We start from the raw sequence: 288,358 nt of genomic DNA on the forward strand, positions 1-288,358 counted from the left end.
TGGTATGGGTGCAATCGATGTTGGTATAGCATTCTATACACTGACATTTCTGAGATTCCCGATTCTCGCGCAATTTGTCTGCTACTGATGTGCGGATTAGCCACGACAGCAGCTAAAACACCTACTTGTTGCAGGTCGTGGTTGAAGTTTCACACGTGGCTGAATACTTCCCTTTTCCTTAAATAACATAACTATCCGGCGAACGGTCTGGACACTTGGAGATGATGTCATCCAGGATACCGAGCAGCACACATAGCACATCCAGGGGTTGGGAATTTTGACTACAATAGCCATACATCAACACGATATCGACCTTTCCGCAATTGGTAAACGGTCCATTTTAACACGGGTAATGTATCACAAAACAAATACTGTCCGCACTGGTGGAATGATGCGCGATACAACGTACTTACATCTTTGCGACTATTACAGCGCCACCTATCACAAAACGAAAAAAGTGGTCCAACTAAAACATTCATATTTATTTACGTACTACATGAATATGTATTAAAAAATACGGGTTCCTATTTTAAAAAACGCATTTGATATCCGTCTGACCTATGGCAACGCTATGTAGTGGGCCAGCCATAGCGCCATCTGGTTTCCCCTTTCAAGCTAGACAAGTTTCATTCTTTGTAGTTTTTTCGTTTGATGCTTATTTCATGAGATATTTGGTCAGGTCACTATCAATAGACCACCCTGTAGATGTGTGTAAGATTTAATGAATACTTTTTATTAATTTGGAGAACTCCATACTGGCTAATTGATGCCATCTGTTTAGCTAATTTGGCAAGAATGGAATTATACTTTTTAAATCATGTTTTATAATTTGGCTTTGCCTGTATATATTATAAGGACCATCAGTCTTTTTATAAATATAAAGACAAAAAAAATTATAAAATATAAAAATCTGAAAGCAAAGTCCCCAACAATACCACTACCTTTTGTCTAAGTACATTTTTGTAAATTTTTTAAATTTAGCAGTTACTCAACACACAGATTTCTCATATGTTTCAGTAGTGGCACAGAACCTTTTCTCGTAAGTTTGGAGCTATGTGGTGAGTGTACCATTAAAAATATTTTTTAACCTTTTAATTTATTATCTTTTGCTCTCATGTTGTAAAACATATACGTCTTCTTGTGTGCTCTTTTTATCTTAACTGCAGATATCAGACGTTCGCAGCAGCCAAAACATTGTACTAAGTATAGAAATTTTAACAGGCAATCTACACAGTGTTTTCACGAAAGTATTCACGATTGCAGTCTTGTGCAGGAAACGTATTTCGTTTATTAATAAAACTAAACAATCGATTATTGAGAACAAATTATAATGGAAGAACACAGCAATCACCACAGTCTGCTGTTTGACAACAGCGACCATCCCACCCTCCATCTACAAATAGCTGCTGTCACCAGCCAACACCCTAGGCCAGTTTCACTGGGACCTAAACAACTCCATCCACAGCACTACGCACAGACCTCCACCATATGTGCAGCCTTGCCTGGTGCTGCTTACAGATCCTGGCACTGGTCCCCAGCTGATGCTACTTCTTTCACTCAATCTCAATTCACTCCTCGCTGTGAATACAGCCATATCTAGCCTCAGTGTGACGATGTGTTCAGAGAACTAGTAGATATGTGGTATCTGCCATGGCCAGAAAGCATGACCTGTGATGGTGCCAACTGCCAGTCAAGGCAGGAATTGAACTGTGCCGCGAATTGCTAATTCATAGCATACCTTAATGCTTCTTCGAAGTACAGATTGAACAGCACTTATGAAAGAATAAATCCTTGTGTTATATCCTTTATAATCCGAGCATTTCATTCTGGATTTTCCATTCTTGTTTTCCCTCTTGGTGCTTGTATATATTGTATATTACATGTCTGGTACCGCGCGCTGCAGAATTTGAATCCACGCCAGACGTCTTGGATGTTGAACACCCCTAGAGATCTCTGCACCATTGCGCCGTAAGCTGTGGCAGTGCGCCTTCTGCCCCACTTTTAGTGTGAGGGCGCCACAGTGGAACACGTGGTTCCAAATGCCAATAGCGGCGTCCCCGATCGAGTACTTAAGTGCCTGCCTGTAGCTCAAGCAGCCAGTCAAACATTGTGTACGTCTGTGGACACATCGCCTCACGTTAGACAGCTTAGTTACTTTCTTGTTCTGCGAATGAGTGGGCATGTTTGTTAGGTTTCCTTGGGACTTCATTGTTCGATCCTGTTGTTGTTCATTCTCTCCTTCATTAGTTGTGTCCAGTCCATTGTCTCCCATTATGTTGTTGTTCATGGACCTCTCCGCAGGTCCTGTTGCACTTTCCCTATTTCAACCCCGCAACTGTCCTGGTTGCAGTTACATTCTTTAAAAAAAAGAATGCGCTGTTTAGGCGCGCTGGATGTCCTTGGGCATGATGGTGCCACGCATGGCGCGGATTGTGCACAGATGGGTGTCTTCGAAGAGGCCAATGACGTAGTCCTTGCTGGCCTCCTGCAGGGCCATGATGGCAGAGCTCTTGAAGCGCAGGTCGGTCTTGAAGTCCTGGGCGATGTCGTGCACTGGGCGCTGGAAGGGCAGCTTGCAGATGAGCAGCTCTGTGGTCTTCTGGTGGCGCCTGATTTCTCTCAGAGCAACGGTGCCCGGCCTGTAGTGGTGGGGCTCCTTGATGCCGTCGGTGGCGGGCGCACTTTTCCTCGCCGCTTTGGTGGCGAGTTGTTTGCACATCACCAGGCAACCCCCCTCAGTCGTTGGCACCCTGGCCTGTGCCTCGCCAGCAATGGGATCGCATCCATATCGATTTTGCGAGTCCGTTTTAGGGGGCCATGTGGTTACTCATCGTTGATGCCTACTCCAAATACCCATATATTGTCCGCATGGCATCCACCACCATGGAGGCTACACTCATGGCCCTGGCCAAAGTTCTCGCCATTGAGGGACTGCGACACACATAGGTCTCCAATAATGGTCCCCAATTCACGGCACCCTCCTCCCACGACTTCTGTCAGGCCAACGGTATCATATCTGTAGCCCCCCTTTCCACCCTTCGTCCAATGATGTGGTGGAGAGGCTTGTCTGCACTTTTAAACACTAGATGACTAAGGCGATAGACACATTTCCAACCACGTCAGCCCTCACCCTGTTTCTGAGTACCTATTGCACTACGCCAATTGACGGGTGCAGTCCGTCAGAGCTCCTTCATGGGCGATAGCTGCACACCCTGCTCCTTTTGCTGATGCCTTCTCCTCCCTCCCCTCGCAGCATTATTCCCCCGGCAGGGCTGTGTGGGCCCACAAGTACAGGCACAAGGCGTGTTGGACACCCGCCATGGTCATTGCGGCTCATGGGCGGCATGTGACGTCAGTGCAGACGTTGAAAGGGTTGGAGCACCGCCATCAGAATCAGCTCTGCCCTCGTGCTGCCACGGGATTTGCACTGCCGCCTCTTTCCCTACCTACTTCAGGTACAGACATTGTCCTGGTTGTTGCTGTCGTCCTGCAGGCCTGTTGCCGGCCATCTCCGCCTCCGGGTAGATTGGTGGCTCCCTCCCCCGCCCTGGACTCTGGATCAGCTGTCATGGATACTCGCGTGTCTCTTCCTCCCCGCCACATGTGATTGATGCACCCAGTTCCTCTTCCCACTGCTGCCCACCTTGGCACCGTCTGGGGCATTTCTGCCCCTATGCGCAAGTTTCAGGGGGGAGGGATCTGGTACCGCGTGCTGCGGAATTTGAATCTGCGCCAGATGTCATGGACAACGAAGACCCCTAGAGGTCTCTGCAAAATTGCGCTGTACGCTGTGGCGGCGTGCGCCTCCGGCCCGCTTTTAGTGCGAGGGCGCCACAGTGGAACACGTGGTTCCAGCGGCCAATAGCAGCGCCCACGATAGAGTACTTAGACGCCTGCCTCTTGCTCAACCAGCCAGTCTAATCTCGCGTACGTCAGTGGACACATCGCCTCACGTAAGACATGTTGTGGTTGGCAGGAGAGCCAACCGTGTTCCTAAAGGAGGCCGAAATGCACGCGTCTCAGCTCACGCAGGCTGGCGTGAGGTCTGGAACATGACAAGGAAATTAGAATTGATAAAAACGGACGTAGCTAGTAGAATACTTAACTTTAATCTATTAATGACAAACGTCGCTCTTTATGGTACATGATTCACAATATCAATAGTACAGATACTGGCGCCTTGCTAGGTCGTAGCAAATAACGTAGCTGAAGGCTATGCTAACTATAGTCTCGGCAAATGAGAGCGTAGAAGTCAGTGAACGATCGCTAGCAAAGTCGGCTGTACAACCGGGGCGAGTGCTAGAAAGTCTCTCTAGACCTGCCGTGTGGCGGCGCTCTGTCTGCAATCACTAATAGTGGCGACACGCGGGTCCGAGGTATACTACCGAACCGCGGCCGATTTAAAGGCTACCACCTAGCAAGTATGGTGTCTGGCAGTGACACCACAAGACAGCTTACTTACTTTCTTGTTCTGTGTACGAGTGGACATGTTTGTTAGGTTTCCTTGTGACTCAGTTGTTCGATCTTGTTGTTGCTGTTGGTTTTTCTATCCTTTGTTGGTCATGCCCGTCCTCTCCCATTGTATTGTTGTCCACGGGTCCCGTCGCGCTTTCCGTCATTTCAACCTCGCGATCGTGCCGGTCACAGTTACAACAACCTGTCTTCTATAGCTTAGATATATTTTCCAGAAAATTTTGAATATCTTGCATTACTTTACACTGTTGAACATTTTTCTAGGTTGACGAATCCTAAGCATATATCATGATTTTTCTTAAATCTTGCTCCATCATCAAGGACAATGTCAGAAATCCCTCTCTAGAGCCCTTACCTGTCCTAAAGCCAAAAGAATCATCATCCAAGAGTTCCAGAGACTTTTTTTCATTCTTCTGTACATTATTTTTGTTGGCAACTTAGATGTGTGAGTGGTCAAGCACATTATGGGATAGTTCTCGCACTTATCTGCTCTTGCTATCTTCTGGTCTGTGTGGATGGTACTATTTCCCAGTCATAGATTCTACAAACCAACTTGAATATTTGTTTGCTTACCACTGCCATCACTGATTTTTGAAATTGTAATGTTATCTGTGCCTTCTGCTTTATTTGATAACCAGTCTTTCAAAGCTGTTAGACTCTGACTATAATACTTCATCCCGTTTGTGTTTACATATTGACCCCCAATTACTCTTATGCTATGTCATCAAACAGTTCCTTCCCTTTGCAGAGGCCTTCAATGTACTCTTCCCACCTATCCACTCTCTTCTTTGCTTTCAACAGTGCAATTCCTCTTGCACTCTCAATCTTGACCCCTCTCCTTTTAACTTGACCGACAGCTATTTTGATTTTTCTATACACTGAATCCATCTTTCAAAAGACTATCCAACAATGGAAAATCCAGGATGGAATGTAACAATATTAGAGAAGGAAAGTTGCTACTCACCATATAGCGGAGATGCTGAGTCACAATAGGCACAACAAAAATATTCACACAATTAGTGCTTTCGGCCATTAAGGCCTTTGTCAGCAATAGACACACATTCACACATGCACAAACACACAACCTCCCGCAAATGCAACTTGCACACAAGTATGCAGTCTCAGACAACTAAGACTGCAGACGTGTGCGCAAGTTACTTTTGCGTGAGAGAGAGGAGACATATATAGTATCAATTTTCCTTCTCTAATATTGTTACATCTTTAAAAGACTATTTCTGTTTCAATTTCTACACATTGTTTCTGCAGGCATTTCACTTTGGTTTCTGCAGGCATTTCACTTTGGCTTCTGCAGGCATTTCACTTTGGCTTCCTTGCATTTCCTATTTATTCCATTCCAATGCAACTTACATTGTTGTATTCCTTTCTTTTCCTGACATTTTTGTCTATCAACTGAAGCATTCCTTCTGTGCTCCAAGCTTTATTCAGTTTCCTTTCTTGTACCTGTATTGGCCCATACATCTTTCGTCATTGCTCTTTTTAGAAATGCCCCTTCCTTTTCAACTAAACTGCTTTTGTAGTATTTATTATTGCAGAGTCTACAGCCTTAGAGAACGTCAAATGTGACTCATTATTCCTCAATAGATCAGTATCCCATTTCTTTGCACATTGATTCTCCCAGATGATTTTCTTAAACCTCAGGCTACTCTTTCACACTACTAAATTGTGGTTCAAGTCTATATCTGCTCCTGCATACACCCTATAAGCCAACGTCTGATTTTGGAATCCTTATCTGCCTATTATGTAATCCAGCAGCAGTCTTCCCATGTCCTTGGGCCTTTTTCGAGTATACCTCTTTCTCTTGTGAGTTTTGCACCCTTGTGCATCCATATCCGTACACTGTAAACCACAGTGATGTGCATAGCTCAAGGTCCTTCCCAGTGCACCCATTGTTAGAGCTGCTTCCTATTCCATCCAGGTGCATGAATGTGTTTGCTGTGACTAGCTGAAATTTATGGCACCAGTAAATCAGTCTTGTACTCTCTCATTCCTACCTCCAAACCCAGTTCTCCTGTAACTCTGTCTTCTATTACTTCCCCTAGGATGGCATTCAAGTCACCCACGAATATTAAACTTCCATTTCCTTTTACATAATGAATTACTGGTTCAGTATCTTCATACACAGTGACACACTGAAGTCTCGCAGGTGGCTATGCATCAGCACCCCTTTGCAGCAGCAAACACCGATCTGCGCTCATTCCACATGTTGGTAAATGCTCCAGACGACAACACGAACCTGTCAATCTGTTGTCCACAGAATCCCCTGCCAGCAGCCACGAGGCATGCCAAATCCACTGTCAGCAGAGCGTGCTTCCAAGACCACACTGTGCTGTGACTGCAGACACTATTTTTCTGCAACACAACACATGGCCACTAGCAGCTTGCTCCATACGTGTGTGTCGCAAGAGGCCGGCATTCAACCACAGATCAGCCGTTAAGTCTCAGCTGTCGAACAACTTATTCCTTGGAGTTCTCTGGGGGATGCGTTGGCTAAATCTGCAGCCCACGAGTCGCAGCTCTCACAAGGAAGCATCACCTGGCAGTTGCCGTGCAATGTTTTTTCTTTTAATCCCTATTGAGCTTAGGGCAGTGACTTTTCTCTCCTGACATTGGTCTTACACCAACTACGTGCATATAGCCTCCCTTTGCTGAGACTATGACTGATTGTGTCATTAACTTCTGAACATCCCAAGTGATCTGGAATTGAACCTTTTTGTTACTCTTTTTAGTCTTCAGCCACTTAATCATTATTTGTCTTTCTTGTTAGGGATTCCAAGTGCCAAACAAACTTTCCTTTGTATACAATTTAACACTCCACAAAGGAGACTTACACTCTTTACTATTAAAATAAAACTTTTCTATACTGTGCACCTGGGCAGTGTTCTTATAGCATCTCCACTGACAATATGTATCAATAACTAAACTTCAACAATTGGTGTTTATTTGTTATCAATTCTGATGCGAATAATACTATCACTGAAATGTTCGCAGCAACCCATTCCACCATTTTCTGCTACTACTGAAATTGTCTATACTGACTTTACAACTTATCTTAGAAGAGAGATTAAGGAAAGGCAAACCTACATTTCTAGCATTTGTAGACTTAGAGAAAGCTTTTGACAACGTTGACTGAAATACTCTCTTTCAAATTCTAAAGGTGGCAGGGGTAAAATACAGGGAGCGTAAGGCTATTTACAATTTGTACAGAAACCAGATGGCAGTTATTAGAGTCGAGGAACATGAAAGGGAAGCAGTGGTTGGGAAAGGAGTGAGACAGGGTTGTAGCCTCTCCCCGATGTTACTCAATCTGTATATTGAGCAAGCAGTAAAGGAAACAAAAGAAAAGTTCGGAGTAGGAATTAAAATCCATGGAGAAGAAATAAAAATTTTGAGGTTCGCCGATGAATTTGTAATTCTGTCAGAGACAGCAAAGGACTTGGAAGAGCAGTTGAACGGAATGGACAGTCTTGAAAGGAGGATATAAGATGAACATCAACAAAAGCAAGACGAGGATAGTGGAATGTAGTTGAATTAAGTCGGGTGATGCTTAGGGAATTAGATTAGGAAATGAGACACTTAAAGTAGTAAAGGAGTTTTGCTATCTGGGGAGCAAAATAACTGATGATGGTCGAAGTAGAGAGGATATAAAATGTAGACTGGTAATGGCAAGGAAAGTGTTTCTGAAGAAGAGAAATTTGTTAACATCGAGTATAGATTCAAATGTCAGGAAGTCGTTTCTGAAAGTATTTGTATGGAGTATAGCCATGTACGGAAGTGAAACATGGACGATAACTAGTTTGGACAAGAAGAGAATAGAAGCTTTCGAAATGTGGTGCTACAGAAGAATGCTGAAGATTAGATGGGTAAATCACATAACTAATGAGGAGGCATTGAATAGGATTGGGGAGAAGAGAAGTTTGTGGCACAACTTGACAAAAAGAAGGGACCGGTTGGTAGGACATGTTTTGAGGCATCAAGGGATCTCCAATTTAGTATTGGAGCGCAGTGTGGAGGGTAAAAATCGTAGAGGGAGACCAAGAGATGAACACTCTAAGCAGATTCAGAGGGATGTAGGTTGCAGTAGGTACTGGGAGATGAAGAAGCTCGCACAGGATAGAGTAGCATGGAGAGCTGCATCAAACCAGCCTCAGGACTGAAGACCACAACAACAACAACAACTAAACTTGAACGATTATCATTGGTGTTTATTTGTTATCAATTTTGATGCGAATAATACTATCACTGAAATGTTCGCAGCAACCCATTCCACCATTTTCTGCTACTACTGAAATTGTCTAATCCTGGACGCAAGACACAGGATTGAGATCAACATTGGACTGGGCAACAGAGTGGACTTGAAATCACTTCAAGTGCATGAAGACCTCTTAGGTTGTTTTCAACGGTGTTATACGAACATCTTCCCTAATAGGCTTCACAACCTGTACCCATTCAGCCAGCATGCTGCCTTGGAAATTCTGCTGCCACGGCCACCATACTGCAGAGCAAGTACAGTACAAGAACCACTCCAGCTCTGATGCGGCCCTTTATGTGACTAGAAGCAGTGTCTTTTCATAATAAAACTGCACTGAGTTCATATAATTGGCTTCAAATGTGGCCTATGGTGAGAGTTGCTCCACTCTGCACCCCAATTGTCAACCTGAAGTGAGCTGTCTACTCCCTTCTACAGCTGCTGCTAATTGTCAGCCTCTGGGGTGCCCATAGATTTTTTTTTTTTTTTTTTTTTTTTTTGGTGCATTCACTCTGACAATTTTGGTGAGTGTCGAGCACATTACAGAGAGAAATATGATACATCTACAGCTGTTTGTGCAGAGGGATAACTGGAGCATTGTCCAACTTTTGGGAATTTGTCTTCCTCAGTAGGCATTCTCCAAATAAGTATGCATTCTCCTTTTGTATTACTTTTCCTGCAAAATTTTGTCATTTCCATTGTAACACCATAATCTACTGGCCCATCTTTCACATATCAAATATGTTTACAACATTCATCCGATATTTCTTTTGGAATTTTGAAGCTTTCATTAACGACGTGTACAATAAGAATATCTCCCAGAAGCTTCTTCAAGATGCTAGGTATTTTTACACTGACATGCTAATACACAAGCTCACCAAGCAAAACATTAGCCACCCCTTAAAACAGCATATTTGTCACTTTGGAGCACTTTATGTAATGCAGAACCCATAATGGGCCATCACGTGATCCCGCCCTCCGTACCACTGGTAGGCGTAAGTGTGTATGCCAGTCAGTGGTACAGAATCTGTGCAGTAAGATAGGTTGACTTGACAAAATACTTGAAAGGAGGTATCGTGTTTGGATTTACTTGTGACCACACTGTGAAAGAAGCTGCTCGATTTGTTAATGTATGAGCACAGACTATCCAATGTGTCTACAAGGAACAGTGTACCACCTACAGCTTAAGATCCTAACTGACATGGACTAGAGACGAGTGGCATGCCTTCTCAAGGACAACCAGTTCAACGCCGTCAGTGAACACTGGTCTATTTCAACCAGCTTACTTGGAACACTGTGAAGGGAACTGCATGCAGTTGGCATCTGGAGTCTGGTACACAGCAAAAGGCCATTGCTCAGACACATACCACTGCACATCTTCTATGGGCCCAACAAGACAGAAAGTGAACAATAGCTGACTTGACATATATACTCTTCGCTGACGAGTTATGACTTTGCATCTTTTGGAATGATGCAGGGCAACGAGTGCCCTGATATCCCAGTGAGGTGTCTTACTACAGTGTATGGGTGCTGTAGTTCAGCCTGTAGGTGGTTTTGGGACTTTTAGAGGTGTTTTTTGTACCATGACTTGGGCCAACTCATTCAGGGTACTGTGAACCTCAACTCTGATGTTTATTTCCACATTCTCAATGACCAAATGTTGCCCTTTCATCTACATCTTCATGGTGGATGTACTGTGGATACTCTCTACTTTAGAAAAGACAACAGACATGTACACAGGGCTGCAAATGTATCTTAATGGTTTTCCGCACACTCTGGTGCCCTATAGCATCTCGGCTGCCATGCAAAATCACCTTTTTTTTATCCCACAGAAAATGTCTGGGGCTTCTTGGAGCAGTGTGTAAAACACACATCCCCACTGTTTGGTAGTTCTATAGGATGAGATGAATCCATTATCATAGCTCGAATGGCATTATACGCTATAAGTGTGATGTCTCCTAGTAGGGAGGGGGGGGGGGGGTGACTAATCTTTTTGACAGTGGGTTTACACTGAAGTGACAAAAGTTCAAAAATGGTTCAAATGGCTCTGAGCACTATGGGACTTAACATCTGTGGTCATCAGTCCCCTAGAACTAAGAACTACTGAAGCCTAACTAACCTAAGGACATCCACACATATCCATGCCCGAGGCAGGATTCGAAGCTGCGACCGCAGCGGTCGCGCGACTGCGGACTGAGCGCCTAGAACCGCGAGACCACCACGGCCGGCTGACAAAAGTTATGGGATACTTCCTAATATTATGTCGGACCTTCTTTTGCCTGGTATAATGCAGGAACTCAATGTGGTATGAACTCAACAAGTTGTTGGAAGTCCCCAGCGGAAATACTGAGCCATGCTGCCTCTATAGCTTCCATAATTGTGAAAGTGTTGTTGGTGCAGGATTTTGTGCGCAAACTGACCTCTCGATTATGCCCTGTAAATGTTTGATGGGACTCATGTCGGGCAATCTGGGTGATGCTAGAATTGTCCAGAATATTCTTAAAACCAATCACGAACAATTGTGATATGATGAAGTGGTATACTGTCATCCACACATGAATGGCTGCAAATGATCTGCAAGTAGCCGAACATAACCATTTCCAGTCAATGATCAGTTCAGCTGAAGCACAGGACCCAGCCAATTCCACATAAACACAGCTAACACCATTAAGGAGCCACCACGAGCTTGCAAAGTGCCTTGTTGACAACTTGGGCCCATGGATTCAAGGGATCTGCATCACACTCAAAATCTACCACCAGCTCTTACCAAGTGAAATTGGGACTCATTTGACCAGACCAGGTTCCTGTCACGTAGGGTCCAACTGATATGGTCACAAGCCGAGGAGAGACACTACAAGTGGCACTCGCACCAATTGTCTGCTACCATAGTTCATTAACACCAATTTCACCACACTGTCCTACCAAATACATTTGTCGTACATCTGAAATTGATTTCTGCAGTTATTCCATGCAGTGTTGCTTGCCTGTCAGCACTGACAACTCTACGCAAGAACGACTGCTCTCCGTTGTTAAGTGAAGGCCACTGGGCACTGTGTTGTCCATGGTGGGATGTAATACCTGGAATTTGATATCTCAGCACACTCTGAACCCTGTGGATTTCAGAATATTGACTTCCCTACCAATGTCTCCTACTACCACCTACTCCAGTTCTGTCACAGGCACCTCCTACCAATTCAAAGGCAGGAAACCTATGAAAGCAGCCACATGGTCTACCAACTTACCTGCAGCCACTGTGCAGCATTCCAAATAGGCATGACCACTAACAAGCTGCCTGTCCTCTTTAACAGTTGCTAAGCTGTAGCTGAGAGACTGCCAGGCACCCAACTGCAAATGCTGTGCTAGACTTCAACAACTGCTTCACAGCCTGTGCCTTCCAGATTCTTACCACCAAAAACAGTTTTTCTGAACTGTGCAGGTGGGAACTCTTCTTGCAACACATCCTTTGTCCACTGGTGTCAGCTTTCGCCAGACCTTATCTCCACCTGCCTGTGTCCCCTTCCTTGATCCAACTCCAGCCTTACAGTTGCCTGTTGTCTCCCCCCCCCCCCCCCCCCCACCACACACACACACACACACACACACACACACACACACACACACAATTCAGCTGCCCAATGCCACACCTAGCAGCCCACCATCCTCTCCTGTCACAACCTTACCGACAGCAATTACACCATTTTTCCCCATTCCTATCCTGCTACCCATCTCCTCCCTGCCTCACTCCTCTCCTGTAACATGTAACAACTCTCTTCCCCCCCACCCCCCCCGGCCTTACACCTGACCACCTCAGATGGCTGCTCAACAGTGTCAGGTCTCGTAACCTGGAGACTGAAATTTCTGTTACAAAAGGGACAATTTAAATTAATGTATTTGGTTATAATAAAATTCATTTTAGTGCTGTAATGTTACAAACTTCCATACCTTTATTAAACTGCAATAAAATGAAATTTATATCTTCCATATCCCAGAGACTCCTAGGATCCCTAGAATATAATTCATGTAATGTATGTATAAAAATGTATGTATGTAATGTATGTATAAAAATGTATGTATGTAATGTATGTATAAAAATGTATGTATGTAATGTATGATTAAATGATGATGTCGTCCTCTTGGGTAAAATATTCCGGAGGTAAAATAGTCCCCCATTCGTATCTCCGGGCGGGGACTACTCAAGAGGACGTCGTTATCAGGAGAAAGAAAACTGGCGTTCTACGGATTGGAGCATGGAATGTCAGATCCCTTAATCGGGCAGGTAGGTTAGAAAATTTAAAAAGGGAAATGGATAGGTTAAAGTTAGATATAGTGGGAATTAGTGAAGTTCGGTGACAGGAGGAACAAGACTTTTGGTCAGGTGAATACAGGGTTATAAATACAAAATCAGATAGGGGTTATGCAGGAGTAGGTTTAATAATGAATAAAAAAAAATAGGAGTGCAGGTAAGCTACTACAAACAGCATAGTGAACACATTATTGTGGCCAAGATAGACACAAAGCCCACGCCTACTACAGTAGTACAAGTTTATATGCCAACTAGCTCTGCAGATGATTAAGAAATTGAGGAAATGTATGATGAGATAAAAGAAATTATTCAGGTAGTGAAGGGAGACGAAAATTTAATAGTAATGGGTGACTGGAATTCGAGTGTAGGAAAAGGGAGAGAAGGAAACATAGTAGGTGAATATGGATTGGGGCTAAGAAATGAAAGAGGAAGCCGCCTAGCAGAATTTTGCACAGAGCACAACTTAATCATAGCTAACACTTGGTTTAAGAATCATGAAAGAAGGTTGTATACGTGGAAGAACCCTGGAGATACTAAAAGGTATCAGATAGATTATATAATGGTAAGACAGAGATTTAGGAACCAGGTTTTAAGTTGTAAGACATTTCCAGGGGCAGATGTGGACTCTGACCACAATCTATTGGTTATGACCTGTACATTAAAACTGAAGAAACTGCAAAAATGTGGGAAATTAAGGAGATGGGACCTGGATAAACTGAAAGAACCAGAGGTTGTACAGAGTTTCAGGGAGAGCATAAGGGAACAATTGACAGGAATAGGGGAAAAAGTACAGTAGAAGAAGAATGGGTAGCTCTGAGGGATGTAGTAGTGAAGGCAGCAGAGGATAAAGTAGGTACAAAGACGAGGGCTGCTAGAAATCCTTGGGTAACAGAAGAAATATTGAATTTAATTGATGAAAGGAGAAAATATAAAAATGCAGTAAATGAAGCAGGCAAAAAGGAATACAAACGTCTCAAAAATGAGATCGACAGGAAGTGCAAAATGGCTAAACAGGGATGGCTAGAGGACAAATGTAAGGATGTAGAAGCTTATCTCACTAGGGGTAAGATAGATACTGCCTACAGGAAAATTAAAGAGACCTTTGGAGAGAAGAGAACCACGTGTATGAATATCAATAGCTCAGATGGCAACCCAGTTATAAGCAAAGAAGGGAAGGCAGAAAAGTGGAAGGAGTATATATAAGGTTTATACAAGGGCGACGTACTTGAGAACAATATTATGGAAATGGAAGAGGATGTAGATGAAGGCGAAATGAGAGATAAGATACTGCCTGAAGAGTTTGACAGAGCACTGAAAGACCTGAGTCGAAACAAGGCCCCCGGAGTAGACAACATTCCATTAGAACTACTGACGGCCTTCGGACAACCAGTCCTGACAAAACTCTACCAGCTGGTGAGCAAGATGTATGAGACAGGCGAAATACCCTCAGACTTCAAGAAGAATATAATAATTCCAATCCCAAAGAAAGCAGGTGCTGACAGATGTGAAAATTACCGAACTATCAGTTTAATAAGCCACGGCTGCAAAATACAAACGCGAATTCTTTACAGACGAATGGAAAAACTGGTAGATGCAGACCTCGGGGAGGATCAGTTTGGATTCCGTTGAAATGTTGGAACACGTGAGGCAATACTAACCTTACGACTTATCTTAGAAGAAAGATTAAGAAAAGGCAAACCTACGTTTGCAGCATTTGTAGACTTAGAGAAAGCTTTTGACAATGTTGACTGGAATACTCTCTTTCAAATTCTAAAGGTGGCAGGGGTAAAATACAGGGAGTGTAAGGCTATTTACAATTTGTACAGAAACCAGATGGCAGTCATAAGAGTCGAGGGGCATGAAAGGGAAGCAGTGGTTTGGAAGGGAGTGAGACAGGGTTGTAGCCTCTCCCCGATGTTATTCAATCTGTATATTGAGCAAGCAGTAAAGGAAACAAAAGAAAAATTTGGAGGATGTATTAAAATTCATGGAGAAGAAATAAAAACTTTGAAGTTCGCCGATGACTTTGTAATTCTGTCAGAGACAGCAAAGGACTTGGAAGAGCAGTTGAACGGAATGGACAGTGTCTTGAAAGGAGGATATAAGATGAACATCAACAAAAGCAAAACGAGGATAATGGAATGTAGTTGAATTAAGTCGAGTGATGCTGAGGGAATTAGATTAGGAAATGAGACACTTAAAGTAGTAAAGGAGTTTTGCTATTTAGGGAGTAAAATAACTGATGATGGTCGAAGTAGAGAGGATATAAAATGTAGACTGGCAATGGCAAGGAAAGCGTTTCTGAAGAAGAGAAATTTGTTAACATCGAGTATAGATTTAAATGTCAGGAATTCGTTTCTGAAAGTATTTGTATGGAGTGTAGCCATGTATTGAAGTGAAACATGGACGATAACTAGTTTGGACAAGAAGAGAATAGAAGCTTTCGAAATGTGGTGCTACAGAAGAATGCTGAAGATTAGATGGGTAGATCACATAACTAATGAGGAGGCATTGAATACAATTGGATAGAAGAGGAGTTTGTGGCACAACTTGACAAAAAGAAGGGACCGGTTGGTAGGACATGTTTTGAGGCATCAAGGGATCACAAATTTAGCATTGGAGGGCAGAGTGGATGGTAAAAATTGTATAGGGAGACCAAGAGATGAATACACTAAGCAGATTCAGAAGGATGTAGGTTGCAGTAAGTACTGGGAGATGAAGAAGCTTGCACAGGATAGAGTAGCATGGAGAGCTGCATCAAACCAGTCTCAGGACTGAAGACCACAACAACAACAACAACATGTATAAAAATAAAAAAATCTTTACGTATAACATATTTACAAGACATACTTTCATCTGACTCAACATTATGTTTCTAGACTGATTTCACATAAGAAATCTTTTATTTACATACAATCTAATCAAGATTACATGAAATTACAGACACAATTACTTGCCAGTACATACTTTCATGAAGCTAAATATTTAGTTTCACTGATACATATAAAAGAAAATGTACACGGCATTATATACACTTTCACAGAAATTAGTTCCTTTATCGGGTAGGAGAAAAAAATAGATTGTGGAAGGTAGAAAGGAATGGCAGGTTAGGCAGACAATAAGACAAGAGTGAGCCATCAGCCAGTATGAGGTTACAAATTTGTGCATGTAAGTTACATTGCAATGCCACCCAGCATTGTACATTCAGCCAGCACAGTTTAGTGGGAATTGTAGGGGTAGGGGTAGGTGTAGGTGTAGATTGTGTGTGTGTGTGTGTGTGTGTGTGTGTGTGTGTGTGTGTGTGTGTGTGTGTGTATGTGTTTGTCCCCACTCTATCTTGTTAAATAATTTGTCCAAAAGCTAACAACAAAGTTTTCATTCTTTTTTGTGTTACTATTAACGACTTCAACTATTTGGCGAACTTTACTCCTATGTTAGTCATGTTCTGCCACAACATTCCTTGGCATATTTAGTCAAAGAGAGGCTTGGTTAAACATTATCTCAAACACTGAAAATCCATTCACGATGAGCTGGCCGTTCTCTCTCATCATGGTGTCTGAGTGACCTGTCCTCCCTTATTAACCTTTTGCCACACACCTTTTCTCTAATTCTCAAGTAAGGAACTGATCGTTCCTAAAGCCAGGACAGTGTTGGGTCCTTTAGCTTTTGTGTGTGTATCAGTGTACTGAAGCTAATTACGGCTCAGCAATCTGTCTCATAATTTAACAGTTACCTTGATTAAATTTTTCTTTTGGTACAGTCAACATTACATTAACTGTTATCAGGATACAGTTCCCTGATTATGTTCTTGCATTAACCATTCACTCAAAAAAACTTTACACTGAATATGCTTTTTCTGTAACAATCTTGAAGCAGAAACTATGACATTCACAAAGTGTGCAACATTTCTCAGCAACTGCTTCAATTGCTATACAGTCACATATATTCAAAGTGGGCAAAACCATTCTCACTTTTACAATTCTGCTGTTTTTTGGTTTATGAATCCAGCAGCTGGAATTTTGCCCACTTTATACATTTCAGTGAATGTTTGGAGGGCTTCTATTAGGTCCCAGCCCACAGCATCCAGGCACCTGAAAAGAAAATGAGTGTTATTTATTGCGTAAGGGAACGCAATCCTCCAAAATCCAAAATATTAATGACAAATGTCTTTCCCTGACAGCCTTTATACAAGCCTGTACATATAAGCAAGTATCTAAACATGTACAAAAGAGAATTTCAGTAAGCATTCATGTATGGAATAGACACACCTTTTTCCTCCCTCCAAAAATAAATTATTTTTCTATGTCCACATGATTATTCTGCAATTCATACTTAAGTGTTTATCAGAGAGTGCATAGAATCACTTTTAGACTCTGCACCAACATTCCACACACCAATAGATTGTCGGAAAAATGAAGACCTAAATCTTTCTATGTGAGCGCTGATGACAGACTTGCACTTGGCCTCAACTTTTGTCTGCTGAAGCCTACACTTGATTTTGACACTAAAATATAGCCAACAATTAATTAACATAAAATTTCAGTCACATAAAATTTAAACTCAGTTCTTTCTGCATCTAAGGGTGGCACAAAATATTTTTGTTCATTCTTTACGTTTATGGCCTTTTACTGAGAAAAAAAAAAAAAAAAAAATTGACCCTTGGAAAATAGCCATGAGTTTGGTTATCATGGGATCCTTGACTGATATGCACATTAGGTTAGGTTAGGTTAGGTTAGTGTTGTTTAACGTCCCGTCGACAACGAGGTCATTAGAGATGGAGCGCAAGCTCGGGTTAGGGAAGGATGGGGAAGGAAATCGGCCGTGCCCTTTCAAAGGAACCATCCTGGCATTTGCCTGAAACGATTTAGGGAAATCACGGAAAACCTAAATCAGGATGGCTGGGGATGGGATTGAACCGTCGTCCTCCCGAATGCGAGTCCAGTGTGCTAACCACTGCGCCACCTCGCTGGGGACAGAATAATGATTCCATGCAAATCACACCCAAGTGACTTTATACTGAGCCTGTACAAGGCGTATAACACAATCTTATAATGATCTTAATTTAAATCTTGTATGGGGTGGATAGCCTCTCATATAATTTATTTATTAAATTAACTGATCGCAGTTCCCCTCCAAAAATGATGATAACAGAGAATTCAGTGAGTGTGACTGTTTACCAGATAAATGTCAACCTCAAAAATTACAATTACATTTATTATATTTAACTGAAACACAAGATTGAGCATGGATTTGTACAAGGAAGAATCATGTATATTAACATAAACCAAACATGTAAATGGTCCTCATCCAACAGAGGTGTTGGCAAGAACTTATTACAAATGACTCTGGCTGGAATCTAAAAGGGGAGTGAAGAGAACAGGTTAAATGTATAATGCCGACAAACAAGTGGGTAATCTGATGCAATACCACAATATCATGTAAGGAGGCAAAGCAGTTCTATAGATGCCACCAATAAGAAACCTCAATTTGAAGTTTGGGCAGCTGAATAATCAACTGAAACCCTACAAGCCTGAGATGAGCATATTACCAACAATGCGGTACAAGGCAGTGTACTGATAACAGATGCTGTTGGTGATAAGTTCTGCTGCATGGAGATCGGTTCTGCCTTGGATGCTGATTGAAGCACAAATTCAAAAAGGTCTTAGTGTTTGTCAGGTTGGCTGGACAAGTGAAACTGCAAATGAAATTACAGTGCACCAAGGACAGCAAAGATGAGGCAGACTCCTGCAGCAGCAAGCAACCAGTCCCTCAAAATTCTCTTCTGTCCTTCGGCTAGAGCGCGACTGTTCCCCCGTGACAGAACTCGGCCACTCACCATCGATAAACAAAGCTTTTGCTAATTATGGTCTTACAAAAAATTTGTCTAGACTCCCACTACTGTATTCCGTCAACCTAGGCACCAATAAAATTCCTTCTTGCCAATTCTCAATGGCACTGATACTGATGTAACAGTCAAGCAGCCTACCACAGCCTCTGCCAGGACTTTGAGCAGGAAGCTTTCTGATGAAGAGCACCTACAGAATATGATAATTGGGGCGCTAGTGTGGTGCCATCCCATTGGCTGTCTCACGGAGCTCGGCGACCATTTCTCTGAAACATCCCGCACAGCAGCACAGCCGTGGCGCCAAGCTGGTACGTTCCTATCCAAAACATAAGGCTTTCATGAGAAAACTGCCTCAGCTATTGTAAAAATGTAGAGCTTCCATTACGCTGGCCCCTGAGACTCTAACATCAAAAGAGAAAGCCAACAAAAACGAATGGCCTCAGGACTCAGTCCGCAATTTCCAATTATAGGATGTTCCCCAGACCATTCGTTGCTACTGTGAGTGGTTGGCCTTCTCATAGCCCAAAAGTTCCCCCTGTTCTCCAACGTGAAATGAACAGAATTATGAAATGCATGCATTGTATTACCAATCATGTACATTCTGGTATGCAGCATCCAATTACCTACTTTGCATGACAGTGTAATACAGTAGCAAAATGACATTAATTTGCATGTATGCAAATTCAGATTTTAGAAATGCAAGATGGCCTGGTTTGGTGTCCCTTACTACTGGTATGAAGGAGCCAGAGAGCCTACCATTTTGCACTCTTTTGTTTAATATTGTGACAGAATGTCCTTGCAATTTGCATTTCACAGAATTTCTCTTAGTTTAGTTTGATGATTATTTCTCACAGTGTACATGGTAATCAAAAAACCATTACAGCATCTGCAGGAGAAAGTTGGCAATTGAAATTTCATAAAAAGATTTCAATTGCAACTAAATATGCTTTTGTTTTAATGACTGCTGCCCCAACTTGATTATTTTATCCATAGCTTTCTCTCTCTTATTTCACAGTAATGGAAAATGATTTACTCTTCTTGGAACTTTTTCAATTTTCTCAATCAGTCCTTTCTGGTAAGCATCCCACAGTGCCTAGCAATACTCTATAAGAGAAGAAATATGAGTAATGCACATAGTGTCTTCAGCAGATTTGCTGTAACTTACGAGTGTTCTGCAAATATATTGCACCGAGTTGACAACCTTTAAATTTGTTTGATGTACCATTGGTGCATGTAAGTGGAATTCAATGGAATTTTTTTTCAGTACATGTTTTATGGTTCAGGGTCAACTGCTCCTTGTCAGATTATGCATGTAACTTTTCTAAATCATTTTGTAATTTGTTTTGATCTTATCACTTTTCTGGACAGCAAATGACAGCATCGCCTGCTGACAGTCTAAGAGGGCTTCTCAGATTGTCTCCTAAATCTATACTAGTATATACGCGGGAACATTTTTAAAACTCTCAAAACGTTCTTCACCAGTTTGTTTCAAATTATTACATGATACCCTAATAAACATTTGGGCAGACATAGGTTATACAGTTTGTTAAACAACAATGAACATGTTTTCTCTTAAAACTGACTGCAAGACAGCAAATGTTATGCTGTACAGTGCTTTCCTGTAAAAATGTGCAGTTTTATTTTCTTTCTCACAATCCGTTTTAACTACGGTAGCTGAACTGAATGGATAAATTGGTTGGGATCACGGGTATATGAGGTATGAGAGAGACCACTCTAGTTGCTGGCTCTGTGAGAACAATAGCTTCAATGACATTATTTCACATAGTTTCAACCTGCAAATGAGTAGCATAATACAGTACTGATTGGGTTGTACAGTAATATTCTAATCATAATGAATAAGCCATAAATACAGCCCACCTAAAAAAATAGTTTACAGACAAAAATGACAGTAAGGAAGAAAACAAAACAGCACACTGTTGTGTATATATATTTGTTTAACATTATCTATATGAAGTAACAATTTGTCTCTCATGATTTACAGCCCTGCTGTCAGAGTTAAAATACTATGAGTGAAAGAAAGAAAATGAAACTGCACATTTTCATAGCCTAGCATTTTCTTTCTGGCAATTGGTTTTAATACAAAACCCATAGATTGTTGTTTAAAAAAATACAGTTTATGCCCTTCTGAATGTTTATTAGAGTGTCATGAAAAATTTGAAGTAAATCACTCAAGAACCTTTCAAGACATTTTTGATTCACATTCTACAAGATCTACTACAATTTCTGGTTTCATACATCCAAACTCAGCAAAGTTTGCAACGAGGAGGTTTGAATTTACATCCTGACACAAATTCCAGGTATACCCAAGATTAAGATGTAATCCAGTTCCCACACATATTTAGAAATTGCAAAAAAATTGTAGATTTGCTAGTCATTTATACACATTGAGAACAGCAGAGGGCCTGTAACACTTCGTTGAGAAATCTCAGACATCACTTCAGTTTCATAAGATGACTTCTTATCAGTTATTAAGAATTGTGAACCTTAAACTGACTATCAAGAATCCAGTCACATAGCTGAGATGATACTCCAAAAGCACACAATGTGGATACAAGCAGCTTGTGAGGAACAGTGGCTAAAGCCTTCTGGAAATCTATAAATCTGTAATCAATCTGATATTCACTGCAAATACCACTCACTAATTCGAGTGAATAAAGTGCCAGTCCTGTTTCCCAAGAATGATGTTACCTGGTTCCATTCTTCTTGTGTGTCACACAGACCATTTTCTTCAAGGTACTTCATAACATTACAGCACAATTTATGTGCACTGGTGTACAAAAATGTGGAAACACCACAAATGCAACACAATGCCATGCATAATACAGTTTAATACAGTGGTGCATTCAAAACAGTTTTCAGTCACTTTAGAACAGATAAACGTAAGTCCTGCTTTGTTTTCCATGGAGTATTGTACCAATCTTCCTCAAAAATAGTGGAAAGTTCAAGAAAAGATAATGGCAGTGGATAGCAATCACGCACCCTTCTCCCCAAAGTAGGATACCAAGAATCAATAGTATTGAGATCTGATGACTGTGATTGCCAGGGGAGATGTGACAAATCATCCTGACAATTCATCCAGAGAACTGAGCAGCTCAATAGAGGAAAGCTCATTACCCACTAACAAAAACTATCTGAATATGGTCAATGTTGTATCCGTAATTGGAGAAACAACAAATAATGACTGGTGTGAGTTCCAACTTCTGTTTATTGCCAACAGTTCCACAATAACAAAACAACTTGGTGCTTGATCAAGAGCAGAGACTGGGCTGCAGAGACCAAGTGCGGTATGGTAAACAGTCGTAGTGTAGCGTCGTTCCGGGGCGCGACGTCGACGTAGCACGGAGGTAGCCCAACATGAGACTGCCAGGCGTGGCGGCGTATGCGGCTATATAGGGCGAGTGGCAGAGGAATATCTCTCGGGAGGACGCCGGCTGAGGTTGCCCTGACAGCGCGGAGGCACTCAGTTTGTGAGGCCCACACCTGCGCTGTACAGCTGTGCAGACCTGCGCATAAGCAGGGGGTGCCGGCTGTTGGCTGTATGATGTAAAGACCGCGGCCATACAGCTGCAGGCGCCACGGTGTGGGCATTGACTATACCACAGTCAATATTAACCACGCTTTCACATTTTATTATACAGATAAATTACTCAAAAATACCAGGCTTCTAATCACAATCTTCACTGACACAACTGTCAACTTCACTACCTGTAATTTTTATCATGATTGTCAATATATTTGCCACCCTCCCCAGAAAATACTTTGTCCTTGCTACCAACCAGAACATTGAACACACAGTATTTCTTGCAACGAACTTTTTGAAAGCTTCTCTATTAGGCATACTCTTTGCATTACAAATAACTACGAGTTTGACATTTGCCTCATAATTGTACCTAAATTTGAAATCTGTCGATTTTCTTTCTTCATTAAATTTTACTCTTTACTTAGAGAACAACTGTACCACTTGTGTCATGTAAAATAGCAGAGCATTGAAATGTTAACAATCAAAGACAGCTACATGCTACCTCATAAACAACAATTCCTCTGCAAACAACAGTGATATTGTTGCTCTGTTTCAAACTAAGGAAGAAGTACTACAGGAAAAGTTTTTATGATGTGAAAATATACCAGTACTTGTAGAGCCACAAGTATAAACAGCAAATTCACTTTTTGCAATCACATTTTAGTGAAACACTGTGACTTGTATTCAAGCAAATATAGTAATTTGTTTGCTTTGGCTTACAAAAAAATATGTTGTCACAAAAACTAATATATCAATGAAAATAATCAAATTTTTGAAAATATAATACAATTGGATAGGTAAAGAACCTACCAACCAAGCAGCAGCAGGAAAATGTAGAAGCTTTTGGAGCAAGTGGCTCCTTCTTCTGGCAGAAGGGTTGAAGGGGGAGGCAGAGGAATCAAGAAAAAGGACTGGCAAGGTTTCTCATCCTGTCCAGAAAGCCTCCTCAACATCTCGGCAACTTTTCCGATTTGTCCCCATTTCCTAAAACTCGCCAGTCATTTTCCTTCATCCCTCTTCCTTACCCTTCAATCTGTCTGCCAGAAGAAGGAACCAAAGGCTCCAAAAGCTTGCACATTTCCATTGTGTAGTGAAAAGATATTTTATCCATCAACATAGATTAATTTAAAAAAAAAAAGTGTTGTGATCTCTCAATTTTTTCTGATGTGATTAATTAATGGTGTGCTTCAGGATATTCATCCACAGTTCTTGTTTTGATTTTATGCACAATATTTTGATGGTCCACTCAGCTGTCGTCCTCAAGTGCTGTGTTTTGGTATTATGTTACTTGCTGCTACGAGTCCAGTATGACTAGGAGCTATTGTTGGTCTTGCGTTGCTGATGCCCACTAAGCCCACTGATATGCTTTTGCTTTTCAGAGTCCATAAATATATTCCATAAAATGTACGTTCACTCAATGATTCCCTGTAACACACCAGACTAAAACAACTGGGCAAATCACTTGTTGCTGAGCACTGCCTCAAATATAATCTTGAAATTAAATAAGATGAGACCAGTATCATCAAGCAAACGCTGAGTTTGTGGGACAGTGTAATTAAGGTGTGTATAGAAATCAACTGAGCAAGATGGCGCAGTGGTTAGCACATTGGACTCGCATTTGGGAGGACAACAGTTTAAACCCTCGTCCCGCCGTCATTCTTTAGATTTCCGTGATTTCCCTAAATCGCTTCAGGCAAAAAACAGGATGATTTCTTTGAAAGGACAAAGCTGACTTACTTCCCCATCCTTCCCTAATCCGATGGGACCGGTGACCTCGCTGTTTGTCCCCTCTTTTTTCAAATCAACTGACCAATTATTGTATTCAAATCAAAATGTTGGAAAATCAAATAATCATGGCAGTGGTCTAATTATAAACAAGGCTTCAGGTCCAGCACACAATCTATTAAGATCTCACCAGCCATCACTTCCACAAGAATTGGAAAATACTGTGAGCCTGTACATTTTACGGAATATTGGTGTGAGCTCTGGAAAATAAAAGTAACCCCAACAGGTGTAGTAGACATCTGTAAATTGTGACATGAGACCAACAATAGTTCACAGACTGGCTGAAATTTAGACAGCAAGTACACACAACAACAAAACACACAGCACCTAAAGATGATGATTGGCTGGACTTTGAAACATTGTGCACAAGATGGAAATAACAGCTAAATTGAACTCCTGTAAGTACACCATGAAAAAACATATGTTATTACTGGTTGTGTAGTCACTCATTTTTCTGTAACTGGTGACTTCAGGTTTCACCTTTGCTATAGTATAGTATTGGCCAAGCAATATGATCAAATTACTGCAAACACCTCAGTTATGGTGCTTATTTTCTAACGTATCTGCAGCACACAAGCATAATATATTGTTACCCATTCGCATCACATCATAGTGAAGAAGTGTTCTGAACAATCCGCACATCTCCAATAATCACAGGGCTGTGTCAATCTGCTCGCAAACGGAGTGAACACAAAGGAGAGGCCTCAGTTGTCGAAGGGAAACACAACCTGGAGTACTGATCAATGGAAGCACGCAATGTGGCCCACATGTTTTTGCAGTGACATACATGACAAAATCACTAGTGCAAGTATGAAAGGCCTCCAACTACGAGGCACGATGGAGATTCTCATACTCAGGTGATAGTTTACAGTAGGCCCAGTGGCCACAGTGAAAGGAAATATAGCTGCCGGTGTAGCCAACGGCCTGGCTTCATCAAATATGGTGGGTCTCAGATCACCGAAGTTGAGCAATGTTAGGCATGGTCCATACTTGGTTAGGTAACTACATGAGTACATAATGTAGTGTTGGCTGCTTTTATTGAGGGGTGGTGGTGTAGAGTCACTGATCGCCAGTCTTTGCCCCAATGTCCAGGAGATTAAAGCCAAATCTCTCTTCTGTGTCTCACGAAGTGACCGCATGTAGCATGGTTGATGGTGATTGCTTGGTGCTAGTCCAGAGGAGGACACTGTGCTGGCACTGGGCTTCATAATCTACTTTCCATCATCATCATCATCATCATCATCATCATCATCATAATCGTCATCCTCCACACACCCATTACAGATGCCTACAATTATCAGGTACATATAAACATACAACACTCACACTTCGTGAAGAAAAGGTGCCATTGTGCGTGCAGGACAGAAAAACCTCTCCAGTTGGGTGCCAGAACCTACACTTCAGGGCCCCTAGCCAACATTGTCACATGACTTTTCTTTACTGCTAACGTGTTTGAAACCGCTTTGGTTGAACACATTAATTCAATGGTATTCTCAAGTTTATTTAACTGCTGTACCAGAGTTTGCAACTATACCGCATCAATCAGGATGCCAAGTTCTTCAGTGAGACAAAAATCAGCTGGGTGCTATCATTCAACAACGCAGGTTTGTCTAGCTGAGCACGTGTGTGTTTTCAGGTAGACAGTATGAGTCAAGAGAGTTGAGTTTGGAAGTGTGGCATGATGGTAGGTGCAGGGAATCTTAAGTGGTAGGAGTTATAATGAATGTTGTGACTGGTCGTCGTGAGATAAATGCTGTTGGAAGGTAAGTAGTGGAAGTAAGATAAAACGGAACTTATTAGTTAAACAATTCACAAGGAATTGATGTAATGAAGAGTTACAAACAAAACATGTCACTAGTTTGCTGATTCAAGATTTAAGATTCATGATCAAATGTGCACCGTGAGAAGTGGTACTTCTTCAAAACAAGAAGTGATTTTAAATTCACTAAATTTCATGGGAAATATTCCAGAGTGAGTGAACGTACGATAAAACTAATGTTGTTAACAGAATGCTGAGTGTGAGGGCAAGCCGGAATACTGTTAGGCTGAAGTTGTTATTTAATTAACAGTAACTTTAATTGCAAGCACTTCTTATTGACTGACCGATTAGCCATCAACTGGCTATTAATAATAGACAAATGCTTTTAGCTGAATAGTGATTGTGTGGTTGAAAAAACAGATTTTTAATTTCACTCAGTCTCTGTTGTGCAAGCAACTGAAATGGTTGGTGTTCCTGTGTCTCTTGCCAGTTGTGAAGTATGTTCTGCCATTCTCATCCAGTAAGCACGAGGAGTCAGTTCCACAGAGTTTCACTGTCAAATGTTGTGTGTATGGGGATGAAGTTATGAGTGACAGTGGTGCGAGGGTATGGTGCAGAGAATCGAGGTTGGTCACACAGTGGTGCACGATGGATGTTGTAGAGTAAGACGTTCATATGCAACAGACAAGCTGACGAAGCTGTGCATGTGAGATATCGGTCTGCAACTTCCAACCTTCCTGAAGGTATGTCTCAGCCTTCAAGGATCTTTAATATTGTCATGAAGAGATTAAGTTAGCCTAAGCTTTGTGAACGGTGTGTATGAAAATGTCCAAATGGTATTCACAGAACTGAAAGCAAAGGTTCAACCTTGACCTTCCTCCAGCACTACCACAAAGAAGAGGAAGCAATTTCTGAACAGAATAATGACCGAGGACATGGGTGCAGTATTTGGGCCTTGAAACTAAGAATCAATCCAAACAGTGGGTGTACACTCATTCTCTCAATAAGTTCAAAAATTCAGGCAGGCAATGTCAAACTCCAAAATAATGGTTACAACTTTTTTTGGATGCATAAAGTAATTTTGATAAAAGATTCATTGAGAGTAATGAATGGTAATACAAGGTTACTGTGAGTCTAAGAATCTCTGAAGGTCAGTCTAAAACAAATGGCATGGGATGATTACTGGTGAATCATTGTTCTTCATGACAATGCACAACCACAAACTTCAAATGGAACAAAGAAGAAGAAAAAAAAAAAAAAATCAGAGAGATTTTTTGACATCCTCCATATAGTCCAGACATGGCACCAAATCAGATGAACACCTCGCTGGACACTCGGCACTTCATGACTGATCATGAGCTCGAGGATGCTGTCAACAACTGGTTGAAGCAGGATATGGCACCATTCTTTCATGAAGTGATAAATAAGCTTGTCTCATGGTATGGAAAGTCTGAAAGTCTGAATTAGGGTGGTAATTATGTGGAGAAGTAATGTCAACATGAACAGACTGTGTTTAAAAAGTTTGCTATTTTTTCCTTTCTTAATATAAATTTGATGTTAATTCATGAATAGCTGTCATATTAATATGCCTAAGAACATTATACTAACTATTAATTTTCAACATAAAACTGTTGCCAATTATATGAAAAGACTGGAACTACGACATGGGATTGGTAATGCACACATGGTCACAGCTCTCAACCTCCTCTTGCTCAACCTTGTTCACCTGTATGCATACAAGAACCTCAGTTTCTGCACTAGGTGAGACCTGATGTAATCAGTATTTCCAAAAATGTGGATAATCTGTAAATAATCAACTAAATGCAAAAATCTCTAGCACATACTACAATGTACAAACCTTTTATTTTGGCACTAGCAAAAAACACTTTTTTGGCACTTAAACTCTATATTTACTGTAGTCTACTCAGATTTATTTACTGAAATAGTGTGTAATTACCCCCCTCCCCCCCCCCCCCCCTGGCATTTGAGAGCAGGACGAATGCACATATGTATCACTAACATTAGTTTGGCTGGAGTAGTTTCTGGTTTACCGAGAGTTTTTACAGCTGTGGTGTTGCCTCTGCATGAAGTGTTATTTTTTCCATAGACAGCAATATAACTTTCGTCATCGGTTATCATTCCGTACTCAGTATGACTGTCATTCTGTAACAATATCATGCTAGCACAGCTTCTTAGCTCTGTGAGGAACAGATCCACACTGACCATAATAATAGTAGCTGGAAGTGTGGGACCGGTGATCTCCCTGTCATCTGTGGTGACAATATAACAACTGCACATGTATCGCACCATAGCAATTGTTTACCACACATTTTAACAAAAAAGGAAGAAGAATCTGAGTAAACCAGAAATCTGGATTAAGGAGGGGTAACTGCTTTGCCCCAACTAAATCATTTCCTATAGTCATGCTTCAAAATTTGTGACTGCTATATGAATGTTTTAAATATAGCAAGAGAAAGAACAGAGTTACAAACTTCAGTATTTGAATAAACACTAATAAGCATATTCTGTGTGATAGACAACTAGAAGACAGATGCTACACCACTGAATGGTACGATGGGATGACAGGAAGTGTTCCATCTAAGGGGGCTAATAGAGGTGACATTAACAACAGCCATAAATAAAATCAGAATCTATATGAGTGAAATACTTCTAAAACTTACACATCAAAGTATCAGAATGTAGCAAGCCATTCAAAACTAATGAAAATGGAAAGCAGAGAGAGAAGGAAAGCTGGAACTGGGGAAGGATTTTAGTCAGAAGCTTAGCAATTTTCCAACTTCATTGTGTGTCTGCCAACTATTGAGAGCCTCATCTACATGGTGAAAATTGATTCAGGTAACATGTCTGTTATGACTGCAAACCCATTCACAGGAAGACAATCAATTTGCTTCCAACTGCAACTGATTGTGTAATAAATGCTCATATTTATAGATTAACCTGCAGGTGGGTGTCAAATGAATGTTATGTTGGTTTTTGCTGCTGCTGCTATTCTTGTTGGTGTTCATAATGATGACGACGATGATGATGTTGCATTGAAATCTACTGATGAAATGTAAAGCTGTGCTTTTAGAGAAATATCAGGATGCTTGCACTTTACAGTAAATCTACATCATTTGTTCTCTCACATAAGTTGAAAGCTTCCTTCCTGGAAAGCTTTTTCTGCAGAAATACCATAAGTCAACATTTTTGCATTGAGAATGTCACTCATTAAAATCAGCTACACTGTCCATGTACAAATATTTTGCATCAAATGTAGCTCTTCAAAAAGTATCAAAAAATATGAAAGTTTGTTCAGGATATTTACCTAACCCACATCTGCGGTGTCTGGTTTCCCCAAGTAATTCCAGGCAAATGATATGAAACTTTCTACTGTAGACCATAATCGAAATCCTACTGTTCTGTTATATTTGGTTACATTTGTGAAATGACAGAATTTTTCTTGTGTACTATATTTATTGGCATCGTCATGATTGTATTATCATTACTGTTACTCTGAAATTACACAGTTCAAATACTACTATTTACTTCTATCCCAGTTACTTCTTCTTACCGTTAAGAAGTTCTGGATATGTTGCCACAAGTTTCATTATCTTGACATTTTAACTGAGTTCTAACTGTATAAAAATAAAATAGAAGAAAGTGATATGCTCTACTTTCTCTGTAGGGACCCAGTACAAAAATAAGTATACATACTTGCGTGACCACTCGGATCTCATGTCAGTAAGCGTCATATATATTTTCGTCATAGTATTTTTTTCACTCTCCGTCACATGCCTCTGTGGCCTAATTATCTTTGGGTTTGTATATGGCTTCGTGTACTTAAATGCCAACTGCAAGGAAAGGCAGACAAAAAAAGGTCACATTATTATACTGTACATACACTTAGTTTTGTTTCACTAGCCTAAAAGGTTAATGAAGAAACATAACAAACACAGTTGTACAATTTATTTGCAGCATCCACCAGAAAAGAATAAAGTCCCTGTGGCACAGAACTAACTGTTGTACAAATGAGCAACTGAAAGTATCAGACTAGTACAACAAAATTATCAAGGAAAAACAAACACGGGTATACACTTCTACTGTGAGTGGATTCCACCATATGTTATCCACCTTTAGTAAGCATAAGCCTTAAGCAGGAATCATATGCAACAGTTTTGTTAATCAATTAGAAAGGACTTCTTTCAAAGATGATTTGGATGGTGTTACTAATGTCACTTATTATAAAAAAAGCAGAGCGATAGTTAAATTATTCTTTACAAAACGGAAAAAAGTGCAAATACGGAATGTATAAGAGAAAGTCCCCACGAGTGAGATCGACTTTCTGAAACCAGTTCAGTAGGACCCCAGGTACACAGTCTACAGCCATTCATTTATCAGGAGAGAAAAAAAATCTCGTGATCCACTGCAGCCTCAAAAATAACATCAGTTTCTGACATGGCACCATAGCCTAGCAGTTAAGTTATGTAGCTGCTGCTCAAAAAGTTGTTGAGTACCCTATTTTTTTAAAAAATCTTTATGCTAATGATTGAGATCACTATTTTTATTCAACTAACTTGTTTAACTATAAATACTTTATTTCTAATCCTTTGTCATGTCATTTTAATCATCATCATAGTAATTTTTTATTTGTTCTCACTCTTTTTTGATTCTTTTCATTTTATTTTCAATTGGAATATTTTTATCTATCTATCGTGATATTTAATAATGGAAACTCCACATAGGAATATCAACAATGTAGGAAAATACAGATTGCTACTTAACGTAAATAAGACACTACTATTCCTGCCCCTTCCCGATTGCTGCTGCTATCCCTTGTGATAGTTGAATTCTGGCCTGAGCTGCAGGAGTTGGTGGGCATGTGTATGTGCGCTTGCCTGTGTGTATGTCTCTCTGTTTGTCTTTTCCTGATGAAGGCTGTGGACAAAATATTTGTGTATACTTGTCTTAACTGTGCCTGTCTGCAGCTTAGCGTGTCTTCTTTATGGTAAGTAGCAATCTATCTTTTCCTACATTGTTGTTGTCATTATATTTATACATTTAAAAACCTGAACTAGAAATTAAAAAACAAAAGATGAAATATTCTATTTATATTGCCTGTGCAATACTGTCAAAATTTTATTTTTCATTACAAGATGTATACGTTTTGGACGGTAATCCTCCATACAAACATTCAAAACACAGATTCTCCTCACACCATGGAGAAAGTAATGCAGACAAAGATTTAAACAAAATGATGTTTTATTTATAAAACAACATTCAAGCTGAGTAATAGAAGTAACGACTGGAAAAACAGGTCAAAAATATAAAAGGATAAAAAGAAATGAGTACATAAAAAGGAATAAGTACATAAAAAGAATTACAATCACATGAAAAAGATTTCAAATGAGAAAAAAATCAGAGAGCAAATAAAAAAGTTAATACAGAGATTAAAATGAGATGGCCGAAAAGAAATAAATTTTACTTATACCAATTTACTGAATAAAAATGACAATCAGGCATTTCAACAAAGATGTAAACACGAATAGAGCACCCTGATGAGACTAACACACAACCTTCAGTGTCTGCCATTTCAACAAACAGTTTTAGTACTGTAATCGGACATTATCACACTTGCAACCAGGATATGTACCCTAAAAGGATGTAAAAAACATAACAAAATTCTGATAAACAAACACAAACAATCTGCATACTGACTATGACTGATGGTGACCCCAACACTTAGAGGTCATTTGTGTTTATTTATCATAGTTTTATTGTGTATTTAAATCTTTGGTCAGTGCCTATCTTGGCAACAAGTTTTTTATGTTTCATGTACTAGTTTCTAGATGGTCATCTAGACTGAAACTTATTATAAAATAAAAGATAAAATTTTGTGATCAAAGACTTTTATTTTCTAAAAAAGATAGATTTAGCATTTCACTAAAGTTATTCATCACAAAAAATCATTGTTTAGAAATGCAAGAATCAACATTACAAGGTGGTAAGGTGTTTAGAATGCACAAATGCATCAGAACCACAAATGTTAAGATCAATAAAGGAAAATAAAAAACAATAAAAAGGAAAGAAAAATTGCGAGGAAGATGTTAGGAAATAGAACAGTGGCAGAAACATTTAAATTGAGAAGTGATACTGAAATACACTTTGTCACTAAAAAAGGAAAGAACCCATAAGATGCCGAAAAATGAAACAACAATACCGTCACATGAGAGGTAAGACACGGGAATGCAGGATGTCTGCGCCATCAGATTCCCCTCGACCACTATCGGCAGTGGCCGGAAGTCGTACCTGATGGCTCCGCACACCATGACGGCTGGAGTAACACTGCTGTGCCTCTCCAAAACATTGGAAGAGTGGGACTTCTCGCCAGGTCGCAACCAAACTTGCCAAAAGTGGACGTATGGAACAGTGCAGAATAACAATTCATTGTAGGTCACAGTGCGATGGCAGTTATCAGCAGTCTACACTTCCTAGTCACAGCACCACTCCAAACAAAGTTGGGCTACAGATTTATTGGAATGTAGTCCAATTAAGTCGAGTGATGCTGAGGGAATTAGATTAGGAAATGAGACACTTAGAGTAGTAAAGGAGTTTTGCTATTTGGGGAGCAAAATAACTGATGATGGTCGAAGTAGAGAGGATATAAAATGTAGACTGGCAATGGCAAGGAAAGTGTTTCTGAAGAAGAGAAATTTGTTAACATCGAGTATAGATTTAAGTGTCAGGAAGTCGTTTCTGAAAGTATTTGTATGGAGTGTAGCCATGTATAGAAGTGAAACATGGACGATAAATAGTTTGGACAAGAAGAGAATAGAAGCTTTCGAAATGTGGTGTTACAGAAGAATGCTGAAGATTAGATGGGTAGATCACATAACTAATGAGGACGTATTGAATAGGATTGGGGAGGAGAGAAGTTTGTGGCACAACTTGACAAAAAGAAGGGACCGGTTGGTAGGACATGTTTTGAGGCGTCAAGGGATCACCAATTTAGTATTGGAGGGCAGCGGGGAGGGTAAAAATCGTAGAGGGAGACCAAGAGATGAATACACTAAGCAGATTCAGAAGGATGTAGGTTGCAGTAGGTACTGGGAGATGAAGAAGCTTGCACAGGATAGAGTAGCATGGAGAGCTGCATCAAACCAGTCTCAGGACTGAAGACCACAACAACAACAACAACAACATGTAGAACAGTAATTCCTTGCGCAGCTGCTGTCAGTCTCTGCCCAAAGGTGTGGGATGGCACAAAATGTTGCAGAGAGTTCATTATTTGTCTTCTGACAGTAGATGCAAATCTGAAGGTGTTAGTATTGCATGGTATACAAAATGGCGATTCTCCTCTGTGGCGTCACATGTAGTCGACCGGAACTTTGACAGTGAGTACACCCGATCTCACGTACCCGAGCAGCCGACAAGAGCCACTGTCACATCTGAAAGCTCCACAAATCTGGTTACTGCACAGTTCTAACAGCCGACAAAATTGGGGCCCACAAACACTGTCAGTTGGTGATAACATCGTCTCACATGAGTACATGGCATCTCAGTTTTGTTCATGGTGTTTTTGCTCAACATCTGATGCTCATATCCATTATAATATATCGTACCAGTCCTAGTATCTATACTAAACACAAACAACATTAATGTACTCTGGTGGCTGTTCTAGCTGTTGTTAAGAATTGCAACTCTAACTCTAATGATTTACATCCCTGCCAATGGTGTGTTACACTGACATCTGACCATGTCTTCTGTGTGCTTCACCTTTTTGTCAGGCACTGTATAATACAGGTCAAATTACGAAAAGATGACTTAAGTGCTACGGGCACATCAGGAGAACGGGTCCAAACACACACCAAAAATATTGTGCAGCATTCTGAAAAATTAAAATGCAAAGATAATTTGCTTATAGAAGTGTATGAACACCTAGGACAAATTGGCATAAATAAGCAAGAAGGGGAGACAAAACAAAACTAAGATGTGGAAAGGTTTCCAAGACAAAACAGCTCCAAGATAACACAGAACAAAGTGGACAGAAAAAGGTGGGAAAAAAGTTAAGAGATGGAGTACTGGGGGAAAGCGTGAAGCTAGCCCCAGCTCACCTTTAGCAAAAAATTTAGTAGTAGTAGTAGTAGTAGTAGTAGTAGTAGTAGTAGTAGTTGAAGAATGCAAGCTCTGCTGATAAATATTAATATATACATATAAGCCAAATGCTATTAACATCTACTCTATATCCTTAAGTTCCTAATCTACCTCAGCAAGCCTTGCACATCACCTCCGCGGAATTAAAATTTCTACATGTCTTTAAATCATTTAATACACCTCTTTAACCCATCTGATGAGTTCTGGCAGTAGGCTAGCTCTTGGCCTGAATTATTTCCAGCTGCTAAGCTTATGGTCCTCTGCTGGGAACTGGAATGCCAGTCAAAACAAATTTAAATTAATATCTGTCTCTCAGTTGCACACAAACAAAATTATAGTTTATTTGCGTTCGAGACACTTTGACATGGGAAAATCCTGGGCTCATTTTGCATTATCAGCAAACATATCTTGTAGCTTACATTCCACATAACAATAATATAGAAGACAGTCATGGTCAAATTTCAACGCAACATGAATGCTTACTCATAACGATGCTTTTTTTGTGATCATGTAAAACCGTCACAAGTTACCTATGTAAGATATCTGAATCTTTTAACTACAAACCTCCACAAAGAAGCTGTATTGTACTTTCTTTTACCAGCAATATTCTTCTTCCGCGTTTGTTCATGGCATGCTCCACTAGTGATGCCTATCCGATCTACGACTTGTCAGTTTATTTATTTATTTTTATTTATATATACACAGGGTGATCATTATTAAAGTTTAAATGATGCTTCTTTTAATATTTTCTGGGTATGCATCCGGATCCCGTCGACATTCTGGCACGATATTTCGGCCCAGAGACGTCCGGTCATCATCAGGTCAGTACACAACTACTGAAGAAGAAATATGCTGGGAAAATTTCAAAAGTCACATCAATAATGATGCTGAGGTAAGTAACTCAGCATAAGGTACAAGGGGTCACAAATAATGGGAAATACCCCAAAAAGGGAAGACAAATGTTGAACATGTGATGCCACCAGATGATACACCTTGCTACATGTGCAGCAGTTGAGCCTACTGATCTGTTGCTGCTACCATCTCAACCCAAGTAAAGTGTTCAAGCTCTAGGCCCACAGGTGCAACTTAAGAGTATGGGGCTCAGAGTTCGTGTCTTGTACCTGGCAGGCAGTATTTTTTCATTACAATGGACAAATAAGTGTTTACAATGAGGTAAGATTTATTATTTTATATACTGGTCTTGTGGTCTCCTCTGGTTTATTGCAAAGCATAGTACTGTACAACATAAATCTACCTTACTGAATCACAAGTAATTGAGATTAAGATTTTGAATTGCTCATATCAGTAAATGATCTAAATTTTCTTTGCAAATATTGTCTGCAAAAACAAAAACAAGGGACAAAAGAAAAGAACCACAAAAGAGCAGCAGCTTTACTTCGTTACAGCGAGGACATGTCTCAGCATCACCTACCTAGCTTTGGGGTTTTTTAAAGATTAATAACAATCACACTGTACATATTTCAGCACGTTTATGCCTTTCTTATCACCCAGACTGTCAATTACTCAGAGAGAGAGAGGAAAATTGTGACCACAATCAAACTGTGTGTCAATATCAGAATTTTTCTGCTGGGCACATTTGTATTTAACCAGTTTGTGTGCTATATTCTGTGGCAGAAATGAAGAGCCAGTGCAGAAAGGTATGGAAAACTGCTGCAATCAGACTGAGACGTGTAGCAGAACAATGGCCATTCATGTGACGAAACAGATTTAAAAAGTGGATAGAAGAATAAAAAGTAAACGATGTAGTAACAGGGTACAGAAATAAGTAGTGGTAAATATTAAGAAATATCTAATCTGTCTTAAAGTTTTTTGTACCCACGTCATCAATAAATGAGCAAGTTGTTGTTAAGGCAATTGTACGGTCCAATTTAATAATAACTGAAAGGAATCTAAATGTGCAAGTACACCGAGAAGTTCTGTTTCTTATATGTGAATTTTTTTTAATATTATTACACTGGTTTTATGTTTTAATATTTTGTTTGAAGTATCCCTCGAGTTAAGTGTGGCATATAGACTTAGCTAGCAGAAGGTGCAGTACAGAGTGCTGCGAGGGACGTCACATTACTCCAATCCAATGTACTTCTACAGATCTCTTAAGACAACAGTTTCATATATTCTGGGTATAGAAACTGAAAGCTGTTATAAGAGTTGGTACAAGTCTAGACTGTGTTCATCAGAGAACAGCACAATGTAAACCGTTACCTGTTTGTTTGATAAACTGAGAAATTAATTATTTGGTTAAAACTAAACAAATGAAAAAATTATTTAATTAATCAGGAATGAGCATGAATAAAGCAGAAGTGCTGTTATTGGAAATTAAAGCTGAAGCAGTTTGCTTCTTATCATACACACACAGTTTGCTGTTTTCTGACTCCAAAGGAAGAATCACTGTACAGTCATTCTGTGTCTCATCATTTGCATTATGTACCTCACACACAATGACACCTTCAGTAGTAAAGCACACTTAATATCTAAATTCAATCTAGGATATAAACACATTACAGAACATAACTCAACTTACCTCTGCTTCTGCCGTTGTTGCATTTGTAACGTACATGATGTCGTTAACTATCTGGTATTCATCATTTGCTCGTCTGATGAGAACAAAGGTACGCATAAAATGTCTAAGCGATATGTTCTTTTTCATAGATTGCTCTTTGAACACACCCGTAACAGTCAGTATAGTACTTACATCCTGTAAAAATAAAATAATTCATTTAGAAGAAAACGTTCATTGCAAGAACATATTGCAATCAAAAGATGCATTCTAATATTTAGTTTGGGCTTGAAAACTTTTTTTTAAGGGAGATCTGGATAGACTGGTATGCGTTAAAGCAAGAGTAGATATACAGACAGTCTATGCCTGAAACTGTGTTACTAATGTATAGCTACTGAAGATCAGAAATGAGTTCTGTATACTCATCAGTGGGTCCTATGACATCACCTCCAAACTTGCTGTCTCATCCAATTATTTGAAAACCAGCCACATGAGTCTGTTGCTGGGTACAAGTGGACTATACCAGAATAGAAAAGACCGCAAGTACACCAGTCATACGCGACTATTGGGCACTGTGTGTGTGTGTGTGTGTGTGTGTGTGTGTGTGTTATGCGGAACGTTTTGAAAGACTACTGTAAGTTTATTTTAACATCTAATATTACACAAGACAGTATCCAAAATAGCACTTCAAATATTGTATTAGAAGACTCATTTGATGGAAAATTTAGATCAAAACATCAGATTACCAGTACAAATCAAATGACATTTGATGGAAAATTTAGATCAAACTATCAGATCACCACTACAAATGAAATATGGGAAAATTTCATGTGTGTGTGTGTGTGTTTTTTTTTAAATACCCCAGAGAAAAATACAGTACCATCTGGATTGACAGTGTAGCCAATTTAGAAAGACACACCAAACTTAAGAAAGCGTACAGAGTAACATGGAATCACTATAATAATTGAGTGATATGATTTACATTCTGTAAAGCAAAACTTCGGCATTACAAGAAAACTGTTTTGCCTGAAGCATTATGTGCATCAGAACCTACATCTCTAAGAGGTCACTCAAAAATAGATGATATTCGAAAGGAAAACTGAAAAATTCTCAGGTTAACTTATGGTCCCATTAATATAAATAGCACATGGATTAAAAGAGAAACTATACACCTACATGTGACAATAGCCAAGTGCACTGAAGCAAAAGGCACTTTAACTTCTATGGTCACATCTGCTGAATGAACAACACTAGTTTAACCCTTTGTGCGTCACATTTAGAAAAAAAAAATGGGGAAAATTTTTTGTATGATGAATATTTACTGTATATGTTGCACATACGCCATATCCATTGCAGAAGTTCTTTTGAAGCTATTGGTTAATAAATAAAATAATGATTCCAAATGGCATCATTAGAAAGTACATAATAATTACTCAAAAAAATGCATACATAACTGTATTGTAAACTTACCATATTTTTTTCCCTTGCCCTTGAGGAACTACGTAAAGTTGGTTCCATAACCAAGAATTTCAGCACACACAGAACACAACAGTTACTGTTCACTCACAAATGCAGTAGCACAAGTCAAGACACTTCTCTGTTCTGCAGTGAGTCATGAAAGCAAACGCCACTGTGATCTGTTGGCCAAACTTTGAACTACATGAAGCGATGGCAAACGGTATCATTGAAGCATTGGGAAGCTCAAAAAAGCCAGGAATAATTAATGATGACATTTGGAACCGCATTAACCACAGTAAAAATTGCCTGGTTAGAAGCTAAGTAAGTCTTCTGAGAAATGAACCCCACAGAAAAATCATCAGAGAATGCAAAGCCTTTGGAATCTTAGTTGCAAATCACACATTTGCAGAGGATGCTAATAAAAGAAGACTGGGAAGCAGTGAGGGACACAAGAAACAACACAGTATATTCATGAAGTTTCAGGAAGAAAGGGAAAGGAAGCTCTCAGACCAAGCTAACAAGTTTGAACACTCTCTTTAGCTTGGCATAAAGAAAGAAGAAGAAAAAACTCTATTCAGCAAATGTCAAACAATTACGTTAACATACACACTCTTTTGACACATTACTGAGCTCTGTGACAATAGTACAGGAAAACAGGATTCAAGGTTAATTACTGAAATAAACTTAGTCTTCAAAAAGTTACAAAAATTAATGACAAGTCACAGAGATACCTATAGCCCATAAACACAAGTTGACATGAACAAAAGAATATACAAACAGCACATTTTTGGATGGTAGGGACATAAAAGTGATGTTGCTCTATACTCTGTTCCTGCACGACAGATAATATACAGGGGTTGGACAAAACATATGGAAACACCAAAAACACAACATATTACCATGCCTATTACAGTGTAGAAAACCCACTGGCATTCAAAACAGCTTACAGTCATCTCAGAATGGATAAATACAACTGTATGGTTTTCAAGGGAATGTTATACTGTGCTTCCCACAAAACAATGGCAAGCTCAGGTAATAATGATGGAGGTGGATAGCAATCACACAAAGGCTGAACAGGACTGAGATCTGGTGACCGTGGCGGCCAGGAGAAATTTGACGATTCCTGCTCGTACTTACAAAACCAATCGTGAACAATGTCAGTAGTGTGAACAGGGGCCCTGTAGTCTTGGAACACAGTATCACATTTGAGGAACAAACATCACAACATTCAATGGCCTAGTCAGCTAAAATGGTCACATAATCCTAAGCAGCAATGCTACCTTGCAACATAACCATGGTGCTCATGGAATACCACAATATGGTTGCCCAAATCACTAAAGAGCCACCACAGTTCACTCTTAAATATTAGAAACGTAAACTCGGCCAGAACTTGGATACAGTATGAAACAAGACTAACTCGATCAAGTATCATTCTTCCTTTGCTACACAGTCCAGATTTTATGTCTTCAGAACCACATTTTTCCCCATAGAACTCCCACTTGCCCTACAATTTCCTGCTTCTGGAGCTTCCTCGAGTTGTTTTAGTGCAGACACAATTTGCAACTGCAACATTCAGTTCTGCGGTGACTTTTGCAGCTGTCTTCCTCTTATTTTTTGTCACAATCCTATTCAGTGTTGTCTGCCACGATCGATCGACAAACACTTTTGTCCGCGTTATGACTTAGTGGATGATGTTTTTCACTTTCCCTGTATGAGGTATAAATCTCCAATACGGTGCCTCTCGAAAGAACCGACACTTCATCCACCTCAGTTACAGAAGCCCCCACCACAAGAGTGCCAACAACTCACCCATGTTCAAATTACTTATCTCTGACATAATGCACCCACAACTATACGGAACACTGTTTTGACCACAACTGACACTTGCAATGTATTGAGGACATAGTAGAGTTACTTTACACAGTCAAATACAGCAGCGCCACGTGCAGGCAATCTTCATTTTTGCTCAAGCGTGTATCTGTTGCAGTGTTTCCATACTTTTGTCCATCCCTTGCATGTTGTCTCATGGTGGAAGCAGAATAAACAGAATATAACCATTTTGTTTGAATTGGCCAAACTTTGTACGTTTTCATCAGAAGTGCTGCCTATAGCAACGAACTTTTCCCAGACATGACTCTTCCTCTAATGAAGTACTTTACAACTGTATACACTGCATCTTTCACTTTTTATCTTACATCCTCCACAGTCTCACAAAGCACAGCTTCTCTGGGGCAATTTGATCCTGACTAAGTCACGACTACATTTACACACATACTTCGCAAGCCACTGTACGGTGTGTGGTGGAGGATACCCTATTCTAATACTAGAAATTTTTTTCCTTGTTCCACTCGCAAACAGACCGAGGGACAAATGACTATCTATATACCTACGTTTGAGTCCCAATTCTCATATCTTATCTTCGTGTTCCTTATACGAAATGTACTTTGGCAGCAGGAGTATCATTCTGCAGTCAGCTTCAAATGCCAGTTCTCTAAATTTTCTCAATAGTGTTCCTGGAAAATAACTTTGTCTTGCATCTAGGGCTCTCTCTTGAGTTCCCAAAGAATCTCCATAACACTCCTGCACGCTTCAGTAAGTGAGAACAAGTCGACAAATAGGACGCGACTGCAGTGCCACTGTTTCAGACTCGTCATACTCACAGAACTACATTGGCAAGGGAGGAACGAAATCGTTATACCAGTGACGTAATAGTGGTTCTCTGATTTCAAATGTATGCAACCCTCAACATTGGACTATTTCTAATCTCTAATAGCTACATAATCTCTCTGTAATGCATGTTCTTGGCCCAGAAAATGCAAGGCAAAGTAAAATAACCATATCATGTGTAAAATGAATCCCTGATTGCAGTGGAACATATATGGGATCAGGAGTCATATGACTGAACTGTTGCTCTCACCACAGACAAAGCCACTGCATCTGTGTTACCAAGAGGAGGCTATAGTACCCACATAAAGTATAACATCAGTGGAGAGAAGGCCAAAGATGGTGCGATGATATTTCTCCAAGTAGAATACCCTTTCTCAGTTCTCCTCTACACATCAGTTGCAATCAGTTCTGCAACAGTGCACATGACTTGAGGCCACCAGGTAAAAAAATTGTCATCCCAACAAGACATCACATAATATCATATTACGTAGCCTATAGTCTTGGTAATGGCTTCCATTTGGCAAGAAAGAATGTCTCCAGGCCTCTTCAGGCACACCATATAAGCTGAAGCCATTTGCTGATGACTATATCCCGTGGACCTGCTGAATTGCAGACATGTTGATTCTAACATATCACCTGCATTTCCAAACTGGCACAGATATTTCCTACAGGATTAAGATCACATGATTCAGAGAGCCAGTCAAGGTGTCTTGGAAGACACGAGTGACCACAGCTTACTCACTATAAAGGTGTAGAAGAAAGGACTGCAATCACAGACAGTTTTGAAATAAACAGCCCGGTTCATGTCTCTTGTAACCTGCAGGAGTGGATCCACATACTGGTACAAAAAACACCCCCAAAACATCACAAACCACTGCCAGCCTGGACTACAACCTCACACTGAGGGTTAAATGCTTCATCGCGCCATCAGTGCACTTGATGCCTCACATCGTTTCAGAAGAGTCAAAATCGTTACTCGGAAGACGACACTATGTGCCCCCTGTCAGCTCATCTACTGTTTCTGTGTTATCGAAGACAGGCAGCTTCAGGTACCACTGTGAGCAACGGCCTTTTGCAAAGCACAATATTCCCAACATCCATTGAACCCAGTTCCCTTCATAACGTTTACTCAGAAACTAGTTAACATTCAACTGCTGACAGCAGAAATTCCTCTCTGGTCTGAAACTGAATTTCATTGTCAAAGTGTGACCCCTCTTTCTGGCCCTGTCAGTTAAGATCTTTCTATGACCACATTTCTTATTTCATTTCACGTGGCTGCGAGTGGTACATCAGTCCTTGTAGACACGACAAAAAAATCGGACATCATCATTCACAATGTGGTCTCGTGCACATCCAAACAAGGTAATGCCTGTTCTTTCACACAGCTACATAAAAACACTTTACTTTGCTGTTTCCATTCAACTGACTGGTGCATACATATCAGTCCTCTGCCGGGACTTACATCAGCATGAGAACAAAACGAATGCCTGGCACCAGTTTTCGCCATTTACAGCAATTCCGAAGTGACCGAGTTACTTTTTTAAGGGAGTGACTAATATTGTGCACAGTGCCCTTACATTTGTCGTAGTCTTCAGTCTGAGGACCAGCCTGATACAGCTTTCCTCATTAGTGTATCATGTGCAGGTGTTAACATCTATTGCAACCTACATTAATTTGAGCCAGTTGTTTTGTATTCAAGTGTTGGTCTCCTTATATATCCCCACCCCACCTCCACAACACCTTCATGCTTACACATTCTCCTCTATTCCAAATTAATTATCTTTGAGAGTGCAATAAGTGTCCTATCAACATATTTCTTTAACCATATTGCACCATAAAGCTACCGTTCTCTCTCTCTCTCTCTCTCTCTCTCTCTCTCTCTCTCTCTCTCTCCTACTCCAATGTCCTTTCATTAGTTCTCTAATCCACCCATCTAAACTTCAGCACTCTTCTGTGAAAGCAGATTTCTAAACCTTCTATTTCAATTATTGTCTACCTTTTGCTTCCACATAAAGCTACACTCCATACAAATACTTCCACATGAGGCTTTCTAATACTGAAATTTGAACTGACGTCACCACATTTCTATTTATCAGAAAGGTCTCTCTAGCTATTTCCAGTCTATACATGGAGTGAGTATATTCAGCCCGTATCTGCAGCTTAACTTAGCTCTTAAAAATTTCAACACATAGCTCCCCCAAATATTTCTTCTTTGTGTATTTTAATGGACACATCTCTCTGGATCTGCCATCACATACTCATAGGGTAGACACACACAGAATCTCACAAAGGGACAATAATTCTGTCTTTTGAATACGGGGCAGATCACTGCACAGCAGCACCACTACAGGGCTATTTTCAAGCACTGGTGAGTTGGAGCAAAATTAATTATAAGAAATATCTGTAGGCAGTTTCACAGCCAACAAAGTGCAAAAGAAGAAAGGAAAAAAGGAAAAAAACAAGTTGAAGAACTGAAACGGTTTTTCCAGAAGCTTAAAAAAATTCATAATAGTTCACTGTATCTGTTCAAATATTGTCACCGAGTTCATTTTTAACAGCTTTATTTCCATATGTATGAAGTTATTGTTCTTTATATAGTATCATCTTATGCCTTTTGCTTAATGCAGACAGTATCTTACGACTGCTGTGAGCACTGTCCTATTTGACAACCAAGAGATTGTTGACAAAGACGTAGAACACAGTTTCAGTTATTATCTAGTTCTTAATCAGAGGCCTTACAATGCAATCTATTAATGACAAAAGTAAAACAGATCACACTTAAGTTATCTGCCCTTGAGTCAGCCAAAGGAGGAGGAGGAGGAAAAAAGAATAGAATGTATCTCTTTCACCATTAAGCAATAATGGTTTTCTCTACACTATTTGCATCAGCCCTCAAAATTACAATGACTAAGTAGAAAAGATACTCACAAATGATGAAATGGTGAAGAAGGGATAATACAGCAGTGGTAAAGGTTTTCTACTCACGGAATGTTGTAGTAGATCCACAGTGAAGGAATACACATCGTGTCGAGTCTGTGGCAGCTTCTGAAGTTTTGCGAGGACCTTCTCATCACCGTGGCACAATGCAGCCTTTGACTTCAGCCTGTCAGACGAGTATAAGAGGTTACTGTGCCCTGCTATGTAGGAGCTCAACCTAGAAAATAATTAGAAAATGAGTGACAGTTATAACAAAGGTAAAACATGCCATATTATCCTGCCACCATTTTGCAGAATCTCTGAGACGGTGATGTGCTCCAGAACAGTATGCTACTTGAGTAATAATAATATCATTGTAAACCACAGTTTGGATTTAAGGACTGTTGCTCAACTGTGAATGCCATTTACATGTTCACTCACCAGGTTTTACAAATTTAAATAACACTGTTTGGTATTTTCTGTGGCCTACCTAAAGCATTTCACTATGTGATCACAGTGCCCTTCAATATAAACTGGTTTTATAGTACTGACCGTACAGCAAAGAAATGGACAATTTCATATTAAATAAAATTAATGTGCACAGTTGCACTTAATAATTCAACCAACAAAACAAGGGGAGACCCAGATTCTTCTGATGGGGAGAGACATAGCGAGTTGGGTTCCACAAGGTTCAATCTTAGGTCCACTATTGTTTCTCATATATGTTAACAATATTCCTGCTAACATACGCCAAGCAGAATTAGTTCTCTTTGCAGATGACACTTTATCTACATCTACATACATACTCCACAAGCCACTGTACGGTGGATGGTACCAGATACAACTACTAGTCATTTTGTTTCCCGTTCCACCCGTAAATAGCGCGAAGAAGAAATGACTGTCACAAGTCCCCTTGTGAGCCCTAATATCTCTCCTGTTATCTTCATGATCCTTACGTAAAATGTACAGTGATGGCAGCAGAATCATCTTGCAGTCGGCCTCAGACGTCTGTTCTCTAAATTTCTTCAACAGAGCCTAACACGAAGAATTATGTCTTCCCTACAGGGACTCCCAATCGAGTTCACAGTGCATCTCCTTAATATTTTTGTCTGATCAAATCTACTGGTAACAAATCTAACAGCATTCCTCTGAACTGCAGCAATGTCCTCCTTTAACCCAACCTGGTGAGGATCCTAAACATTCGAGCAGCTACGCTTACCTAACATTCTTACAAAACAATGAAGTTGACCATTTGCCTTACCTAATGTGTTCATACATTTTTACATCACTTTGCAACATTACGCTTAGATATTTAATCGATGTGACTGTGTGAAGCTGTAGCCTAGTAATGCTGTCTTCCTACTCATCTGCATTACCTTACATTTTTCTACATTTAGAGCAAGCTGCCATTCTTTACACCAACTAGAAAGTCTGTCCTAGTCACTGAATGATGAGACCTTCTTGCACACCACAGTGTCAGCAAACAGTCTTAAATTGCTGCTCTTCCTGTCTGTCAGATTATTTATGCATATAGAGAATAAGGGTAGTCATATCACATTTACCTGTATCACTCCCGACGATACCCTTGCCTCTGTCGAACACCTGCCTTCGAGGATAATTTACTGGGTTATATTATTTAAGAAATCTTCGAGCCACTTACATTACATTAGTAATGTAATCAATTCAAACATTTATAGAACAACAGAAACAATCAATTTTTTACAAAATAAATTAAGTGGATAGATAAAAATATACTTACTAATCGGGGGCAGATCACACATGTAAAATAAGGTTATAATTGTGGACGCTTTCGGAGCCAGAGGCTCCTTCTTCAGGCAAAAGAGTTGAAAGGAAAGAAGAGGGGTAAAGGAAATGGACTGGAGGGGTTTAGGAAAATAGGAAGGTTTCGGGAAAGTCAACCAGAACCGTGGGAGAGGGGAGACTTACTGGATGGGATGAGAAGGAAAGAGCAACAGAAGAAATGGTAAATAATGTTCTTAAAGAATTATGGAATGTTTTTCTGCAACTGATCTTGTTCTCAATGTCAAAATTACACAACATTTTTAGTTCTTCATATCTGGAGGTACTACACCAAGTATAACATGCAGTGAGGAAATAATAACTAAGCAAGACCTTCAAAAGTTATATTTTTAGATAGTTGTGAAGATTTAAATTTGAAAATACCCATTTTTGAGTCATATAACAATTTCGTTCAGCCACATTTGAACTTCAAATCTTTGCATTTTTGAGGAGAGATAAATCAGTAAATTGCCATATTTTGCAAAATTTTAATTCAATAATGTCATATGAAATAATTTTCTGGGTAACACATGTTTAAAAAAGGTTTTATCTGCCCATAAATGCACAGTAAAACTTGTATGTGATGCTCATCCACGATCATTTGTGGGCATCTATTCCAGAAGTTAGACATTTTGACTGTTACTTCACGGTATATTTATTCCCACATGAACTTTATTGTAAATACACCATTAAATTTCAATAGGAACATTTATGTACAATTAGAATACCAGAAGGTAAAAATAACATTCATTATTCCGCATTCTGGATGTATTTACAACAAAAAGGGGTGCACAATGCAGCCCCCAAAGCTTTTGATCATTTACCCAATGAAATAGAATGCCTGACAGACAGAAAACTTAAATTTAAAAAGAAACGGAACAAGTTTCTCCTTGACAATCCTTTCTATTCCTCCATGGAATTTCTGTTTATGTAATATGTAAAAGGAGGTAGAGAGGAATTGATAACTCACAGGTGTATTAATAAAAACAAAAGTCGTAAACGTCAGAACATCAGCCTGTATACGATTGTGTGATTGAATGTAAAATTATTTGTTTCAAATCATCATGCTTAAGTCTACAAATGGCCCATGGAACATAAAACTACGTACCAATAATTAACTAGCTATCTGGGAGAGTATTAAATGAAAAGGGGGGGGGGGGGGGGGGCATGATCCAAAGGAACTATTATGAACTATTCACATTACACAAACGATCAATTGGATTGCAATGTTTCATTTTCCTTTGTATGTTCTCTCTGTGTTTTATTTGTATGCAAGACAGTCCTGTATTATCATCATTCAACAGTGTTCCACCAATTTTTCATCCCACTGCAGAATTCATAGCTTTTTATACTGTACTGATCTTGCTGTATTCTTGTGGTAAAACCTTAATTGAGCCTGGTATTATCACCTTAGTCATAATGGGAAAAATAGCTGTTCATATGACAAGGGAGAGTTTTCACTTTGACACATTAGATGGCTGTCTAGATCTTAGTAAGTTTATTGTCAAAGTCTAAGTCCTGCCTAAGCTGAAACCTACAACCATATTTATCAGGTTTTCTTACAGTATTATTCTGACCTCTTCTCTCTCTGTAAGTGCCACACCCACCACACCCAATCTCTCACAAAATGGTGATCACTATGCAATGCACACATCAACCTTATGCCTACACATTGTTCACTTTACTTTCAAAACAAAATTTAGAGATTTGTATTTTTCGTTATGCACTACATGTGCCAGGTACACAGTCTCCCTGTGAATCGTGACACTTGGCACCCCTGTCTGGCAGTTTGACTACAACATTACTTTTTCACAGCCAGTGTGTTCTACCCATGAGACCTTACGACATTCTCTTATGAAGTCACAGTTCCTCATTTTCCCATCATTTTTCCGTGGCCCATTTAATGTCCAACTTTTTGCTCCATACAGCAGAGCATTTCACCACACAGTGACAAAATTTTAAATTTAGGACTTCATCATGCAGTAACAGTCTTAAATTACCTGATAGCTGAACAGTGTCTACAGGGTCAAGACTTGAACGCAGACCTCCCCTTACCCAGACACGACTCATGAGCCATCTTCTCCATTCCAGTTTTGGCATATCTACTCTTCTATCACTCAGACGACTTTGTGTGGCAAGGTATGCAGGACAGAAAATACCACTTCTTTGTCCTCATTTCCTGTGACTATCACTACTTTAATTGTAAAATGAAGACAACAGACACAAAAAATGATACAAATTTAACTTTTGTAACAGGCAGTTCCAATTTGTATCACACACCAAAGGTTGTCTGCCTTCTAACTTACTGGAAAACTGTAAAATGTTGATTGTAACAGCAATGCATGTGTTAACTGTGACTTTACACTCATGCAAAATGTGAAAATACATATTTTAGTGGGGAAGTGTGCAAATAAACTACACTGTGTGAAAAATTTATTTTGTCAGATTTCCCACATGTTTTGGAAGCTTTAAATGACTCATGAAAACAAAGTATTTCCATAAAGTTACAAGAGATGAAACAGCAAAAGATTGTACCTCAAAGAGATTGTGGTGTCACCAAACTCCAAGGAGTCCAAAGCTGCCGTTAAAGAAGAGGTGGATTTGAGTGACCAACAATTGTTGCCATTAGTTATGAGTAACTTCTAGCAAAGATCTGACAGAATTGCTGAGACAATGCTGCTACCACGAATAAAGGTGTTTTTATTAAAAGTCAATATACTAGCATTCATTTGAAAATTATTAATTTCCAATAGGTCACCTGCACTTGCACTTAAAATATATGCTCGAGAAGCACGTAATATATAATGAGAGAATATTGGTGAAAGTGCACACACCTCGCATGTAATGATGTGCTCTGTCCAGGAAGGTACATGCTAGACAGGGAAAAGTAGGCATCTTTGTGGTACAGGCCACGAAGACACGCCCGATCCTCACTGTCATACAGCGTGAAAAAGTGCTCGACGAACTGGTCAGCGAGCTCACCTGAGTCGCCGTGACTGCTACAGAAAATGTAATTAGGCCGCCACTGTGGCAAGCCCGGTATGCAATGCAGGTAAGTCCCATCCTAGAGTGAGGATCAAACAGATACATCAAATAGTATGAAAAAAATAAATAAATAAAAATAAAAAAGGTCAATGTAAATATTTTTTCTGCATTACAGCTTAGTCAATGTAGCAGACAAGCTATATTTACAGATAGATAATTTTTATTTGCTCCCAAATGTGGCTGTTGCCAACACTAACATTTTTAAACGATATAATTATTTTATATCCTTAGTATTATTATAGAATGATGATGTGATTGTATGGCATTACTGGCCAGGAGACCCAGTCTGCGGTTGTTCAGCAGCCTGGTGCAAGTCTTTCTATTTGACATCACTTCAGCAACTTTCAAGTCAATGAAGGCGAAATAAAGTGATTAGGACATTACAAATACCCATTCCCGCATGCGCACACGCGCACCACCCACACCCACATGCACACCCACACCCACACCCACACACAAAAACGCAACTTGCACACACGTCTGCAGTCTCAGAGAGCTGAGACCACACTGCGAACAGCAGCACCAGTGCATGATGGGAGTGGCGACTGGGTGGGGGTAAGGAGGAGGCTGAGGAGGGGAGGGGGAAGGATAGTATGGTGGGAGTGGCGGACAGTCGAGTGTTGCAGTTTATTTCTCTTCTTTCCGCTACTTACCCCCCCACCCTCCGCACCTTCTCTCCTGCCTGCACTGGTGCTGCTGTTCGCAGTGTGGTCTCAGCTCTCTGAGACTGCAGACATGTGTGCAAGTTGTGTGTGTGTGTGTGTGTGTGTGTGTGTGTGTGTGTGTGTGTGTGTGTGTGTGTGTGTGTGTGTGCGCGCGCGCACTAGTCTACTGCTGACAAACGCCTTAATGGCCAAAAGCTTCAACTGTGTGAATCTTTTTATTGTACCTATCGCAACTCAGCATCATCTCCGCTATATGGTGAGTAACAATATAGTTATCTTTGATGCAGAATATAATGGTTCAAAGTTGGTGTCATAAATCAATAACCTGACATATTTATTTTGATAACATCTTTTTCATTTCTTCCAGGTGCAAAACACTGTTGTAACACCGTTGGCTTCTTACACTCATATACCAACTTGCTTGCACAACAATCAGTGCTACCATCTACACAATGCAGCTCTCATTCAATCAAATACTGTTCTCAAAAGCTAACCAATTGAAAAATATGTGTCGAACACAGTTTTCAAATACCGACTAACCAAACATTGCTTCGCTGTTACAAGGGCAGGCTGAAAACTAATACTTCTGAATTTTTTATGTGAATACCCTTAAAGCCTTTCAAATGAAAGAAACTTTATTAACTTTCCACATCTTCAGTTTTCATATCTAAATATGTATTTCTCAACATAGTTACCCAGGCTACAAACACATTTCTCCCAATGAGAGACCACTTTATTGATACCATCACTACAGAATGTTTTACTTTGCTGACAGAGCCACAACCCTACCTCTGCTTGTTCTGCTTCATCACTATCAAACTGAAGTCCTCGAACGTGTTCTTTAAATTTTAGAAGCAGATGAAAATCAGAGGGGCCAATGGAGAATGACTGATGACAGTGAACCCGAGGTGTCTAATTCCTGCAGGTGTCACAGTGTTTGTGTATGGTCTGACACTGTCCTGCTGAAGGAGAGGGTGCTCCATGTGTGGATGATGTTTTCTGCAGTTAGAAACTCAATTACAGCAAGCTGTTTCTCACACACTAACTTAGTTACGTTACGTACCACCATGTCACATGCTACAATTAGTAGCAGAGGGCTGCAACTTGTGTCAAAGAAGCGCCTGAGTTATGTGCTTCACGTGTAATACCTTAAGTGATATTGAGAACAGAATAAAAAAAACTTGGAAGCATTACTTTTCAACATGCCCTCAATTTATAAACTGGTAACAAGCTTAACTGCAATAGAAGTTATTGAGTCATCAACTTCCCACGGCATTTGTGTGTGTTTAAATCTCAGCTGTTTGTCAATTTTGAAGTACATAATAGTCAGTTAATTGCAGCATTGTATTTTAAATTGGTAACACACTCATTCCAAAATAAGTATAAATATTTTCAGAAGCATTTTATGCCATTCTTTACACTTTTGTATAAGCAAATCTTCGAATAAAATTTTCACTATTCCAGAAAGTTAAGTTGAAAGCTACTGAAACAACAAGAAAAGATTACAAAAGTTTGTGGCACATTCTATATAAACTATTACAACTCAGACTAAAATGCACAGAAAAATCAATTTTTAGAAATAAATTAAGAGGTTATCTATCTCTTCATCTCTGTATAGCCAAAAAGAATACATATTAAACAGGAAAGAGGATATCCTTTAATCAAGAAATTCTTACAACAACTATGTATCCAAACACCACAAAGTACAAATATAAATGTAAGTACTTCCTGATTATGAGTCTGATGCTACTAAGTTTTTTTGTTTGTTCCAGTTGCCTTGGACAGACATGAGGCTCCAAGATGAGGCTGCCAGAGTGTAAGGCACTGAAGATTAATGAGTACATCCTGTACAATGCAAAGAAAAAATGGTGCTAATGTATAACTGTGAAAATGCAAATGGGCAGCCCATGTCAAGTGGCGTAGTTTCGGAAAAAGTTCCCACATGACCGTCACGTATTTTAATGAAATTCTGTGTGAAGATCCGCACATGTTCCCAATGGACACTGGTAAATTTTCACAAAAACCAATTCAACATTTGTTGTTGTGGTCTTCAGTCCTGAGACTGGTTTGATGCAGCTCTCCGTGCTACTCTATCCTGTGCAAGCTTCTTCATCTCCCAGTACCTACTGCAGCCTACATCCTTCTGAATCTGCTTAGTGTATTCATCTCTTGGTCTCCTCCTACGATTTTTACCCTCCATGCTGCCCTCCAATAGTGAATTGGTGATCCCTCGATGTCTCAGAACATGTCCTACCAACCGATCCCTCCTTCTAGTCAAGTTGTGCCACAAGCTCCTCTTCTCCACAATTCTCTTAAACACCTCCTCATTGGTTATGTGATCTACCCATCTAATCTTCAGCATTCTTCTGTAGCACCACATTTCGAAAGCTTCTATTCTCTTCTTCTCCAAACTATTTATCGTCCACTTTTCACTTCCATACATGGCTACACTCCATACAAATACTTTCAGAAACGACTTCCTTACACTTAAATCTACACTCAATGTTAACAAATTTTTCTTCTTCAGAAACGCTTTCCTTGCCATTGCCAGTCTACATTTTATATCCTCCCTACTTCGACCATCATCAGTTATTTTGCTCCCCAAATAGCAAAACTCCTTTACTACTTTAAGTGTCTCATTTCCTAATCTAATTCCCTCAGCATCACCCGACATAATTAGACTACATTCCACTATCCTCATTTTGCTTTTGTTGATGTTCATCTTATACCCTCCCTTCAAGACACTGTCCATTCCGTTCAACTGCTCTTCCAAGTCCTTTGCTGTCTCTGACAGAATTACAATGTCATTGGCGAACTTCAAAGTTTTTATTTCTTCTCCATGCATTTTAATTCCTACTCCAAACTTTTCTTTTGTTTCCTGTACTGCTTGCTCAATATACAGATTGAATAACATCGGGGAGAGGCTACAACCCTGTCTCACTCCCTTCCCAACTACTGCTTCCCTTTCATAACCCTCGACTCTTATAACTGCCACCTGCTTTCTGTACAAAGCCTTTCGCTCCCTATTTTAGCCATGCCACCTTCAGAATTTGAAAGAGAGTATTCCAATCAACATTTATGGAGGTATATTGATTTGTTTGACTCCATAGCCATCTTACAACAGTACATCCGAGTCCTTAGAAACTTTGAGACATAATATCTCCAGTAATATTTTCTTGAAAGAAACAAAACAAGGGCATTTTGTACAACGTTTTGCATCCTCTTATGAAAAATAATAAAAAAAATCTCTTGAACAATTTTCATGTGGATAATTGGAGGGCAGGGGGGGGGGGGGAGGGGAAGCATCAAAAAAATTTTAAGTTTAGCTTTTTATATTGTGCGATAAACCTAACCTGGAGTTAGGAAATAGTAAAACAGTACCAAAAGTTTGACTGAGGCCATATGGATGTGGGTGACACTGACCACAAGCATTAGTGGCAATTTGTGCTGTGCAACACTAACATCACTGTGCACTGCCCTCAAGAACAAGTTGGATGGAAAATTAAACAGAGGCATTGTCCACTTGTGTGAACTTTTACACCACACGGCATGCACAACACAAGTTGTGTTTTCAATGGAAGTTTCAGAAGTACCCACCTTACAATCCAGACCTTGTTCTGTGCCATTTCCATCTTTTTGGTAAGTTGAGATAATACTTGCAGGGAAAGAGGTTTTGTTATAATGAGAATGTTCACCCAGGGATTACTGAATGGCTCCATTGCTGAGCTGCGGATTTCTATCATCGAGAAATTGAATGATTGGTAGAAAGTTGAGACCGTTGTTTACAGAGATTTGTGGACTATGTTGAAAATAGCGCCATGTATCTACAGCACTTTGAAGTGTAGTGCAGGATTTGATAAAAGTTACTTGGCCTGCCATAACAATGTGTAACTTAATTTTTTGAAGGCCCTTTGTACATTAATATGGTAAAAAAAAAAACATTATTTTACCTGGCTGAGCTACGGTTAAATGATTTCAGAATTATTTATATTTATTTTGTGCTAATATCAGTTCTTATAACATTTTATGTTTTGTTGAAATCTGCTCAGAGATAGAAGGGTACTCATTTATTTACAAATAATAGAGCACAGCAATCAGTTGCAATTTTTTTTTTTTTGAGGTTCTATGTGGCAAATTTAGATTTCGGCTAGTGCCTAGCCATTATTAATGCATTATTTCATAGTATCAAGGTATGTCAGTTCCCTGTTTTTCGGGCGCCTATCGCAGTTCTTTCAAGGCTCAATAATTAGTCATTAATTCATCTGTAGACAATTTCCATTGTATAGATATACTCAGGACATATATAAATCCAATTATATTTGTGCATTTAGCTTATTGCAGATGCACCTCAATTCAGTCAAAGGTTAAATTAATCACCCTGAAATGAATACCCAACACCAGGTTAAGATTTCCTTAACACAAGCTGAATAAGATAAAAACATGAATAATTACACTTTGATGAGCACAGGAATTCACACAGTTATATTCAGGACAAGTAGTCAAGAGCTCCCCACATCCCCCATGAACCATCATGAATTTTGATAAAATTTTGTGTGAACATTCACAGGTTTTCCAGTAAACACATGTAAACTCTATGAATTATCAATTCAATACTTGTGGCTGTGTAGTCATTTATTTGATCCCATAGTGCAGCTTTCAGCAGTGAAGCCCTGAGTTTTCAGCAACTTTGAGACATAACATCTTCAGGGATATTTGCTTGAAAGAAACAAAATGAGGTCATCTTGCACAATGTTTTGCCCTCTCTTAAGTGAAATAATACAAAAACAAATTTGGTAGTACTACATAATGAAGCCAGTGATAAGATCCTAAATCTGTTAAAACAGCTAGAGATATACATCCATAAAACCAAATATCAGAATTTATGTTAAACGAACAAACAGATTTTGCATGCCATTGTTATTTCAGTAATTTTAAAGACCTATTCTAAAGTTATTGCCAGCATATGTCAATTTTAATAATTGGATCTCAGACACTAAGAATAAATTCATCTTTGATACCTGTATAAAAATATCTGTGAAGTGTTTACAAACATATGTACACAAATGTGCCTCTTGATTGAAGTGATATGTATGAACAGATTGGAGAAAAGTTAAAAATGCTTTTCTTGGATTGGGTGGCAAGTTTACACTGTTCATTTTTGCCACTATTTCGTACATATTTTCTGCGTCTGACTTCATAACCTAACATCAGACCTTTTTGTGACATTAATATGCATCTTTTAATTCGTACTTCCAGTGGAGTGAACACAGTCACGGTTGAACCTGCAAATACATATATACACGAACAATTCTGATAAGGATAATTTGACAAAAGGTCAGCAAAAAAAGCCAGATGCTTCAAAAAAGTTTTATATCTCTGGAAGAAAGTGTGAGATAAATGAGAAACTTTGCATATAATAACTTCCCAGTACAAGTTTTTAGGAAAAAAAAATTCATACTGCTACACTGACAACAAGGTGGAAGTGCATTGAAAACAATCCATTATTCCGCTGGTACTAAGATTAAACCTGACATATTTTATTACATTCCACAATTGTCTAGTACTCACTGGGAAACGTAATATCAAAAGTCCTGATGACTAGGGTGTGAGACTGATTTGGAGTAACTTGAGAAACATAAAAAAAAGTGGTGTCTGTTGTAACAACATATTGATGAATATTTTTCTGCTATAATAACTACAGGGTCAAACTGGTTATAAACTACAAAATTTCACTGTGCACCACTGAGACACTGGACATATGGCAGTAAAATTTTCCTACACTGGTTTCAACAAATATGGTATAAAGTGCCATCAAGTCTTACACGATTGTCTTGTGATGTAAATTTTGGTGAAATTTGCCTGACTTTTTTGAATGGACTTACTTTATAGAGAATTTTGAGTATGTCTTTTTGTTGTACAATGCCATTGATGTGATAGTTTTATTTTGGTTTAAAGTGTAGCATATTTTGTGTTTGGTTAGTTTGTAGATTATGTGGAATGTTAGTGTACTAATGAAAGTGTGCACAGATACAATTCACAGGCCTACTTATAGAGGCTTCCTCAGTTGGCCCACTGGTGCACTCTGGTGGGCCACCAAAGAATTGTTCTATAAAGTACTATACTCCATAAATTGTGTTTGTTCTTTCTATAACAAACTTGACAACAAGTGAGGGTTACGTTCCTTCACGTGTTAGTGTCAGTGCTATTAGCAAATGTCTTGATGGAAGAAATACTCCAATGAAATACTTCAAAGTCTCATTGCCCAGCAACAAGTTTTCACAGAACAATAGGAGCCCCCGCCACCACCCTCAATCAAGTGCTGTCTGCGTGTTTGCGCAGTTTACTCTCCTGTCATTGCGATTGTTGCTCTTTCTGGCATAAGATGAATCATCTGAAGATTGGGACTCTTGTGAGACATGGCTATGCCAACATTTCCAAGTTTTTCGCATGGGCGATGAAAAACTGAGTAGCATTTTCTTTCATTCTTTCCTGTCTTTCAACATGCAAATATCAGTTGTTGTACCAACTTGCGCCTTTGCAAGAACCGGCAGCTTATCATTAGATGAAACGTACAAGCTTCTCCCTAACTACTACTGTGACAGAACCCACCTCATTGTGATGTGTGTATATCAGAAATACCCAAACCAATCTTACAAAGCCAGGGCTAGAGAATTACATGGGTTGAGCTGTCTTTGCAAATTTGTCACTAGAATCCATCATGAATCCTATGTTGAACACATGGTGCATAATGTTGTTATCCTTCTGGCCCCAAATAGGGAAGTCCATGAGAAGGTGTTGGAACACGAGAATACGATGCTTAAGAATGTGTTCACTATAGTACAGTCCTTTCAAGTGTCAAAGTGCCATGGGCTGCAAATGATTAGATAGTTGTGTATCGGAAGTTGCTCAGTCAGCCCCTGTTAGGCACATTGGAAGTGTTCAGGATGATGGGGAAGCCATTGCAGCAATACAGCCTTCAACTCAGCAGCACATGGAGCAGCATTCGTTATGGCCAAAGCAACGACAGGCCACGTTGCAGCAGCAGCAGCAGCGCGAGGTTGTAATATTCAATCAATGGGGACAAGAGCTCGGTGGAGGTGCTACATGGATGCCAACCACAGACCCTCTTCCACCTGCTGTATCTGACGCTGCGTCCGCCAGCTCCACTACGGTGGGGGACGGGTGGGTCTGTTTGTGCTCGTGACTTCGGCCCCTGATTCAACTGGGCTCCTGTTGTCATCAAGGGTCGTCAGGGCCAGCGCCTGTGTGTCGTCCGCACTCCTGACTGACAGACATGCACGTCCAGCTGCAGAAGTACTCAGCAGGGCCTTTTCCAGAGGGCCCACCGCCTCCCCCACCCTTGTCGATGCCTGTTTCTGTGTTCCAAATGGTCCAGTTCACACCACAGAGAGGTTTGCTGCGTGGCAGATCACTGGCTGGGGTCTCTGCCTCTGAACCCACTTCTCGACTGCTGCCCCTAGTGCAGCCCCCATTGTACCTGACACCACCACCACCACCACCACCGTTGCTCGGTCTTGTGTGGCCGTCGTCTCCAGTGTACTGGCTGATGCCTCTGACACCAACTGCTGACTTCAACAAGGACTTTGCTACGGAGATGCGGTCCCCGGTCCCGCCCTACGATCTCCCACGGGAGGGCAGACAGCATGCCAGTCCGTCGCCTATCACTTCCGCCCTTACTCGCCAGTGTCTGCCCGATAATGCTGCTGTAGCCACTGTTGCCGTGCAATGAAATGGACTTCAGCACCATCCTTGGTGTTTTCCATAACTTTTAACCTCAGTGCCTTGTGGATCAGTTTTTTTTTTTTTTTTTTTTTTTGCTGACGATGCCAGTGCTTTTTCGGCAAGAGTTTTTTTTTTCTGTACCGTGCATTTTTCTGTGCCTAGTATTTTTTATGTATTTACGTATGTATGTATAAATATGGTTTTCTACCCCCTAGAAGAGAGGAGTGATTTATCTTCCCTCGCCATGTGCACAATTTCAGAGTGCGTGCTTCTATACAGTCCACAGGCCCGCTTGTAGAAGTCACCTGGGTTGGCCCTCTGTCACGCTCCATTGAATTGCCAAAGAAACAGCATTATTTAAGTAATCACAACTGAGTGCTCGGTTTAGTCTTCACGCTATATTACTGTTTTCTAGTCAATGTGTTCAGCCCTAAGCACAAGCTGTATCTTAGGTATTGTTCTATAAAGTATTTTGTTCCATAAATCGAGTGTGTTATTGATATAACACACTGCTGGTTTGTTTTAAAGTGAGAAAACTAGGATCCCCATCACCACAGGGGCCATCGTGCGATTATGTCACCATGCACCATAGCAGCACATTTCAACAATTTTTCATCAGTGCATTAATGTTCTGCAGAAGCTGCAAATTATACAAACACAAAATATGTCTTACTTTAAACTGTAATAAAACTGCTACATCAATAGTATTGCACAATAAAATTACATACTCCAAGTTCTCTATAACCTGAGTCCTTTACAAAAAAATTCCAGGCAGATTGCTATGACTTCCACCAAAATGTACATCATGTGACAGTGGTGGAAAACTTGGAGGCAGTTTATACGATATGTTTACAGCTGATGTGCAACAATTTTTTTGGCATGTGTCTAGTGTCTTGGTACTGCAAAGTGAAATTGAAGTTTGATTTTGTAATTATTATAGCAAAGCAAAAAGGCTGCAATATGTCCTGTTTCGTGACAAAAGACAGAATATGCAGAACACAGGCTCACTGTAACACTCCAATACCTTGCTACATAAGAGTGTTGGGTTAGGTTAGGTTAGGTTAGGTCTCCAATCTTCTTAATCTATTTTTGTATTCAGGGTGCCTCACATTGTAAAGCGCCTCCTCAGTTTCATACATCTCTATTAATTTTTTAGTTGTCAGTACACACCAATTGTATTTACCGGCAATGTTTATTTGACAAAAGATAATGGGCAAAGAAATTAGATAGTGTAATACCAGTCTAACAACAGATGGAACACCACTGATTTAAGGTATCTTACTGGTCATTTTCGTTAAATCACATTTTTGCAATGGCCAATTATTCCTATATTTTCTCATATCATTATCAATTCACTTGTGAAAATATTGTTATTGGCTCTTGTCTAATCAGTCCACTTTCCATCATCATGATGACACTAGTAAACCAAGTTTGTGACCATGTACACAGGTATCAGATAGGGTACAATAATTCATCAACAGCCTTTTAACAAGTTCATTGCTAGCATTTTGCTTCACCATACTTCCCCACAACACAGACCAATTGTCCAACTGATTACACATGTAAAATATGTATATATATAGTATTTACTTCTATTTGTTATTAGCTAGTTTCTAGTTATGTGGTCTTTTCACAAAAAAGACAAAATACAGGGAATGTTGTTACACACAGATGCCTGAATGTTAGATATTAATCCTGACCTGCCAAGATGCATGAAACTGTAATATTGCTTGAGAAAGAATTCTATCCACGGGCTCGGACATTGTGGTGTTAATCAGTTAGTGTGGATTCCTCACAAATAGAATTTAACATCACGGTTTGCAATTGGTGACTTTTTACATATAAGAGCAGGCGCTGACACACAGATGTTAACTGACTGAATTCTAACCACGACTGAAGATTCACCGTCTGGAGGGGGTATAAATATTCAGTGAAATTGGTCATTAGTATTGATGTCAGATGAGCTATTTGATTGTCTCAGTGTATACAATTTCTAAATTAGTGGCTTACTTGGATAACCAAAGGAACTATCCATTTCAGAAAAATTAGGGCAAAACAAAAGTATAATGACAAATCTGGGAAATAAGCAAGCTTAAAGATTCAAACAGCAAAAAGTATTTTTGACAATATGATGTAATTATATAGATAAAAGATGTACTCACCAAGTGGTGGCAGAACAACCACATAAAAGAAGGTTACACTTATGCAATCTTTCAGAAGAAGAGTTGAAGAGGAAGGAAGAGGAAGAGGAGTCGAGGAAAAGGACTGGACAGGTTTACAAAAGTGGTAGGTATTGGAAAAGTCACCCAGAAGTGCAGGTCAGGGGAGACTTATTTTTTGAACAAAGAGTCATTAGCTCATACCTGGGAACAATTTCAATTATCACTTTATCTTAAAAGAAAATGTTTTATGAAAAATTAACTATCCCAATTGAAGCAGCAGACTGTATATTAAAATGTGGATAACAAGAAAATATAATGCATGAATAACAATTTGGCAAATCTGTGTACACATGGAATGTGAATTGTGGATATAATTGAAATCAGTTGAAAGACAAGAAAAAAAAAATTGTTATATGAAGGAGTAGCACGATAGAACTGGAGTAATTCCACTGTACTACATTTCACTGTGGCTCCAGCAAACCCTGAACATGTACCCACTAGTTGTGCAAGGGTCTAAGTGTGACATGATGTGCGCAGTTTACCTTTGGAACTTTCTACATAAGTAGAAAAAATGCACACAGTAGCAAGTTGTTTACTAACTAGGAAACATGATCTCCAATATTATCAAAGATTGACACTTGCACTACAATCTTCACCCACATATATGCTTGGTAAACTCTTTCCAAGTATAGCTCCTAGCCTTTTTTTGCAAGGATCTCCCACTTCAGTTTTCTAACAATTTCTGTAACACTCCTTGTTGTTCTTTAGTCTCTCACTATACACCAGGCTGCTCTCTGCCGCAGACATAACTGCTTTGACAGGTATGTTTCTCTTTGCTGGGGATTCTATTTCCCTGCTGTGTACCCCGACTGGTGTCTTATAAGAGATGTCAACTTTCTCTTTTATACTCTCACCCACACTGCCCAAAGACTTGTACGCTGGTCTACTGCCTCCCCTACACGTAGGCACCAGTGTAGTCCCCCAGTACTCGGCGTCACACCCAGGTATCGGCACTGATGTCCTGCCGCAGTGTTGTCAGTCCCAGCTTTTAGTCATATCTTATAGCACTCCTGCTGTTTGAGAAATTTATCAGTTGACTCTTCTCTATATTTGACAACATCCCATTTCTCTGGATCTTAACCTGCCTCCAGTGCAAGATAAACCGATAACTGAGCACAGCAAAAAGTTCAGCCATCTACTAACCCTTTAATTCTCTGAGTAAAGTAAAAATATAAAATAATATTGTAAATGGGCAATTTTCTGCACTCTGACACTTTCAAAGCGGCTCAACCTTTCAGTAAAGGATGCATTGTCAGTGAGGTGGCAAGTTCTTAAAGTATTCTAGGACCTTATGCATTAATAACAAACTAATTCAAGAAATAACATGCAAGCTGAGGTTATAAAGATTATGCACACTTCTTAACTTACCAATTTAGTGAGACATGGAAAGTCCCTCATGATGACTCTGGAATGAAAAGCAAAACTTTTATTGTCATTTGTCAGCTCTTTTATTTATGTAAAACATTAGTTATGACTGGGCTCTTAAAGTAATTGCACATTAGAATTAAATTTAGTGGCTCTGGGCTGTGAGTTTGGAGTTAGGCTTTCAATTTTAAAACTCCTGGTGCCAATATGAAATCTACTTTCACTAGATCAGAACAATGGCTATAGCCATAACATTAAACACTTCTTAATTTAAGATGGGAGGGAAGAAAGAAGGGAGGGAGGGAGGGAATGTGGTTGGCCAGGGCACTCTGGAGGTGTAGAGTTGGAGCATGTAAAGTGCCAGTCGACTGGTGGTCTGGCTATAGGAAGGAAGAAATAGTGTGCATCACAAATCTTTAAAATACCATGTTATTATTGTACTCAGAAAGAGTTTTCAGTCAGATCACTGGGATGCCAACTCTGTATCACTCAAAAGTGACAGATATTTTTTCCTAAAAACATATAAGTGACACATGAACTGTTTCTGACTGATTTTTAATAAGTTTCTGCACTTACATTTCACTGGAGGACTTGCAGCAATTTCACACATTTGTGGAGCTAACAAGAATTACAAGACTGCATGAGTACGACTTGCAGAAAAAAAGACAGCAAATGTCAAATGAGAATTGAAACGAGAACTAAATAAGTTGAGTATCCGACTTGCAATACTTCTTTGTGTCACTTACACAGAAATAACAATGAAATAACTTATATATATAAGTAGTGTGTGTTCCCAGTGGGGTCACAACATGTGCACTAAATGCATTGCATCTGCTGAGCAGGCATTTATTTGCATTGGGATTGAACTTATGATGAACAAAGCAAAGGGATATGCTGCCCCGCACCAACATATTACATTTACATGGTGATTCAGCTAAGATATTCATTCACCTTAAATATTTATGAAATTGCATAAGATGATTCTGTTTTTAGGCAAATGATTTGTGAGAATGTCCTGAACAAACGATGTACAGTCACTTTTTATAGCTGTTTTAATTATAGAGGGATCAACATCAATTCTAGAATGAGATTTTCACTCTGCAGCGGAGTGTGCGCAGATACGAAACTTCCTGGCAGATTAAAACTGTGTGCCCGACCGAGACTCGAACTCGGGACCTTTGCCTTTCGCGGGCAAGTGCTCTACCAACTGAGCTACCGAAGCACGACTCACGCCCGGTACTCACAGCTTTACTTCTGCCAGTATCCGTCTCCTACCTTCCAAACTTTACAGAAGCTCTTCTGCGAAACATGCAGAACTAGCACTCCTGAAAGAAAGGATACTGTGGAGACATGGCTTAGCCACAGCCTGGGGGATGTTTCCAGAATGAGGTTTTCACTCTGCAGCGGAGTGTGCGCTGATATGAAACTTCCTGGCAGATTAAAACTGTGTGCCCGACCGAGACTCGAACTCGGGACCTTTGCCTTTCGCGGGCAAGTGCTCTACCAACTGAGCTACCGAAGCACGACTCACGCCCGGTACTCACAGCTTTACTTCTGCCAGTATCCGTCTCCTACCTTCCAAACTTTACAGAAGCTCTTCTGCGAAACATGCAGAACTAGCACTCCTGAAAGAAAGGATACTGTGGAGACATGGCTTAGCCACAGCCTGGGGGATGTTTCCAGAATGAGATTTTCACTCTGCAGCGGAGTGTGCGCTGATATGAAACTTCCTGGCAGATTAAAACTGTGTGCCTGACCGAGACTCGAACTCGGGACCTTTGCCTTTCGCGGGCAAGTGCTCTACCAACTGAGCTACCGAAGCACGACTCACGCCCGGTACTCACAGCTTTACTTCTGCCAGTATCCGTCTCCTACCTTCCAAACTTTACAGAAGCTCTTCTGCGAAACATGCAGAACTAGCACTCCTGAGAGAAAGGATACTGTGGAGACATGGCTTAGCCACAGCCTGGGGGATGTTTCCAGAATGAGATTTTCACTCTGCAGCGGAGTGTGCGCTGATATGAAACTTCCTGGCAGATTAAAACTGTGTGCCCGACCGAGACTCGAACTCGGGACCTTTGCCTTTCGCGGGCAAGTGCTCTACCAACTGAGCTACCGAAGCACGACTCACGCCCGGTACTCACAGCTTTACTTCTGCCAGTATCCGTCTCCTACCTTCCAAACTTTACAGAAGCTCTTCTGCGAAACATGCAGAACTAGCACTCCTGAAAGAAAGGATACTGTGGAGACATGGCTTAGCCACAGCCTGGGGGATGTTTCCAGAATGAGATTTTCACTCTGCAGCGGAGTGTGCGCTGATATGAAACTTCCTGGCAGATTAAAACTGTGTGCCCGACCGAGACTCGAACTCGGGACCTTTGCCTTTCGCGGGCAAGTGCTCTACCAACTGAGCTACCGAAGCACGACTCACGCCCGGTACTCACAGCTCAGTGCTAGTTCTGCATGTTTCGCAGAAGAGCTTCTGTAAAGTTTGGAAGGTTAGAGACGGATACTGGCAGAAGTAAAGCTGTGAGTACCGGGCGTGAGTCGTGCTTCGGTAGCTCAGTTGGTAGAGCACTTGCCCGCGAAAGGCAAAGGTCCCTAGTTCGAGTCTCGGTCGGGCACACAGTTTTAATCTGCCAGGAAGTTTAACATCAATTCTGTTTTTTCAACTACAATTATAGCAGTTTCAGCTGCTAATTTTACTTCTAAGAGAGGCTGTTCATTCTTCAAAATCTGATTATTAGTTTTTTAATAACTGCAATATTTAGAACTTAGGATTCCTCTGTTTTGAACATAACATATTGCTGTCATATGTGAAAATTTGTGATTTCATACTCAAATCAGGAAATACAGGCAGGGGCAAATAATTGTGTCTCGAGCGAGTGATACCATTTGTGGCAGCATTAATGGAGGAGGAAAATATCGTCCAAAAGGGTGGAGCAACTGTCCATACAGCTGGCCAAACCTCTGAGCACATTTACACAATCTTCATGCCTGACAGCCTTATTAGCGGAGGTCTGTCGGGTTGCGGTCCTAGCTGGCCACCCATGTCACCTGATCTGTCAGTGAGCAACTACTTTGTGTGGAGAGCTGTCAAGATTAAGGTGTACCGCAAAAACCCTCACAGTCTTCAAAGATCATAGCAGAACATTTCGGATGAAATTGCAGCAATTCAAGGTCTCCAGCTTTGATCCACCATATAGTGTAAACTGTGCATTGCACCACCACAGTACTTGTATAAAATGGACACAGAAGAGAAGTAGCTTTCATTCTTAGAGAGAGAGAGAGAGAGAGAGAGAGAGAGAGAGAGAGAGAGAGAGAGAGAGAGAGAGAGAGTGTGTGTGTGTGTGTGTGTGTGTGTGTGTGTGTGTGTGTGTGTGTGTGTGTGTGTGTCATAAAAAAAGTGGAATAAATTGGTTTCTGATAGCACTCCACACACACGAATGATGTGGACAGAATAAAACTATGTCTCCCCCACATTATTTTTCGGCCAATATTGTAGCAGCACTACACTGCTTTTTATCCTCATTCCCTCATTTGGATATGACACCACAAATTTCATGTTCAAAACAGACACATCTTAGGTTATAAGTATTCCAATTTCTCCAAAAACTACTTGTCATATTCTGAAAAGAGTGAAATGCCGTCAGATTTGTCTCTTTCAGAAGAGCGATACTAGCAGCTGTTTACTATAATTCTATTTGAAAAGCTGCTTTTGATACCAATATCTTTCTAATTCATATCACTATGAAAAGGGACAGTACATCACTAAAGGGGACATTTTCAAATTTCATTTGGATGAAAATAGCATTGCAATATGTTCAGGAGTTCAGGAAGTATCTGAGGTGAAAAGTGTAGCTGACTCACCCTGTGAATATCCTTAAAACTGATTTGTTCCACAGTACTATAGTAAAAGATGTGGATACAATCTGCAGAAACAGGAGAGACTGCCTAACCTCTTTGCCTCTATCATTTATCATGAAGCTATCAACGGGAACTCACAGACTGGCACTCTTTGATTTTCTTCATATTTATCTGACTTGAAGGCAAGTGCACAAACATCAATTTCCTTAAGCGGTACAATGCAATCCTAAAGAGAGAGAGAGAGAGAGAGAGAGAGAGAGATAAAATTTTTAAGATTCCAAGCATTGCTCAGTACAAAATACTTTGCTACATTCAAATGTATTACATGGCGTTAGGTGCATAGTGTTTCAGTCTTGGAATCACTAGGTCCCTGGTACAATACTTGATAGACGCAGCTTTTTTAAATTTTAATTGAATTCATATTTATTATAAAACTAGAATGTTAATTAGCAGATAGTTACATGAATCATAACATTTTAATCAAACTAATATATTTCCGTCTTTAATTACCAATCACATAGAAAAGGAAGTATCAGTAATAAATAAAACATACTTTGTAATACATTAAAAACAAAGATTCCAAGACTTACCAAGCGGGAAAGCGCCGGCAGACAGGCACATGAACAAAACACACACACAGAATTACGAGCTTTCGCAACTGGCAGTTGCTTCGTCAGGAAGGAAGGAAGGAGAGGGAAAAATGAAAGGATGTGGGTTTTAAGGGAGAGGGTAAGGAGTCATTCCAATCCCGGGAGCGGAAAGACTTCCCTTAGGGGATGGATGGATGTGTGTGTGTGTGTGTGTGTGTGTGTGTGTGTGTGTGTGTGTGTGTGTGTGTGTGTGTGTGTGTGCGAGTGTACACCTGTCCTTTTTTTCCCCTAAGGGAAGTCTTTCCGCTCCCGGGATTGGAATGACTCCTTACCCTCTCCCTTAAAACCCACATCCTTTCATTTTTCCCTCTCCTTCCTTCCTTCCTGACGAAGCAACTGCCAGTTGCGAAAGCTCGTAATTCTGTGTGTGTGTTTGTGTGTTTTGTTCATGTGCCCGTCTGCCGGCGCTTTCCCGCTTGGTAAGTCTTGGAATCTATGTTTTTAATATATTTTTCCCATGTGGAAGTTTCTTTCTGTTTTATTTACATCATCAATACTTTGTAATACAGTATTTGTGTTTTTAATATTATGCTTGTGCTCCTATAACATACGCAAATAAAGAAAAGTATTTCGATGTCTATTTGATGTTTCCTATTCCCATTCCAAATATTAATTCAATATGAAAATGAAAATATGTTATTTTGATTAAAAAATATGATTCACCTCAATAACGTTCCAATTTAGCAGCAAATATGGAATTAAAAAATTGGCCAAGTGCAAGTAGGATTTGTGCACAGAGGGTTCCAGAAAAACTGAATTATGTAATTATAACAGAGGGAAACATTCCACGTGGGAAAAATATATCTAAAAACAAAGATGATGTGACTTACCAAACAAAAGCGCTGGCAGGTCGATAGACACACAAACAAACACAAACATGCACACAAAATTCTAGCTTTCACAACCAACGGTTACTTCTTCAGGAAAGAGGGAAGGAGAGGGAAAGACGAAAGAATGTGGGTTTTAAGGGAGAGGGTAAGGAGTCATTCCAATCCCGGGAGTGGAAAGACCTACCCTAGGGGGAAAAAAAGCACACACACACACACACACACACACACACACACACACACACACACACACACACACACACATACACACACATTTTCATTGACAGTACCCATGGTCTAGGGGTTGCGTCTTTGATTCCTAATCAAAACGTCTTCGGTCCCGGGTTCGATCCCCGCCACTGCCTAAATTTTGATAAATAATCAGCATTGGCGGCCGAAGACTTCCGGCATAAGAAGTCAGCCTCATTCTGCCAACGGCCTTGTCAAAGAGGGCGGAGGAGTGGATAGAGGTTCAGGGCACTCTCTTGTCCTAGGGGTGGGAAATTGCCCCTAAAGGCGGAAGAATCAGCAATGATCAACGACATGAGGATGCAAAAGGCAATGGAAACCACTGCATTAAAGACACATAACGTGTATCCACAGGACATGTGGCCTGTAGTTGAAGAAGTGTCATGATGATGTCTCCATTGGCAAAAGATTCCGGAATAGTCCCCCATTCGGATCTCCGGGAGGGGACTGCCAAGGGGGAGGTTACCATGAGAAAAAGATTGAATAATCAACGAAAGGATAATGTTCTACGAGTCGGGGCGTGGAATGTCAGAAGCTTGAACGTGGTAGGGAAAGTAGAAAATCTGAAAAGGGAAATGCAAAGGCTCAATCTAGATATAGTATGGGTCAGTGAAGTGAAGTGGAAGGAACACAAGGATTTCTGGTTAGATGAGTATCGGGTAATATCAACAGCAGCAGAAAATGGTATAACACGTGTAGGATTCGTTATGAATAGGAAGGTAGGGCAGAGGGTGTGTTACTGTGAACAGTTCAGTGACCGGGTTGTTCTAATCAGAATCGACAGCAGACCAACACCGACAACGATAGTTCAGGTGTACAAGCCGACATCGCAAGCTGAAGATGAACAGATAGAGAAAGTGTATGAGGATATTGAAAGGGTAATGCAGTATGTAAAGGGGGACGAAAATCTAATAGTCAAGGGCGACTGGAATGCAGTTGTAGGGGAAGGAGTAGAAGAAAATGTTACAGGTGAATATGGGCTTGGGACAAGGAATGAAAGAGGAGAAAGACTAATTGAGTTCTGTAACAAGTTTCAGCTAGTAATAGCGAATACCCCGTTCAAGAATCACAAGAGGAGGAGGTATACTTGGAAAAGGCTGGGAGATACGGGAAGATTTCAATTAGATTACATCATGGTCAGACAGAGATTCCTAAATCAGATATTGGATTGTAAGGCGTACCCAGGAGCAGATATAGACTCAGATCACAATATAGTAGTGATGAAAAGTAGGCTGAAGTTCAAGACATTAGTCAGGAAGAATCAATACGCAAAGAAGTGGGATACAGAAGTTCTAAGGAATGACAAGATACATTTGAAGTTCTCTAACTCTATAGATACAGCAATAAGGAATAGCACAGTAGGCAGCACAGTTGAAGAGGAATGGGCATCTCTAAAAAGGGCCATCACAGAAGTTGGGAAGGAAAACATAGGTACAAACAAGGTAGCTGCGAAGAAGCCATGGGTAACAGAAGAAATACTTCAGTTGATTGATGAAAGGAGGAAGTACAAACATGTTCCGGGAAAATCAGGAATACAGAAATACAAGTTGCTGAGGAATGAAATAAATAGGAAGTGCAGGGAAGCTAAGACGAAATGGCTGCAGGAAAAATGTGAAGATGTCGAAAAAGATATGATTGTCGGAAGGACAGACTCAGCATACAGGAAAGTCAAAACAACCTTTGGTGACATTAAAAGCAACGGTGGTAACATTAAGAGTGCAACGGGAATTTCACTGTTAAATGCAGAGGAGAGAGCAGATAGGTGGAAAGAATACATTGAAAGCCTCTATGAGGGTGAAGATTTGTCTGATGTGATAGAAGAAGAAACAGGAGTTGATTTAGAAGAGATAGGGGATCCAGTATTAGAATCGGAATTTAAAAGAGCTTTGGAGGACTTACGGTCAAATAAGGCAGAAGGGATAGATAACATTCCATCAGAATTTGTAAAATCATTAGGGGAAGTGGCAACAAAACGACTATTCACGTTGGTGTGTAGAATATATGAGTCTGGCGACATACCATCTAACATTCGGAAAAGCATCATCCACACAATTCCGAAGACGGCAAGAGCTGACAAGTGCGAGAATTATCGCACAATCAGCTTAACAGCTCATGCATCGAAGCTGCTTACAAGAATAATATACAGAAGAATGCAAAAGAAAATTGAGAATGCGTTAGGTGATGATCAGTTTGGCTTTAGGAAAAGTAAAGGCATGAGAGAGGCAATTCTGACGTTACGGCTAATAATGGAAGCAAGGCTAAAGAAAAATCAAGACACGTTCATAGGATTTGTCGATCTGGAAAAAGTGTTCAATAATATAAAATGGTGCAAGCTTTTCAAGATTCTGAAAAAAGTAGGGGTAAGCTATAGGGAGAGATAGGTCATATACAATATGTACAACAACAAAGAGGGAATAATAAGAGTGGACGATCAAGAACGAAGTGCTCGTTTTAAGAAGGGTGTAAGACAAGGATGTAGCCTTTCCCCCCTACTCTTCAATCTGTACATCGAGGAAGCAATGATGGAAATAAGAGAAAGGTTCAGGAGTGGAATTCAAATACAAGGTGAAAGGATATCAATGATACGATTCGCTGATGACATTGCTATCCTGAGTGAAAGTGAAGAAGAATTAAATTATCTGCTGAATGGAATGAACAGTCTAATGAGTACACAGTATGGTTTGAGAGTAAATCGGAGAAAGACGAAGGTAATGAGAAGTAGTAGAAATGAGAACAGCGAGAAACTTAACATCAGGATTGATGGTCACGAAGTCAATGAAGTTAAGGAATTCTGCTACCTAGGCAGTAAAATAACCAATGACAGACGGAGCAAGGAAGACATCAAAAGCAGACTCACTATGGCAAAAAAGGCATTTCTGACCAAGAGAAGTCTACTAATATCAAATACCGGCCTTAATTTGAGGAAGAAATTTCTGAGGATGTACGTCTGGAGTACAGCATTGTATGGTAGTGAAACATGGACTGTGGGAAAACTAGAACAGAAGAGAATCGAAGCATTTGAGATGTGGTGCTATAGACGAATGTTGAAAATTAAATGGACTGATAAGGTAAGGAATGAGGAGGTTACACGCAGAATGGGAGACGAAAGGAATATGTGGAAAACACTGATAAGGAGAAGGGACAGGATGATAGGACATCTGCTAAGACATGAGGGAATGACTTCCATGGTACTAGAGGGAGCTGTAGAGGGCAAAAACTGTAGAGAAAGACAGAGATTGGAATACGCCAAGCAAATAATTGAGGACGTAGGTTGCAAGTGCTACTCTGAGATGAAGAGGTTAGCACAGGAAAGGAATTCGTGGCGGGCCGCATCAAACCAGTCAGTAGACTGATGGTGGGTGGGGTGGGGGTGGGGGGGTGGGGGGGGTGGGTGGGGGGGGGGGAAGGGGGGGGTAGGTCTTTCCGCTCCCGGGATTGGAATGACTCCTTACCCCCTCCCTTAAAACCCACATCCTTTCGTCTTTCCCTCTCCTTCCCTCTTTCCTGAAGAAGCAACCGTTGGTTGCGAAAGCTAGAATTTTGTGTGTATGTTTGTGTTTGTTTGTGTGTCTATCGACCTGTTTGTTTGGTAGGTCACATCATCTTTGTTTTTAGAATTATGTAATTATGTATATTGTGAAAAGGAAAGTTGCAAACTCACTATAAAGCGAAGGTGCTGAATTGCCGATAGGCACAACAAAAAGACTGCTTTCAGCGAGTAAGGCCTCTGTCAGAATTAGATGGCAAACACACATATACACGCTCAGGTAAGCGCAACTCACACACACGTGACTGCAGTCTCGGGCAACTGAGGCCACAATGTGAGCAGCAGCAGCACCAGTGCATGATGGGAGTGCCAATTGGGTGGGGTATGGAGGAGGTTGGGACAGGGAAGGGGAGGAACAATAGGGTAGGCTGTTAGGGAGTGATGAGGGACCAGGTGGAGAGAGGGTAGGGCAGCTATGTGCAGTCAAGAGGTCAGACGGAGGGAGCAGAGAGATAGGGGAAGGGGGGGGGGGGGGGGGATAGCGGAAAAGGAGAGAAGTAAAAAGACTGGGTGCAATGGAGGAATGAGGGCTGTGTAGTGCTGGAATGGGAACAGAGAAGGGGCTGGATGGGAGAGGACAATGACTAACAAAGGTTGAGGCCAGGAGGGTTACAGGAACATAGGATGTATTGCAGGGAGAATTCCCACCTGCACAATTCAGAAAAGCTGGTGTTGGTGGGAAGGATCCATATGGCACAGGCTGTGAAGCAGACATTGAAATAAAGGATGTCATGTTTGGCAGCGTGCTCAGTAACAGGGTAGTCCACTTATTTCTTGCCCACAGTTTGTTGGTGGCCATTCATGTGGACAGACAGCTTGTTGGCTTTCATGCCCACATAGAATGCAGCATAGTGGTTAGCTTTTAGATAACATGACTGGTTTCACAGTTAGCCCTGCCTTTGATGGGATGGGTGATGTTTGTGACTGGACTGGAGTAGGTGGTCGTTGGAAGATGTACAGGACAGGTCTTGCATCTAGCTGTATGAGCTATGAGGTGAGGGGTTGGGAGCAGTGTTGGTGTAAGGATGGATGAGTATATATTTATATGCGCATAAGCACGATTAAAAACTGGTGGAAAAACACTAAACTGGAAATTGACGAATCTATACTCAAAGGAGCTGCACTCCATTTAAACACCCTAAAAATGGCAACTTAATAGTTACCTAGAGTAACAAAATTAAGAACAGCATGTTTATATATTGACTAAAATAAAGGAATAAATAACACATACACGGCTTCTGACAGCTGACAAACTATGTTGGGCAATTGAGCAGTGATTAATTTAAACTAGCCACAACATACGCTAACCATGTTAGTGGCATATTTAAAGACAAGCATTGAGCAAGAACCCTGATCAGAAAGGTAATGGAACTAGTACTAATTTACAACTAACTATAGCATTAAAATCAACTGACGACAGGTTGACCATTACCCATGTGGCATACGATGGACACTCAACAGACTGAACACTCAGCTAAAACCCAAGTACAATGCTGAGGGGCAAAACACCCAGCCTAAAGCATGTTTAGCACAAACAATCAGTTTGAGAACAAAACAACCATGAAACAACACGATGATATTGCAGCTTGCAGTACAAATGCCAGAGCCCGAATATAGTCTTAACCCAAAGCAGGACTAAGGTGTAGTTGTGTAGTGCGTGCAGCTGTACAAAACCACTGTGCAAGGGTGGCATAGTGGTTAGCCTATCAGCCTAAGGAGCAAGGGATGTGGGTTCGAATTCCGTCCTCGATTTGTCGATTGAATCTGCATATATACATAATACCTAATACTTAACGTCCTGAGTGTACACCATTAAAGTTTACTAAACAATCAAAACTAGCAGGATTCCCATACACGGCAGACGTGCAAACACTTCCGTTCATACCCCAGAATCAACTAGGGCAACATAAATCATTGACACATTTCAGATAATATTTTAAAACAACATACTTAAATACCTTTGTTTACCGCAAACTTTAATTAGTTAACAGGTTAGGCTCTGTTATTGATGCGACACAAATGAGGTAGCAAGTTAAGGTCTACAATTCTACTTTGCCATTTAACACACGTCGTGATGAGGAAAGAAAGAATCCAGCTATTTAATTGAAAGTCACTACTTGGATTCAGTATTTGACAACACACTTCAAATTAACATAAAAAGGTGAGAGTCAAGTATACACTCGCAAGCAGCACATGCAGAACACGAGCATAAGGTGAGCATTAAATATACTGCTCCTTGTTCAATCATTTACTCACTGACGAAACAAATAATCTTCACCGAATTACAGCAGATGCTGGAATCCCCAGTTGCTTGGGAATGACACAAATAGTGGTCAAATGTTTTAGTTTAAGTCCCATGACATCCGTTAGGATAGGAGTTTCAATGGACAACTGGGCCTCATCCCCTTGGATCTACCTGCGACCAAGACAGTAACATTGGTTGCTAACATGGCTTTAACGATGCATGACACCTGACACGAGTCATATCAAACCATCAATAAACGGTGTGGCCTCCTGTACACTCCCAGACGTCTGCAATCAGAGTTCCTCCTCCCGACCAATGCTCTCCCGCAAACACGGCAAGCAACCGGCCACAGTGCCCTCTGGCTAGGGTAAGAAAACAGCAGAATGTGGAGTGGCAATTTAAAAAGGAACGCGCTACAGACAAGGAGGAAATGCAGAGAACCTACCATGACATTTCGTCACAATTCACTCCCACCCAGTCACCATTCCGGTCATGCACCAATGCTGCTGCTCACAGTGTGGCCTCAGTTGTCTGAGACTGCAGTCGTGTGTGAGTGAGTTGCATCTGCATGAGTGTGTGTAAGTGTGTTTGCCATCTTATTCTGATGTTGGCCTTACTGGCCGAAAACTATATTTGTAACAGTCTTTTTGTTGTGCCTATCTGTGACTCAGCATCTCCGTTGTATGGTGAGTAGCAATTTTCCTCTTAAGAATATTGTTACATTCCATCCTGGATTTTCCACTGTTTAATTATGTATATACAGTAGATAGTTAATTCATACTGGAAATCAAGAATATCGACAGTTTCTGCCGATTGTTGATATCCATAACAGTAAGATATCGGTCACACGAATCTCTGCAGTGGTTCCCGAGACTAGCCCAAACATACAGACAGAAGCAAACAGGAGACTTCAGTGGAGATATGTAGGGAGAGAGGATATAATACGATATTTTTTATTTACTTACCAAAACACGTCTACGACACTTTATGTCTGAATGCAGTAATATTTTTATATTACATTTCTGTAACTTATTAGTTAATGTTACTGTCAGAGTTGCAAATACTATTTTTATTTGTGACTCATTCCGAGCTTTTTGTCCATTCTCAAACCAAAACATTTTGTGTGCACAGATTACAGCAGTGCACGAAATCTTCTGTGACATACTTGCATTTGTGGTGTTTCACTGTATACAATAGATTTGTCTTTAGATCAGATCAATATAAAAAGGTTTACTGACTGTATTAAGATTGTCTTAAGACATTCCAAATTTGGTATGCACCTTTAGTTGAAGAAAATTAAAAATATGACAGGCACCTTCAGTTGTTTATTATTGTGTGTCCACATGCTCTGTCTCTCAGAAATCAATGTTCCAACTAAATACCCATGCTGTATTGGTAAAGTTGTCAGACATTATTGCACTGTTTTATAAATTACTGATATATCATAAGTTAACTGCTTTCTTGACTCATGAATTATTTTTAAAAAAAGGATTTAATTCAGACTGTTCGTTCATCAATTTTTCCGACGACCTAATTTTCCATTCTTCAAGCACGTTTAATTTCATTCCTTTAGGTGTCATGTGTAAAATGATGACTGCAATGCAACTTCTAATGACAAAAAGATTTTTATGTGAAATAATTACAATTTAACAAATTTTGAATTTTTCCCTTGATTTGTACTGTGAAACCTTCTTTCTGGCCAAACATGATTCTAGGTCAACAGGAAGCACTACATAGCTTTTTATAAATAAGTTTGCAAGTATCAAAATGCATGACGGAAATTGCCATATCTTTTGATTTACCGACTTAGAAGTTTAACTTATATATACTACTAAGAGACTAAATATTGGTATGTTATGTAAATTTCAACTTCATACATCCACCCATTCTTGAGAAAATGGTTCTTAACAATCAGACAGACAGACAATAAAGCGATTGGGGATTCCATTTTTACTGACAGAGGTATAGAACCCTAAAAAACATTAAAAGCTCTGTATTTAGTGGAAATCAAACCTAAGACCTTGTGATTACAAAGCTAAACAGTAAAATACAGGCGATTTGATTAAATCGGATTGGTATGAATGTTTAGGTTCCATCAGCACTGGGAAAACTTCTAAGTCCATTATTTCAGTACATGGTACTGCTTTAGGAAACTGGTGTCCAGCAACTACCTTAAAGTACTACGAGTTTGAAGGAAATGGAAGGAAGCTGATCTGTAAGGTGCCCTCGAACAATGTGACTCATAGACCCTGATGGTATGTTTACACCATATGCACATGAACACAAAACAAACCTAAAGCTACATTTTGTATTTTGGTAGTAGACATCTCTCAGTTTCAACTTGTGAGACAAATATTTAGGGATAAAGGAGAAGTAAACCACACTAACCTTATGTAGGACTGGCCGTTGCTATATCTCCCACACACAGGATTTTTGTGCAAGTATAATTCTGTAATAGGTATAGACTTCAAGGCCACCAGTCTAGAAACACTGTCAATCTGAAAACCATTGCAAATGTTAGGAACATCGAGTAGCACACACAGGCTACTGCACATTAACAACTCACTTTATTCATAGAATTACCTTGGAATATCACCATTCATATTATGCATATGTGGTAACTATAAAAGAATCATTAGACTTAAACATCCTATTACTTTGGGGAATGTGCAATGCGCTCATTTTCCTTAACACACAGTGAAACAGCACATCCTATTTTCGGAGCTGTCACTTTTACAAACTCTGTGGTGACCAGCCAGGTCACCAAGCTGTAGCATTTTCAGCTTAATTGTTTCATATGCAGCTCCTCAGTCTATTTCTTCGTGCTTTATTTCTAAATATGTTGCTTCATTATTACATTTCTTGTATCTTGATGACATCTAATACTTCAGTTTCAACTCTTGTAAATTAATTTTGATAAGAAAACAAGTTTTTGGTGACTTTCTCCATTGTGTTGGTGTACAGCAACTGTGTCAGGGCTGCTGATGCCTTTTATAGCCAGTAGTCAGCCAATGATTCACCAATCTTTGTCACAGTGACATCTTGCTGAAGGCAAGGACACAGATATGCTTCCAGACAATAAATAGGGTGACCGATGGAAAAACGGAAGTTTTTAGATCAACTAGTACACCGCTGTCAGTGGTGGGCAGAAGACACATATGTCATTCACTTCCAGACTGTCCGCCGTTTCTGTAGCAGTGGGACAACAGTGACAGAGCATTACATTTTCACATACTTTAGCTCTACATACCAGACTACCATGGCAATATGGCAGATATTTCATCACCATACAATGCTATGGTGGATTACATCTTTCAGAACAACAGGAAATATTAATAATAGGAGGAAGCCATTGGGCCCTGATAAAATGTGAGGATGTCTGATAACAACACTATTGTGAGAGAGGTAATGGCAATAGTGAATCTGAAATGATCCACACATTGGCATGTAAAAGTAATTTGTTTGTCTCACAACATAAACTGTTAAAACTGTCTGATTTGTTACGCAGGAGACAAGTCAATTTGAAAAAGAAACATAATTTTCTTTTCCAGGCAAAAAATTAAATAGATGAAAAGAAAATACAAAAGAATGAAACATATGTTGTCAGTTTAAAGCATTACTGCAGTATCATTCATGATTATAATCTGTTTTACAGGAGCAAGCAATACAATAAAACATAATTTATTTAATTTTTTACACTGAAATGTTTTAATTATTTTACAGGTTTATCACACTACAATAAAGGCAATACCATTTTTAATTGTACTTACAGATGCATTTTTTGGTTGAAATCTTCTTCTATAAATTGTTCTATGGAATAATATCATTTATCTAATGAAAGGATGTACAGCTGTTATTTCAGTAAGGCAAGCTCAATGTTAAATATATTCCTGCATTTTAGTTTATTATGAATTATTAGTCCTGTATATAGAGGTGTCTGGGCATTTAGTTTTTTAATCCTTGTGTTGAATGTTTCAAATTTTCTTTGTGTCTAGTGCTATAATTGTGCTGGAATGGTAATTTTCAGATGTATGTTGGTTATTCTAAAGAAAAATAAACATCCTATAAATGTATAAAAAGGGAATGGTTGGTATTTTTAAATATTTAAGGAATGGGCAACATGAATTCACTTGTTGGGCCACACTATTTTCTGGTGATTTGCTTTGGTACCATTAGAAGTACAATGTTTTTCAATGAATTTCCCTAGAAGATTATGTCATATTTAAGAAATGACACAAAGCAGCGATGATACACCACTTTTCTTGGGCTTTTGTGAGTAGCTCACACTGAAGAAGCTAAGCTTTTCATTCAGTTTGCTATGATGTCTACATGTGCCTTCAAATTTAAATTTTTTTACAGACTGAGGTCTACAAACTGTAGGTGGCTTACTTCTCACATTCTCTAATCATTCTTAGCTGATTTTTATTCAAACCATGCCTGGTAATTCAGCTCTAAACTGAATTATGTGGATCTTTGTTACATTTTTGGTCCATTATTATGAATCTATAATTCCAGATTTTGTATTGTATTTTGTTTACTAATTGAGAGCTTTTTGGTAACACCATTTTCAATTAGGACAGAGGTGTTATCTGCAGAAACATAAATATTTAACAGCAAGTAATTTATATGCATCACAGAAAAGATAAGGACTCAGTACAGATCCCCGAAGGATCACTTCGCAAATTTTCTTCCAGTCAGATAAGTAATTGCTTGTGTTTATTGTTATAGTCATTCTTTGCTTTCTTTCCATCAAGTATGACTTGCAGCAAGTTCTCTGATTAACCTCCAGCACATGAGAAAAATTTTACAACTGGATTTAAAATTCCAATGGAGGGTTCGCCAGATCAAAGAGTAAAGCTTCCAAAAAAAAAAAAAACGTTGGCAAACATATGCAAGCAATCATTGAAGATGACTCAAATTCAATACTGTCTATACTGCTATGAGCAACGAGGCACATTTTCACCTAAATGGGTTAGTTAGCAAACATGACAATATATAGAGCATTTTAAAATTACATCAACAAACACTGAATTATGCTCTGCAGAAATAACAAATACGAGAGCTCTGAAGAGTCAGAAGTCTTCTAATTTTATCTAGCAGAACCATTACACCATAAAAACTGGACACGTGACATACAGTGTGTTTCAAAATTACATTGACAAACTTTGAGGAGCTATAGAAGGTGTCTTGGGAAACAAAATGAGGACAGGAACCCTTGTCCAGAAACATCATCCACCGACAAATAATGTGTCAAAGTTACAGGTGCCGTCACCTGTATGTGTATGTATATAAAGGGTAATTCCGTAAAAAAGTAAATGTATCATTCTGAGGTAAGGGACCCTGCAAAACAACGAGTCGGAAGGTGTAAAGGGAAATGATTCTGATACCTCTGACAATAAAACATATTTAATGGTACTGTTATTGCTAAGAATGTAGGGAAGGCAACTTTCAGAGGTTGTAATATGGAGAGACGAAAAAAAAAAAAGGCTAGTAAAATAGGCTCTCAAATGCATACCTAATGAGCTATAATCACTTCTTCAATCTTTACAGTAACTAAGGTGAACAATTGCTCCTCGCATATGCATTTTAGAGTCTATGTCTAATGGACATCTTTTTCTTGTTTTGGTCCATATTACCACTTCTGAAAGTTGCATACCCTACAATCTGAACAACATTACCAGTACCTGTACCTACTGTCAGAGATATCAGAATGGCTTTCACTTAAACTTTCGACTTGTTTGTTTATGAACCAGAGCCCTGACCCTCAAATTGATACATTTATCCTTTTCCATCATCCCTGAAAGTCTGTAGCACCATCATGAAACTCCCAGTATACGCACACATATACAGATGCCAGTGCCTGCAACTTCAATGCTCTGTAGCATCACTGGATGACATTTCCAGACATGTGACCCTATCCCCATTTTGTTCCTCAAGGCACCTTCTACATCCCCTCGAATTTTTAGGTCTAATTTTCAAATACTATTTATACTAAAATCAGTCTAAACTCCTCCTCCTGAAAGACACTGTATTTTACACATGGGTTTAAATAATGACAATCAACTTTTTTTTTAAATGTTGATGTTCTCTGATGGTTTTCAAAAAGCTCATGGCTATTCATAAGACTGCACCTCAAAATGCTGGTTAGTTCCATGTAGCATAGCTTTGCAAGTGTATGGAAGATAGTTTTCCCACATAATTTTCATGTTATGCTGCTTACAACAAAGAGAAATCAACAGGCTGGCTGTACCTTAACTCTGAAATCCCTGTCTCAGTACCTCTCTATTATGCTTTGATGTATAATTAATAAACATGTAATATTAATGTTTCAACAGTTTTAAAGATACTTCTTTTAAAGATACTTATTTCCTTATTTCAATATTACAAAAAGGACAGTTGCTACTCACCATATAGCGGAGATACTTAGTTGCAGACAGTTACAACAAATAGACTGTCAGAACATGAGCTTTTGACCAACAAGGCCTTTCTCGGAGATAGAACACACACACACACACACACACACACACACACACACACACACACACACACAGAAATGTAACTCGCACACATAACCATATTCTATGGCTGCTTATTTTCCTTAATTTATTTATAGCTGCTATTTTTCAGCAACCGTAGTATGAATTTCAGAATAAAATTCAGTCGTCAATTGCATAGATATTTTTATTTCGCTTTACCAGTTTCGACAAATTAACCTGTCCTGCTGTGTTCTCAGTGCCAACACAGATGGGCCTCCTCCAAGTCAGAGAGTCCAACTACCAACAATGATATCTAGTAAATTGAAACTGGTCATCCACAAACAAAAAGTAACAACTTATATGCAAACACAACCATGTTTACTAAATAATTATAATATTAATAGGTTGCTGTTTCAGTTTCCTGAAACAATATTGAAAAAAGTTTTAGATGGGTATTGATTGGCACTGGCAGCCTAGTTGGCACCTTGGAGGAGGGCACAGGCATATGTATGCGGACTTATGTGTGTGTGTGTTTGTTGGCACTATAGCTCGTCAAAGGATAACTCCACAAGTCTTTTGTGTGTGCCTATCGATAACTCAAAGCTTCTGTTATTCGGTGAGTGGTCTCCTTTAATCCTCAAGTAAGACCTATCCTACAACATTTATATTACCTACTGGCTCTTTTCCTTCCAAACCTTGTGTCGTCCTTCCTTTGTTACTGTCCATAATCTGCATCTTGTTTGTTACTCCTGTACTGTCTGTCCACATTTTTTCTACATTTTCCCACTGCCTTTGTTATGAAAACATTCCACCCATGCCGACCCATATGGTCGAGTGCATTTTTTGTGACACTCCATTGCATCAGTCGCGGCCATTACAAATGCACTGCATGCTGTTTGACGTAACACCCATCCAACGAATCACAATTATAGCATCTTCCAGCAACCAAACACTCCAACCAAGTTTCCCCTTCCTCCATCCTTAACCCCCTCCCAATTCATGTCGTCACATTGCCTTGAGTGTATGGCACTTTCCACTGGTTACAACTATAACTGCCACCCCTCCCTCCTGAATTCCTAACTGTCAAACCCACCTCCCTCCCAGTCACTAGCCACCCACCACCATGTACTCTAGCTCATCAAAGGATAACTCCGAAAACTAGAAAGTTTTCCTTCTTTTGTGGATGCCTATCAACAACATATTGCTTCTGCTTTTTGGTGAGTGGCTTCCTTTAATTTTAAACTATTTACTTTCTACACGATTTTTGCTATAATATTTAAGTGCATACCTGCCTACCCACAATTTATCAGACAGATAAGGCTCCTAAGGATATACATTGAACAACAAAGAAATTTTACTGATATTTGATTGTTCGGAATTGGCAATCAATATTAATACCAAGTATTTCAATCTAAACAGTCTGCATAAATAAAGCACAAAAAATTTCTTAGGGCCGGCAGGAGGGGGGAATCAAGATGTTTTGTGAAATAATTGGTCTAAAAGTAAGAAATAAACAGACTAGAGAAACATTTGATGTGCCTCATTTATTTTATTCAAATTTTATTCAGAAAACATTTGCCTTCCTAGCACCTTATGTCCTCAAAATGTCCTAAATCTAGTTTCTGATTCAAAGGACACCTTTTCTGCAATTAAATATCACACCAATGTATCTTTCCAAAATAGCTAGGCCTTGAAGAGCTGAACATTTTGACATTTTATATACATAGCTACCAGCAGTTGCCCATATAATATTTCCATTTTTCCTCATGTCACTAAATTTTCTTAATTATCATCACTACTTTCAAATAATTAAATATTTTTATGCAAAACTAGACCTCAAGCACGTCAATTTGATACTCCATTTGGACATTTCTCATTCTTGGTTTGGCTATGAAAATTTGCACATAAACCATTTGTGTAATTTGTAGGGAGACCTGTTTCTGCTCAACTCAAACATTTGACAAGAAAGTTTGGAGTGTTAATTATACAACAAAATATGTGCCTCTTTTTGTGTGACCATGTGCAAAAAATCTTTCTTCAATATGTTGAACCGTTTATGAAATATGATGATTTTTACAACTGCACGATTCTTGATGTCCAGGAACGAAATTGGCCTTGCCACGCATGATCCGTGCATCACATATACGATTCAAAATCTTGAGAACTAATAGAGATATCATTCTGCTCTTAAAATAAAATACAATTTTGATATGATGGCTACATTTCAATCACAAAAATGTATGACCTAAAATGAATGACATGTCTACACAATGGGTTTTCACCTTTGTAAACTCTTAAATATTGTGTGCAGTGATTTACTCAGTTTCATGCAGCACAGGAACTATTACAAACAATGATAAGAAGTTCAGTCCTTTATTGAGTGTGAAGATATCAAGCTGTAAGATGTGAAAGTATCAAACTTTTGCACATACCATAAGTATTTCATACCTGCTGGCACATCTGCTCCGGCACTTTGACGAGAGATCTCATAGCTGTCAGTATCACAGGTGCTACAGTGATAAGTTTCAAACACGTTTGAATTCAAACTTCGCCAGTTATAGCAGATGTCAAGCAGTGCCATGGGTTTCATCAACCCTGCAAACTTGCATTGCTATACCTGCAATAGCGTTTCATCACATGAAGCTGCCGCGCACTGGCGTTCGCTTCTGTCACTCATGCAGGATGCAGTCTAAGGCAGACAACATTCAGGTACTGTGGAATAACTTCCACATCCACATTTTTAATTGTTTTGATACCAGCTTATAGCATAAGTGAAAAAACACTTGGAGTAGAAGGTCCAAAGCTACTGGAAGCTTTTAGAACCCAGTCACGTGGCTGTTTCAGCTGCAAGGTCAATAGCAGCAAACTGAGAAATAGTTTTGAGTTTTCACAACAAATGTCTTTGTGTGCACTTGGAGCTAGTCAGTATACACTACATGTTCTCAGTTTCTTCAAACTCAAGATTAATTTTTATATTTGTATGGTGGGGCAAGATGTAAGGTCAAATTGAAAGATTGCGTGGATGGATTAGAGGGGAGAGGGGAGAAGGGAAAAAGGAAAGGTGGCCTTCAATCACCCATTGCTGCATACACTCGTGCTCGGAATAACAAAATGGCACAAAGCATTTTCTTTTGTTAATGATTCATGAATACACAGTTGAAAAGAATGTGGCACTGGGTTGGGAACTATTTCTCTCAGTTTCCTGGACAGTCAGAAAAATGGCCTAATGACTTGTCCGTCCCGGACTAAGCCTAGTTTATTAAATGAAATCCCATAGAAAGTTAAAAACTCTGATGGTGAAATGTCTTGTAATTGTTTACATCTTTACATTTTTTAATTCTCACAAAGCACAAAACTAATGTGTCCGTCACAGTAGACTTTGTAGTGAAAAAAGTTTTAGATATTTAACTTCGAAAACTAGGCAGTCCTCTTCGGTAATCACCATAGCTCTCTTTTAACTTGGGTGATTACACAATGACAGTGAGGTGTGTCATTGTGCACATGTTTGTAGCACACAGATGGATAGGCTGACAACCTAATTTATTTACATCTACATATCTTGAAATTCCAACTTTCCTTCTCTCTCCACCTTAAACTGTGAGCTAGATATTGAAAAGTACGCTTACTCACAAGAGTAAAGGGTTTCTGAAGAAAATATATGCCGTGTGATCAGATGTTGATGAAAAATAAAGAAGAGAGAAATATATCTACACTCTGCAACCCCCTGTGAAATGCATGGCAGAGAGTACTGCACATCTACTAGTTACGAGGACATCTTCATGTTTCATTCACGGATGGAGTGTGGGTAGAAGGACTGTTTAAATGTCATTTTAGTGCAGTAATTAGACTAGCTGACTTCATGAACCCTATGCCAGCAATATGCCAGGGTGTGCAATACATTCCTAGATTCATAGCCAATATCCATTACAGTAGTACAAGTTTATTTGCCAACTAGTTCCAGAGATGATGAAGAAATGAAAAAGTATAATGAGATAAAAGAAATTGTCTCCTATCAACATACCAACGCTTACGTTTGGTAAGTAACAGCATATTTATTTTTAGATATAAATTATTCAATTAATTGAATGAAAGGAAAACTTAATTGTGTCAAGTGACAAAATCAGTGGCAGTGAGAGTAAGAGAAGGAAAAATAATAGGAGAATATGGAGTGTGGAAAGAAATGAAAGAGGAAGCTGCCTGGCAGATTTTTGACAGAGCATGTGATTAATTGTCACTTGAATTAAGAGTCATGAAAGAAGGTTTTATGGAGACACTGGAAGGCTTCAGATAGATATGGGCTAGTGACGAACTTAAGTGCTTAATGCAACAATTTTGTCAACATTCGCAGTGAGGTATGGTGGGAGTGAAAGGGGTTGTGTCAGCTGCTAGTTTTATGAAGGCAATGAGGTAGCAGTGGTCAGACAACATGTTTGAAAGTGATAGATGAAGGAATGTTGTCACTTTCTCACTTGTATATAATGGGTATCTCTCCTAAGAGGCATCAGGTGCATTTTCTCTGCTGTTAGGGCAGATATCTGTAATTCAGTGTTTGCAATGTGTAGCTGAAGTCAGCCCAAACACACACAACTCATCATGTTTTTCACGTGACTCCCAGTGTCAACTAAAAGTGTCAATTTGTTTTCTGTTACAAACAAAATGTTTTTTAATGCACAACATTTTGTGCTCATTCGGAAGGGCAGTCTCAAATTAGTCTAATGTGATATCTGCTTTATAGGTATGTATTATCAGGTACAACAAAAAACAATGGATAACCAGTTCTCCAGTAGTGAGTGAGAAGAGCTACAGTATGGCAGTTGCTGTCAGCGTGTCAGGATGGTGCTGTTACTGCTAGGCTACTGGTTACTCTTGGTTATTCTTCATGTTTTACTGTCCCTGTCAATAAGCATCTACACAAGAAACACCACAATAGACTAATCTGGGACCACACTATCACATGAGAAAGTAAATTTCCACTTTAAAAATCATTTTGTTTGTAAAGGGAAACAAACTGACACTTTCCACCACCACAGGGCACCGCATGACAGACGTGATGTGCATTATTTGTTTTGATTGACTCCAGCTACACACTGAAAAAGCAAAATTATAGGTATCTCCCAAGACACCAGAGGAAAAGTGCCTGACAACTCTTTGGGGAGAGACCCGGCAGGCGCAAAATTTGCTACGCATTCACAAAAAAAAAAAAAAAAAAAAAAAAAAAAAAAAAAAAAAAAAAAAAAAAAAAAAAGTGTTATCACGTAACACCCTTAACTTCCACCTTAGAAATGGCAATATATTCAGAGCAGACAGTCAAATATTTGTGACAATCAAGATTGTAAGTTTGATTTCTGCTCATACATAGAAATGAGGATGATGATGATGACGACGATGAAGAGATGGTGGTGGTAGTGTTTCTTAAAAACAGTGACACCTAAGCTGACAGACTTGCAAGGAGACCAGAAGGCAATTATATATATATATATATATATATATATATATATATATATATATATATATATATATATATATACAGAAAGAAACTTCCACATGGGAAAAATATATTAAAAACAAAGATTCCAAGACTTACCAAGCGGGAAAGCGCCGGCAGACAGGCACATGAACAAAACACACAAACACACACACAGAATTACGAGCTTTCGCAACTGGCAGTTGCTTCGTCAGGAAGGAAGGAAGGAGAGGGAAAAATGAAAGGATGTGGGTTTTAAGGGAGAGGGTAAGGAGTCATTCCAATCCCGGGAGCGGAAAGACTTCCCTTAGGGGAAAAAAGGACAGGTGTACACTCGCACACACACACACATATCCATCCGCACATACACAGACACAAGCAGACATCCTTTCATTTTTCCCTCTCCTTCCCTCTTTCCTGACGAAGCAACTGCCAGTTGCGAAAGCTCGTAATTCTGTGTGTGTGTTTTTGTGTGTTTTGTTCATGTGCCTGTCTGCCGGCGCTTTCCCGCTTGGTAAGTCTTGGAATCTTTGTTTTAATACATTTTTCCCATGTGGAAGTTTCTTTCTGTTTTTTATATTACTTATGTTAAGGTCAGAGCTCAAATGACAGTACCCCAAAGCATTTAATGCATCTCTAAAAAATTATGGAAAAATATCAACTCTGAAATTTTCTAATCATTTTTAATTCACTCAAAGTTCAAAAAATTTTTCGAAGGACCACGTGGCTCTTTGGTAGAATTCTTGCTTGCCAAATGAGCAGCCCAGGTTCAATTCCCTACTGAAGTAAATTTTTAAAGAAGGGTGTATGTTGTACAAGAATTTCTGTGAAGCATAAAATACATAAAGATGGAGGGGGGTGGGGGGGTGGGGGGAGAGATCAGTAGCACTTGAGACCAGTAATCGCTGGTTCGACTCTTGTTTTGCCACTTCCCCCCCCCCCCCCCCCCTCTCAATTAGAAGACCTATGCCAGTTAAATATAAAAATTCATCAAATTAACATATCTAATTATTATTTTCATGAAATTTGCATTTTGGATGAGGAGAAATGAGATAAAAATGCAGCATTTAACAGTGAGCTTGAAGCCATGAAACCTATTGTTTTCTGTGTTTTTACAATGTTTATTACTCTGGTTCATGTGAGATCACACCTGTAGTATAAAACAATGAACTCAGTCAAAATAGACCACTTTGATTTTTAATTCTTTTCCCAAAAATTTAATTTATAATTTATTTGAAATTCAAATGACCTTTGTTAACAACCTTTTACAAAACAAAGGCTAATTACAAATTTATATTTGCAATGAAAACTGGAATTTTTTGTGCAGTATGTGGTCACAAAAAAGAAGACATGCATTATTCATACAAAGTTATAATTAAATATGTCGGTTAGCATACATTTGATGAATTTTATATTTAAATGACATTGAAAAAGAAGATTGACATGAGTTTCAAACCAGGTGTTACCAGTAACCAGTAAGAACCGCTACCAATTTTTTTATCTTTATGCATTTTCCACTTACGGAAATCCTTATAGAACATTCACGTTGTTTAAAAATGCGCACTGGCTGGGAATTTAACCTAGGCCCCCACATGCTAGGCAAGCATCCTACCACATAGCCACATGGCCCATTGAAAACTTGTTTGAATCTTTAGTGAATTAAAGACACTCAGAAAATTTAAGAGTCGATTTTCTCGAGAATTTTTGAGATCTGCATTGAACTGCTTTGGACTAATGTTTGAGCTCTGAACTTCGCGTAATACGAATACAAAAAACCAATTCCCACATTGTCTCCTTGTTAGATAGTAAGAAAAAAATGGAAATAAAAACAAAAATTAAGGCAAACCATTCCTTTTTGTTTATTTTTCCTTGCATTATCAAAAAGTAAACAATCAATGAACAGCATAAGTTTAAAATAGGTCAGATAACTTTTCAGGCAGATACTTTATATCACTAAAACAGTCAGATTACATTAAAAATAAAATTTGCTCATGGAGCCTCTTATAAAAAGGGGATCATCTTATACTGAGGTCCGTCTTCTGTCCAGGTAAATACAGTGTACCATTTTTGTCATGTGAGGATACAATTAATGCCTCAGCTAGAAAATGATATAAAGCTGTTCTGTTGGAAATAATTAATGCCCTTATTACTACAGTCCCAATAATATAGTCAATTACATTAACCAGTTTTTTAATTTATATTTTCATGTTTCAACTTAACTGACTCAGTAATTAACTGATCTGATCATTAACACCTATTGCCTATGCTTCCATTCTTATGTACAAGATTGTTATTATTGAACTTTCACTACTTGTGAGGCGGCACCTCCCCCCCCCCCCCCCCCCCCCCACCCACACACACACACACAAGTGATCATAGGAGAACAAATTTTTTTGGAAACATTTGTTAGGACATGCAGAAGAGATATACTTAATAAACCATTGAAAGAAACAAATTTCCACACGAGGGGGTTCAAATCTGGTGGTGTTGGTGGACACACAACATGCAATAATCAGCCAATGATTCAGTTTTGTCCAAACGAAGTGCAGTGTAACTAGTGACCTCATATGCAAGGGGAGGTGGAGCTCCATCATGCAGCAAAGGAACTGAGTCCAAAGCAACTCTCCCCCTTAGAACAAAGATCATATGTTGGTGAAGCCATTTACAGTTAACACTTTTCAAACATTGGGCCATGGAATATTCAGCTGTTGTAACACAACTCACATACTGCGTCAGGATCACACATTGTGAGCAGCGCTCTCAGCCACGGCAACAGTAACTTCTTCAACAATCTATGGTGCAATTGGCCATCGGCCTCTACCAGGAGCAAATCTAATCTTAGCCGATCATTCTAAACTGTATAACCAGATTATCAGATCAGTACCCTCTCACAAAGCAATTAAAATATGTTTCTCTCAATGGTTTATGTTATTTCTCTTCTGAGTGTCCTTACAAATCCACAAAGTTTCATTGGTCTGAGATCACTTGCTTTTCATGAGGCCCCCTCAAGTAGTGGGAAAGGTAATAATAACGACCCTGTAAGTTCATAAAGCTACTCTGTCCTGACTATTAATGTACTCTCTTCAGCATGCCTCCACTGTCTGCACTATTAATTTAAATGGGATGTAACAAAATATGCAAAAAAAAAAAACATCTAAATTTGTCATAACATGAATATGGAAAGCCCAATATGGAATACCAACATTATTATGGCAAGTACAGATAGCTAGTCACAATATAAATGAGATGCTGAGTTGCAGACAGGCATAACAAAAAGACTGCAATAGCAATCATAATGTACATAGTTTTATTGCACAAACATGGAATGAAGTATAAAATAGTATATGTGCTAACAAGATATGTCATTAGTTCTTACATGAAGACATTTTGCAAAATTTGTGAAAGAAGTCTTAACTCTTATCATAGAGCCTTTTGGAACTACTTTCCTTTAGAAAGTTATTGCTTTATTGTCTCTTGCACTATGTGTAGTAAAAGTTACAAATTTTATAGTTTCTTAAATCATAATCCCAGACAAGGTATGTACGTGGCTAAATGAGAAAAACTTTAAAGAAACGAAACAAAAGGTGTAATTCTTCATGCTTTCCTGGCGATCTGTTGAAATCTTGGATATTTGGGAATCCAGCCGGATGTTCGCGTCGTTCTCGCACAATATTTCAACAGCGTGGCTCGCTGTCTTCTTCAGGTGCTACCTGAGACAGTCTCAGGTAGCACCTGAAGAAGACAGCGAGGCACGCTGTTGAAATATCGTGCGAGAACGACGCGAATATCCGGCTGGATTCCCGAATATCCAAGAAACAAAAGGTGTTCAACTGAATTTTCAGAATGTTCGAAATATTAGTCATAATGTGCACAAGCAAAATATTTTTGTAGATGATGATAATAATATAGGTTTTTCCTTTAAATGGTGGATCTTAAGAGCATCCTAATGGATCAAGCTTATTACAGTTTGAGGTGAGAATGTCAGTTTAGTTTCAAAAAAAAAATAAAATAAAATAAAATAAAATAAAATAAAATAAAATAAAATAAAATAAAAAAAAAATAAATAAATGGAAAAAAATGCATTTTGAACCCAAGACCCCTACTCAACAGTGACAAATTGAGACCAGAAGTTATGGAATTCAAAGGTAAGGTAAGAGAAAAGAGCTCATTCTGCAAAAAGAAACATTTTTGGAAAAGGAGGGAGGAAAAGAGAAATAAATAGTTGTCATTAGTTTGCCTATAACTACATTTAAAACACATTTTCACACAGGGGAGCACAAATACTGTACAGATCACAATTTTCTTTGTATATGAAAAATCACGCTAAGGGACAACACGCGTGTTCAAGATGAGACAGCAATTGCAGTAACTTCACGAGTATCTGTGTGGTCACAAACACCAAAGTTGAGTATCACCGACCTACTTCAGAGAAGTTCCAAGACCTCAGAGAATATACAGTTTTGACAACAGTTGTGACATCAGTTCACACAAATGAAATGTCCCATTCAGATTCATTCATTTTATGTAGAGACTAACTCTCAGACATTAATGTTGACAGAAGTTTTGATGGTGTCCATTTAAAAATGTATATGTTTACAGACAATATACAAATTACAAATACAAATTGTTATACGAGAGCAGTTAGAGAAGTGGTACCGAATTCCTTTACAGCAGTTACGATGGAGTCAGTAAAGAAAGAAGTAGTCTACAGCAGCCTTTTAAGAGGAAATGCCCGTAGAAAAAATAAAATGTACTACAAAGGAGTTGTGCAAACTGGTCACAAACTGATACAGGTATCAATAGAAAATGTAAAACTGTAAATTTTGGCAGCCCATGGACGAATGTGTGATGCTGCAGTGCAATTTCACAAAGCAACAGACAATGGTAGTAAACAGGGAACATGTCAATATCAGGGCATAAAACTATGACTCACAAACAGGAATGTGAACAATGTACAGACATCAGTATTTGAGAGAGGATATGTAATTGGGCTCAAAGAAGCTGGTTGGAGTAATAAGTGAATTGCTTGACATTTGAATAGGATTAATGTCACTATTTGACGACACTGGCAGAAATGGGTGAACCACGGCTAAACACACATCAAGAAGGACTAGGTCAACCTTGAGAGATGACAGCACGTCAGAACTGAGCAATCTTCACAGAAGCATTCAGAGCCCTGTATTCATCATTATCATCAATCCAACGTGCAACTGCCACTTCAGTGACCACAATGACCATTAACAGACAGCTCATAGAAAGACGGTTGAGCTCACGATGCTTCTAGCGCCAACTACCATTGACCTCTGTACAGCAACAAGTCTGTCTGCAGCGGTGTTGGGAACATTTGACTTGAAATCTCACTGACTGGAGTAGAATCATCTTCAGTGAGAAGTCTTGCTTCAAATCAGAGCTCAATGACCAGCAATAACGTGTCTGGAGATGCCCCAGACAGGGGTGGGCTACTAACCCGATTGTTGCCTTCCATACAGTCTGACAACTGGGAGAGATGATCTGTGATGCTATTTCATTTCGTAGCAAGACCCCTTTGGTTGTCATCTGTAGCACTCTTACAGCACAGTGGTACGTCAACCATTTTCTACATCCTGTTATGTTGTACTTTATGACAAGCCATCCTGGACTTACATGTCAGCAAGACAATGTCAGCCAGCAAACGGTGACAGTTTCTACCGCTTGTCATTACATTTGCCAAATCCTTCCTTTGTCGGCAAGTTCATTGGCGCTCTCTCTCCAATTGAGAATTATGGGCAGGGCACTAACCAGCTCAGGATTTCGACGATCAATGACACCAATTGGAGACAATCTAATGCATCAATTGAATAGAATTTGGCATGATATCCCTCAAGAGGACATCCAAAAACTCTACTGATCAACGCCCAGCCAAAAAATTGTTTGTGTAAGGGCCAAATGTGAACCAAAGCATTATTGATTTTGCTCAATTTGTGAAGCTGTTTCACTTCAATAAATCATCATATTTTTATGAAACTGAAATTATTTGTTTTGTCTAAATATGTACATTAGATCTACCAATTTCCACCGCATTTGCACAATTCCTTCATGGTGTATCCTTTTTTTCTTTTGTCTTAGAGTGTATAATGATGTACTAAAGAATCTGTACAGAATAACACACTCAATGAAGTAAAACATGCCCTTCAATCCAGCAAATGTACCAGCCTCAATCTTCTCTAGAACTGGCCCACAGCCACACCCACATCCACCACTACCTCTGTCCTTGTGCCTCCCTCTTCATTCAGGCAAGGTGTCTTTACACCTGTGCAGCTTTCTGTGCACACTAGGTGCATGCTATCTTCGAACAAAGGGGCATGGAGGTGCAGGCACCGTCACACACACCCCTGAATTGTGCGCACGGGCCTCTGTGCACGGGTGCAGGAGTCTCCTACCCAATACAGGTGGACACGTGCAACAGCCATGCAACTGTCAGCAGTTTTCTTCATTTGTTGCTTTGTTTCACCTCAGTTTTTCCAAGCATTCAAATTTTTCCTCACATTAGCACTTTGGCCAACTGATCTGACAAAACACAAAACAAACTTGAATAGTATTATTGTGTGTTTCCTTTTTTCTGATTTGTTAATTCCACAAATTTTACAGACAGAGTGAAAGTATATACCTGTCCACTATTCCACACAAATAAGAACAACCTGCAAACAACAATCACCAGCCAGAATAAAATGAAAAGCCTTCATTCAAACTTCTGACGAATACGTGTTGAAGAAGAGGAGTGATTCTGTGGCCCTCAATGTGCTGAAGCCATCACAGTTCCTTTACAAGCCACTCTGATTCGTAAATAGTTTGTGTTGATGGGAGCACATAAAAGAACTCTGAAAACTCCAGCAGAAATGCACATCCATTGGTTACATTTTGATTTGCAAATGGAATCTGAAATGTGACATCAAATGGCTGGTATTTCTTTATTAGCTCTTCCATTAACATGAGCTTCGCCGTTCAGAAGGACCATGTTGGTATATTGTGCAAACATGTACTCAGTCATGTTGCTTTAACACTAACAGACACACGAATGAGGCTTGAACGAAGTCAGAGAGGTAGGATACACATCAAATGACATCAGCCAATCCGAGGTAACCATACATCTACATCTATATCTACATAGAAACTCTGCAAGCCGCTGCAAGGTGCATGGTGGAGGGTACCATGTATCTCTGCTTGACATTTCCCCATCTGTTCACTCACAAATAGGGTGAGGGGTAAACGACTGTCTATACACTTCTCTATGAGCCCTGATTTCTTCTATCTTATCTTCATGGTCCTTAGGTGTGATGAATGGTGGGGGAGGGGGGGGAGTAGAATCGTTCAAAAGTCAGCTTCAAATGCCGGTTCTTTAAATTTTCTCACAAGTGTTTTCCAAAAAGAATGCCACCTTCCCTCCAGGGATCTCCATTTGAGTTCCCGAAGCATTTCTGTAACACTTACATTTTGTTTGAACCTACCAATAACAAATCTAGCAGCCCTCCTCTGAATTGCTTTGATGCCTTCCATCAATCTGACCTGGTACATATCACAAACACTCAAGCAGTAATCAAGAACAGATCTTACCAGTGTCTTATACATGATCTCCTTTACAGGCGAACCACTCTTTCCTAAAATTCTCCCAATAAACCGACGTCGATGCAACATTATGCCCAGATATTTAAAGGAGTTGACTGTGTCAAGCTGGAGATTAGTAATACTGTATCCGAACATTACAGGTTTGCTCTTCCAACCCATCCACATTAGCTTACATTTTTACACATTTAGGGGTAGCTGCCATCCATCACACCAACTGGAAATTTTGTCTAAGTCATCTCATATCTTTCTACAGTCACTCAACTTCTACACCTTACCATACACCTAGGCATCACGAGCAAACAAGTGCAGACTGTTGCCGAAACTGTCCGCCAAATCATTTACGTATATACAGAAGAGCAGTATCCCTATCACACTGGAGCACTCCTGACAATACCCTTGTCTGTGATGAACACTTGCTGTCGAGGACAGTATACTCGGTTCTATTACTTATGAATTCTTCAAGCCAATCACATATCTGTGAACATATTACATATGCTCGTATCTTCGTTAACAGCCAGCAATGGGGCATCCTGTCAAATGATTTCTGGAAATCTAGAAATATGTAATCTGCCTGTTACCCTTTATCCATAATTCTCAGCATATCATGTGATAAAATGGCAAGCTAAGTTTTGTACAAGCGATGCTTTCTAAAACTGTGCTGATTTGTTCTAGAAAGCATCACACGTGGAAACCTGCCACCATGGCTACAGTGTTGCATACGTACCTAGCAAACATTTTCAAGATGGCTGTCACACGTACATGGTACATTTCCGGATATCGATTCCTTTTCAAAATATTACGTACTCACTATACTGTAGAAGTCCTAGAAGTTTGTAATGGAAACACACTGTATAAAGTTTTGTCACATGCAGAATTCATCATTATGATTAGAAATTTTGCAAGATAAATAAAACATACATAGTGGCACGTTCTTCACCTGTTCATTATAAATGTTAAGAATCTAGCAAATTTTTTCTTCCTTGGAGCAAGTAGTGTTAGGTGGTGCTCAGCACACACTTAGAGAGTGTGTTTATGCTGCAGCCTGCCCACTAGTCAGCCACACAGGGGCAAATAATCTATGCTGCAGCTCAATCAGTGGAACAGCATGCTCAGTTCTCTCTAGATTTGAACAGAATTGCTCCTACGCACAAGTTGAGAAAGAGCCACGCATTGACATGCGTGTTTCTACTCGCGCGTGGGGTAAGGACAGGCGCATGACACACAGGTGTAAACGCACCTTTAATCTACACTCAAACTTTCCTGTCCACAGTCTTCCACTCCGTCTAGCCTGTCTGCCACCCCTGCTTCCTAGTTCCCTCATCCACTTCATCGTGTGCCACACACAATTGTCTGTGCCTGCAGCAGAGTGAGCTCACCAGTGCTACATACTCGTCCCATTTCTTCACAACCTCTCCCTACTGCTCCCACAATCATTCAAAACACTTCCACAGCTTCTCACCCACGTCATCTAACACGACTCTCCAAACCGACTGGGCTAATGGGTGAGATGACGTGTCAATAAGACACTGCACTCTCATTTAATGTATGGGGGTACAAATGACCCATTGGGGGACTGAGTTTCACGTTTTCCAGTTTCCAAAAATTGCAAATTGCTTAAGGCAGAACAGTCACTTGGAAAAGGACACACCTGATTTTCTTCAAAAATGTGCTTGGTAACACACATCTCCAAAATCTCAACTTCTAGCTTTCTAACACAGATAAAAACCAGGATGCATGCAATGATCACAAATGATCAATTTGGATTTTTTGAACATGTGCAGGCACAAGAGAAGCAGTACTCAAGTTACGCTTAATTCTCGAGAAAAGACTAAGAACGCCCCGAGACATATATATTGCTTTTGTTAACTTAGAAATTGCATTACAGGGTAGACTGGTGAGAGATTTTTGATGTGCCGTGAGAGAGAGAGAGAGAGAGAGAGAGAGAGAGAGAGGGGGGGGGGGCATAAAGTGTGGAGCAAATGAGTAGTGTAGAGACTGTATAGAGAACAGGTGGCTGAGATAAGAAATTCAAGAAGAAGCTAGTATTAAGTAGGGTGTATGGCAGGGCTGCTCATTCTCTCCTACTTAGGGAGCAAAATTACATCAGACGGAAGATCGAGGAAGATTATGTCTAGCGGATCTCACCTCGCAAAAGCCGCTTTTAACAAGAGAAGAAACTTTTCACACCCAGGTGCACATCTCACGAAAGATCTCAGCGAAAACCTGTGGTACGGAACTGAAACACAGACACTCGGAGAAGCACATTAATAGCCTTCGAGGTGAGGTGCTTCCACAGAATGTTCAAGATTTCCTGAGCAGACAGGATATCAAATGCAGACGTGCTCCACAGAGTGGAGGAAGAGAAGACGTGTCTCTAGAAGCTTATTCAGCACAGCAGTGACACATGGGTCAGTGCTGATCACTGAATGGCCAGTACAAGGCGAGAGCACAAGAGGCAGACTGAGACTGGAATACATCAACCAGATCATCCTGGGTACCACCTGCACCATCCATACCGCTCTCAACAGGAAAGCTAAAGACAAAATGCATAGTGAGCAGCTGCTAACCAATCAGAAGGTTGGAGAATAATAATAATAATAATAATAATAATAATAATAATAATAATAAGAAGAAGAAGAAGAAGAAGAAGTTGTCTCAGAGTATGTGTTATTGCCAGTTATATCCAAAACACACACACACACACACACACACACACACACACACACACACACGTTACGAGAATCATCAAAATGTACCTGAACTTAACAAAAAAGAAACTTGCAAGTAATGCATTTCATCAATTAAACACCACTTGCGAACTAGGCATTTGTTAGCAACTGAAAGTAATGAGACACATTTCGTGCCCTTATGAAAGGTATTGACACATTATGTTACGTGGTGTCACACACCACTCCAGAGGATTGAATGGTATCCCTACGTATTCCTATTGAGAAATGATACTTTCGAATGAAGGCCGTAACAAAGTTATTGTGATGGAAAGCACAAATATTGTGCCAGTTAGTTGTTTAATTTGCACATGGAGATCCTTGACAAGGGACAATGTGTGTCTAAGAGACAGGATGATGATCAAAGAAGCTCCAAGGGAGGAAGCACCTGTGTGGGTGTGATTACAGGAGATCCTAACATTTCTGGCCTAATTTGGAGAAGCACAAAGCCTTCGGAACATATAAATTTCAGACAATAGTCACAATAGTGACTTAACGAAATGAAACGTCATACTGTATATAACCTCATTTATGGAAATTTCGTGTTGGATAGTCTGAGTTGACATTCGACATTATCCAAAGGGTGTCATATACGTTAGTGGACAGCATACAGATTATATACACGAAATAAATCCATATAGCTATTTGAGAAGAGTAATTGCAGTGGTACATTTCCTCACAGCAAAACCCAACTGAGAAGATGATGAAATTCTTATCATCACATTCGAAGCAATGGTTGAGCAAAATAAGAGGTAAAGAAAAACCATATTAAACTTTTTTTTTAATTAATTCACATTGCCTAACACAGCTGGAACACTACAGTTATACTCGAGCACGGTATTTTCAAATTTAATTTGCCTTTACTACACTGGACAGACATACCAACGCCACAAACTGAAAATGTATCTTCAAAACAATCAAATCATTGACACCAAATGTCAATTAAAGGTACATCAAAACGAAATGGAGAGGTAATGAGACAGAGTAAAGGATAAGCCACTCTTGTTCCGATTCCTTTTTTGTGTAAGCAGTGGAATGAGAAATTCAATGTGGTGATTGGTGCGGCTCCTTTCGGCTCAGTTACTTTAGGCTATAAGAGCTGCACTCCACAAAGTCACATCCCTCAACCTCTGTTACATGCAACATACCAGCATTTCAAGGAACAGGCATAAGACTAGATACTACCAGTCTGAAAAACACCACTCAAAATTTACAGTTCGGAAACACCTGACAGTCATCTTTTAAATACATGAGGAAAACATCCTAAATAATTCCTGATTCTGCACAACATTATTGACAAATATACATCTTTTGGATCATCTCCACCTCTGAGCCATCAACTATGAGCACCAATCAGAGCTTCTGTTCAGTCTCTAATGACCTAGTCGTTGACCAAACATCCCTCTCCCAGTTTGGATGCCACACAGTTCCAAAGCGGAACATTACCTGAAAGCTCAGTGATCTTCCCAATCTTGTTTATCTACTTTCTGATTGCCTAATGCCTCAGCCACATGATGGATGTTTCCTCCTTCCATTACGTGCATTCCATGCATGAGGGCCCAGTACCATGTAAACAAATAAAAATCAGTACACACTTGCCTTGTTGTCGGTCAGATCTAACACTCTCAGTGACCACCATTTGGGTTTATTTGCAAAGACGCTTGTAAGATGGTCCAGTGTCCACAGCTCATTTCCTGCAAGACTGAGGCTGATGAGGTTCGGAGCCACCTCCTGTACCATTTTCATCAACTGCGGCAGTAAATGGGTTTGTGATGGGTCATACATCACCTGCTGAAATTCTAAAAAAAGTACAGAAACAATAATTCATGCACAACAGCTATATAAAAAAAATTTAATTGATAAAAGATGTGCAAGCTCCGTTACTGTACAACAGGGCTTCACAGCAATGTGCCTAGCAAGTGGATGGCAAGTGCCGGTCTGTGACCAATGATTACTGTACCCCCTCTGTTATCACAGGGAATGGGTGGAGACTTGTGTGAACAAGGAAATCAATCCCGAAGGAAATTCTTGGAGAGATCTAGAATATCTTCATATTCCTTGTCAATTTATGGACCACTCACTTCACACTTCAAATCAGCGCCAATTGAGAGCCAGTAGCATTTTTATTTTGCCATTCATTTGCACACTGAATCCTGATTTTTTTTGTCCCCCAATACGACTGGCACTCTGCTTGCACACGCACGCGTACACCCATGCCCACGCCCACGCACACGCCCACGCGCACGCGCACACACTAATAAATTTCATGACAAACCCATATTTTTTACATTTTCTTGAACACTGCCAAGAATGTGACATTCACCTATGAGCCTCCAGTATCTACACTTTCGTAGAGCACAAAAGAATCTGCAACAAGCTCTTTACAAAAAAATTGCAAACTAGCTTCAAACATCATTTGCCATTACCTGCGTGCCACACACAAGTATCACTATTGGTAACGGCACCACACAAAATTGTTCTACGTGAAGTGTACGTAACTTACCGTCTGTGAAAGGGCACAAGCACTTTGCAAAAAGCAGTGGAATTACATAGCTTGCCTGAGTGGCACACTTACGTGATTTTTCTTCCTCTTCAGAGAGACCCCTTTTAAGTTCTAAAATTTCTTATATACCATCAGGTTAATGATATTTTCCAATCTCACATTCTTTGATGTGGTAAGAGTTTTACTGCCTTCGTAAACTGAATGTCCCGAAAGTATTCACCATTTTACAATACACTAAACATTTTGCGAACATGTCTTTCTGTATAAAAGAATAAGACTTCTCACACTGCAGATTCAAGTGCAAATACACTGTTGGTGCAGCACAATACCAACTACCATTGCTGCTATTAGATGGCATCACCCTCCCCTATTTCACAGTTAGCACATCTCCCGTGCTGTCACGGCCATGTGATGCACACGCATTTCCCTCACTCCCATAATGCCACAACTGCTCTGCTCATGAGCAAGAGCATTAGCAGGAGCAAGTGCTCATGCTCAAAATCAGCAAGTTGTTAAGACCTTTTTTACAAAAACAATACACAAGACAAACTCCAAACTCCCTTTTATTTATTTATTTCATTTCTAAAACAATTTTTGGATGATCAATATTATTATTATTATTATTATTATTATTATTATTATTTACATTTTATGGCCTTCATTGGACCACTCTAGCCAACTTTATACGAAGAATATTTCATTTTCCCATCAGCCCAGTACTTCTTCATTCTCTCGGATCTCATCCCTCTTTCTTCATTGGAAATTACACTTCCTATGTTGTTTGTTGATTCTAGTTTGCATTCTGGTTTGTTTGTCTGTGAGTTTCCTGATTTCGTCAGTTTGGTTTCTTATGTCTCCCAATGTAATCTGTAGCTCATGCATATCTTCCTTGATTTCTGTAATCCACTTAATGTTGCCATTACTATTCCACAATTTTTCTATTATTCTCCTGATGATCCTGTTCTCTGGTGTTCTGATTAGATGTCCGAAAAATGAAATGCATTTCTTCTTGATTGTACTCATTACTGGTTCTATTCCTTGTATACTGTATTTGTAGCTACTCTCCAGTGTCCATCTTTCTGGTACGATTTGTTGATGCATGTTCTGATGATTCTTCTCTCTATTTTGAGTATTTTGTCTATTTGTGCAGTGTTAGTTGTTTTGAAGACGGTTTCACTTGAGTATGTTATTTCTGGTGACTGTTTTGCAGTGTTTTAATTTTGTTGCTATTGTCTGGCTCTTTTTGTTGTAGGTGTTCTTGCTGATATATTGTGCTCTAGTCAATTTGTTTATTCTATTATTCCATGTTGGCTTTTCATTGAGGTTATATGTTATGATTTCTGCCAGATATTTAAATTTATCTACAATTTTGATTTCTTGGTTTCCTATGGCCATTTTGTTAATGAGTGGTAGGTCAGTTAACATGATGACTGTTTTATCAAATGATATTCCAAGACCAATTCTCTGTGCTATTTCCTGTAGTGAGGTAACTTCTTGTTTGGTTTCCTGAATACTGTTGGACAAGAGAGCAAGGTCGTCAGCAAATCCTACACAATTTAAACTTATGTTTCTTCCAATTTTCATGTTCTTTTGGTTAATCTTGTACCATTCCCAGATTATATATTGTAAGCACAGTTGAACAGCAAGGGTGCCAAGCAAACTCCTTGTCTTAAACCTGTTTTTATGATGAATGCCTCAGAGAGTCCCCCCCCCCCCATGAACTTTACTTTTGATACATTGTTGCTTAAGGTGAGTTCTATAAATCTGACTAATTTTGTATGGAGCCCGAAATTTCTCAAGATTTTTAACATTGAAGGTCTATTGATACAGTAATTTTTATGGATACAGCATTTTTAAAGTCCATGAAGGTTATTACAAGAGGTTTATTTCATTTCTTGTAATATGCTACAGCTAATTTTAAAGTGATTATCTGTTCTGCAGAGCTTCTCCCAGGTCTGAAGCCTCCTTGGTATTCACCTAATTCTTCCTCTAGTTGCTCTTCGATCCTCTTGTACACGATTCTGGAGAAAATCTTGTATGTGCAGGCTACGAGAGAGATACCACTGTCATTATCTGGGTTGCTATTATCTCCTTTTTTGTGGAGTGGGTGGATTATGGGTGTGGTCCAATGTTCGGGAAACTTTTCTGCTATCCAGATTTCTGTTAGGGCTATGTGTAAGGATGTTAAAACTGTATCACTGGGTAATTTCCACATTTCTGCAAAAACTTGGTCTTCTCTTCATACCTTATAATTTTTCATCTCTCTGAGTGCCGTTTCCACCTCATGCATTGTTGGAGGATTTATGAGATCAGGTGTAGTCTTGATGGGTGTGTGTGTATTAATTGCTAAAAGTTCCTGGGGTTCTTCACAATTCAAAAGTTTACTAAATGCTTTTGCCATGATTTTGGCATTTTCCTTGTCATTATGTGCCATTTTTCCATCTCCCCTTTTCAGCATTAACATGGGAGGGGCAAATTTACGTAACTGTCTTCCAAGCTTTTATAAAAGTCTCTGAAATTGGTTTTATGGTAATTTTCTTCTATTGAGTCGATATGATCTTTCTGTGATTGTCTCTTTGTCTCTTTGTTTTCCAGATAATCTGTGTACCTTTTTTTGATATTTTCGAGGTTGGTTGCATTTTCTTCTGCGTGTTTGAAATTGATCAATATTATCAAATGAGTTTATTATTTTTAGGTTGCCTAGAGTGTTAATGCATATATTTAATGTAAAAGATTCTGACAGTGACTCATCAGGTCATTGTCTTTCATCTCCTGCTGAATCTTTTTCTACATTTAACAGCATTTTAGGAACATCATTTTCAAATATTTACACAAATCTACTACAGGATACATTGAATTTAGCATCAGCATCTTTTTTTACATATACCTTGTCCCATACCACTTATTTCGACTTAATATTAAAACATTGTATCCTATTCTCAAAACAAACCTCATATTTTGTATAAACCTGCCTCAGGGCGGTAAGTTGCTACATTGTTTGTTTCCATTAACTGTGGATCATGAATCTGTCCACTGAGTACACATTGACTATTTTTGTCCGAGTGCTTCAACTATTCTGTTGCACATGAGTTGGTAAATTAACTACTGAAATTAGACTGAAATAATGATTCCAGTTCATTTTTCCTGGCTATTTATTTTAAGAACTCTTCACTGAAATCTCAATAACTCTCATAACTAGCTGAAAGTTTCCTAGATGGGGTCTGTAAACTGTTACAATTACCAGAGAAGTATTATGCAGTAACAACTCAGAAGCACATATTTCTAGGTTCTAATTAACAGAACAACTGTTTGTTTCAATATTTCTGACTACGTGTCCAACTTTTATATACATCACAACTCATCCTTTTTCACTGTTAACTCTACACAAAAAGGATGCTAGTCTATAAACCCTGATATTTAACATCTCCATCCCAGTATGGTGTTCAAAGACGCACAGAACATCTATCACTTCTTCAGAATTTTCCACATCTTCTAGACACAAAAAAGTTCCCTCTTATATTGTTTTTCTGCCTCCTAATGCTCTGGTGAAACACATCAATTTAAATTTTTCTGGAAACTGTTACATATGATGTGTGTAACAGAAATGTTTTAATTTTGTGGGCTTTATTATTCAATTTTCATTTTTTTATATTGTTGGTACACATGTTCTTGATGTATGCTGCATTTTCAGCTGTTTTGAAAACTTCATTTATTGTTGACAGTCGAAAAAGATGGCTCAAAGAATTTGCATTACGTTTTGCTTGAAACATGGAATAAATTGCAGCACAGCATCTGATACACTATGTGATCAAAAGTATCTGAACACCCCCAAAAACCGGCAATCATATGTGAAGGTTCTTCTCATTGTTTTCTTCAATAGAAAATGGATAGTGCATCATAAGTTCCCACCTTATGGTTGTACTGTCAATAAGTAATAATACCTGGAAGTTACGTGTCGTTTGCATGAAGCAATCCGTAGAAAACAATCAGAATTGTGGTAAAACCACGCATGGAAATTTCATCACAATAATGACCCCATCAAATCTTAATGCTTGTTTATGATCTTTTGGGGGAAAAAAAAAAAAAAAACAAAATGTTATGTTGCTTCAGCCACCATATTTGCCAGACATGGGCCCCTCCCTGTGACTTCTTCCTATTCCCAAGGCTGAAGAGCACCACGTTCTGCCACCAATGATGAGATAAAAACTGAAGGAGCTGAACACCATAGTGAAAAGCGAGTACCAGATGAGCTTCCAAGATAGCAAAAAATTCCGGCACAAGTGTATCACATTTGAGGGGGATTACTTGGAAGGAGACAAAGCTGTTGATGATGATGCATAAAGACTCTTTAAGAAAAACAAAAATTTCCGTTACTTTTTTTATCAAACCTCACACATATTTATGCCACATCTGATGATGAATGCTGAGGACAACACAGCGATTGGTCAACAATCGCGTGGCCTTCAGGGCCTCATTGCAGGTCTTTTTGTTAGATACATTATGGTCCTGTTCTGTTTTAATTTGTTTCAAGACTGACTGTTTATAACCAGAATCTAACCTAAAAAAAATTTACCCCTCTGACTCCAGTAATGACATTGATTTTGTCTTGTGTGCTTGTGGCTGGCTCCCCTCACACTTTTTGGACGATGCTCAGCTAATGTGTCCTTCGCCCTCCTATTCACGTGCAGGCCATGATTTGAATATCCCCATCTCCCAACTGCAGCAACATGAACAGCAAAGAGAGGAGATTTCATTTCACTCAAAAACAATCGAATCAGCTCTCTGTTTATGCGGCTGACAGCTGTGTTAACTCGGACTGGTCACAGCACTGTAAAACCTCCACAAACCAAATACGAGTGTGGTCACCCTCAATACCATACTCTAAGTTGCCAACCAGGCAGTTTCCTGCTCTTCCTGTTATAAGTAACTGATACTCTACATCAAAATCTCTGCACAAAGCACCTACACTTTCTGTCGCCTGGCTAAGCTCAGCACTAGGCTTCACAGTGGTTGTGACCTGGTATTCTACTCCTAGTTTTTCCTGCAGCATTTGGCCCACAGCCCACCCACGACTGCTACCTATCATCTAATTTGAGAGTCAACTGTAAAGTCTTTGCACAAAATGTCACTCCTAAGCAGGGCTTCCTGCATTTCACTTTAGTTTTACGATACTGAGGCTTCTCCGTATATGACAGCACATAGCTTTGTGAAGCTTCCAATATCCCCCACAAGGTCGTTTGTAAGCACACCAACAAAACATTAGTTACTCTCACATTACTGTATAATACTGCCTGTAGCCCTGATAATTGCCTCAACTTGCTAAGGAACAGCATCTTGAGTTTCTCTAGCTATGACATATAAAGCAATTCATTGCCAATTAGGTCCCATACAGTTACAAAATTTCTGCAATGTTGATTGTTGGATTTCACTCTCAGATATTTCCTATGGAATTGAGATTGCTCAATATTTGGCCAGTTAAGGCAAGATAGGATGTCCAAGTGTCAATGAAACCTCAGTTACATGCGTGCCACCCACACAAACACAGCTCTGACATCTTGCAATACATGTGTCTGCAGGGTACTCATAATGAAGCCGTAGCAGAACAACAACATTCAGTCACTGAGTGTGTTGACAGGAAGTCCTAATTCATGTTCATGTTAATCTGACTGAGTAGGCCCACATCATGACACGAAAAGCACCTCTCAAAAAATCACCAGAATGTATATGCAGACAAGAAAAAAAATCCCAAATTTTTCCCAGATTTCTCAGTTAAAAATACACTCTTTCCTGGGTGAAAATACACTATATCCCTAGTGAAAGTACATTTTTTTCTGTGTTAAGTGACAATACACTTTCTCTCGGAGCTGTAAAACTTACCAATCCTTCAAATGGCAAAGATTTTATACATCAGCATACAGCTTCCTGACACTTTAGCAAACAAAACCTGACAAAAAACAATGCTTTTGGAAAGACCTTCTATGTGCAGCAACACGTACACTGCATATTCTCGCATTACAAAACATAAATATTAATTCCACCACATACAGCACAGTAGCTTCAGAAGTACTGAAGTCGAGATCATGACACGCTTTTGTCAGCCAACCATAGCTCATGTCACATGACCTTGCCAGCCAATGATGGCAGATATTCAGAGCACATGACACATGACGTAGTCAGCCAACAGCAACATCACTGTTAACTATTGCGAACACACAAATGGGAAAAGTTCGTAGTTTAAATAAAGATACATACACGATGGCTACACAAAAATCTAAGCTTTCACATATAATATTGGCCTTTTTCTTAAGCTATGAAAATCACAACCCAACAACAAACAATGCATCTGGAAAGCCTTTCGATGCGTGGCAACACGTACACTGCATATTATTGTATTATGAAAACAGAAATACAAATTCCCCCAAAAATAGTACAGTAGCTTCAAAAGCACTGAACCACACTCCGTGATTTCAGAAATTCACCACACATTCTCACAAATAACATAATTCATCTTACATAAAAAGAAATTTACTTCAAACCACCATTCACAATATTTTCGCAGAACCTGTTAGAAATGTAAACAGTTGCGACATCACGCTCATCAAATGCAGTCTGTCTTACGAAGTATTGCACAGTCTTTGCCCTAAAGCCTTTTACACAGTTTGCTGTTGGCACTGTGTTTTAGCGTTGCAAAATGTGCATTTCCTTTGCAACTGAAGTTTCCTATTTTGGTGTTCTCTCATTTATGTTTATTGCTGTAGTATTATTCTTTTGCAATGGGTTAATGTAAAATTCTTTGTTAGGGCATCAGTTCTTATGAGCCAAAATTATAAGGATGTAACTGGAAATTAAAACAATGAAAAATTCTCAGAATTCTAAAAAAATTCTTGGGTTTTTCCCATATAAAAAATTTCCTTGTTCTTCCTGCATAAAAAAAATTATCAAATTTTTCCTGAATTTCCCGGAGCATATACACCCTAATCACAGAACTACCTCCACCATGAAGTGTACCCTCTGTATACTGTGAGTTAAAGGCCTCACTGGGCTGTTGATCCATTCTGCTCTTTGTATCATTTGAAAAGAGGAAAAAACACAAATCGTCAAACTACAATACATTCCTCCAGTCCAGTTTCTGAGGTGTTTGGCCCACTAATGATCTGCAGGTTCGTGTGGCACCCGGCGCAATGTTTTTATACAAGTTGCCCACTCTGAGCCTCCATTTTGCGCTGCTCCTTACACTATATTCACTTGGAAACTGGTTGAAATGAAACAGTATTCACAAACAGCAATAATATGTGTCATGTTTGAAACTGTCACTGACAATGTGTGACGCTCATCACCCAGGATGTTTTTATGACCGCTGTTCTTCTGTCATGTTACATTGCTTTGTGTGGTAAACCACTCCTTTCAGACGTGTCGGACATGTCCTTGTCAATATGACAGTATGGTATATGGCACATCCAAACATGGTAACTTGCCTTTGTCATTTTGTCACGTTTCTGCATCAAATTGTCTTAATATACTGATTCCAAACAATCGAATGCAACATACATGTCACTCCACTGCCAGAAGTTACATCAGCAGTGGACAGCCACAGGAGTACGTGGTAGCAGTTCTACACCATCTGCATTGCTCAATCCTCCTTTAAGAGAATGACTAATTTTATATATATGAGGCATGACCATAAAATAAGGTAGTCAAGGTGCTGAAGCTGTGAGGAGCACTTTTATGATAGATATGTCAACACTGGCTTGTAGCTCGGCTCCCTCCCTTCAAACCCCCACCATCCTGAGCCCACTGTGATGCTTGGTCTTGACTAGGCAACCTTCACAATGGAACTACCCTTTGCTTCTCCCACCAGGTGCGAGTTGCGTGCAGTGATCTGTTTTATAATTCTGAGGGCAACTGACATTTCATCGTCAGTTATGAGAAGTCTATGGGTTACTGTGTATGGACATAAAAAACAAGCAAAAGTGGGTCAGAGGATTCAGGGACAGACATACAGATGTCCACAACAAAGAGCATTCTGGTCAGCCTTTGGTTTCGGCTGAAACAATTGCAAAAATTGGAGAAAGAAATGCTTGAAGATCAGCATGTGATGGTTTGCGGGCAGTGCCAATTATTTCCGGGCGTCAATAAGAGTACAACTGACGAGATTTTGATCAAACATCTGCACTATTGTAAGGTGCGTGAAGGTAGGTTCCCCAAAATGCTCACTGAAGACTATAAACATCAATCTGTTGAAGGGGCCTGCAGATTCCTGGAGTGCTCTGCAAAACATGGCGGGGAATTTTTAGAATCAGTTGTCACTGGCAACAAAACCTGGGTATCTTACACCGCACCTGAAACCAAGGAAAAAATCTTGTCAGTGGTGGCATTTGAATTCAGCAAAGTTGCAAAAGTTCAAACAAACATGTCTGCCAGCAAAGCAATGACTAGCGTGTTCTCGGACAGAAAAGGTTTATTACTGCACGAGTTTGTGCCTACCAAAACAACAATAAACACTGCTTGCTACAAACTACATCATGCCATTCAAAATTGAAGAGGGGAAATGCTGATGAAGGACTGAATTTTCATTACGACAATGCTCATCCCTATACTGCCCATCAAATAGCCAATCTCCTGGCCCCAATTTGGATGGGACACCCTCACCCTGGACTTAGCAGATTTTCATCTGCTTTCCGAGTTTAAGTCAAACCTGGGTGGACATATTTCGAGATCAACAAGGAGTTGAAAAATGAGGTTGGGGATGTTCTATGACAAGGTCATAAGAAAATGTACACTGATCGCAATGATGAATACATCGAAAAATAACTGAAGTCCAGTTTTTCCATCAATGTAACATTCATTGCCAATAAACGTGTTTTCTATTTTCTTAAAAAATGGAAATCTTATTTTACCGACATGACTCATATGTTAATATTTGATAACTGTCGTATTTATTTATTTAATTTAGTTATTTAATCGTATGGCTACGGCCCCCCATCAAGCAGGCCATTCGCCGGGTGACGGTCTTTCAATTTGACTCTACTTCGGTGACCTGCAGTCAATGAGGATGATAGGAGGAGGAGGAGGAGGAGGAGGAGGAGGAGGATGATAATAATAATACTAATAATAATGACAGCACAACACCCAGGCCCTGGGCAGAGAAAATTCCCCGACCCAGCCAGGAATCGAACCTGGGCCCAGAGGATTGATAATCCGTCACTCTGACCACTAAGCTACCACGGGCAGACAAAGAGTGTTTATTCAGGATAACCACCAACAGAAAAATTAAAATTAAAATTTAAAAAAGTTGCCACCAAACTATCAAAGCAATACTGGAGGTAAGATGCATTCAATACCTTTGACATACGCCACAGCAAAATAGCATATAATTGCTTTCACAACAAATATAAATTTTATTGAAAAGCACAGTCAAAAGGCATAAAATTTACACACAGAACCATAGCACTGACATATATGTTGAAGGCACATACTCACCAGGAATGCTAGTCAGGTTTGACAGATCTAAGCACGTTTTCCAAGAACTGAGTCTATTACTGATAATTCTCTGCAGAATTGCAGAGAGGTCGACTTTCTTGGCATGAAGCTGGACTTTCAATACAATCTGTATTAGATAGCACAGAGAAAATTATCTAAGTAAGCTGAAGGAAAAAAACAACACAGCAAATAAAAAGTAAATTATAACTTCACAGACAACTAAATTAAACAAATTTAATGGGTAAAGATGCAAAGTGTCAAAAACAATATAAAATGCTGAGATGGTTTTGTGAAAAAGGAACTATTGTAAATATTAAATATTACAGAAACAAATCATATAAATAGTTTCACTCTGGAATACAATGGAACGAAAGTTGTGAGCAACTATTTGTTACAAGTGAAATTCAAAGAGCGTAGCAAAAATTTACAAGTTTATATAACTACAAGCTATGCAAATGATGACAAGCCAGAAAGAATGTATGATGACACAAAGGAAGTTATTCAGATAGTTGAAGGATACAAATTAAATTGTAAAAGGAGGTTGGAATGCAATAGTAGGACACACAGAGGACTCACAACAAATTGTGCAATTGTGCCAGTGAAAAAGATTTTCTGTCAATGTTTGGGCCAGTGCTGTCGGTGATTGATTGTTAGAGCCTCATGTTCTTCCGCTTGGGCTCAACAAGGAAACTTATTATGCTTTCTTAGAGAACACTCTACTTGTTCTGCTAGAACAAGTGCCTTTTCAAGTTCAACACACAGTGTACTCCATGCAGAGTGGAGCTGTTCCTCATTTCAGCGTTAATGCCATAGGCTTCTAAACAATGGATTACATGTGGATGGACAGGCAGAGGCGGACCAGTTCCTTCGTCTCTACACTCTATGGACCTAAAGCCACTAGACTTTTATCGGTGAGGGAGTTTGAAAGCTCCTGCGTATTGAACACTGGTACGAGATGTACAGAGTCTTTGTCCCTATATTGTGGAAGTGTCTTAATAAGTGCAATAAACAGTGTACTTCATGCACAATGGAGCTGCTGCTCATTTCAGTATTAATGCCATAGGCCTCTAAACAATGGATTACATGATGGATGGACAGGTGGAGTTGGGCCAGTTCCTTAGTCTGCACACTCTCTGGACCTAAACCCACTAGTCTGTTATCAGCGAGGAAATTTGAAAGCTATTGTGTATGGTACACTGGTATAACATGTACAGTGTCTACATGTCCATATTGTGGAAGGCTGTAAAACAATACAAGATTCCCCAGGGATATGTCAACGCATCAAGACCTTACATGATTACATAACAATGTATACATCTGTAAATCTCACACTTGGATCTCTTCCCTTTCTCGTATACTAGTTGTTAGCGAGCATATGGAGATGTGTGCAATGGTCCAGCAGTGTAAAAAGATGGTGGGAACACAAGCATCCAAGTTGAGCCTCAGAGCAGTTGCCCTCGGACTGTCTCCACAGCAGGCACCTAGGAAAGAGCTAATAAGTTCATTAGAGAAAGTAACTGCATAACTGTGTGACAGTTCTTGTATGATGAAACAGACCATGAAAAAATAATCTCTGTTGATCCATTGTGTGTACAAGCCAGCGGACGATCAAATATTTACCAAGGAAAGTCACCAAGCAGCCAAATGTTTTGAGAAGTTATTTTATTTACACAACCGTTTCGACACCTCATTAATGACATCTTCAGGCCCCTACACACTCCCTGTGTACCTGCATAACTGGAGCCATCAATATCTTGGATGGCTCCAGTTATGCAGGTATCAATATACTGACTGTCTATACATGGAGCGCATAGGGGCCTGAAGATAGCATTAATGAGATGCTGAAATTTGTTGTATAAAGGAAGTAACTTCTCAAGCGATACAACTGTTTTGAGATTTTCCTTGGTAAATGAAAAAATTAAATTCAGATAAAGTGCAAAAACACCACAGCAGGAATGGCTAGAGCGTAAATGGAAGGTTGTTGAAGTATGCATGATTATTCTAGTTCATTAGTTACTGTGGCCTGAAGAAATTCAAAATTATGATGCATCATTTTTCATCTCAGGGACTAGCCAATACATGAAAAAGCTTGGGACTGTTTTAAAAGTGCTTTTTCCAATTGTGCTTTACGCGGCCTGTGTAGCACAAGGTTTTCACTGAGTGTCAGAAGAGTTATATGACACATCTCTACAGATATTGATAAATTAATGTCCAATATTCAGAAGATCCTTGTGAAAGTTCTGTCAGCAATTCAGACATATACAGACATGGCACCAGATGCACTTCTACATCCTCAACCTGTCATAGCAAGATAGGGCACATGGATTGTAGCAGCAGTTTTCTATGCTTCAAATATCCCAAGTACAATAACATCTACCATAGAGGAGTTCTCAAATCTTCAGAAAGGAGAAAGGACTTAACTTTCATTGGGGCAGAGTTTGGTTTCCCCCACAAGTAATTTGTCAGATTCAAGAAACAGAGCAGCCTTTACAATGTCAGTGAAAATGGTGAATGATGTAGTGAAAAGATTGGAGAGTATGCTAAGAAAATTGAGTACATTATAGTCCAATTAAAATTACTTGACAGTTGACATTTGTCACCAGCTGCTAGTGTTGCCACATCCACTGCCGGTTACCACTCAGTTATAAGCGACATACATGGCAGGTCACTTCACAGATGCTGTTAATGTGTAATGTTGAACAATATTGGAAATGGCCCCCGTGAAGTATGACGGAAATAGGGAGATGCTCTGTCGACAGCAAAACAGTCAACAGCAGGATGGCAACAGAGGCAATAACCAACACTGTCAGCACCCGTATGCCCCGTGCAACAACAATAATACAAAAAATAATTATGATAACAAGGGAAACTGGAAGTACAAACTAGACTTCAGAGGAAATCACACACAGAACTGCAACACACCAGCTTAAACCGAACAGAAGGGCTGTGGCCAACAAGTTCACAATGCGCCCTCAGCAGCCAGCAATAACCAATAAAGTAATTGGCAGGAAGTGGCCGCAAGTAGACCATCTTTAGTTCACATGGCAAATACAATCAATGGAATAACAATTATATATCCAGTGGGGATCAAGGTCAAGAAGAATTTAATTCCAGGGCAATAAACACCACAACTTGGCAGGGTCAAACCCACAACATACCAGACGTTGAAGATACGAAAACTTAACAGGTCGCGATAAGCCTCCATTCGCAGACCCACACGAGGGGTGGGGGGCAGCAATTTTTTCCAAATTATTTTCTTGGATATGATCAAGGAGTAGATATGAAAGAAGAATTGGGTCAGGAAGATATAAACAACTTAGACAAGGAAAATGAGAAGTCAGTGCAAGCTGTTATTAAAGCCCGGATGTGTTATCTAGATGTATCTGTGGTACTTGAGACTGGTGCATTGACATATGTAATATCACAAGGTCTGTTTAACGAGCTGCAAAAGACTATGTAATACATCATTTTTCTGGTGAACAATTATCGTATTCTGACCACAGTGTGGAGCAAGTCAAAACGAGTTAAGCTTCAGGCATGTATGCCTATTGCTATCAGCAATGTCTCTCTAAATTGTACTGTATTGTAAAACTTGGAGTAAACTTTCTTATTGTAAAGGGTATCTTTAGACAATACAGAGTACAGACTGATGTAGGGCAACAAAAATGGTTTTTTTATGATCAATGAACAGAGGTTATCAGTAAACTTAGCTATAACCAGCATAACTGAAAATATACACAAAAGATTACTTATATCGGAGGACACCTGTCATATCCAAACAATCTGTTTCTTGGTACACAAAAGGGTGAGCACCTCTTTGAAGAAGACATGAACCCAGAGACTGTCCGAATTGAGGTGAGTGAATCACGAGGAGGAGTTAAAAGAAGTACGCACAAGCATTTAGAAGACGCCCAAGTGTAGTAAAGGGTTGCGAGTAGAAGATGCACACAAGACATTCTGCTTTTCTTCATATCCAATTTCTTGGACAAAAAGAGAATCTGAGGAAAGAAACTGAATGGATTATGAATCGGAGAAGCATACAACCTTCCAATTTCCCATATTGTTGCCCTATTTCAGCTGTTGCCAAGCCCGATGGTAGTGTCAGGCTTATGCTTGATACCCGAAGTATAAACAAAATCATTACTCATGTCAGGACAAGCCCTGACAACCTTGAAGAAGAGTTACTGAAATTTCACAATGTTAAGGCATATCTGGGTTCATTTTTTTAGAAAATTCGTTCCAGATCAGTTACTGAATAGTGAATGCATTGCTGAATCTTTTGAGGAAAAACAATCCATGGATATGGACCAATCAATGTCAAGCAGTCTACGACAAAATAAAGGAAGCCTTACTATGTGCAAACATATTACACAACCTGTCATGCCACAGTATTTTTGATTGAGTACAGATGCAGCTGCAATGAGACTAGAAGCATGCTTATTTCAGATCACTGAAAATGATAGGAAACTGACACCTAAGATAAACAGTTTTGCTAGTTGAACACTTTCTGAATCGGAGTAGTCATATTCCATGAGAGAGCTCAAGGCCCTCAGGGTTGTATGAACATTTAAGGAATATGAGAACTACTTATGCCACTAGCACACTAAAGTCTCCATCAAGAACTTTCTTTTCAGTTGACATGCAAATTATTACATTTACAGTTAGCCCGGTGGTGCATGTACCTGCAGGAGTTCAGTTTTGAAATCATATACATCAAGACTAAACAAAACGTAATTGCAGACCCTTATCACGATTACCTCAAGTGTTCGATGAATTCTTAGAATTCACAGAACAAAACTCTGAAATTAGGGTTCTGTTTATGCAGGTTAAGACACAACAACCATATTACGTAACAATGTGTAAGAGTTTGGAGCAATTGCGAGAGAGAGATACGTGATGGAGAAACTGTCTGAAATTAATGATGAGAATTTGAAGAAATTCTGTACAACATCCAAGTGTGTTCTGTTTAATGGCGTGTACTGAATCAAGCACAGTAGTATGTTTATCAAAGAGTTATGTAGTTGATTTCATTTCGCACACTCACAATTTATGGGGACAGTATGGGGGTTTCCAAATACACCAACAAGATAAATATGTACTGTTTTTTTCGCAACTTGCGGAGAAGTGTTCACCGAGTAATTCGGAAGTGCATTACTCTTGCCAAAAATGAAGAACTGAAACAAGTCAAAATTGATTCAACTACACCCTACAGGATTGGGGAGAAGAGAAGTTTGTGGCACAACTTGACCAGAAGAAGGGATCGGTTGGTAGGACATGTTCTGAGGCATCAAGGGATCACCAATTTAGTATTGGAGGGCAGCATGGAGGGTAAAAATCACAGAGGGAGACCAAGAGATGAATACACTAAGCAGACTCAGAAGGATGTAGGTTGCAGTAGGTACTGGGAGATGAAGAAACTTGCACAGGGCAGAGTAGCATGGAGAGCTGCATCAAACCAGTCTCAGGACTGAAGACCACAACAACAACAACAACACCCTACAGTGCCCACAAAACCTTTAGAATTAGTGTCCTTGGAAGCAGCTGGACCCTATCTGCAGGAGAAGGGACACATCAAATATGTTATTGCCTTCTATGTTGTTTTCACAAAGTATGTTAAGATGGATGTAGTGCAGTCTGTGATTGCAGGCTCTATTATTAGGATTACAGAAAATTCTCCCCCGAGATTGGGGAAGTCACAGATATTGTTAAGGGACAATGCACTGTTCGTCGTAGGCAATATATGGAAAAATTTACTAACACAAATAATATAAAACCTATATTAATATCCAGATTTCACCTTGAAACATGCCCAATAGAAAATATATTCAAAGATTTAACATGTTTCTATGCACCTATACACCCCTGAAGCACACAAAATGGGTTGAGTTTGTCTCACCATTTCAACACAACATGAACAACTTACCACTCTCTTCCACCTGTTTTGATGTTTAAAAAGAGAGAAGTTGACTGGTGTGAAAAATCACTGACCAAGATACCCAGGAGAGAGATGTCTTTTGAGGAAAAAGTATGCCTGGTTTTCATTAATCTGGACAAAAGGCTGAACAGAGGAAAAAGTTGTACGACAAAAGATTAGGGCGCACTGTACTGGTATTACAACAAATGCACCCTAAATCTACTAAGTATGGGAAGCTCAATTGTAAATGGCTGCTTTTGTACACTGGGCTATTTGTAATTACTAAATTCCCACATTCATGTACGTATAGATTAGCCTACCATAACAGCAGAAAGGACAAGGGACTTTATCCACCCATGGAACTAAGAGAATTTGTACACTAAGCAGATTGGACAAAGGTCAAACCTCACGTAACGTGCTGTACATGAACAAATGAAATATTTCAATATAATGCTTAGTTTTAAGAGAAAATTTTGATTTCATTTATTTATATGTTTTTAAGTGGAAGCAAGGTAAGTTAAAATAATTCACGATTCTGTTAAATGGCAAAAGGCTATAAGAAGCCTGAAAATCAAACAGAATCGCAGTGGTGTTGATTCATTCTACAATACATACATTTCCCAAATACATTGTAATAATTCAGCTGACGTAAAGACGTGAAGTAGAACTGTGATACGGAGAGGAGGTGCAGCCATAGTAGAAGCTAACACACAGGTCAGTCCAACACACCACCTATCTACAAACCATACTACTGTTTACCGTAACAACAGCATTGTTCACTGCAGGCAGAAGATATGATTTGTTGGCACTGCACATTTTAGCAATTTTGATCAAGATAAACTTATGCTGCAATGTTGTTCTTCAGCATGCCAGTGTAGAAGTATGCACAGAATAAGCTAAGTGAAAAATCCATGAAATATACACATTTATTTATATGTAAAAGCTGACTTATGAGCTTTCCCTTGTGTGGGACCACTTGTACAAGTTTGTGTGACAATTTAAAGTTCTATATTTTACTGTTCGTGCCACTTCTTGTGCGTAATCTTTCACTGATTTTATCAACATCCATTTTTATTGTGAAATTTCAAACATTTGTGAGTGCCGCAATAAATAGTATTGTTATCACCAATAGTAGGCTTAAATTAAATTGTGCTCTTTTAAAATTTTTAAGCACAGTAGACCTATCCTCACTCAAAACAATCTTTCTCTAATTTCATTGTACAATTATATGAGAAACAACTTAGTTTCAGAATTTTTGGACTCTTATGAAACTATATTTTCGTAAGTTAGTGACACGAGTTTTTTGGATAATTAATTAATTTAATTCCTAAAAATCAGCATTTTTGGTTCACAGTTCAGCCAGAGAATACAACGCCCCTCAATTTCGTTGTATATCAATACAAACAAACTAGCATTTTTGAGAATTTTTGGAAGCTACCAAAGTCCTTTATATATTCTACGAGCAATTTGTAACAAATTGTGGTTTGTGAGTTAGTTACAGTAGCAGATTTTCTAACTAACAGTTTGTTTTAGATTTAGTTTTCGTTTAAAGAGGAGTGTCCCCATATATTATCTGCATTTATTGTAAATTAACATGGTTTACGAGTTTGACAACAACTATAATTAACATCAAAACATTTTATGAAAATTGTAATTTTTAGTGCAGGTTTTTATGTGGCCTTAATAGAAATCTTGTTTTACGTATCTGCTGTAATTCTTATAGGGAATTAGCAACTTTTTAGCTGAAAAGGTTAAAAGATAATCAGCAGGTTTAATTTAAAGATCTTTGTTCACTGCCTTGCAATACATTGCACCAACCAAAATGCAGCCTCCCTGTGAATGCTGTTCTCCAACACGGGATGAGCTGGTTGACGTTTGTAAGCAGCTGGAAATCGCTTTCACTTCTGACAAACGATTGACAGCTGCTGCGAATCAGTGTATTGGAAGAGCTCCCAAGAGTCGTGTACCTGCGATACCTGTACCAGAGGTACCTCAAGAATTATCCTCTCCTGTGAATCCTGTCTCCTCTGCTGAAAGTACAGGATCTGTCATTACCCATCCACTTCACTGTGAGTGGTTGAGTGGTGTGGCAATGGTAGGTCTAGGCGTTCTGTACATGTTGGACGGGAACCGGGGAGGACTCTGAGTGTTGTACTGATCCCCCTAATCAAGAGGTTTGAGGTGCTGTCTTTCATGAAACTGAGTCAGTGGGACACACTTCACTTGTTTTAAGGAAATCTGTTTTGTCCGGCACTAGGAGGAGACAAACACAAAAGGGTAGGGGCCTATTAACTGTCAGCAGCTCAAATGTACGGCGAATGATGGTGCCCCTCAGGGAAATGCCAGCAAGGGAGTGAAAGGACGCCAGGTACACTCAGTGTGTATTCCAGGGTACCTCATTCAACATGGTGAAGAAGCTACTCTGGCAGCCACTGAGGGAACAGGCTGCAACGAACTGCAGATTGAGATCCACATTGGAACAAATTATGCCTGTTGTCTGGCCTCTGAAGTCATCCTTGGGTCGTTCCAAGGACTGGCAGAGAAGGTTGAGAAGACCAGCCTTGGATACGAAGTTTCAACGAAGCTCACAGTGTGCATCATTGTCCCCATAAAGGATCATGGCCCTCTGGTTCTGAGTCAAGGAGAAGGACCGAACCAGAGATTTCAAAAGTTCTGTGACAAGCTAGGTTGTGACTTCCTCAACTTGCACCATAGGGTTGAGAACTGTAAGGTCCCACTAAATAGGTCAGGTGTCCATTACACATCAGGGTCTGCTACTCAGTTAGCTGACTGTGTGTGGAGTGCACACAAGGGTTTTTTAGATTAGGTGACTCTCCATCAAACTCAGATAATGATAGCTGTAGGTAACCCAGAAGTATCAGTGTAAGATTGAAAGAAATGCCTTCCACAGGCAAAAGTATTTAAGTCCTAGTGGTAAATGGCTGAATCATTTGCAGAAAACTGCCACAATTTGAAGCGCTCATGAAAAGCGGTGAAGTTCACATAACACTAAGTACAGAAAACTGGTTGAAACCTGCAATTGATTGCACTGAGGTTTTTGAGGAACATTTAAATGTATATCTAAAGGATACACAAATGGGAAATGGAGGTAGTGTATTTGTTGCCGTAGAAAAGAAACTCAAATCCACCGAGATTGAAGCTGAGTGTGAGACTGATTGGGGTAAGACTCAGTATCAGGGGTGGGCATAACATGATAACTGGATCCTTCTATCGCCCACCAGACTCGTCTTCAGAGAAAATCTCAATTCACTTTTATGTAAGTTCCCCAATTATACTGTAATCATCGGTGGAGACTTTAATCACCTAACAATAGATCGAGAAAATTTATATTTTGCTAGTGGTGGGCATGATAAGGCACCCTGTGAAACTTTACTAAACACGTTCTCTGAAAATTATGTAGAACAGATATTAGGAAACCTACTCATGATGGAAATATATTGGATCTAATGGCAATAAATAGACCATACCTCTTTAAGGATATCTATGTCAAAACTGGTATCAGTAACCATGCCACGGTTGTGATAATAACGATTACCAAAGAACAAAGGACAACTAAAACAAGTGAACAGATATACATGTTCAATAAACTAGATAAAAATGAGTCAGTACTGTCATATCTCAATGAAGAACTTGAAACTTACAGCACAGGTCAGGAGCATGTAAAGGAACACTGGCACAAGTTTAAAAGAATAGTTAACCACCCATTGAATAGATATGTACCCAGCACAACAGTTCATAATGGGAGGAAACCTCCATGGTACACTGTCACCGTAAAGAAACTTCTAAAGAAACAGATATACCAGCATAGCAGATGTAGAACAAAGTGTAGGGCTATATATAGAGAGATGCTGAATAAAATCCATTTGGCTGTCAAGAGAGCAATGCAAAATGGCTTCAATGACTACCATAGCAAAATATAGTCAAGTGACCTTTCATGGAAACAGAGAAATTCTGGTCATATGTACAGGCTGTTAGTGGCACGAAAGTCAGTGTCCAGTCTCTACTGAATGAGACAAAAACTGAAATTGAGGATAGCAAAGCAAAAAGCTGAAATTATTAACTCCATTTTCAAATTTTTTTTACAACGGAAAACCCATAAGAACTGCTCCAATTTAATCCTCATACCTCTGGAAAAATGAATGTAATAAGTATTAACATCAGTGGTGTTGAGAAACAGCTGAAATTGTTAAAATTGAACAAAGTTCCAGGCCCTGTAGGAATCCCTGTCAGATTCCATCTGAATTTGTGGCTAAGTTAGCCACTCTTCTCACTATAATCTATCACAGATCTCTCAAACATGAAAAAAGCACAGTTCTTGGAATAATGCATAGGTTACACCTGTGTACAAGAAGGTAAGTGGCAGTGATCCACAAACCTACCATCCAATATCCTTGACACTGATTAGCTGAGAATGTTATACTATATTCTGAACTCAAACTTAATTACGCATCTTGAACAGAATGACCTTCTCAATGCCAATGAGCATGGCTTCCGAAAACACCAATCATGTGAAACCCAACTTGCACTTTTATCACATGACATACTGAAAGCTTTGGATCAAGGCAACCAGATAGATGCAATATTTCTTGATTTCCGAAAAGCATTTGACTCGGTATTGCACTTATGCTTATTGTCGAAAGTACAATCAAATGGGTATTATGTGAAAGTTGTGACTGGATTAAGAACATTTTGGTAGGATGGACACAGTATGTTATCTCAGATGGAAAGGCATCGTCAGATGTAGAACTAACTGCAAGTGTGCTCCAGAGATTTGTTTTGGGACCCTTCATGTTCATATTTTACATTAATGACCTTGTCAACAATATTAAATAATAAAATCAGACTTTTTTCAGATGATGAAGTTATCTATAACAAAGTACTATCCAAAAGAAGATGTATAAATATTAAGTGAGATCTTGACAAGATTTCAACATGGTGCAGAGATTGGCAACTTGCCCTAAATTTTTGTAAATGTAAAATTTTGCCCTTCACAAAACTAAAAATTGTTGTATCCTATGGCTGTAATATCAATGAGTCATAGCTGGAATTGGCCTGCTCATACAAATACCTGGGTGTAACACTTTGTAGGGATATGAAATGGAATGATCACATAGTTTAGTTGTGGGTAAGGCAGGTGGTAGACTTTGGTTTATTGGTAAAATACTGGAAAAGTGCACTCAGTCTACAAAGGAGATTGCTTACAAATCACTCATGCATCTGGTTCTAGAATATAGCTCAAGGATGTGGGACCTATACCAAATGGCACTAATATAAGATATTGAATGTATACAGAGAAGGGCAGCACAAATGGTCTTAGCTTTGTTTAATCCATGGGAGAATGTCACACACATACTGAAGGAACTGAACTGAAAGATTCTTGAAGATAGATTTAAATTATCCTAAGGACGTCAACAACAAAGTTTCAAGACGTGGCTTTAAATGATTGCTCTGCGAATAGACTACAAACTCCAATGTATCGTTCACTGGGATCGTGAGGATAAGATTAGAATAATTACTGCATGCACAGGGGTATTCAAACAATCATTCTTCATGCGCTCCAAACATGAATAGAACAGGAAGAAACCCTAATAACTGGTACAATGGACGTACCTTCTGCCATGAACCTTACTGTGGTTTGCAGAAATAGATGCTGAGAGAGAGTGTGGGAGGAGAAAATGTATAGAGAGTGGGGGAGGTGATGGAGAGAGAGGGTGGGAGGAGAAGATGGACAGAGAGAGAGAGAGAGAGGAGGAAATGATAGTCGGTGGGGGGAGGGGGGGGGGGGGAGTGAAGGAGATTGACAAAGGAGGAGATGGACAAGGTAGGGAAGGCAAGAAGATTAGGGCACAGATCCAATTCCTATACATATCAAAAATGTGTGCTGTCTCTTTTATTTCTTCTCCATTTAAGCGGACTGAGACACAGCAAAGAGTCGCTGGGTACAGCCAGTCCATAATAGGAATTTATGTAGTGAACTACCATGTAGCAACTGTTCTGCAAAGAATGCAATGACAGCGAAGACAGACCAACAAAATTTTTAAGTTACGTGACACTCACTGCTGAACACTGACTACATTTAAACAGTATCCTTTCCTGTCGAGACAAAGTTTTTATTTCATCAGCTGCTTGGAATTTTATTCAAGTTTAAATTCACTGAGGACAGTTTATACAAGGAATCCACCATCAGTTACACATACTAATAGTACACCAAGAACCATCAAAAACTTACCTTACGAGGATAAAATGGTACTTTAAGGTTTTGTTTGAACAATGCTGTCATGGCAGCACTGCAATTATTCACCAGGAATGTTATGTGTTCTTTCTCCATGCGAAACTAAAAAAAAAGAAAAGGAAGTACGTAACATTACGGGAAAACAAGACATGTATTACACAGTACTTTTAACTCCATAGTATTATTTAAAATTAATATAACCAGTATATCATCCAATTTATTACCAACTACAGTTAACAGGGCATTAAGTACACCTGCAGAGAATACAAAGAGTCTGCCTATAGAAGAGTCTTCTACAGAGACTTCAAGATAAGCAGTTTGTCACTGACTGCCTTCAGTTATTACAAAAGAAACACGACTTCCTGAATGATAGGCAACAATGGGTTCCCTGCAAGCAGTTCCCTTACGCAATGTTTGCTGATTGGAAGCTGCTATCCCTTGTGCATAATGTCAACAATAAATTTCACAAAGAAATGGATGTACTGCAGTAGCTGCAGAGGAATTCCCACATTATTAAACAAAGGACTACAAATTAACATTGTACATTGCCAGATGGCACACTTTTGGTCATATTTTAAGTGCTTGGTTTGAGTTAATGTAATGACCAGTGTTACGTGCAAGTTTTTTGCTACTTTTAAACAGGTTAGGATTAAAACATGAAGAAATTTTCAGAACAGCTACAGTCTTTTATCTATACATACAAAAGGCAATTGCCTGAGTGATTGACTGTCTGACTGACTCCATCATTCAGCCCAAATCGCTGAGGACAGAAACTTGAAAATTGGAGAGGGTGTCGATCTTATACTGTAGGTGTCATTTAAGAAGGGATTTTTCGAAATTCTATCCCTAAGGGTATGAAATAACGGACAAAAAGTTTTTTGAAAATACGTTGCTATTAAGGCAATTCTATGAAAATTGGTATTTAGTTTCTCAATCGGAAAAAAAGACATTCTTGTTTCAGAATTTTCGGAAATTCAACACCAAAGAGATGGAGGGGGGATATGGGGTTACATATTTTTTAAATAAATTATTTTTAAAGGGCTGTTAAAATGTTTTCAAAGTTTTATCGATGAGAATCGGTATTTGCTTCTTGGTTATAAATAAAAAAAAACACACACATGTTCAGAAAAAACAGAACACCTGGAACAACTAGAAATAAGTTGCTCATATCACAGGACTTGTATATTATATGTTCTGCAGAAATGAGCCGCATTTGAACGATGTTGGTCTGCGGATTCAAGGTCAACAGCGCAACACAACCCACTAGTAAAATGTGCCTGTGGCTCACACTGTCGCTATAAACCAAAGGTAATGGATCAATGTGACTTGAGTAGATAGGCAGGATGCCTTGCAGATGTACGTGCGAACCATACTGTCAAATCAGAGTTTGAAAGAGGGCGCATTGTTGGCATGAGAATGTGATGCATCCATCTGGGAAATTACTGCTCATGTACGACCAAGTACTTCGGCAGTGCGACATGTGTATGCAGAAATTGTTCACAGAAGGCCGTAGAACACAACAAGAAGGGTCAGGTCACACCACCCAGACCATTCAACGAGAATATCGGCACCTCATCCTAATGTCATTGCAAGAGAGATCTGCGCCCTCCTCGGCTCTGGTACGACAGTGGAACAGTGTAGCACACGTACACTTATTATGGCACAAGCTACATGCACATCGTCCACTTCTCCACCTACCTCTGACAAATGTCCAGAATCATGCTGGAAGGTAATATGTATGAACTGAAGTCACAGTGGACAGGAATGGCAACAGGTGGTGTTTTCGGATGAATCCAGGTCCGGTTTGTTTGAAAATTATGGCCATATTTTAGGTCACTACTGACAGAGGGGGCAGTATCACAGTGACTGCATTCACACAAGACATACAATGCCAACAAGGTCTTACGGTGTGGAGTGCTGTATGGTACAACCACAAATCACAGTTGATTCATGTCCAGAGCACTATGACCAGTGTGACCTATGCCAATGACATACTGCGACACATAGCCATACTCTTTCTGCACAACTCAGACACCATTTTTCAGCAAGCAAATGCACGACCACATGTTGCTGCAGGACCAAGTGCCTTCTTGATGTCACAGGATGTCACCCTTTTGCCCTGGCCCACCCGACTTCCATCAATCGAAAATGTGTAGGATATGGTGAAATGAGGGGTGCAGTGCTGTGACCCAATGCCAACAACCAAAGATGAACTTTGGAAACAGGTGGATGCAGCATGGACTGCTATACCACAGGACGTAAGTCATGCCTTAGACATTTCGATGCCATCACACATGGAACAAGCTTTCGAGACCCATGGCAGACTCTGTGCTTCCTAAGCAACACGACACATGCTGAAATGAGGTGACTGAAATGCTGATCATTTCTGCAGAACATACTAATGTACATGTCCTGTAAATATGAATGTTCTGTCTCTAGTCGTGCAACGTGATATGAACATGATTGTACGTATTTTAGTGTTTTTGCAACTTCAGTCCCTAAGATGGTGAAACATGGGATAAAAGTTTTCATGGAAATATTTCATTACACAAGCATTTTTGAAGCAAATAAGAAATTAAAAAACAAAACAACATTTCACTGTTTAGGGAACTTCAACCTCTAAGAGGGTGAAATAGGGGATGACATGTTTTACAAAAATATTTCATTGTGAAAGAATTTTTAAAGCCAAATCTATGAGAATTAATGTGTGTCTTCTCAGATAGAAACAAACAAAAAGGTATTTCACTGTTTTTGGACATTCAACCCCTCACAGGGGAAATGGGCAAGCCCAAACTACTATGGATAGAAACTTGAAATTTGAAGAGGGTGTGGAAGAGATTGTTTGAAATACCGCACACAAAGGAGTGAAATAAGGGATGAAATACATTTTGAAAAGTAAATCTCTATTAAGTAAATTTTTAAGCTGCAACTACAAAAGCTGGTACTCTGTTTCTCGGTCAGAAAAAAAAAAAACAACGTGCTACAGCATTTTTGGCCAGTCAGGGGGCAAAATAGTGGGTAAAAGCTTTTTTTTTTTAATAAATAGGTCATTTTTAAAGCAACACCTATGAAAATTGGTATTTAACTTTTCAGCTAAAATAAAAAAAAATTATTTGTTTCAGTGATTTTGTAAATTAAATTCAACCCCTAAGGATGGTGAACAAAAAGATGAAAATTTTTATGAAAATATTTCAATATGAAAGCATTTTTAAAGCTACATGAAGAAAATTTTTATCTAGCTTCTCAATAAGTAATGAGACTGATCTTTGCAAGATGTGGCAACCCTACAGGCTTGAGTAGGTTCAATATCTTTGACATTGCTCTACAAGCTGCTTCTAGTCCAAGCAGCACATCGATGCAACTGCTCAGTCATGATTTGTGCTGTAATAAGTTAACATGTATTTGTGTCTCTCATCATGGAAATTGAACCGCATGATATTGCACAACATTATGCAATTTCTTTTTGCGTTAAATTGGGTGAAAACGCAACGACAACTTACGGTAAGTTTCAGAAGGCTTTTGGAAAGGAGGTTATGTCAAGAGCTCAAATTTTTCGTTGGCATAAAATGTTTAGTGAAGGCAGAACAAATGCTGAAGATGAAGATCACAGTGGACGACCATCAACCTCACAGACGGATGTCAACTTGCCAAGGGGGCATGAACTCATGCGATCTGATCGAAGATTATCCGTGAAAATGATTGCAGAAGAACTGAACATCAATCAAGAAACGTTTTTTCTAGTAATAGCAGAAGTTCTTGGTATGAGAAAGATTTGTGCAAAAATGGTCCCCAAAAATCTCGCACCACAACAGCAAGAAACACGGAAAAATGTGGCAGCTGATATGTTAGAGCAAATGGAAATCAATCCAGAATTGTTGAGCCGTGTTATCACTGGTGACAAAATGCCAAAGTTCGCAATGGTGCTCAAAGGGATCACCCAAATAAAAAAAAGCTCACATGTCAAAGTCAAAGGTGAAATACATGCTTGTGTGCTTCTTTGATTCCAAGGGAATTGTTCATAAAGAGTGGATGCCTCCTGGACAAACAGTTAAAAACTATTACTACAAAGAAATTTTAGAAAGACTTTGTACAAGAGTTCTTCGTGTCCGTGCCAACATTGCTGATAATTGGATTCTGCAACACAATAATGTGCCATCCCATACTGCTCAGTCAGTGCAGCAATTTTTAACCTCAAAACAGATTTCAGTACTAACACAGCCACCATATTCACCAGATATCACTCCGTGCGTCTTTTTTTCTATTTCCAAGAGTCAAAATGACAGTCAAAGGACACCATTTTCAAACAATACAAGATGTCCAAAAAGCTGTGACATGGGTCTTCGAGGATATTACAGAAAACGAGTTCCAGAAATGTTACCATCAATGGCAGAAGCACTGGAAAAAGTGTGAGCAGTCAGAAGGAGATAACACTAGGCTTGACTAAAACGGCAAGCAATATTTTTTTCACATCAGTCTCATTACTTTATTGTCACACCTTGTATAAGAAAAAACTGTTTCAGTGTTTTTCATAATTCAACCCCTAACTGGGTAAAGTAGAGGTTGGCAGTTTTAACGCAAGTTTTTCATTACAAAAATATTTTGGAACTAAATCTCTGAAAATTTATATTTGGGCCTCACTCGTTTTTTTTTTTTAATTCAACCCCAGGGGTAAAACAGAGGATGAAAATTTTTATCAAAATATTTCAGTAAATCTGCGAAAATTGGTATTGGACTTCTAAGGAAATGGGTATTAGGGTAAGATAGTTTCTATGGAACCAAAGGACTAAAAAGGCCTGATTAACAAAGATCTCTGACTTCATCAACAAGGAATCGCTTTTCAGTCAAAAGTACATTTGGAAATGGCCATGCTTCTATGCTCTTAACTAGCATGAAAAGTTTAGAAGATGTTACAATTTGTGAACAATATAAAAATTTGTTAAAGATACACAAAAAAAGTCTGTGACCCCACACAGTCAAAGCAAGTGAATCTTCCACAACAAAAAATTACTACATAATGTACACCCCAAATATTTAGGTGTGACTCTCAATGTATCTAATGTTTAAAAAATGACTAGAACATACAAAAGCTAAAATCAAGACATAACATATAAAGGAAACTGGCACTCAGAGAGATGAAAAATTATAAGGCATGTGGAGAAGACCAAGTTTTTGCTAAAATGTGGAAATTAACCAGTGATACGGTTCGAACATCCTTACACATAGCCCTCACAAAAATCTGGGTAGCAGAAAAGTTTCCTGAACATTGGACCACACCCATAACCCACTCACTCCACAAAAAAGGAGATAAAAGCAACCCAGATAATTACAGAGGCATCTCTCTCTTAGACTGCACGTACAAGATTTTCTCCAGAATCCTATACAAGAGGATCGAAGAGCAACTAGAGGAAGAATTAGGTGAATACCAAGGAGGCTTCAGACCTTGGAGAAGCTGTGCGGAACAGATCATCACTTTAAAATTAGTGATAGCATATTACAAGAAACGAAATAAACCTCTTGTAATAACCTCCATGGGCTATAAAAAAAAAAGCATGTGACTGTATCCATAGACCTTCGATGTTAAAAATCTTAAGAAGTTTCGGGCTCCATACAAAATTAATCAGATTTATAGAACTCACACCTTAAGTGACAATGTATCAAAAGTAAAGTTCAGGGGGGGACACTCTGAGGCATTCATCATAAAAACATGTTTAAGACATGGAATTTGCTTGGCAACCCTGCTGTTCAACTGTGTTTTAGAATACACAATGAGGGAATGGTACAAGATTAACCAAAAGAACATCCAAATTGGAAGACCCAAAGATAACATAAGTTTAAATTGTGTAGGATTTGCTGATGACCTTGCTCTCTTGTCCAACGGTATTAAAGAAACCAAACAACAAGTTATCTCACTACAGGAAATAGCACAGTCATCATGTTAACTGACCTACCACTCATAAACAAAGTCCCACAAGAACCAAGAAATCAAAATTGTAGATAAATATAAATATCTGGGAGAAATCATAACATATAACCTCAATGAAAAGCCAACATGGCATAACATAATAAACAAATTGACTAGAGCACAATATGTCATCAAGAACACCTACAACATAAAGAGCCTGTCAATAGCAACAAAATTAAACCACTACAAAACAGATTTCGCATGGCTTATACTAAAGAAGTTCCATTCGTCCTTAATACTGAAATCATTTTTATGGTAGTATAAATTTACAAAGTTCTTGTAGTTTTTACATTGTGCCACTAAGCCATCATTGACGTAGTATATTTTGGTAACATTTGTTCGAGTCACCAACAATTTGATAAACTTTTGAATACACAAGTGTGCAGAGACAGTATCATGTTGCAGTTTATCACAAATTGTGCAACAGTTATCGACTTGCAAGGTGCCCATGTTATTGACGTACTAAGCAACAAATGGATGCCCCTGTGGCCTGCAAATTATCCCAATGAAATCCCTGGGCAACAACTATCAATTCTGTTTCTTTTAAGACAGTCTTAAATGATTTAAATTATTTCTTCTGATGTTTTGCAACAAAATGATTGCCTAGCAGCTTCCAAATGCTGCTTGAGAGTCTTTCAATAAATTTCTTCACTGTTAAGACATTATTTTCTAGTGCTTCACAGTCAGTGTGAACTCACTGTTTGGATTCAATTGATTCCTCTGCATCCCAGCCCTGGAATATTTCTTCTAGGTAAAGTTTACTTGCATCATAACCAGGGCAGTTTTGACAATGATGCAGCACACAGTCCTTGTCACTCGGATCACAAACTGCCTTATTGATTAGCATTTTGAAGCCATCCTTTATATTAGCACTTTGCAGCAGAAGCTTAATACTCTGATGTATGGTGCATGTGCAGACGGAATGCCTGAAGCACCAACAGTTACACACCACTTTTGCCTGAGATCACAGAATTTGGAGAAACTAATTTCAGCTCCATATTTATTGTGATATTCCACTAAAACTCTTCAGTACTGCACAGGAGCAACTGGTCCTGTTTTTGTAGTTTAATACCACCAAGCTGAACTGAAAAACAATCTTTTTTGGCAGGATACATCCTGCTGCATTTGTTGTCTTCATAGAAATTGTTGACAATCAGCGACTTCCTTTGACAATGGTCTGCCAATCTCTGCATCAGGTAATGCACCAATACCTTTTTCTGCCTTAACTTTTCTGGCTGTTTTGATCCTGCATTCAGAAATTCCAAACATGAGTTTCCTTTACTGACCAACTTTTTGGGGCCATAGTCAGTAACTGAACTTTCGTTGATGTATTGGATATTTCAATTTTTCCTTTCATTTCGTTGACAAGGTCAGTGTAATCATTACACAAACTGGATTCAGCTGAGTGACTAGATTGTGCAATGTCTTCAGTTACTCCAGAGGCAGACATTATTTTTTCTGCTACTGTATTTTGCACATGTTCAGACTTTTGTTTCATATAGCCAGCTTTGTCTCTGCTGCTTAATCTTCACATTTCCACTGGAGAAGTGCCTGAATCAGTCAAGCTTTCATCCAAACTCTCTGAAGTGTCTGGATCAGAATTTTCACAAGATGAAGTTGATGTTGCCTCAGCCATAGAAATGTATTTTGCTTTGCACTTGACGCAAATTTTCTGGCCTGGCCTTTACATTCATTTTGATAACTTTATTCAATTTCTTGGAGATGGCTAAAGCGACTTTTAAAAAAATCACCTTTGACAATGTAATTCAGCTTTTCAAATGGATTGTAACATGACTTTTGGCTTATTTCACATTTATGGCGGTACTTTTCTCAGTGATACAAGCAGATCTGGTCATTGTCCATAAGATCAACTTCTGATCATACAATAATACGTAATTTTTCCATTTCCTAATAAGCTGCTAACATAGATGAGCCCAATTTTGTTCAAATAAAATGAGCCACATGGTATTGTGATGACAATTTATGACCAACAGTGCATTCGACTATAGGATAATCATTACCAGTTGCTTCACTGATGTTCATTTCGAACTGTTCTAATTAGCAAACTAATATTAATGCAAAACTGAAAATCTGTATACTAGGTTACATACATACTTGTTTATGTTTGGAATTTGCGGTGGATTCCCAAAATGATGTAGAACACCACCACAAAATGGAATGAATACAACAATGGACTCCACAGAACACCTGAGAGCAAAATAATACATATTTTGAAACAAACATGGCGGCACAGTGCCAAGAAAGCTGGTACCGCACATGTGTACCTTCTGTGACCTGTTCAAATTTGGCCCTCTTTTTTTGACACTGTATGCCAGTATTAGTTAATCAAATCCACTTTTCTAGGATGTTCAAAACATGCCTTTACTAATGAGAATGGTTTTAAAATAATTCTACAAGATACTTTTGTGCAAGATGGGATTGAAAATATCCTATTTTTAGCCTTTTTACAAGAATCGTCAACTTTACACTAAATTCTCAAAGCAACAGAAACAGTTAGTAACATCAAATTATAAATTTTTTAAGAACAACTTGTAGGTATACTAGGCATCAAATTTGACATCTATTACTTAATTAATTAGCGAAGCTATATGTAACTTGAAAGTTTAATTTTTTCAGTATGCCAGTTTTTTAAGCCGACTCTGACATACTGTACGTGGTCAAGGTATGGGGGTGAAACAAATGGCTATATCTCAACAAGTATTCCACTGGAGGATCTAAGACTTAACCAAAGTTCATCCGAGACATGTAGTACTTCAAAATTTCAGCAAATCCAAGACGACGCTTTCCAAAAATTAGACCACTTGATTTGGAACATCTCCTCTGCAATTCATATGTAAGTGCCCGGCAGAGGGTCCTTCGAACCACCTTCAGACAATCTCACTACCATTCCACTATCTAAGAGCATGCAAGAAAAATGAGCACTTAAATCTTCCTATAAGAGTTTTGACTTTTTTTATTATGATGATCATTTCTCCCTATGTAGGCTGGTGACAATTAAATATTCACATTCAGAGGAGAAAATGGTGACTGAAAATTTATGAAAAGATCTCATCACAACAAAAAATATCTTTGGTTTTAACGAATACCACCTCAACTCGCTTATCATATAAAATACATACAAAAATAATAATGTTCCTATCAAATCCCTGTGACAACCCAACACTGCATTCATCCCCTGTGAGGTGGTTGGCACAGCACTATACACTGTCAGATAGATGTTGGGTGCAAACAATATCATTGTACACCTCTTAAAGATTCCTTCCAAGCACAACATTAAAATTAAAAATTAGAGTGGAATAAAACAGTTTTGTCTGCCTGCATCTATAAACTTACAAAATATGGAGTGAGCTTCAGTGGAGAAATTCTCCTGTTGATGGCATTGAGAACAGCCATTCTGTTATACACAGCTGATACCACCTGCAAATAAAATGCAATAATGACTAGTAATTGTACATGTAACTTCAGCAACAACAAGTTTAAATCTCTAAAATATTTTTTGTGTCAAAGTTTCGATAATTACAACAAAAAATTCAAAATGAGACTGTGAAAATTGCTGATGGTATCAAGTCTCCCTCTATACTTTCACCCATCAATGCGACACATTTTTCCCAATGATGACTTGCTGGAGACTTTGGTTACAGAAGTCTGTACTCTGGCTTTTCAGGAAACTTTACATCTCGAATTTATCTCATTATCATTCTGGAAATGCCTGCATCCGAAGAAAGAGAGGAAAAAAAGGTCACTACGTGGTGCATCAGGAGAATGCAGTGTTAGACAAAATTGGATAACCTGAATAAGCAGTATGAGTGACTGTGTCCCATGCAGCAAGAGGTGGGTCTTTGCCTCAGAACAGAAATACCCCTCAGACAGCTTCGAGTGATGAACTGTCTTGACAGCCTTCTATAACCTAATCAGGACATATGGGAAACACACCTTTTATGAGCATAATCTATCAGCATCACACTGTGCCCTTAAAAAGAAACATTCAGCATCACTTTTCCTACTGATGGTCGGCTCTTCACCTTTATCGATTGTAGTGAATCCACATTGCCACTGCTTCCTCTTCTCTTTGCTACACCCAGCACTTGCCTACAGCTGCATCTACACCTTACTCAGAAACCACTGTGAAGTGCACAGCAGAGGGTACCTCCCATTGCACCAATTATTAGAGTATCTTCCTAGTACATTCACAAATGGAGCATGGGTAGAATTACTGTTTAAACAACCCTGTAATTAATATAATCTTGTTCTCACAATCCCCACAGGAGTGAAATGTAGGTGATTGTGGTATATTTCTAAGAGTCATCATTTAAAGATGGCTCTAGAAACACTGTAAGTAGCCTTTCTCAGGATAGTTTGTGTCTATCCTAAAATGTGCACAAGTGCAATTTCTTCAGGTTCTCCACAACACTCATTGTTTATACAAATCTCTAATACTTCATGCTGCCCTTTACTGTGTACATTCAATATCCTCCATTGCACCTATTTGATGCAGGTCCCACACACTTGAACAGTATTCTAGGACAGGTCACACAGGTGTTTTGTAGGTAATTTCCTTTATATACTGACTGCATTTCCCCAGTATTCCACTAATAAACAACAGTCTGCCACCTACTTTACCTGTGACTGAGTCTATGTGATTGTTCCAGCTCACATCCTTAGAAAGTTGTACGCTAACAAATTTGTGTGAGTCAAACAATACTCTATTGCTAGGATTAGATTTCTCTGTATCTGTCTCTCTCTCTCTCTCTCTCTCTCTCTCTTATTCTTTATTTTGCACAAAGGGCACAACTTACAATTGTGAAGACGTAAAATGAGTTGCCAATCTTTGTAGCACTGAAATTTTATCAAAATCTGACTCAATATTTGTGCAGCTGTTTTCAGACAGTACTACAGATAGCTGCATCATCTGTGTCAAGTCTTAAGTTACTACTGATATTGTCTGCAAGGTCATAAACATACAGCAACGGTTCCAACACACTTCTCTGGGGTAAACTAGAGATTACTTCTACATCTAGCAATGGCTCTCGATTCAAACTAACAAATTAAATATCTATGTAACTTTTTTATGTTAATTAACACTTTACGACTATCCACTGTACTTATTTGGCACTGGAGACAAACTCAATATACCCACTCAGTTTGTTTAAACTGTTATTATTGTTATTGTTGTTGTTATTATTATTATTGTTGAGACTTGTAAAAGCTAAAATCACACACACACACACACACACACACACACTTATGGTTTCGTAGATTTACACAATACACTAAGTTTTTATGGAATTCAGACACATTAGGTTGTTCTATCAGTTTCGTTGTATAGACCAAGGGATGTGCCCAACATCTGTAGCTAAATGGAAGTGGCCTGGTTGCACATTAGCTGCAATCTCTTCACAGGATAGTATCTCCAAAACAAGATAGAAGAACAGTCATTTATTAAAGTACTGTATGTACTTCAAAATAATATACTCGGATTTTGCTTTGTGATAAGGTGTGGCACTGACGAACCTAATGTAACCTAACACAGCATATGATTTATAGCTATCTAATTAAAGTTCATAGAGGTCAAGTTCAATCTCTGAATACGTAATCACTTTATCACCACTCGGGGTACTGAGAGACCTTCGGTGCAAACTGTATTGTGACTATACCGGTCGCCACTGCAGATAACTTATTGGAAACTGTAGACAACTGAAGCCAATGACAGCTGAGTGATAACTGTGTTTTAACGGACGGAACTGGAACAGTCGATAACTGAAACTGTCGATAACTGAAAATGGCCGAATATCAGCATGTGATTGCTTAAATGATGTGCTCAGCACACAAATGTCACTCTGTGAACTACCTTGGTGGATGCATCAAATAGTTCCAGGTTTCAGAACTCCCTGTGGTGACATTTGTTATACTGGTGGACGCATGGCCTATTTGAATGTCTTGGAGCAGAAGCACAATGTAGTTCTTAGTATGAGCACCATCTGAGACTGGACTTGTGTGTGTTGGGCTCATAAAGTTGTGCAACATGTCTGTCAGAGACACAACAACTTTTTAACACATATAGCGTATAATGTTCTCCATCACACATTAATTTCAAATTTACTTAAATGATAATGTAAATTCAACCATTTAAGGCTTCTGCTCAAAGTATTCCTTGAAGCAACATATGACATTGAGGTATCCCTGTCAGACCTGTGCTGGCGTCACAGCATCGCCTGCTGCGCCCACAACAGCACACAAAGTCCAACGTACCTCAAAGAGAAATTATAAAATACAAGCAGAAGGATAACTTAGCACGTAACACAAATAATATAGTATGTCTGCTCATTCATAATCAAAGCCGAGAGTACAGAAATTGTAAATCGAAAAAAAACATTCTTATGGATCTCCCACAACAAAACTTCAAAATTTCTGCACTCTCTCACAGTCTCGATAAGTGCTTTAATCATTTCTACACTGAATTCATCTCATCCAATTGTTTGCTATTTTCCAATTTAGACTGTGCAGTTTATACTTAAAATTGTGGCCAACTATCTGTAATTATGTTACCAAACTTGTGTTGCTAGCTCACTGACCAAAGAACCATCACTTTCATGAACTCTTTTGTGGTTTAAAACCATTTTACACATACTTCAAAAAAATAAAAATTCAAACATGGTCTTCATTTATGTCCAGTATTACTCCTTCATTTTTAATTTTTTTAGAAGTAGACCAATTTCAAAAATCATGAGGTCAGATAGATGGGTCCCACCAAGTTAAATTGGTCCAAGTTTTCACTGGAAAGTATTACTTTCAAAGCTCAATTTTTCATTTCTGGAGAGACTTTGACAGAGTGCTAAGTGAGAAAACCACATGACAAGTCAGTGTCAAAACACACTTATCACTGCAAGAGTGAAAAAGTGATGTATCGAACACAAATTTTCAACAAAAAATCTGAACATGGTTTTAATGTACTGTACCAACGATTTTCACGTTTATGAAATTTGCTGAGACACTCATGTCCCACTACCTAACAAATAATGTATAATCCATCATACTTGCAAATGAGTGCAGCAATGCATGTAGTGTGTAAGGTAACACAATTATTCATTAAGACCTTCCTGAAGTAGAGAAGATGACAATTTGATTTTCGTAAAACAGATGTCCTATACAAGCGGTAAGCACATGCCGCTTCACTTGATCACTATCGGCATTCTATGCATCCAGCAGATGCTCCCTAGTACTTTTCTACAAATTCCAAAAGCTTGCTAATGGCAGCACTGCTCAGAGCTGAGATATGGACCTTCCAATACAAAAAACTATGTACTAATTTTAGGAGAACACTTGTAGCACATTAACCACAAAAGTGTCAAAGTGCAATAGCACAATAAACAAATGGTTACAATATTAGCATCTCCTCTCACATGGGAAGGAAAACAAAAAGGTGTGTGTTTCCACAATAAGTGTCCCAGAGGATTAGGGTTAGAACAGTTACTGATTATGGAGCTCGTTCTTCAATAAATACTGATAAGGCCCAAGGATTATTGAAAGCTGACACTGTTATACATGAAAACCTTTATCGTGGCCTGTGAAAACCATCGAAATTATGATCCTACAGCAATGAAACAGTGAACTTTAGAGCACTGTTAGGTTAGAAGACCACAATCTCAGACACAAAACAAGCTGTCATTGGTGGCATGAACCAGTGCTAATGACTGTTTCTAATTAGATCAATTAATTTAAACAGTCATACAATTACAGTAAATCTAACACAGTGCAAAAGTGTAACTGAGTTCTGTCTGAAAAAAAAAAAACATGTCACACATATTCAGTCAGAGCTTGGTAAGACTTCAAAGTGATGCAATGATTGACAACTTTATTTCATCTTAACTCTCAGAGAACAAGTTCTTGCAGAAATTGGATGCATTCATGTTCACGTAGTACATGATCGCCAACACTATTTCACCTTTTTTTGTGCCATCCCCTTTCGCTAGCTTTAAGTACTAGGACACACAACACGCAATGATCTTCTGCCGGTGTCTGATAAGTCCAGAACAGAAAGATGATAGCAACATTGCATGCATGCATACTAGTTAACCTCACATTTAGTCCAGCAATAGACTCATGCAACAGCAGTCTGTAGCAGTGCTGGTCGCATAAGCCACCAATGGCATAACGGCACCAGCTGCAGCTTTCAGCTGTTGCAGCAGTTCGCAACTGAGGTCAGCTTCAGTATATTGGTACCAACAGTAGGTCAGCGAAATACAGTTTTAGCAAACCTGAAGCACTGCAACAGGGGATTTATGTGGCACTGGGGCATTCACATTTCAATATGCCTGGCCCTGGGACATACAACCACTGGTCGCACAGCTGGCAGAGAGCATCGCGCCTGCGACTGCTGTGGAGCGGGCTACTTCCTCGTGGCCAGGGAAAGTACAGTCGCTCTACCACTGCCCTCTGGTGGAGTCAGTGACATTTGCAAACCTGTAGGACAATCAGCCGTACAGTCTGGCACTGGCTCAGATGGGCTGAGGGTCAAATAAGTCTGGCAAAAAAGCACGTAAAGATGTTTGTTTCGTAAAGTCCTCCCCTTACTTTTCGACAGTCTACTTTGAGGGACACACACTTGATCCCGTAAACCTCCAGCTTTACCAAATGACTGGAGAAAAAATAGATTCTGTCAATTTCTGCAAAATACTCATTTACTGCAACATTGCTTTCAATTTGATGAAAACTTCTTCCCGGTAATGCAAAGTTTCAAGTTGGGGAAAAGGAAAAAGTCACTTGGGGCTAAGTCCAGTGAACAGGATTGATGAGGAACCAATTTAAAGCCCAGCTCATACACTTTCACCATTGCTATCACTCAAGTATTGCATGAAGTATTATTGTGGTGAAAAAATACTGTTTTGGGTACCAACCTCAATCTTTTTCTGGGCAATGAAAGTTTCAAATGATCCAACAATGAAGCATAATAAGGACCAGTTGTGGTTCTGCCTTTTTTAAATAATCTACGAGGAATACTCCTTGGAAATCCCCAAAACAGTGGCCATCACCTTACCAGCTGACAAAATGGTTTCTGTCTTCTTCGCTGCACTTTCACTAGCCTTTGTCCTGTTTTGACTGCACTTCTGACTCTGGCATGTAATGATGGATCCAGGTTTCAACAGTAATAAATCAGTTCAAAATGTCTCATGGATTTCAATTAAACATCACCAGACATTGTATTGAAATGTTCTGCCAGATGCACTCTCAGTTGAGTTTGAGCAATCGTGGCACTTACCCCAAACACAACTTCTTCATAGCCAATTCTCCGTGCAGGATATTAAGCACTCTCTCATTGTGATGCCTCTAGACTCTGCAATCTCAAAAATCTTTATTCAACAGACTCATATTACCATATGACAGATTTTGTCAATGGTCTCCTTTGTAGTGACACGAATGGCTGCAGCACTTGTCTGGCCACATTTAAATCAAAAAGCAAATGGTCTTCAATGAAGGTGCAGTGTCTGTGTGAATCTCATCCAATTCTGTTTTAATTTGTATGGTAGTCCAACCCTTTAACAGAAAATATTTAATAACAGCACGAAACTCTTTTTTCTCCATTTGCAATTGCAGTCAACATATTGACCAATTAAGACAGCTGTCAACAATGATCTGTATGCTGCACATCATTGCTCTATACGATCAATGGAATAATCGAGCTTACCAGCCATGAAGGCACAACAAAAACGTTCAATACCTTCATGATTATTTACCAGACTTATCAAACCGCTCTCACGGAACACTTCTAGCTGGCAACCCACTTACTGACTACTATCACTGGAAGCTGATACCCAAATTTCAGGAGCCAGAGTTTACTCCCCAAATGTCACCATCCTCTCTGCAAGTCACTGCCAGTTCGACCAACATCTGCGCACCTTCTGCCTGCCCAGTGAGCGCACACTGCTGCAAGTCAAACTGCACTGTTTACCAGCTGTGGCTGGGATACCAACAGAGCACCCAGTCGAGAACTGGTTCATTCGACACCTTACCCTGCCCCCCCCCCCCCCCCCCCAATCCATACCACCACCACTACCTGCTGAACAAAGACATCAAATCTGACAAATGTTGCACTGAAAAAATAAATCAACTAATTCCAAACTGAGTGTGGCTGGATTTTTCTAAAACAAGCACACCTGGGTTGGTACCACAATTTTCAATGAGTATACTTCGCCTTAAGAGATTTAATTTTTGTTTGGGAAAAGGATAAAGAAATCTACAGTTTAAGTCCATAGGTAAGATTCTTGGAATTTTAATTGGGCAGTTGCTGTTGACAGATGGAGCATTACACTACTAGTCTCATTACTTTATTTACCGATATTGAATGTTAATCTCCACACACTATGTTACCCAAGTGGAGTTACTTACGATAATTTTATGCCAGATGTCGGGTGAGGTATCTGACAGAATTTCGGGCTGCGTGGCGAGTAAGTGAGCAGCACTGAAACTGTCCACCTCTATAATTTCATTTGTATCCTCCATCTCAATCTCTATCACTTCTTTTGGAGTTGTTGCTCTTTCTAGAAATAAAAAAGAAAGATTTACTAATTTATTTGGTTCAAAAAATTATGTGAAACTCCAGTTGCACAATAACATTAGCAACATACATAGAGTCAAAAAGTTACATATAATTGGAAGACAAAAATGCAAAGAAAGAAGGAAGGAAAACTTTAGTTTTCATTACAAACTTGAAAAGATTTGTGAAGGACAGGCGTCATATCCATGTATAAGAAATCAAGCCCTGACATTGTTAAAGAAAGTGCTATAGAAAGATAGACCTTGGGCTTAGGCAGAAAAGTAGGCCCGGCATCACAGTGTCCTGCCACAGCATATACAACATGAGGCCCACGGTCAGCTGGTGTGAGAAAGATGTCAAATGTCTGACAAACAGAGGGGTAACTGTTGTCCGCCTCTGTAGCCAGTGATCTGACTGTAATATGGAGAATCCAAGTTCAGTTCCTGCTACGACCAAGGATTTGTTCTCGGAGAAAGGGCTGAAATGGAGTCCACTTGGCTTCGTAAAACCAGCTCGAGAGGTACTCCAGTGAGAAGTAGACCCTCCACAGCACTACCAAATGATGCTATATGGCAGAGGGTGACATGGCGCTCCGTCAGCACTGAACGGTTCATCAGCACTGCGACACAGAACTGGTTGGGGCCCTTGTTGGGTATCACGTGTATTGTGTTTGAACAGTAGGTGTGAATAATGGCCAGATGCCAAGATAGATGAAAGATAAAACTTTCATCTGAGCATAACAAGCATGTTTGGAGCAGATAAAGTATCGCTTATCACCTTGAAAAAATAAAGTTAAATTTTAATCTTTTATTTGTCTCCTGGTATGCAAAGGAATCCCCACGACGGCACCATAGCATTTCACTAGAGAAGCCACAACAAAAAATGCACAGACCACTGGTACAGTGGAGTATCGTGTCTACCCATCGGTAGATCACATAACTAATGAGGAGGTATTGAATAGAATTGGGGAGAAGAGGAGTTTGTGGCACAACTTGACTAGAAGAAGGGATCGGTTGGTAGGACATGTTCTGAGGCATGAAGGGATCACCATTTAGTATTAGAGGGCAGCGTGGAGGTAAAAGTCGTAGAGGAGACCAAGAGATGAATACACTAAGCAGATTCAGAAGAATGTAGGCTGCAGTAGGTACTGGGAGCTGAAGAAGCTTGCACAGGATAGAGTAGCATGGAGAGCTGCAGCAAACCAAGACAACAACAACAACAACAACAACAACAACAACAAGTGAAGGAGAACAAGAAGCCAACAATCCACGTCAAGTCTGTGTTTGGAAACAATTCTACATCACATGACGCTGTGGTTAGTGGATGCAGACATTTCTGATGTTGTCAAACAAATCTCAATGGCAGACAATGAAGTGGCAGACCACCTCTCTAATAGTAAGTATTATTCAGCAGCCATTCTGTCTCATTGTAATATTTTTACACAGCCAGCCATTAAAATTGTAACACTCAGAGTGGTAGTAAAAAATGAAATCTTATTTACTGTGCATATACAGGAGTTGGACAAAAATATGGATACACCACAAGGAATGCATGCTTGAACACAAATACAGATGATAGCCAAACCTGCAGATAGCACTGTTGTATCTGACCACGAATGACTCATATGCAAAGCCCTCAACACATCTGAAATGTCAGTCATGGTCAGAACAGTGTTGTATGTAGTTGTGAGTGAATTACATCTGAGCCAAGTGAATTCAAACATGGCAAAATTGTCAGTCCTTCTACAGTGGGTGATTCCGTACCTGAAGTGTTCGGTGTTTCGAGAGGCAGCGTAGCGAAGATTTACATCACTGTCAGCCAAAGTGGACAAAACATCATTTACTAAGTCAACATGCAAGCAAAAGAATGTGTCAAGTGATCATAACAACCAGCCACCGAAGACAATTGTGACAATAAATAAAACAACAGCTTCAAAAGTCACTGCAGAACCAAATGTCGCACTCTCGAACCCCGTCAGTACCGAAACACCACGAAGGAAGCTCCCTGTAAATGGACTCGCATTGTGGGCTGTAATTTCGAAACCTCTCACCAATGATGCAAATATCCGTAACAGAAAAATGTGGTGCAATAGCAATAAAATCTGGACTACGGAGCAACGGAAATGTATAATTTGGTCCAACGAGTCTCGTATCACATTATTTCCAATTTCTGGCCGAGTTTATGTTCGAGGAGTGAAACATAGCGGGGTTCGATAACGATTTGGGCAGCCACATTGTGGTATGCCTTAGGACCTACACAGTTACTCTGTAGTACTGCATTACTACCGAGGATTGTGTGACCATTTTGGCTGATCAGGTCCATCCCTCAGTACAATATTATGTTCCACAATGGAGATGCTCTGTTTCGAGAGGCCAGGGCCCCTGTTGCCACAGCAGACACAATCCAGGACCAGTTTTGTGAACACGGGGATGAACTGTTGTATTTCCTCTGGCCACTGAAGTCATCAGATCTCAGTATTATTGAGCCTTTGTTGTCTACTTTGGAGAGAACAGTGTGTGATCGCTATCCACATCCAGAATCGTTACCTGTGCTTGGTAGTATTTTGGAGGGAGAAAGGTATAACTTTCTCTTGAAAATCATACAGGACTTGTAGTTACCCACTAAAGGTGACCAGAGGCGGTTTTGAACAGCAGCATATTTTCTGCACGGTAATTTGTTGAGTTATTGGGATTTCCATATTTCTGTCCACACCCTGTACAGTAAAGCAGAAGAATCTGTGATTTGAAGGTACACAGGGTGAGGGAGTGCTGAAAAATAATACCTCTGAATTTTTTACTTGGTCAACATTTCTGCTTTGCTGACTAAAGTTGCACCTCTCTTTTGCTAGAGAGCTCTGAACTGTAGTATATAACACGGTGATGTGTAACATAACTATGTCAACGTGTCAGAAAAAGAATACTGTAATCGAATTTCCAATCTGAAAAGTACGTTATCATCCAGAAACTGCGGTGCACATCAAAATCGGCAATGTGAATGGATACCACAGACATCAGCGAGGACTTATTACAATCTGCAACGACATATCAGAAGCACCCCTGAATAGCACGACTCCCCTCTCAGCATAGCAACGTCCTCACACTGAGTCTATAGCATCAATCTAGCGTGACCTTTGCCCCAGTTCGAGAATTCACTACAGCAATCACTGTCTACAGTTTGTTAATTAGTGCATCAAGTGACTCTTTGTTGCTAGTCCATTACAGTTTTAAATTATCCAGTACTCCTGTGGTAAAGAAGTGTGGCAAAGTTAAGTGAATCTTTTATTCGTGTCTATAATACAATGAACTAATATTTCGAATGCTCTAGTTTGATGAGCCTTCACCCAGAGCAATCAAAGACGAAAGTAGTTTCCCGTGCTCACAACAACGAGATCGTCCACACAAGGAGCATCCTCTCCTTCAGCAGGACAGTGCTAGATCGCACACAAGCATTGAGACATCTGCAGCAATCTGACGCCTTCGGTCCACTGTCACAGATTGTCCACCACACAGTCTCAGCTCAGCTCCATTCAATTTTCATCTTTTTCTGAGACTTAAAGAACACTTTTGAATCCTTCTCTTTGATAGTGATGGAGCAGTGCTAGCAGAGGAGAGGTTGTGGCTCTGTAAAAAAGTCAAACATTCCACAGTGACTATATCAACTATTTGTCGGGAGAAATGTGTCTGCTGCCAGGGTGACTATGCTGAGAAATAAATATGCAGATGTGAAGGATAAATACGTACAATGTTAACGAATTTGTTCTATTTGAAAAGCTTTCACGTAAAACAATTCGAAGGCACTACTTTTCGGCATGCCCTCGTAGTTGAAAGAAAATGTTGTGTAGACCTCAACAATAGGGCACAGCCCTGGCCTCAACACATCAGAAACATAATGCCTGCTGTGTAAATTACTGACTAAGAACCAGAGGTGATCACGTCACGTGCCTAATGGCACCGCACGTTGTCATGATACGTGCTGAGCTCAAATGACGGAAAAGAACACAGCCTGTAAATGTCCATTCTTCTCAGAGAATATGAAGAATGGATGATTATTGGTCCTAGTTGTACCTGGAAAATGACGTACAGAAGGTCGAGATGCTCCATTCATTCTTGTACTAATCTGACTAATCCTACAGCACTATCAAGTCAAAATGATTCTTTGATTAATAAATTACTGAACTGAATTATGATTCCATGTTATATATTCTAATTTTAGAAATGGTACCACTGGACTAGCTCAGCTAATGTTCAAAATTTATGTGCATATTTGACAGAAGGCCAATGGAAGACGTAGGAATTTCTATCGCAGCTAATGAAACACCAGCAAATCTTGTAAGGTGGGAAAATGGTCTGCAAGCATGGCGCAGTCTGGCAAAAGTTGTGATTAAACTGTCATGTGGAGCTCTGTAAGAAACTGATTCCTGTTATGGTTCAGCTTCTGATCAAGTAGTGTAGATAGAAGCACGAGAAAATTTTAACAGCAATTTCATTTCTCCTATAGTTTTTGATTTTGAAATTCAAACCATCAGTAAATGTGATTTAAAAGGCTACATTCAATGCAACTTCCCATCAGGCACAGAACTTAGTAAAGCTATGTAATTAAGACCCACCTGCGTGCGCGCATCTGCATGCATCAAAATACTTGTTAGAACTTGTCCATCACCTATTATAGATTTTCTGACTTTTTCCCACAGTTTTTGATTTTATAATAAAAAGTCTATTACAATTGGCAAAGTGCATTGAACACGGCACACGTTAAACATGGCAGGCTCTGCAACAGATCATGTTGATACAATGTTTGTTTCGTATTCACATTCATTGGATTCATCTACTCAGAACCAGATCGTCATCATCTCATGTAACCTAGACCTTGGGTTAGACTACAGATCAGTTTATAGCTACAGCCACAATTTGGAGAGGAGGTGGTCCGAGAGGGTAGGATGCCCACGACCACCTTTCAGCTCAAAGCTTAATAGGCAGTCAAACGGCCTGTGGTAATGGCTTTGACATTGTCATCAATGAGTTGTTAATTCATCAATGAAATTTAACTAGAAGTCTGAGCTGTCAGGGTGGGTCCTAGCTGTGTAACTCAGTTTTTGGAACATTTGGCTGGCAAAGGAAAAGGTTCCAGGTTTGGAATCCAGTTCAGCACACAGTTTTAATTTGCTAGGAAGTTTCAAATCAACATGCAGGCTGCTGCAGAGTGAAAATTCATTCTGGAAAAATCCCCAACTCTGTGGCTGAATACTATGGCACTTCAAATATGGCCAACTTTTTTTACCACCTTTAGGACTTGGCAATTAGGGATGATACTGTGCTCTTTCATGGTTCTTCTGAATTGTGTGTAGTGGATTCTGTTGCACAGAACTCACATCAGTTTACTGCATTTGAAAAAGGGGAATTTTTCTACAAAATACTGCAAAGAAACAGACTTGTATTGGAGACTACCTTTTTTTTAATACTGAAATGACAATAAAAATGCCTCTGAGCACTATGGGACTCAACTGCTGTGGTCATTAGTCCCCTAGAACTTAGAACTACTTAAACCTAACTAACCTAAGGACATCACACACATCCATGCCCGAGGCAGGATTCGAACCTGCTACCGTAGCAGTCGCACGGTTCCGGACTGCGCGCCTAGAACCGCGAGACCACCACGGCCGGCGAAATGTTGTTTTTGAAATGACAAATATTTTTTTCATCTTGTTTTTATAATTAGAAATTTTTGGTACAAAAATGAAAACTATTTGAAAATGTGGGTTTTGACTGAAAATTACTTAGTTACTTTTGTCTTAGTATGAAAAATTTTGGAGCATTTTGGAAAACAAATTTCCTACTTCAAATTTGTTACAATAGTGCTCAATATCTTTTCTTACCACTCACCTAGAACTTGTCTAGCTTCATTCTGCAAAAGCCTTATATCTCCTCTGATGAAATTTTGACGTTGCTGTAGCTGAAATCAATTTAGGAAGACTGTCGTCTACAAAGCCTATTTATAAGTGAACAATTTTGAGTGGAAGTTCATTCAGTTAGGTGTCCTTTGTTTATCAAAGTCGCTGCCAATTCAGTAAGTAATCACCAAGGTGTGGTAGAAGGCCTTGCCTTTTTACGTAAAATATACGAATTTTACATCAATATTATGAAAAAGATAGACTGCTACTCAACACGTATCAGAGGTGCCGAGTCAGAGATAGGCACAACAAAAAGACTGTCAAACAAATAAGCTTTCAGTCAAAAAGATCTTCATCAGAAATAGATAACAAACAAACACACACTCACGCAAACAAAACTCAAACTCACATGACCACAGCTTCTGGCTGTCGAGGCCAGACTGTGAGCAACAGCGCATGAAACCTCAATCTTTACGTGGCAGACGATCTCTAACAGCTGTCAGATTTATCCACCTACAAACCCTGCCAGTGACCCCATTCCAGAAATACAGCGGGATCTCCAGTCTCTCCTCACATCCTTAGGCCTAACCCATAACCTCTGGCTGAAGTCCATCTCTCCATCGCTACATTATACATGCTTCCTTAAGTCCATAAACCAAACAACCCAGGATGCCCCATTATAGCCAGGTACTGTGCCCTCACTAAGAGAATCTGTGCTCTCATAGATGAACAGCTTCAGCCTATTACCCGCAGTCGAATCTCCTGTATAAAAGATACCAACCTTTTCTTTCGCTGACACTCTACAATTCCTGTTCTTTTATCACATGGTGCCCTGCTCATCACTATTGATACTACCTCCCATTACACTAACATCTCTAATGTCCTAGGCCTTGCTGCTACCTTTCCCAATGGTCGACAGATTTCGAACCAACAACCTACTTCCTAGTCACCATGACCTCCCATATCCTCAACCACAATTACTTCTCCTTCGAAGGCATCACCTGCATGCAAATCTGGGATATGGCAAGATATGGCACTGGGCACCCATGTGGCACAATCCTCTACTAATCTATTCATGAGCCATCTAGAGGAACCCTTCCTGACCACTCAGAATCCCAAATCCCTCACCATATTCACTGATGACACCTTTGTGATCTGCATCAAGAGTAAAGACACCCTTTCCACATTCCTCCAGCAACTCAACATGTTCTCCCCCAATTGCTTCACCTGGTCCTCCTCCAACCCAACAAGCCATCTTCCTTGACACTGACCTCCACCTCAAAGATGGCTACATCAGTACCTCCATCCATATCAAACCTACCAACCACCAGCAATATCTCCGCTTGGACAGCTGCCACCAGTTCCATAACAAAAAGTCTCTTTCATACAACCTAGCCACCTGTGGCTGCCACATCTGTAGCAATGAGCAGTCCCTCTCTAAATATACCAAGGGTTTCACTAGGGCCTTCACAGACTGTAATTAACCTCTTAACATTGTACAGAAACAGATCTCCCTTGTCTTACCTCTCCAGTCATTTCCCAAAGTCCCGCCACAGAGGAGCATTCGCCTTGTGTCTCAGTACCACCCAGGACTTGAGCAACAACCACATTCTCCACCAGGGTTTCAACTACTTCTTTTCATGCCCTGAAATGAGGAATGTCCTACTCACTATCCTTCCCATCACTGTCACAGTGGTATTTTGCCGCCCACCGAACATACATCACATTTTTTGTTGTGCCTATCTGCGACTCAACATCTCCACTATGTGGTGGGTTGCAATCTATCTATTTCATAATATTGTCTCCATTCCACCCTGGATTTTCCATATTTTGAATTACTAATATCATCGTGAAACTGTGGAGAGAAAGAAAAAAAAACTTCCTTTCATCACTTTAATTTGCCTCCTCTCCAAAGGGCAGTAGCGTATCAGCTGATCTCCATGACCCACAGAAGCCTTGTTTTTATTATAATCCAATATAAATGCAGGTTTTATCTTCCCCATCACTCCTAATTTTGTTCTGACATTGACATTGGATGCAGCCATTTCGTGTTTTGTCACTGAAAGAAACACATTCCTAATGACTTTCCATTTCACAAACAGCAAATGGTCTCACCTGTGACAGTTCACTCTCTTTCAGCTTCTGCACAATTAAATCTTTTCTATTTTTCACTACTGTACTGTCAGGCCATCTTAAAAATAAATACAGTGCATGTTGCAGACAGCAATCAATGCCCTTTGCACTGGGTGTGGGCTTGTGAGGTATGTCTAACAGCAACACGGGAAACTTAAATGCTGCAAACCAAGTAACACACAATGTTGTCTGTACTCCTCTCCCGCCGATACAAGTGACAGGTGCTGCAAGTGTGTGTTTTCGTGGAAATACAAGCATTATAAAGTACCTTTACACAGAGGATAGACATGTCAAATTTTGGAATATATTTACAAAGCTGAGAAACGATTGGCGTAGGTCCTACAACGCTCATCTTTTTGGAGCATAATTTTTGCAACGTAGAAGCTACCTACGTTGCTAGTCTCCAAAAAGTTAAAATTTCTTTGCAATATTTTTGCTTCCTTCACTTGAGTGGCTCCTATTAACAAAGAGTTAAAATTTATGGGCCAGAAATTTGTATGCCATCCTTTGGCTGTTTAACAAGCCTGCACATCAAATTTGGGTTTAATCAAAATGGATGTTGTTAATGGATGGAGATTTAATTTTTGCTTCACATTTGTTATTAGTTATGGATACAGTAAGGTCAATTTGAAGGTAACAGCAATCCAAAGTATGACAATATGTAAAAAGCATAACAGTCTATGATCGCAACTATTTGTTTTATTCAATTGATGATCAGTTTCAATAGTAATGACAACTTCAGTTTGATCTAAAAAAGGAAGGACTGTGCATACCCCACAAGTAATACCATTATAATAAGTTATTAAACCTATAAATAGTAATGTGATTAATTGTCTGAGGAGGCACTAACAAACATACCTGTGCCTTTGAAGTTTGTTAGAGGCAAATAAAATATATAGCCTTGATTGGCATCATTATATGGTGTAAAAACATGATAAAATTATAACAAATACGCATGGCCTGTAAAATACGGCCGATATTAGCGCATAGAGCTTACAGCTGCAGTACAAACAACTGATGGAGCTTGGCCACAAGGAGCCACACGTTACAAAGTTAGGGATAAGATCTTTAACATTCAACAGGAAATAAAATAGGATAAATTAAAATGCAATAGAAAGGAGATAGAACTTAAGCACGGGTCCACAGTAAAGTGTTGGCAAAAATTATAAATGTTAGCTCTCAAATAGACGCCTGTACCGAACACAGTACACAATGTTAAGAAATACTTGCAATCATAGACTGCTTCGGTTTTTACACATTGAATTCAGTAATAGGTCATTTCAAACAGCATTGTAGGAAGTGTGGTATGTGTATGAAATTCATGTATACAATTGTGTCTTAATTATAAATGAAAATTTATGTTAATAGATTTTTTTTATGAATCTGTGAACTGTGTTACTACTTGCAGTAAATAAATATTTATTAAGATTGGTAGGTATCATGGAGTCTGTTCCACTTGTTTCAGTAAAGTCTGGTTTTCAATGACGGATCAGCCAGTTTCAACTTTTCAGTATTGTGGACCTTGTTTTAGCTGCTTTTGTTAAGTGAGGTTCTTGGTAACAGTATTGGTTAAAAACAGTCTTGCCTGCAATTTTTATTTTTTTATTTTTCAACTAAGTGTTTCACCTTATTTAGGCAGCTTCAAGTTGATCTTAATTTTGTATTTCTTAGAATGATCTTTTAGACAGTGTAGCCAAAGGGCATCGTCGAATACATAAGGTCAAAATCGCCTTCGTTAAACTCAGTAAAAACTTCCTAGATGGACATGGGTGACTCCAAGAGCTGCATAACATGTTCCTGTTCACAGGAGTGAGTAATAGAATTTTCTATTACTCCCTCCTGTGAACCAGAACGCGTTATGCAGGACTTGGAGTTGCTCACATCCATCTAGGAAGTTTTTACCGAGTTTAACGAAGGCGATGTTGACCTGAAGAATTTTTTGGTAACAGCTAGTGCAGCGAGGTTTTTCTTTTTCAGTCAAGTGAACTTTGCAATGCCAGCTTTGTGGTTTAATGTATGTCTGTGATTCCAATATTGTGGATTCAGTGTAAAGTTGGGTCATTGGATTTTTGCATAAGGTTTTGCTTGCATCTTTATTTATTAAGCAGCTTTTGGTGTACATCTATGGAGCATGTTCAAGTACATATTTACGCAGAAATACATTATTTTTACTGATTCTATCTGCAGATTTGCTTAGGTGGCTAACAGATTTTAACCATAATACTTCTGCAAATTTCCATAATAGTTACATAATTTTAGGTACAGTACATCAAACAGGTTTTATGAGATGTCATTCTGTGTACATAAATGCAACAAAATTTCAATGCAATAATTCTCTACCATAGTTACATCATTTTATATATTGGCATAAAACAGTCATATAGGGCAGATATATTATAGCTCCAGTTATGTTTATATTAACAAAAAATTTAAAAGCAATAATACTATACCATAGTTACAACATTTAGATATAATAATGCTGTTAAGAATTTACCTCATTTTCCTTTTTCTCTCTTCCTGTGTATGTTAGTTTCATCTGAAAGAAATTCTCTGATTGAATACAATGTGGTCTCTAACAATAGTTGTTTGATCAAATGTTTAACTTTAATTTTCAATTTGGCATTAGTGATGAGGGGTGGTAAACAATTGTACAACTTCATTGTCACGTAATCAATGCTCCTCTCATGTTAAAATGTGTTATGCTGCAAAATTCTTAATTTTGTGTAGTTTCTATTGTAGTGGTGGCCCATATCTTCATTATTGTTTTAACTTATCTTTATGACCCCCAAGTAAGGAGCAGAATTCTGTATATGTACAAACTGTAGAAAGTTGGACTCATATTTTTTGAATTCAGGTTTGCTACTGTCTATCATTCTTGTGTTTTCTATTATTCTCTTTTGTAATTTCAATATCTTAATTGCATCAGTAAAGTGGCTCCAGATCTCTATCTCATAGCTCATTACAGCACCAAAGAAGCATGAAAAATACACCCTGCACAGATCATCTCTTGTTATTAGTGACAATCAGTCTGAGAGATAAAACAGCACTGCTAAGTTTGTTGTTTATGTTGGCAATATGATCTTTCCATCCTAAACTACGATTTATAGCAACCCCTAAAAATTTTGTACCTTCAACTACTCTTACATCTAGCTCTTGCAATTTGGTCAGTTAATTTGTTTTTATTCTGTTGTTTCTAAACAGCATTGCATTAGTTTTTCTCATAATTGAGAATTAGCCTATTCACGTCAAGCCAAGGAGTTCAGTTGTTTGATTGCTTAAAAACCATAAGTCACCACCGAGGAGGAGAAGGGACATCAAAAGAGAGCGACAAATTTCTGACAGAGGAAATGAATTATTCCACTTAGATACATTATTCAAGCACTTTGTAGTGATGCATTGTCATATAGCATGGGACTTCAGACAAGAAAGGTCTAAATTATAAAGAATGTAGCAACCAGTTGCGGAATCATAATTTATCTATCTTGTTGCAAATCAATTTTGAACGATATCAATCATCATCGGTGCATTTTTCTAACCGATACATGCCATAAATAGAAGTATTGTCCTTGGCAGATTTCTATCATGATCATGATGACTGATATCAGTCAAAATCAATTTGCAACAAGATAAATAAATTATGCTTCCATGACTGGGTGCTACATTCTTTATTATTTTATATTCCATGGTCGCTGCACAGAAAGGGAACCTCATGGAGCCCAACATTCAAATGGCTGAATTGTGCAATATAAACCCCGACTTCCTAATGGAAATAAAAATTAGGACAGCTTAATGCCATGAGAAGCCCAGTGTATTGCACAAGGATAGAAGAGTGGCAGAAACCTGTTTCAGTAACTTCTCCAGTTTTTTCACTTCTATTGGGAGATTGTTGACTTTAACATGAATTCTATTTACGAAGTAAGGTATGGGGAAAGTAATATACTCTTCTTTTGTATGCCTACTTCTTATCAGATGTCTTAAGGCTGTGGAACAAGTTTTTGGCTTGACGGAATCCAAACTGATCTTCCCAGAGGTCGGCTTCTACCAGTTTTTCCATTTGCCTGTAAAGAATTCACGTTAGTATTTTGCTGCTGTGACTTATTAAACTGATAGTTCGGTAATTTTCACATCTGTCAACACCGGCTTTCTTTGGGATTGGAATTATTATATTCTTCTTAAAGTCTTAGGTTATTTCGCCTGTTTCATACATTTTGCTCACCAGATGGTAGAGTTTTATCAGGACTGGCTCTCCCAAGGCTGTCAGTTGTTCTAATGCAATTGCTCCTTTGTGCTCTCCCTGAAACACTGTACAACCTCTGGTTTAGTCAGTTTATCCAGGCCCCATCTCCTTAAATTCCCACCTTTTTGCAGTTTCTTCAGTTTTAATCTACAGTTCATAACCAATAGATTGTGGTCAGAGTCCACATCTGCCCCTGGAATGTCCTACAATTTAAAACCTTGTTCCTAAACCTCTGCCTTACCATTATATAATCTATCTGAAGCCTGTCAATATCTCCAGGATTCTTCCATGTATACAACCTTCTTTTATGATTCTTGATCCAAGTGTTAGCTATGATTAAGTTATGCTCTGTGCAAAATTCTACCAGACGGCTTCCTCTTTCATTTCTTCTCCCCAATCCATATTCACCTACTACGTTTCCTTCTCCCCGTTTTCCTACTATCGAACTCCAACCACCCATGACTATTAAATTTTTGTCTCCCTTCACTACCTGAATAATTTCTTTTATCTCATCATACACTTCTTCAATTTCTTCATCATCTGCAGAGCTAATTGGCATATAAACTTTTACTACTGTAGTAGGCGTGGGCTTCATGTCTATCTTGGCCACAATAATGTGTTCACTAAGCTGTTTGTAGTAGCTTACCTGCACTCCTATTTTTTTATTCATTATTAAACCTACTCCTGCATTAACTCTATTTGATTTTCTATTTGTAACCCTGTATTCACCTGACCCCCCCCCCCCCCAATCAACCTTGCCGTTGGTGGGGAGCCTTCAGGCCTTAGCGATACAGATAGCCGTACCGTAGGTGCAACCACAATGGAGGGGTATCTGTTGAGAGGCCAGACAAACGTGTGGTTCCTGAAGAGGGGCAGCAGCCTTTTCAGTAGCTGCAGGGGCAACAGTCTGGATGATTGACTGATCTGGCCTTGTAACAATAACCAAAACAGCCTTGCTGTGCTGGTACTGCGAACGGGTGAAAGCAAGGGGAAACTACAGCCGTAATTTTTCCCGAGGGCATGCAGCTTTACTGTATGATTAAATGATGATGGCATCCTCTTGGGTAAAATATTCCGGAGGTAAAATAGTCCCCCATTCGGATCTCCGGGCGGGGACTACTCAAGAGGATGTCGTTATCAGGAGAAAGAAAACTGGCGTTCTACGGGTCGGAGCGTGAAATGTCAGATTCCTTAATCGGGCAGGTAGGTTAGAAAATTTAAAAAGGGAAATGGATAGATTAAAGTTAGATATAGTGGGAATTAGTGAAGTTCGGTGGCAGGAGGAACAAGACTTCTGGTCAGGTGACTACAGGGTTATAAACACAAAATCAAATAGGGGTAATGCAGGAGTAGGTTTAATAATGAATAGGAAAATAGGAATGCGGGTAAGCTGCTACAAACAACATAGTGAACGCATTATTGTGGCCAAGATAGATACGAAGCCCACACCTACTACAGTAGTACAAGTTTATATGCCAACTAGCTCTGCAGATGACGAAGAAATTGAAGAAATGTATGATCAAATAAAAGAAATTATTCAGATAGTGAAGGGTGACGAAAATTTAATAGTCATGGGTGACTGCAATTCGGTAGTAGGAAAAGGGAGAGAAGGAAACATAGTAGGTGAATATGGACTGGGGCAAAGAAATGAAAGAGGAAGCCGCATGGTAGATATTTGCACGGAGCACAACTTAATCATAGGTAACACTTGATTCAAGAATCATAAAAGAAGGCTGTATACATGGAAGAAGGCTGGAGATACTGACAGGTTTCAGATAGATTATATAATGGTAAGACAGAGATTTAGGAACCAGGTTTTAAATTGTAAGACATTTCCAGGGGCAGATGTGGACTCTGACTACAATCTGCAGATTAAAACTGAAGAAACTGCAAGAAGGTGGGAATTTAGGGAGATGGGACCTGGATAAACTAAAAGAACCAGAGGTTGTACGGAGTTTGAAGGAGAGCATAAGGGAACAATTGACAGGAATGCGGGAAAGAAATACAATAGAAGAAGAATGGGTAGCTTTGAGGGATGAAGCAGTGAAGGCAGCAGAGGATCAAATAGGTAAAAAGATGAGGGCTAGTAGAAATCCTTGGGTAACAGAAGAAATATTGAATTTAATTGATGAAAGGAGAAAATATAAAAATGCAGTAAATGAAGCAGGCAAAAAGGAATACAAACTTCTCAAAAATGACATCGACAGGAAGTGCAAAAGGGCTAAGCAGGGATGGCTAGAGGACAAATGTAAGGATGTAGAGGCTTATCTCACTAGGGGTAAGATAGATACTGCCTACAGGAAAATTAAAGAGACCTTTGGAGATAAGAGAACCACTTGTATGAACATCAAGAGCTCAGATAGAAACCCAGTTCTAAGCAAAGAAAGGTGGAAGGAGTATATAGAGGGTCTATACAAGGGCGATGTACTTGAGGACAATATTATGGAAATGGAAGAGGATGGATGAAGATGAAATGGGAGATACGATACTGTGTGAAGAGCTTGACAGAGCACTGAAAGATCTGAGTCGAAACAAGACCCCTGGAGTAGACAACATTCCATTGGAACTACTGACGGCCTTGGGAGAGCCAGTCCTGGCAAAACTCTACAATCTGGTGAGCAAGATGTATGAGACAGGCAAAATACCCTCAGACTTCAAGAAGAATATAATAATTCCAATCCCAAAGAAAGCAGGTGTTGACAGATGTGAAAATTAACCTATCCATTTCCCCTTTTAAACTTTCTAACCTACCTGCCAAAATTAGGGATCTGACATTCCACACTCCGATCTGTAGAATGCCAGTTTTCTTTCTCCTGATAACGACATCCTCTTGAGTAGTCCCTGCCCGGAGATCCGAATGGGAGACTATTTTAACTCCGGAATATTTTACCCAAGAGGACACCATCATCATTTAACCATACAGTAAAGCTGCATGCCCTCTAAAATCATATAGCATTGATCAGAGGGAATTTGGTAATGTTTATGACGCTAACAGCAGCAGCATGTGTTCCTCATGCTAGTATTGTACATCACACACAACAAACTAAATTTTAGAAAACTTTAATGCTTGGTGCTCCTCAGTTTGTAAATACAGGATGGCACATGAATAACATTGTCGCTCACTAACTGTCAATCTATTGTTTCGAAGTTGTTGCTTGCATTAACTTACTTGTGATTTTTTTAAATTACTGCTACACGTTTACCTGTTTGTTGTATCTCCTAATGGTGGACAACAACTTGTGTTAATTGGAGCATTCTGTATTTGGGACAGCTTTTCATGTGCCACCCTGTATGTGTTAAAGGACATCTTCTAAACACCATGAGCTAAACTTACAATGTTAAATAACATTCTCACATTCTGCTGTATAGCCCGTCAGTGGCAGCTAACACAGACGACAACCAGCAACAGTGTGTAAATTGTTATGACATATATGTAACAGCACAAACATAAATCTACTTACATTATCTATCTCTAAGTCAATAACAAACATGCCAGCTAAAACATATTTGTGATGTTTACTCGCCTAGAAAAGAGCACACAAGTTGTCATTTATATTGCCACTTTCAAATCTTAGGCTGATATCTATTGGTAACATTTGACATACTGTCAATTGTCACGTAATGTACACACAGAACTGACAGATTGGCCAAAGAGTCTACATTCTGTATGTTTTGTTACTTCTGGCACATTTATAGACAACTGTGCACACTTTCATACAGGTATAATACTAAGTCTGGAAAATTAGTAGATAGCCTACATGAAAGGTAGAAAATTGTAAAATATACACATATATATAGATGAAAATTGGTGTTAATTGTCATCAGTGACACACTGAGCAAGTTGGCCTTAATGCAAAATCTGTCTCTTTTGCATGATGAAGTTTGAAGTTGTCAGTTTGGGTTTAGTTCTAATGAAATTGCACCGAATTAGACAATTTTGAATGCAAGATAGAGAGACATGTCCTTACTCAGCTAAAACGTTGTTGAAGTTTTGTATAAACATCTCATTCCAGAATTCTGCTTCTTCAATACATATATCATCAGGACGCTTTGTCATGTGAGTATATATACGTAAATTTCCTATTGAATGTTTAGTAATTTACATTTACCTTTTACGAACATTAGTGACGTTTTTATTAACATCATTAGCAGAATCTTGCAGTCTTAAACCAGCTTTGGATGATGCAGGTTTGGCTTCAGTAACATGTTGTGACACGGGGGAGAGGGACTTCAAAATGTGATTCAGAACATTTCTACTCAGTAAGTGACTATGTTCCAAATACAAAAAACTGGAAATAGGCATACAGTGGAACACAATAAAAATTTGCATAGGTAGATGGGTCATAAATTTAAGATGTGTTGATATACATGGTGTAACAGAAATAAAAATTGCACAGGTAAACTGTACAGTACAACAAAATGCTTAATTATATAGGATACTATTGTGTTTTCAAATGATATACCTATTATAATTAAATAGGATTAGTGTACGTATTTATTATTTTGTAAAACTGACAACGCAAACATTTGCTTAGATCCGATCTATATATGTACATCCAACGCTGCTAAATAAATAAATACGTAAATCGACCTGAATCTATGTACATATCCATCGAAACCATTTTGTAACCTAATAAAAAAAAAAAGTCATTCAATTCGGAAATGGTCGAGCTAGGACGATAGCCCTTCTGCGTCAGTAATTAGCCTACCTGCTCTTGCAGATGTGCTAGTCACAGCAGTCGACGAATCTGAACTCGGCAGTGAAGACTGCAAGTTTGATGCGTGATCCGACGATGACGGCAGATGCTGAATATTCCAACCAGGGGGCTGCGTTTCCCTCTGCTTTAAATATATATTCGGATCAGGGCACTGCACATATTGCGCCACAGCTTCTGAACACTCTACATACTGTTCTACAGCTTCTGCATTATTTGACTGCGCTGTCACTTTCTGCACATACGTTTTTGGAAACTCCACATCCTTAACAGGGCTGCAAAACACAGGCAGAATATAAGCTTCCCAATAAGCGAAAAAGGATTACATTAATATGCATCGTGAACATGATAAACATACGTTAACCAAATATGGGGCTTAATTCCTTTCAGGGCCTGCTTTTCCTGCATACATTTAACACTGTCCTGAAGATATGTCTGTGGAAACGCCGTAGCAGGAATATAAGCTTTCCTATCATCAACGAAACAGAGTCGTACTAATACGTAATGTTAAGAAGTTATATATACGTTAAATTAGGTCGCGCAGATGTCTTGGTCCCCATTCTCATAGAAAATGCAGTTCAAATTTCAGACTTCAATACACTGTCATATTCATCGTACTTTCGTGTCACAACTGTATTCAAATCTAAGCCAGCTTCGGCGGGAGTTACAAAGATCACAAACGCACTACTTAGACAGCGCCTTGAAATCTTTCTTCAATCACCACGAAAAGTTAAAACAACAACAAAATATATATTCTCCACTCTTCATGCACTAAAAACTTAACTTCCCACTGCTGTGGCATTGTTTACAACACGGAAAAACTTCAAATATTGTGAAGTGTGAACAATTGCTATACGCTGACCGCTACGTTTAGTAAATACTATGGAGTTTGGGCATGCAGAGTGACCAACTAAAGTCATCTGGTAGGTAACGCGGCTGAATGGGGAACCACTCAGATGAGTTTGGAACGAGTTCCAGAAAATACGTAAAAAGAAATATTGCTTGAAAAGCACACAAGGAAGGTTAAGCAGAAATTGCAGTTATGTAAGTAAAATTAAAAAAAATCACGCTTAAAGTGGTGTTTCAATGACCTCAAGCACACATAATGTGATGGGTATGATCTAGCCACTCATTACTGCAGAACAAGTAAGGAGAAAGGTGGTGCTGTAATTTATATAGACAGTAAAATCATTTATAAATCTTTAGATCTAAGTAAGTATTGTGTAGATCAACATTTTGAAGTTTGCGGGACTGAAATTTCTGCAAAGGACATGTTACTTACTGTGCTTGCAATTTACAGAGCTCCAGCAGGGAAGTTTTGCATCTTTATGAATAAGTTAGAATCTCTTTTGACCAAATTGTTCTCTAAAACTAGAAATTTAATAATTGTAGGTGACTTTAATGTCAACTTCTTAACTGATAACAACCTCAAAACTGACCTGGACCACTTAATGAATTCTTACAACTTGGCTGCGATGGTTACCTGGCCCACTAGAGTTACAGAAAATTGCAAGAGCCTTCTAGATAATATTTTCATTGACAAGAATAGAGTCAACAGTGCTAGTGTGAGCAAAGTAATTTATGGCCTGTCTGACCATGATGGACAACTTCTGAAAGTAAATAACATCAGTTTGTGCAATAAAATCTCCCACACCTATAGGTCCTATAGATGTATAAACACTGAAACTGTGTCTGCCTTTAACGACTATTTGTCACAGATAGATTGGGAGCCAGTGTACAGCACATCAGATGTTAATGATAAATTTAACCTTTTTTTAAATGAATTTATATCTGTATTTGAAATGGCTTTCCCAAAAAAAAAACTGTCAGAAAGAACAATGAGGTTTCTTCCAGTAAACCATGGATTACTGGAGGTATAAAAATTTCTTGCAGGACTAAGAGGGAGTTACATGCCTCACTAAGAGTATCAAATGATCCCCTTGAAAGGTCTCATTATAAGTTATATTGTAAAATTTTAAAAAGGGTGATAAACAAATCCAAGAGCCTGTATATTAAGTCTGAAGTTGATAAATCTGAGAACAAAATAAAAGCAGTTTGGAATGTTATAAAGAGAGAGTGTGGCAAGAGTAACAAGAATGTTAATACCACAGAGATAAGCTATAAGGATGAGGTTATTCATAATCCTGTAACAGTTTCCAACATATTCAACAATCACTTCATAACTGCAGCAGAACAAGTAGGTTGTAACGGTTCCTTAAATGCTGCTACGCATTTATTACACAGAGCTAACCCTAACACGTATGACCCAATTTGTATTGCCCCAGTTACTATTACTGAAGTTAAAAATACCATCAAGGACTTAAAAAATAAAAATTCCACTGGTATTGACAACATTTCACCAAAAATACTGAAGCATTGTAGTGACCACATATGTCAAGTCCTGTGTCACATTTTTAATGAGTCTATCCAGCAAGGTGTTGTCCCAGAGAGATTAAAGCTTGCCGTTGTGAAACCACTTTTCAAGAAGGGTGACAAAACTAATTTATCGAACTACCGTCCAATATCACTACTAAGTAGTTTCTCAAAAGTATTAGAGAAACTAATGTATACAAGAATTGTAGAACATCTTAACAGCCACAACATACTCAACAGAAACCAGTTTGGTTTCCAAAAAGGTAGATCAACTGAGCAGGCTATTTTTTCTCTCACAAATGAAATTTTAGAGTCAATAAATAATAAAATGTCACCTATTGGAATTTTTTGTGACTTGTCTAAGGCCTTTGACTGTGTGGACCACAACATTCTCTTACATAAGGCTAATTTTTATGGCTTGCGAGGTAGCATTGGTAGATGGATAGAATCATATCTGCAAAACAGAAAACAGAAGGTGATAATTAATGGTGCCAATGATAGTCCCATTTCTTCTGATTGGGGCACATTAAAGCGTGGTGTGCCTCAGGGGTCCATCCTAGGACCTTTGCTTTTCCTTATCTTCATCAATGATCTCCCACTTTGCACAGACACCGAGTGTAAATTTACTCTTTTTGCCGATGACACCACTATTCTGCTTGAAAGTCGAACTAACAGTGACCTAGAAAATAAATGTAATGTTGTACTCATTGACATCCTACACTGGTTTAAGTGCAACGGACTAACTCTAAACATTCAGAAAACTCAGTATATGCAATTTCACACATCTCAACAAGAAAATGAAGTATGCCACTTAAACTGTGGTAACCAAAATATACTATACTGTGAATCATCTAAGTTCTTGGGCATTCTAATTGATGGCAAGCTGAACTGGTCTGAGCATATCTTAGACCTACATAGAAGGCTCAGTGTGGCAACTTATGCTCTGCGTGTAATCACCCCCATTGGTGATGAGGACGCTACTAAAGCTGCCTACTTTGGTTATTTTCATTCTATCATGTCGTATGGCATAATATTTTGGGGCAACAAGCCTTTAGCCAAAAAAATATTTACTGCACAGAAGAGAGCTGTTAGAATCATGAGTGGTGTTCATCCAAGATATTCTTGCAGAAGTCTGTTTCATAAGTTACAAATATTAACACTTACCTCTCAATTCATATTTTCTTTGATGATTTTTGTTTCTAACAACCTATCTCTTTTAAAACTAATAGTGAATGTCATGATCATAATACTAGGTCTAAAAATGATCTACACAGGGATCTGAAACATTTAAGTCTTGTTCAGAAAGGTGTTCATTATTCAGCCACAAAAATTTTCAACTCCCTTCCATCAGGTACTAAAGATCACATTAATGTCTTACCTACTTTTAAATGTAAATTGAGAGAATACCTAATGGTAAATTCCTTCTATTCTCTTGATGAGTATCTACAGATAAAGCAATGATTTTTTATACAGATAAAAATTTGTTTGCTATAGATCACATTAACTGTTTAATTTGGAAAATGTACTATATTTCCTTTTTAGGTATTGTTTTATATTACTTGAGCTATACCTTTGATTTGATTTTAACCTACAAACTTATTCATAATCTTATGGTACATTTTTGTCATTTTATATATGTGTATTATTTGTTTAATTTGGAAAATGTACTATATTTCCTTTTTAGGTATTGTTTTATATTACTTGAGCTATACCTTTGATTTGATTTTAACCTACAAACTTATTCATAATCTTATGGTACATTTTTGTCATTTTATATATGTGTATTATGTCTGTTGTATGTAATCATGACTCATTCCACATCCTTGTGATTTATCACAATACGGATTAATGGAATACGAATAAAATAAATAAATAAATAAATAATCAAACTTAGAGCGTGTGTGTGTGTGTGTGTGTGTGTGTGTGTGTGTGTGTGTGTGTGTTGAGAAACGTATGTATGCAGAGACGTATCCTGGTATACATTCTCCACGCCACTGGCACGGAGAAATAACATTTAAGTGTCGTGTAGATGCTCAGGAGAGTCTGCAGTTTTTCCAGATTTGGCGAATTCACGATCGCTAGGTTCTGAATTAACTGCTTCAGTCATTCCTATTTTGTTTCTCCTGTAGCAGTTTCTTGTACTCTTATCTTCCTATCACCTATGAATGAGTTTTCCTTCTACTACCCTATCACGCCAACATATACAGAAGACGCAGGAAAGATAAGTACGCCGAACACAGATACAAACTACTACAGACGCAAAATTAAATAAATTAGTTGTTGTTGTCGCGGTCTTCAGTCCAGAGACTGGTTTGATTTGGCTCTCCATGCTACTCTATCCTGTGCAAGCTTCTTCATTTCCAAGAAACTACTGCAACCTACATCATTCTGGGTCTGCGTGGTCTCCCTCTACGAATTTTCCCTCTACGCTGCCCTCCAATACTAAACTGGTGATCCCTTGATGCCACAGAACATGACCTACCAACCGATCCCCTCGTCTAGTCAAGTTGTGCCACAAATTCATCTTCTCCCCAAGTCTATTCAGTACCTCTTCATAGGTTATGTTATCTACCCTCCTAATCTTTAGTATTCTTCTGTAGCACCACATTGCGAACGCTTCTATTCTTTTCTTGTCTAAACTATTTATTGTCCATGTTTCATTCCATACATGGCTACATTCCATACAAATACTTTCAGAAACGACTTCCTGACACTTAAATCAATACTCAATGTTAACAAATTTCTCTTCTCCAGAAACGCTTTCCTTACCATTGCCAGTCTACATTTTATATCCTCTCTACTTCGACCATCATCAGTTATTTTGCTCCCCAAATAGCAAAACTCATCTACGAGTTTAAGTGTCTCATTTCCTAACCTAATTCCCTCACCATCGCCTGACTTAATTCGACTATGTTCCAGTATCCTCGTTTTGCTTTTGTTGATGTTCATCTTATATCCTGCTTTCAAGACACTGTTCAAACCGTTCAACTGCTCTTTCAAGTCCTTTGCTGTTTTTTTATTTCTGCTCCATGGATTTTAATTACTACTCAAAATTTTGCTTTTGTTTTCTTTACTGCTTGCTCATTATACAGGGTGATTCACGAAGATATGCAAATATTTTAATATGTTATTCTACAAGTAAAACTATAGATAAAAGTTCGTATAAACATAGGGCCTCAAATGTTTAGTTCCAGAGTTACGGCTAATAAAAGATTTTGCCTGAAATTTAGCAACATCACTAATATGAAGCCATCGCAAAACTGTACGAGCTTAAAGTAAAGCGCGATTTCCATTCATTTTGCTGTTATTGGTCTGGTGAAGCTAATAAAATAAGTCCTAGACATTTATCTGCAGTAGTTTTCCAGAATATGCCGAGAAGCAAAATTTTTATATCAGTAAATTTGTTTACTATCCATTAAGAATGTAGAAACGTTTATATAATTGTTGGCAACTGTTAGTGAGTTGTTTCAATCGTTTCCTAATCTTGAAACGAGTTGTATTGTTCAGTGAAAGAACGTAGTAACAGCAGTGTATTTAAGTGAAACCACATATTAACTGTTGTAGTTTGTAGATTATTTACATAATAGGGATGCATTTCAAATGTACGATGGAGGAATATGCCGGTATGGTGTTTATTTATGGCAAATGTGATGGTAATACTACAGCTGCAGTTAATGAATATAGTGTACATAAGGCTCAGTGGATGATGCGATAGCCCTTCTGCATAAAGCTAACAATGCCAGTGTTTGCCAGATGCAGATAACCCCTGTAACAATTAGTGAGATCAATAAGACAATCAGAGAGACGAAGTCAAAAAACTCTTGTGGGGTTCAAAATATTTAAACTAAGATACTTAAGCACTGTCATGGCTATATTAATGCAGTATTGTGTCATATTTTTAATGAATCCCTAAATAAGGTATTGTTCCACTTAGATTAAAATATGCATGTTTGAAATCACTTTTCCAGAAAGGTGAAAAAAATGATGTAAGAAACTACCACCCAATATCCGTGCTAACAAGTTTTTCAGAGGTCATTGAGAAACTGGTATACAGAGGAATTGTTAATTAGTTGAACAGCCATAACATTCTCAATCAATGTCAGTTTGGTTTCCGACGAGGCCTATTAATCGATGGTGCTATTTTCTCTTTCACTGATAAAATTCTCGAATCTCTTAACAGAAAATTAGCACCAATTAGAATCCTATGTGACCTATCCAAAGCTTTTTGCTAAATAAAGCAGACTACTATGGGTTAAGTGGAATAATGGGGCATGGATTAAATACCACCTTACATATAGGAAACAAAGGGTAATAATTACTGACAGTAATGGAATTTTATTGAAGTGGGGCACGGTCAACATGAGTGCCTCAAGACTCGGTACTGTGACCCTTACTGTTGCTTATACATATAAATGACTTCCCACACTGCACCACCTCAGAGAGCAAATTCAGCCTATTCGCTGACATTACTTCTAGTTGATAAAGCAACAGCGAACAACAAGGAAACATCTGCAAACAATGCATTTGTAAACATTCTGAAATCAGTTAACTGTAATGGAGTCTCTCTGAAAATCATAAAAATTCATTATGTACAGTTTCACATGGGACATAAAGAACCATATGATATAAATGTAGAATGTAATGGACAACAAATAAAGCGAGTCGACTCAACTAAGTTCCTGGCTGGGTACATAGACTGCAAACTAAATTGGTCCAACCATATTCTAGATCCACTAAAAAGGCTACATTCTGCAACATTTGCCTTATGCATAATTTCATCAACCACACATAAGGACGCCATAAGTGCTGCTTATTTGGGATATTTCCATGCACTTTTGTCTTACCGTCTCACCTTCTGGGGCAGTTAACCATCGGCAAAAAAAAGAATGTTTTTATTGCTCAGAAGAGAGCTAAACGTATCATGAATGGTGTACAACCAAGGCACTCATGCAGGAATCTGTTGAGGAAGCTACAGGTATTGTTAAGTGTTAATTATTTTCTGTGTCTTGTAATACGTTATGCGAGGAGTTTTTACATATGTTCCATGCCCCATGCAATAAATACGATACGAGGCAGTCAGCTACTCAAAACTGTATGCATATTCAAGAATATGCGAAAGATTTAATAGCGGAAGGCGAAGCCGTGAAACAGAGCTGGATTATGTCACCAATTCTTGCGATGTTACCGCCGAAACTTCACCACTTCCGTACTGAATGGGATAATGTAGCGGCAGCTGACAAAAATCTTGAAACATTATTTGAATGTTTGCGTATGGAGGAAGATAGGTTAAATAAGACAGAACAGTTAAGCACGTCCCACACTAATGATTTTGTCTTGAAACAAAGTAAACAATTTGTCAAAGCAGGTCAGCAGGAAACGTCTACAATTCAATGTTTCAAATGCGGCAAAAACGCTCATGTAAAGAAACACTGCACAAGTAAACTATGTGCCAAATATTTAGTATACTATAGAGAGAATTATTTATGTAACAACTTCAAACAAAAGGGTCATTTTGCAATGGAATGTCCAAGTCCAAAGTTAGACAGAAATAAGACAAGCGCTAAACTTGACGGTAAAGAATCAAAAGCTTATAAACATTAAGCACTGGTCACTGTTGGATTATCTGTTGCCAGTATAAATGAAATAAATTTGCAATCGAGTCGTGAGAACATTTGGTACTAAGAGTGTGGTGCCACGCCACATATTACATGTAGAAGGGACTGGTTAATAAATCAAGTAAAATAAAATCACTGTCCAAAAATTTTAATTGGTGATGCAACCGAATTAGTAGGAATTGGGGAGTGAGACGTCCAATTAAAGGCTTTCGATGGAGAACAGTGGTATGGTGTAGTTCTGGAGAATGTTCTATACGTACCGAACATAAACTTTAATTTTCTTTCTGTTACTCAAGTCTTAGACAAAGGCTACGTTCAGACTGCAAATACAGATCTCTCAGTTTTCAAAACCGTTGACAATCTGGAAACTGTAGCAGTATGTCGACGCGAACGACAACTGTACAAAATGTTGTTTCTTGTGTGAAATGAATCTTATGTCGTTAGGAGGAGCGAGATATTTCTTGTTATTTAAAGATGATTTTTCTCATTTCCGAACTATTTTATTTTCTCAAGACGAAAGATGAGGCTGTTTCCAAATTAGAAACTTTCATGAAAATGGTAGAAAATCAGTTTGGGAGGAAAGTAAAATGTTTAAAGTCAGATAATGGGACCGACATCAAGAATGCACTCACTAAAAGGCTTCTAGACGTATTTTGTGTTTTTCACATCAAGGCGAACACATACACACCTCAGCAAAATGACAGAACTGAAAGAGTAATGCACACAGTTGTCGAGTCAGCACAATCAGCAATACAGGCACGAAACCTGAATGAGAATCTTTGGGCTGAAGCGATAAATTATGACGTCTTAACGGTAAATCAAACTGGTAGAAGGTCACTTAAAGGAGAAAATCCCACTGAATTGTGGTTTGGACGAAAAATAGATTCTGATAAGTTAAGAAGTTTTGGATGTAACTGCTATGTTCCAACTGAAGATCACAAACGAAGAAACACTGAAAAGAAATCAAAGAAAGTGTTGTAAAAAAGGAAAAATGTTTTTAACGTTCAATGTAGTATTCCTTGGTATTTTCATGAAGTATGTTTTGTATATATAGGATCTCCTTGAAGTTTTTTTTTTTCATTTAAATGCCTGTATGCTAAAGAAATACACCATTTTAAATGAAACTGTTTTGTTCAGACTTAATAATTTGCAACACGTTATGGGCCCAGGCTACATGAAACTGAACAAAATACAGTTTTCTTCAAGTTTGATTCAATTCAGTGTGTGCTGGTAGAAGCTATTGTTGTTGAATCGAGCTGTACGGTAAGAATATGGCTACAAACGGAGACTATAAAGTGATTATCGACAAACTCGACGGGCCTAAAGATTGGGCAAAATGGAAATGGTATATCTCTATGGTACTCCGGAAGACATTATCGGCACACGCAAACCCGCGGTGCTGTCTCGGGAACCAACAAGTGAACAAAAGGCAGCGTACGAAGAATGGCGAAAGAATGACGCGAAAGCGCAAGTTTGATAGCAAATGTGCTAAGCAAACCAGTAGCTGAGCTTGTATTCACGTGCAGAAACGCTAAAGAAAAATGGGACAAACTACATGTTAATTAAAACATTCTTCCGTGTCAAACGTGACAAAGCAGAAGATGTTCGTTCACATGTTGCTAAGCTACAAAAGTTATTTGTAGATTTAAATGATGAATTAACGCCATGGTTGCATCTACTGTAATTTATATTGACGAAAATAAATGGTATTGTGATAGTGGTGCTACGAAGCCCATCACCCCGAATAAACAGTACTTCGTCTTGTACAGCGAATTTGATGTTCCTGAAGTGGTTTCATTAGGAAGACAAGGTACTAACACGCATGCACTTGGTAAAGGCACAGTTTACATCGAAATAAGACAAAACAATGAGTGGTATAGGGGCAGGTTGAAAAATGTTTTGTATGTGCCTGATGTAAGCGCTCATTTGTTCTCTGCCAGAGCAGCTGCAGGTAACGGCTAAAGTATAATATTCCATTATAAACGTGTTATGATTCAAAGAAATCAGCAGCAAAGTCGCCATGACAGGCTATGTGGAATATGGTCTGTACGTGTTGAATATGGGTGTTGTCAGGCCAGAAAACAGTGATCAAGTAAATATAGCGACATCTGAAACGCTGCAAATGTACCATGAAAGATTCGTTCATCGAAATAAGCAACACATCAAGAACATTTTGAAGAAACTTAACATCAGTGTAGAAGATTGTAATGATGAATTTTGTAAAGGTTGCGCATTAGGAAACATGCATAGAATACCATTCAAACTAGGAACAAACTGCTCCACAATTACTGGCGAATTAATTCACGCAGATGTCCATGGACCAATGAGTACAGAGTCGTTTGGAGGTGCTCGATCTTATGTGTGCTTTAAAGACGATAACAGTAAATTTCGTCGAGTTTTCGTTCTTAAACACAAACATGAAGTGTATGATATGCTTAAGCAGTTTTTAAATGAAGTACAAACCAGAGGACATGTTGTTAAACAATTTCGATGTGATGGAGGCAAGGAATTTAACAACAACATGATTAAGAAATTGCTCATGGATAAAGGAATAGAAGTACTGATTCCTTCACCGTATACTCCTGAACAAAATGGTGTGGCCGAACGTGAAAACAGAACAATAGTTCAAGCTGCACATGCGATGCTAAACGCAAGTAAGCTACCAAGAGGACAGAGGGGAGAAGCATGCAATACAGCAGTCTATATTTTAAATCCTACTGGAAGGTCTTCAGTTCCAGACAAATTTTCATATGAGCTGTGGTACAATCGATCAGTGGGAAAACTTGATCATCTCAGAAATTTTGGCACAGGTTGCTATGTTAATATAAGCAAACAATTCCTTTAAAAATTTGATGACAAGGCAGTTTTGGGACAACTCGCTGGGTATGTCAATGACAAAGATGGATTTAGAGTCTGGGTTCCTTCCAAAAGGAAAGTAGTCTTGAGTCATGATATAAAATTTAAACCAGAGATAGTGTGTAGCTCCCACAGTGATCACATTACCTTAGACATTCCTTGGCAGTTTGCTTCTGGAGGAAGTCAAAGTGAAGAAAGCTTTAACATACTTGAATCTGGAGGAAGCTAGGAATCAGATGGCAATAACAAAAATCATCAGAATTACTGAAAGCCAAAGCAGCAGAATCTTCTAACGTAGATGAACTGGATAACAGAAGATTATGAAGAAAACCAGCCTTGATAGAAAGTGGTGAGTTCTTGATGTTTTCAAAACAACAAGATCCAAAACAACAAAAAGATCCAAACTGTTTTTCTGATGTATTACAGTCGAATGAGAAATAAAATTGGATGCAAGCTATCAATGAAGAACTAGAATGACTAAAGAGATACAATACTTGGTTGTTAGTTGAACATCCTATGAATGCGAAAGTATTACGAAATCACTGGGTTCTACGTCGAATAGTTTCAGCTGATGGAAACACTCACTTCAAAGCCCGATTAGATGCTAAAGGATATATTCAGCAAGCAGGAACAGATTATGAATATACATTTAGTCCTGTTGCACGTTATGACACCATTAGAGTTTTGGCAGCGGTAGCTGCTTAAAAAAAACTGTTGTTGAAAGAATTTGATGTGAAGACGGCATTTTTGAATGGAATACTTCAAGATGAAGTATACATGGAATAACCAGAGGGCTTTGAAGATAGTACGCATCGAGTGTGTCTCCTGAAACAGAGTCTCTACGGACTAAAACAATCACCACAGTGCTGGAACAAACAGTTTATGAGAATTAAAGAGAAAGCAGGTTTTGGGAACAGTGCTGCAGATCCTTGTTTGTTTTATCACAAATGCAATGAAAAACGACTTTATGTAGCTATTTATGTTGATGATGACCTAATTGTTGGCAGTGACGAAGATGAAATAACAGCATTTCTGAACACTTTACAATGTGAATTTGATATAACATTGGGGACACTTGACAGTTTTCTTGGCATAAAAATAAAACAAAAGGAAAATGGGGCAATTATGATAAGTAAAGAAAAGTACACAAAAGAAATATTGGAAAGATTTCGAATCTAACATGAATTCAAATACCATTGGATATGAAGAAAATGATCAGAATGAAACAGAAGCAATTTCGTCCTCTGTTCGCTATAGCGAGGCAATTTGATGTCTTATGTATCTCTCAATAGCAACTCGTCCAGAGATAAGTTCTGCAGTCAATAAAACTGCTCGAGCTATGAGAAAACCAACTGCTTCAGACTGGAACCGAGTTAAACGCATATTTCGGAATCTGAAAAGTACATTAAATTATGTCATTAGCTATGATAGAGAAGAAAATATAAGAATTTACAGTGATGCTGATTTTGCTGGAGACAAACAGAGAAGACGAAACTTCCTGGCAGATTAAAACTGTGTGCCCGACCGAGACTCGAACTCGGGACCTTTGCCTTTCGCGGGCAAGTGCTCTACCAACTGAGCTACCGAAGCACGACTCACGACCGGTACTCACAGCTTTACTTCTGCCAGTATCCGTCTCCTACCTTCCAAACTTTACAGAAGCTCTTCTGCGAAACATGCAGAACTAGCACTCCTGAAAGAAAGGATACTGTGGAGACATGGCTTAGCCACAGCCTGGGGGATGTTTCCAGAATGATGAGTGAAAATCTCATTCTGGAAACATCCCCCAGGCTGTGGCTAAGCCATGTCTCCACAGTATCCTTTCTTTCAGGAGTGCTAGTTCTGCATGTTTCGCAGAAGAGCTTCTGTAAAGTTTGGAAGGTAGGAGACGGATACTGGCAGAAGTAAAGCTGTGAGTACCGGTCGTGAGTCGTGCTTCGGTAGCTCAGTTGGTAGAGCACTTGCCCGCGAAAGGCAAAGGTCCCGAGTTCGAGTCTCGGTCGGGCACACAGTTTTAATCTGCCAGGAAGTTTCATATCAGCGCACACTCCGCTGCAGAGTGAAAATCTCATTCTGGAAACATCCCCCAGGCTGTGGCTAAGCCATGTCTCCACAGTATCCTTTCTTTCAGGAGTGCTAGTTCTGCATGTTTCGCAGAAGAGCTTCTGTAAAGTTTGGAAGGTAGGAGACGGATACTGGCAGAAGTAAAGCTGTGAGTACTGGTCGTGAGTCGTGCTTCGGCAGCTCAGGTGGTAGAGCACTTGCCCGCGAAAGGCAAAGGTCCCGAGTTCGAGTCTCGGTCGGGCACACAGTTTTAATCTGCCAGGAAGTTTCATATCAGCGCACACTCCGCTGCAGAGTGAAAATCTCATTCTGGAAACAGAGAAGACATTCAACAACTGGATTGTGGCAAAGTACCATGGAGAGACAATATCATGGACATGTCAGTTGCTGAAGGTAGTGGCTACATCTACAACTGAAGCAGAAATCATTTCAGCAAGTGAAGGAGCCAAATAAATGATTTGGTTACAGCGTTTACTAAGTGATTTGGTTGAAATGCCGGATCAACCTCCAGCACTTCATATTGACAATGCCAGTGCACTAAAATTGACAAAAGACCTTGAATATCATCGTCTGTCAAAACACATAGAGGTCTGACACTTCTATGTTCGTGAAAGATTTCTGAATGGTGAAATTTTGGTAGAACATATAGATGGAAAAAGCCAGTTAGCTGATCTGCTGACAATTTCACTTGAACGAGTTCTATTTAATTTGCTGAGTACAGAGATTTGTGTTAAGGAAGTCAAACAGTAACTCTTTGTTTTCATATGACTGGTTTATTTATCCCTTTGGAGGAAGTGTTGTAAAAAAGGAAAAATCTTTTTAATGTTCAATGTAGTGCTCCTTGGTATTTTCTTGAAGTTCGTTTTTTTTTCAGTTAAGTGTCAAATCTGAATCCTAAAGAAATATACTGTTTTAAATGAAACTGTTTTGTTCAGACTTAATAATTTGCAACAGAAAGGAACCTTTGTTGGGTATGATTTTCATTCACCCAGCTACAGAATCTATCTACCTGATGAAAAGGACGGAGTTACCTCTGATAATGTCATATTTGACAATAGAATAGAAGATAGAGAAGGAGCTAGTTTAATTAATCTTTCACAGGAGAAAAGGATGAATTAAAATATCCAGAAGAAACACAAATATCTGATGATTGTTTCTCTGATGTCTCTGAAGATTGTAGTATGTCATCTGATAACATAAAACGAAATGAAGTCTCACCACCAACATTACAGGACTGACGAAACCTTAGGCAACCTGTCAGATTTACAGACTATGGAATGGATCTCATGCAACACAATAATAATGCAAACTCTGGCATGATTGGCGAAGTTGAAGACATTTCTGTTTCAAATACCTTGAAAGATAAGAACTGGTATAAAGCAATGTCTGAAGAATACAAACCGCTAATAAAATTAAACAGTTGGAGTCTCATAGAACTTCCAAAGAATGCAAAACCTTTAACCTGTCGCAGGGTATTGTGTAAAAAGCAAGATGGGCGATATAATGCCAGACTAGTTGCTAGAGGTTTTGAGCAAGAAAAAGAACTGGATTATTCAGAAACTTTTAGTCCTCTAACACGAGATGAATCAATTAGACTAATTCTTAGTATTGCAGCTACAAATAAAATGAAAATAGCAACATTTGATGTGAAGACAGCATTTCTATTCAGGAATCTGCAAGAGAAAGTCTACATGAATCAATCTGCTGGTTTCAACAATTGTACAAATATTGTTTGTAAGCTAAAGAAGAGATGATATAGCCTAAAACAACCTCCAAAGAACTGGAACGAGAAATTCTCAAATTATCTGATGGAAAGTGGAAAGAGCATTTGGCTTCATTGGCCAGGAGGCCCCTTGCAGGGCAAGTCTGGCCGTCTTGGTCCAGGTCTTATTACATTCGACGCCACATTGGGCAACCTGCGCGCTGGATGGGGATGAAATGATGAGGACAACAGAACACCCAGTCCCTGAGCGGAAAAAAATCTCCAATCCATCGAACTCGGGCCCATAGGATGGCAATCCGTCGCACTGACCACTCAGCTATCAGGGTGGAAAAATTTTCTGATGACATTAGGATTTGAAAATACAGACGATGATCCTTGTATCTATTACAGTGAAGACAGAAGCATCATTACAGCATTTTTGTTTGCTGATGGACTAGTTATTGGGAGGATGACAGACAACATCAATGAAGTTTTGAACAAACTTAATCAGATGTTCAAAATAACATTTGACAGGAAAATGCGAAATCAAGTGACATAACTTGGAATGGAAATTAAAATAAGTTCACAAGGAATCTATGTACATCAATCCACATCTACATCTACAAAGAAAATCTTAAGACAATTTAAGTTTGATGATTTGAATTCAGTTGCCACACCTATGGAGCATTAAATGATGATAGTTGAAGTAAATCTTGTCAATCATGAACCATTGGAAAGGACTGAACCTTATAGATAAGCTAAAGGCTGTCTACTGTATCTTGCAACAATATCACATCCAGATATTAGTTTTGCTGTTAATTACTTAAGCAGATTCAGTAACAAACCAATGGTTAGTCACTGGAAAATGGTGAAAAGAATTTTTCAGTACCTAAAAAGGAACTATGAAGTATGGCTTATGATATGATGCAGGCTCAACATTGCTTGCTTATACTGATTCTAATTATGGTGGTGATATTGCAATCAGATGCTCCACCAGCGGAGTTTTTACTATGTGAGGAGGGCCCATTGTCTGGTATGCTCGAAGGCAATGTCTTGTGGCAACTTCACCTGCTGAAGCAGTATACCGAACTGCTGTCTCTTCAGCTGATGATCGAATAAACCAACAGAACTCTGTGTTGATAATCAAGCTGTAAGAGGCAAGAAACATATCGAAATTTCACGAAAGTTTATGCGACAACACATGGGAACGACTGTCAAACTGAAATATGTCAACTTGCTGACATACTCACTAAGTCACAGACTGTAAAAGTGTTTCAAGAAATAAGAAGAAAACTAATTAAGGAGGAGTGTTAAGTGTTAATTATTTTCTGTGTCTTGTAATATGTTATGGAAGGTGTTTTTATATATGTTCCAAGTTCCATGCAATATCCAAGCATGCTGTAGTGCTATATATAAGTGAATGATATATTAAAGTTTTCTCTTTTATATACAACAAAATAGTTACTTGTCTATAAAACAAGTATTTATCATATCTCAGTACATATACTCCCTTGTATGTTTCATCAATAAAAACCACTCTCTCTTAAAAACCAATAGTGAATATCATGGTCACAACACAAGGTCAAAACAGAACTTTCATAGTAACCGTTCAAACTATACCCTTGAACAGAAAGGAGTAAATTATATGGGCATTAAAACTTAAAATGCTCTACCTGGTGTAATCAAAAGTTTTTCCCCTGAAACACAGAAGTTCAAGAGCAAGCTGAAGGAATACCTAATACGAATGTTTTCTATAGAAACAGAGCACTCCATGCAGAGTCAGACAGATTCTCGGAAACCAAGGGAAAAGGAGGATTGATTTCTATGGACCCATACTCTGAATGAATCCTGACGGACTAACTAAACAAATCTTTGACATCTTTTACAAAAAAGGCCTGAACCCAACTGCTTTAAGGAAGTGGCAAAGGATTTGAGAGAACTCCAGATTATCGAAGTCATGTTAAAGAATAGTACAGCCAAGACTGTGAACAAAGATAAAACTAAGAGATTCCAAGTTAAGATCAACAGCAGGAAACCGCTGCAGATATAAGAGGAGGAAAGAAAGAAGAATTAAGATAGAATGAAGAGCTATTTGGAGAAAAAGTGGAGACCGTACGCATTTAAAAAGTGGTTGATCTAATGTACCCCAAAGATGGGTGATTCGAAGTGAAAAAAAAAGATTCTAAATGCAAGAACCATTAGCGCAGTAGAATGTAAACTGAAATGAGCAATACAATCTGTTCATACACATGCAGCTAAATGCATTGAACTCAGTGGAGACATATTTTAACATTTATTGTGGATGTATTGTGAAATTTTATGTACACTGTACAACTTCCTTAACATGGAGCTTTGTTTTTTGCAGTTTAACCTGAACTCATGTGTGCTATGTGTAAATAAAAGCAGATTATCTGCACTTTCATACAGATTCAGTTAACGTTATTACCATTATTTTTCCAAAATTAAATTCTTTACAGGTTCTGTTGAAAACTTTGAGCAATTGACTAGAATTTAAGAAACAAACTCGGCCAAGTAGTTACTAAATTTAAAAAAATACGAAATTACTTCTTTGCTTCTCTGGATGTTCTAGAAAACCACAGCAGATACACGTCTGGGACATGTTTTATTAGGATTCAGCAGATCAATAACAACAAAATAAATGTAAACTGTGCTTTACTTTAAGGTCGTACAGTTTTGTGATGGCTTCATATCATCAAAGTTACCAAATTTCACGCAAAATCTTTTATTAACCACGACTTCGTAACTATACATTTGTGGACCAATGTTTGTATGAACTTTTTTCGTTAGATTTACGTGTAAAATAATATATGAAAATTTTTGCATATCTTCATGAATCACCCTGCAGAGATTGAATAACATCGGAGATATGCTACAACCCTGTCTCACTCCCTTCCCATCCACTGCTTCCCTCCCATGCCCCTCGACTCTTATAACTGCAATCTGGTTTCTGTACAAATGGTAAATAGCCTTTCGCACCCGGTATTTGACCCGTGCCACCTTCAGAATATGAAAGAGAGTATTCCAGTCAACATTGTCAAAAACTTTATCTAAGTCTACAAATGCTAGAAACGTAGTTTGCCTTTCTTAACATACCTTCTAACATAAGCTGTATTGCCTCACATGCTCCAACATTTCATCGGAATCCAAACTGATCTTTCCAGAGGTCGGCTTTTACCAGTTTTCCATTCGTCTATAAAGAATTCGTGTTAGTATTTTGCAGGTGTGACTTATTAAACTGATAGTTTGGTAATTTTCACATCTGTCAACACCTGCTTTCTTAGGATTGGTATTGTTCTATACTTCATGAATTCTGAGGTATTTCGCCTGTCTCATATATCTTGGTCACCAGATGGTGGAGTTTTGTCAGGACTGGCTCTCCCAAGCCTCTCAGTAGTACTAATGGCATGTTGTCTACTCCTGGGGCCTTGTTTCGACTTAGGTCTTTCAGTGCCCTGTCAAACTGTTGACGCAGTATCATATCTCCCATCTCGTCTTCATCTACATCAACTCTTTCATCTCCATAATATTGCCCTCAAGTAGGCAACATCGCCCTTATATATACTCCTTCCACCTTTCTGCTTTTCCTTCTTTGCTTAGAACTGGTTTTCCATCTGAGCTCTTGATATTGATACAAGTAGTTCTCTTTTCTCCAAAAGTCTCTTTAATTTTCCTGTAGGCAGTGTCTATCTTACCCCTAGTGAGATAACCCTCTACATCCTTACATTTTGCACTTCCTGTCGATCTCATTTTTGAGATGATTGTATTCCTTTTTGCCTGCTTCATTCACTGCATTTTTATATTTTCCCCTTTCATCAATTAAATTCAATATCTCTTCTGTTACCCAAGGATTCCTACTAAGCGCTCATCTTTTTACTTACTTGATCCTCTGCCGCCTTCACTATTTTATCTCTCAAAGCTACCCATTCTTCTTTACTATATTTCTTTCCCTCGTTATTGTCAGTCGTTCCCTAATGCCCTCTCTGAATCTCTCTACAACCTGTGGTTCTCTCAGTTTATGCAGGTCTCCTTAATTCTCTCCTTTTTTTTATTAGTTAGCAAATGGTAATTATATTTACTGAACTTCTTTGGCTGTAAGAACCTGACGTTCACGTCATGTAGGAAGGCGGCCCTATTTTCAGCCGTTCTGCACATCCACCAACAGTAACTGCCAGCAGCCTATAAGATTCATTCTCTCTCTGAGCGGCTAACCGCGAGTTACAAACTAGACTGCGAGAACCTCTCTCCCTCAAGGTGCGCTGTTGGCGTATTTCGCGACAGTGTTGTTTCATTCATGTAGCGACCGAATTATTTATTCAGATGTCGATGTTACTTTCTTGTAACAGTATAGCTGCGATTGTGTACCTGTGAACGTTTTAGTGTGATTTCCAAATGAATATGTCAGGTGAAGGCATTAGACGTGAAGTTCCTCACAAATAACTTTATAGTTATTTGTGCGACTAGATGGTTCCCTCTCAGAAAGGTCACAGTACACAGTAATCGATAGAAAATCGCCGAGTGAATCATAAGTGATAACTGGCATTTGCAAGAAAGTGTTGTAGGCTTTCTGGCGTTCCTGGTCTCTCAAACTATTAGGAGATAATCTGAGCGCTCATCTTAGACTATTTGCCCATGATGGTGTGATTTACGGTCTTATAAAGTCATCAAACGATTAAAACAAATTACAAAACGATTTAGACAAGATATCTGTGTGGTAAGGAAAATGGCAATTGACTCTAAATAATGAAAACTCTGAAGACATCCACATGAGTACTAAAAGAAATCGACGAAATTTCAGTTTACAGGATAAAACACAGAAATCTAAAAGCTGTAAATTCAACTAAATACTTCTGGATTACAATTGCAAATATCTTAAATTATAACAGTCACATGGATAACGTTGTGTGGAAATCAAACCAAAGACTGCGGTTCATTCGTAGAACACTTAGAAAATGTAACACCTACATATGGAGGAGTGATCACCATAACAAGATAAGAGAAATTAGAGCTCTCACGGGAAGATGAAAGCGTTTGTGTTTTCTGCCCGCTGTCCGAGAGTGAACGGTAGAGAAATAGCTTGAAGGAGGTTTGGTGAACCCCCTGCCAGGCACTTAAGTATGAATTGCAAAGTAATCATGTGATGTAGATGCAGATACTTCACAAGCAGTCGAGGAGGTTTATGTCCCGCATTTATAATTTTTTCAAATGTGAATCTGAAAGCGAGACCTCTTATTTTTGACAATTTGAAAACTCAAGAATGAACTACAGAAGCGCTTGTTGTCAACAGAACTGTACAGAGAATACTGAACAGAAGTGTCCGAGCTATAGAAACCTCAGAAAAATTTGTTTTCATGTCACCTGGAAAGTAGCGAAATTGCAAGAAACCTGTAACACAATGGATGGTTTTGATTACATTATTTTAAAGCACTCCATGTTTGAAATGTAAATAAGCAAGCACTCCATGTTTGAAATGTAAATAAGCAGGGAATACCAGACATAAAAAGTATTACAATTATGTCTCAGAAAATTGGCTTCAAACGCTTCGTCAATTCAATGAATTTTAAAATACATGGGTTCCAAATCTGTTAAGAAGAGAGTTTTTGACTGAAAAAAGCGATATATAGAAGCAGCACGAACCACGTCCGTTATAAAGATGCACGATACAAGAAGGGGAGGTAGTTTTACAGTGTATTACACTGATGAAACGCGGATGAATCAGAATCATTCCATTAATACCTGCTGGAATACGAGCGATGATACTGGCGGTTTAATATCCCATAAAAAAAGGTTATCTCATATTTATTCTTCATGTTGGCTCTTCTTCTGATTTGGTTCCTGAGAGTAAGTATGTATTTAGGCGAAAGAAAATCAGCAGTGGCTACCATTCGCAAACGAACGCTGTCAGCTTCAAAAAGTGGTTCTCTCAACAGTTCTTGCCTTGCTCGCTTCGAAGTCGACCATTGTAATTACCATGGCAATTATCATTCAGTTGCATTCATTACGATCACCAGGAAATGGGATATTATGCTCTAGCTGAAAAATAAAAATATCCCGGCAATATAAGCCAGACTCATGCTAAACTCCTGCAACTCGTTACTTTATAAAAGTCACGCGACACGTTATACAAATTCTACTTTCTTGCATATGAACTTGGTGACACAGTTTTGCGTCTACTCACATACCACTGTCAGTATAATCCGATAGAATTAATCTGCGCACAGGTTAGAAGCTGTATGTGGAAACGATAACACATTCAAGATAACAGACTCTGGAAACGCTTGTGCACGCAGCAATAGACAGCATTACCCTTCATCGTGCGTACACTGCATGCGGCATGCTGAAAAGTCTCATAAATAAGACTTTGACAGGGAGGTGAAGATGGATAAAAGCGCTGAACCTATCATCATAAATTTGCAATCAGATGATTCGGACGTGGATCCGGATAGCAGACGGTAGTAATAATCTTTCTTGGTTCTAAGTATTCATGGTTTAAAAATGTTTTTGTCAACATATCAACTGCATACATAGTACATGGGAATTTCCAAGGCTTTATGGATCGGGGATATGTACCCTATGAAGTATTCACACTATAATGCTCAGCACATTGCCCAAGGTGAAGTTAAGTTTTTCACAGGGTGTTGTAGCTCTAATTACTCACGAGAATGTGGCCGGATAAATTCGTCAAAAACTGCAATATTTCGACAAGTAAACCCCTATCATTTTCAAGGAAAATACCTTAATATGAAAGGGAAAGTTACCTGCCGAGATATCGGTGGTTCTCGACGTTATCGTGAGCATTCCGTCGAGCTATTCCCAGAAGATGGTTAATTGTTCAAATCGATCATAAATGCGTTTGCCGCCTGACACCGAAAAATATTACACACTGACAATTTTTACGATAGTTTTTTGCACTAATCTTTGCAACCAGTAATTTTTCTTCACGCATAATGATTTACATTGAACTGCAGTGAAACGTATCCATATACGCGCATTATATACGTTTAAAAAATTACATGGAGTAGAAGCAACTGTCAAACAAATGTAGTGATTTTGGGTTGAGTTCGAAGTTTATTTTGTTGTGTATTACATTTTTACTTATAATATAGTCCAAATGGCAATAAATGGCAATTACTGCAACCATTATCTATGATTTTGTCGTTAGAAAATTGTCGTTTTGGAAAAAAAAACGACTTGGCAATTTCACAAAGCTGCATCAGCTGTTCTGTCCTACAGAGTTCACTCAGATAACTGCTTTGGAGTGGTGGACACAATCTCAAGATGTGATGTACAACCTCTCTCACGTAGGAGACTGGTTGAAATCCATTTTAAAATATTATTCCCTCATAGATTTGACCGTATAATACGATATACCGGCGGCGAATGAGCCTGATTCTTGTCCGCAGCAACACGCTTTGATACATGGACCTTGTTTGACCGCTCTCTGCCACCACACATGAGCAGACCTCATCTCCTCCACGCTCCCCTATCGCCCTGCCTCTATGCGCAGAAGCGACGTTCTACTTGATGCAGGATATAGTTGTTTACGATGTAATAAGTTGATCCACATTGAAGTCATCGAGTGAACCTTCAATGTCATTATTTTGTGATCTGTCAAAGGCATTTGACTGTGTAAATCACAATATCTTTTAAGTAAATTAGAATATTATGGTGTTACAGGAAATGCTTCAAACTGGTTCAAATCTTATACATTTAGCAGGAAACAGAGGGTGTTATTAGGAAAGAAACATGTATTAAACTATCAGGTATCATCCAACTGGAAACTAATTACATGTGGGGTCCCACAGGGTTCCATCTTAGTGCCCTTACTTTTTCTTGCGTATATCAATGACCTTTAATCAGTAACATTACCAGATGCCAAGTTTGCTTTGCTTGCCAAAGATACAAACACTGCAATAAACAGTAAATGAAGTGTAGTCTTAGAAACATCGACTAATCGAATATTTGTGGGAATTCATCAGTGGTTTCTAGCCAATTCATTCTCACTAAACCTTGAAAAAACACATTACATGCAGTTCAGAACTTGTAACAGGTGTCCCACGAGTACATGCCTAACATATGATGACATGCTGATAAAAGAAGTGGACAGTGTTAAATGCTTGGGGTTACAGTTTGATAATAAATTCAACTAGGAGGAGCACACCACAGAACTGCTGAAAGTGTCTAAACAAATCTTTATTTGCAGTGAGAGTTCTGTCAGACATAGGGGATATAAAAATGAAAAAGCTGGCATACTATGCATACTTTTGCTTCATAATGTCATATGGGATTCTTCTTTGGTGTAATTCATCAAGTCAAGCTAAAGTTTTCCAGCACAAAAATGTGCAATATGAGTTATATGTGGTGTGAACTCCAGAAAATCCTGCAGAGGCCTGTTTAGGGAACTAGGAATACTAACTACAGCTTCCCAATATATATATATATATATATATATATATATATATATATATATATATATATATATTCCTTAATTAAATTTGTTGTTAAAAATATATCACTTTTTCAAACCAACAGCTCAGTTCATAGAATCAATACAAGAAATAAGAATAATCTTCAGAAGGATTTAAAGTCACTTACCCTTGTACAGAAAGATGTGCATTGTTTAGGAACACACATTTTCAATAACTTGCCAGCAGCCATAAAAAGCTTAACAACCAATGAAATTCAGTTTAAGAGAAGCCTAAAGGATTTTGTGTGTGTGTGTATGTGTGTGTGTTTGTTTTGTACAATCTGACTTCTGCTCCATTTCAGTGCAGTAATGTGTTCATTGTAAATAAGTATTGTAGTAGTTCTGTAATATGTTTAATACCTTATAAATAAAAAAACTTTTTTTTAAAATTTTTTTATTCATTTCATTAATGCGGTCGCAGTAAATAAGTGTTGTAAATTGCTCCTTTCATATAGTCTTCATTAAAAAAAATGATGATCATTCGACTTCGGACCTGTGAAAGGTGTATTAGCTTCTTTGTTTTAGTTGTAAATATTTGTCATGTATTAGCCTTTTTCTGACATTTTCTACATCCTGGAGGGATTCCCCACTACATATGAATTGTAATCAAAGTAAATCTAATCTAATCTAAAATGCTAAGGAGCAACTGAAGTACTTTCTCGCAGTTCAAAACTGAACATTTGGTCAATAAATATCAGGTTGACCATTTTATTTTTGCCGCAGAGAATGAGGGCACTTCAGTCGGCTCATAGTGAGCCTTTATCGTGATCTTTCATAACACTCGGAACCACTTGATAGCATATGCACAACTGTCTTGAAACCATTCAAATGTGATGCGCACTTTCCTTAGTAGCTACTGCATTTGTTTGCTAAAATGTCACCATGTTTCTGACAACAGCCAACGAAGGCTAACTGCATTAATATTGTGGTTGGGTAATATAGTCTTGAAAATAATCATAAAGTCAGTACAGTTTTGGTTAACTTCTTGATTAGAATCTTAACAATTTTTATGATAAATTGTATATGTGCAACTTAACTCCGCCTGAAAAGGCCACGAAGGTCCAATGGTACCATTTTTTGTATTGGAAGTTAAATGGGCAAACAGGTAATTGTAACCCATTAGATGACTTTACCTGCCTAAAAAATTCACACTGATAATCATACAATTAAACTGGCCATATCCTATTACAAAATGTGTCCTTTTTTACATGTTGTCACTCACTCTCCTTTGGCTCATGAAGAGTTGGGGGGAGGGCGAACTATTATGATCACTTTTTGAGGCCTGTATGGGTGAAGCGATGGAAGTCTGTTCTGTAGGATATGGTGACCTTCATCTTTGGCTATTCAGTGAATAACATGTGCGGTATGGTATCTTGAGGTGAGAGGGTGGTACGGAAAGCAATCTTTGAGGTCTGTCTTCTATCCTTCTTCGATCCTAATACTCCTAGTCTTAGTATGAGATTTTCACTCTGTGCAGAGTGTGCGCTGATATGAAACTTCCTGGCAGATTAAAATTGTGTACCGGACCAAGACTCGAACTCAGAACCTTTTCCTCTACCAAGCACGACTCACGCCTCGTCCTCACAGCGTTACTTCCCCTATGCCGAGGCTAATCCACGTCTCCGCAATAGCCTTTCTTTCAGGAGTGCTAGTCCTGCATGGGTCGCAGGAGAGCTTCTGTAAAGTTTGGAAGGTAGGAGATGAGGTACTGGTGGAAGTAAAGCTGTGAGGACGGGGCATGAGTCATGCTTGGGTAGCTCAGTTGGTAGAGCACTTGCCCGCGAAAGGAAAAGGTGAGTCGTGCTTGGGTAGCTCAGTTGGTAGAGCACTTGCCCGCGAAAGGAAAAGGTGAGTCGTGCTTGGGTAGCTCAGTTCGTAGAGCACTTACCTGTGAAAGGCAAAGGTCCCGAGTTCAAGTCTCAGCTCGGTACACAGTTTTAATCTGCCAGGAAGTTTCACACCTAGTCTTACTTTTTCTTTCTTTCTTCTCTAACAGGACTACTGGCTCTATTCTCCTCCTATCAATATTCAATAGTTTCTATCGCAGAAACCATTCTTAATTCCATTGCACAATCCACAAGAATGTCTCAGGAGGAACACACAAATTGCCTAGGAGTAAATGAAAGTGTGACATCAGATGAGTCAAGAAACATATGACTTATGATCATCCACCAAGAACTTTAACACAGAAATGTAGGTGAAAGTTTTTATGGTCAGGAGAAAGGAGGAAATGGTCATTCGTAAATAGATTTTAACAGATCAGCCGAATTAATACCTGTAAGGAGCAATTTCTACAAACATAGAAATAGGAACAGTGGTGGTGGTGGTATTGTGTGGTGTGTGAGTGTGAGTGTGAGTGTGAGTGTGTGTGTGTGTGTGTGTGTGTGTGTGTGTGTGTGGAGCGTACCTCGCAAAAACTGTATGTTGTAGAAAAGGTTAGGTGGGCCCATAGAAGGGAAGAAATGTACTGTGTGTGGCGCTGTTCTTTCTCGGCTCGATGGTGATGGGTGTCCCAGTCAAGATGACGTGGAACCAGTCAAGATGACGTGGAACGGTGTCCGTCGATCACGACAACGCCAATCTGTAACTATAAAAAAAGATAATAAAAATAAAAAAATCAACCTCCTCGCGTGGATTGGTTATTTTCATATACTGTATCTCGAAAATAATATCACTGGAACAGCACGCCAGAGTGTGTGCGCACCGCCCTTGCTTGTAATGAAAGCAATTGTGTTCATTGTCTGTCGATCTTCTTCACTTATAAATGTAGTTACTGCACCACTCGATAACGCGATGCCTCATTTGACCTGAAATAACCAAAAGTCCCTAGCATGTTTACGCTAACTTGCTGACTATAGTTCTTATGCCCGGTTTGAGAATGGTTATTCAAACTTTAGAAAATAGTATCTTTAATCATCATTCCATCACTCAAGCCAAGGCCAAATTATGAATTTTGCGAGGATATTAATTTCTTAATTATTATTGCGTCGTCAAGGTGTCGCTACGTCGCGTATTCAACAACTACACAACATAACTCCAGAGATAATATACCATTGGGCAATATTCAGAATGCGTCGTACGTTTAGTGAAAAGTTATTACTGTTCACAGTTAAATTGTAACTAAATCACTTAGCAATTTTATGTTATCAGAATAATCAGTTAATTTCACGAATACACCTTAAATGTTAAATGTCCCTTAAATGATGTAGGCGACACGAAAAATTAAAGATGAATTAAGGTTTATTTTCTTTCATAATTATTGTTTGTCCCCTTCGCTGAGCACACACACCGATATTTCATTCAGGGAACTGCATATGTTAACATCAGTAATTCTTGACGTCGACTCCTGACAACACGGCGAAATTGCAATTTCTTCGTGATTGCGTTTCGTTGTAGTCTACTCAAGTGTAACAATGGAGTTTATGTCGGCGATCAGTCTCTTTCTGTGTTCTTTGATGTTCGTGGCTATTGAGTATCACGAAGGATAAGACTAATCACAAATCGGTAATCACATGATTCACTTTTCTGCCACATACACCGAAATCCCGTTATTTGTCTAACGGTAAAGATGATCTTACTTTAGTCTGACTTCTGACTAATATTTCCAGTCTACATCGTAAAAATTTAAACTTCAAATCAGTTTTAAAACAATTTAGCAGCTCTTAACATGCGTACTACTGTTGCAGAATACAAGAGAGAAGTTAACATTTCCATTGCTGAGTTGCACTGTAGTCACAGTGAACTTACAGCACGATGCGGCTACAACTCTCTTGTGGGATAAATGTTGTCTTTGGTTGATTTATGGTCTGGGCTGTAACCTTTGTAAATAATAATTTTTGAATTCTTTCTTCAAAGTTTCTGTTTTGTATCACGTGGTATACTTTCATTCGGTCCTTTCTTTATGATAAGCATTAGTACCGGTTTTTATAAACATTCCAGTTAATCAAACTGAAAAGAGTGTTCATTATGGGTTCTGTATTTGGGGTGTTGCATATGTTAGGGAGATGGATAGATGGATTTTTAGAGTAACAATAGTACTGTAAAGATTGTTTGTGACTGAGAAGTATCTGCCTACAGAAGAAAGTGTCTGAGCAGTTCCTACAGAAGTAAGGAGTGATAGTGAATTTTGTTTCCCAATTGCGAAGAGTTCTCCAAATTAGTAAAGTACATAGAAACATGAATACACGCGTTAGTGAATGAGGTATTTCTATACATGCGTTAATGTAAAGGCAGATGTCAGAGATCTGTGACAGCCGATGCGGGGTGATGATTACCTCACAGTGTGTAACTCCCTACATATGATGAAGCAAAGTAAATATAAACGGCCTTTGTATCAGCTTCTGTATTGTTTCAATAAATATTAATAATCTTCCACTAGCAATGTCACAGTTTATCAATTTTATTCATCTTGCACATAATCCAAGATTAATAATAAAAATAATGCTGGCCCTTATTGATGGAATTCTTAATTAAATTTTGGATGTTTCAACATATATGGACTGCCAATAAATTTTGATTCTACTAAATACTTATAAGTTACGAAATTATTATTTGTGTAAACATTGTGAGCAAAAGGGCATTTCAGAACATGTCAGGTGCCAATCCTAAAACTTTCAAAAAGAATTCAGACAATTATGCCCAATGAGTGGAGGGGTAAAATGGCCACTCAAAGGGAAATTGAATTTTCACCAAACCATGGTTATTGATAGAAGTTTGCCCGATACACATTTGGCATCTACATGTTATAAACTATCACACCAAATATTTTTAACTGAAAAAGAAAGTAATACGTAGGAAGTCTGAAGGCTTACATAATGACCACTTTTCTTTACATGGAAAAAGGGGGGTGGGGTTGGTTAGACCATCAATGAGGCAGCTCCTTCTGATTCTACAGGAGAACAGGCAAGTACAGTATTTGTTTGAAAATTATTTTTATGAGCTCCAACCAGGAGTGACTTATTTTTAGTCACCCGAATGGTTACTAGTTTGTTTCTTAAATAGCTTGTGTGTCTGTGTGCATACTAGGTGCAGTCTAGCATTTTAAAAACTGTGTATGGTAGAATTTTGCCATAGGGACTGTGATTGCTCTGTAATGGATGCAGGTGAGTTGGTGCCCCTTGCTCATAGCTCCAGGTGTTGTTGGTTGTGATCATGCAGATTGAGACTGTTGCATCACTACATCACTGTTTGAAGCCAGACGACAAAATCCAAGGAATGCCCAGCACATTGCTTGATTCCCCCATCAGCCCACTACTGTTGATGTTCCAGTTACTGCCCACACGAGGTTGATCCCTCACCACTGGTTGAGTGGGAGATTGTTCCAACGTGCGAAAGGCATTAAAGACTTTTCAGGATGATAATTGAAAGGCCTCCCCAGTTTGTCTGACAAATAGGTTAACACCCTATCTGTGACTGATGTAGACCCTGAGCCAGATGTGGTCACTTCATTTCTTTAAGAGGAAGCCTTTCAGCCTACTAGATCTGGGCCGTCACGGAGGGCAGGATTACTGGTATTTGGGAACTCCAATGTTAGGTATGTAATGGGGACCCTTAGGGACACGTCTGCCAAAGAGTTGAAGAAATACAGTATGCACACCAGGGAGAATCATCCAAGTTTTGTAAATTGTCCTTCCACACACACAGGGTGCAGCCAACTACAGGTGATGGCTCATGTTGATACTAATGATGCATGCCACTTGTCTTGTAAGAGGTTCTCTCTGGTTTCGAGTAGCTAGCTGAATTGGTAAGGACTGCCAGTCTTGCTTGCGAGATGAAGGCAGAGCTCACCATCTGTAGCATCTCTGACAGGACCGATTGTGGACCTTTGCACAGAGTGAGGTGAAGGAACTGAATCAGAGGCTCAGACAGTTCTGTGACTGTGTATGCTGCAGATCCCTCGACTTACGCCGTAAGGTGATACGCTATTGGGTCTTGCTTAATAGGTCAGGGATCCACCACATACAGAAAGTGGCCACAAGGGTAGCAAGGGCTGTTTGAAGTGTTATGGGCTGTTTTTTAGGTTAGCAGGTTCAGAGAGTCTTGGGAGAGAACCAAAAGAGTTTTAGTTTCAATGGGCACATGCCAAACACGACTGGTGCTGACATAGGAACAATAGGTATTGTGCAAGTAAACTTTGTGGTTCTGTTGGGTAACAATCAGAGCTTCATGCAATAATAGAAATGCACTGAACCAAAATCATTATTGGTACTGAAATATAGCTAAAACTGAAGATAAGTTCAGCAAAATTTTTACAAAGGACCTGACTGTGTTCAGGAAGGATAGATTAAATACAGTTGGTGGTGGCACGTTTGTTGCTCTTAGAAGTAGTCTATATTGTAGCGAAATTGAAATAGAACCTGTGCATTAGTATGGGTAGATGTTATACTTGACAACAAGACTGAATTAATAACAACATTCAAAGAAAATGATCTACTAACATTACCTAACAGCTAACATGGATTCAGAAAATATCGTTCATCTGAAACACAACAAAGTCTCTATTTTCATGAAGTACTGAGTGTTACCAAAAGGGGATGTCAAACTGACTTGTATTTTTAGATTTCCAGATGGATTTTGACAATGTTTCTCACATGTGGCTTATAATCAAGTTGCCTGCCTATGGAGTATCATTTCAGTTATGCGATTGGATTTGTGATTTCCTATCAGAAAGACCACAGTTCATAATAATTGACTGTGTTATCTGACGTTCCCCAAGGAAGTGTTATAGGCTCTCTGGCATTCCTAATCTATCTAAATGACTTAGGAGACAATCTGGAGAGCCATATTTGATTGTTCGCATATGATGCTGTCACTTATCATCTAGTAAAGTCATCAGAAGATCAAAACCAGTTGGAGAATAACTTGAGATGAGATATCTGTATGGTGTACAAAGTGGCAGTTGACCCGAAATAATGGAAACAAATAACTTAAACTGGAACAATCAGATAGATAATGTGGAGAAAGAAATCCAATGACTGCAATTTATTGGCAGAACTTAGACAATACAATAGGCCTACCAAAAATACTGCCTTGACTAATCTTGTACGTCCGCTTCTGCAGTATTGCTTTGCAGTATGGGATCCTCAGCAGATTGGAAGGATGGAGGACATCGAAAAAATTCAAGGAAGGATAGCTCGTTAATGCAAAATAGGGGAGAAAGAGTCGCGGATACAATATGCGAGTTTGGGTTAGGAAATCGTTAAAGCGAAGGTGTTTTTCGTGGCACCAAGATATTTTCATGAAATTTCAATCTGTAACATTCTCCTCTGAATGCAAAAATATTTTTTTGAACCCACCTACATAGGGAGAAATGATCATTGTCTACATCTATATACATCTACATGGATACTCTGCAAATCACATTTAAGCGCCTGGCAGGAGTTCATCAAACCACCTTCACAATTCTCTATTATTCCAATCTTGTACAGCGTGCAGAAATAATGAACACCTATATCTTTCCATACGAGCTCTGATTTCTCTTATTTTATCATGGTGATCGTTCCTCCCTATGTAGGTCGGTGTCAACAAAATATTTTTGCATTTGGAGGAGAAAGTTGGTGCTTCGAAAAACGCCTTTCTTTTACTGATGTCCAGCCCATATTCTGTATCATTTCTGTGAATTGTCTCCCATATTTTGCGGTAATACAAAATGTGTTGCCTTTCTTTGAACGTTTTTTATGTACTCCATCAGTCCTATCTGGTAAGGATCCCACACCGTGCAGCAGTATTCTAAAAGAGGATGGACAAGTGTAGTATAGGCAGTCTCCGTAGTAGGTCTGTTACATTTTTTAAGTGGCCTACCAATAAAATACAGTGTTTGGTTAGCCTTCCCCACAACATTTTCTATGTGCTCCTTCCAATTTAAGTTGTTGTAATAAAATACGAGAAATCAGAGCTTGCAGTGAAACATTTAAGTGTTCATTCCTCCTGTGTGTTGTCAGAGAGTGGAACAGAAGAGAAATAGTGTGAAACTGGTTTGATGAACCTTCTGCCAGGCATTTAAATGTAAATTGCAGAATAGTCATGCAGAGGTAGATGTAAATGTAGTGTGTCCAGTGCCATCACAGCAGCATCCCAAGTTTATTGTTCTGATTTCCAGACATGTTTTCTAGGCAACTTGATGTTGCCATACCTGACACAGTATTAGGCTGCTGGAGCAGACCATTTTCAGTCGAACTTTTTTATTACTCTAAATATAATAGAACAGAGAGTGTTATAAGTAATACATATTAATTTAAAATCATCACAAAGGACTAAAATGACAGTAATAGTTTTTTATATGAAAGGGTCGAACTCAATCTGATCTGTAGATCATATCGTCTGCAGCCCAGTTCCTCGACACACTGCTTCACCTACGCATTTGCTGCTCACTGACATCACACTGCAGCAAGCTGTTTTCATCAGCCGGTGAGCTTCATTTAGACCAGAACTGACATTTCGTGTGATTTGTTTACGTTTAAACTTTCAAAGAATTGAATTGGTGTAGAAGGGTAAATGAGAAGCGATGTTACTGAAGTGCTTTTAAATCTAAATATACATATGTGGGAGGTAACGCAAATAATACTAATGGCTATCGTATGTCAGGTGCCTGAAAATCAGAAAAGCTTTTACTAAAAAAAATAACAGAACAAACCTCCTCTATCAAATGCACTGGCAACAAGGAATTGTGTATCAGAACTTGTCAGGCAACTGCACTGCTCAGGGCAAAGAATATGAAATGGCTACTTTACCCAGCCTGGCCACTGAAGTGTGACATGACATGTATAGGATGGCATGTCCCAGTCCCCAGCTTTGGTGACAGCAAAAGATGTCTGTGACATTTAGTAATGAATAAGTATTGCGGAGTGCCTCTATAGGACACATTACTATGATATGTGCAGGTGGGAAAACAGCTCGAATCCACCGCTTCTACAGTGTGAGATGGCGAGTGAGCATCTCCTACTGCTGTGTGGGGCCGTTTATTCTTTGGCATCAAGCTTTATAAGTATTTAAAAAGATGACGAAAAAAGAAGAGAAAACTCACAACTAAAATAGTCCTGTGACAAATGACTGTTGAATCGGTTTATTTAAGGAGATACTTCTTGTCTTGATCTTTCACAAGCTACATACAGGGTGAGACAGGAGAAAACATATTTGCTTTGAGGGGTGACAGTATTAATGCTTCTTAACAAAAATATTCATACGAACATATGCACTTTTTTTAACTGTATCTGCAAATGGCTGTTTGAAAATTGCAAGCATCAGTCGCGTGTCGTACTTCACCAACACTCACATGCGAATCCAACCAAACTGACATTAGGTCACATAGTGTTGTCTTTACTGACCATTTCAGTGTGCACTTCACTTGCATACTTACAGCCAGTGACACAGTGAAACATATCCTGGGCATCGGATCGACTGCCACAGTGTCATTTCTTGGCCACTGAGGTCACCTGATCTTACTCCATTAGATTACTTTTTGTGGGACTGGCTTAAGGGTAAGGTCTACAAGCAAAGAGTGGACACAAAAGATAAACTTCATGCTCATATTTTACATGAGTGTGGTCAAGTAAAGAACTGCACAAATGGCTCGTGTCAGCAACACAGCAGCTGTCTACAAGAGCTCCAAAATTCACTGCAGTTGTGAGGAAACATACACAATTAAATAAAACATTTGATCACAATGTTTCATTTATCCTGTTCACCATTGTTTTCATTAGTTTCCTCAGAAATGGTTAAGAACAGGACATATGTTCATATTACTTTTCTGTTCAAAATCACTAATACAGTCACCCCTCAAAGCATGTACCTTTCCGAATTACTCACCCTGTATGTTTTAAGATGATGTGCAAACCTGCTTAGTAGATGATATTGTGGTCTGAAAGATGATGATGTTAAAGAAATTTTGAGTACAGAAGGTTTAAAGTGCAGAAGAGTATGTTATTCAAGCAGCTCGGAAAAGCTGGTGTCGGTGCTCTCTTTCAGCATCCATCCACACTTAAAGAAAAGGAGTCCTGTGAAGACTGCTGGAACATATTAGGTGATATCGAATAGCAGTTTCAGCTCAGCAAAAATCAAGAAAGCTGATCAAAAGAAATTTTATTGAATAAATCTACTGATATCAAACACAAGAGGGTTACAGACTACACACAAAAATGTAACATTGATGCTATACCAAAAAAACTATCCGTGTTCCATTTCTTATCTGATGCTACATATCATCCCACTACCACCTTCCCAGTTCTGTCACAGGCACATCTTACCCCACCAGTGGCTGGACCACCTGTGAGAGTGGGCATGTGGTCTACTGATTTAGCTGAAACCCTGTGGAACTCTACGTGGGCGCAACCACCAACAAGCTGCTTGTCTATACGAACGGTCACTTCCAAACAGTCTGTAAGAGTTACCAAGCGTGCCACCTGACACTGTGTTTCCAACTTTGAACTGCTTCACAGCCGATGCTGTTTAGATTCTACATCTACATCAATACTCCCCAAGCCACCTGACGGTGTGTGGCGGAGGGTACCTTGAGTACCTCTATTGTTTCTCCCTTCTATCCCAGTCTCGTATTGTTCATGGAAAGAAGGATTGTCGGTATGCTTCTGTGTGGGCTCTGATCTCTCTGATTTTATCCTCACGGTCTCTTCGCGAGATATACATAGGAGGGAGCAATATACTGCTTGACTCTTCGGTGAAGGTATGTTCTCGAAACTTTAACAAAAGCCTGTACCGAGCTACTGAGCGACTCTCCTGCAGAGTCTTCCACTGGAGTTTATCTATCATCTCCGTAACGCTTTCACGATTACTAAATGATCCTGTAACGAAGTGCACTATTCTCTGTTGGATCTTCTCTATCTCTTTTATCAACCCAAGCAGTATTCAAGCAGTGAGCAAACAAGCATACTGCAACCTACTTCCTTTGTTTTCGGATTGAATTTCCTTATGATTCTTCAAAGGAATCTCAGTCTGGCATCTGCTTTACCTACGATCAACTTTATATGATCATTCCATTTTAAATCACTCCTAATGCGCACGCCCAGATAATTTACGGAATTAACTGCTTCCAGTTGCTGACCTACTATTTTGTAGCTCAATGATAAGGGATCTATCTTTCTATGTATTCGCAGCACATTACACTTGTCTACATTGAGATTCAATTGCCATTCCCTGCACCATGCATCAGTTCGCTGCAGATCCTCCTGCATTTACAGTACAATTTTCCATTGTTACAACCTCTCGATACACCACAGCATCATCTGCAAAAAGCCTCAGTGAAGTTCCGGTGTCATCTCAAGGTCTTTCCACTAACACCAGCTTTTTCTGAATTAAGCAGGTGGGAACTGTTCCTCTGTTCCCGCCACCCTGGTCTCTACTTCTGCTAGTCCCTGTTCCCACCTTCCTCTGTCCCCTTCCCTGCTTCATCTCCAGCCTCAAACGTGTGTGATGTACCCTGCTGCACCTGCACAATCCCTTCTCTACCTCCCATATTCTCATCCAGCACAGCATCCCGTGCTGCAGCTAGGGGCCCACTATCTTGTCCCCACTGTCGCCTTACACACTCCCAGAGACAGCAGTGCACCATCTTCCCCCACTCCTACTCCAGTATCCCTCTCTTTTCCTACACCACACCTCTCCTGTTCCACCACAACACACCTACCCAATATTGCTGCTCACTACAGTCAGACATCAGTAACTGGAAATGATAGTGTCGATGTGTATAAGAGTTGAAACATCCTGGCAGATTAAAACTGTGTGCTGGACCGAGACTGAAACTCGGGACCTTTGCCTTTCGTGGGCAAGTGCTCTACCAACTGAGCTATCCAAGCACGACTCACGCCCCGTCTTCACAACTTTACTTCTGCCAGTACCTCGTCTCCTACCTTCCAAACTACAGAAGCTCTCCACAACCAACTTCCCGAGTTCGAGTCTCGGTCCAGCACACAGTTTTAATCTGCCAGGAAGTTTCATATCAGCACACACTCCGCTGCAGAGTGAAAATCTCATTCTGGGAACATCCTCCAGGCTGTGGCAAAGCCATGTCTCCGCAATACCTTTCTTTCAGAAAGGGAAAGGTCCCGAGTTCGAGTCTCGGTCTGGCACACAGTTTTAATCTGCCAGGAAGTTTCATATCAGCGCACACTCCGCTGCAAGTGAAAATCTCATTTTGTATAAAAGTTGTTCCTCAGTGTGTGTGTGTGTATGTGTGTGTGTGTGTGTGTGTGTGTGTGTGTGTGTGTGTGAAACTATAGTAGACTTAGGAGTTGATCAGAGAAATTTCTGTTATGCAAGGAACGATTTAAATTCATGTATTTGGGTGTATTAAAATTCATATTAGCACAGTTATATTCCAACTTCTCTATCTTTATTGTAGTGAACTAAAATGAAATTTACATTTTTCACATCACATAGACTCCTACAGGCCACAGAACATAACTCATGTAATGTATGTACAAAGACAAAAAATATAGCTGGCTTCGAGATTATGTTTTAAGGCTGATTTCACATACGAAATCGTTTACTTACTTACAGTCTAATGGTCATTACATTTAATTATCAGACAAAATTACTAGCCAGTGCTTACTTTCAGGAGGCCAAATATTTAGTGTTGCCAATAAACACGCATAAAAGAAAATGTACATGACACATACTAGCTTTCAGAACTATTAAATCCTTCCTCAGAGAAGGAGAGAGAAATAAGCTATGGAAAATTCAAACGGGAGGGAAAATCACTCACACTACAAGATGAGAGGGTGCTATGACACAGTGTGGGGCTACAAATTTGTGCTTATAAATTATGTCTCTCAAAGGCCGCCACATGTGACATCAAAGTAAAATATATATAACAAAGGGTTGCTTGAAAAAATTATGTTGTTAACTATCTTGAGTAATTAACTTCAGCATTATTTTATGTTAGAATAGCTAGTGCTAGTAATTTATTCGGATGGTATTTGAGGTCCCCAGGTGTCCGAGAAGCAACAACACACAGCCAAGGTAGCAGTGACAGATGAGCATACGCATTTTGTAGCTCCCCAGTTTTGGGATGTCATGGAAACTATGGATCTTGTATTTACAAAATATAATTTAATAATATGAATGTTGCATGTAACAAATTAATATTGAAGAATAATCAATGATACTTTGTTTATGTAGGTTACTGAGCCAAAGCGATGTCAGTTGGCACCAGGTTTTGGTTAATAAACTTGTGTTGTCTGAAGACTTTGTCTTCTTAGTGTAATTTGGTGTAAACTGCTGATTTTATTTTCTGTGAAGCCTGTTATGAGACCTACATCCAGCATAAATGACAGATATTCACTGGCATTGGCAAGGCACACAGGTCAAAGTTAATTGAAGAGGGAGATAAATAATTTAGAGGTAAAGGAGACAAAATAATTTAGAAGTAAAGGAGACAACTAGCCAAATAGAAGAAGTGTTGAGTTGTCAACTGGTGTTGACATGTGCCCCCCCCCCCCCCCCCTCCCTCCAAGCACACGCACATGTATGCATGTATGACAGGTAGACTAGGGTGAGGGGTTGTGTCTAGTGGTGTGGATAGAGGGACAAGGGGGGCAGAAGTGGGGGTAGGGTTTGTGGGAGAATGGCCGACTGCTCAGCTGCACAGGATAAGAAAGAGACACATGGGCACAGGAGCTGGTGAGTTTGTGCAGTGCACAATGCTGTTGATGTGGAAGAGTGGATTGGGAAGGGCGACAGGACATAGGAAGGGGAGCCTGTTGGGTAGAAGGTGTCTGCAGTGGGGTTGGAGAAACTGAGGCCAGGGGGATTATGGAATAAAGGGCGTGTTGTGAGGAAATGCCCATTTATGTAGTTTTAAAAAAACTGGTGCTGGGAGGAAGCATCCAGATGGCAAGGGCTGGGAAGCAGCCATTTAATGTTTTCCACTACTGGGTGGTCAACTCTGCTCTCATTTCTGAGCCACACAGGTAGCAATTATTCTCATAACACTTTCATTCCCATAATCCTTCCAGCCTAAACCTTCGCTAACTCACTGCACCACACTCTCTACCCAACAGTCTCCCCTTCCTGTCACCCCCCTCCAATCCACACCTCCACATAACTGGCACTGTCCATTACGTGAACTTACTGGTTCTGGTGCCCACGTGTCTCACTCTTATCTCACACACAGACTGTCTCCTCTGAGCTGTCAGCCAGCCTTTCCCAATGCTCCTCCCACTTTCCACAAATTTCTGTCTCTACCTGTCGTACTCCACACAACCCCTCGCCCCTGTTTGGCAGGTTGTCTCCTTTACTCCTAAACTATTTACACTCTGCCAGAACATTCCTTACCATACTTAGGTCAACAGCGATTTGGTTAAACATCACCACAAGCACTGACGATCCATCCTCAATGACCTGCTCATTCCTTCTCATCCTCAGGTCAGAGTGCTCTGAACTTCCTTTTTAGCCTTCCCCAGGATATGCCCTTCTAAACTCTGTGAAAGAAACTGACAGTTCCAAAAGTTAGGATAGTATGTATCAGTAGTGCTGACGGTAAGGACTGCCTAGTAATTTTGTCTCATAATTTAATATTTTTTTGAACTGAATTTTTCTTTTGACACAATGTACATTAGATTAACTACTCTCAGCACACTGCTCCCTGCTGATAAACCTGCAGCATCTTTTTCTGCAGTTACAGCAATTACCACATTCACAATGAGTGTAACGTTTGTCAGTAGCTGGTTCAAGTACTATACAGACACAGGTATTTGAAGAAGGTCTACAGATTTTCCCTTTTTAAGATTTTGCAGCTTCTTTTGCTTTTATGAATCTTTCTACTGGAATTTTGCCTGCTTTGTACATTTCAATGAATGATAGGAGTGCTTTTCTTAGGTCCCAGTGGGCAGTTTCCAGGCACCTGAAAAGAAAAAGAGCGTTTTTTACTATTTAAGGCACCAGAATCTTCTGAAACATGAATGAGAGCTGCTTCTTGTAGTTTTTTAGACAATCTCTACACATGCCTATATGAAAAACAAGTATCCAAACAAGCATATATGGGAAATTCATTAAACACCTTTGTTAGGGAAGGAGAAATAATTTTTTCCAAAACAAATGGTTTAATTTTTTGATATCTATAACTACATAATAACTCTTCAGCTCATGCTTAAGTGTTTAGCAGAGTGTGCATAAAACCCCTTCAGACTATATCTCCAGTTCCATTCTCAAATAGTATTGTGGGAAAAATGAACACCTAAATTTGTCCAGCCACTAAATCACAATAAAGCTTCGGACATATTAGATTTAAACTCATTTCTTTCCCTACCTAAGTCCATTACTTATGTTTAAGGCCTTTTGCGAATAAAACATTGCATACTCATCTTGTTACACTTTACTTGATGTCCTCTTCCACACCTGTATGCAGCTTCTTCACACCGATCAAATAATTTCCAATGGCATAGATTAAATTTGTGACAATTCAATGAACATTATAAATATAGAAAGGGAGGGAAGAGTGTTACAAACTTCAGTATACAAATCAACAGTAATGAGTAAATACTGTGTGACAGACAACTAGAACACTGGTGCTACACAACCTGATTGTGTATGATGGGAAGCATTCTGTTGTGGGTGACTAATTACAGATGAAATCAGCAATGGTCTCATCAGAATGCAACAAAACCCACTGAAAGCTAATGAAAGTGGAAAGCTGAGGGAGGCGGGCAGGGGAGGGTAGGGTAGGGTAGGAGGGAGAAGTGCAGGGACAGAGAGAGAGAGAGAAAGAGAGAAACAGAGAGAGAGAGAGAGAGAGAGAGAGAGAGAGAGAGAGAGAGAGAGAGAGAGAGAGAGAAGGAAAGCTGGAACGTGGGGAGGATTTTAGTCAGAAGTTCAGGGATTTTCTGAAGTCTCTATGTGTCTCTCAATTGTTGGGAGCCTTATCCATGTGGTTAAAAGTGATTCAGGTAACATGCCTGTTATGAGGAATAACAATATTGCAAAGTATTCAGGGATGACTGGAACACTCATTTGAAGCAAAAGACTTCACATGGACAAATGCACTGTTCCAAATTATTTCAAGAGACAGGACACATTTAATGTACATTTGTTTCCGGGCTAAGGGCGCACACATAAACATCGTACCCCTCTGACATCTTCAATGTTTTATTCTAGATAAACCCGCTTGTTGCTTTTAACCTCTTTGCCTGGGATATCTTCCTGCTTTTAAAACTGGCCCACTGAACATTTAGCTGTCCACAATGTGTTGCCAGTGAAGTAGTGTGAGGGATTGAGAATGTATCAGAGAGAAGCATCGATTAAGTGAGTATGTACACACACTGGCTAAATTGCCACATATCTATAGTGCGTATTTACGGTATCTGCTATGGTAGTGCTACTGCTGCTGTCACAGAATCATGTTGGTTGTTTCTGATGCATCAAATTATTGATAGTAGAGGGTTTACAAGTGTGAAACAGGTATCCTTCCAAGTTCCCATTTTTGTTCAGAACATGAAGGTCAACAACTTGAGGAGTAACAGCAACACATTGATGAAACAGTGTACCATATCCCTACTAGCAGCACACAACAACTTTCTGCATGTATCAATATCCAACAAACATGTTTAAGACAAACATTAAATGCGCAAACCTTGTACACATTTCACATACACATCAATAGTTTTCACATTGGCAACAGTTCACATGACTTGAATTTTGTCACTGGTTAAATGACAATTGTCATTTGCTGATGAAGCCACACTTACACAAAATTAAATCAACAACATCCATAATAACCATTGATGGTCACAGGAAAATCCATACACCACAGTGGACCCCAATTTTAAAGTTCATTTTTAGATCAATCTTTGGTGCGGAATGATCTGTAACACATTGATAGGTCTAGTTATTCTAGAAGAATGAATGATGGGATAGAATTATTTATATGTTTTGGAAAATTCATTTGTAGAGTACCCTGAGCAGATTCCTTTGGCCACGTACAATTTACTTCTAGCATGACAGAGCTGTCCACATTTTGCGGGATGTGTGAGATTGTCCGATGAAGTTTGAGGTGTACAAACAAAATGTGAATATGCAGGATGAACACTTTGGTCACATCACGGACACTGCTGCCCTTGTGAAGGAATGTGCAGAGCCAATCATACAAGCAAAAAAATCTTCTCCCTAGAGCACACAAATGCAGTGAAGTTGACAATAGCATATTCAAACACTTAATTTGAACTGTGCAACAGCTGTAATGTGACGTGAACAATAATGCATAGAGGAGAATGTGTTAAAAATATGTACTTTTCAATTGATACTTTGAAAATGCAAGTTGTAATGTTTACTGACAATCTATTGAGTAATAAAGAAAGTAAACAACAATGTACACTACATGCATTCTATCTTGGAAACCATTCAGAACACATCATATGCCCATATGAAGTTTTTTGCTTCAAATGATTATACCTGCCATATCCCTGGATACTGACCATTCCTCGTGGGACACCACAGTTGATGCAGCTGTGTTGTTGTTAATGATTATGATGGACTTAAGTCTACTAATAAGATGTACAGCTATGCCTTTAGAGAAAAATCACAATGCTCGCACATTACAATAAATCTGCATGACTAGTTCTCAAGCACACCTTCCTGGATAATTACCACTACTCCCTGTACGAATACTATTACATTGTGACAATGTTATTCACCAAAATCAATAATTTTATCCATGTTTATGTTGTACTTAAGTTAAGTATAGCTAATCAAAATGTACAATAAAATATGAAAATTTATTCTGGCTCATTTACCTAACCCAGCCCCACTGAGCTCCCAAGTCATATCAGCCAAATGATAGAAAAATTTCCACTATAGACCATAATCAAAATCCTACAGTTTCATTGTATTTGTAAAATGACAGAAATTATTCTTACATACCATACTTACTATCATTGTTGTTATATTATCATTATTTTAATCATTCTTTTAATCTCACAGATCAACATTTTATTATTCTACTTCTATCAAATTTTCTTCTTCTTACCCTTAACAAGTTATGGATGTGTTGCTACAAATTTAATTATCTTTACATTAAAACAGACGTGTAACTCAATAAAAGTAAAGTAGAAGAAAGTGAAATGCAAAATTTTCCCTATATGAACTCAGTACAAAAATGGTGTACATACCTGTGTGACCACTCAGACGTCATGTTGGTAAGTTGTGAATACTTTTCTGTCATGGAATTTTTATCACTCTCTGTTACTTCCCTTGGTGGCCTGATTTTCTTTAGGTTTGTATTTGGCTTTGTGAATCTAAATGCATCCTGCAGAGAAAGATAAATAATTAACCATTGTGTCATCATACAGTATCTACAGTTATTGTTTAACAATACTAAAAAGTTAACAAGGACACAGCAAACAAACCTGTACAAACCATTTGCAACAATCACTAGGAAACAATAAACTGTATGTCATAAGAGAACTAACATGTATACAAATGACACGCTGAAAGTGTCAGAATGGTAAAACAAAATTATTCGTAACTGGATTCTGTCACAAAATGGCCACCTTCAACAAGCATAAGTCTTAAGCAGGTATCATATCAGGGATTTTTGTTAATCAGATAAAGGGTACTTTTCTCAAAGATGATTTTGATGTTGTTGCTAACATCACTCATCATAAATGATAAGGTGATGGTTCAATTACTCTTTACGAAGGGAACAGGAAGCAAACTGTGTACTTACAAAGGGACATTCCCAATAATGAGATCAACTTTTTGAAACCACCATTATAGTAGGTTCACAGGTACACACCCTACAGCCATTCACCCTGCTAGTCCCTTGTATGTGAGTTATTGATAAAAAAGAAGTTCTCATGATCCATCACAGCTTTGAGAATACAATGATCTCAGAAATGGGGTCATAGGCAAGCGGTCGAGTTGCCTAGCGAGTGTGAGAAGGTTGTGGGCTTGAGATCTGTTGAGTGCAATCTTTTTTTTTTTATTTTTTTAATTTTTTTAAAGAAATCTTTATGGAAATGATTGAGATAATTATTTTTATTTAATTAACGTGTTAAAAATACATATTTTATTTCTAATTCTTTGCCACGGCCTTTCTATCATTGTGGTAACTTTTTCATTTACTCTCTTTTTTCCCCTTATTTTCATTCTTTTTTTCTTTCGGTATCTTTGCCCCAAGAACCGTGTATCTTGACATGGTACGTTGGCTTGCATGCCTCAACGATACAGATAGTCACACTGTAGGTGCAACCACAGTGGAGAGGTATCTGTCGAGATGCCACATAAACATGTGATTCCTGAAGAGGATCAAGCAACCTCTTCAGTAGTTGCAGGGGCAACAGTCTAGATGACAGACTGATCTGAACTTGTAATAACATCAACCAACACGGCCCTGCTGTGCTGATCTGTGAACAGCTGAAAGAAAGGCGAACTACAGATGTCATTTTTCCCTAGAGCATGCAGCTCTATTATATGGTTAAATGATGATAGCATCCCTTTGGATAAAAAATCATGAATATAAAATAGCCTCCTGTTTGGACCTCTAAGTGGGGCTTCTCATGAGAATGCTATCATCAAGAAAAAGAAAACTGTCATTTTATGGATCAGAGTGTGGGATGCTATATCCCTTAATCGGGTAAGTAGGGCAGAAAATTTAAAAAGGGAAGTGGACTGGTTGAAGTTAAGATATAGTAGTAACATTCAGTGGCATTCAGTGGTAGACTCATCAGGACTTCTGATCTGGTGAGTACAGGGTTATAAATAAGATACTTTTCTTCTCATCCCGTATGGCAAGTCTCCCCTGACCTGCTGTTATAGATGACTTTCCCAAAATCTACCACTTTTCTTAGACCTCTCCAATCCTTTTCCTTCACCCCTCTTCCTACCCCTTCAACCTTCCTGCCTGAAGAAGAAGCCACTGGCTCCAAAGGATTGCCAGTTACAACTGTCTTTTATGTGTGTGTTCTGCCGCCGCTTGGTGAGTAGATTTTTTAAAATCTAGAATGAGATTTTCACTCTACAGCGGAGTGTGTGCTCAGTCCTGCATACAGTTTTAATCTGCCAAGAAGTTTCAGATTTTTTATCTATCCAATTAAATAAAATTAAATACAGGTAATACATAAATAAGAAAATAGGAATGTGGGTAAGTTACTTTGAACAGCATAGTGAACACATTATTGTAACCAAGATAGACACAAATCGAACACTCACCGCGATAGTACAAGTTTACATGTCAACTAGCTCCACAGGTAGTGAACTGATTGAAAAATGTATGATGAAATGAAAGAAATTGTCCATCTAGTTAAGGGAGACAAAAACTAAATTGTGATGGTAGACTGTAATTCGACAATGGGAAAAGGAAGAGAAGGAAAAATAGTAGGCGAATATGGACTGGGGAAAAGATACGAAAGAGGACGCAGCCTGGTAAAATTTTGCACACAGCATAATTTAACGATCACCATCACTTCATTTAAAAATCATGAAAGAAGGCTGTACACATGAAAGAGATCTGGAGACACTGGAAGGTTTTGGACTGATTATGTAATAACTGAGATTTCAGAATCAGATTTTAAACTGCAGGACGTTGTCAGGGGTGGAAAAGGACTCTGACCACAATTTACTGGTTATGAAACACAGATTAAAACTGAAGAAATTGCAACTGAGGAACTAAAGAGAAGGGACCCAGATCAGTTGCAGAAATGCAGAAGCTGTTCAGAGTTTCAAAGGGAGCATTAGGCAACAGTTGACCGAAACAGGGGGAAGGAATACAGCAGGAAACAGGAGGCTAGCTTTGAGAGCTGAAATTGTGAAGGCACCTGAGGAAGAAATACATAAAAAGGCAAGGCCTACAAGATATCCTTGAATATCAAGGAGAAATTGAATTTCATTGTTGAAAGGAAAAAATTAAAAATGCAGCAAATTTAGCAGGCAAAAGGGAATACAAACAGCTAAGAAATAAGAATGATAGAAAGTGCAAAATGACAAAGCAGGAATGGATAGAGAACAAAAGCAAGTTTTTAGAAGTATGTATAGCTCTAGGAAAGATAGGTACTGCATATAGGAAAATTAAAGAGGCCTTTGAGAAAAAAGAAGCAGCTGCATAAATATCAAGAGCTCCAAGGGAAAAACTGGTTTAAGCAAAGAAGGAAAAGCTCAAAGTAGGGAGGAATATATACACGGAAATAAACTTGAAGGAAGTATTATAGAAATGGAAGAGGACATTGGTGAAGATGAATGGGAGATAAAATACTGTGAGAAGAATTTGACAGAACACTAAAAGACCTAAGTCAAAACAAGCCTCTGAAGTAGATGATATTCTGACACAATTACTGATTTCCCTGGGACAGCAAGTCGTAAGAACAACTGCAACTAGTATGCAAGATGTACGAGGCAGGTGAAACACATTTAGACTACAAGAAGAACATGAGAATTACAATTAAAAAGAAAAAAAGCAGGCACTGACAGGTCTGGACATTACCGAGCTATCAGTTTAATAAGTCAAGTTTGCAAAATACTAACACCAATTATTTACAAAGAATGGAAAAACTGGTAGAGGACAATCTCACGGAAGATCAGTTTGGATTCTGGAGAAACGTAGGAACAAAAGAGGCAATACTGACCCTATGTCTTCTCTTAGAAGTTTATTCCAGGTTTGTAGACTCACAGAAAGTTTTTGACATATTGACTGAAATACACACTTTCAAATTCTGAAAGTGGCACTGTAAAATTCAGGGGCAAAAGGCTGTTTACAACTTGTACAGAAATCAGACAGCAGTTATAAGAGGAGATGGGCATGAAAGGAAAACAATGGTTGAGAAGAGAGTGAGACTGGGTTGTACCTATCCCCGATGCTATTCAATCTGTACAGTTCTGTGAGAAGAAATTAAAATTTTAAGCTCTGATCATGACATTATAATACTATTATAGACAGCAAAGGACATGGAAGAGCAGCTGAATAGACTGGACAGTGTTTTGAAAGAAGGATATGAGATGATTATTAATAAAAGCAAAATACGGTTAATGGAATGTACGCGAATGCTGAGGAAGATAGATTACGAAATGAGACACTGAAAGTAGAAGATAAGTTTTGTCACTTGGGCTGTAAAATAACTGATGATGGTTGAAGTAGAGAGGATATAAAATCTAGACTGACAATGGCAAGAAAAATGTTTCTAAGAAAAGAAATTTTTAACATCAAATATAAAATTTAGGAAATATTTTCCGGACGTATTTTTCTAGAATGTAGCCTTAAATGGAAATTAAATATGAATGATGAACAGATCAGACAATAAGAGAAAAGTAGCTTTTGAAATGTGGTTCTACAGAAGAATGTTGAAGATTAGATGGGTAGATCAAACAAGTAATGAGGAAATACTGAATAGAATTGGGGAGGAAAGACTAAAAGAAGGGAATGAGTGATAGGACACATTCTGAGTCATCAAGGTATCACCATTTAGGAGGAGAGGTGTGTACATATCGCAAAGGGATACCAAGAGATGAATATAGTAAGCAGGTTCAAAAGGATGTCTGTTACAGTATGTATTTGGAGATGAAGAGGCTTGCACACGATGTCGTAGGATGGAGAACTGTATTAAATCAGGTCTCAAAATACTGACATATCGATTAAAAAACAAAAGTTGAAATAATCTATTTCTGCTGGCTGTACAATATGGTCAAAAATTACTTTTCATTGTTAAGTGTGTATTTTTTGGCTGTCATTCCTCATTCAGTCATTTAAGCATAAAGGATTACATATGAAAGAAATTGTAACTAAACAAATTGACTGAATAAAACTGATTATCAGTCATTTCAATAAAGATGTTAACATAAACAGAGGAGCTCGAGACTGGTTTGATACAGCTCTCCATGCTACTCTATCCTGTGCAAGCCTCTTCATCTCCCAGTACCTACTGCAGCCTACATCCTTCTGAATCTGCTTACTGTATTCATCTCTTGGTCTCCCTCTACGATTTTTACCCTCCACACTGCCCTCCAGTAATAAATTGGTGATCCCTTGATGCCTCAGAACACGTCCGATCCCTTCTTCTAGTCAAGTTGTGCCACAAACTCCTCTTCTCCCCAATTCTGTTCAATACTTCCTTATTAGTTATGTGACCTACCCATCTAATCTTCAGCATTCTTCTGTAGCACCATATTTCGAAAGCTTCTATTTTCTTCTTGTCTCAACTATTTATTGTCCAAGTCCTTAGCTGTCTCTGACAGAATCACAATGCCATCAGTGAACCTCAAAGTTTTTATCTCTTCTCCATGGATTTTAATACCTACTCCAAAATTTTCTTTTGTTTCCTTTATTTCTTGCTCAATATACAGATTGAACAGTAACGGGGAGAGGCTACAACCCTGTCTCACTTCCTTCCCAACCACTGCTTCCCTTTCATGTCCCTTGACACTTATAACTGCCATCCGGTTTCTGTACAAATTGTAAATAGCCTTTCGCTCCCTGAATTTTACCCCTGCCACCTTTAAAATTTGAAAAAGAGTTTTCCAGTCAACATTGTCAAAAGTTTTCTCTGAGTCTACAAATGCTAGAAACATAGGTTTGCCTTTTCTTAATCTTTCTTCTAAGATAAGTCGTAGAGTCAGTATTGTCTCACGTGTTCCAACATTTCTACAGAATCCAAACTGATCTTCCCCGAGGTCGGCCTCTGCCAGTTTTTCCATTCGTCTGTAAAGAATTCGTGTTAGTATTTTGCTGCTGTGACTTATTAAACTGATAGTTCGGTATTTTTCACATCTGTCAACACCTGCTTTCTTTGGGATTAGAATTACTATATTCTTCTTGAAGTCTGAGGGTATTTCGCCTGTCTCATACATCTTGCTCACCAGATGGTAGAGTTTTGTTAGGCCTGGCTCTCCCAAGGCTGTCAGAAGTTCTAATGGAATGTTGTCTACTCCCGGGGCCTTGTTTCGACTTAGGTCTTTCAGTGCTCTGTCAAACTCTTCACGCAGTATCATATCTCCCGTTTCATCTTCATCTACCTCCTGTTCCATTTCCATAATATTGTCCTCAAGAACATTGCCCCTGTGTAGACCCTCTATATACTCCTTCCACCTTTCTACTTTCCCTCCTTTGCTTAGAACTGGTTTTCCATTTGAGCTCTTGATATTCATGAGCCCATGAATTATCTTAGAAGATAGGGTAAGGGAAGGCAAACCTCCATATACAGAATTTGTAGACTTGGAGAAAACTTTTGACAATGTTGACTGGAATATTCTGTTTGAAATTCTGAATTTAACATGGTTTAAATACAGGGAGCAAAAGGCTATTTACAATGGAAGCCAGACAACTGGTATGAGTTGAAAGGCATGAAAGATTAGGAAACGGGACACTTAATGTAGTAGATGAGGTTCGCTATTTCGGCAGCGTAATAACCGAAATTGGGGGGGGGGGGGGGCAGATAACTTATTTAACCAATAAGGAAATACTGAGTAGAATTAGGGAAATCAGAAATGCATGGCACAGCTTGACTAAAGAAAGCATTTGTTGACAGAAAATATTCTGGGTTGGGGGGGGGGGGGGGTGGAAATTGTACAGGGAAGCCAGCAGATGAATACAGTAAGCAGAGACATAAAAATGTATGTTGCAGTAATTATTTGGAGATGAAGAGGCTTGCATAAGATAGAATAGTGTGGAGACATGCATCTTTAGATTGATGACCACGAAAACAACAGTGACAACATGAACAACAACATTAAGTATATATGGCTATTTTTCATATGTTTGCTTAAACAGTCTCATGTGTATATGAATAAAATGTAAAAAAAAAAAATATATATAAAAAATTAAACAAATTTAAAAAAAATAAAGAATACAAAACAAAATAATAAAATTAATGAGGCTCGTGTGCCCTGAGAACACAGAAGGCTATAGTGACCAGGTTCAATGATACCAGGCGAATAACCATAGGGGAGCCAGGTTAACAATGCCCAACTCAAGCAACACGGTTCAAAAGACAATAAACAAACCTACAATGAATCATTCATCAGCTGAATCAACAAAATTTACATCAGGTGTTGAGCTATGCCAGTCTAACGTGAAAATTATGGTAGAGTAAAGTAGGGAACCAGAATGAAAAAATGCTTGTATTGTAGCACCAAAAAGGCAAATATATTCTGGGCACAGTTAGGGATGCAAAATAAGGGAAATAGCTTTCTGACTTATCCGGCAGCTTCAAAGACATTAAATAAAAACATCTTGACATATTAGTATTTCTTATGAGTTAAACCTACTTCCCCAGCAGAGTAACTTCTCTTAGCTGCAAGGTGTTGGCACACCTGAATATTGCAATTTATAGACTAAGGTCCTTGATCCCCTGCCCAAAATCCAGAAGATTCGTCAGCTATAGTAAACAATATATAATATCATAGGCTGAAGAGCATATGCGTAATATCCCTCATGCTGTCATGAACATATTCGACTTTTTTGTGCTATGACAGTAGTATTTCTCATCCATGTTTTTTATTCAACAAAAACCCGACATCACGACAGGTGCTGCAAGAATGCCGAGGGGGACCTCACTGTACTCTAATCAAATTTACTTCTACAGATAACCACGACAACAATTACATAGTAAAACTCGAACGATGTGAAGAGGAGAATCCTCATCTTGGCATCCTGTTTACAGATAAAGAACTATTTGTCTGATGAAAATGCTTGGATGACATGAGATCAGAGCAAACAAAGTCCTTTGGCCCTGTAACTATCAACTGAATCCTGAACATCATGAACACTTGTGTTGCTAAAATGATAATCCCAAGGATCTGGCATAAGGAGAAAGTTGTGGTCAGGCAAAAACACGAATAACCCAAGTAACTACATACATACTCCGCAAGCCACCATATGGCATGTGGTGGAAGGTGCACTGTACTGTTACTACTCACTTCTTTTCCCGTTCCACTCCCAAACAGTGTGAGCGGAAAAAAAAAAAAGAAAAACCACTGTCTATATGCCTCCCCAGAAGCCCTAATCATCATCATGGTCCTTATGCAAAATATGCACTGACGGCGGTAGAATCTTCCTGCAATCCGTTTTAAATGCTGGTTCTCTAAATTTTCTCCTCTCAAAAAGAATGTCACCTTCTCACCAGGAATTCCAATTTGAGTTCCCAAAGCATCTCCATAATACTTGCACACTGAACATAACAGTAACAAAACTAGCAACCCACTCCTAAATTGCTTCAATGTCTTTCTGTAATATGGCTTGGTGTATTTTTCCGAAAGTCAGATGATATGTCGCCAGACTCATACATTCTGCACACCAACATGAATAGTCATTTTGTTGCCACTTCCCCCAGTGATTTTAGAAATTCATCTGACTATAAGTCCTCCAAAGCTGTCTTAAATTATGATTTTAATACTGCATATCCTATCTCTTCTAAATTGATTCCTGTTCCTTGTTCTATCATGCCAGACAAATCTTTCTCCTCATAGAGGTTTTCAATGTACTTTTTCCACCTATCAGTTCTCCTCTCTGCACTCTTAATGTTATCACGCTTGCTTTTAATTTTATCAAATGTTCCTATATGCTGAGTCACTTCTTCTGATAATCATATCTTTTTCAATTTCTTCACATTTCTCACTTCATCTTAGCTTCCCTGCACACCTTATTTATTTCATTCCTCAGCAAGCTGTACTTCTGCATTCCTGTATTTCCCTGGAAATTTTTGTACTTCCTTCTTTCATCAATCAACTCATGATTTCTTCCCAGTTACCTTCTTTCTTTCTATGTTTTTCTTTCCAACTTCTGTGATTGCCCCCCCCCCCCTTTTTTTTTTTTTTGGAGATGTGCATTCCTCTTCAACTGCACTGCCTACTGAACTATTCCCTGAACTTCAGGCGTATCTCGTCATTCCATAGTACTTCCATATCCCACTTCTTTGTGTATTGATTCTTCCTGCTAATCCCTTAAATGCGTATGATACTGTGAATCATAAGAAACTAACAAATAAGCTGAACATAACAACTAAGGATGCAGAACAGGAGGCTTTTATGTCTCTCTAAATGACAGAAAGTCACTGGAGAATGCAAAAGAATGGCTTTCCCCAGTGAAGCGTGTTGCCTCCAATATTACTTTATATATCGATGATCAGCCATTTAATGCTGGAACCACCTTCATCTATGCAGATGACACAGCTGTTGCTGCTCAAGGTATGACACTTGCAGAAGCAGAATCCAAGATAACATGTAATGTCAAAGAACTTGCCTCCTACTACTACAACAACCACTTGAAACTCGTGTGTTCCACCCATGCAATAAGGATGCAAGAAGAAAATTGTACATCATTTGGAAAGGATAAAATCTAAATCCCTGTGTCTACCTCCAATACCTAGGATACCTTAAACTGCCAATATCCAATAACTGACAAACACCACATGGGGAGCACGGTCCAACATCCTCTGCACCTCTCCACTGACTCACTGCTTCTCTGCTGTCTCTTCATGAGATGAGCCAAATAGCCACAGGGTGCCTACGACCAGCTCCCCTTCCCCCCCACTCATCAAGATATTTCCACTAATGGGAGCAAGCACCTCCAGATGTAAGAAGACAGGTAGCAGCACAAAATGAAAAGAAGCAGCACGAAAGAGATCCAGATTTTAAAAAAATTCCCACTTACAATAGCATCAGTTTCAAGTCCACCAGAAGCCCGCCGAACTGAACTGTAGCAAACAAAGACTCTTGGAGAATTATGGACAACAAACAGATGCTACAATCAAGCTGTTATCTCAAATGTGGGACCTGGAAGGCACTCAACATGTTAAGAATAGGAGTGATGAGGTGCAAGACTAATTTAAAGAAGTGGGTTATCAGTAATGATGAATTTTGTGAATGTGGGGCAAGACTTAGGACTCTGAACAGTTCTCAGTTTGCAATAATCTGAGCAAACCACATGACACCGAAGACTTGTTTGCAGCGAATGACTACGTCATTCTGACTGCTGAACAAAGGACTCATAAAATGTCAAATTCTTTGTGATTAATACTATACTGTAATTTTAAATTATATTGTGGTGTAGTGTTCTTCGGACTTGGATAAAGAAATAAAAATGACGTAGATACTGGCCACAGAAACAGAAACAGTTCGTGGGAGCCTAGACTGTATTCATGAAAGAATAGCAGATTGTAAATTATTACAAGTTTGTCTTGAATAAGTGGAAGTACTTACGACAATCTGAGAAACTAATTATTTATTACACAAAGAACAGGAAAGGAAAAAAAAAATATTCATGGATGGGAATGGAGAAAGTGGAGGTGCTCCAATCGGAGAATTAAAGCAGAAGTAGTTCAACTTGAACCATACATACATGGTTCATTTTTCAAAGACTCCAGAACGACAAATCCAAGTACAATATTTCTGCATCTCATCATCTACATTACACCCCCGATGCACAGTCAAACTTGTCCAAATGCAGCCTAGGATATAGATACATGAGACATAATACAATTATAGTAATGCAGCTTACCTCCGCCTCATCTGTTGTTGCATTTGTAACATACATGATATCATTAGCTATCTGGTATTCACCATTTGGTCGTCTGACCAGGACAAAAGTACGCATAAAATGTCGAGGCGATGTCTTCTGTTTTGGATTTTGCTCTTTGAACACACCCGTAACAGTCAATATAGTACTTTTGTCCTGTAAAAATAAATACAATTATGGGAAATGATCATTGCGATATCTTACAATCATTAGACCATTCTAATGGATACTTCAGACACTTAAATAAAAATTAGATTTTTATAGAGACCACAAAATCATGTACCTCCAAAAATTCTTGATCAATTGCATGAAAAATTAGACCCAGCATTGCATTCTAAAACAGGCATGTTTTTAGGTACCTATGTCTTTAATATATAATGTGTATATATGTAACTTTTATATATTCTTTGGAACATTGTTCCCTATTACTAAATTTATAAAAACTTTATATTACATACATTTTAAAAAATAGGTATATAAAAACACACACATATTCCAATGCAACACTGTGACAAAATTTCAAACATTCAGCAAAAATTTTTGGAGAATTGCAATTAAGAACATTCATAGTTTCTACATAAGTACAAATGTAGATGTTCAAACAATCAAGACTCCAGGTAGGAATATCAACATTGTAGTTTCCTACACTGCTACTGTGGATCTTCATTTCATCAACATTCAAATCTTCAAAAGTTCTTCATGGACTGCTTTGAAATTTTGACACAACATTGCATTCAAATACTCACGTGTTTTCATATAACTACTGGAACACCTTTTTGCATATAGGTAACAGGACAGGAAACATTATAAAAATGTAAATGTTGGTTTGTTCAAGTCTCTTATCTCTGAAAGTACTTGACTGATTGCTTTGAAATTCTGATAGAATGCTGAATTCTGTAATGAGTGTATTTCCATGTACCTAATACTTCAGTACATGTAAATTTTTAATACATATGATATATAATATATAAAGGTGAAACACTGTTACCAAAACGTTTCAAAATGTAGCTTTCTGATTTACTTCAGATTTTTACATGTTACTGTGATAAACGTACTTTTTAACATATAGCTGAAGAAACATTGTTAGCAAACAGGAAAGTTTATTTATAGCTTACTGGTTTATGATTAGTATACTATTGAATTGAATTTTAAATAACAATAAACAAGGCTCAAGGTTAGAGAGAGAGAGAGAGAGAGAGAGAGAGAGAGAGAGAGAGAGAGAGAGAGAGAGAGAGAGAGAGCAGGGTGAGGGGGGGGGGGTGGAGGAGGAGGGGAACAGATGGACAGAGTGTTGGGAGGAAACAGACATAGAAGGTGAGAAGGAGGAGATGGACAGAAAGAAGGGCAGGAGGAGATGGAGAGAGGGTGGGGGGATGGACCAAAAGGAAGGGGGGGAGGAGGAGGAGATGGACAAAGAAAGGGGAAGGGGGGATGGACAGACAGGGGATGAGGAAATTTGGATGGACAAAGAAAGGGGGAGGGGGAGATGGACAGACCCAGGGGGGGGGGGGGGGGGATTTGGATGTACAACCAATTCCCATATATATATTTGAAATGTCTACTTCCTCTTTTCTTCTTTTTCATTTAAGCACACTGAGCTGCAGCAAAGTGTGTTCCAGTACATGTGGTATTCTAATACATGCTACAGCAAGAGTAGATACACAGGTGGCATATACTCAAAATTCTATTACTTATGTATAACTACATAATCTCTCAGCAAAGGGTGCTCTCCTCCTTGGTAAATTGCACAAAGCAAAGAGAAAGAATCATTTTCTGAACAAAACGGCTCCCACACGGATGGGATCAGCAGTCATAAGAAGGAACTGCCACGCTTGGCACAGAAAAAGCCCCTGTGTCTGTGTAAACAAGAGATGCAGATGCTTTTATCTGGAGATGCTGTAGCCACCACAGAAAGAATGACCTCAATAGGAAAACAGCCAATTGCTGCCACCTTATGCGATGTACCCACATGTGAAAATCCAGTAGTCATTATGCAGTGAATGGTTCACTGTTGTTATTATTGCTTTGTTGGAAATTATCTTAAATGGTGAACTGGAGTGCGCATATTACAAAGAGCAGATTCTTGACTACTATAAGTGTGATGTGAAGTTAAACTTGACTGTGTGACATTGATTGTCTTTTAAGTTAACCATGAAGTGATTTGTATGGCACGAAGCTCCTACCTCAAATGATGCAGATAAAAAATTCTAAACCTACACTTGACAGCGAGTATAATGAAAACTACCATAAAAGTTTAATAAATTCTTTAAGTGTTTAAACGTAATTCATCTCTTATTCATTCATATTACTTGCTACAAGTAAGTACCGCATGTGGACATGAACAACTCTGTAAAAAACCCCTTCCATAAAACCTTACGACTTGTGTGTATCACTTTTCTATCCTACACGATAGTCAATCGGCAACCATACAGATGTTGCCAGCACTGAGCAAAATGGCGAAAACTGTCTCCCCCCCCCCTACTGTTCCTGATCCTGTATCAGTCATTGACTGACCTTCAGAAACCATCTCTCCCAATCAGTGTTTGTTAAAAGGAGAACAATCTATCACGGTACACATAAAATTTTTAAGATGTCAAGTGGTGCATAGTGAGAAGAAGTCTGGGAACCCCTGTTCTACAGGACTGAGATCGCGTTGTTTAGTGGGCCACTCAAGGTGAGATAGTGTGCCCCATTGATTGCCATGGAACATATGCTTGCAGTCCTGTGAATACAGTTACTGCTATTTCAAACAATGAAAAGTCCAGGTCGGAATATCGACAATATTATGAAAAGGATAGATTGCTACTCAATGTAAAGATGACACACGGAATTGCAGACGTGCAAGACTGTTACACATTTCATCTTTTAGCCAATGACTTCTTGGGAAAGGGAAACACACAATTCACACAAACAAGCACACCTCGTGCACAAATGACTGCTACCCTCCAGCCAGAATAGCAGTCACATGGGCATGAAGTGTGCTCACTCATGTGTGTTTTCCGTTTTGAGGGAGGCTTTGTCCAAAAGCTCAAATGTGCAACAGGCTTCGTATCATCTTGTCTGCAACTCGACACATCATCTGTATGGTGAGTAGTAATCTATTTTTTTTTTTTTTTCATCTTGGAAGATGTGAGCAACTGCAACTTATTTGTAATGAAGATAGTGGAACCAAGTCTCGGTACAAAAAAACACCCCCACAACATCACACATCCTCCTCCAGCCCAAACTACATCCTCCACACACTGTGGGTTGCAACACTTCATCGGGCCAGCAGCACACTTGACACATCACACTGTTTAAAAAAAAGGCAAAACCATGATTCAGCAGACCACACTACATGCTCCCCCTCCCCCACTCACACCATCTCCTGGATGTTGTCAGTTTTTATGACCTGGAGCCACTGCTTCTCAATCTAGTAGCACCTCAACTGGCATCACGAGTCTCACTGCACCCCATGTCACCCCCCCACCCCCCCACCCCTCCGGAGAAAAATTCCCTCATAGAGTCAGGAATCGAACAGGAGTCCACCACACGGCAGCTGACTGGACTGACCACTCGGCTACAGAGGTAAGACTTTTGTGAGGCACCCATCTCCGAATGTACGAGGTGTGACCCAAGAGTAAAGGGAATTTCTAATTTCGCAGGCTTTATACATCAGATTCTAAAAAACATATTTTTATCTTGTTGGTATACGTGTTCCTGATGTATGTCTGCATTCGCAGCTGTACCGAACATTTATTTTATTGATGACAGTAGATAAGGTTATACGTGTTTTCGAGTGACTGGTGAATTTTTACTTTCTGAAAAGATGGATTAATGGATTTGTGTAAAATTTTTCTTGAAAAACAGAATAAAGTGAAGCACCAAATTTGAAATGTTGCCGGTGGCTTTTGGCAAATCTACTTTGAGTAGGACAAGAGTTTACGAGTGGAATAAACATTTCAGAAAGGGTCGAGAAGACATTGAAGACGGCAATCACACTGGACACCCAAGCATATCAATTTATGACAACAATGTCAGCATATCCTTTGGCTCGTGCAAAGCAATTTTTTGGGTGTTTTGGGCACGATAAGTATAGCAGCAAAGTTTGTTCCGAAACTGTTGTACTTTGACCAAAAACGACGCTGCGTACACAAATCTCAGGAATTGCCGAATGAAGTCGACAATGGTCCAGAACACAGATGATGAAACGTGGATATACTGGTATGACATAAAAACTGAGGCCTAACTGTCCCAACGGAAACTGTCTGAAGAGATGAGACCGAAAAAATTTTGATGGCTTCTATCATGTGTGAATGTTCTTCTCACTGATTTCTTCAATTACAATGGGACAGTGCATCATGAGTTCCTGTCTTACAATTGTACAGTCAATAAGGAATACTAACTGGACATTACACGCTGTTTGCGTGAAGCAATCTGAAGAAAAGAACCAGAATTGTGACAAAACAATTCGCAGAAACTGCAGTACAATAATGCTCTCATTCATAACTCAATGCATATTAATGATTTTTTGGCATAAAACAAAATCATTATTTTGCCTTAGCCACTATATTTCCCGGACATGGCCGCCTGTGACTTCTTTCTATTCCCGAGGCTGAAGAGAACTGTGAAACAATTTTGCTTTGCCACAGATAAAAATAGAATCACTGAAGGAGCTGAATACTATAATGAAAAGTGAGTTCCAGAAGTGCTTTCAAGATTAGAAAAAGTGATGGTACAAGTCTATTATATCTGGGAGGAATTACTTTGAAGGGGAGAAAGTTATTGTTGATGAACAAATAAATCTTCTTAAAGAAAAACAAAAGTTCCCACTACATTCTGATCACCTCATATGTTACATGCAGTTACTATAACAATTTTTGCTCATTGACTGTCTGAGATTTAACGCATTCACTGAAAGCAGAAAATCCTTCATTACCTGATTTTGTAGCTGTCACATTCAGGGTCATTCACTGTACCATCCACCATATTCCCCAGACTTAAGTCCATGTGACATTGATTTGATTCTGAAGATGAAAGAACCACTTCGTGGCATTTGCTTCAGAACTGTTCCAGAGATTCGACAGGCAGTACAGCACTCCATTCACACCATCAACAGAACTGGCTCTGCCAGCGGAATACTACGCCTTTCACATAATAGGCAATGGGTTCTACACAGCGCTGGTGACTACTTTGAAGGACAGTAACAGGTGCAGACATGTAACTCTTTTGTATCGGTTATGAATAAATAATTGTCACTATTTAAGTTTCAACCCTCGTATTTACAAAACAAGTGCCTGTATCTCTGTGTGGAAACAATTGCCATACACCACAACAAAAGTGGACACAGAATCATCAATCTTCTTTTATATGTGATTCTGTCCTGATCTTATGTACTGCATTGCATAAGAATGACTTTTCATACATCATCTAGTTATACAGTAAAAAATCTAACTCTTGCAGAGCGTGTTGGATCAAAGCAACACGTGAAACTGGGGAAGCAGGGGCTGCGCTTAGACTCAAAGCTAAACAGAATATATATTTAAACATTTGAGAGGCTAGCAAAACTGTACTTGTACAAATGTAGCTTGCTTTAATAAAGCAAAAATGTATATGGTTTTTAAGGGTACTAAAGCAAAACCATTTTCTTAAGACTAGCTTATTAGAACATGACATATATAAATATGTAATAAGGTTGCATTATCTTGTGCCAAGTACTTTTTCTATTATTGATTCCAAAAGTACTGGAAGAATATTGGTAATTATATGTTGTGCAACTGTACTACTAAGTACTGCAGGTATTACAATAAACAGTTTATATCGTGGAAAGTCAGCTGAGAATATATCAGGTCTTTATTTTCTTTTCTGAACATAAATATACTATAGTTCCAGGGGAATAGTTCAACCCCTTATTATCTAGCAATAAGAAGCAGTGAATCTTCTGATTCAATGCACAGGTTAAAATGGCTGCATCACTGATCGTTACAGCACTTTGGCTCTATGTCACAGTTTACTGTCCAAACAGAGCTTAAATTAGAAATCCAGCATTTTTGCTCTATTCTCCTTATAACTATTATTTACATATTTTTATATACGAATTAGTTTTTGAACTACTTAGGCAGTACTCAGCCTAGCAAATAACATATTCAACACACACAGTGAGTAAGTAGAAATGATCATCCTGGATACTATTAGCCTAAACTTCCTTCTTCAAATGAACGTCCAAATACTAGCAGCATTAGCCTCCTAGAATTTCTCCAGTTCATATAGTATCTTTCTTGCATTCAGCACAAAGTTTTCCACAGACAACACTAATCTATTCAGTCACAGATTATAAATAATACTTACATTCAAACACAAAATATCACATGTAATGTAAATAACTCCATTCATTTGTGTAAGTATTTTTTCAAGTCCTGGTAGGAATACAATTCCATAATCTTATTGGTCTTATAATTAACTTAGAGAGATCCACTTCATATAGGAACGTATAATATGCCGTTGGAACAATCAATGCAAGAGTTACAATCACTGTATGTGGGCAGAAACTGTCCGCAGCTGCATGGTAGGAATGCCAACCGCTACGAATAGTTAACTTAGTTTAAGTGGAATTCTCACTATCTTGTATGCAACCATATACAGAAGTTGCCATTTACAGTTTCTTTTATGAAGAAGTGAAGATTTCAGATGAGTTTTCGACAGAATATACTCTCCTACTTGATTTCTCTGCATTGGTCTGAATCTTCTATCACATGAATTTTTTTCAGCTGTGTCTTCTTGGTAAGAGAGACTAAAACTTTTCTTACCTTCTCTACCCAGGATAAAACTTCTCCATGTAGATGCGAAGAGGATATATGCAATCATCTTTCTACATCCATCCACCTTAATCTAAGGACACATTTTTGTTTCTTACAATATTTGAAATAATAACCACAGTATTTTGATGCATTCAGTGTTTATTTTACAGTAGTCAATAGATTCTGTTATTAATGATAAGTCCTAAAATTTTCTGTATTTCAGTTCTGATTACGTCAGGAAAAGATCGATTCGGAGACATGTCAATTTGTGTTCCATATGCATGCAATAATGTGCATATTTGCATTCTATATAAATCTAACCTTACAATCTAAATTTCTTGTCGTGAAGTCCAATCAATGTTTGTTGTGTAATGCAAAACATTCTTTCACATCACATTTCGTAACATTGCAGTCTGCTGTCACCAAGCTTATACAGTTTCCAACGACAACTACAAAATTAGGTAACGGAAACATTTTATTTGGCCATCAGTATGAGAATGGGTAGCTTTGAGGGACGAAGTAGTGAAGGCAGCAGAGGATCAAGAAGGGTAAAAAGATGAGGGCTAGTAGAAATCCTTGAGTAACAGAAGAAATATTGAATTTAATTGATGAAAGGAGAAAATAAAAAAATGCAGTGAATGAAGCAGGCAAAAAGGAATACAAACATATCAAAAATGAGATCGACAGGAAGTGCAAAATGGCTAATCAGGGATGGCTAGAGGACAAATGTAAGGATGTAGAGGGTTATCTCACTAGGGGTAAGATAGACACTGCCTACAGGAAAATTAACGACACCTTTGGAGATAAGAGAACCACTTGTATGAATATCAAGAGCTCAGATGGAAACCCAGTTATAACCAAACAAGGGAAAGCAGAAAGGTGGAAGGAGTATATAGAGGGTCTATACAGGGGCAATGTTCTTGAGGACAATATTATGGAAATGGAAGAGGATGTAGATGAAGATGAAATGGGAGATGCGATGCGTGAAGAGTTTGACAGAGCACTGAAAGACCTGAGTCGAAACAGGGCCCTGGGAGTAGACAACATTCCATTAGAACTACTGACGGCCTTGGGAGAGCCAGTCCTGACAAAACTCTACCATCTGGTGAGCAAGATGTATGAGACAGGCGAAATACCCTCAGACTTCAAGAAGAATATAGTAATTCTAATCCCAAAGAAAGCAGGTGTTGACAGATGTGAAAATTACCGAACAATCAGTTTAATAAGCCACAGCTCTTAAATACTAACACGAATTCTTTACAGACGAATGGAAAAACTGGTAGAAGCCGACCTCGGGGAAGATCAGTTAGGATTCCATAGAAATACTGGAACACGTGAGGCAATACTGACCTTACGACTTATCTTAGAAGAAAGATTAAGGAAAGGCAAACCTATGTTTCTAGCATTTGTAGACTCAGAGAAAACTTTTGACAATGTTGACTGGAAAACTCTTTTTCAAATTTTAAAGGTGGCAGGGGTAAAATTCAGGGAGCGAAAGGCTATTTACAATTTGTACAGAAACCGGATGGCAGCTATAAGAGTCGAGGAAAATGAAAGGGAAGCAGTGGTTGGGAAGGGAGTGAGACAGGGTTGTAGCCTCTCCCCGATGTTATTCAACCTGTATACTGAGCAAGCAGTAAAGGAAACAAAAGAAAAATTTGGAGTAGGTATTAAAATCTACGGAGAAGAAATAAAAACTTTGAGGTTCGCCGATGACATTGTAATTCTGTCAGAGACAGCAAAGGACTTGGAAGAGCAGTTGAATGGAATTGACAGTGTCTTGAAAGGAGGATATAAGATGAACATCAAGAAAAGCAAAACGAGGATAATGGAATGTAGTCGAATTACGTCGGGTGATGCTGAGGGAATTAGATTAGAAAATGAGACACTTAAAGTAGTAATGGAGTTTTGCTATTTGGGGAGCAAAATATCTGATGATGGTCGAAGTAGAGAGGATATAAAATGTAGATTGGCAATGGCAAGGAAAGCTTTTCTGAAGAAGACAAATTTGTTAACATCGAGTATAGATTTAAGTGTCAGGAAGCCATTTCTGAAAGTATTTGTATGGAGTGTAGCCATGTATGGAAGTGAAACATGGACGATAAATAGTTTGGACAAGAAGAGAATAGAAGCTTTCGAAATGTGATGCTACAGAAGAATGCTGAAGATTAGATGGGTAGATCACATAACTAATGAGCAAGAGGAGTTTGTGGCACAACTTGACCAGAAGAAGGGATTGGTTGGTAGGACATGTTCTGAGACATCAAGAGATCACCAATTTAGTACTGGAGGGTAGTGTGGAGGGTAGAAATCGTAGAGGGAAACCAAGAGATGAATACACTAAGCAGATTCAGAAGGATGTAGGTTGCAGTAGGTACTGGGAGATGAAGAAGCTTGCACAGGATAGAGTAGCATGGAGAGCTGCATCAAACCAGTCTCAGGACTGAAGACCACAACAACAACAACGAGAATTTATTCAATATTGAACTCATTACACTGTATCATTCCTTGTTCTGATCCTTCTGTGGTCACAGTGAGGCATCCTGACTCCGAACTATTAGTTTTTGGAGGAATTAAGAACATTTATTACTTTTCAATCACATTTCTTCTTTTATTCTGAAAGGGATACAATACAACTGATCCCGTACAACCCACAGGCACACACACTGTTTCAATGCCACAACTTGTATCGCTGGAGTAGGGTAACATGACCACCTAGTGGCAGTTTTGCACAGCAACAACTCTAAAATGTGACCACAGCAGACTTTTATAGAGGTGACTAATATTTTGTCTTTTACAGAGGTGCCTAATATTTTATCCAGTGCCCTTATGTTTGCTGTAATCTTCAACCTGAAGACCAGTCAGATGTAGATTTCCACATTAGTCTATCATGTGCCAGTGCATTCGTCTCAGCATAATTACCACAACTAACATCAATTTGAGCCTGTTTATTGTATTCAAGTTTCGGTCTCCATACATGACATTTGTTAGAAAATAAGTGAACATTTTGAATTACTTGTCAACAGAGGTATTCAATGATATTCGGTTGGCACCACTGCCTTACGCATGATCACCTTCGTAACCACATGTTTTCAGATTGTCGATATCTCTTTTAGTTTTCGTGATATTGTTATTTAAGCACAATGTGTTTAAGTTTAGAGGCAATTTTCGAAATATGGAATTTTCTGAGTAATGATGCAATGTAAAGTGCTGTGTGAAACGAAGAATAATTTTTACAGAAATTGTTTCAAATTTTGAAAAGAGTTTATGGATATGACACTCTGGGCCGTAAGCGGTGTTACAAAAGGCTTTCACAATTTAAAAGTGGTTGTCAGATAATTGGAGGTGATCCTGGTCCAGGAAGGCCACCCACTTGAACTGATTACTCACATTTTTAGGAAATCAATGATCTGATGTGCACAACTCACCAACTGATTGCCAAACAAACTGGAGGAGGGATTAGCATGTAAACTGGGTCACAGCATGAAATTTCGATGGAAAAAACAAAGTGTGTCGAGTTGCAGCAAAATTTGTTTCCTATTTGCTGACAGAACAACAAAAAGAAAATCAAGTGGATATTACTCAGAAAATCCTTGAATGAACCAATGACAATGAAATAATCATGCAAAGTATTTAATAGGAGATGAAAGCTCTGTTCACGACTATGACACTGAGCTAAAAGTTCTATCTTCACAAAGGATTGGAAAAAGATTCTGTGGATATTTTCCAGCAGGTTCAAATGGCTTTGAGCGCTATGTGACTTAACTTCTGAGGTCATCAGTCCCCTAGAACTACTTAAACCTAACTAACCTAAGGACATCACACACATCCATGCCCGAGGCAGGATTCGAACCTGCGACCGCAGCGGTCGCGCGGTTCCAGACTGTAGCACATAGAACCGCTCAGCCACTCTGGCCGTCTTTCCAACAGGATAACACTCGCCCACATACTGGTGTTTTAACCCAACATGCTGCACAGAGTGTCATAACTCCGCCTTGGCCTGCTCGATCATCAGACCTGTCACCAATCGAGCACACATGGGGCATCATCGGACAACAGCTCCAGCATAATCCACAACCAGCATTAACTGTACCTGTATTCACTGACCAAGTGCAACATGCATTGACCTCCATCTCACAAACTGACATCCAAGACCTGTACAGCACCATGCACTCATGTTTGCATGCTTGCATTCACCATTCTGGTTATTAATGTACCACCATTTTGTATTTGCAATGGTCTATCTTGCACTTACACTGTTTTGGGAACTTTCAACGTTAATCAGTTAAATGTATTGTGTAGATGTATTCCCAAAATTTCATTATTCTACATTAAATATTTTTTGGTGTCACAAATTTTTTCCGTCAGTGTGTTTACTTCATTACAATGGTATTTCTCCATAAACTGATGATAGGTTCCATTCGTGAGCTTTACAGATTTTGTGGCTCTTCTGCATACATTCTGAAGCCATTTCATTAATTGCTTTTCATTTTGCTCATCTCGAAGACCAATTTTGCCACTGATTTCTTGGTAACTGGTTTCTGTAATGTATCAATGTATAGAAATAAAAAGGTTCCAACTTTTCAGAAAATGCTTCAATATGCATAGTTTGCTGCAAAATTCTCTCTTCATCATGAGCTATTTAGCTACATTAAAGAGATTACTTTTCCTAATGATAACCACACTAAAAAATCTGATTGTGGCACATATGCCTTTGTACAATACTCAAGGTGTTCCAAAATTTTTATGTTTTTTATGAGAGATATTGCCCTGGGAACGAGAATTTATATGTTTTTCATTTTCAATTACTGTCAATTATTTAAGGTTCCATCAGTTATGTGATCATAAAATGTGTTTTCATTAAGGTCTGAAATGCTTATTTCTTTCATCAATAATTCAATTGTATTCCACGATGACACAAATTTTCATGATCTGGACTCAGGGCCAAGGCACCCTATCCTCATTCTTCCACAAGCTCAACACCTTCTCTACCATCTGCTTCAATTTGCCCTCCTAAATTCTACATATCACTTTCCTGGAAGTTGATCTTAACCTCTCTGATGGCTCCAATCACATCTATATCCATATTAAACCCCATTAATGACCAACAGACCTTCACTTCAACAGCTGCCATCCCTTCCATACCAAAAAGTCCCTTCCACACAGCCTCACCACCCCTGGACAGTGTATCTACCATGCCAAGAATTCCTTTGCCCAGTATAATGAAAGTTTCACAAGGGTTTTCACAGATACAGTACCACCCAAACCTTGTCCACAAAAAGGTTTCCCATGCCATATCCTCACAGACCCCTAGTCCCCTGACAACACCCACAAATGAGCTTCAAATGAGCTCCCCTAGTCATCCAGTCCCACCCTGGATTGGAACAGCTGACTAACATCCTTCACCAGTGCTTTCATTATCTGTCATCATGAAATGACATAAATGATCGTACAGTATTGAAGGCCGGGAGTCTCCACCAAGGGAGAATCGGCCACCAATTGAAAGTCTTTTCAGTTGACATCACATTGGGCGACTTGTGTATCAATTATGATGAAATAATGATGAGGGCAACACAACAGCCAGTCCCCGAGTGGAGAAAATCTCCAACTCAGCTGGTAATCAAGCCCAGGCCCACTGCATGGCAGTTGGATGCTCTGACCCCTCAGCTGAGAGTGCAGATGTATCTGTCGTTGTGTCCTGAGGTGAGGGACATCCTGCATAAGATCCTTACCACCATCTAAAGCATCATCCTGTCACCCTCTCAATCTACACAACACCCTCGTCCATCTTTATGCCACTCCCACTCCCAGTCCCAGTCCTTTGCCACAGAGATCATATCCCTGTAGCAGATCAATGTCCAAGACCTGTCCAATTCACTCGCCCAGTACCTCCCACTCCAGTCTTGTCACACACTTATCCTACCCCATAAGAGTCTGAGCGACTCGTGAAAGCAGCGGTGTCGTATCAGCTCTTCTGCAAACACTGCACAGTTTTTTATGTCGATATGACTACCAACCAGCTGTCCACCAGACAGAATGGCCACTGCCAAACTTGCCAAGAACAACGTTGGCCATCCAGTGGCACCACATGCAGCTGAGCACAACTGACTCACTTTCTTTGTGTGTGTGTGTGTGTGTGTGTGTGTGTGTGTGTGTGTGTGTGTGTGTATTGGGGGGGGGGGAGGGGTGGGGGAGGGTGACTGTATCTCAAGAAAGGACTGATTCTGAAAGCTGGCGAGTTTCCTTTTTCTTCTGCTTGTACCTGTTAGTGACTCAATGCTTCTGCTATTCAGTGAGTGGTCTTTTTTTACTCCTAAATAATTAAATAATTTACAAATTATTGTTAATTGGTTTACTGGATTGAGAAGCTTACCACAAAAAGTATTAAGGCTTGTTAATGATCCCTAGTGAGCAAAATCAAATACAGATGGAGGAATATATTATGTATCGGTGGAAATAACAGGCCACCATTTTTTTGGTACTAGATCGCAACTAAATCTTTTCTGAGTTAACTGCCTTTCCTCAAACTGAGCTTGCCATTTGAAAGAAAATCTCAAGAAAGAGAGTCATTATAGGAAACTGTTCACAAGATTAGATTGTTGATGTGAGCTGTTTGCTAGGGAAAGCCTTGAAGAGATTAAGAGTACATATCAAGGAATTAGGTGTAGAAACAGATACATTCACATGAAAGTCTAAACTGGAAGCAAGGAATGGCTGATGTGGATGGAGAGGCATTTTGAAGTTGAGATATTGCAGTTTAGTACCCCCCCTTTCACAATAACAACATTTCATAATTTATTCCTTTTTATTTTAATTCTGCCTCCTGTCTTTCTTTAACAACCCCTCCCATCTTCTCTGTCTGTCTGTCTCTGTCTTCCCTGTTCCTTCCTACCTACTTTTTTAAAATGCATTATTCTGTACAATTTTCATTTATCTTTCTCTTTAATGCAACTTTACTTGTCACTTTGCCCCTTTTATAATCTCTGAACTGAAGATGGCACAGTGCTTATTAACATACTGTTCTGAGGAAGAATATAGGAGGAGAAAAGAAAAGGATGCATCTCTTTAACAAGTCAGTGATAATGATTTTCTCTTGCATCACCCCTCAGAATTACAACAACAGAGTAAAAACAATACTGGCAAATCATGAAATCATAAGGAAGGGATAATACAGCAATAGTAATTGTTTTCTACTCACAGAATCATGTAGAAGATCTACAGTGAAGGAGTACGGGTCATGTCGAGTCCTCGGTAGCTTCTCTAATCTCATGACGACCTTCTCCGCCCCATGGGCCAGTGCAGTCTTTGACCTCAGTTTGGCAGATGTGTGCAAGAGGTTACGGCACTCTGCTATGTATGAGCTCAGCCTACAGGAAGAAGAGAACATGAGTGACAAGTATAACATTGGTAAAACAAGGCATATTAAGCTGATCTAATTTTTCAAGATTTGCATTCTAGAACAGCATATCATCTGAGCAAAAATAGGATCACTGGCAGAAATCAGTTTGTATTTCCAAACAGTTGCGAAACTGAGAATGTCACTTGCACATGCATATACCAAATTTTACAAGTTCTAAATAGCAAAACAGTACCATCTGATGTTTTCTGAGACTTACCTAAGGCATTTGACTATGTGAATCACAACATCCACCTAGATAATGTGAGGTGTTAAAGAACTGATGTACAGCCAAGAAATTGGTAATGTCATATCTAATAAAATGAATGCAGAAATTTGAACTCAATAATTCAACCAATAAAACCGGGGGAGTTAACGCTGACTGGGAAGAAATCACTTACGGAGTCACACGAGACTCAATCTGAGGTCCACACTTTTGATCTCATAATGTAAACTACCTTCCACCTAACATACAAAAACAGAATTAAGTCCTTTTGTCGATGCCACTAGTAATTTAATCAATTGAAACGTACAATGGCCATCCAAAAAGTTCTGAGACTGATTTTATTCTTGGTATATAAGTCTCGGCAGCACAGTACCAAGTGGCAGCACAAACTAACAACTGTAAGCAACAGGTGTGCATTCAAACACTTGTCGAACTATTCGTATGCCTAAATGTGTTACAAGATTTCAAAATTTTAAAAGTTCATATAAAACAAAGGAATGTCATATTTCCTCTTTTCAGCAACATGCTGTAGCATTAAAATCCACCAGACTCAACATCTTGTGGAAGTTTTTGAAAGAGAATGTCTATTTTACAACCGTGTGCTAAAAAATAATTAAGTAAGTCTGTTCTCAATATCGGTTGACATATTACAAGTCACGCATATTACTCGGCTGACTTTCCCACTTCACTGACACAAGCTGCAACTATCTCCCACTTGAGGGCTCTTAATTGTAGCTTGTAGCATGGCAGTGTGGAATGTAACTATGTTCGAGCATGAGAAAAAGCCTGCTGTAAACAACATCCTAACTGCAGAAAATGTGCTCCTATTGAATTTCATAGAAGAGTGACATATGTGTACAGTGATGATTGTATTGGCATTAACAATGCCCAAAATTGGATTGCTCATACTTGTAATGAAGAGAACTGTGCTGTTTACCCCATAGTGTGAGAGAGTTCAAAAGGATTACAACATAAGTCAACTGACATGACTCATCGGGATTGGTTGCAGTCCTCAGAAGGAATCGTTGACTAACACAGATACAGCTCTCAGGTAAGTTTGGCATATCATATGAGCACATACAGGCTGTCACTGCAGATCTGTCGTACGGCAAACTGTGTGCAAAATAGGTGCCTCAAATGCTCGCTCCAGACACAAAACAGAAGAGATTTGACATTTGTAGACAATTTCTTTTGCATTTTGAATGTGAGGGTGATCATTCCTTAACAACATTGTGGCAGGTGATGAAAGTCTGGTTCACCTCTTTGACCCTGAAAACAAGAGAGCACCACTGAAGTTCCACCACAAGGGATCACTGACACAAAAAAGTTCAAGATCATGTCAACAAGAGGTAACACATGTTCTGGGATGTTCAAAATGTGAGGCATTTAGAATTCATGCCTAAAGGCAATGCACGCCATAAATTTTGGAAGGTACTGTGACACCCTCAGAAAACTGAAAGCACAAGTTTGAAGAATTCATTTGCACATGGGGCATGACAAAGTGAGGCCACATGTGAGTGCTGCAACATCTGCAACAATCCAATGCCTTGGGTTCATTGCCCACTGATCGTCCTCCCCCAACACAGACTTGATTTTCATATTGCAGGGTGGCATTCTAACGATGCTGGGGTCACACTGTTAATGAACTACTAGGTAGCTGTTTTTGTCAATATTTACGGCATTGTCAGCTTTTGCTGAGGTGCTACTTTGTATTATATTTATTGATAATTTCTATTCCTTTATGCTTTTGGGTAATTATAAAAATATTTAGTAAGTGAAATACTCGCATTCAGTAAAACTAGTCATCCAGCCACTTTTAACCTCAAATTAAAAGGAAACCATTTAAAAATAATAATCAATTTCAATACAAGTTACATTTTTCAATAAAACATGAATTTCTATTTTTCAAATGTACAAAATTCAATCAATGTAACTTCTCAGAAAAATTATCTCAGTGTATATATGACCCTGGACAACTGGGAGATATGGGAAAAATTAGGGAATTTTTTCATCTGGGAGAAAACTGGGAAAAATCCAGGAATTTTTCATTGTTTTAGTTTTCAGTTAGATTTTGGCAATTTTGGCTGGTAGGAATCGATATTTTAACAAAGGATGTTACTGTATTCCGGTACTGCAGAATAATACTGCAGTAATAAAACATTAACGAGACAAAAAAAGGAAATAAAACCTAAGCTGCAAAAGGAAATGTGTCATATACAACAACAAAACACAGTGCTCATACCAGCGTCTGCCAACAGCAAAATGTGTCAAAGGCTGTACGAAGACTATGCAATGCTTCAGTACAACAAATTGTCTCCCACGAGTGTTACGTTACAACTGTTTACATTAGATTCGCTTGAGGAAGATCTGGGAGAGGGGGGCGGCAGGGGGGGGGGGGGGGGGAGCAACTGGAGTATCTGTCTCAGGTGGCACTTTCAGGGGCAGTGGGAAGGGGAGGGGAGGGGGGCGGGGGGGCAAATTCATATTCTTGAGGAAAATACCTTGTTTCCCAAAGCACCTAGCATCCAGCACACGTTGGTCTATCGATTATCTGTATGATGTAAATAAAATAGAAAGTAACTTCCACATGGGGAAAAATATATTAAAAACAAAGATTCCAAGACTTACCAAGCGGGAAAGCGCCGGCAGACAGGCACAATGAACAAAACACACAAACTCCGGCGGAGATGGGAACTCGCCCTTCAGTATATCCTCTCTTCTCGATATCCGCCAGGCCTCAACCTCCGCTAATTTCAAGTTGCCGCCGCTCATACCTCACTTGTCTTTCAACAACTTCTTTGCCTCTGTACTTCCACCTCGACTGACATCTCTGCCCTTACTCTTTGCCTTTAAATATGTCTGCTTGTGTCTGTGTATGTGCGGGTGGATATGTGTGTGTGTGTGTGTGTGCGAGTGTACATCTGTCCTTTTTTCCCCATAAGGGAAGTCTTTCCGCTCCCGAGATTGGAATGACTCCTTACCCTCTCCCTTAAAACCCACATCCTTTCGTCTTTCCCTCTCCTTCCCTCTTTCCTGAAGAAGCAACCATCGGTTGTGAAAGCTAGTAATTCTGTGTGTGTGATTGTGTGTTTTGTTCATTGTGCCTGTCTGCTGGCGCTTTTCCGCTTGGTAAGTCTTGGAATCTTTGTTTTTAATAGATTATCTGTATGATTTTGAAACGCATCCCTGTTGGTCGTTGAACATTTTTGAATACATGTTGTTGTTGTTATTGTTGTTGTGGTCTTCAGTGCTGAGACTGGTTCTATGCAGCTCTCCATGCTACTCTATCCTGTGCAAGCTTCTTCATCTGCCAATACATACTGCAGCCTACATCCCTCTGAATCTGTTTAGTGTATTCATTTCTTGGTCTCCCTCTACGATTTTTACCCTCCACACTGCCCTCCAATACTAACTTGGTGATCCCTAGCCTCAGAACATGTCCTACCAACCGATCCCTTCTTCTTGTCAAGTTGTGTCACAAACTCCTCTTCTCCCCAATTCTATTCAATACTTCCTCATTAGTTACGTGATTTACCCATCTAATCTTCAGCATTCTTCTGTAGCACCACATTTCAAAGTCTTCTATTCTTTTCTTGTCCAAACTATTTATCGACCACGTTTCACTTCCATAAATGGCTACACTCCATACAAATACTTTCAGAAACAGCTTTCTGACATTTAAATCTATACTCGATGTTAACAAATTTCTCTTCTTCAGAAATGCTTTCCTTGCCATTGCCAGTCTACATTTTACATCCTCTCTACTTCGACCATCATCAGTTATTTTGCTCCCCAAATAGCAAAACTCCATTACTACTTTAAGTGTCTCATTTCCTAATCTAATACCCTCAGCATCACCAGACTTAATTCGACTACATTCCATTATTCTCGTTTTGCTTTTGTTGATGTTCATTTTATATCTTCCTTTCAAAACACTGTCCATTCCATTCAACTGCTCTTCCAAGTCCTTTGCTGTCTCTGACGGAATTACAATGTCATCGGCGAACCTCAAAGTTTTTATTTCTTCTCCATGGATTTTAATACCTACTCCGAACTTTTGTTTCCTTTACTGCTTGTGCTCAATATACAGATTGAATAACATCGGGGAGAGGCTACAACCCTGTCTCACTCCCTTCCCAACCACTGCTTCCCTGTCATGTCCCTCGACTTTTATAACTGCCATCTGCTTTCTGTACAAATTGTAAATAGCGTTTCGCTCCCTGTATTTTACCCCTGCCACCTTCAGAATTTGAAAGAGAGTATTCCAGTCAACATTGTCAAATGCTTTCTCCAAGTCTACAAATGCTAGAAACGTAGGTTTGCCTTTTCTTAATCTAGTTTCTAAGATAAGTCGTAGGGTCAGTACTGCCTCACTTGTTCCCATATTTCTACGGAATCCAAACTGATCTTCCCCGAGGTTGGCTTCTACCAGTTTTTCCATTTGTCTTTACAGAATTCGCGTTAGTATTTTGCATCCGTGCCTTATTATTTTGCATCTGTGACTTATTAAACTGACAGTTCGGTAATTTTCACATCTGTCAACACCTGCTTTCTTTGGGATTGGAATTACTATATTCTTCTTGAAGTCTGAGGGTATTTCGCCTGTCTCATACATCTTGCTCACCAGATGGTAGAGTTTTGTCAGGACTGGCTCTCCCAAGCCCGTCAGTAGTTCTAATGGAATGTTGTCTACTCCCGGTGCCTTGTTTCAACTTAGGTCTTTCAGTGCTCTGTCAAACTCTTCACGCAGTATCGTATCTCCCATTTCATCTTCATCTACATCCTCTTCCATTTCCATAATATTGTCCTCAAGAACATCGCCCTTGTATAGTCCCTCTATATACTCCTTTCACCTTTCTGCTTTCCCTTCTTTGCTTAGAACTGGGTTTCCATCTGAGCCCTTGATATTGATACAAGTGGTTCTCTTTTCTCCAAAGGTCTCTCTAATTTTCCTGTAGGCAGTATCTACCTTACCCCTAGTGAGGTAAGCCTCTACATCCTTACATTTGTCCTCTAGCCATCCCTGCTTAGCTATTTTGCACTTCCAGTTGATCTCCTTTTTGAGACGTTTGTATTCCTTTTTGACGGCTTCATTTACTGCATTTTTATATTTTCTTCTTTCATCAATTAAATTCAGTATTTCTTCTGTCACCCAAGGATTTCTACTAGCCCTCATCTTTTCACCTATTTGATCCTCTGCTGCCTTCATCACTTCATCCCCCAAAGCTATCCATTCTTTTTCTACTGTATTTCTTTCCCCCATTCTTGTCAATTGTTCCTTTATGCTCTTCCTGAAACTCTCTACAACCTCTGGTTCCTTCCGTTTATCTAGGTCCCATCTCCTCAAATTCCCACCTTTTTGCAGTTTCTTCAGTTTTAATGTACAGGTCATAACCAATAGATTGTGGTCAGAGTCCACATCTGCCCCTGGAAATGTCTTACAATTTAAAACCTGTTTCCTAAATCTGTGTCTTACCATTATATAATCTATCTGATATATTCTAGTATCTCCAGGGTTCTTCCGTGTATACAACCTTCTTCTTTCATGATTATTGAACCACGTGTTAGCTATGATTAAGTTATGCTCTGCACAAAATTCTACCAGGCGGTTTCCTCTTTCATTTCTTAGCCCCAATCCATATTCACCTACTATGTTTCCTTCTCTCCCTTTTCCTACTCTTGAATTCCAATCACCCATGACTGTTAAATTTTCGTCTCCCTTCACTAGCTGAATAATTTCTTTTATCTCATCATACATTTCATCAATTTCTTCGTCATCTGCAGAGCTAGTTGGCATATAAACTTGTACTACTGTTGTAGGTGTGGACTTCGTGTCTCCTTATATCCTAAGTTGATTTCTGAATGAATCGTACGTTGATTTTTGAGTGTGTGCATAGTGTATGTGATGTCTCTGCCAGGTGAATCCCCATCGCATCTAGAAATAAACTTTCCTAAAGACAAAAGAGGATTGGGCTATAAGAGCTGAGCGGAATAAAGCTGAACAGGTGAATGCCAATCGCTGTCTGTTTATGTGGTTGATTGGGTTTGCGAATGATCAGCATTGTTATAATTACTAGCGAAAGCCATAGATTCAGACTATCAGAAAGGAAATAAATGACTAACAGAAATAACATCCAAGAACATGAAATTTTGACAGTTTTTAGTCAGACTGCTACACTAGTAAGGGACAGTTGTACAGTACCCAGCTTGCCGGCACTTAAGTTCTATTCTGGGAGTAGTACAGAAAACATGTTGTAAGAACATGTAATAATGCCTAACTGGAGAATAAAAGTGTGATAACTAAACCAGTGACTGGGGCAGGGTTAGTGAAGTTAACTGGAGGATAAGTTTTGACAATGGCAGGAATAGTTACAGAATTAGTAATGACTAGATTGTTTGTTAGAACAAGGAAGTAGAAGAAAAGTTTATGGAAGAACATGAAGATCCCAAAGTTATATAAAAATTTCATAATAATATTTTTCGATCTCATACCGGAGAAGCTGGAGCATATGAATGAAATGTGAAATTATTTCCTATCATAAAGCTTTTTGCTTGTAGTAGGCCTAATAAGCATTTGATATTGGTACTTCATGAATTATATTCTGTCGTGTCATAAAAATGACCATTTGTTCCAAAACAGTTTCATTTATTTGGCATATATTGCAATTGCTACAATATTTGACAGGCGAATTTCATTCTAACTAGCAGACAGTGACAAAATACTCATAATCAGCTCAAGAAACCACACCAGTCTTGGGTACTATTTGTATTAACAGCTTCATCAGTATTAGACAACGACATTCCGTCCTTTAATGTAACAAAACGTTTAACGAACTTTGATGACGTAATAGATTCTTTCGCAGAAAGGAAAGCACGCAATGTAAAGTCGTAGCAAGATTAGAGAGAAAAAAAATGCTAGGATTTAAGTATTGAAGAAATGTGTACTGTCTTGCTTGCCTCTTGTCTTCACTGGTTTTAGTTATCCTATATTTAATTTTATGTCGTACAAAACAGCAAGTATTAGCTAATAGGCAATAAAGAGTGAAAATTTTCCAAAGAGTTCTTGTTCTCCTGGTTACAAATAATCCCATCCAGTATTTGTTGCGAATCTCTCTCTCTCTCTCTCTCTCTCTCTCTCTCTCTCTCTCTCTCTCTCTAAAAAAAGAGGGTGGGGCAGGATGTCAAACTGGCCAACTGGGAGCAAGAGATGCACCACAGGACATTTTAATTTCCACTGTCCTGCATATGTTTTGTGGTATCCATTACAAAATATGCGTGTCTGATTTCGACAGAGTGAAATACAATGACACATGATTGAAGAACGCAGTGTGAGGAGGCGTGTCACTGCACTTTGGCACATTTAAGACCAAATAACATGTCTTACATGTCCTCAAAGATGTATGTATTACGCATCAGATTCTTCAGAAAGATGTGGGCTGTAAAACAAACATTTTTTTGAAAAGTTGATTTAATTTTTAGCGTCCTACCTCAAATACTGGAGGAAGAGGGAGGGGGGTGAGGTGTTCCACTACCTAGTATTGCTCCGCTTCAGAAATATAGATCTGCTACTGATACACGGAGCAGTCAGAGTTTTAGTGAGAAGGTGGGCAGTCTTCACATGACGCGCATTTTTGTTTAGTGATTTTGCTGTTTCCTCTTCGTTTATTGCTCTTCTGTTAAATGAAAACAAAATGGGGTTCTGTGGTCGGGAGCTATCAAGTGAACGAAAATACATTCACATAATTACAGAAGGCTAAAATAAGTGATTAGTTTCAGATTTTATTTTATTTTCACCTTTCTGAGAGTCAAGCATTAATTTCTTTGCAGAACAATAAAGTTATTTTTGTCGGTTTGCTAAAGAAATTTGGTTTTTATTACTCTTTTCTGCTGAGGCATCCCATTTATCTGATACGAAGTGTTTGATTCCACACTGTTGGCTACTTTCAACTGTTCGCTACATTTCAAGTACACGTATTCATCTTCTATTACTTATGGCATTATGCCATAATAAAAAACCAAACATGAGATAATACAGTACTGATACTCCAAGAAAATTTACATCTCAATCTGGACATACGACTGTGCACTTTAAGCCAAATTATGCATTTTAGTACGAGTCATGAAATTTCCATGCTCTTAGAGTACCCTCTCATGTCTTGTTTCTCTTATGACATAATGTAAGATCTTTTAATGTTTTGCACACATGAATACATGGCTTCGTGCATCATCGTAGCTGCACAAGTGCAGTGACGCCTGTTATATGGCACTCTCTGGCAACTCCTGAAATGAACCTATTTCTAACACGTTGAGGGGAAATATTGTGTAAATTTCCTTTTACGCAAAATGAACTATATGTGAAAATGTATGATGAATTTCTTAAATCACAGAGCATTTGACTCTAATTTAAAAATCGACTCTTCGAGGACAACCATAAGAAGAATTTCAAGTCCAGATGGTCAGACATTTATATCTTTATTAAAAATTTTACTGGCACTATTCGGTGATGTATCATAAGTGTAACACACACAAAAAAGATCAACATTTTATGTGAAAGCTTAGATTTTCTTGCAGCTTATTAATCTTTGAGACCAATATTATATGTGAAAGCTTTGGTTCTCTTGTAGCAACACTATGTGTGTTAATTAAAACCATTAACTTTTCCTATTTGTGTGGTTGCACTACTTAACAGTAATTTAGCTTTTGGCTGATTTCATTACGTGTCCTATGTTCTGAATATTCGCTGTCATCGGCTGGCGAGATCACGTACATGAGCTATAACTGGCTTACAAAAGCGCATTGCAATCTCAATTTCAAATCTTCAGAAAGTAACATGCGGTGTTTGGTGGAATTTGAAATTATACTTTTGCAGTACAAAAATATGCAGCATACATGTTGTTGCACATCACAGATCTTTCCAAAACATGTTTTTTTTTTCCTCCAAGTTTCATTTTTTCAAGTGCTGGGATATTCTATGCTGGTGTATAGAACTATAACCATTGAATGGACTGATAAGTTTTACAGTTCCAAGGAAAAGTATACTGTCCTAACATGGGAAAAGTGTATTTTCACCCGGGAGAAAGTGTATTTTTAACCGGGAAACCCAGGATTTTTTTTCCCTTGTCCGCATATACACCCTGCATCTGTGATACATGGGAGTCTTGGGTTGCTAGCTGTTACAATGTGGAAATAGTCTGTGTTATGTCTCTGGAGTAGTCTCTTGAAAAAATATTGCTGAATTCTAAAATGATGAGACTGACCTGAAGAATTTATATGATGAGAATGGAATGTACTGTCTGTGTAATAAGAACACGAAGCGGTTTTTGCTGGGTTTAATAAACAGCCAAGTAGGAAGCTTGTGTTTCAGTCACACAACTGATAAAAATACAGATGATTATTAAGCCCAGGTTAACAGAAGAAATGAAGCAAGGATGCCAAAATTATCTCCACTCAGTTATGAAATGTACTCCACTCTCAAGTAATTGGAAGTGCAAAATAGAAGTAATCAACACTAAAATTCCTTTATTAAGTAATTGTTTCTAATGAACTAGGTACATTTCAGTCTGTTTCACTTAAAAACACCTTCGATAACTTCACTTTGTGATAGGGATGAACCGGTGCAAGAATAAGAGAGGTTGCGGCCCCATCAACGAAGTTTAACACTCTGCAGTGACAGTATCAACTAACAGATCTCTCTATGGAAGAAATGTGTTCATTACCAAGGTGGCTATATTGAGAAACACAAGGTGCCACCCAAAATATCTGAGAAATTCATTGTAAAAAACAGAAAACTATACTTACATCCTAATGCCCTACACCTTCAAGTAGTCACTTCGGGCATATACACAACGATTCCTGTGCTGTTCCCATTCTTGTAAGCACTCTTGGAAGTCCACACGGCAAAGGGTGCTCAGGACCCATTGTGATTCCACTCAGAATTATGTGGATGCATTGTCATGGTGCATCAACCACTTTCTTTTTCCACAAATATGGCCATTTGTACTGAACATTTTCCCTCAGTTACTTCAAAACCTCACTAATTCTCAAGTTGGTGCTTTATTTGAAATTTCATTATTTTACATGTTCTAATTCTGTAGTACAGTCTGAAGTTATGCAACCATCCACTGCTTCCCTTCAAATCACTGTAATCTATGTTGTGTGCAATTTGATGTCCATAACATAGTAAATTGTATCAAGCATGCTTGCAATACACAGAGGAAGACTGCACTGTAGTTCCTTCTTTAGATTGTCGCACAGATGAGAAAATGGTAGATATCGAAATAGACGACAGAGGGATAGAGAAACAATTAAAATCACTCACAATAGGAAAGGCCGCTGGACCTTATGGGATACCAGTTCGATTTTATCCAGAGTACGTGAAGGAACTTGCCCCCCCCCCCCCCCCCCTTCTTGCAGCGGTGTAAATATGTCTCTAGAAGAGCATAGCGTTCCAAAGGATTGGAAAAGGGCACAGGTCATCCCCGTTTTCAAGAAGGGACATCGAACAGATGTGCAGAACTATAGACCTATATCTCTAACATCGATCAGTTGTAGAATTTTGGATCACGTATTATGTTCGAGTATAATGACTTTTCTGGAGACTAGAAATCTACTCTGTAGGAATCAGCGTGGGTTTCAAAAAAAGACGGTCATGTGAAACCCAGCTCACACTATTCGTCCACGAGACTCAGAGGGCCATAGACACCGGTTCCCAGGTAGATGCCGTGTTTCTTGACTTCCGCAAGGTGTTCGATACAGTTCCCCACAGTCGTTTAATGAACAAAGTAAGAGCATATGCACTATCAGACCAATTGTGTGATTGGATTGAGGAGTTCCTACATAACAGAACGCACCAAGTCATTCTCAATGGAGAGAAGTCTTCCGAGGTAGAGTGATTTCAGGTGTGCCGCAGGGGAGTGTCATAGGACCGTTGCTATTCACAATATACATAAATGACCTGGTGGATGACATCAGAATTTCACTGAGGCTTTTTGCAGATGATGCTGTGGTGTATAGAGAGGTTGTAACAATGTGAAATTGTACTGAAATGCGGGCGGATCTGCAGCGAATTGATGCATGGTGCAGGGAATGGCAATTGAATCTCAATGTAGACAAGTGTAATGTGCTGCGAATACATAGAAAGATAGATCCCTTATCATTTAGCTACAAAATAGCAGGTCAGCAACTGGAAGCAGTTAATTCCATAAATTATCTGGGAGTAGGCATTAGGAGCAATTTAAAATGGAATGATTATATAAAGTTGATCGTTGGTAAAGCACATGCCAGACTGAGATTCATTGGAAGAATCATAAGGACATGCAATCCGAAAACAAAGGAAGTAGTTTACAGTACACTTGTTCGCCCACTGCTTGAATACTACTCAGCAGTGTGGGATCCATACCAGATAGGGTTGATAGAAGAGATAGAGAAGATCCAACAGAGAGCAGCGCACTTCGTTACAGGATCATTTAGTAATAACGAAAGCGTTACGGAGATGATAGATAAACTCCAGAGGAAGACTATGCAGGAGAGACGCTCAGTAGCTCGGTATGGGCTTTTTTTAAAGTTTCGAGAACATTCACTGAAGAGTCAAGCAGTATATTGCTCCCTCCTATGTATATCGCGCTAGAGACCATGAGGGTAAAATCAGAGAGATTAGAGCCCACACGGAAGCATACCGACAATCCTCCTTTCCACGAACAATACGAGACTGGAATAGAAGGGAGAACCGATAGAGGTACTCAGGGTACCCTCCGCCACACACCGTCAGGTGGCTTGGGGAGTATGGATGTAGATGTAGATGTAGATGTAGAAACACAACTTTTTGTAACAAGTGTGCCCTCTCTTGAATATTTGTAGTTTTTATGATGCACTACACAGTCTTATTGCTGTGGACTTATTCAAAACGTGTTCACAATTGTCTTTTTACAGTGCTACAGATGATCTTCCATGTGCGGAATTACGTTTAGTACCTGCACCTCGGACAACGATTATCCTTTATTATGTTTCACTGAAAACAGAATTTGTGATCTCAGTCTGACAAGGATGATGAATTAGGTGTCTCAACACCTGTTTCAGTATCATTTTCACTTGTTAAGCACATATCGTCATCACTGTACTCCTCACGTCCATTTTTTGTACAGACAAGCGTATACGACGCAACACATTCCATTGATTCTTCTTGCAAAAAAAATAATATTTTATCTGCCAATTCTTTGTCATTCTGTGAAATTTCTCAGGTTTCTTTCTGACAAAATGACAACTTCAGCAGCTGCTGTTGTAGATATGATGCAATGTTTGCTTTTTTCACTATTGCCATTGCTCTGCTTTGCATCAACAGCACTAGCACTGTTGTGAGTTACTCATTGCCAAAGTAGTTCAACTGTGTTCCACAGCCGTATGCTGCGCTTGCCACTGGATACCTTCAGTTCTTTCCCCTGCTGCTGTTAGCAACTAATATGGTGGCTGTGTGGTAGACAATATCTGGGATGTCAAATGCTATAAAAATCATAGTCATTTTGCAACCTTGCTCTCAAGTGGTTCCTTGTAAGCTATGTACCTCACGACATCTGGTGACAGAATGCCGTACTGTTACTGGTTTGACCAGTGCAATGGAATTCTCATATATTTTGGGTAGCACCTCGAAAATATGCAAACATGAAGAATAAAGGTATAGAATGTTATTAAAGTCTGTTTTATTTAAATCATCAAAACTTTTTGCATAAAAAAAATCAGAGGCATTACTTTTCAGCATGCACTCATAACAAACCAAAATTTTAATGGAACTGAAGGCTGCCATTTAAGATGAGGTGTGTTTGACTGACCTGCTGGCCTGAGTTACAAGTAATTTATAGCTAAGAGTTGAAAATTGTGTTTGAGAGAATGGCTGCCACCATGATGACATAATTTCTTGAGTGACCATGTAAATATAATATATATGACATTAATCTTTGATTTTGTGTAAATAAACGTGTTTTTCTTAAAAATCTGTTCACTACCGCACTTTTGAAAACCATCAATGTTCCATAGGCCACACTGTATTTGTGCTTAGAATAGACTAGGAGCCAACATCAGATAATGAGAGAATACCGGTGGAGGTGTACTTACCTTGCATCGCGTGATGTGCTCTGATCAGGAAGGTACATGCTAGAGAGTGAGAAGTAGGCATCCTCGTGGTAGAGTTCCCACAGCCACGTCCGATCGTCACCATCGTACAGCGTGAAAAAGTGCTCGAGAAACTGGTCGGCGAGCTCACCCGAGTTGCCCCCGCTCCTACAGAAAATGTAATTAGGCCGCCACCGAGGCAAGCCCGGAGTGCGTTGAAGGTAAGCCCCATCCTAAAGAGAAGATCAATCATAAATATACATTCCAAAATCATACAGTTTGATAAAAGTACAGTACATAATTTCTTTTGTTTTAAAACTTAGTCATCACAGCAGATAAGCTTTGTTTTTTGTCAGATAATTTTTATTTGCTCTTAACTATGGCTGTTGCCAAATTGGTGAACATAACATTTTTAAATCATGTAATCTCTATGTATCCCTAGTATTATTATTCAATCAGTTACCATAACCATATTTCCATAATCTTTGCTATGTTGCCACTATTGGACTGGTATTAAAATTTAGGGGTGCTATTTTAAAATGGACTGAGGGTATCTGCTGGCAAATTGTTTCACGCCTTTACTCCCTATCCCGTTTAAAAGTGATTACCTCCATTGCTGTTCCATGATTCTACACTTACTTGGCTCTGATGGTCTTTCCTTCCCTACACTTACGTCATGGATCCATCTTCTAATGTAATCCATTTTCACTTTTACATAAAATTAACTTGCAGGTGATTTTTCTTGATACAATAACCAAAATCTCTACCCACATGGCAGAATTAAAAATGGATGTTGTTAGAACAATAAAAATAATTTACTCATCTTCTATACAGGATGTACTGGTCCAGGTTTATTTTCATAAATAAATAACCTCACACATTTATTTTGATAACTTCTTTATTTTTCCATGCACAAAATATCATTATAAATATCTTCAAACTTAGATTCTTCCATTCACATAGCAATATGCACAGAAACCAGTGTTATTTTTTACACATGGCAGTGCTCACCTGATCAAATACTGTTCTTGAATACTGACTCATCAAATACTGTACTTTGAGTACAGCTTTTCAAAACTGACAATCCAAATACTGCAACACAGATATAAGTGTGTGACACATTTATAAAATTTTTAATAATAAAATTCATATTCCATTGTAACAAGCTTAAATACAATTAAATCTGGTTATTTATTAAGAATTGTTGACTTCTCGTGATATATGTATGTTTCTAAATATCAATCTCAATGTCTGAACATACAACTGTTTATGAACTTTGAAAACTAAGTGATGAAACAGATAATGATTGGTTAATTATAGCATTGTACACACATCAACGAACATTTTGTGTCAACCCTTTATTTTGAAATTTATCGCACAGAAAACAAAAATTAGCTCTGAAACATCTATTACTCATTTACATGTCCAAATCACAAAAAAACACCAACAACAACACTTGTGTGATGAAAGAACAACCTGCTTCTCATGGGTTTTTTCATAGCCTCCCAATCAACGTCAATACATGGTGGAATGTCCCATTGCTCAAATGCTGCATTGAATCTCTTGAAGCACAGCACCTCATAGAAATCTCTCCACTCTTCAGTGGGTATTCTGTATATGTGTGACAGAGTAAGTGATCACTGTTAATATCCAAAAACAGACTGTTTCAATTGATCACACCCATGTTTGTTTGGGTTCACGTACAAGGGACAGGAAGGCCATCCCATTCTGGTTATCACAGTGTGCAGAAGGAATGTGTTCACAAGAACAGCGCGACGAGCATGCAACTTACTTGTCCATCAAAATATGACTGTCACAAAAATAATGGTAAGACTGTCCCACTATTGATTGCAGAATCTCATCCCTGTACCACATAGCAGTGAGACTACCCTCAACAACCATGAGAGCTGTACACTGACCACATGTAAAGCCACCCCAGGACATCACCATAATCTTGCTGCACATGTAGGACATAGTGTTGGAGGCATTTGATACTGCTGGGTTGTCTCCAAACATGTTGTCTCACCAAACATGTTGTCTGCGATCATAAGTGTACAAACAGATCCACATTTCTACAATATTTCTTGCCCATCTGTAATGGAATCCACAATGTCGTATACAATGTGGTGCTTTCCACCGTCATTGGAAATGGAGATCCACATCATGTAATCATCTCCTAAGATTTTGATGCAAACCATGACACCACTAAGCCTTTCTGAATGCTGAATTCAATTCTAGAGCTGTCAGCCCATATATCCTTTGACTTAAAAAAAATCACAGATATCAATCATCCTATGTGCCTTTCAAACAGGAACAAATTTCCTGAAAACTGCCAACTACCTGTCAACTGGAACTGATTCCATGTCTGCACCACATCGCTTTGACTCCAGTGCTCGTGTATGGGCAACTTCCCCAGTCAACAAACTTTCTGCGTTCCACAGACATCTGTAATGCGTCCCTACTGGTGCTTTATTCTCAACTGAAATGCTGCAATTGGTCCAAGTTCACTCTTCTACCTATAGATAGCACTTGTGATAACTGTGTGTATTTACAAAAGTCAGGATGACCTTCTGGCTGGTGCAGGAACAATCACAACAGCAACACATTTACATGACAAAGGGGTGATGCAATGCTTTTATTGATGTATGGTATTACATAGGTACTTAATTCATTTCAAAAGCAACATTTTCAGAAGTATTTTATGTCATTCTTTACAATTCAGTAAAAATAAATTTTCAATTAACATTTTTATTATTCCTGATAGTTTATTTGTAATCTATTGAAACAATGAGTGTCTTTTATTTATGAGCAGTTATTAACAAAAATAATATTTTACAAGAACTGCTATTATCACAAAATAAATATAAATCACATGGGAAAAAAGTAGAACCTTGCTAATTTGTCCCCTATGAGGCTGGGAACCCAAAAAGAGGTCAGATTATCAGAAGAAAACTTTTATTGACCCATAATAGCACAAAACAGCTCAATACAACATTCATTTTCAACTAGAAATACAATCTGAAATATTGCAGTATGTTAAAACAGTGACAATACAAATATAAAAAGTTGACACACTTAAAAATCTTACAGGAAAGTGTAACAAACAGTAGTGCCTATAGTGTAGAATATATCTGTATCATATAATAAGATAATGTTCCTGTGAGTGAAAGTTTAACATCTGTACAAATTTTATTACAGTACTCCACTGACACACAACTGAACTGTTTAAAACATGAGAAATCAAATGGTAAAAAATTTAAAAAAGGAAAGAAGATTGCTGTTTAATGTTCAGTCACTATAAAAATGTCCTGTTCTTAGGCAGGATGAAAAAAGTCTAGAAAGTTCTTTTGCTTACCAGACGATAACCTCCATTTTGATGCAATGTTCTTTCACTTCCTAATCCATAAAATGTCTATTGGGGTAGACACAGCACTTTGTTTGATATACTGAAGGGTTAAATCAATCACATTTTTAGCATCTGTATGTTATACTCAAGCCATGAGTTCATTATCTTTGTTGCTGTTATCATTATTCTCATTAGTTGTTCAAATTATAGCACCAATTATATGCTCATCAGTTAATTCTGCTTCCATTGTGCAGCCAGTGTCAGCTGTACTGATCCATCCATTTATGTCACTGAGCTCAATGTCCAATTGTAAAAACAATGTCATATGTTTATGTTTAGCTGGTGCCACCGTTTAGTATTACAATGTTTAAGAACATTGTCACTAATTTATAAAACAAACGTGTGCTCAACAACACTTATTGATCGAATTAGAAACAAGTTCTTCCACACTAAAAGTGACTGAACTATCACACTTAGCAATGGTCAGCTGCCTACTGATTGATATCTCAGGTGATGAGCCACCAACAAGTCCAGTTGTGACTGTAGCAGTGGTCCTTGTACGTAAACAAACACTGGAAATGGAGTGTGACTCAGGGAAGAGGCAAAATCTAAAATGAACAGTCCAGCAACAATTCATCAAAATGGGAAAGTTCCTAGTGGCTCTGTCGCAAGTTTGCAACTGAGAATCAGAATGGTTGGGTGCAATAAGCTCTCTGTTTTCCTAGACGAGTGGGCAAGTTGAACCTCGGACCCGACTACAAAAAATGAATTAAGGTCTTTGAAATTACATCTATCTTCAGAGTGAATTTCCTCTCTGCAGCACAGTACACACAGATTTGAAACACTGCAGGCGTAATGATGTCTTGTACCGTTCCGCAGTAGTTTTAAATTAGCAGCCTGTACCTATTCCTTCATTGTTGCTTCAGAAGTTGTGTTGTGACACAGTCAATTGAAAAGCATTAATGTAAAATAAACAGCAAGCTAGGTGGGAAAAATTTACAATACGCCCCAGTTTCTGAGGTGACAGCACAATCCCACAAAGAGGCAGTTTTCTATAATTAGTAATTGAATAAGCATATGCCTGGTATACAACACAACAGCATTGTTTAATATGCCAATGGGTCATTACTGAGCAGTAACACTTGTATGCAGCAACAGAGTGATACAATGACAATTTACTGCTACTTTATTATTATTTAATTAAACAGTAACTCATCTCATATAATCAAAGTTGGTTTTATTATTGTTTAATTAAACTACGATTAAACTGTGAGTTTGCTCATACATGTTTACCTTACATTTGTACATAGTATGCCACATGCTCACTTGTGTTATAAAAATTGATATGCCCACTTGAGGGTTAAACTGTGTGCTGAACCAGGACTCTGAATGAAAACATTGCCTTTCTGGGGAAAATGCTCCACCGGCTGAGCTATGCAGCCACAATTCACAGCCTGCCTTTCTTCCACTAGCACCCCTCTCCTGGTTTCCAGCCTTCACACAAGTTCTGCAGCACACCTTGTTCAACTAGTCCTTTTGCAGGAAACAACACTGCAGAGAAATGGCTGAGTTGCAGCCTAAGAGACTGTTTATATAATGAATTTTCAGCCTGCAGTAGGGTGCTGATTTGTACTGTTGTCTTGTGCATACACACTGTGTAATGTAGTAGAATGGGCAGTATATATAACGAACAGGTCAATACCGAGCATTTTGGAGATTGTGATTCTATTGCTTGATGTTTACATGACACATAACTTTCAATTGTAGTGTCTTACACTTATTATATCTCTGAAAATTATTTAACTTATAACAAAATTAGGTGAATAATATTCAAATCCAACGGACTTACATTGTAGTGTATGCACAAAATATGTTAGACTAAATGTGAATACGCACCGAGAATATTTGCAGGAACAGGACACAAAAGAGCACTAAGACTAATTATAGAACTTAATGAAAGGACAGTAAAATCATGTTAGTATCAAAACTCATGGTTTAATTACAGAGTAATTAAATGATGTAGCCAACCAATAGACAACAGTCAATAATTGGTGGAACTTTGATATGAAAATTGATTTATTTCAACATATTAATTATATCAAACTGGGTGCATCTATGTGTCAGACTAAATTTTGTCATCAGTTTCATGGAAATTCATATATTTCAATTTCAAGTTTAATTAAGTACAATTCAAACAATACATAGAAAACTCAAATTTGTGCCTGTCTTTGTGAAAATAAATACATGGAAGATAAACTTCCAATGTGTCACCTACATTGTTCAAAAATTAGTGTACCACAAACACTGTCTTGAGAATGCTAGAGATGAATACCAGGCATGTTTTATATAGCAAAGGAAATTTATTGTAGAGCTACACCACCTAGTCAACAAAAAGCAGATCTGAAAATTAAGTATCAAGATTGTTCCCAGAACCATCGAAATATTTTGACAATACGCTAACAATATCAAATGTGAAAGTCCACTACCAAAAGAAAAAGCAAAATGTACCACTACATTATATAAATCAAAGAAAAACACAGTACTGAGGAGACATTATGAGAGAATGTGGGATATCAATTATTAGAGTTTGTTATCGAGTGACAATATATGACGAAAATTCTATTGGAAGATGGAGAAACTCAATGCTGAAAGAACGTCAAAGATGGCACAGCAGTACATCAGAAGTAGTTTTCCACTGTGTACTGTGAACATTAGAGGTAACTACGTGGATCACCTACCTTTCCCAGCAGGTGTGTGACGTGTTTCTGGACATAGGGAGGGACAGACCGTACTTTGTGGCATTGTGAGTTTGTCATCTGTCTCTGTCTGAAGGCACAAGCTTTGGGCATTGCTTATCTGTGAAATTGCAAAACTCTGACAGGAGCAGAGTTGAAAGTAAATGATTAGTATTTGCTTTTCAATATGTCTTTCCTACATTCTGGATTTTCGTAACAACAACTGTGTAATATACATCGAAGATCGACTCTTCTTTTTTTAGTTTCTTTTACCAATTACTTAGCTTTTCAATATATTCAGTACAAAAATCAACAACAATAATGGTTTAGAGATTTATTATTATTCTATCATATATCAATTAAAATATTTTATTTCATCTCTGAATTTTGATGAACTATTTTACATGTACATGAGTACTCACATCTGGCTTGAGAGGCAACTAAGCACTTTTAGGCACAAACTGGGATGCAGTCGATGGAGGGCTGGGCAGGGCAGTGCAACCAAAGAAATACTTCATGGCACAGTGTGTGCACATACTGGGAAGCAGTTTCCACTGTTGCACCACTCATATGCCAACTGTCAGCTTCGTGGCACCTGCACAATAAACTGTGCCCCAGACATAACCCTGTCCTGCACCTCAATTTGCACTGTCATATTTACACCTGTGAGTCACAAAAACCTTCACTGCTCTGTCCTGACCCATTCTTCGTCGGCTGCACCCCAATGTGCAACTGGCCTAAAAGTTTTACTCTAATTATTGTTTGTTCTTAATTTATATTGTAGTTTTCCACAGTGCAGAATTACACAGGATGACATACACTGAGGTCCTCGTTGTCACTATGTGCAGCATTGGTAGCCCCGTGAACACCATCTATGATGAAGGAACTACATCCACTCCTTGACTTCCAAGGAGTGCCTCGAACAAAGAACAACAATACAAAAACTAATATTTAAACATGTACAGGATATCATATCCATAAAAGTAACAACTTTTAAGACTACTCTTGTTCTTTTGATGTTAGTTGTATTAGTTGGACACACGCTAGCTCTTTTATAGATGATGAGGATACGGAAACTTTCACGACTATAATGCTTGTGGGAAAAATTCAGAATTTAATTTAGTCAGATTCTGTATGCTCATATATTAAGCCCCATATAAATGGATAAGACTGTTTCTATTTTCTAAGCTATGCAAGAGTCCGTCACCATCAAACACTTCTGAACTTAGTAAAAGTCGTCAGGTTCCTGACTGATACTCCATAGTTATTCATTAATTTGGAACGCTATTTGAAGATAAATGCATTATTTATTCTTTTCTTAGCATACTGTGACTCTGATTTTCAATGAGTCTAATATTTAACTGACAAAATAAATGAAATTACAAAATAACATCAACAGTCAACATTATTGTTTGTCAGACATTTGGGTCATCATTGTTCCTCAGAGCAGCATATAATGTGGAGATCTCTTCGCTTTACTTGTGATGACATCAGGCGCCACTCATCTACTCTCGTCACTACATGAATCCCAAAAGGAATACCTCATACAGAGCAACAACAGAATGTGATCTAAACTAACATTGATACAAAATATAGTTAACTTTAAATCTCATGAATATGGATTTACCTAACTTCCGAATATATTCCCAGTAATGCAAGATTTGTCACGCTTGTTCATTTGTGCACAACTACAGTATCGGAGTTTCTGATTAACCGACTAACTGTAACCAGAATTATTACCATGGAAAATTTTCTACCCCTTCCGCCAACTATATTCAAATATGAAATATCACAACAAGAGTTGTCATTTTAATTATACAATAAATATTTCAACCACTCTCTAAGTCTAAGAGACCTGTCACATTTGGCCATACCACAAACTTCCTCTTATTTTACTCTATTAAAAAATATACACTCAATATTTGATAGACACAATTTTTAATATAATATTTAATAAGGATTCATTTTTACAAAAATCTTAATTTCTTTCCAGCACAATACCATATAAAAAGAGATTGGAAACTATTATAACTGTTATTGTCATATTGTACTATTGATAGAATCACAGAACTAAAATTTATTTGTCACCACTGTCAACTGTTTACAATGCACTGAGGGAAACACTATGAGGTGATAATTAGACCACGGATTTTTAGGTCATAAAAAAGTGTGTTTTAGGCAGCTAAAATAGGCTCCTTCAGTAGTTCATTTAGGCTATATAAATCCTAAAATATGCTCTAATAAAAATGATGCAGAGAAAATAAAAATAAATTAAAATACACAGTGTTGACAGTATGAACATGTTATTAGTGGCCGCCTCTTCTGAACAAGCGAATGGAATCGACCGGTGCTTCAGATGAAAACATCTCACTACTGGCAAATTATTTTTCGAACCAGAGAATTCACGTATAATACCTTTCACGAAACAGAGTAGTTTGATAGGACTGCTTGTAGACATCAGCGAGAAAATGCGTGAAGGGCAGTAATTTAGCTATAGAGGGCGTCTACGATTAACATCGTGATTTTTTAATCCGTGCTCAGCTTAAGGCCTATGAAACCGTTTCTTTGCGATAATACACAGCTGGCCAGAATCCTACGAACTTTTAGTACTCCCACGTTCGATTCTAATGTGTAACTCAAATCTTTGACCGGTTCCCATTCGCTCACCAAAGTTAAGCACTGTCGCACTTGGCGCGTAGTTGGATGGGTGACCATTCAACCGTGTCAAGTGCTGTTGGTAGTAAGGCAACAAAGGAATTGTTAACAGTCTCTAACGAACTTCGCCTTCGACGAGACGTAAAGCCTTAAGTTTACTTCCTCTTCTAATCATTGAAAACACAAGAACTCTATGTCAGATTAACAAAATAGGTACTTTTTGGGATTTTGATGCCGAAATAGGCAAAATTAGGCGTCAATGTCAAAATACGCAATTTTAGGTCCTATAGAACTAACGGTATTCAGTTTAGTTAGTCATGAAATGCATAAGTACCAACTTATATGCAAATTGGAGCTTAGCAAAAATATATGTTTTAACCTAAAGATCCATGATCTATTTTTTACATATGAATAATAAAACACCTATAAAGAGTATTTGGTATTAACAGGGATAGCGATATAAAAAAATAAAAAAAGACCGAAGTGTTAGGCAAATACGAAGCATGATCGCTTATCAACTAGCCACCTTGCTGCACACTGGGCAGAAAATATTTTTTTCCATCTGTCGTATAGTGTGGAAAAACTTAGAACCACTGTCTTATATGATGAAATAGGCACTTTTTAGGATATCAAAGCCAAAATAGGCAAAAATAGGCACTAACGTCAAAATAGGCTTTTTTAGGTCCTATAGAATTAACTCTATTAAGTGTAAATAGTCATGAAACGCATAAGTACAAATTTTTATGCAAATAATAACTCAGGAACAAAATAGATTTTTACCTAAAATCCGCGGTCTACTGATAACAAGAACACTGAAACACCGATAATGATATATGACAAGAACACACATTTAATGACAAATACACAACTTTGTACCAATTGTCTCAGGCAGCAGATCCTGAAGTTCAACTACTTCCAGAAGTTAAGGTTAGATAATAAACAGTTCTTGTCCAACTATAATGTTCACTACAGACCAGAAGTTAAGGTTGGATAATAAACAGTTCTTGTCCAACTATAATGTTCACTACAGATGAGCTGGCATGACTCACTAGAAGCAGACGGTGTGGCACGAAGTACGATGTGGCAAGAAGTACACAAGTAGAAGGTGATCTTCTCAATAGTCGATCTGACTCGCAACTGCCCGCTCTGCTGTAGCACAGGCACATATCATTTCTCTGGCGATGCCACTGTTGCGACATATTGGTGGGGCAATTGCTGGGCTGTACACTGTCTCTGGAGTGGGTTGCCGAACTATCAGTGCCTATCGTGCTGCCTGGTAGTGTGTACTGTGCTTACGACACCACAGCCTCAACTCTGGCAGATCTCTAAAAACAGGTTTTGAGTATACTGGAAAGCAGACAGGTTCATGCAGTGGAATATTTGAACATGGATAACAAGACAATAGAATCGTACCCATAAGGGGAGTAAGAAATGAAAAGAAAGGTTAGAGATGTTAGGACTGAATACAAAAAGAAGACAACCCCGAAGATAGATGCCTTTCCCATCCGCTACACCAGGATCCCTTCCTGGGAGGTTCTTTGTAGGTGGACCAGAGGATATAGGTGCTCATCAAACCCACAGGACAGATGCCACCGGCTTAATCCCCAAATAACCAGAAAAAGGTTCTTACACTCTATTAAGGAAAGCCTATGGAGAATGATGCTATAACACTTCAGTTTGACATTTGAACCAGACTACAAACCGGTATGAGTAATTAGTGATACATGCAGCCCTTTCTTAAATTTGTTTCATATGACAAAAATGAGAACAGGCAGGAAGTTACATTGCTGTTAAGCTAATCAGCCTCAGAAAATTATATAAACTCATCCATATTGTCATTCATAAAATTCCAGAAAGTGTAAATTCTCTTTGTACAAAACCTATACCACATTAGTGTTATCAATCTGTAGAAATACGTACAAACCCTTAATAAAGTCGTCGCTCAATAAATCGAACCTTCAAAACCCCACTACACAAAATAAGTAAAATTATAAACCAGTAATCTTAATTTAGAAACTTGTCAGGGAATTGATTCTCTCACTCATTAGAGCTTATCTCTCAGAGGGGGGAGAATCCCAAAGGATTTTCTCCTTCCTCTCACATTGCCGATACTAGCATTATATTATCTGGTAGACTCTTCTGTATAAGCTAAATTCCAACCAGGAAATTGGTACTTCTCTGTCTCAAGTAAAAAATATTACTATAACGGATAGAATTTTTCAACTATTTTCTCACTTTTTATACTGTGCTTATGACTTTGAACAACAACTAATTCCCTCAAAGGGCACTGCACAGGGGTCTCATGTTTCCATCTTTCCTTCTGTTTCTCTCCCACACTGATAAACATCCGTTGACAAATACCACCACTTCCTGGTCATGAGGCATTCTGGTATAACTGGCTATGGAATAGTATGTATGTGTGAAGTAATTACTTTAAGACTCATGCTACATGTTTTCAGTATTTTATATACTATTCTAAAATTAATAATGTTTTTTATACACATTCTGGAGCCAAATAAAAATCCTCTAATTATTAGCTTAAATCACTTCTGACAGGTTCTTTTTGACATGTGAATCCCATGTAGCAGGTCATTTATACACATCATTTTTTAATGAGGTTCCAATCTCAGCTTGTACAGTAGTAACAGCGGAGATCAACTTATCCTCTATCAAATCTTTATTGGAACCAGTTTCCAGTTTTCCCACTCAAGGTTCTAATCACTGTAAGCATTTCAAAATCCTTAGTTGTGACTTGTTCTAAGTTATCCTTTGTCTCCAGTTCAGTCAGAATGCTGGTTTAATGCAGCTTTCCACACTACTCTCATCTCTGAATAACTACTGAAACCTACATCCTTCTGAATCTGCTTACTGTATTCTTCTCTTGGTCTCTCTCTATGATTTTTACCCCTCACATTTCCCTCCATTACTAATTTGATGATCCGTTGACATCTTAGAACGTGTTCTGTCAACTGATCCCTTCTTTTTGTCAAGTTGTGCTATAAATTTCTTGTCTCTCCAATCCTATTTAGTACCTCCTCATTAGTTATGTGATCAACCCATATAATCTTCCGCACCACATTTTAAAAGCTTTTATTCTCTTCTTATCTAAACTATTTATCATAATGTTTCAGTTACATACATGGCTACACTCCATACAAATACTTTCAGAAACGACTTCCTGACACTTAAATCTATACTCCATGTTAGCAAATTTCTCTTCTTCAGAAATGCTAACCTTGCATTCACCAGTTTACATTTTATATCCTCTCTATTCTGGCAGTCATCAGTTATTTTGCTGCCCAGATACCAAAACTCATCTACTATTATAAGGGTCTCATTTCCTAATCTAATTCCCTCAGCATCACCTGCTTTTATTTGACTACATTTCATTAACCTTGTTTTGTTTTTGTTGATGTTCATCTTATATTCTCCTTTCAAGACAACATCCATCTTGTAGAACTTTTTCTGGTACTTGTTCTCTATTCACCAGATGATATGTAAATGTGCAACTTTACTTTCTAATTTTTCTTCCACCAGATCTAGATGATCATTTAAATCAGGTATGTATTTTAATGCTCATTCCACTCTCTTTTCTAGTTTATATGTTGCCCCATTTAATTTTGAACCTAAATCAGGGTTTATAATCTGTGCCACAAACACTTCCAGAATCTCTTGTCTCTCTGAGAAAACCTTGCATCAATTACTGAGTATCTGTTGTCAGTATCAGAAAATCCTTTGTGCATTCTTGTTGTCAAGTGTGACACTGCCCATATAAATTTTTTGAATGCTTTCTTTTCCCCTTTTCCCACTTTCAGAACTACATTTGTCAATCTCCTCACAAATAACATTTAAAAAGACAATAATTGACATTACAATAATTAAGAACTTACTAATAGTACATGTTATACACTTCTTTTTATCTAAGACTTATAAACTAATGACCATATATCAGAGATGCTGAGTCGCATATAGGCACAACAAAAAGACAGTCACAAATAAAGCTTTTGGCCAGTAAGCCCTTCGTAAAAAAACTGCAGTCTCACGCAACTGCAGCCACATCATTACATTCCATCCTGGATTTTCCATTGTTTGATTATAAACTAATGACATTCGCTGAACAGTTACACTGTCTAAACTGAAATTTGTCTCTCAAGGTAACTGTGTAAATTGAAATTTATCTAACAAGGTCACCATATAAATTGAAATTAATGCTCCACTACACAATTAAACTCACAAGTTCTGGTAAAGTGAACCCCAATTAGAGTTTGTACAGGCCATGTCGGCTGTCCAACTATAGAGGCTGTGTGAACCAGGCGATCACCAGATGCTGCACTGTGCCGGCTGCCTCGGCTGGGTGCGAATTGTTGCTAGGTGGGTGTAGCACGTCCACTGCACTCTCTGTGACCACTGCCCCAGGCATTTTTTCACAGTAAATAAGCTACTTGTCCATCACAGGTATGGTGTACGCAAAGCTTCCATATGTGCAGCTCCAACTTTCACATTTGATCCTTTCTCCTTCGAGACCATTCAAAAATATATTAAATTTTGAGAATTCCTCCCTCATATTTAATAGTGACTGGAACATGCTGCGGAACAATAGTTTTTACTTTTTGACCTCACTGTTGAATGTCTGAAGGCTCCTTTTTGAGTACTGTTGCTATGAAAAATTCACCCTTATATAGTCTGTGATGGCAATATTAACTATTATAAAATGGGACTTAACTGCCTAGGTCATCAGTCCCTAAGCTTACACAGTACTTAACCTAAATTATCCTAAGGACAAACACACACACCCATGCCTGAGGGAGGACTCGAACCTCTGCCGGGACTAGCCGCACAGCCCACGACTGCAGCGCCTCAGACCGCTCGGCTAATACCGCGCAGCTTAACTATTATAAGGCTGGCTTCCGACATTATACTCCGAGGTCGACCTTGGCAGTCACTGACAGCACCTGCTACGATGTAGGAATGTCTGCTGTCAAACTTGTTTACCGCATGCTGCCCCAGGAGTATCTCAAATAAATAATGAAAATACCAAACAAATTTTTGAACATTTATAGAATATCATCCACATACAAATAACAACATTTTGTACCACCCTTGTCCTATTTAATCATTATTGAAATTATAATAAAATTAGTTATGCACACATTAGCTCATTTGTAGACGATGAGAGTACAGAAAATCTCATCTCTAATGTTTATGTGAATTCTGTACACTCACACCTGGCAATTGGTAATGTCCTCCTTCCCTCCTTCCTTTTTAAATATACCTCTTAGTGTAATCCATCAAAGTATAAAGGTATAGAATAACATTAATAATGGATGCCTTCTTGGCACGATCACAAATTCTTGCAGTATTCTAAGAACTAATATATGAATAACAAACTAATTCAAAAAATATCAAGAAGCTGAAATTATAAAGATCATGGATGCATACTTTGTAACTTACCAATTTAATAAGATGAGGGAAGTTCACTCTGATGACACTGGAATGAAAACAACAATATTAAAATTACTTGCCAGCTGTTTTACTTAAGTGAGACATAAGAAACAACAAACTTCCATAGCACCTGTCAATTAAACATGCACCATGTATGGCGACAGTATTTAAAAACTGTTGGTGTGCCCATTCAGTAACATCCCTTAAAAAGATCAAATACCTAGGCTCATTACAGTGTTATGGTTGGGCTCTTAAAGTAACTGCATCTTGCAATTAAATCTGGCAGATATGGGTTGCAACGTTGGGGTTAGGCTACTCTACTTTGAGGTTCTTCACAAATTCTGTTCTGCATAAATTTCTACTTTCAGTATGTCAGAATAACACCAACAGTAACAGTATAAAATAATTCCTGATTCACATTAAATTGATGTGGCTAGCTCATAACCAATATAATAATGGTAAATACCTACACATTGTGAGGGTACACAATTTAGCTGAATTAAATTAGCTTTTTCCCCTGAAAGTGTTAATGGTGCAAAGTTTTCTATACCCTCATCATCTATAAATGAGTAAGCACATCTGAAATTAATGTTATTAAAAAGAGTATGATGTTTAAATATCACATAAATGTGTCACTTTTAAGTATAAATTCTGTAATATTTCAAATATTTGTTGGAGGTACTCCTGGTGCAGCACACTGCAGTAGGAGTTTGTCAGAAGATGCTCGTACAGCACAGCAGATGCTGCATAGTGCTCCCGACACCACAAGGCCTGCCGAGGAGGGACTCAGAGAACTTAGTATCTGCTCAATATTCAACTCTGTATGTAAGCTTGTAATAAACGTTGATTTATATAAATGAAAACAACATTTGAAAATATAGTATAATGTGTGGAGATAAAAAAATCTACTCACCACGTGGTGACAGGAGAAAAATATATAAAAGGTATGCAAATGTGCGACCTTTCAGAGTAACTAGCTCCTTCTGACAGAAGGACTGAAAGGAAAGGAAGAGGGATGAAGGACAGGAATTGACAAGGTTTAGGAAATGGGGAGACTTATATCATCCCAGTGCAGACACCAACAATCAGTCTTTCCTTCTCATCTCATTCAGTAAATCTCTCCAGACCAGGATTATTGGCAATTTTTCCATAACTTTTCCCCTGTCCTAATCCTCACCAGTCCTTCTCTTTCATCCCTCATACTTTCCCTTCAACCCTTCTGCCAAAAACAGCCACTGGCTCCAAAAGCTTGGGCATTGCCGTATAATTTTGTGCATTTTCTCCTGTAATCGCTTAATAAATGTTGGTTAGTCAATAAAACTGTTGGAAGTCATTTTGGAAATGATTAATATAGAAAGATCACCAGTTAATTTCAATTTGATGAAGAAACTCTTTAATATCATCGTCGTCATTATCATCATCATCATAGTTCTGTTATGTTAGAGCGTCTTTTACATCCCCAATTCTAGCGGTCCATATCTTTCTTCTTAACAGCCATTGGTGCTGCCATCCAGTACTTTGTACAGAATCTGTAATCTCTTCTTTGCATGTCTTCTACATGCCCTTCTCAGGCTGTTTTCACACACACCTCCTCCTTTCATAAAACATGCCCTATTCAGTTTCTCTTCTCTCTTTTTATTACGCTCAGTAATCATCTCCACTCTCTTACTCTTCTCAGTAATGCCTCATTTTCACCCTATTCATCCAATTGATTTTTGCAGTCTTCCTCCAAGTCCATATCTCAAAACCCCACCGGCTCACTCCCTCTCTCTTCATAATTGCGCCATTTCAGCACTGTACACAACACTCCATACAAAGCACTTCATCAGTCTTTTCCTTAAACCACATTCCATATTGCTTCAGAAAACTCTCCTTCTCTTATAAAGTGCCTCTTTCCCCATTGCTATTCTGGCTTTACTTTTTGTGCTTCACTTCCAGTCACAGTTTATTCCACTTCCTATGTACTTAAGACTTCGTAAATGTTCTGATGTTCCCTAGTTCTGAATTGTCTTTACATTTTTATTTTCACTTACATAAAATTACCTTTTTATTTCCTCCTAGATAAAATTAGACTTAATTAAAAGTTAATACAAGCACTTAAATTGTTTCTGATGTGGATGACATGATGACTGCTAATACAAAAAACGAGACATTCAGATAGATGTTACAATGTATGCTTCAATATCTCAAAGAGGATTTATGATGCTACACAAAATTATTCACTCTCACCTAAACTACAGCACAAATTCCTGTTTTCCAATAACCAACTGCAATAACAGTTCACTCTTTGCATCACTGCTATTTTTCGAGGCGAACCAATCACTGGAAACTGTCAAATCTATTAAATATCTGGGAGAATATTTATGGAATTACCTGAATTGCAACAACCACGTAAAACTAGTTATAGGAAAAATAAATAATACTGAAATTTGGCAAAAAGAGTCCTTGCAAAATGTTTAGCCCAGTGTCAAAGGAAACAGTTTGCAAATCAATAGTTTGACCAATACTTGAGCACTGCTCCTCAGTCTAGGATCTAGTCTCATGGTGTGTGCTTACTGTCCAAAGAAAATTCTGAGAGCATATGTTCACAAAAGCTTTAAGCATTCTCCTACATAAATCTCACATAAGGGTTATAAAGGTAAACTCACAGAAATTTCAGGTAATATGGAGGCTTATGAACAGTTGTTTTTCTCATACACTGTTAGTGACTGACTCTATATCGGCAAGACTCAGCGGAGCAGCGCCTCTGAGGAAGTCCAGCGCAGTCCTGGACGAAACGTAAGGAGCAGAAAAAGTTCTTGGACCACGACCTCACATCCCGGAAAGTATATCAACAGCCATCAGCCCTTTTCTTTCATCGCTCTTCCTCCTCCTCCAATCCTTCTGCCAGAAGAAGGGGCCACAGGGTAAGAAAGCTTGCAAATTGCAATACTTTTATATATGTTTTCTCCTGCCACTGTCTGGTGAGTAGATTTTTTTTCCCTTCCAATTATGATTACTACAGTCTGCAGCTGCACCGTCCTCCCCATCTCTGGGATCCGAGGCACGAGATGGTCAAGCTACAGCTGTAGAATCAATGTACAATAACAGCCAAACAAAAAAGTCAAATTCTCTATATATGTGATTTGTAAAAGTAGTACACAGTAGGCAAATTAGAACTTTGAATTACATTTAGTACAATTTATAAGTACAATAAAAAGCTAATGTGTATAATGCCATAATACACTTTACAAGTGAAAGTTATGAGAGACTGGACAGCAGACAAACATAGCATATTTTATTTACGTAAAACACACTTAATGTAAAAACAGATTGTCGAGACTTCATTGTATGACCAAATACTAAAGCCAAATATGATGATACTTACAATCAGTCAACAGTCATCTGGTAATCTCACAACTCCTTTTGTAGCAGGATTCAAGGAATCCAGTTCACAACTGATGCTGTCATCTGCAACACAGATGACAAGCTGATCGACAGCGACATGTGTGAAGCCATCCAATTCTCACACCTGCTCCTTCGATTGCATAGAAAATCACGCAAAATTGTCACATTTTCTTATCACACACAACTGCTGACTTCTCGTGTTGTCAGCAGTAGTCAGTGGACGAGCGTCCAATTTTTTTTTTCTGCGTACTTAATATACTGAAGACAGAAACTCCAGTAAGCTCACATATCATTAGTGAATTCCGCTGTACCAGTAATGACGAATTGTTTCCCTACATAGTTTTCAATGACACTAAGCACCATCTGTTTCTTGCTGTTTTATCTGTGGATTTCCATACCTCTCATTCTCTGCAGAACACACAGCAATTTCATACGTTATCACAGCTGATACAAACGACAGGACCGTACACATGCAACTAGCAGACAAGAGAAAGCAACCGTTAAATTAGAATTGAAATGAGAATTAAACTCGTTAAGCACCTAATATAATGGCTGGTAAAAACAGTGAAAACTTGCAATGCTTTGTGTGTCTTATTGTGCCACTTACATAAGAATAAAAATGAAGTAACTAATAGATAAGTAGCATCTGTTTTCAGTGGTGTCACAACATCTGGTTTAAATGCATTGCACTTGCTGAGCAGGAATTTGTTTACATTTGATTTGAATTTATGACAAACAAAGTAGAGGTGTATGTAGCCCCATACCAACACATTATGTTTATTGGGTGATCAGCCAAGACATTCACCTTAAATATTTACAGAAATACGTAAGATATCATGATTCCGTTTTTACCCAGATGATGTATGAAAATGCCCTGAATGAATTACATATAGTCACTTTTTATAGCTTTTTTAATTATAGAGATATCAGCATCAATTTTGTTTTTCTACTAATATTATAGCAATTTAAGCAGCTAATCGTACAATATGTCATTTAGTGAGGACTTTTTCACTATTTATTTGAGTGAAAACTGTATTATGGTATCTTAAACTGTTCATGAAATATCAAGGCAAATTATTTAGCTGAATCACCATGTATATAACAGAAAAACTTATTTTTTTCCACAATTTTATAATAAAAGGTGGGCATATGATCTTTGCAACTAAGGAGTGACTGCCTGTCTAACCTCAGTGCCTCTATCAGAATATCTAACAGCAGAACCAGGATGAAACTATCAACGTGACCTCACAGACTGGCACTTTTGATTTTCATCCCATTTATATGACTTGTAGGTAATGGATAAACATAAATATCCTAAAGCAGTATGGTGCAATTCTCAAAAATAATTTTAAAAAAAATAGGGTTTAAAAATTTTAAGATTCCAAGTGCTGTTCAACACAAAACATTCAAGTGTATTGGTTGTGGTTATGCTTGTAGTGCTTCGGTGTACTTACCACACAGTCATTAAATATAATCCTGCTACCGGTAGATGTTTTTAAGTTTTATTTAAATTCATATGTACTATAAAGCTGCAATATTAATTACAAATAGTGATGTGGATCATACTGTATTAACGAAACTAACATTTTTCATTGTTCATTACTAATCACACAAAAAGGGTCATTGTCATCTTTGTTTCCTCTTTATCCAGCATCAGGCTCAGCTAGGACATTTATGGTACTTTTCCTCTTTCCTCTGTCCTCCCAGCATTCTCCTTCTATAACAGTTTTGTTCCAGTCCTGATTCTTTCTTCTTAAACTTATCCTTACTTAGTCACTCCATCTTGCTCCACGACTCCCTCTTGCCCTCAAACTTGGTCTCCATCACTCATTTTGGTATTCTTCCATCTTCCATTCTCTTTACACGTGCAAACCACGTTAACCTGTTCTTCTCAATTCTGTCATTCAGGATTCCTTATCTAATTTCATTCTTAACATCTTCATTTCTCACTTTCTCTCTCCTTATTTTCCATAACATATTTCTTAAGAACTTCATTTCATTTCACTAACTTGAATTCTACTCTACCCTCTTCTTGTCGTTGCATACCGGTATGTCAGTAATGGCGTAAAGTATGTCTAGTACAGCACTTCCTTGCACTTCGTAGGCACCCGTCTTCCCCACACTAATCCTCCCCATGCATTGGTAAAATGTAATGCTATGTTGTACCGTTTTGCTAATTTCTTCCTTCATTCTTGCATTTTCTATCATCACAATTCATACTATTTAATGTTACCCACAGCTTCAACATCCTGTGCTTTAATGTTAATTTGTTCTCTGTCTCCTCTGGTTACCACCATGGTCTTGCTTTTCTTCACATTGCATTTCATTCCATATATCTTAATATTTTTATGTAGCATGTCTCTTTGTTCCTTTACCTCCCAACTGTGGTTACCCACATCATTATATGATTGGTGAATAGCAACAACTTCATCTCCCTTCTTCTATGAGCTCCTTTTGTCTCTTTCACAATTTCATCCTTCACCATCTGTATACATAAAATTCAATCGCCACATGCATGAAAGGTCATCACTTGAGAACGGTTTCGGTGATTTGGTTGATATATTTTTTGTGTTCATAATTTTTGGAACAAGATTTGCATGAAAGAAATTTAAGAATATTCTTGGAAAATCCACCAGAAAAGTTGGCAATTTTTGGTATTTTTGTTTGAAAATTTCAATAAAAGAAATGTGATAGTTTTGACAGTTCTACTATCATATGTTTTCATAACAATACAAAAAAATGTAATGTCTAGATTGACAGCTCTACTGTCACATATTTTCATAACAACTACAAATTCCACATTGAATATTGATATTTTTCAAAAAAGAGTATGACTGAATGGGATATTTCAGTGTGTTATCGATGGTGATAATATTTTTGGTGTGCTGGGAAGACTGAAGTGATGTTAGTTCATCATAATTTGGTGTGTTACAAACACCCGATTTCAGTTCATGGTTTCTTTCCTTGGAAATAATGTCACCAGTGAGGCATCTGTCAGCACACACACACACCACAAGCCAACTACACATCTGTTGAGTCAATGAGAACTGACAGAGTGTAGACGGTGTATGGAGACAAATAAAATAATTTATCAAGCGTGATCCATCATGGTGTGTGCAATTGAGTCTGACTTCCTCAGTAGAAGCTTACACACAAAATAATTTGGAACATCGACAAAACAGATGGCCAAACAACACAATTCGAGCTGAACACTTGGTGTTCAAATAAAATCCAACAGTTGATTATGCCACGAATATATTGGTCGACTTCGGAACAATGAATAATGCTTGTCAACATTGCAATGCTTTGAGGTTTTGACATGGACTGCCAGGATTATGTTGTGTGAGCAAAATGGTAAAATTACCACAATTGACACCACCATCAGATTGACTGGCGGCTTTGCTTTCTGGCCAAGAACCTCGACTGAAGCATTTCTTGCAGAACATACAAAGGTTTCTAATGACATCACTTCAGGCAATATTATCAAACAACAATTTATTTCACTCCAATGAATTCATGATCTTACTGGAATTGTTTCGTATCATTTCACACAAATTCAAGGAAAGATTCAGTAGGATGAATCCCTTATCAACTGACTGACAGACAATGCAAAGCCTAAACAATTGGGGACAGAGACATATTATGAAATAAAACTTCCAGTTAAACCAGCTGCGAGAAAGAACACACTAAGCTGTGCTGTGAAATAGTGCAGTTTTGTTTTCCTCTTCACAGTAATTTTTAACAGAACATAAGAAAATTGTGTTTTGGCTGACTTTATAATCCTACCTGTCCGTAAATTACAACCATGTGAAATTCTGTCATTAGTGCTACTGTCCTCAAAGATCAAAAACGGTCTCTCATATTCCATGTACTAATCGTTTCAACTGATTTAACCATTCATTTTGACTTCTATTCCCAATCGAGGTCCTGTTTGCAATAACAATAAACAAGGTCAGTGAGACAGGGAAAGAGATGGACAGATAGGGGGCAGAGGAGGAGATGGACAAAAGGAGAGGGGAGAAGGGGGAGGACGACGATACAATGTATGTCCAATTCCAATACATCTTTAGCAATTGCGTATTTCCGGGTTCGCTAATTATATATAACAATGGCGACACCACACTTCCTTATCTCAATTGATTAACATTACTAAGCCAATCAGTTCTTCCAACTTGGGTCTGGACACATCTGAAGTTTCTGTCACACATTCCTTGAAGAATTCCAGTAGTTTGTTTTCCAACTCCCAATACCTTTTCTCTCAGGACATGATTAAAGCCCTCAACTAAGTCATGAAATGTCTGCACCAAACCTTTCCCATACTCAATACAAATAAAACATTTTTAAGAATTTAATATTTGCATTTTTGAAATTATGTTGGTATTTTTAAAATCTCCTCAAACAAGAAAATATTTTAACTTCTTTTTGATTCTGCCCATTTTTGTACCAAATATTAATTAATTACAAAAATGAAAATATATTATTTTTATTAAAAAATATGAATCACATCAAAATTTGTTAATTAAAATTTCAATTTATTAATAAATATGGAATTGATACACAACTTCAAGAAATCTGTATTTGCTGAGAATCGTACCAGTGAACTGATAACAACACGACTGCAACACTATGCGCTATGCTACATGCATTCTGCTTAGAATGGTAGGAAAATTTTGACTGTGAAAGCACTTCAAAGTACATTATTTCGAGTATCTTTGAGAACTGTATTGTGCTGGATTACAACATTGATGTTTGGACTCTGTCTCATGACCTACGAGTCTGGAATAAATCAAAGACGGCCATTCTGACAGGTTCTAACATCTCTCTTGATAAAGATACGACAGGTTCTAACATATCTCTTGATAAAGATACAAGGGTGAACTCTTATGCTTGACTGAACAGTCACTAAGGGACTGTAGTGGCATATGTGGGCAGGCAAATAATGGAAACTGATTAATAATTGCTGCTTGAATAATTGGAAAAAAAAAGATTGGAAAGAAGAGTTAAAAGATATTGGAAGGTAGTTTATGAATCTGTAGACATATCCTGGTTGAACTTTAACTGATACCAATATCAAAAGACTTTCAGTATCAATACATTCATGGTCAATATTCACGATTTGCGTTACTATCATCTTCACATTAATTCCATTGCGTGTAGTCTCGATTATAACAATGCCGATGAAGGATCGCTCCTCTGCTCCTTGTGCAAATTCTTCTCGCCTGCTCCTAACCTCACGATGCAGGATCTCGGCGGCAGGCAAAATGATGAACAGACAGTGACACACATCTCACATATGTCAATTAATTTCATCTTCCTGATAACTTTTTATAACACTAATGTACAGTTGAGACACACATTTTTTAACAATGCTGGTATGAAAGAGCCAAGCATACGTCTGCATGCTGCTACTTATAGAAACTAAGAGGTGAAGATGCAGCAATTAAAAAACTGAAGAGAATATTTCTTTGTTTTTTTTCCCATGCAGATGTATCAAAACATTATCTTTGTCACAAAACAACTCATTAATTTACATTTGGCATTGTGTATATATAGCTTACATGTATGAAAGAAAGGGGGGAAAAATTACAATTCAACATATTCTCCCCCTCCCCGCATTAACAGATGTCATACGGAGGTGCACAGTGTCTAAGCTTATTTCCCTTTTTTTGGGTTGATAATCCTGGCTGGTATGGGCATAGCCTTTATTTCCAGCCATTGGAGTTATCCTGAATGGTTATCAATTTATATAGGCATGTCAGCTTATTTTAACACATATAAGTTCTCCCTCCTAACAAAGTGCTTGTAACCGCATAGCCCATTTGTTGTTCAGTCAGCATCTGCACAGTGTTCAACTTGCAACGCATACACCCGCAATGCAACATCTGTTATCGGCACAGTTTGTGCTCACATGTTCAATACGACGTGGCCAGAGTGTCTGTCTCATGCATTTACAGTTGATTTCACTACACAAATTCATGAAACTTGTGTTCAGCAGCATGATCCTTTGTGAAATCTTTGATGCAGTGACAACTGGTTTCCATATCGGCGGCCTGAGGAATTTATTTCACCTCGTCACTCTCACTTATGCAGTGGGGACACCAGCCGTACATCTGACATCCGTCGATAAGGTAAGCTCTTTGGAGCTTTTATGACATTTTCAAACACAGAAAATTCGTGTTACACGAAGTATTTATCATGTCCACAACCACATATTCTTTTATCACATGCACACTTAACCAGGTTTCGAATGTTTTTGCGCTTTGTTTTTGAATGTCTTTCATAAAGCTGCATTACATAAAGTTTTTGTAGTGTTCTTTCCACATACTACACACATAATAAAATACAAATACAGTTACAAAATACACCTATTTATTTCCTGCCATGCCATTATCACCACTTATATACATTAGGGTCTGTAAGATATTTTCTCTCCTTTTTAAATATAGTGTCATTACATGTCATTTTGTTTTCATTTTTGTTACTTTATTCAATTCCAATTATTTGAGTACACATTTTACTCTCATTTGGTTATACATCTTTCGTATAACTTTCATACAATAATAGATTGAGTTTTCATTTATGGCATAGATTGATATACATCTCCTTTCAATGTACAATAATTTCTTGTGGAAGTATATTTATCATTTCAAAAGAATCAAAGAAGTAAACAAAAGATGTAGCAGCTTCCTACCCTTACCATTGAAAATTCAAAATCAGCATTCCTGGCGTGTCTCGTTTGTAGACAGAATTTAATTTTAATTTGCTCCTTCAATGTTTTTACAATTCCCAATCTCGCAGGCTTGTAAAAAATACAGTGAAAGTTTCATTAGTTTCTTGTAACAATAAAATGATTCATTTATCTTAAAAAAAAATTTATCTCAACAATTGAAAGTACATTCATATTTCACTCGGCACCGTACCTTAAACGGTCGGTACTGAATAGTGGCATATGTGAGCGGGCAAATAATGGGAACTGATTAATAACTGCTGCTTGAATAAATGGAAAAAATTGATTGGAAAGAAGAGTTGAAAGAGATTGCAAGGTAATTTATAAATCTGTACACATATCCTGGGTGAACTATAACTGACACCAATATCAACAGATCTTCAATATCAATACATTCAAGGTCAATCTTCATAATTTGCCTTACGTACTGTTTCACAATAATTCCATTGGGCGGAGTCTTGATTATAACAATAGCAATGCAGAATCATTCCTTTTCTGCTTGTGCAAATTCCTCTTCTCTGCTCCAAGCCTCCTGATGCAGGATCTCGGCAGAGGGCGAAATGATGAACAGACGGGGACACACATCTCACATATGCGAATTAATTTTACCTTTCTGATAATTTCCTATAGCACCTTTAATGTACGGTTGAGACACAAATTTTTTTAACAGTGCTGGTATAATGGATCCAAGAATACGTCTGCATGCTACTACTTATGGAAACAAACTCGTGAAAATACAGGAATTAATAATTTGAAGAGCGTGTTTCTCCTTTTTTTTCATGGAGATGTATCAAAACATTATCTTTGCAGCAAAACAACTCTTTGGCGTTATCTGTATATAGCTTACATGTATAAAAGAAAAGAACAATATATATATAAAATAGAAAGAAACTTCCACATGGGAAAAACATATTAAAAACAAAGATTCCAAGACTTACCAAGCGGGAAAGTGCCGGTAGACAGGCACAATAAATAAAACACACAAACACACACACAGAATTTCTAGCTTTCGCAACCAACGGTTGCTTCTTCAGGAAAGAGGGAAGGAGAGGGAAAGATGAATGGATGTGGGGTTTAAGGGAGAGGGTAAGGAGTCATTCCAATCCCGGGAGCGGAAAGACTTAACTTAGGGGGAAAAAGGACAGGTGTACACTCGCACACACACACACATATCCATCCGCACATACACAGACACAAGCAGACAACTGTCAGTCGAGGCGAAGGTGTGGAGGCAAAGATGATGTTGAATGACAGTTGAGGTATGAGTGGTGGCAACTTGAAATTAGTGGAGATTGAGGCCTGGTGGATAACAAGAAGAGAGTATATATTGAAGGGCAAGTTCCCATCTCCGGAGTTCGGATAGGTTGGTGATGGTAGGAAGTATCCAGATAACTCGGACGGTGTAACACTGTGCCAAGATGTGATCCTCATTACCAACAAACACTGTCTGCCTGTGTCCATTCATGCGAATGGACAATTTGTTGCTGGTCATTCCCACATAGAAAGCGTCACAGTGTAGGCAGGTCAGTTGGTAAAAAATCACATGGGTGCTTTCACACGTGGCTCTGCCTTTGATCGTGTACACCTTCCGTGTTACAGGACTGGATTAGGTGGTGGTGGTGGGAGGGTGCATAGGACAGGTTTTACACCGGGTGAAGTTACAAGGGTAGGAGCCAGAGGGTAGGGAAGGTGGTTTGGGGATTTCATATGTATTTGAAAGAAACTTCCACATGATGTGTGTGTGTGTGTGTGTGTGTGTGTGTGTGTGTGTGTGTGTGTGTGTGTGTGTGTGGGTGTGCGCGCGCGCGTGTGCGTGCTAGTATATACCTATCCTTTTTTTCCCCCTAAGGTAAGTCTTTCCGCTCCCGGGATTGGAATGACTGCTTACCCTCTCCCTAACCCACATCCTTTCATCTTTCCTTTTCCTTCCCTCTTTCCTGACGAAGCAGCCGCCGGTTGCGAAAGCTCGAAATTCTGTGTGTGTGTTTGTGCGTTTTATTTATTGTGCCTATCTACCGGCGCTTTCCCGCTTGGCCTGCACCCTCCCACCACCACCACCTACTCCAGTCCTGTAACCCAGAAGGTGTACACGATCAAAGGCAGAGCCACGTGTGAAAGCACCCACGTGATTTACCAACTGACCTGCCTACACTGTGAAGCTTTCTATGTGGGAATGACCAGCAACAAACTGTCCATTCGCATGAATGGACACAGGCAGACAGTGTTTGTTGGTAATGAGGATAACCCTGTGGCTAAACATGCCTTGGTGCACGACCAGCACATCTTGGCACAGTTTTACACCGTCCGAGTTATCTGGATACTTCCCACTAAGACCAACCTGTCAGAACTCTGGAGATGGGAACTTGCCCTTCAGTATATCCTCTCTTCTCGATATCCGCCAGGCCTCAACCTCCGCTAATTTCAAGTTGCCACTGCTCATCACTCACCTGTCTTTCAACAACTTCTTTGCCTCTGTACTTCTGCCTCGACTGACATCTCTGCCCAAACTCTTTGCCTTTACAAATGTCTACTTGTGTCTGTGTATGTGCGGATGGATGTGTGTGTGTGTGTGTGCACGAGTGTATACCTATCCTTTTTCCCCCTAAGGTAAGTCTTTCCGCTCCCGGGATTGGAATGACTCCTTACCCTCTCCCTTAAAACCCACATCCTTTCATCTTTCCTTTTCCTTCCCTCTTTCCTGACGAAGCAGGCCAAGTGGTAAAGTGCCGGTAGATAGGCACAATAAATAAAACACACAAACACACACACACAGAATTTCAAGCTTTCACAACCGGCAGCTGCTTCGTCAGGAAAGAGGGAAGGAAAAGGAAAGATGAAAGGATGTGGTTTTAAGGGAGAGGGTAAGGAGTCATTCCAATCCCAGGAGTGGAAAGACTTACCTTAGGGGGAAAATAAAGGATAGGTATATACTCGCGCGCGCACACACACACACACACACACACACACACACACACACACACACACCACATATTCATCCATACATACACAGACACAAGCAGACATATTTAAAGGCATATTTACATATTATGTCAATTATGTTGAATAAACAGCAAAAAAGCTATTTCTTTTGGTTGTACTTATGAAAAAGCAAAGTCTTGAAAAAAATTATACACAGCACACTGATGCTATAAAAATCTTTGTTGTCCGATAATTATAATTCTTGTATCTGTGAAATGCGAGACATTAGGTTGTCTTATTGGTGTCATTCTGGCATTGATACTTTAAGGATGTGAACTGTATCTTTTTGCCAATAATTATTGGAAAGTTGAAATTTACACATTTTTCACTCAGTAATAAGACAAACCTCTCTGCAGTTCTGTTTTATTTAAATTGTGCAATTAATTTTTTGCTATTTAAATTAAACTGGGTGTGCTCGTTTGTTGATGCCATGATCAAGCGCCATAAGCATCATTGGTTATTTTATTACAAAAAATTGAGCCTGCGTCTTAATTTGAAGTCCGATTAACTTTTACAAATAACTATTTTTGTATGGACATTAACTACATACACAGTCGACTGCCACCAAGTCGTTAATCAACAGTGACTTTTTGGCCAGAAGCTCATTTTCATTCATTCTATTAAAGTAAATGAATATAATTTCATTTAAAATTAAAATAATCAGTATTTTCAAGAATTTCAATCACAAATGAGAATAGTTGCACTTTCTTTTGTTTATCGCCTTTGGAGTGGATCCTATTGTTCAAGGCTTTAAGTACCTTACACTCTGGAAAATTATTTTATATGAAAGGGACTCAGAAACCAATGGTATCCTTCAAATATAAACCCATTGTGTATCTAAATTAACACAAAACAAACAATGAACAAAATTTTGTAATTTGGTAGTACACATCACTCACTTTCAATCTACAAAACATTCTACTGAAAAATATACAGGGATAAAGGAGAAGTAGACACCACTAACCTTATGTAGGTCTCATCGTTTCTGTGTTTCCCGCACACAGCATTTTTGTTCAAATACAATTCTCTGATAGGTATAGAACTGAAGATCGCCAAATCAGAAGTTGTTGTAATCTGAAAACCATTCCAGAGTTAATGAACATGAAGTAGCACACACTCTCTATTGCACATTAACAATTTACTTTTTTCACACAACTAGGCTGAACAACAACCATTCATATTATGCATACATGGTAAAAATTAGAAAAGAAACATCAGATGCCAACATCCTGTAACTCTGGGAAAAGCACAGTGACATATTTTTCTCAAAACACAGTGAAACAGCACATCTCATTTTTGGAGCTTCCACTTTACAAAATTCCTGCTGACAAGCCTGGTTGTAGCACTTTCAGTTGAATTATTTTACATACATCATCTCAAATCTATTTCTTAGCACTGGATTTTAAATACATTGCTTGATTATTACATTTATTGTTCTTTAATGACAGGTAATGACTCAATTTCAAGCCCTGTAAATTAAGTATAAAAATTTAAAAACCTTCTGGTAACTTTTCCATGGTCGCAACCTGAGGCAGCTCTTTGTTAGGGTTGCTGACGCCTTTTATAACCAGCATCCAGGCAATGATTTGTGATCTATATTGGTGCAGGTAAGGAAGCATATGCTGCCACACAATACAAACAGTGATGTACAGAAAATTGATTTTTTCAGATTGGCTAGTTCAGAGCTGTCAGTGGTGGGTAGGAGACGGCACATATGTCATTCACTTCAGAACTGTTTGGTATTTCCGTAGCAGCGGAACACAGGACAATAGGGCACTGCATTTTTGCATACCTTGTCCTAAATACCGCACCAGCTATTGCAAGATGGCAGATATTTCATTGCAATATGATGCTATGATGGACTACAACGTGACACATTATTAATAAGAAGCCACTGGGTCCCAATAAAAGTGTGAGGGCATCTGAAAACATCACAACTGTCAGCAATTGTGGGTGGGAGGGGTGGGGACTGGGGAGTGGGAGAGGACTGTGGGGCAGATGCCCCCTTGTGGCAAGGTTTTTAGGGGCGCAAAAAACTGTAAGATACAATATTTAACACAAAAAAAACAATATTTCTGGGATCACACAGAATCTGCATCATAACTGATGTCCTATGTTAATGTTTTTACAACAGTTATTATTTTACACATCTGGCCGTGGTAGTGGGTGACATCACCACCCTCAACCCTTCCCCGGGAACATCGTGAGAAGTACATGGCTGAACATACACTACTGGCCACTAAAATTGCTACACCACAAAGATCACGTGCTACAGAAGCGAAACTTAACTGACAGGAAGAAGATGCTGTGATATGCAAATGATTAGCTATTCAGGGCATTCACACAAGGTTGGGATCGGTGGCGACACCTACAATGTGCTGACATGAGGAAAGTTCCAACCGATTTCTCATACACAAACAGCAGTTGACCAGCATTGCCTGGTGAAACGTCGTTGTGATGCCTCGTGTAAGGAGTAGAAATGCGTACCATCACATTTCCGACCTTGATAAAGATCAGATTGTAGCCTATCGTGATTGCAGTTTATCGTACCGTGACTTTGCTCTTCGTGTTGGTCGAGATCCAATGACTGTTAGCAGAATATGGAATCAGTGGTTTCAGGAGGGTAATACGGAGCGCCGTGCTGGATCCCAACGGCCTCGTATCACTAGCAGTCGAGATCACAGGCATCTTATCCACATGGCTGTAACGGATCGTGCAGCCATGTCTCGATCCCTGAGACAACAGATGGGGACATTTGCAAGACAACAACCATCTGCACGAACAGTTCGATGATGTTTGCAGCAGCATGGACTACCAGCTCGGAGACCGTGGCTGCGGTTACCCTTGACGCTGCATCACAGACAGGAGTGCCTGTGATGGTGCATTCAATGACGAACTTGGGTGCGCAAACGGCAAAACGTAATTTTTTTGGATGAATCCAAGTTCTGTTTACAGCATCATGATGGTCGCATCCGTGTTTGTTGTATTCGTCGTCGCCATACTGGCGTATCACCTGGCGTGATGGTATGGGGTGCCATTGGTTACACGTCTCGGTCACCTCTAGTTCGCATTGATTGCACTTTGAACAGTGGATGTTACATTTCAGATGTGTTACGACTCGTGGCTCTACCCTTCATTCGATCTCTGCGAAACCCTACATTTCGGCAGGATAATGCACGACCGCATGTTGCAGGTCCTGTACAGGCCTTTCTGGATACAAAAAATGTTTGACTGCTGCCCTGGCCAACACATTCTACAGATCTCTCACCAACTGAAAACGTCTGGTCAATGGTGGCCGAGCAACTGGCTCGTCACTATATGCCAGTCACTACCCTTGATGAACTGTGGTATCTTGTTGAAGCTGCATGGTCAGCTGTACCTGTAAACGCCATCCAAGCTCTGTTTGACTCAATGCCCAGGCATATCACGGCCGTTATTATGGCCAGAGGTGGTTGTTCAGGGTACTGATTTCTCAGGATCTATGCACCCAAATTGCATTAAAATGTAATCATAAGTCAGTTCTAGTATAATGTAATTGTTTAATGAATACCCGTTTATCATCTGCACTTCTTTTTGGTGTAGCAATTTTAATGGGCAGTAGTGTACTTCTCTCCTTTTCCTCAACCCCCCCTCCCCATTCTCCCCTGCCCACCATCTAACTTCCCAACTGCACATAGCTGTCCTACCCTCTCTCCAACTTGTCCCTACATGCTCCCCAGCAGCACCTCACTGTTCCCCACCCCTACCCTACTATCCCTCCCCCCTTCCCACCCCTCCCTGCTCCTTACCCCCACCCAGTTGCTACTCTCATCGTGCACTGGTGCTGTTGCTTGCAGTGTGGCTTCAGTTGCCTGAGACTGCAGTTTTGTTTGTGTGTGTGTCTGTGTGTGTGTGTGTGTGTGTGTGTGTGTGTGTGTGTGTGTGTGTGTGTGTGTGTGTCGCCTATGCCTGATGAAGGCCTTGTCGTTAAAGCTTATTTGTTAAAGTCTTTTTGTTGTGCCTATCTGCAACTCAGCATCTACATTTCACAGTGAGTAGCAAATTTTCTTTTCATAATATTGCTACATTCCAGCCTGGATTTTTCATTGTCTGTGAGGGGTATTACAGTTACCCCAAGCAAGTTTTTTTGTTCACAATTTATTAGTTATTGCGAATAATGCATTACATTTTTTGCATTTTCACACTGAAACATTTGTCAAAAGAAAAAATTGTAATTTAATGTAGACCAGAAAAATAAAAATCTAAAGAAGTAAGCTGCAGTAGCATGGATACACAGTGTACCTTGTAACAGTGATTTCTGACTAACTACAGGGCTTATTTTGCACGTCTTGTCCTGCTTACCATTTCTGTCCTTACTTGTAAATATGTACCACAACCTACTGTGCCCCAGTAGTCTTCTTGCCTTCACCAGTGCTGCTGTGCCAATTAAAAACTTTCTACATCAGTTAGCTATTAGTTGTGTTAATTTATTAGTCATTTATATGCACTCTTTACAATTATTTTTTCATAATGTACCTCACCCATAACGCCTTTAAGAAAGAAATCTGGTAGTGAATGCAGGAAAGGTAAAATGCAGAACAGGAACTGCTTTCTAAACGAACTGGAAGTCGTGACAGATTTACTGTGAAAACTGCTCCAGTTCTAAGTACACCAGAACTTACAAGCTCATACAATCTGAAGTCCATACGCTGTTCACTCTCTACAGCACAAGCAGAGACAACTTTGCCCGAAAATGCTTTGACGACTATGCAGAAAATCACTCTCTAAGAGCAGACTGATTTGAAAGTTTTCACCGACATTAGCAATCGGACAGAAAATGGTAAGACTTTGAAAAATGAATTAAGAGAGGGACATGTGAAAACAGAATAAAGACTCATTTTTTGAACAGATAAAACATATTAATCTGAGGATTGTTTTTGTATGAAACTAGAAAATGGTGAGAGGAATTTAAGGATACAGTCGTGGTATTCTCCTGTGTGTCACTTACTGCTTTTCTCACATGCTTATAAAAAAGTAAAGGAACAAGTTCTTCTGTACAGTCACACTGTTCTAAAACATGGAAAAAGTTTAAACTCTGAGTATTAAACCATAAAAAAAACTGCCATCACATTGAAGGGTTTGAAAACTGGAAAGAAATCTTTCAAGCTCCATGTAAAATACGAACCTGTTGTGAATCGTCATCTTCACAAAGCTCAGCACACAGATGACTGTGTTGTATCTTATCTTTCTTCACAAAGCCAAAATGAATTCATTAAACTTTGTGGTGGTGACATCAGAACAGAGATATTTAAGGAATTGCTAACAAGTATGGCTAAGTGTTTCTCCATCACAATTGGTAGGGTACCAGATATATCGCATACCAAGCAAATGTCTCGAGTAATTGTTGTGTATACAAATACATATTGAAGGTTCAGCAGTCACTGTATAGAAATCTTCATTGACTTCATCCTATTACATTGGAAATCATCTAATGAAATTGCACAACAAATTTGTGAAAAGTTGTAATACGGTGGTCTAAGACTGGAGTAGTACTGTGGACAATGTGGATATGACAATGCTGCAACTGTGGCTGGACACATTAGTGGTGTTCAGATATATATTTTGGGTGTGACGTTAACAATTACTCACTTAATCTTGTTGGCGTACTTGCAGCTAGTGTCGGAACAAAGTCTACCCTTTTTTTTTTTGGCACTGTGCAAAATGCGTACTCATTGTAACAACATTATCTACGTGATTGTTCCAATTTAAGTTTTCCGTAATTGTAATCTCTCAGTATTTACTTGAATCCACAGCCTTCAGATTTGTGTGATTTATCATGTAACTGGAATTTAGCAGATTTCTGTTAGTACTCATGAGAATGACTTCACACTTTTTTGTTATTTTGAGTCAATTGCCACTTTTTGTCTAAATCATTTTGATGATCTAATGACTTAAAAAGACAGTACATGACAGGGCCATCTGGAAACAATCTACAACAGCTGCTCAGATTGTCACCAAGCCATTTACATAGATGAGGAACAGCAGAGGGCCTATAACACTTCCTCAGAGAATGCCATATATTACTACTGTTCTACTCAAAACTTTCCATAAATTACTATGAACTGTGACCTTTCTGACAGAAATCGTGAATCTGGCCACACAATTGACATGATACTCTGTAGACACACAATTTGATTAGAAATCACTTGTGAGGAATGATGTGAAACCAATCTGACATCCCCTGTCGACGGCACTCATTACTTCAACTGAATTAAGAGAGAGTTATGTCCCACAAAAAGATATTTTCCAAGTTGGGTTGCTTTGGGGTAGGAGACCAAACACTGGGGTCATCGGTCTCATCGGATTAGGAAAACATGAGGAAGGAAGTCGGCCATGCCCTGTCACAGGAATCGTATCCCACCATTTGCCTGAGGCAATTTAGGGAAAGCGTGGAAAACTTAAATCAGGGTGGCCAGACACATGATTGAACCATTGTCTTGTGTGTGTGTGTGTGTGTGTGTGTGTGTGTGTGTGTGTGTGTGTGTGTGAGACGACAGGTGGAGTGGGTTACATGTGGGCATCTGGATCAGTGGGGTCCACTGGAATAATCAAGTTCTAAATTCAAGCAAGTGCCCCAAAGGATTTATTCACGATAACAGGGGGTACAACTGAGGCACATGAGGAAGCTACTAATTGCTTGGAAAAGTAGCTAATATGACCTAAGTCCCACGAATGGTGTGAAAGTGCAGAAGAGGCCCGTGTTAGCTGGTCTGAGTCCAGTGAGCGAGAGGGTGAAGTGATGGTGCTCCATCCCTCGCCACCCGTGTCTGGCACACCCCCGTGACTCTCTTCTGCACCCCCACTGGCCAGAGATTGTGAACAGAGTCCCCCTAAGTGTGTACGACAACATGTCAGTAGCACATCGCAAAGCCACAGGTGGGCCATGGAAAGTCTTCACATTGTCTCAACTTGAAACATATGAATGAATGTTCCCGGCAAATTTTTTTGAAATTTTCTGTCTCTACCTCTTTTGAGCATGTGGTTCCCAAACAAACAATTTTGTGTGTGTGTGTGTGTGTGTGTGTGTGTGTGTGTGTGTGTGATGACAGGTGGAGTGGGTTATATGTGGGCATCTAGATCCAAAGCACGACATTGCTTGAAAGCTCAGTTACTACTGCAATCTCATTCACACAGTTACGTAGATGCGTCAACTATATGCTGAATGCTGTACCCTGGTTGTATTCGACCCAGGACGCTCCAGTGTTGTATTAAAAAACTAAAAATTAGTGCATACTTACCTTGTTGTCAGTCAGATCTAATACTTTTAGTGAGCACCACTTCAGTTTATCAGCAAAGACAGTGGCGAGATGGCTCAGTGTGAACAGCCCATTTCCTGCAAGACTGAGACTAACGACGTTCGGGAACATTTCTCCTGTTTTCAGCAACTGCTGCTGCAAATGGACGTTTTCTGATGGGTCGTACATCACTTGTTGGAATTCTAAAAAGAAAAGGAAAAGAAACAACAATTTATGCAAATAAGTATGTAAAGGAAGTTTAATGCACACAAGATGTGCACACTTTATTACTGTACGAAAACTATAAATGAAATAAACTGCAACACAATTATTAGAAACATTTTGGTCAACAACATCAAATGAGCTTAACACTTTTAGTTCAACTTCAGTGTCATTAAATATATTTAACGTAAAACATCTGCTGTCGAGTCATCAGGACCTTGACGGAAATGTCTTAAATATCTCCCGCTGAGCTGTTACGGCACAGACTACAGTCAGTGCCCGCAGCCATCTCTAGGATGCAGTGGTTGCCAGATCCTGCAGTCAATGAACTGACCACACGGCAACTCGGCAGAAGCCAGCCACTTCCATTATATCCTCTTTCAGGAGGCAACAGTCGGGTCTACAACAATGATCCCCTTTCAGGAATCTTCAGTGATAGCTGGAGGGTTCATTGGCACAAAGGAATACGGCAGTGAGGTTCCTCCTGCCAGTGTTCCCACCAGATAGCTGTACTTAAACCCCACAGGGTGTTCCAACCACCATTCACACAGCTGGGCAATGTTATGACACAGTCGCCACCGCCGTCACCGTGCCTACACTGCCCGACTGCCTCGGCATTTGGTGGCTCTGCAGTCTGCTGGCTTCACAGGACTGTGCCACATGGATTTTACCATCACCTTTCAGTGTCAGGTACAAATGACGGACTTCGCAGCTCAATCCCCTCGGGGCCTGCCTGCCGCTCGCCACTGCTCTCCAGAGTTTAACTGGGAACAATGCTGTTGTGTGCTGGTGCTCTGGAAGAAGCTGCCAGCTGCCTCCTACCGGCAGCAGAGACGCGTCCAGTGCTTTGGCCACAGCCACCCCACCTCTACTGGCCGTATCCACATCTGTCGTGTCCACTACCCCCCCTTCCAGCTGCCCACAGGGACATTACGGGATGACACCGGGCCGCTATCAGGATGAGAATGCACATGTTACTGTTTGAGTCTATCAGAATAATAAAGAATTGTTAAATTCACTGACTGTTTTGCTGCAGTCTCCTACAAGATCCTCCAGTTTTCCTCAACATCATCTAAAAGGGGGATGTGCAAGTGGGAGTCAAGTGCCTACTGACAATCAGGAACCCAGTTCCTGGCAAAAACCAGCAATCATTCCACGACCCATCCATACATTTCTGGATTTAGAAGTGTAAAGGCCCAGAGTCCAATCAATCAACAAAAAAGAATAAGAAACTTTTTGTCAGATCAAAACTGTGTGCTGGACGGAGACTCAAACTAGGAACCTCTGCCTTTCACAGCAAAGTTTCACAGGAGAACTTCTGTGAAATTTGGAAGGAAGGAGATGAAGTACTGGCAGGAGTAAAGCTGCGAGGACAGGTCGTGAGTCGTGCTCGGGTAGCTGAGTCGGTAGGGTGCTCGCCTGTGAAAGGCAAAGGTCCTGAGTTCAAGTCTCAGTCCATCACTCGGTTTAAATCTGCCAGGAAGTGTCATCTCAGTGTACACATGCTGCAGAGTAAAAATTTCTTCCTGGAAGCATCATCCAGGCTGTGGCTAAGCCATGTCTCCATAATTTCCTTTCTTCCAGGAGTGCTACTCTTGTATGTTTCCCAAGAGAATTTCTGTGAAGTCTGATATATAGGAAATAAGGTACTGGCGGAAGTAAAGCTGTGAGGATGAGTTGTAAGTTGTGCTTGTATAGTTCAATCAGTGGAGCCCTTGACCACAAAAGGTAAAGGTCCCACGTTTGAATCTCTGTTCTGCTGACAGTTTTAATCAGCCAGGAAATTTCATGTCAGCCCACACTCTGCTGCCGAGTCAAAATTTCATTCAAGAAGAATAAGGCTTGCTTCATTCTGGTGACAGAAGCAGACAGAGACTGCAAATGGTGGTTTGTCTTAGACAAAAACAACATATCCAAGTAATAGATCAGATTTTGGGTTTTCACTCGGATATTCTTATACACTTGGTTCTGTTCCATTATGTCAGTTTAGATAAAGTGGCAGTATTGGTTAAAAGCCAGAGGGCCGAACCATTAACTCCTGCAACATAAACTCCATTCAATTTACCAGGGCCCACATGCCCCGTGCACAAGTTGCACGATGTAGTTTCTCAAAGGAAAGGGCATTACGCCACCCAGTGCCGAGAGTGTGCCTGGCTCAGGCTTGGGTTTGTGAAAGCTTAGGAATAAGCTAGAATAGCCATAAGGATTTTCCTGTGAATAGGAATTTTGCAAAGCAGAGAGAGAACTGGGGATTGTTAAACTGTGCCTTTAGGTAAGAAATTAAAGGAACTTTTAGTTGATACTTCTATTAGCTGGAATTTGTACAGTGGCAATGTAAATAGTAGAAAGTTAGTGTGTTTAATTTAGTAGGAATCAACTGGTATCTCATAGTGTGATATTTCGAATATTTAGTAAAGTGTGTACTAATTGGTATGATATCCACCAGGACAACAGGTAGTGAATGCTAGTTAATTTGCAGATGTGAGATAGACACCAAGGTAGATGTAAAATGTGGTACAACACCCATCAGGTATGACACAGTCTAAGTGGCACAACAGTATCAGATGGTTAGGATTTCCTGTATTTGTACCATGTGACACTGCCTCAGAAAAGCAACATGCTAAGATACCAACCACATGGGTACAAGATGATAATTAGACACGATGCCATCACACTCCAGATCCCTTGAGATGTAATGAGCACAATAGCAGAAAATTTGCCTACAGGATACATACAAATTTGACATTATGGAGAACAAGAGGCTTATCCCCATTCAAAACAATCATTTCTCTGACTTCATTGCACAATTATGTGAGAAACAGAACAATGGGAAATCCAAGATGGAATGTTATGTGAGAAATAGGTTAGTTTTGAGAATTTTCAAATGCTTACAAAACTACACTGATGGAAAAAAAATCACAATACCAAGAATGACTTGTGTGACATATACAAAAGATGGTAGGTGTGTTTCTAAATCTGAAAAATAACGTCTATTTAAATTACACACCAATCACATAAGAGAGACATTAATAGTGGCACTTTGGGGATGCAAATTAGATTTGCTTTAAATACACACTGTAACGGTCATCAGCATTAGTTAGAATTGAGACTGAACGTGGTGAGTTGATGTTAGAGAAGAATGCCTGTAAGGTGAAGAAGACTCCACTTTCAACACCATACTGAGTTTGAATTAGGTTGTGTAATGGTAATACAATAAGGTGTATGTTCTTTCTGTGATACTGCAGAAAGACTTGGCAGGAATGAAGCCGCTGTACACAATTGCTGGCAGCAGTGGTCACAAGAAGTGTGGTCACAAGAAGTGTGGTCACAAGAAGACAGGGCTCCAGATGGCCGCGTGGCACTACTGAGAGAGAACACCATTGTGTTTTGTATATGGCTCTTGCACACTGTACTGCATCTGCAGCAGCAATCTGAGTAGCAGCTGGCACCACAACGACACAATGAACTGTTACAAATTGGCTATTTCAGGACAGCTTCGAGCCAGATGTTCTGTTGCGTGCATTCCACTAACCCTGAGCCACCACAACTGGCTACTTCAGTGATATCATTGGAGGGCATGGTGGAGGTCCCTTGTGATTTCTGATGGAACTTGGTTCTGCCTCGGTGCCAGTGATGACCGTATGTTGGTTAGGACGAGGCAATTTGAAGGCCTGTAACAAACCTGCCTGCATGCTTGTCACACTGGATCTATATCTGGAGTTACGGTCTAAGGTGCAATTTCGTATGACAGCAGAGGCGCTCTTGTGGTTATCCCACACACCCTGATGGCAAATGTGTACGTCAATCTGATGAGTCAACCCATAGTGCTGCCGTTCCTCAACAGCATTTCAGGGTGTGTTCTCCAACAGGATAACACATGCCCACATACTGCTGTTGTAATCCAATGTGCTCCACAGAATGTCAACCTGTTGCACTGGCCTGCTTGATCGATAACTGCCACTGTATTTACCAATGAAGTGCAACACAAATGTCGCTCCCTCACACTAACTGACATCCGGCACCTGTACAATACAATGTGTGCACATTTGCATGCTTGCACTAAATATTCTGGCAGTTATACTGGTTATTAATGTACCAACATTTCACGTTTGCAGTAGCTTACCTCATGCTTACATTACACTGTGATCTTGCAATGTTAACCATTTCATTGCATTACCTAGACAAATATATTCTGAAAATTTTATTTCTTGTATTATTTTTTGGTGTTGGGATTTTTCCCCCATCAGTGTATATTTTTGAAAAGTTTTGTTAATTATGAGAGTTGTGGTTAATTTATTTTTCACCAAATCAGTATCTGTCGCTCACATCAATGCAAATAAACATACACTTCTGATAATTTTTGGAAGTTACCACTGTCCTGTGCATAAACTAATTTGTAGTATTAAATCAGCATTTGTGATTTAGTTAATGTATCAGATATGGTAGGCAACATATGGTGTAACATTTAGTTTTTCCTTTCAAGAGGAGTTGGCTATATATTATCTACATTTATCATAAATTAACTCTTATTTTCAAGTCTGTTAGCAACTATAATTGAGCTCGACAAGTTTTAGGAAACTAGTAATTTTTACCACAGGTTTTTCTGTTGCCTAAACAGAAATCTCTATTTGTTTACTTGCTTCAGTTGTACAGAATTGGCAATCTTTTAATTTAATAGATTAAAATATAGTCAGCAAGCTTAGTTTAAAGTTATTTGTTCATTGTCATGTAAAACACTGCACCACCCACAATGCAGCTCCATTGTCAATTGTACGTGCTGTTCTCGAACACAGGATGATTTAGTTGATATTCGTAAGCAGTTAGAAATCATAATTTAAATAATATAAACTGTAACAGTTACTTATTTTTTTATGCTTATCATAACAGGTTTCCAGAATTTATTCTCATTTCCAGGTGCATGTTTGCATTTGTTTACATGAATATGTTTTGTGATGTTTGCATGCACAATTTTCTGCTTCCTTTGCACCTTTTTGAAGTTAGACTGCAATTGGAAAATCCGACAAAATGAATCTTTGAGTGTTTTTAAATGCTAATGTTAGAAATGGTATTCTTGTTTACCTGCTTACAGGTGTTGTGCCTCCTCTATTATACAGAATATCAAACAAACGCAAATCATCACATGCATTGTGTTTTCAAAACATGCTACAAAGATATTACGACAATATGGCTTCACAAAGAGTTTGTACACAGCCAGCGTTGTTGCAGTTAAGGTTGTAAATTATAAAACATATTTTATACCGCTAATGACAACTAAACTATAGATTACTTTTTTCTTAATGATGAAATGTACATATTTATGAAAATTGTTACAGTTATCATAGGAAGGAGAAACACCTGAAGAAATTAACTGAATCACTATCTAGTTTGTCCCTGAGAATTTTCTCTCTTAGGGTTTGTGGTGTACATAAAATTTAAAGCTCCCTCATTAAATTCATTGTATAATATTTTCAAAAGTGGCAGAGTATCTTAAGATCTTCTTGTGTGATTCTGAATGGGTGTCGACTGTTTTTTTAGGTGTGTGGCTATTGCGGATTTGTAAATTGGTTATGTGTGAAACAGCTGACATGTTCTTTGTATCTAATTTGAAAATTCCTGCTACTTTGTCCTATTAGTAGCTTGAGTAAGTTTTACATGTTATTTTGTGTATTCCTGAGCCAGAGAATTTATCTTTTTATTATTTAATGTGTGGACTAGTTACGGTTGTAGTTTATTGTTTGTGGAGACAGCTAGTTTTACTTTACGTGACCTAAGTAGGTTTGCTATTTTTTGAGAAATGTTACTTATGTAAGGTATGCTGGCAATAAATTTGGTCATATTATTGGTTCCTTCGAAAGAACCAGGAATTTCTTTCATGTCTCTGCATACTGTGCATCACTGAGCTGGGAGGTCATTGGCCACTGCAATTTGCTTAATGATCTCTAATTCTTTCTCCTTGTTCTTACTGTTCATTGGGATTTTGTTTGCTCTGTTTATCACCATTTTGTATGTAGCTTTCTTGTATACATCTGGGAGACATGATGTGGCAGGGATTTTGCTAGCTGAGGTTGTCTTTTTTCTGTGCACAAATCTAGAAAATTAATGGTACTTTTTTGTAATCAGCAGTGAAATTTATTTCCTTATGTATATCATTAAACTAATCTATGGTGTTACTGGTGTCATTTTTTAGTAAAATTAAGGTATCATCCACGTATCTTTTTTAGTATACTATGTTTTGTAAGCAGTGTTCCTGGTTGCTGAATATTTTCTGTTTTAGGTCGTTTATGAAAAAATCTAATATTGTGCCAGACATGGATGAGTCCACGGGTAGCTCATATGTTTGTCGATAAATGTTGCCACTGAATGGGTTTGCGATGTCTAGTGATATTAAGTAGGCACAATCTGGATTGTTTATTTCTTTTATTTCAGTGACTAGTGTGGTACTGTTTTTTACGTTGTATGTTGTTTCACATGTGTGAGAAACTGCTTTAGCTTGTGAGATAGTTTGTATGTAGAGCTGTTCATACTTTTAATTACAGGCCCTATAGAACATCCTTCCTTGCGTACTTTAGATTTGGTTCTTAATAGGGGAGCCTTAGAAGTCATACAGGTGATGTATTTCTTCCCATACTCTGTCAGTAAGAAATGTATTTTCTTTAATTGTCCTTTGATTTTGCTGTGGAATTGTTTCGTTGGATCTTTGTTAAGTTGTACTATGTTGCTTTCTGTGAACAATGTATTCACTTTCTTTCATAATGACAATTGTGTGACTTTTACCTGATTTTAAGGTTAATGTCTGATTTTCTCCAAGTTTTTTTTTTTTTTGTTTATATCAGTGAATTTGAAAAATGAAATTAAGCTAGAAATTGCCCTGACTGACATCAAACTGGCACCTGCTGTGGTGTGCTGCAACAGCCCCCCTAGAGTCGTGTACCTGTGCTAACAAAGATATAAAGTATTATCCTCACCTGAGGATCCTCTCTCCTCTGCACGAAGTATGGGATCTGTCATTACTCGTCCACTCGACTGTGAGTGTCGTGTCATTGGTATATCTAGGTGTCCCGTATGGGACGGACAGGGACCTGAGAGGACTCAAGGTGTTATACCGATCTCCCTAACCAAGAAGTTTGAAGTGCTGTCTTTCAATGAAACTGAGCCAGTGGGGCTTACTTCACCTGTTTTGGGAAAACCTGCTTCATCTTGTGTAGAGAGGATGCAAAACCAAGAGGGCAGGGTCTCTTAATCATCGGCAGTTCTGACACATGGCAAATAATGGTACCATGTAGAGAAAAGCGACAGAAGGGAACACCAGGTGCACTCAAAGTGTATGCCTCATTCGACATGTTGAAGAGACTATCTGTCAGCCACTGAGGAAACAGAGCTCAACCAATTGCAGATTGTGACGCATTTCGGAACAAACGATACCTGCGTCTGTGCTCCAAGGTCATACCCGGATCATTTCAGTGACTGGCAGAGAAAGTTGCAAAGACAAGCCAAGTGAAAGGAGTTTCAACGATGTTCACAGTTTGAAGCATTGTCCCCAGAACTGATTGTGGCCCTTCGGTTCAGAGTCAAATCGAAGGATCAAACTGAAGGCTCTGAGGGTTCTGTGAAAAGCTAGGCCACAACTTCCTGGATTTGTGCCATAGGACTAAGAACTGTAGATATAAATGAAGGAATGACCCAAAGTATAAGTAGGGAAGAAGTTGAAAACATGATTAAGAAAATGAAAAATGTGAAGGGCCTAGGGGCAGACCAAATCCCAACAGAAGCATGGGAAAGTCTGGGAGAACAGCGAACTGATATTCTCTGGGATATAATGCAAACGATCTGGAAAGGAGAAAGAATGCCGGTTCTCATACATCAGGGGAAAGGGGATATCCACAACTGCAGCAATTATAGAGAGATAAAACTTAGACCGAGCGGTTCTAGGTGCTACAGTCTGGAACCGAGTGACCGCTACGGTCACACGTTCGAACCCTGCCTCTGGCATGGATGTGTGTGATGTCCTTAGGTTAGTTAGGTTTAATTAGTTCTAAGTTAGGTTTAATTAGTTCTAAGTTCTAGGGGACTGATGATCTCAGCAGTTAAGTCCCATAGTGCTCAGAGCCATTTGAACCATTTGATAAAACTTATGTGCCACACAATGAAGATCTGGGAAAGGATAATTGAGAAAAGGTTACGTCTAGAAACTGAAGTACGTGAAGAACAGTTTGGATTTATGCCGGGAAGAGGAACAACTGATGCAATATTTGCACTAAGGCAACTGATGGAGAGGCACAGACAAATACAAGCCAAAATGCATATGGCCTTTATTGATCTTGAGAAAGCCTGTGACAGAGTGCTGAGGCAAGAGATATGGAGATGTCTGAGAACTAAATGCCTGCCGGAAAAATATATCAGGGTGGTAGAAGACATGTATGAAGGTGCAACAAGGGCATTTCCAGTGAGAGTTGGACTACATCGGGGATCTGCTCTCAGCCCATATCTCTTTGACCTTGTCATGGATGTACTAGTCAAAGATGTGCTAAAAAAGAGGCACCTTGGAGCATGATGTTTGCCGATGATGATGTAATCTGTGAACCCACCCAGGAGGCACTTCAAGAAAAGCTTGACAGTGGAGAAAAGCTCTAGAGGAACGGGGAATGAGAATAAGCAGGGTGAAAACAGGGTATATGTGTACAAAGGATACCAAAGATCTATATATTAACCTACAAGGAGTACAACTGACACTAGTCAAGAAATTTAAATACCTAGGCTGTTACATACAAAGTGATGGAGGACTGGAGGCCAAAATACAGCACAGGATAAATAGTGGATGGATGAACTGGAGGAAACTGAGCGGAGTACTGTGTGATAAGAAGGTTAGCTGCAGAATGAAAGGAAAGCTTTACAAGTCTGCGGTGAGGTCTGTGATTCTGTATAGCGCAGAAACTTGGCCAATTACAAAAGCCCAAGAGAAAAAGATAAAAGTGTCAGATATGAGAATGTGAAAGTGGATGAGTGGGGTGGCACGAAAGGATAGACTAAGGAATGAGTCCATCAGGGGAACATTGAAAGTGGGGCCCATAGGGAAGAAGATCCAAGAAAGTAGACTGTGGTATGGACATGTGCAGAGAAGAGGAGAGTACTTTGTGGGGAGAAGAGTTGCACGCCTAGAAATTGAAGAATCAAGGAGAAGAGGAAGACTGAAACTGAAATGGAAAGAAAAGGTAGCAGGGGACCTACAGGAGAGAGGATGGCTCGGAGAATAAGCACTGGATAGGCATTTATGGAAGAGAAGGATCCAGCAGAGCAACACTGACCCCACATGACTTGGGAAAACGCCAAGAAGAAGAAGAAGAAAGAGAAGAAGAAGAAGAAAGAGAAGAAGAAGAAGAAGAAGAAGGAGGAGGAGGAGGAGGAGGAGGAGGAAAAAAAAGAAAAAGAAGGAGGAGGAGGAGGAGGAGGAGGAGGAGGAGGAGGAGGAAAAAAAGAAAAAGAAGGAGGAGGAGGAGGAGGAGGAGGAGGAGGAGGAAAAAAAGAAAAAGAAGAAGAAGCAGAAGCAGAAGAAGCAGCTGAGAACTGTAGGGTTCCTCAAAGTGGATCAAGTGTGCTACCCACTGTAGGCTGCCACCCAGCTACCTGGCTCTGTGCGGGGTGCAGAAAAGGGTTTCTTACATTAGGTGACTCTCCATCTAGCCCAGATAATGATAGCTGAAGGAGACCCATAAGAATAAGAGGAGGATCGAAAAGAACACCACCCCTCCTTCACAGAAGAGATTATTAAAATCCTAGTAGTTAACTATTAAATCAATTGCAATAGTGTCAGAGGCTGAAGTGCTCCAGAAAAGTGTGAAGCTCACATAACACTACATACAGAAAGCTGTCTGAAACCTGAACCTGATAGGTGGGACATTTTTGGGAAAATTTTAAGTGTTTCTCAAAATGAGAGGCTAATGGGAAATGGAGGAGTGGTATTTATCTCAGAGACAAACCTACATCCACTGAGGCACTAATTGAAGCTGTATGTGAGACTGTTTGGACAAAAGTCAGTATCAGGGATGGGCATAATGGGCATAAAATGATAGTTGGAACTTTCTATCACCCACCACTCACTTCCTAATGTAACCAACATTTTTAGAGAAACCTTAATATGCTTGTAAGTCGAACAATCATCTGGGAAAATTACAGTTTTGTGAGTGGTTGACACGGCAAGATACCCTGCCAAACTTTACTAAATGTCTTCTCTGAAAACTATATAGAAGAGACAGGTCAGAACGCTACTCAAGATGGATATATATCTATAAACAACAAACAGACATGAAAGTTTTGAGGACCTCCACATTGAAACTGGTATCAGTGACCAAGAGGCGGTTGTGGAAACAATGATGACTGAAATAAGAAAAACATATAAAACAAGTAGAAAGGTACGTCTTTCAGTAAAGTAGATAAAAAAGTAGATAAAAAAGCAGTAGTGTTATATATGAAAAAGGAAGATGAAACTTTTAGCACAAGAGAAGAGCATGTAGAGGAACTATGGCTCAAGTTGAAAAGAACAGCTGACTATGCACTAGACAGATAGGTATCCAGCAGAACAATTCACGATAGAAGGGACCCTCCATGGTACACAGTCACTGTAAAGAAACTTCTAAAAAATAGATACTATTGCATAATAGCTGTAAACTAAGCGCAGAACTACAGATAGAGAGAGATGCTGAATGAAAAACATTTGGCTGTCAAGAGAGCAATGAGAGAAGCTTTTGATGACTATCTTAGCAGAATATTGTCAAATGATCTTTCACAAAACCCAAATAAATTCAGATTGTACATGAAGGCCATTGGTGGTGCCACATTTCTGTCCAGTCACTCCCAAATGAGACAGGAACTGAGATTGAGGGTGCCCAAGGCAAAGTTGAAATAGTGTCAGTGGTCTTAACAAACAGGTGAAATTGTTAAAATTGAAGAAAGCTCCAGGGCCCAAAGGAATCCCAATCAGATTCTATAATGAATTTGAGGCTGATTTAGCACCTCTTTTAACTATAACCTATTGTAGATTGCTCAAACAAAAACCATATCCAGTGTTGGAAGAAAGCACAAGTCACAGCTGTTTGCAATAGCTGTAATAGAAAGAGTCCACAAAACTACCATCCAACATCCTTGGCATCAGTTTGTTGTAGAATCTAAGAACATATTCTGAGCTCAAACACAGAGAGGTATCTTGAACAGAGTGATCTCCTCCATGCCAACCAGCACAGATTCCAAAAACATTGATCACATGAAACCCAACTCATATTTTCTCGCATGACATACTGAAAGCTTTGGGTCAAGGCAACCGAGTAAGATGTAGTATATCTTGGTTTCTGAAAAGTGTTCGACTTAGTGCCACGTCTATGGTTACTTCAAAAGTTCCATTATATGGGATACTAAGTGAAATTTGTGACTGGATTGAGGACTTTTTGCTACGGAGGACACAGCAATTTATCTTGAATCGAGAGTCAACATCAGATGTAGAAGTAACTTCAAGTGTTACACAGGAAAGTGGGCTGGGATCCTTGCACACCATGTTGTATATTAATAACTTTGCAGAGAATATTAACAGTAACCTCAGACGTTTTGCAGATGATGCAGTTATCTATAATGAGGTACTGTCAAAAAGAAGCTACATAAATATTTAGTCAGATCTTGATAAGATTTCAAAGTGATCCAGAGATTGCCAACTTGCTTCAAATGTTCAGAAATGTAAAAATGCACAATTAATTAAAGAAAAAAACATAGTAAACTTTGAATATAATATTAATGAGTCATGCTGGACTTGGCCAGCTCATACAAATACGTGGGTGTAACACTTCGTAGGGATATGAAATGAAATCACCACATGGGCTCAGTCATTAGTAAAGCAGGCAATAGACTTCAGTTTATTGATAGAATACTGGGAAAACAAAGGAGAATGGTTACAAATCACTCATGTGACCCATTCTGGAATATTGCTCATGTGTGTGGAACCTGTACCAAATAGGTCTAACAGGAGATATCAAACGTATACAGAGAAGAGCAGCACAAATGGTCGAACGTATGTTTAACCTGTGGGAAAGTGTCAGAGAGGTGCTGAAGAAACTGAACTGGCAGATTCCTGAAGACAGATATAAACTAACCAGAGTAAATCTACTGAAAACTTTCAAGAACCGGTTTTAAATGATGGTTCTGTATATATACTACAATCCCCTACATATTGCTCACATAAGACTTGTGAGGACACGATTAGATTAATTACTGTACATACAGAGGTATTCAAACAATCATTCTTCCCATGCTCTACACATGTATGAAACAGAAAGAAATCCTAGTAACTTGTACAATGGCAGGTATCCTCTGGCCTGCACATCACAGTGGTTTGCAGGGTATAGATGTGTACGTAGATGATCACAACCTGTAGAGTTACCAAATTTTGCCTGCTGTTCCAAATAGTCTCAGATATTTTCTATTGAATTAAGAAAGGGTGATTTCTGTGGACCAGTTAAGGTGAGACGGGGTGCCCTAATGTGTGTCAGACTGTGATTGTACGAGGTGTGATCGAAAAGTAAGAGGAATTTTTGTTTTTCTTAAACAACATTTATTTATTCATCAACATCAACTATGTTCCCTTTAAAGTAATCTCCTTAGATATAAAACACTTGTGACAATGCTCTTTCCAGTCTTGGAAGTACTTTTGGAACTCACTCTTTGTTTTCATGTTCAGTTCATCATCAGCAATTCTGTTCTTATCTCATGGCAAAATAATGTCCATTGATGGTTCTCTCCAGTCTCAGGAATAGAAAGATGTTGCAAGAGGCCACATCTGATGGATCGGGTGGATGATGAAACATAACGTTTTTGTTTTTTTGCCAAAAAATCGCAAACTAGTATTGAGGTGTCAGCAGGAGCATTATCATGATGTAATTTTCACAAGCAGTTCTGCCACAATTCTGGCTGATTTATTTGCATTGCTTCACAAAAATGGCACATAACTTCCAGGTATTATTCCTTACTGGTGTACAACCATAAGGCAGTCTTCATGATGCACTCAAAGAAAACAGTAAGAAAACCTACACATGTGATAACATTTGTCAAATTTTTTATGGTCTTGGGTCTTCTGTGTCCACTTGACATTCAACGATTTGGGAACAAACTCTGCTGCTACATGTTTCACATCCAAAAAATTGCTTGGTATGAGCCGAAGGACATGCCGGCACTATCAGCAACCTCTCTGATGGGGAATTGGCAGTTTTCCAGAGCCATTTTCTTTACTTCTTCCACATCGTCACCAGTAACTGATCCACTAGGGTGTCCACAGCAGTTGTCATTTTCAATGTCTTCTCAACCCTCTTTGAATCATTTATACCACCTGTAAACTCTTGTCTTACTCATAGTAAATTCGGCAAAAGCCACAGTCAATGTTTCCAATGCGTTGCAGCACTTTATTACATTTTCAAGCAAAGTTTAATGCATATTCTTTGATCTATCTTTTTCGAAAGTAATAATCTGCTGTGCACTCACAAACATGTATTACCTCTACGAGTGTCAACAATAAACTAAATATTCAAAACTGTTGAAAATGCAAAGATACATTGGAAACATGTAAGCGAACAATGTAAGTAAACATTTAAAATCAGATGTATAAAGCCTGTGAAATTAAAATATGATTGTTTCTTTTTGATCACACATTTTATGCATGTACACCCGTGAATACAGTTCTTGAAATCTTGGAAAATGTGTCCACAACATACTCATCATGAAGTTGCTGTAGGAAGAACAACACTCCGTCACTGAGAATGTTGAAATAAACATTGTAATTCATGTTCACATGTTGTGACATGGAAAGCATCACCAGAAATGTCATAGAACTATCTCTGGCCAGAACTGCATGCTTCACACATCATGGGTTAAAGGCATCACTAGGCCATCAAGGTGTTTGATACTCTGCAACAGTTGAAAAGAGGCAGAACTGTGACTTGTCATACAACAGTGTACACCTCCTGTCAGGCACAATCCAGTTTGTGTATTGCTTGGATCACTGAAGACACGAAGCTTTGTGTATCACTGTGAGCAATGGTATTTTGCACGACACCCTACTCCAAATCTCCACTGTGTGCACTTACATAGGCATTTGGAAACTATGAGTCATGACACTTGTCTCCGATCCCTGTCGGTCAGGAGCTCATAATGAACAATGTGTTGACGTTGTTTTGCATTGCTTTGAGTGATATGCCATTCCTTTTAGACAAATTCAACAGTCTTTCTCGATACGACAAATTGGGCAGCTTCAGTCACGGTATGGTAACAGGTACATTTCCGCACGCTAATTACCTCCTGTCATTTTGTCACATGTCCACATCAACACACAGTAATGTGCCAATTCCAAGTGTAGTTCCATGACAGTCTTTGGCCAGAAAATCATTTGTTTTTAACAAAAGTAAGGAGAAGTAGCACTGTTGTGGCACAGAAGGTCAGGTCAGCAGTGGCAGGTCTAAAGCTGCCAGTGTGAGACATAATAACAAATACGCCAGTGGATCGCGCAGCAAAGGCAACCAAGCTCAGCAGTAATAGTGTCACACTGCGGAAGCCGCGTGACGAGGCAGGCAGTGTCACCACACCGGGGCGAGTCTCTGGTTATGGCAACGTGACTAGGCACCGGGTTTTAGTGAAACAGGTGAGCACTAGAGGCACACAAACGAGTCTGGATTTTCACGACACGGATCACCCGTCATCACCAGACGCCGACAGTACTGCCACACTGATGCCAGACGCTGAGACGACTGGACTCTGCCAGTTGTGCAGTTCGAGACCGGGCTGTGCCTGCAGTCTGCACTAAATCCTTCTTGGGACTCGGTGTCGCAGCCCAGCCGATCCGCCATCCACTCTTGCCAACTATGTTGCTGACTTACTTGTGTGATTTAGCACCACAAAGTCAGCTGCCGGCCGATGCCCGTCCGAGGGAAGCAGGTCACAGCCCACGCGCAGCAAGATCCTCACACTACCATCGCTTCCACGTGCATAGCCGATGGGCCGTCTCCCGACTGGGAAACCGTCACAGCATAACATGGCACAACACCGATGTCGACAGAGGGTGACAGCTCCAGCAGCACAAGGTGCTACGTGGAAGCTGCCACCTGTATGATAGCCCCAGCTAACGTAAATGAGGAGAAGTGTGTCAGCCTCATTACGCCCCATATCGAGATCACTGAAGCTCTTTGTAATTGTTAAGAGTGTTTGTGCTGGGCTCCATGGCCTGTCATCAACACTCACTCACCACCCCAAACAGCGTGCCCAGCGTGCTAAGGAGCAGTGTCTGGAGGAACGATGTTGCTGCAACCACAGCACATCGTTTGAGCTGCAGCCCACACTATCATGGTTAGAGTGAGTAAGATTATTTTTGCTCTTGCGTGGTGGCACTCATGGGGTCGAAGTTTATGAGTCGTAATTATGCGAGGGTTACCTTTTCGAGGGCACAGGAGCCGGCTGACTGATCACTTCAAGGAAAACTTTAGAGATGAATGTTTGGTGCCTGTGTGTTGTACTCAGTGTAATTTAGTTGGGCTCTCTGCCTGTTGTGCAGAATCAGTAGTAGTGAATTGCTTTCCGTTTTAATTGTTTTGGGCATACAGCTAGACAGTGTACAACATCCAGGTGGCTCACAATCAGGCAAAAGTAGTAGGTTCTGCAACTAGCTGTTCTACCTATATTAGTTTTGTGGTTTCCCATTGTTTGTTTGACAAGGAGAGGTCCCAAGGAGTGGGACTGACTTTGAAATCATCTATATGCTGATGTAGGTCAAGGCCTCAGATATATAATTCTGCAGCCATTCACCCTGGTGGGCTCTTGTTTGCAAATAATCAACAAAAAAACTGTAATTTTGTGTGACACTCTAGAACTTTAATATTGATAACACTAGATATGACAGTGTTGTAGAACAGTTAAACTGCATGACCTGCAGAAGGTTGTGGGTTTGAATCTGGAGCTTCAAAATGTTTTGTTTTTAAATAGTTATTGAAATAATTAATCACCATTTTTATTCAGTTAACTTGTTTAAATGTATTTTCTATAAATTTCTAATCCATTGTCACAACATTTTAATCAACAAGTAAACTTTTTCATTTGCTCTTCCTTTTTCTTTCTATCATTCTGGTTTCATTTGGAATCTTTGTGCAAAGGATTTTTTTTGTTTATCTAGTTATCTATTTTTTATCTACACTATGTGATCAAAAGTATCCTGACTCCTAGCTGAAAATTACTTACAAGTTCGTGGCACCCTCTATCGGTAATGCTAGAATCCAATATTGTGTTGGCCCACTCATAGCCTTGTACTTGCAGTGAATCCTGATTCAGTTTGTAATTCCTGTGTGATGGTCTGGAGAGATGTCTGCATATTACATATTATGACCCTCTTCAACTGCGGGCAGTCTATGTCAGTCAATAGATGACATCGGCCTGTACGCTTTTGTGCTGTACATGTCCTTTCATGCTGTGACTTCAGTATCACATGGGAAAAAGTGCACCTAGAGATGTTTGGGAGAGCGGAAATCTCACGTACAAGTGTATGACATAAGTGACACTCAATCACCTGACCACATTCTCTGTCTGCGAGTTCTGCAGAGTGCCCCATTCTGCTCTCTGATGATGTCTAATGACTACCGAGGTCACTGGTATGGAGTACCTGGCAGTAGGTGGCAGCAGAATGCACCTAATATGGAAAACGTGTGTTTTGGGGGTGTATTTATTTATTCACTTATGAATATAATAGAGGGAAACATTCCATGTGGGAAAAATATATCTAAAAACAAAGATGATGTGACTTACCAAACAAAAGCGCTGACAGGTCGATAGACACACAAGCAAACACAAACATACACACAAAATTCAAGCTTTCACAACCAGCAGTTGCTTCTTCAGGAAAGAGGGAAGGAGAGGGAAAGACGAAAGGATGTGGGTTTTAAGGGAGAGGGTAAGGAGTCATTCCAATCCCGGGAGCGGAAAGACTTACCTTGGGGGGGATAAAGGACAAGTATACACTCGCACACACACACATATCCATCCGCACATACACAGACTCAAGTAGACATTTGTGAACGCACAGAGTTTGGGCAGAGATGTCAGTCAAGGCGGAAGTACAGAGGCAAAGATGTTGTTGAAAGACAGGTGGGGTATGAGTGGCGGCAACTTGAAATTAGCGGAGGTTGAGGCCTGGCGGATAACGAGAAGAGAGGATATACTGAGGGGCAAGTTCCCATCTCCGGAGTTCTGACAGGTTGGCGTTAGTGGGAAGTATCCAGATAACCGGGACAGTGTAACAGTGTGCCAAGATGTGCTGGCCGTGCACCAAGGCATGTTTAGCCACAGGGTGATCCTCATTACCAACAAACACTGTCTGCCTGTGTCCATTCATGCAAATGGACAGTTTGTTGCTGGTCATTCCCACATAGAAAGCTTCACAGTGTAGGCAGGTCAGTAGGTAAATCACATGGGTGCTTTCACACGTCGCTCTGCCTTTGATCGTGTACACCTTGCGGGTTACAGGACTGGAGTAGGTGGTGGTGGGAGGGTGCATGGGACAGGTTTTACACCGGGAGTGGTTACAAGGGTAGGAGCCAGAGGGTAGGGAAGGTGGTTTGGGGATTTCATAGGGATGAACCAAGAGGTTATGAAGGTTAGGTGGACGGCGGAAAGACACTCTTGGTGGAGTGGGGAGGATTTCATGAAGGATGGATCTCATTTCAGAGTAGGATTTGAGGAAGTCGTATCCCTGCTGGAGAGCCACATTCAGAGTCTGATCCAGTCCCGGAAAGTATCCTGTCACAAGTGGGGCACTTTTGTGGTTCTTCTGTGGGAGGTTCTGGGTTTGCGGAGATGAGGAAGTGGCTCTGGTTATTTACTTCTGTACCAGGTCGGGAGGGTAGTTGTGGGGTACGAAAGCTGTTTTCAAGTTGGTGTAATGGTTCAGGGATTCCGGACTGGGGCAGATTCGTTTTCCACGAAGGCCTAGGCTGTAGGGAAGGGACTGTTTGATGTGGAATGGGTGGCAGCTGTCATAATGGAGGTACTGTTGCTTGTTGGTGGGTTTGATGTGGATGGATGTGAGGCAAGCCAAATAGTGTATATGTTCATTAGGACCACTGACGTTATTTTATTTCAATAAAACGAAACACATCTGGTGACAAAAATACACATTTCCTTGGAGTCGCAAGACAGATTTAAAATATCTTCACCGATTTCAGAAATAACCTCAGAAAAAAATAGGGCCCTTTGAAAAAAGTGTATAAGGAAGGGGAGAATTTGTAAACTAACACTGTAAGAGACCACCCATAAAATGTTGGTTCTCCTATGTTCGCTATTGTCGGTTATTACCCACTGTGTTATATCTATTATTTTACATGAATTGTGTGATTTTCTTTCAAGAAATATATCAGTACATAGTGTCCAAACTGCCATCAGCTGACACAATTTTCTTCTTCTTATCATCCATACTTTCTAACATATAAACTACTTTCGAAGTCCCAAAATGTACTAGAACAAATAAAATATCTATCAAACGCCACGCTGCACAACGTACTTGTGGTGAGACAGTTCCAATTCCTGAAATTGACCAAACATGGCCTCTGACTTGCTGAGGAGCACTGCGGTCCTGGGTCCATGGATGAACCACGAAAATCTGCTGCATTATGCAACACTTAAACAGACCCAAGCCTGTGGGCAGATCAATGAGACTAGATCGGGTAGGCAGGGCCTGCACATTAGTAGAAACCGAATGGCTTCAGATCGGCAGGCCCAATCCATTATAGACACCTGCAGAAACGGCCTGCAGTTTTGGCCCATCACAGAAATCCACTCTTGTGGCCAGCTGTTCATGAGCCACAGGCAGCATGTCAATGAAATGAGACGGAGGTGATCAATTCGTGCAACAGATAACTTGATCAAATACTCTGAGAAACAATAATGAGGATAGGTAGTAACTCATTGTAAAGATGATTGCTGAGCCACCAACAGGCACAGAAAAAGACCATCATCCAGTTGAACAGAATGGGCAGTGTCTTGAAAGGAGGATACAGGGTGAACATCAAAAAATGAGGCTAATGGAATGTAGTCGAATTAAATCTGTTGATGCTCAGGGACTCAGATTAGGAAATGAGACACTTAAATTAGTAGATGAGTTTTGCTATTTGGGGAGCAAAATAACTGATGATGGTTGAAGTGAAGAGGATAAAAAATGTAGACGGGCAATGGCAAGGGAAGCATTTCTGAAGAAGAGTTTTGTTAACATCGAGTATAGATTTAAGTGTCAGGAAGTTTTTTCTGAAACTATTTGTATGGAGTGCAGCCACCTACGGAAGTGAAACACCGATGATAAATAGTTTAGACAAGAAGAGAATAGAAGTTTCCAAACTGTGGTGCTACAGAAGAATGCTGAAGATTAGATGGGTAAATCACGTAATTAATGAGGAGGTATTGAATAGAATTGGGGAGAAGAGGAGTTTGTGGCACAACTTGAGTAGGAGAAGGGATCGGTTAGTAGGACATGTTCTGAGGCATCAAGTGATCACCGATTTAGTACTGGAGGGCAGTGTGGAGCGTAAATATCTTAGAGGGAGACCAAGAGATGAATATACTAAGCAGGTTCAGAAGGATGTAGGTTGCAGTAGGTACTTGGAGACGAAGAATCTTGCATAGGATAGAGTAGCATGGAGAGCAGCATCAAACCAGTCTACAGACTGAAAACCACAACCACAACAACAACAACAACAACAACTAGTTTTACAGGTTGAGGGTAGAAGTAATTATAACAGAAAACTGGGCTGGGGTAGGACCCAAGAAACTGGGTCTTCTCTATAGAGGAGGGCAGCGTAGTGCTGCAACCCAGTCTTTGATAAAAAAGTTATTTAGTCTTTACAATAAGGAGAAGTAGCACAGAAGCACCATATAGCATACGGCCGGCAGCGACATGTCGGTAGCTGCCAGAGCGGTGGCAGATGGGTCACAATAACGCACACACCAGCAGATTCTGCAGCGAGGATAGCCAAGCTCAGCAGTAAGAATAGCAGTGCTTGGCAATAATAGTACCATACAGTGGTAGCCAAATGGAAAGACAGGCACTGTCATGACACGGGGGCGAATCTATGGTTATGGCAACATGACTAGCTGCTGGGTTTTTGAGAAACAAATGAGCACCGGAGGCATATAAACAAATCTGGATTTTAAGGCAGGGATCACTCGTCATCACTGGAGGCTAGCTTTACCACCACACAGCCAGAATAACGCTGGACGGCAAGACAAACTGGACTCTGCCAGTTGCAGCCATAGGTCCACGACTGCCGCCTCTGGCACCGAGTTCCTACCGTGACTCGGCTCTGCGATGTGAGGTGGCAGCCGACACCTGTCCGAGGGCAGCGAGTAGTACTCCGTGCACAGAAACCTCCTCACACCACCCCTGTACCTTCGTGCATAGCCGAGGGCCGTCTCCCACGGAGGCTGCTGACCCAGCAGCAAGAGGCGCCTGCTCGGCAGCAGCGCCCGTACAACAGCCCCAGCCGAGGTCAACGACAAGAGGCGTGCCCCCACCTCACTATGCTATGTATCAAGATTAATAAAACTCTTTGCAATCGTTAAAAAGAGTTTTCACCGGGCCCCACGGACTGTCAGCACCTATCCCTGCCCTCCACCTCCTTCCATTCCCAGCACACTTCACAAACAGACTGGCACATAATGCTGCTTCACTACCCTGATTTACATCCAAAAGTGCATGGCCAAGGAACTACCTGTCTGCAGTGCTCAAATCAACCACAGTGATCTCTTAAGAAGGTGACTAATTTTGATGGTGTGGCTATATACAGTAATATTTCATTAATTTTCACCTCTCAAAATCTTATTTAATTGGGGAAATGACCAAAGAAAAAATTAGAACCTTCTTTTTTTTTCAAAAAAAAAAGGGGGGGGGGGGGTCTGGCAACAACCTACGCAAATACAAAATATAACAATGGAAAATCCAGGATGGAATGTAGCCTAAGCAATAAAGGGGACATGATGCATTCATCACTTATTACATAAGCCACTGTAAATACCTTACCATATAAATGTTTCCAGAAGCAATATAGACTTTGTTGAGAAGCACAGCCATAAAGTGCATAAAATTTACACACAGCTCTTAACACTAACATGTATGATGAAGTCATATGCTCACCAGGAATGCTAGTCAGGTGTGACAGGTCTAAGAAAGTCCCATCAGAGCTGAGCCTTTCACTGATAATTTTCCGCAGAATTGCAGAGAGGTTCACTTTCTTGGCACGAAGCTCGACTTTCAATTCAATCTGTTGTCATTAAAAATATGTATTAGACAGCATAGAAAACTACCAAAATTTCCTGAAAGAATAAAACACAACACCAAATGATCACTTCAAATGCCAAAGACAACACAAAAATCCTGTGCAAAAGGAGCTACTGTAAATGTTAAATACTAGACAAACTATGTAAATGGTTTCTCTACAGAATATATGACCACAACCAAAGTTGAAAGCAACAATTTTTAAACTCAAATTCCAAAGGTGTAACAAAAATTTACAAGTTTAGATGTCTACAATCTGCACAGACAATGAAAAGACTGAAAAAATATATGATGAGAAAAAGGATATTATTGGAATAGCGAAGTGAAGAATAGCTGAGAGCCCTGCAGACTCTGGAAGTGTTTGGTACAATATATAATGATAAAAGAGAGACTTCAAACCCAGATTTCAAATTGTAAAACTTTTCCCTAGGGTGCTGTGGATTCTGATAATAATCTAACGGTGTTAACTGCAGATTAAAACTGAAGAAATTAAGGGAAGATAGGAAATGAAGGAGATGGAGTCTGGATAAATTGAAAGAACCAGAGAGTATTTAGAGCTAAAACTTGGAAAGGAATACAATAAAAGAAGAATAGTATGTTAGTTCTGGTTTGGTCAATTTTGGAATGACCGCACTTGGAGGCAGCACAACAGCTAACACAAAGAGTATGAATCAGCATGAAATTTACGTAATGAGAGATAATTATCACGATAAAGAATGACAGCCAAAAACAGTTGCACGATAAAGATTTTATTAAAATTCTTGACCAAGGTTTCGGTTCATATAAATATACCTTCATCAGAAGTAAAAAATCCTGAACAGGAAGACACTTTCATTAGAAAAGCCTTAGCATCGGAAGTGAGAAACACAAAAGCTTAAATAACAGTAAAATTACCAGAGTAATACAGGCATAAAATCTTTAGTTACTTACTAAAATTACATCATGCAGTGGAGATTAATAAAAGAATTGTGCCAAAGGCGTCATCAATAATTGAGACATCATCTCCATCTGTACAACATGACTTTGGGCACAGGGTCAAAGCGAACAGTTTAGCACCATTACTTCGCCTATGAACTATCGAGACAAGAGTGTGAAAGCACTAGGGCAGATGGTTTTGCTGAGAGAGGGCACTTGTATGTGCCAGACAATCGCGCAAATTAAAATCCATGAATACATACAAAAGCGCATCAAAAATTATTAATACGCCACGTGAACTCGACGACGTAGAGTTGCTTCATGAAGTGAATAAAGGTTACAAACTGGACTTGCTCGAAGAATTAGAGATTTTCAAGCATCTGTCTCTAAAAGATGGTTTTGTTCTTAATGAACAGGTGCAGCTTAGAAACAATTTTTTTTTAGACTGTTTCAAACCCCTACTTGCCTTAATGTAATATAGTCTGGCTGACTAGAAGTTAGTTTTCT

The 288,358-nt window shown here is 39.1% G+C and overlaps 2 protein-coding genes across 3 annotated transcripts in view; both read right to left on the minus strand.

Annotated features, from left to right (window-relative positions):
* Positions 1-15,058: 15,058 nt before the first annotated feature.
* On the minus strand, positions 15,059-152,674 carry LOC126292135 (nuclear RNA export factor 1-like). Of its 2 annotated transcripts, none has more exons than XM_049985973.1 (14): positions 152,171-152,669; positions 151,807-152,087; positions 134,693-134,844; positions 127,643-127,726; positions 118,324-118,428; positions 106,160-106,286; positions 95,776-95,975; positions 74,297-74,406; positions 60,527-60,563; positions 48,318-48,547; positions 43,753-43,870; positions 36,667-36,840; positions 29,688-29,824; positions 15,059-17,134 (listed from the first exon to the last, which is right to left on the minus strand). In XM_049985973.1, the coding sequence occupies exons 1-14, from the start codon at positions 152,218-152,220 to the stop codon at positions 17,017-17,019; spliced, it is 1,923 nt and encodes a 640-aa protein (XP_049841930.1). In that variant the 5' UTR covers positions 152,221-152,669; the 3' UTR covers positions 15,059-17,016. The 2 variants fall into 2 exon arrangements, with proteins under 2 accessions (XP_049841930.1, XP_049841929.1); XM_049985972.1 differs by having other exon boundaries at positions 15,060-17,134; positions 43,753-43,921; positions 152,171-152,674.
* Positions 152,675-187,215: 34,541 nt separating this feature from the next.
* LOC126292137 (nuclear RNA export factor 1-like) overlaps positions 187,216-288,358 on the minus strand; it is a 147,347-nt gene continuing 46,204 nt past the window's right edge. The window contains exons 6-14 of the mRNA XM_049985974.1: positions 286,796-286,922; positions 265,393-265,592; positions 259,080-259,189; positions 245,032-245,068; positions 230,848-231,077; positions 217,320-217,488; positions 203,328-203,501; positions 193,018-193,154; positions 187,216-189,758 (exon numbers count right to left, since the gene is read on the minus strand). Of these exons, the coding sequence (XP_049841931.1) occupies positions 189,638-189,758; positions 193,018-193,154; positions 203,328-203,501; positions 217,320-217,488; positions 230,848-231,077; positions 245,032-245,068; positions 259,080-259,189; positions 265,393-265,592; positions 286,796-286,922 (1,305 nt within the window). The 3' untranslated portion in view covers positions 187,216-189,637. The remainder of the gene's footprint in view (positions 189,759-193,017; positions 193,155-203,327; positions 203,502-217,319; positions 217,489-230,847; positions 231,078-245,031; positions 245,069-259,079; positions 259,190-265,392; positions 265,593-286,795; positions 286,923-288,358) is intronic.

Source organism: Schistocerca gregaria, chromosome 9 (genome assembly GCF_023897955.1).
Source record: "Schistocerca gregaria isolate iqSchGreg1 chromosome 9, iqSchGreg1.2, whole genome shotgun sequence".
NCBI classification, from domain to species: Eukaryota; Metazoa; Arthropoda; class Insecta; order Orthoptera; family Acrididae; genus Schistocerca; species Schistocerca gregaria.

Coding starts and splice junctions, on each gene's coding strand:
- LOC126292135 (XM_049985972.1), bottom strand. CDS start 152,220: ATGCAGGAAAAGCAGGCCCTGAAAGGAATTAAGCCCCATATTTGGTTA. Junction 43,922..48,317: donor AGCACATCATTACATGCGAG/GTGTGTGCACTT, acceptor ATTATTTTCTAG/GTTGAGCTCCTACATAGCAG. Junction 29,825..36,666: donor CAACAACGGCAGAAGCAGAG/GTAAGTTGAGTT, acceptor CTTTCCTTGCAG/TTGGCATTTAAGTACACGAA.